The 222436-nt window shown below is 33.3% G+C and overlaps 8 protein-coding genes and 2 non-coding genes across 12 annotated transcripts; 2 read left to right on the top strand and 8 right to left on the bottom strand.

Annotated features, from left to right (window-relative positions):
- Positions 1 to 4181: 4181 nt before the first annotated feature.
- On the bottom strand, positions 4182 to 85514 carry LOC126777197 (agrin). The gene is made up of 12 exons (XM_050500170.1): positions 85416 to 85514; positions 40138 to 40284; positions 14032 to 14172; positions 13580 to 13727; positions 12728 to 12889; positions 7955 to 8098; positions 7428 to 7592; positions 6792 to 6953; positions 6404 to 6529; positions 5843 to 6019; positions 5328 to 5486; positions 4182 to 5169 (listed from the first exon to the last, which is right to left on the bottom strand). Exons 2-12 carry the CDS (start codon positions 40184 to 40186, stop codon positions 5091 to 5093), a joined length of 1512 nt encoding a protein of 503 aa, XP_050356127.1. The 5' UTR covers positions 40187 to 40284; positions 85416 to 85514; the 3' UTR covers positions 4182 to 5090.
- A 7043-nt stretch (positions 85515 to 92557) lies between these two features.
- LOC126777208 (facilitated trehalose transporter Tret1-like) lies at positions 92558 to 107680 on the bottom strand. 2 transcript variants are annotated; one of them, XM_050500185.1, is made up of 10 exons: positions 107505 to 107680; positions 104863 to 105095; positions 103304 to 103457; positions 102479 to 102648; positions 101993 to 102116; positions 101253 to 101345; positions 99780 to 99838; positions 98732 to 98890; positions 96248 to 96430; positions 92558 to 93904 (listed from the first exon to the last, which is right to left on the bottom strand). In XM_050500185.1, exons 1-10 carry the CDS (start codon positions 107539 to 107541, stop codon positions 93677 to 93679), a joined length of 1440 nt encoding a protein of 479 aa, XP_050356142.1. In that variant the 5' UTR covers positions 107542 to 107680; the 3' UTR covers positions 92558 to 93676. The 2 variants fall into 2 exon arrangements, with proteins under 2 accessions (XP_050356142.1, XP_050356143.1); XM_050500186.1 differs by lacking the exon at positions 107505 to 107680 and adding an exon at positions 105264 to 105404.
- Positions 99156 to 99227, top strand: Trnam-cau (transfer RNA methionine (anticodon CAU)). Its single transcript has one exon. It is a non-coding gene; the product is annotated as a tRNA-Met (tRNA).
- Positions 107681 to 121062: 13382 nt separating the features above from the next.
- Positions 121063 to 130701, bottom strand: LOC126777201 (facilitated trehalose transporter Tret1-like). Its single transcript, XM_050500176.1, has 8 exons — positions 130623 to 130701; positions 129599 to 129828; positions 126191 to 126511; positions 125732 to 125861; positions 124040 to 124126; positions 123380 to 123597; positions 122187 to 122369; positions 121063 to 121515 (listed from the first exon to the last, which is right to left on the bottom strand). Exons 1-8 carry the CDS (start codon positions 130681 to 130683, stop codon positions 121267 to 121269), a joined length of 1479 nt encoding a protein of 492 aa, XP_050356133.1. The 5' UTR covers positions 130684 to 130701; the 3' UTR covers positions 121063 to 121266.
- Positions 130702 to 134738: 4037 nt separating this feature from the next.
- On the bottom strand, positions 134739 to 139298 carry LOC126777187 (uncharacterized). Its single transcript, XM_050500154.1, has 4 exons — positions 139223 to 139298; positions 138200 to 138220; positions 136541 to 136636; positions 134739 to 136288 (listed from the first exon to the last, which is right to left on the bottom strand). Exons 1-4 carry the CDS (start codon positions 139296 to 139298, stop codon positions 134739 to 134741), a joined length of 1743 nt encoding a protein of 580 aa, XP_050356111.1.
- Positions 139299 to 180568: 41270 nt separating this feature from the next.
- Positions 180569 to 180641, bottom strand: Trnav-aac (transfer RNA valine (anticodon AAC)). Its single transcript has one exon. It is a non-coding gene; the product is annotated as a tRNA-Val (tRNA).
- Positions 180642 to 181201: 560 nt separating this feature from the next.
- LOC126777282 (guanine nucleotide exchange factor MSS4 homolog) lies at positions 181202 to 183198 on the bottom strand. Its single transcript, XM_050500292.1, has 2 exons — positions 182953 to 183198; positions 181202 to 182705 (listed from the first exon to the last, which is right to left on the bottom strand). The coding sequence occupies exons 1-2, from the start codon at positions 183097 to 183099 to the stop codon at positions 182469 to 182471; spliced, it is 384 nt and encodes a 127-aa protein (XP_050356249.1). The 5' UTR covers positions 183100 to 183198; the 3' UTR covers positions 181202 to 182468.
- Positions 183199 to 184808: 1610 nt separating this feature from the next.
- LOC126777263 (PSME3-interacting protein) lies at positions 184809 to 189027 on the top strand. Its single transcript, XM_050500268.1, has 7 exons — positions 184809 to 185006; positions 186133 to 186231; positions 186398 to 186518; positions 186978 to 187092; positions 187384 to 187478; positions 188012 to 188141; positions 188745 to 189027. Exons 1-7 carry the CDS (start codon positions 184910 to 184912, stop codon positions 188832 to 188834), a joined length of 747 nt encoding a protein of 248 aa, XP_050356225.1. The 5' UTR covers positions 184809 to 184909; the 3' UTR covers positions 188835 to 189027.
- Positions 189028 to 193277: 4250 nt separating this feature from the next.
- On the bottom strand, positions 193278 to 208517 carry LOC126777180 (zinc finger protein 91-like). The gene is made up of 15 exons (XM_050500142.1): positions 208298 to 208517; positions 207947 to 208078; positions 206947 to 207330; positions 206310 to 206432; positions 205410 to 205537; positions 204427 to 204501; positions 202928 to 203060; positions 201974 to 202095; positions 199226 to 199286; positions 198885 to 198907; positions 197272 to 197359; positions 196513 to 196635; positions 195369 to 195479; positions 193955 to 194070; positions 193278 to 193628 (listed from the first exon to the last, which is right to left on the bottom strand). Exons 1-15 carry the CDS (start codon positions 208403 to 208405, stop codon positions 193424 to 193426), a joined length of 1932 nt encoding a protein of 643 aa, XP_050356099.1. The 5' UTR covers positions 208406 to 208517; the 3' UTR covers positions 193278 to 193423.
- Positions 208518 to 209632: 1115 nt separating this feature from the next.
- LOC126777183 (zinc finger protein 595-like) lies at positions 209633 to 219754 on the bottom strand. 2 transcript variants are annotated; one of them, XM_050500149.1, is made up of 14 exons: positions 219548 to 219754; positions 219133 to 219264; positions 218468 to 218923; positions 217361 to 217483; positions 216293 to 216420; positions 216098 to 216172; positions 215019 to 215151; positions 213952 to 214076; positions 212999 to 213062; positions 212525 to 212547; positions 211816 to 212002; positions 211112 to 211222; positions 210121 to 210236; positions 209633 to 209815 (listed from the first exon to the last, which is right to left on the bottom strand). In XM_050500149.1, exons 1-14 carry the CDS (start codon positions 219653 to 219655, stop codon positions 209794 to 209796), a joined length of 1803 nt encoding a protein of 600 aa, XP_050356106.1. In that variant the 5' UTR covers positions 219656 to 219754; the 3' UTR covers positions 209633 to 209793. The 2 variants fall into 2 exon arrangements, 1 of the variants encoding a protein (XP_050356106.1); XR_007670022.1 differs by lacking the exon at positions 209633 to 209815 and having other exon boundaries at positions 210116 to 210236; positions 211816 to 211998.
- Positions 219755 to 222436: the final 2682 nt, after the last annotated feature.

Genomic DNA, 222436 nt, shown 5'->3' with positions numbered 1-222436 from the left:
AGGAGAGGAGGCCTTTAGCCCAGCAGTGGGACATTCACAGGCTGTTATGGTTACGGTACGGTACGGTTAAAATTGTAAGACTACTTGTATGTATGTCGCGTTAACTGCTACTTAACTTGCCTTATTATTGGTAGATAGGACTATAATTTGGATGGCTCGTAAACGCTATTAAAACACAGCACCATACGGTTTTTTAAAACACCGTATGGCGCTAAAATACTATCTTAAAACATTTTTTATAAATTAGGAGAGAAGAATTACTACTGAAAACAATTTACAGACAAAGATTGCTGCGCTAGTAAGGTTATTAAGTACAAACTCGAAACTCGCCGCAGACAACGGTTGTGAAATATCAGTTAGTGATATGCGACGTTGATCGTAATAATTATAATGTTTCAAATTAATACACAAAACAAAATTGTACTGCCGTTCGGCATTCGTGACGATACGAAAAAAAAACTGTCAAAATCTCATAAAAATGCATAATTTAAAAAAAAAAAATTACCTAAATTTTTGTCTTCTTTACTTATTTTTTATTTATTTACTAATCCTTTATTGCACACACTTTACAAACATTTAGTAACATATAATAGCAAGTAGAACATATAGTATGCAAAGGCGGCCTTACTCATCATCATCATGGCAACATCTGTAAAGAGAAATGTTTATATGTTTTTTTTAGCCAGGATCACTAATCGGGCATAGTGTGCGAACAACTTATACTTAAAATTTAAGGAGCTTAATACAAAGCTTAACTTAACTTATATTACGTTAATTTTACTTAGCTCAGACCATTTTTATTTTTTTTTCCATGTCTACGTTAAAACTGGAAGATTAATTATTTTTATCAAAAAACTTGGCACTATATTTAACCACGTCTATATCACACATAAAACATTTAAATTACGAGTATAAAACCCTGAGTTACTTTCCATTTTTAGCGCATTTTCTATTATTTTATCATTAAATATTTATTCTTAGTACTTTATCATTAAATATTTAAAAATATATTAACATTTGATATAAACGTGTTAATCTTTGTGTACACAACTTAACAATTTATTATGTGTATCGTGATAAAAACAAACATTTTATTTTATTATATAAATTCATTCACGTGCCGTCTGATAAAAATGAATGTTTGAACTTGTGTTAAATTATTAGACGATTTACAAACTAAACATCATTTAATTCATTAATTAGCCATATTGGCGCCAACAACCACTTTTATTTCGAATAAAGATTTTGACTTTGATTTTGATATGAATCAAAAAGCGTATCACCGTAAACCAGTTTTATCATTTCACGAGTGAGATACGATGTGATTTTTTTCTTACTGCAGTGCTATTCTGTAAGCTCACCCCATTGCTCTGCCGTGTAATGTTGACAACCCACTTATGGTGTATATATTATTTTGATGCGTATATTCTTGTAAATAGCATTACCTCACTTTAAGTTTATATTTAGCTGACGTTCATCCTTATTAGCATCTTATGAATGTAATTTTAAGATTAATTCTACATAGTATTCCATTTTTAGCTTCAAAATGAACAAAATATCATAGCCGTAATATTGTCTTAATGTCATATTTGATTTTTGAACGAGATATTTGTGACATGTGACTTTGTCATATACTAATGTTATTTAACAAATATTCACTTATATATTAAATAATCGTCATATGAGAAAATTAAAAAAAAAAATAAGGTTAAGTATAGATATTTTTTTGTGTTTGATACTACTTGTAGATTTTGTTTGTTCGATGGCTGCACCACAAGTTCTTCTTGCGTATACGTTTGTAAGTAATAGCCATTTAAGAACCAGCTAGGCAAAAATGTTTGATATTAAGGGGAATAATATGATCTTCGATTTATCACTTTACTTAAGCTAGGTTTAGAATTTACTTTGGTTTTTCTTACGAAGTAACAAGTATTTCTTTATATAAAAGAAGGCACGGGAAGGCAAATGACTCCACTCCACCTGATGATAACTGGTAGTTGAGTCAGTCGGGAAGAATGATCTGCACTAGCCGCTCGCGCCTTGCCAGTCCGCAAGATACCTCTTCACTTCTCGACACAAGATTTCTTTTAGGATTGATTTTTAACTTGATCAAGCACTTGTACCACATCAATCAATTTTTTTTTTCTATATCTCAAACGTGACACAAGCTTAGAGCTGAATAATATAGTATATATATTATATAGAATATATATAATAAGCGAAGATTGTGGTTTCAAACCCGGGCAATCATCCGAGTTATATAATTCATCTCGAGCTCGGCGGCGAAGGAAAACATCGTAAGGGGAACCTGCATGTGTTGGATGAAAATCTGTCATATATTTATCCACCAATCCGCATTGCAGCAGCGTGGTTGAAAAAGCTCTTAAACTTCTGTTCAATCGGAGAGGAGGCCTTAGCCCAGCAGTGGGATATTTACGGGCTGATTCTTTATTTTACAGGTTCAAATTCATTGTAATAAAAAAATATAATGGATAGTATCAATGAACTCATTTTTCGTTTATTTTAATGAATGAAAAAAAAATTAGGAAGGCGGATAGGCAGATAAGCCATCTGTTGGTAAATTGTCATCACCTATAGACATTGGCACTTTTAGTTACACTGGCTCACTCACCCTTCCAATCAGGATATAACAATACAAAGTATTTCTGTTTCGCATTTTAATATTTGATAAGTGGTACCGCTCACTATCCCCATACCCGGACAGCACAAATCACTACATTTACCATTTAGTGTTATTACAAAAACTTTAATCGTATCGATAAGCCAGAAATATATATGTTTGATGTTCTTTATCATTTTTAGCAATTAACACAACGAAATAATTAAAATCAATGGCTTGGTTATGGATGTTTACATACATATTCATTGTTGGTAAGTAATAATAGCAAATTATTACCTTATGTTTTTGAAATATTTCAGCAAATGCTCTTTGATTAAGAATGTATAGATTTATATTTAGTAGAAGCCATAAGAAAAAAAGTGATTGTTTATTTACTATTAAATTAATTATTTTGCAAATTATGTTCCTTACGTACCTTATCTACCTTAACTATTTGATTTTAAGAACTGTATTTATTAAAATATACTTTAAATATAAAACCTTTCTAAATGTGCTAGCACTCCTTTTTAGTCATAATATTGCGATGGAATGACGCTCTGCACATGGTCACATTTACAGAATTTTTAAATAACCTTAAGTGTCTGATAGAAGAATTATCAGTTTATTTTGAGCCCTGCGGATCTCCGATCGAGCTGATGGAAAGGTTCCGTATAAAATTACATGATTAATACGTATTTGTTTAAAAGTAATTTGCCGTAAGCTAAATATAAATGAAAATAAAAATGAAATGATATGAATAAAAATATAAGATAAAAAGAAAATGAGGAGCCAGTCAGATGGACATAGGCTTACTATTGTACTTTGATTTAACCAGATAAAAGTAATATTATTTTAGATATGACATCGAACACGAAATCGAAAATAATAAAAGAAGAATAGAATTAAATCATTCATCTCATTAATAATGAAAAACATCCAATAAAAAATACAATTATAAAACGGGTAACTGAAAAAATAAATCGTCTCACCGAAGAATTAATATTGCCGTGTCTTCTGCTTAATAGTAATATTATTGAAATAAACTTGAACATAATTGAACTTTCATAATTGGTGATACTGATTTTGATAAAGGGATAAAATATGTGATCTTCACTTGGCTTGTGGCTTGCATATATCCATACTGAACGTGACAGAATGTACAGTACCTATTTATATTTGCTTAATATGCCTAAATAATAAATACTCTTTACCGCCATCTTGTCGGTTTTTAGTGACACATCAAAGTAAAATATGGCAAATGTTTGCGTTAACTGTTCGCATTTGCGCTACTCATTTTATTAAGGATTCATTCCATTATTTTGAGAACAAGGCAACATTTTGAAAATTTGTGAGTTCAAAGATCATAAGCTTGTACGAATATAGACCGATTGATCCTGGCACAATTTGATGATATCGTTGAATTAGACCAATATGGATTTAATTGGATCAACTTTGTTGCTAAAAATATAAATAAAACATTAAATTTTGACATTAAAACAGATTTTTTTAAATGAAAAAAGTAAAAAAAAAAGTCAATTATTCTTGAAATTTATTTATGTTTTGTTAAGACACAGTATACATCAAGTATTTGAATATGATTGGAAATATATGAGGAATATTTATTGAAAATCCTTATATTATATCTTGAGTAATGAAAATAATCATAACGATTATAAACGTCGATGATTATTTTCTAAATTGCAAGTGAAACACCACGCCAACCATTACATTGTCTTATATAAATCATTGTAATACTGATTTTAATATAATGGCCGGCTTTAAACTTATTAAAAATAAATAATTAAAAGTAAATCTTGTAGTTTATCTATCTTTCTGTGACAGTTTCAGTTCAAAATAAGATGGCGGAATTTCAAACACTATTTTTATTTACACCTCACTAACTATTCAGATAATAAATAAAGCAATAAATATAAACAGTCAAATCTTATTAAATGATTCTAAATCTATCTTACTTTATATAATGCTAAAATAGAGTAACAATTTTGCTTTTAAATGCACAGATAACGAATAATCTAAATGCAAATTAGGGCTAACATTATTTATAAATGCAATTACTGACATGTTTTTGCTGTATAGAAAACCACAGGCGTAATGGTTAAATATTAATCTACAAAATATATAAATAACCAAAGCATTGAAAAAATATTAAACTATTTCATTCAACCTACTCAATTCCACACTTAAATATCACTTTATAAAATTCCGATTGGCGCCATTTTGTGACGCTAAGCCGCCATTTTGAATACATTTGTACTGACATACACCGATATAAAAATGACAAACAATCGAAAATGGAAGACAATTTACATTGGTCTCTACTCAAGTAAAGATAGCTTATTTTATTTATGTTGGCACTAATTTTAAAGTGGACGCGTAGTCCAAAATGCATCGATATGTGAAAGCGAAATATGTTGATATGACTTTAACTATTATGAGTTAAGGATGTAATTTATCGATAAAGATAGTTTTTCGGTTCCTCTGCGATCGGATGCGTGCAAGTTCCCAAATGCTTCTGCTGGACGAGACTTCTGTAAGAAAACAAAAGGTTTACTATATACATATATCTAAAACTTAATATCAACTAATATATTTCATTACTAAGAACATTAGATGCGTTCTTTTACTGGGCTAGTAAAAATGCTATTTTATAAAATATTTACAAGAAATAGTGTAAATCATTACGAACCGTGATCGGCAATTCTCCATCTCCAAGAAGCAACGGTTGGAGTAAGTCTTGTCATCGGTACCACAGACGGGATCGTACTCCGGAGGGCACACACGTGCACAACCCGAGTACTGGAAGCGCGAGAGACAGCGCTTGAGTGGTACCACGAAGACGTGCTTCCTAAAAAATACATCACATTTTTATGATCTCCTGGTTCTTGATACATTGAATCTAAGCAAAGCTTTTCATATCTATTTGCAAATGGATCGCCTTATAAATAAATGTTTTCTAATGAAACATTATATTTCAATTTTGAAGTAAATTATGAATATTTTTAGGATAATATAGACGGACGATAAAATGGGCCGTTAACAAAACACAACAATACTAATTATGGCTGTTTGGTGGTAGAATATCTGATGAGTAGGTGGTACCCAGTGGGGCTTGCACAAAGTCCTATCACCAAGTGAAACACACCTAGTGTAGACATTTTGGTAAGAACTGGACTCGTTTATAATGCTACATAATCAACATACCCACAATTTTCCTTCTTCATTATACATTCATTTTTGTAGAATCTGTTATCGGAACCGCATACAAAAGCCGGAGTGTCTGGACACTCTTCGTGACAGAGTGCTGTTGTCCTGCAGTGTGCTGCAGAAACTGAGACAACGTGTTGACCACACGTAAGTTTACGAAGTTCGCATTCAGATCTGTGTATTAAAAAAAATTATCACAAATTTTCGCCAAGTATATAACACTACAGACTTTTTTGGTATGAGTTATTGGTTTTGTACGTAATTTCAACTGATAGCGAAAACCAGATGTTTATTTTTTTAAATGTCCTATAATATAATGTTAAAATTTTAAAAATTATGTAATTACGTAGTAGAAATAAAGAAGAAAATTGTAGCAGTAGCTACAATACAATTTAACATTTTAATACACTCTAAAAACTCTTCGTAGTTATATTGTTTTCTATTATTTAAATCATTTACAGACGTAGCCCAACTTTCGGAATTCGAACGAAGTTACGAGGGGTTTTTTGCTTAACAGAAGAGAATACTATTGTTATATTGAACAAGAAAATAGCTTACTTGTAAACATTCCCATCGGATCCACAGAGAGGTTGTTCCAGAGCGTTATCACAGTTTTCAGGACAATCAGTCTCCATTCGAGGCAGCAATGTGCAGTTACCAAAGTGCGCGAGCTGGACTCCTTTACTGTAATACACATATATTAAATTATACATATCCAATAATATTAAGTCAGATAAATATATTACATAGGTAATTAATTCTAAATTCAAATTTAAAAATTACAATAATAGATATAATTACAATCATGAATCAAAACGGGTTGAATTTATTTGAAAATTAATTAGCATTTATTTGCAATTTGATTGATTAGTTTTTTGATTCATAAAAACAATACTAAATTAGATTTCATGATATATTGATGATGTAATACGGATACAAAACTCACAGGCAAGTAGCGACCTTCAAGAGGCAAGGGTTGGTGTACACGTTGGCATCAGTACCGCAAACCGGGTCGAATTCACTGGGACACTTCACTTTGAGGCACTTACTCATCTTCGACTTACATTTTTCCATGTCGACCTTCTTCACTATCTTCCTGTTGCTAACTCTGTAGCAATTTGTGTAATAAACCAATAATTAATTTTCCTAGAAATGCTTTAAATTTTATACATAAATAAATTTATGAATAAATATATGTTTAGGTGTACTAAATTTTGTTTTTTTTTTTCGCCAAGATATCTCAAATGTGATCCTGTGTTCTACGCGAATTTTAGCTGAAGATCGTAGAATCAAATTGGGACAAGCAGTGCTCATTATTTAGATGTTTGATTTTTGTTTATATTTATCTTGAGCTTAGCGGTGAATAACAAAATCGTGGAGAAACCTAAATGTAGGTAAGTATATGTATATACCAACCAATATACCCGCAATTGAGTAGCACTACATAAGAAATTTCAAGCCGACTCCTCTCACATATTCGAACAGCAGCCACAGTCCAACAGTGAGAATTCCAATTTACTGTTACTTTAATTCTTTAGCAAAATTTAAGTTTGTTTTAATGAAAACAAACATATATACTTACCCACAATTAAGCATTTTCATCTCACAGTCGTTCCTATAAATGTTTTCATCAGATCCACAGACCAGCTTCTCCTTCTGGCCAGAACAATCGGTAGGACAGGAATCACCCCCTGAAGTGCGTTCTTGGGATACACAAAATGCCATTGGTACTTCGAAGACGTGTTTGCTGAAAATATTAAAAAAAAAACAATTTAACAAAATCATACTACTATCGTTGAAATTGAATTATTGATTTTTATATTTTGTGTACCGATTTAATCAGTTTTATATTATAATTGACCTTAATTCCATTAAAAAATCGCCTTTTGTCTCTTATGTTAAAAGTTTAAGCTTGTACAAAAATAGATAAAGTAATCTTACAGAAATAAATTTTAATTTTCTAACTTATCTTTTAAATGCCCCACGTATTAAAGTTTTTAATTATAGAATTACAGTTTAATTGTATTAAATCTATTTACATAACAAATATGATTCTATTAGACGATGATGTAAATATAAAAAATACATTTCGTTTGCTACAATACTTACCCACAGTTAGTTGCCTTCATTCTACAAGCATTCGCGTATAGCTTCCCATCGGAACCGCAGGTTGGTCGAGATGCTCTCCAGCAAGATTCGCGACAGTGACGTGTAGTTTGACAATGTTTCTTACTTGTTCTTACTACGCCTTGCCTGAAAAATGTCTATGTATTAAACATACTTGTACATACTTAAACGAAGTATAATAAGCTCAACGCCGGCCCGTTAAGTGAGAGGAGCAATCGCTCCAGGCGCCAGATAGTAAGGGGCGTGAAAATGTCAAAAACAATTTCCAAGAGTACACAAGCGTTATTCGATTTATATATATATATATATATATATAGGCCTCTGCATCTTTGACAGATGATTTAAGCGGCATCGCGAAGGCACTTGCGTTCATGACTGAAAAGACCAATGCGAGAGAGGATCCTCCGGCCGCACTTCCGACAAGTGTATGCGCCCCCAGATGGGCGGGGGTTTGAAGCCCGCTCATAACGTCTAGTGCGTTTTTCTTTTAGTAGTTTAAACCAGTCATTGTCATGCTTTGATTGACCTTCGTGAATAAGGCGTCGCCACTTGGCACGGTCCTCTGCCAGTTCCTCCCATCGATTGCTAGGGATGTTAAACGCAACCATATCACGCTTAGCGCAATCTTTGTAACGGAGCATAGGCCGCCCAACAGACCTCTTTGCATCCACAACCTCTCCCAGTAGTATTTGCCTTGGAAGACGGGTCTGCTCCATTCGATGCACGTGTCCCAGCCACCGTAACCGTTTTTTTTTTAGAATGGCCATGATGCTAGGCAGCTGTGCCTTGCCTAGAACAGACTCGTTTGTCACGCGATCCTGCCATGTGATGCCCAGAATGTTCCGAAGACAGCGCAAGTGAAATGTGTTTAGTCGGCGTTCTTGTTTTGCGTACGTTGTCCACGTTTCTGCTCCATACAAGAGTGTGCTTAGGACACATGATTGGTAAACAAGCATTTTCGTTTTTACCGTAAGGTGTCTGTTATCCCAAGCCCTTGAACAGAGCCTCCCGAACATAGAGGCTGCTTTGCCGATGCGGAAGTCGATCTCTGCATCAAGCGAGAGATTGCTTGACAAATGCGACCCAAGGTAGCAAAATTTGTTAACCACCTGTAAAGGTGCGCCGTTAAGCAAGATGACTGGTTGCTCTAAACATCCTTGCGCTAAAATAACGGTCTTCTTGCAGTTTATGGACATTGAGAAGAGGTCGCACGCTCTGGCAAATTTGTCCATTAGACTCTGGAGTTGAGCTTGGTCATGAGCAACGAAGGCAGCGTCGTCAGCGAAGAGGAGACTATCTACAAATAGGTCCTCCCTGTAGCGTTTGGACTTGAGCATTGAGATGTTGTACAGCCTACCATCGGTTCGCGTGTGTAAGTGGACGCCTTGCTGTTCATCTCCAAAAGCAACCTTCAGAAGCACCGAGAAGAATATTCCGAACAAGGTGGGGGCCAGTGCACAACCTTGACGAACGCCACGGCGTACGTCGAATGGCGTGGATGCGTTGCCATTGTGCAGGACGGTGACTTCCATACCTTCGTGGAACGATTGCACTATCCTTAGGAGTTTTGGGGGGCATCCAATTCTGACAAGAACCGAGTACAACCCCTCTCTGCTCACGGAGTCAAAAGCCTTATTTAGGTCTACAAATGCAATGACTAGGGGGGTATGTTGCTCCCTACACTTTTCTTGTAGCTGTCTGAGTGAAAATATCATGTCGACAGTTGACCGTTGGGACCTAAAACCACATTGTGCTTCAGGGTATACGCGGTCGGCGAGCCTTTGTAGTTTGCCTAAAATGGCCCTGGCAAAGGCTTTACCGACGATGCTAAGAAGAGATATACCGCGGTAACAGTTGCAGTCGCCACGATCGCCTTTGCCTTTATAAAGAGTGACGATGTTAGCATCTCGCATATCCTGAGGGACGTAGTTTTCTTCCCAGCACTTAGCCAGGTGGTTATGAAGGATGGGCAAGAGGCACTCAAGCTTGACGACTTCGGTGACAACGTCGTCTTTTCCGGGGCTCTTTCCGCATTTGAGCTTCTTGACGGCCAGATAAAGTTCCTCTACTGTGGGTGCAACGTCTAGCTCGTGCCAAGTTGCCAGATTCGGGACAAGCTCCATTGCTTCTGGCTGAATATCCACTGGGCGCGAGTAGAGCCCCTTGTAGTATTCTACCCATCTTGCCATCTGACGGGTGCTGTCTGTTATAACAGAACCGTCGGTTTCCTTGAGAGGTGCCGTCTTTTTTGGAGTAGGTCCAAGAGCTCTTTTGATGCCCGCGTACACCCCGCCAATATCCCCCGCGTTTGCGCACGCTTGGATGCTTTGGCAAAGCTCTGTCCAATACGCATTTACAAAGAAGCGCGTGCTACGCTGGAGTGAGGCTTTTGCCTTCGTGAGATCTTTACGCGTCGCATCGCAAGGGTTAAGGCGAAAATTTAAAGCGGCTTGGCGTTTCGAGTCAATCAAGGGAAGTAAGTGCTCCTCGTTTTCTTGAAACCAGTCGTAAGATTTTGCCTTTTGATATCCAAAAATCTTGCCTGCAGTGTCAGTGAGAAGAGACTTGACTTTTTCCCATTCGACTCGCGCTGATGCCGTACTATCCCAAGTTGCAACTTCTTCGCGGACGAGTTCCCCAAATGACTCCACTACTTCCATGTCACGAGTCTTGAAAAGATTTATCTTTTTACGACCGGGTGGCTTGGAAGAATGGACTCTTCTAGGGACAAGTCGGACTTTAGTAGCAACGAGGCTGTGATCGGTGTCACAATCGGCACTGTGAAACGCCCGCGTGTGGAGCGTTTCCCGTAGATCCCTCCTTCTTGTAAGAGCAAGGTCTAATTGGTGCCAGTGTTTAGATCGAGGGTGCATCCACGAGACTTTCCGCATCATTTTGCCTTTAAAAAAGGTGTTGGTAACACACAGCTGGTGCTTTGAGCAAAACTCCAACAGTCGTTGTCCGTTGTCGTTAAGCTTCCCTATGCCGTGTGCACCGAGGCATTCAGGCCAAGCTGATGTGCCCTGACCGACGCGGGCATTAAAGTCACCCAAAATATGCAGTCTGTCAGTTGGATTTACCCTGCGCACTGTCTCATCGAGCTGGCCGTAGAATTGATCCTTGGTCTCGGGTTTTGAACTAAGCGTCGGTGCGTAAGCGGAAATTAGCGTGACAAAGCCGCTTTTTGTGTTTAGACGCAAGACCATAATTCGCTCGGAAACGCCTACAGGTGTTTCTATGGCGTTGATGAGATGGTTTCGAACCGCGAAACCTACACCATGCTCTCGTGTTTCCAAGGAACTCTTGCCCTTCCAGTAAAAAGTGTAGTTAGCTTCACGCAAAGACCCTTCGTCTTCAGTTCTGGTCTCTTGTAAGGCTACAATATCAATATTGAGCCTTGTAAGCTCCACGTCGATACTGTAAGTTTTGCGCAGTTCTTGGGCGCAATCGGAGCTTCCGTAGGTGTTCGGGAAGCCTGTCCTCATCGTTCGGACATTCCATGTCGCAAAGCGCATGTAAGCAGCGTTGGTGTGGGTTTTGGGATTTATGTTCCTTTGAGCAGGTGGATAATGTCACAGCGTCAACGTCTAGCTGTAAGGCTTGTGTTCCGTTCACCCAGGCGGAACAAGTTAACGCTGAGGCGGATCAGTACCTTATTGATCGGGGGCTGCCCGACTTAAAGCAGGCGGTAACTGATCAATGGATCTACGATGGATCCTCCTACTGTCAAGAGTGGCCCCTGGCGTCCGCACTTACGCCTATTCGTGCTGACTTATAACCGGTGACTGCCACTCTCCGTGTTGTTTTCCACCTGCAAGACAGGTGAGCGAAGTGCCCTCTCCGTGGATGCTGCTACGCCTGGGCCTGGCGACTTTATGGCAACACGGGCTTGCCCAGTACCCATGCCACCCTCTCCTCCTCCCCAGCAGGATCCGCAGGAATGACGAGTCAATACGTGTGGTGCTGGTTTGGCCGCAGGTGACTGGCTTACGCCTAAACGGAGGCACCGCTCCGGGTTTAATATTAGTTTTCCTTCTTCTTTGGCGTGACGCTGGGATAATTTTGGGAAACAGCGTATCAAGGAGAGGGGTGAGGATATTGTGATCACGGAAGATACAGGAATGTGACACTAGTAGCTAGAGCAGTCCGGGGTCGCGTACCCGTAGTGATTCCAACCAGCTATCGGACAGATAACTGTTAGATCCACCCTCTGGACTAAATCAGTGTTATTCGATTTATACGTGTAATAATTATTAATTATATAACATTAACTGAAATGCCTACAATAGTATAGAACCTTTCCCTAAATTAGATGATAGTTGTACGCCTATACATAATCATAAGACCTCATATATATTTAGGGGATGTAAAAATGGAATAGAGTATATTTTAAGGTATGAAAAAGATAAATATAATTTATTATTGAGGCATTAAATAACTAAGAAAAAATATGAATACTAAATAATTTGTTCTTATATTTATATTACTACTAAAGTTTTATAGATTAGAACATTTAAGTTAATCGTGAAAGAAATAAAGCTATTAATTATATTAATTAAAAATAAAATTGTAGTATAGATAGGCGGACAAGCAAATGGGGGCCCTGATGGTAAGTGGTCACCAACGCCCATAGACATTGACATTGCAAGAAATGTTAACCATCGCTTACATCGCCAATGCGTCACCAACCTTGGTAGCTACGATGTTATGTCCCTTTAAGAAAAATGTAGATGAAGTAGAATATTTCCAACTTACCCGCAAGTAAGCAATTTCATTTGACAAGTGCTCTTGTAAACATTTCCATCAGATCCACATATGGGTCCATCAAATGGTGCCTGAGAGCAGTCGACTGGGCAGTTCTCTCTGTGTGCGCTGATGTTGTTACAAGCTCCCAAATGAGATAAACCGATGCCAACTCTATAAGTGTGAAAACGATGAACTATTTAGGAACATTTGAAACCATTATAGATGATGATCAGTTTTTAAAATTGTTAAAGAACTAACGGAAAATTTCTACGATCTATTTATCGAAATATTTTTAGAGAAATTCATACTTAAGTTTGAAAATCTTTATTCAATATTAAAGCATAATAATTTCTACGTAATAACCGTTAACGTATAATCAGAATGAAATAGTAATTAAATGATTTTAAGAATAATTTCTAGTTTTTAAATAAGTAAAATTGTTTTAAGCCTAATATTACGAATTTATCTTTGTATGGTAAAAATTTATGTTTTAAATTACATTATTGTATATGACATGTTTCAAATATAAAATAAAGATATTATTTGCTGGGGATGTTTTTGATATTTCTTTTGTTATATAATTAAGACTCTATGCAAATAATTGTAGGTTCATATTTCTATTTTGAATGAATTAAAAACATTGCCAATGTGAATTTATTATACCATAAAGATTCACTTTTGCTAAACTGGCAATAGCATATTGGTTTATGATGACGTCACATAGCCGATGCCTGAAAAGACTAATATAAATTAATAACGTCTTTAGGTTTTATTTTGTTGAATTAGTATATCTGCTATCCAACCAAAATTAATCCTCCTATATTATTTTTACATTAAATATATTAGTATCTATAATCTTACCTGCATATTTCAACTTGCAGCATACACCTATTAAGGTACGTGCGTCCATTGGTTCCGCAGACGGGATCCCGTTCACCCGTGCAACGATGTTCACATTTCGAGCCCTGTGCACGGGAGCAGGTGCCTTGATCTTGGGCTAACCTCACACCTGGAGTTGTAGATGTAAATAATTAATTATGATAACTGTCAAAATATGCACGAAATGAACGATGGGACCTTGATTGTGATGAAAATATATTGCTGCCCCATCGGATTATTAATGTACACTAATATCAACGCACACTTGTCCGCTATAATACCTCCCGCTCAATTGACTCTCTCCTGAATATACAATCAGCTCGAAATTGTCAAAAGGGCATTCAAATTATTTATTAAATATTGAAGCATTAATCTTGCATATTTATTGTTAAATCAAAAACTACCTGCAATCATGACTAGATTTAAAAACATACCCTTTCCGCAAGTTTTCTTTCTCATTTCGCAAAGTGAAGGGTAGATATATCCGTCTGTGGCGCATACGGGCTCTCCTTGCAGCGTCGGGCCACAGATTCGGGGGCAGGACGCGTCTCTTGCTCCATCACACCAGGATGCAGCTGAAAAAGAAATGCAATTTAAATATAATGTTGGAAGTAGAATTCTATTCTAATGGCCTTGCTAATAAAAGCTGTACCTACTTAATTATATTTTTAAAATAACCGACCGCCACGCACAGCCTAAGCCACGAAGTATAATAGGACGAAATTTTGCACAGTAATTCCTTATGGAATGTAGGTGAGCAAAGCAAGAATTTTTCAAAATTTATCTGAAAGTTCTCGCTTTTTGCATCCAATCAGGTCTCGTCACAATGACAATGACACGTATTCCCTCTGCAACACATGTCACTCCCTACTTGATATAATGTCGAGTGCGTGATTCTCTACATTATCCGATCAATCTAAAAATATGGCGAGCAAATCGTGTCAGATATATATTTACAAATAGCAACGCACTGGATAAGTGATGTAAACTTAATATTTAAAATGGAATGCTACTGGTAATTGATGATCTCATAAATTATACAATGACAGACAATAATTGAAGAAAGTATCATTAGAACCACTGCTGTCCTCGGGCTAAGCGATTAAATACTTTCACAGTATCATGTCAGATGAAATGGCATTACAATTTGGTTTTGTTGTAATATACATGCTCTTTACGATAATAGGGGATGAAATGAGTGAAAGAGATGACACTCTAAAAAGCAGTCCCGCTTAATCTATAGTAAAAGTTTTATCATATACGCAGTTATGTTTATACTTAATTAAAAGACAATAACGTGCGCCATCAGATAAAATTAAAAAATCTTCTATAATAATAAAAAAAAAACATGTAAAAACAAAGGCGTTAAATGCCTTTAAAGGCTTCTTTTTATTAAACAACTGCGTAGAGACACGCAACAGCCCCACATACAGATCTAAAACGATAAAACATCCCGGCGTGCCATGCATTGTATTCATGAGGCCATTAAAACGGCGAGAAATTGAAATAGTTCATTTATCTGGGGAATTGTTACGTTTTCATAAATTATTCATTTTGTTAACTTAGCTACACACCTAATATAGCTGAATAGAGAGATTGGCCAGTGGTTAAAACGCGTGGATTTTAAGCGAAGATTGCGGGTTTAAGCCCGCGTGTGATTATAATTTATCTTGTATTTGGCAGTGAAGAAAAATATCATAAAAAAATTACATTTTTCAGAAGAAAAGCTGCCATATTATGTTTATCGCGTGGCGAAATAAGCCCATCACAAAAGATTTTTACCTAGGAATGGAAAATTTATAGGTTGGATTAACTAGCAATTATGAGATATAAAAAATTAATCACGCTCATCGCCAGTTTGTTTCGCCAGGTCTGAAGTGTTTATTACAGAACCAGTGGTAGATTTATGACAGTCAATAAGTAAGTGTAACAAGTCTATATTGAATTAAGATTTTTGACTTTTGATACAAAATTAAGCGATGCTTGTCCTTGAACTCGTTCTAACCACTGGGCTATATAATAATATATATTTTTCATTTTGTCCGTAAGCTTATTCAGACTTGGATGTTAAAGGTTAAAATACGTAAAGTTGGAATTTAAGCGCCATTAAAGTCATCTCAGTATAAAGCAGCTATTGTTTGATAACACGAGATCCTTATAGAGGCGGTATCTGAGCAAATTGATAATGTCTCCCGACGCATTGTCCGTCTGAGGCCAATAAATACGCGATTAACATTTATTTAAATATCGAACAATAAATACCTATAAGTATGATGTATTTGATATCTCAAGGAATTTTATAAAATTAAAAATGTACGTCGACAACGTCGTACGTCGTACATTTTTTTGTACGTCATTATTATATTTTCATTACTTCATTCATTTGATAATAAAATCTCTACTTCATATTTTTTTCTGTGTATATTTATAAAACAATTATCTTTCTACAAAACAATTTAATGAGTTCAATCTATGTATGTTATTCGTGATAATGTCTTGTTAGGATTTTAAAAGTTCAAAGTATATTGTTATTATTTAATGTTTGTGTATTAAAACTTCTACATCGGAATTAAAACCTACTATGATATTGAGCAGAATTAACATCGAATTTATCGTAACGATTAATCAACAGGTTAAGCATATATTTACTATGAGCTTTCATATTATTAAAATATATATAGCTGTCACGGGATGCTCGACCAACGTAATCCATCTAAATTGAAGGACATTAAAATTATTAATAAATAAAGAAAACAAATAAATAAATATGTGGTAATTTAAATAAAAACAGTGTTTCGTTATTCAAATTTTAGTTAATATCTTGTTCTTATTATAATAATAATAAATAGCAAATAAGTATATAGTACACCCACCACGGCGTAGAGGGCTTCATAGCATAAGCATTAAGCTATCAGGGACAAGGAGTAGATTTTAGTAGAACTTCATAATCACATAATCAAAAAAAGTATTCAAAAGATAAATTTCAGATACATTTGTAATCATCGTATTTATCCACCTTTATATATTAAAATATTCTTATCACGCCAATTTATTATTATGGATGTATTATATTATTGAAGTAATGTTAAGTTAATTAGGTGTTAAGTTGTTTTGATTTAGTATAATTATTATGTGTTTTGCTTGTACGGGGATGACATAGTCAATCTGATGACTAAACTCCCAGGTAAAATAAAGGACAACGCCAACAACAAACAACGCCAGAAACCTTTAGTTAAATGATGAAATCAGCTACACTATGATATGGAAAGGTAATAAATCTTTATAAAGTAGTATCTAAAATGCATTTACAATAAACTGCATCGTGCAGAGCATTGCCCACAAGAGTAAGGACTTATAATAAATATTTATAATATATTTACCAATACTTGGCAACTAAGCAAAATTCTAGGACGATAAATTTATTTATATGTCTAGCAGGCCAGGTGTTATATAGCTTATTTACCTGACAACTTGTATGTACGATTTGATGATGATCAGTTGAGTAATAATGACATAAAAGCGTAATACACAAACTCATTTTTACATTTATATTATTAGTTAGGATTATGTGCATAACGTAACTATACATAAACAAACATATTTAGAATAATCAAAAGTTAAATCCATAAATGGTGGCAAGCATAAAGATCAATAGCGCAATCGTGGCCGTCTAACGATGTAAATGGATCAGTTTTGATCCTTTCGTCCCCACTTCTAACACAAGCTGTACGCTTAACTGGAGGGGTAAATAGGACATTCTTAAAAACTGGCATTGTTAGTATTCTTTATAATATAAAAAACAAAAAAGCTAGCAAGTAGCATCTTTAATAATTGGTTTTTACAATGCAGTACACAAAAATTGCGCCTTATAATATGATATAACCGTTGCTTAGCGGCTGTTAAGTTAAACACTGCAATGCAATTGTAAAATTAATACTATTTCGCTTTCTGCCATTAATGATTTGATATTAGAAAGAAGAAGACACAGCATTGTTTTACTTATCACCCAGTAAACAAGATTTATAAGTAAAGCCGTATATTATTTTTCACAACTGACAGAATCGTTAATTAACGCGAGACACCGCTAGATGTCGCTACACTACAAATTACTCTTCCTGTTAGGCGTAAGTGTTGAAATATATCGAAAGCTATATCGGTATTTAAACATAAAATCGATCCATTAATTTAGTTAATTCTGTAATATACAAATAATAAGGGCTATAAATAATATATAATTTATAATATAATAACGTATCATTAGAATAAATCTCTATCAAGAGTTATACATAATTATAATACTTTCTTACGTACGTTAACAAGAAACTGACAATAGTCCTTCGTTTATTAGTTTAAGCAATAATTAACCTTCTCACGATTGAAATAAAGTTTAAAGTTGCCTTAAACAATAAATACTAGACTAGCATTCTCAAAAAGTGTTTATTTCAAGGAACAGTTTTTAACGCCTGTTTCATGTCCCCATTGAAGTTAGAAAATGGCTTGCGGCGCTCGCGGCGACGAGGGAACTCCATTAGTACAGCGATCTACAGGTTTGTGAAGGTACAGTGAGACGCGAATACGGGGTAGAGTTTTGCATTTGTCGGTAAAGTTTGGAAATTTAATTAACTACAAAATTTATTAACTATTTTATTTTAAATGAATAGAGACTTTTGTTTAATTAAATTTATATGAGAAAAATATTTGGTATAATCAAATAACTTAATAAAATAAACTGTTATGTTGTATATATTATAAACAGATGCCTATTATCTATTATATAATATACATATAATGTTTTAACTAAATGTTAAGGAGCAGCTTAAGTTAACGCCGCTGCAGACCTGCCGCCGAAGAAGACCGGGGAGAAGAAAGAGGTGCTATGCGCACCTTCTTCCTCCGCCGCAATAGGCGTCGCCGGGACTAGGGGAGTTCTCAGTACCCTGGTAATCCCCCTAAAGGATGGAGGCCTGCATAAACAGGCCTTCCGTCAGAGCGTCACGGTAGCATGCGCAAGCGATCTCGCGGCACTCCTCGTGAAGACGGAAAGGGTACCGCTGGTTTTTTAGTGGGTATGCCGATGTTCGGGGTGCACTCGGCGCCTCGGACATTGGCATACCTAATAATTAATATATATATATATATATATATATATATATATATATATATATATATATATATATAAATTATTATTAAGTTAAAGAGTTTGTTTCTATTTTTAGATTCTAAAATATAAGATAATTCTATGCGGATGTAACGACGGTTTAATTATTATATTCGTTTTATTAAATCGGTATGATACTTGTATCACTTTGAAATAAAGAAATTCTTTTATTCTGGGTTTTCCCGTTCACGTATATACTGATGTAAATTCTTGGAAAGTAAATTCTCGGTAGAATACAATTATTTGTCAACTGTCTTCAACGGTTCTCAAGTTAATGCCGTGCATAGCGTTCCGGATTCCTGCTAAATGCGTTTACTGTGTGTTCGAGTTTAATGTGATTTATTAAACTAGATTTTTTTAATGGTGCCAACATTGCAGTCCTCCATTATGAATGGCAAAATTTTTCTAGTTAAAGAAATTTTGTATTTATAACAGCTTTATTATTATAACCATTTCTTGCGGTGTATACATCTTTATTTTATAATTTCGCCATTTCTAAACTTCTGTAACTAAAATTAACTTTTAAAGCAAATTTTACTTCAATATGTTTCAATAATTTTTGAGTTACATTATGTAAGTTTATTTTTCGATTAATTAAAATCTATTATGTATATAAGTATGTATATAATTAGATATGTATATATTTCTTGTATTGATATCTCCACAGACGTGATGTCCGTGCTTTTGATGTATCTGGTCTTTAATTTGTTTTAATATTTCATTTTGATGACAGCCTTCTACGTTTCATGATTAAAATTTTTGACGTGGTACAGTCCTGTTCACTACTTCATTGACTCGCAATGTGTGCCAGTTGACTTCCTTGAATGATTTTAGTATGTATAGTAACTTAAGTCAAAGAAAAGTGAGCGCACTCGTGTTTGACAATTAAATATGTAAAGTTCCCTTGGTACCCAAAATTATCCTTTATAATTTTGTCCTATTGTAAAGCCTAATCGCCAATAAAAAATCGTAATAACTTTGTTAGTGATCAATACCTGGTAAAGACCCCGAACCTCAGAGCCTTATAAGCTAGTAACCAGACCACCGGGGCATTCAAGGCCATCAATCAATATGACAAACTGTAAGAAACCGCGAATTAAACCGCAGAGCATTACTAGTTAATAAAACTAAGATGTTATGTTCCTTGTGCCAGTAGTTGAAGTGACCTACTCAACATTCAATACGGAACACAATACTAATAAATATTGCTGTTTATCTGTTCGGCGGTAGAATATGTGATGGTACCTATCCAGACGGGTTTGTCTCTACCATCAAATATATTATATGTACTTTTTAGTAAATAGTAAAAAAATCTATATAGTTTCCTTTTATAAAATATCTAGCCGACTTTACGTTCACATTGTGTTATCTAAAACGATAAAGTTTTTCAATTATTTGTAAAGTTTAAAATAAATTTAAATCAAGAGTGCCTTTTAACAGGCGTTGCGTGTTCTACGTTGTTTTAATGTCGGTTTGTCCTTGGCGTTTTAAGATTAAGGACATTTGAATAAAACTATTTTAACCGACTTAAAAAGTGGGGGATGAGTTCTGTTGTATTTTTGTATGATTTTGTAAAGTAGTAGTTTTATTTAAATTGAAATTACAGACTGTAAGTGGCTTATGGCTGGGCTAAGGCCTCCTTTCTTTTTCTGAGAAGAAGGTTTTGAGCATCATCTACCACGCTGTTCCGATGAGGGTTGGTGGATACACGTGACAGGTTTATCATGTTTTCCTTCACCGAGTACCAGATAAATTACAAACACAAATTAAGCAAATTCAGTGGTTTTTAATTTTAATTTTATACCATGTAGAACTAAGAACATTCTTAACAGATTCCAATGGTTCTTGTAGTCGATAATTTATTTGTGATGTTTCAAAGATTTACTGGTTTCGTTGAAAATATAACCATATAGAAAATAAATACAGTAAGTGCATTTCAATCCTTGGATTTTATATTATTAGTAAAGAAGCTAAACATCAATAAATAATTTACGTATAATGAAACCAAGCCAAATATATTATCGACTAAATTATTTGATAAGCCCTTCGTGTTACTTTATCAAATCTAATATCAATTGATCCATTCATCTTAACCCTATCAACCTTGAAGTGTGAATGGAATGGGGTCATATCCCTATTTAAACACAGAGTGCATGTGCAGCGTGAAATATTATTATTAATACTACTATGAATATTCAAATTAATAATAATATAGCAATAATCAAACTGTTTTTTTAGATTAACGAAGATGTAAAGAAGCGAAAATATCCCACCGTTATAAATTGGCTCTTAAGGATAAGTCTGGGTTTTACTGGTGGTAGGTCTTTGTGCAAGCTCGTCTGGGTAGGTACCACCCACTCATTAGATATGCTATCGCAAAACACCAGCACTTGGTATTTTTGGGTTCCGGTTTGAAGGGTGAGTGAGCCAGAGTAATTACAGGCACAAGGGATATAACATCTTAGTTCCCAAGGTTGGTGGCGCATTGGAGATGTAAGCAATGATTAACATTCCTTACAATGCCAATGTCTATGGGTGTTGGTGACCACTTACCATCAGGTGGCCCATACGCTCATACGCCTACCTATACTATAAAAAAAGTTGGGTAGGAACGCTCTGCAAGCTTGTAATTAAATGTACTTTCATAATCACCTATTGAGTAGTTTAGTCGTGAAAGCTTAACAAACAAATAAAGAATGACTTTCAATATTAGTTAGGATTGCGAAAGTGCGTTTGCGGTTTTTATCATGGTCGAACAGGTAGACAGTTTTTAATGGGATAATATTTTTTGTCTTTAATTAGCTCATGAAAGCAGATGAGCAAAAAGGGTACTTGGCTATATAGCATAAGCTGGATGCTGTTCAAGAATAGACAGCGCTTTAAAAATAATAATAACTCCTTGGTATTCAAATAATACATTTCTTGTGCCCCCAATTAGACTAACTTGCTCACTTTTCAAACTTGCTCACGTTTCAGTATTGATGCTTAGCTAAAAGATAAATGATGTATTTGTCCCCCAGACGCCAGAAAATCAGTGGTAGGTCCGGTAGGATTTCAATCATTCACTAAATATGTCATGAAATAGGATAAAGGTTTTATAATTTTTCATAAAAAAATTGATAACTTAAACATTGATAACTTAATTAATATGCAAGGCGAGTGGGTGAAGCGAAAATATGCAAATATTTCTATCCCCTCTCATCCCATTCATGAGAAAGAGCTAGCAATATCTTAGAGGTAGGTTTTGTGTAGAATGGATTCGATACCAATTTAAAATGTACTGGGAGACCATAATCTTATTTTGTAAGGTAATAATTTCAGAACATTTAAACCGCTGTTTTGCTTTAAAGTAAAAATAAATTTGCAATGTTAAATCAACGAACACACGTACACCATTTACTTTTATGGATTCCATAATAAGCCGAGATAATTTATGGATTCCTTAGAATCATTATACCATAAAAGCTAATGATTTAAGGATTTCACTGGTCACAGGGTTGTTCAGGTAAAGTGTGAACAAGCAACTTGCAACCCAAGCGGTTAAAAAGTGATTCGAAATTATTTTAAAATAAATTATTTAATACAATAGCGTACTAGCCGTTTTTACAATAAAATAAACTTTTTTCACATGAAGATATTAATAAACACTTTTATTGAATAACTTAATAAGAAATAATTGTAAGAACGCATACAAAACAATTATATTGAGTAAGTGAAATATTATATTGATGATTTTGATTAAGATAAACTTGTAAAACAAAGTTTACATTCATTAAATTTTATATTTAGTTACGTTTTCATTGATTTAAAAGTCTTTATTTGTTAATTTTAGTTGTGTGTATTTCAGATTTATGTTTTCATTTTAATAACGATGGCAACCCTGGCTCAAGAATCGTTATTAAGTACTCGTAAAAATAAATGAAACAAAAACTTTAAAAACTTTTTTAACTTTAAAACTCAAAATCACTTAAATTATAACTACTGTTCGTTAAGACGTCATAAAAGATGTACTCGTAATACAAAACGTTCTTTGCATTTAAAATTGTATTAATATTAAGAATGTAAAATAAAAATTTAACAACGCGGTGGTTAGTGTCTGCCAGGCGCCATCTTGTTTAAGAGACGTCATAAACTTTATATTACTTGCAAAGGTAACAATACAACACCTTATTTGTTAGAATTGCTTTGTTGATTTTTTATTATAGTCAGGCATAACAAATGGACCACCCGATGATAATTGGTCATAATCGCCCATAAACATTTGCACTGTAAGAAGTAATAACCATCCCTTACATAGCAATTGCGACACTAACAAAACGGGCTTGCACAAAGCCCTACCAATTTTAAAAGCATTACTCTCATTACTTGGAGTTGAGTAGAAATGATGTCAATGACCTCTCTCTTTTGTAATTGAGGACCTGTCAATGTCAAAGTCAATGTCAAATGTGGAAATAATGGAGTCGATTGAAGATTATCCGGTCACAAGTACAATTGTAAACAATGTTGACCCAGCAGTGTGATTTCTATTTCACCGTCGCACGTGAAAGTAACGTCTTGTGTGGCATGCAAATTTATTTTATATAAAGCGGTGTATGGACGTAACGATAGTAAATACTGTATTCAATGTTAGTGTATCCTTCAATTATTAGGAATCTCATTAATAATATGTTTAAGTTGTATCCCGAACTTGTACATCATCATCGGACATTTATTTGACACGGTAAAAAGTCCTTTTATACGATCCTCAATTCCCATCTGATGCCGTAAAAATAAGATGCTTTATTATTATGGGTTATTTTAAATCGATGTCATCATTTGAATTCTAGATATATGATAAACACGTTGATGTCTTCCTGACCGGTCACGTTCTCAATGAACGAAATAAAAAGCTTTATAACTCCAGGCCACTTAGAACTCATTTATAGAAAAACACAATTTTTTTTTTGTTTTTAACCCACGACCACGGGCAACCATATAAAAGACAGTTATATTTACAAACTAACATACTCGTAATTTACACAGACATCCTTCTTGGTAACAGAATCGAATTCGAAAAACAGAAAATTTCTTGCATCGCCAATGCGTATGGCTTATGGTGACCACTTAGCATCAGGTGGCCCATTTACTACTCCGCTTTCATATTTCATATAAAAAAACAAAATCCTACGATTTTAAAAAGTAGTCCGTAACAGCCTGTGAATGTCCCACTGCTGGGCTAAAGGCCTCCTCTCCTCTTTTTGAGGAGAAGGTTTGGAGCTTATTCCACCACGCTGCTCCAATGCGGGTTGGTAGAATTCACATGTGGCAGAATTTCAGTGAAATTAGACACATGCAGGTTTCCTCACGATGTTTTCCTTCACCGTAAAGCACGAGATGAATTATAATCACAAATTAAGCACATGAAAATTCAGTGGTGCTTGCCCGGGTTTGAACCCACGATCATCGGTTAAGATTCACGCGTTCTTACCACAGGGCCATCTCGGCTTAGTCACTTATTACAATATCTTCCAAAAAATTGAGAGTAAGATCTTAACTTTGCCTTTATATATCCATATATATAAAGATATATATACATAAATGGATATGTAAAAGGCATTTCGCAAACTAATTACAACACAGACATACATAGAAGTTTACACTTTGAAGAAGACATTCGCCATGTAATATATTGGCGCATATATTATTGATGCGTTTAAGTCCTATTTAAGCCATCCTCCATTTTAAGCCTCATCTAATCGACCCGATGATAGTGTCATTACTTTTAGCATATGTATATATATGATCATGTCTTTATAAGTAAATAAAATGAATGCTTGTATAATGTTTGACATCGCTTGGCGAATAACCGTTAAAGTTGTACATAATGAAGTTAAATATGTAAAAACAAAAAAAAACTCTTATTTATGTTAGTATCGAAATTCAGTTATATATTTTGTTAACGCACACTATTATTCATGTTAAAATTTTGTTTTCGTCAATTAGAGCAACAATTTTTATTTGAATGTTAAGTAAGCCTGTAAATACTTTGTAACACTAATCTTATACTCATTAAGAAAATGTATTTCTTAGTATGTAACGTTCGCTTCTTACTAAATAAATAAACTTATCTGGACCAAGCTTAATTCAACGGTCACAGTGAATGGTGACTTCGCGATGTGTGAATAGCAAATAGCTTTAGAATTTTACTTTAACTGTTTTCTTTGAAGATAAAATTAGATTTGAAGCGGACGGTTTTTATCAAAATGGAAAGTAATTACATGAACGGAGAACGTTTTATTGATTCTTTAATTGAATTTGAAATTTAGTCCATTGTTAATAGTTACAATGTAGTTAGTTCAAAATTGTGTATTTTATACTAAGCTGTAGAAAATTGTCTTAATAATGAAAAAATAGTGAAATTTGTCGAATCATACTAATGTTCCAGTTTGGCAATTTATTTATAGTGTTGTCATTGGCAGATTTCTAAATAGGCTAGGCTTTATGTATAGCCTATGGATGACCATTTTCAAAGGTTTTTTTTACCGGCCAACGATTGATGACGTCGCCCTGACCGATTTTGACCACGGCGGCCAATTTCAAAAGAGATTTCAAAAGAGATTCCCACAATCTCATAATCTGATAAAACGGCAATCCGACACAACCGGAAATAGTTCAAGCGGAAGATCAACGTCTTTACGTACTTTCTGAGGCAAGGAATTGTACATACTTCCAACTTCTAAACTCCGGGCTACTGCAGAAAATCTTACAGACAGCTAGTTCCAATGACTTTTTAGTGGGCCGAACCTGGGGTTTGAAACCAGGACCTCGGGATCTGCGGCCTTATATATATCCACTGGACTAACGAGACAGTCGATTATTTTTTATTTGTATAGAAATAGGCAAAGAAAAACCCGTTTAATTACCAACCAATAAAATAAACTGTTAGAAACATGCAAATTCATGTAATAATAAAACAAAGTTAATTACAGACGTCCATGCAGTGTTTTTCGAGATAACTTCATCCTACAGTCATCTATATATAGCAGCCACATCCTAAACCATTCAAAATATCATTATAAGCCGCCGTATTATTACAGGCAATACAATTTATTTCAATAACGAATGTCTGAACATCCTTAATAAATGGCCGGCACGCATCGTGGGCGAGGACATGCGCGGGCGCAGCCTTCGATCCCCAACTACTATTTTGAATTTCATACGGAACCTGTTCGACCAGAACGAGATACATTGACATGAGTTTGATTCGCACGATTTACGTGTGCCAATTTCTTCTTTAATGCATTTTTAACAAATTATAAAATGGCCTTCGGTTTGCAAATGTCTACAGATAATAAATGATCTATTTAAAAGTAATTAAACAATATAACACTTTCTCTAATGCAGCGGAAATACTTCCGAATAATTTTAAGTGTAATTATTTTCTTAAAAACTATACTTAAGAGTCTGAAAAAAGCTATGATTTGTATTTATGTGAAAGATAAAACGGAGGTAAGGCCGACTCGGCGACTCTTTGACGGCAAATGGTATGACGCTTTCTTTTGCCTACACGTCCCTTCTAAAATTACAATAATAAGAGAAATACATATATTCATTTACTCCATTGCATTTCTTCAATTATGAATCAATTCAATCATCATTAAAATAATAGCTACTATCCTGACCGCATGGAAAGGTGGCAAGAATGCTAGCAACATTTGCTCATTGAATCGCAGTTTTTTTTATAGAATAGGAAGGCGGACGAGCATATGGGCCACCTGATGGTAAGTGGTCACCAACGCCCTTAGACATTGGTATTGTAAGAAATGTCAACCATCGCTTACATATCCAATGCGCCACCAACCTTGGTAAGAACTAAGATTTTATGTCCCTTGTGCCTGTAATTACACTGGCTCACTCACCCTTCAAACCGGAACACAACAATATCAAGTACTGCTGTTTTGCGGTAGAATATCTGATGAGTGGGTGGTACCTACCCAGACGAGCTTGCACAAAGCCCTACCACCAGTAAAAAAAAAGTTTCGATGCCCTAGAGGAAAAATGAACCACTGGTGACAGGAGGGCTGTCATCAGTGAAGGCTAAAAACATCAGATGCGATATGCTCTATGAGTGCCATATAATTTTTCACGATCATTACAACATTCAAGCTGAAACGCTTAAATATATAATTTGGTATAAGAGACGAATAATTGCTCCATTTGTTCACTTCAACATTTTCCGCAGCCTATCCTGCTTCTAACATTGTGTTTGATATGAGTCGGGGCTAATGTTTCAACGCGTCCGACTAGTAATAATATTATATTTTTTATATAACCCATTAATTCTAGGTTCTCTACGTTACCGTTGTTGTTTTTTTTTTCTAAATACTCGTAAATCATATAGACAGTGAATATGTCGTGAGAAATAAAATCATATTTTTTTTAAAGGTTATTAACCTCAATCCATAACTAGTTTTGCCAAAATTCCGAAAACCTTGTTTAATTATATAATCGCATAACGTGACCTGACGTGACAAATATTTGCATATATTATACAATTTCGCTTGCCAAAGGTGAATCCTCAATATAATTTGCATGATAATAGCGCTAAATCCATCACATGGTTAGAATGTAATTAATATATAATTGAGTTTTAAAATGGCGATATACGTTTGATATTTGATATTTAATTTAACAATTTATTTTTATTTATTGTTTAAGGTATACAAAATGAACACTATTTTGAAGCCGCTGCAGCAAGCTATTGAAGAATACATGTAAACACAAATAATAAATTAACAGGAAATAAGAATAAAGAGTGTTAAATGCAAGTGTCGAAAGGAACCTTTAGTCCGATTCGCTCTCGGCCGGTTTATTTTGTTTTTAGTAATGGTGCTAAATATCGACTCTAAATCAAGTAGGATGGACAAGACATGCAAGAGATTGGTTTGCAATTTTGAAGTGTTATGTTCTTTAAAATGTTTTGCAATATCACTCCAAGTCCAAGTCCGACTGCAAGTGTTATTTTAATCGAATTTAATGTGTAAAAATAATACAAAACGTTAAATACAACAATATAACATAACTAAAACTAGAAACATGAAATTACTTAAGCGCTTTGTTGAGCATCTTATAGGCATTTTAAATATAATTATTAATTTAAATTATCGTGAAACAAACACTCGTTTGAACAAACCAGTTGAGACAAATATTTAGTGATTGCACAATAATAATATAATTATAATAATATCGAGGGATATTATTCCAATGTCTTTCGCTTGTTAATATTTTCAATGCTAGTCACAATGCAGCGAAAGAAGTTTAATATCCTAATAACTTGGGACATTATTCACACACGGCCAAACTGAGGAGAGGCGGGAGAATCTTGTCATTGAACTCGATAGGACGTTAGAGCTCATCGCCAAATGGGGCTCTGATAATCTTGTTGAGTTTAATGCCAAGAAAACACAGGTATGCGCTCTCACGGCGAAAAAGTCAACATTTTCCCCTCTTCCCTCCCTCTGTGGTACTCCGCTGGTGATGCAAAGGAAAATCGCCATGCTGGGGATTGACGTTCGCTGCGACCTTAGTCCAAGGGATTACATCGAGGCTGTTATAAAAAGAAGCTTCACGGAAACTCGGAGTTCTGAACAAGGTGCGGCGCTTTTTCACGCCACAACAACTGTGCCTGCTGTACAAAACACAGGTACGGTCTTGCGTGGAATATTGCTCGCACCTTTGGGATGGCTCCACTAAGTACCTACTTGAGGCCTTGGACCGGTTGCAGCGACGTGCCGTACGCATTATTGGCGACGTAAAGGTCACAAACACCCTTGAACCTTTACAATTGCGTCGTGAGATAGCAGCACTGAGCGCTTTCTATCGACTATATCACGGCGAGTGCTCTGAGGAATTATTCTCTCTAATTCCTGCTTCCCCCTTCCTTCTTAAGTCCACGCGAGCTGGTTCTCGATGTCACCGCCTAACTGTGACATCAATTCCATCGCGAACAAAGAAATTTGGCAACTCCTTTCTTTGTCGCACTTCCAAAAAATGGAATTCCTTACCAGCTCACGTGTTCCCCTCCTCTTACAACCCGGGTTCCTTCAAACGAGGCGTGAAGAGGCATCTTGCGGGCCGGCAAGGCGAAGGCGGCTAGTGCAGAACGTTTTTCCCGTCTGTACTGGCCGTCGTCGCGTTTGGACTCTACTACCACTTACCATCAGGTGGAGTAGAGTCATTTGCCCTCCCGGCGAATATAAAAAAAAAAAACGGCCATCTGATCCCAAATTAAGAAGAGCTTGTACTTTGGAAACCAGACAACTGATATCCTACATATACTACTTTTCTTTTGTAAATAAATACTTATGTAAATTACACCCAGACACAGGACAAACATATGTTCATGCACACAAATGGCAAGTATCTACCAACCACGCCAACCGGCTCAAAACGTCAAAAGTTTTAAAATAGTTCCAGGTTCTTATTGAGGAAAGCAATTTCAATTTTGAATCCTATCACATAAACCTAAACGTTTCGGATAAATGTAGGTAAATGTACCTTTAAATCTGTTCAAAGAGAAAGGCTTGCGGTTCGATTCGGGTCAAGAGTAATAATGAACTTTGTAAATCCTGGTATTTGGAAGACTTTAAAGATTTTTCGTTTAAATATGAGATGTGCAAAAAACAAATAAAGGCTGTACTGAACTAATGTTAAATTTAAAGAATAACTGTCTTTTAAAATTACGGGATTATGTACCAACGAGTTTACTTGTAAATATTGGTTTCATTCTTGCCTGGATTTGCTTTGAAATCTTTTGTCACAAGAAAGGAATAAATACAGAAAAAGGTAGAATAAACAATAAACCACATGACTTTATAACGTATATATTACATAATGTATGTATTACATCGTCACAGCTACCCATTACCAATTCGGAAAATTGCTATTGAAAAACAAACACCATTCTTAACTACAAACAGATTTAGTTGAATAGCTTCATATCACCAGAATATATAAGAAAAAAGAAAATATATAAATTATGATCAATCAGAACTTCTTTATTATTTTAATATTCTTTTTTAATTTTGTATAGAATATATTTTCCCAAGTACCTTCACTTGCACTATAAGGAGTAAGTCACTCTTTACGCCAACCATAATACACCGCCAAACATGGTATCAAGTATATCTTGTGCCTGTAATCACAATGGCAATTAAAATCCGAACAAATGATTTATCAGTAGCAACAGCACAAGAGATGAATGTGTTCTCGCTACCAAATGCCTGTTGCTGCCTATATTACAAATGTATATGTACCAATGTCACATATGATAATTTTTCTGGGAAAATCGGACTACATCATGAAGAGCAGTATTATGTCTTGAAACAACATTTTCTTATTCAAATTTCAAAATTCAAACATTCGAATGTTATAAAAGTGCTTATTGTAAAAATGCTAAATAAATGCAAGTAACAGTATAAACGCTTTGGTTAACAATGACGTGTATCGAATTATCGAGACCTTGTGAATTGGGATGAGGCTTTCGAGGTTAAGGGTAAGCACACGTTTGTGTTAAGAAATGTTTTATGAATAGAAATTTTTCAATAGTTATTGACGTCTTTCGTGTGAATACTTTCAATTAAAAGAAATGGTTGCGTTGTGGCTTAATAATGAGCTAAACAGATATTTCGACAAATACGATGATTCACCAGTGGGCCAAGTGAGATACTGATCGACGAATTGGTTTGTAGAAAAAAAAAAAGTATAGAAATGATATAGGTATTTATTAGGCCACGTGATCAAAGTACAAGGTTGATGGCGCATTGGCGAAGAAAGGATTGGCTAATATTTTTTACAGTGCCGGTATATATGAAAATTATCATTTCTTAGATTTATTCTCATATATATATAAGTAGACATTTATCCGACGGAGTTGAAACTTAGGTATACAGTTGATATTTGACTAACAAAGCTAGTCGTATCATTAGGTTATCAAAAAAATTAAAGTGATTTTGCAATGCATACCGGATATCAGCTTGTATAAAAAAAAAATTTAAGGTCATCGAATTGGCTGGTTTTATAATTCGAACATAAATTTTAAATTTAGACAAAAAAAGACCAATTTTACGGTATAGGTTTATTTACGTTATAAAAGTTTTAATTAAATGACTAATAAGACTCGTGTAACGGAACGTTCTTTTTGCAATTAATTATTTTATTGATTTTTTTTACGCTAAGTTCAGTAAAATACAATGAACTCATCAAGTTTGAACTCATAATAACATGACCGACTCATTTGTCTAGTGGCTAGTTTATAAGACCGCGATCTCGAGGTCCTAAGTACAAATCGTTTAACGTTTAATTAAAATCGGATCCACAATTTAAAGCCAATAAAAATATTTATTTTTTTTTAATCAGTTTTTGTTAGATTTCAGATAATTGTTTCAGTTATAATATATTTTTAACCGTCACTGGTGGCACTAATTAAAAGCTATTGATTTTTCCTTCGATAAAATCTCTATAGCAGCCCGGAGTCTGTTGAAAGTTTGTACATTTCCGTACCCTTGAAAGCAGATGAATCCGTTTTTGAACTGTATCATGTGCATTTCGAGGTCATAATACATTTTCCGTGACCATACAACAGAATCCACTTTTGTTAGCGCAAACTTGTGCACTATAATGTGACATACACAATTGGCTGTCCGTTGTGAATGGCCGCCGTGACCGAAATCGGTCAAGATAAGACATCACATAACTACATGATAGATTAACTTTCTCTTTAAAATTTTACTTGTGTATCGCATTTCTTAAGCAAAAAATGTTCTCGCTTTTTGTAGGCTGTCGTTCCGCTAACTAAAGTCGGGCCTACTTTAAGTTTGATTAATGAACTCATACATTTTATAATTAACATGGTTTCAAATGTAATTCCTAATTTCATGTTTCAAGTTTAATTATCATCATTAAGTATCATAATTAAGTAATGTAGATCCGACATTTTAATTTCAGTTTTTGTTAGTTCTCTGTTATTCTGAGTAATTTATTACGAATATATACCTATATATATTTATTTACTTATAGTTACAATATATAATTATATATTTATAATCACACACTACCTACCTGATCATACTTTGGTGTTACTTAGTGAAAGCAACTTAGATCAATATCTGTATTTAGATAGTGATCATAACCATAAAGGCACTAAAACACACTAAGCAACCTGAAAACAATCGTGAAACTTATCTAAGTAAGTAAATTAATGCTATACATCTTTATGTTAATTAAAACATGTTCTAATAATTTAAATAATATATTATTTTATTTATTTATTTGTAATCAACAGTGTAATAAACACTGTTGTATATATTACAATGTTATATTACGAAAAATTATAAGAAAATAAAAAGTAGAGATAAAATATATATATTATTAATAAGTACAATAAACAAATGTTAATATTAATGCGAAAATCATATGCGCGCGTCCGTTTTTATGTGTGTGTGTGGTTATATGCAAGTATTATTTTATATATATATATATATATATATATATGTATAGTTTTATCTAAAATTTTGTTTAGTCTCATCAAACTTGGCCGGGTTATTCTTCCGTACTAGCTCGATTTCATATAGTCATTTATAATTCTTTTTAATTTTTTTTTAAGTTTCTGGCTTAGTGGAAGTCTATATGCCAAATGTAAACGTGCCCTTATACGAGAGAGCTTTCGATGATCGTAATTCACAACTGCATCGCGTATTGACTTTGAGAAAGTCATAACGTTCCGTAGTGTCATACATTTAAGACAGCTAAAGCCAATCTATGCCTAACATTCAAAGGCCTAAAGCTCAAAATTGCTTATAATAATTGTTTTATGTGCCTTGTGTTCAATAGATCTCCATTATTTGACTGTTAAATTATGCTAAGAGAAATTGCAAACACGTTTGTTATAATATTGAATGCGAAGGGCTTAGCAAGATATATTTGATGTTTGAATTGTAGTTTTTGGTGTTAACGGCTAATGCTGCTCCTCGGGGGCAAGATCGGCTCGTATACCGTGACGGCAAACGGTATAACGTCTCTTGCCTTATTGTTTTTTCAACTAGTTAGACGATTCTGGTTATGGATAGGTACCACTCACTCATCCGATATTCTACCGCAAAACAGCAGTACTTGATATTGTTGTGTTCCGGTTTAAAGGGTGAGTAAGCCATTGTAATTACAGCCACAATGGACATAAAATCTTAGTACCCAAAGTTGGTGGCGCATTGGCTATGTAAGCGATGGTTGACATTTCTTACAATGCCAATGTCTAAGGGCGTTTGGTGACCACTTACCATCAGGTGGCCCATATGCTCGTCCGCCTTCCTATTCTATAAAAAAAAAAGAATAATACGAAAAATGAATCGATAGTTTCAACACATTTTATTTAATTAACTACAAATTTAGATATAGTATATGATATGTAGTACATATTTTGCAAGCTGAGTTCTTTAACACTAAACAATTTCATATAGTTGTACCCTTCTTAAGGACTCATTTCACTACTCACCCGTGAAATGTTTACAAATGTTCAATGTTGATATACTATATTGATGCATGTATACTTGAAATTTTATAAATATTATACTCAATATCGCATATCGCTTTATTTTACATTTCACAACCTTTTTCTGCGGTGACTTTCAAATTTGTTCTCACACAATAGCCCTAAAGGTTTCTATTCAGCATATAACGTATTTGAATGAGATTTTTAATTAAGTAAGCGGTTCTCTATTTTAGACAGTAAATAAATAGCTTCTTGAGAATATCATATAATTTGATGGACACTATATACTATAATACTATCGCTTATTAGAATAGTCATGAGACATAAGATCGAAAATAATGTTTCATACTTCATGTATCTTATTATATTATAACTACGAAACAGCAATATTTAGTATTGTTGCGTTCCGGTTTTAAGCATGGGCTAGTGTAACTAAAGGCACATAACATTTTCGTTCCCAAGGTTGGTAGTGCAGCGATTGGCGATGTAAGGAATGGTTAATACTTCTTACATCGTCTATGGGCAGTGGTGACCACTTAACATCAGATGGATCATGTCCCCGTCCGCCAATAATACAGTACAGTACAGTAGCAGATTGTTAATGTCCCACTGCTGGGCTAAAGCCTCCTCTCCCTTTATGAGGAGAAGGTTTAGAGCTTATTCCACCACGCTGCTCCATTGCGGGTTGGTAGAATACACATGTGACATAATTTTAATAAAATTAGACACATGCAGGTTTCCTCACGATGTTTTCCTTCACCGTCAAGCACGAGATGAATTATAATCACAAATTAGGCACATGAAAATTCAGTGGTGCTTGCCCGGGTTTGAACCCACGATCATCGGTTAAGATTCACGCGTTCTGACCACTAGGCCATCTCGGCTTTTCGCCAATAATATAAAAAAATAATTTCTCACGATATTTTCATTCGCCGCCGAGCACGAGAGGAATTATAAACACAAATAAAGCACACAAAAATTTAGTGGTACTTGGGTTTGAACCCGTTCAATGGACCCAATCATCGGCTTGTTCTAAGCACAGGGCGATCTCGGCTCTTCTTCCCCATAAGAACATTATTATGACATTGAACCTGTAGCGAGCGATGTTACAAAATTTCTCCTTCATCGAATCCACTCTCACTGCGTCGTTTCTAGTGACTGGTTTTTATTGAGACTACTATTCGCTTCTTATTTTGTTCAGGAATGTTGTTTAGTCTCCTTATAAATCTCGAACTATGCTTGTTATTTTTATGCGAAACGTTGGTAGCTTTACATTTAATTAAACATGGTAACATGACGATTTAAAAGTGCATTTTTGAAGTTACTTAATTAAAAATGTTTAGAATTTGTAGCGACTTTATCGTAATTAAACGTCATATTCAAAAGTAACTTTGGCGTTTAAAGTAATATGCTTGTAAACGTTTCAGTGCTGAGAAAGTGTCTCATCACCGGTTTAGGGTTATGAAGCGTTTATAAGCTGAGAATAGAGTATTAACAGAATTATTAATTATACAAATTTAGAGACGTTAGCTCGGATTTGAACTCGTAGTCTTCGATAAAAAAACACCTGTTCCACTGAGGCCTCTCAGCTTGTAAAAAAATCTATAATCATTCTTATCACATGGTGACATTAAATTTATCATTATACATAAAATATTCAAATAATATCCTGGGACATTATTCACACACGGCCATCTGATACAGAATTAAGCAGAGCTTGTGCTATGGAAACCAGACAACTGAGATACTACATATACTATTTTTCTTTTGTAAATACATACTTATATAGATAATTACACCGAGACTCAGGACAAACAGATATGTTCATGCACACAAATGTCTGTCCTGGATGGGAATCGAACACATAACCTTCGCCTAAAAGGCAAATATCTACCAACCACGCCAACCGGCCCGTCGAAATACATTGAAAAGCAAAACCGCCACGCCATCGATTTCAAATGTCAATATAAATACGATTGCGTATAAAATTGTGCTTTTATGTCTAATTAAAAATAGCCACGTAATTATCTTTTAAAGCGACCGTATAATAAATACACCCATCACATTTACCGCTTAAACAGTAAATCGGTATATCTTATCGCGAACTTTATTTTTACACGATTTTGTATTTAAACAAAACTAGAACGAACGGTAAGCGTACTTTCTTTTAATTTACATTCCTTCGAGTCCTTGTGACCAATGTATATTAACACGATGAGCTGTCCGTCCGTTCGGACGTTTTCGGAGTTATTTATATTATATAAAAATATAACGAAATCTAACCCGACTCAAAAAGTATGAAAGACTGCTCTTATAATGATCTTAATAAATAATTTTAAATACATTAAAGTAAATTTCACGAAGAACAGTGTTTCTCGAACTTTTTCGTTTTGATATTATGAATAGTATACGTTGATTAAAGGTGCTATACATAAGTGTAGATAAATAGAAATATAAACAAATGCTTTGTTAATATATTAAAGTTTTACGTCGTCATTTAATAAAATTCAGACTGCATGGAAATATCGTAGTTTTTTAGACATTTATATAACATAGATATTGAGGGTTTGTATGCCATGATTTTACAACCAATCTTAAATGTATAGTTTTTCTCAAGCATTAAAATTTATACCGAATTAACATCAACACCTTGTCAAGTTCAAGATTGTCTTCCAATCATTTAAACAAAATATTACATTGACATAAACTCGTTTACAGTCATTCAATTTTAAAAAAGCGCGCGAAAAATACTTTTCTCTTAATTACAAATACAAAATACGTTCTAAAATCGATTTTTATTAAATTGAAGATAATAACAAAATATTTCATTATTAGAAATATTAATGTACTTAAATAAGTATTTCTAACACATATCTCTCTAAAAATATTCTTTAAAATAACTTTTATAAAATTCTTATTACAATGACTGAATATTTTTATCTTTTTATAAATAAAACTTTCCTTGGGTTTGTTTCGAAAAGAATAGAAAAGGAAGTTAGACGAGACGTTTTATAAACGTGTAGATCAATTATATTAAATTATGTAAATAGTTTAAAATAGGTAGTGTTACCATACATTAAAAATATACGGGACATTTCCATTTTATGTTTATTTTAGGAAACAATTATTTTTTATTAGTTATAATAATATATTTGACCGTATGTATTTTAATCTACCATTATAATATGGATAACGCATCGAGTTTTAAAATTCTCTCCAGTAAAAAAAACCCCTGAGTAGTTAGCATTCCTCAAAAAGAATTCTGAGGTTTGTAGACTTAATTTGCCATTCTAAAATAGCATTGTATCATTAAATATTCATTTTCAATCATATTATTTGTTAAGCATCTTTTAGGGGCTGACGCTTACCTTTTTACTGAACTGAACAATAAAAACCAATTAAAATATCAGAAAACTAAATTAATTTATTACATTATAGAAAAAATAGCAACAATTATATCAAAGATTACTGGGTAAAAGGTGATCTGTTTCCGAAGAAAGAATACGAGCTTATTCCACCATGTTATTCTGATGCGGGTTGGTGGATACGCTATATCTATTAATATTTTAATGGTTAACGGGTCGCCTAACGATGTGAAAGTCCCAGATTCAATCATGATTCAGGAATCATGATGCGGGGGGCAGCCCCCCCCCCCCTTAACGCAGTATATACACTTACTTGAACGGGTTAATAATAAATAAAAAAAGGCATCGCTAGAGTAAAAAGATCGTACCGACTATTGATAAATCAGAAAAAAAAACCTTAAAACATGGACACACTACTATCAAAATTTTAATATTCATAGAACTACACACGGAACGCAACTGCATACTAATGCGGTTATCTTCAAAATGATCTAATTATGTTCGTACATATGTGGTACATTATCCCAGCTTCACTGCACTGATCTATTTTTAAGAGGCTCTATCTTCTGACGTCACGTAAAAAACTGACATAACGATGTTATCTCGAGAAAATATTTCGAAATTCTTACATTCTTACTCTTCTGATTTAAAGGTGAGTAAGCCAGTGTAATACAGGCACAAGAAACATAACTCTTTAGTTGCCAAAGTTAGTACATTAGCACATTGTTGGCAAATCAATCATTTACCAAAACAATAATTTGCTAGTCCCTTTTATCTCGAGTCGGCAGTGTTTTGTCTTCCTCCCTCTATATCTAGTCATATCATCATTAATTCCTTGAAGATGTCATTACTCACACACACGCACACACACTCCATCCATATTTTTTTCCGATCTTCTTCTTGCTTAATATGGATGTCCATATAACTCCTATTACAGCATCGCGATCATGTCAGCTCGTGATAATTTATATCGAGACTAGAAATCGAATCCACAGCAACCAGTATAAAATTATCCCTGACAGTACCAGTTGCACCCATAATGAATTACGATGTCGTCGATGTTATGCAAAGCTTAACTTACGATAAGTCCAAACGTATTACGGATAAATCTTCACCGCTTAACATAAGCTTTACTAGCTGACCAACCAGTTGCTAGATTTTATTTGTTTTGATTTTTATCCTATATTGACAGTACTTTGATATTGCAAATCGAATTATTATATGGGTGTTACATAACTTCAGTAATCCTATAATTAAGTTTGTTAGTATGTTACTAGTGATCTCGAATACTGAAGAAGTGGTGAAAAAGAGGAATTATTAAGTTCCTTGCCAGTTCTTGTTGGTTACTACATTCCGAACTGTCGTTAGCTTTACATTCAATGAAATCCTGTAAATGGTTCAAAAGATTATATATTTTTTAAAAGTATAGGTAGATTGACGAGCATATGATGGTGTTATGATGATGAGAGAAGAAGATGAGAGATGATGGTAAGTGGTCACCAACGCCCATAGAATGCCAATGGCATTGTAAGAAATCATCGCTTACATTGCCAATGCGCCACCAACCTTGGAAACTAAGATGTTATATCCTTCTGCCTGTAATTACACTGGCTCACTCACCCTTCAAACCGGAACACAACAATACCAAGTACTGCTGTTTTGGTGTAAAACATCTGATGAGTGGGTGGTACCTACCCAGACGAGCTTGCATAAAGCGTAACCAGTAAAAGTCTAATTGAATATAGTATATTTCAAATATTTTGAACTTAATGATTATTATACTGATTGAAATAAACTTTAATTATATATCTTAAATCTATAATTAGAATTTTTGTATATATTATTGTAAATATAAAGTATTTCTTGCTTATTTTATCATATTACATCGAGACATTCAAATCTATTACAATCAGATGATAAATTCTCATCATTTATCATACACCAGACAAGTCGGGCGACTGGTTGCAAGATTTATCATGTTTTTCAAGGAAATATCTTGTCTGAATTTCTTTGGATCTATTTATCCTGTAATGTTTGTTTATGATTTACTTATTGATAAGAATAACTGTAAAATTGTCTGTATTTATTATCTGGATATATTAAATATCTCAACGCTTAAGACGTCTTGAGACGTCTAATAAACAACGTGTCTAAGTAAGGCCGTAATTTAAAAAAAAGTCATATGGTATGTGCCACACTGATATTTGATGTAAATCCTTATTTATTATAGCTTTAGGTCATTACTATTCGTCGCGCATGGTGTATAGTTTTGTTTTGGTTGTATATATGCCGCGACGGCAAACGGCTTGACCCTCTCTTATGCCGTCTCCGCTGCCGCCGTTACTCCCTTGTGTGTGCATGCGTACATACTTCGTTACAATATTATAATATAACAAAAATATATATTTGCCTTTCACGCCGAAGGTTGTGGGTTAAATTCCCACCCAGGACAGATATTTGTGTGCATGAACATGTCTGTTTGTCCAGAGTCTGGGTGTAATTATCTATATAAGTATGTATTTACAAAAGAAAAATAGTATATGTAGTATATCAGTTGTCTGGTTTCCTTAGCACAAGCTGTGTACAAGCTTAGTTTGGGATCTGATGGCCGTGTGTGAAAATTTTCCCAGGATATTATTATTATACGTATATATTTACATATTTTGTTTTAGACGAATACAATTTAATTCAATTCACATAATTTTTAAATAATAACACTATGTGCATACAGCTTTCGAATATATTATTTTCAAATTATCTATTTATAAAACTATCAAACATTTCTATCCATTACTCAAATAGCTCTATAATCAATTCTTCAGCCATTGATAAATCACTTGTTAAGAACAAACATAACAGATCGAAATGTCACATTAACGGTCATTGTCGGTGCGCGTGCGCATGTCATTGATCACGTTCAATCGATCAATTATTTAGCATGATTAATGTTAGTGTCTCTTGTTTTTGTAAAAATATAGGTTTATAGTACGACAGATCAAGCATAAAATATAATAAGCTAATATAAAATTTATTTTAATTTTTTAATAATTAAAAAATTAAACATAATTATGCATATTTTTTAAATAAATAATCTTTAATATTATTCATTTCTTAGTAGAAGTAATGTATTATTAAGTAAACTGTTATTAAAAAAATATAAAATAAAATTTCTATTTTTTTTTATAACAGTTATTTAGTTAAAAAAAACTAAGCTCCGTATCAAATAATGATATCTGTATAGATGTATATATAAATAAATATAGGCAAAGATAAAACCTTATCCTTTTTCTCCACTATCATTGGATTTTCTTTCGTTTTTTTGTTCGGTAGCTATTGACGAGTTTCAGTTTTATTAATAAATAAATATAATTATATGTTTTCCTTAAATTTTCAATTACGATTCTGATTATCGACCACTGAGCGAACACTAGTACAATAAAATACTTATATGTTTGATTCATGTCATATATATGTATCACATGAATAAACTTACCAATGATAAGAAACGCTGCAGACGCTAGGAAGTGAGACCTGAACTCCATTTTGAACACACAGATGATGACACTTAGTTTTATTTGGACACTAATATCTTCATATAACAACACTTTTGCTAACGGTCAGTCGTCCATGGTGTTTTGATCTGCAACAAAGGAAAATAATTATAAGTATAATTCAGTTTGTAGTAGCGCTTTGTACGAGTCTGGGTAGGTAATACCTATTCGTGATATATTATACCGCCAAACGGTAATACTAAATACTGTTGGGTTCCAGTTGGAAGGGCGAGTGAAACAGTAAAGCTTCAGTTGTAGGGGACATAATATCTTAGTTGCCAAGGTTAGTGGCGTATTGGAGTTTGAGGAATGGTTAATATTTCTTACGGTGCCAATGTATCAGCAGCTTGCAGTGTATTGTTAAATCACAATACCTGCTTTTTGTTTTTTGTCAAAAAAACACGGCTAGAATCGAAAGATATTCGTATCACGATATCTTTATACAATTAAATAGCTTCATAATAAACAATGATTATGTACATGTAAATTCCTTTTAAATGATTGAAATCGGACCTTTCGTTTAGAAGTTAGGACTGGTATAATAATGCAAAAAGTAAGAAAAACTTAGCGGTGTGAGCGAACCCCGGATATAGCGAGCGAACGGTACTACGCTTAGTCTATTATTTTCCTACACCTTTTATCATTTGTAAACTTGGAACAGTTGAATGGTACGTTTATAATATATATATTGTAATATATTTATATTAAATAAAACTTTAAGCCGCTATATAAAAAAAGGAGCAACCGCGGTGCTTTTTGAACTTTGAACATTGAAGTATATAACTTAATTTAATATTTTAAGAGTTACGGCAAAATTTAGATTCCGTATGTACCATGTTCACTTGGTACAATGCTTTATGTATATATTATTATATGCTATCTAATTACAAAATCCATTAATATAATCGGTAAGCGAAAGCCGAGTTTTCTCCTAAACTCCGACTGCATTTAAAACACCAGGCCGCAAACCCCATGCGGGTTACGAGTATGTCCATCACTTTCTCTCTTGATTTAAACAACGAACGTTACAGTTTTCCTGGACGACTTCCCACATTCCAATTAGGGTGACGTGATTTGCATTACTTGTGACGTCATTGAAACGGAGCTTGGGTTTATTTGAACGACATTCTTGAATTTAAGTTCGATACTGTTTAGGAATCTAGACGCTTAGCTAACATTGTATAATTTATGAGCTAAGATAATAATAAATATTTATTTCTCACAAAAGCAAGACTAACGATATAGTATTATAAATTTTTAGCTTACGATTATTTAATTTATTTATCTCTTATTTATATCTGGTAAGAAAAACATTGATAAATAAGGTGTATCACTTCGTAAAATATTATATAAATGATTAAAATGCATGGATTTTGTATTCGTTGATTTTTCATGCAGTATAAATTATAATTGTGTTAATTGTAACATTTTGTTTAATATGTGAAAAGAATAGACACTTCTGGTTTCTGGACGGTAGTATTCCGAATCGGTGGTCACTTTACATTTCGGCTTCTTAAGGAAAAGCCTACACATTTATTTATTTAATACTTTTTGACCACCACAATATGTAGTTGGAATAAAAGGCGGACATTTCAATCTTTTAAAATGATGACTCAAAATTACTTGTAAGAGCCCATTATATTTTAATTTTATTTAAACTAATTAAGGGTAACAATTTAAAAGTAAGTGACCGGAGGAGCATATAATAATTATTACATTATATATTATAGGATATTATTACATTATATATATTATATCTATAATAGGCATATTGCTTAACAAATCTTCAAGTTCATTAATGATGATCCGATCGAGCTACAATATCTTAATACGAATTGAAAAATTCATTTTACAATTAACTAATTTCTGTTCGCGGCTCTACCCGTGTGTGGGGGGCGAGGCTAAATTTCATGATAATCTTTTGAGTAGTTGAGACTAGAAAGCGTTACAAATAAACTTATAAAAAAAACACTGTCGCCTCTATAATATGCTAATGCTAATCCACTAACGGCTGTGTGGGCTGTTAAATTTCACATTCATAGGCATCTAGACTCTATTGAGATTCACTTTACAAGTAACATGCAAACGTATGTTCATCTCCATATGGATTTAAAAAAAGAACGTGACAAGTTGTACCTCATTCATTATTCGATGTAATGCAATTACCCTAATAGCGGTTTATAGGTGGTCTATAAGTAATTCTAAATCTCTGATTGGATATACCGCAGTTTGAGATTATGTCGTAAAGTAATCGATGCGGACGTTGAAATATTATATATTTTTATAGTTTGCATCGACCACTTTACGATAATATTGATCAATATACGCAAATACCTTGCGGTACGTATTTGATGCCTTAACGATTTAAGATGGTATGTTTCGCGCGCCTCTTTGTAAAACGCGGGAATTTGAAGTTGAAATAGAATGACTACAATTTTTTTCTAACGCGTCATTTCGTCTTTTGTTTATTATTGATTTATTTATTTAATTTAAAAAGAAGATAAACAGTTACTTTTTATATATTTATTATAAAAAATATGTTAAGCAGAAACCAATTATGTCTTCGTAAATTACACATTAAAAATAAAAAAGGCAATCAGACATTAAAAAAATACGCTAAAAGTTTTAATATCCTCTTTAACTTTTTATGTTAAAATTGAATGCAGCAATAAAAACATTTTTTGTTGTTATTGCGTCGGTACATTTTTATAATTTACAGTTATTTATGTACTTGTACTTTCTATGGTCTAATAAAGGACTACTGGCTCAGATAATATCCTGGCACTCGCTGAATTCGTTTTGTGCGGTAGTAACGACAGTATTATTAAAGCTTGACACAAGACATGTGTATTATACGGTTGTCAGAATAATGACGTTTCTGGAATTCTTTTTTAAATGCATTGGAAACTTAAGATGCTTATTTTTTGGTTTTTGTAAACTCACATTAAAAAAAATCGTAAAAGAAATATTCAAAATTATTTTAATGAAATTGTAACTTCAAATTTAACAACTTAACCATCGAACATAAAAATGATTACAAAATTGTATCACAGCATTGCACTCCTTATCGCTATTAACTTATGGTCTAAAATCTCTTAACCCTATTTACAATACAGCAGGTTAAAGTTGTCATTAATAATTATTTCTTCAGAAATCCAAACCGGAATGAAGATTAACATTACGGAATACTTCGTTATTTTCGTCCGACATTATAAAGTAAGTAATAATTATTTAAATAATGAGTACTCATTTTGGCCGACGAAAACTTTAATAGTAGGTATGACCGGTAGCAGTTTATTTCATAAGGGCACGTCACAGATGTAGCTTCCAAACAACATACAATAAAAGACTTTATTGTTTTTTTTAATATTATTATGTTATTGAATAATACGCTGAAATAGGTAAACGAATGGGTCAATAAGCGAATTGATAAGTGTATTCCACCGTGCCTAGATTTTGTCGTTGTAAGAAATATTAACCGTTTCTTACTTCTTTACTGCTGGTAGAGCTTTGTGCAAGCTCGTCTGGTTAGGTACCACCCACTTATCAGATATTCTACCGTAAAACAGCAGTACTTGGTATTGTTGTGTTCCGGTTTGAAGGGTGAGTGAGCCAGTGTAATTACAGGCACAAGGGACATATCATCTTAGTTCCCAAAGTTAGTGGCGCATTGATAATGTAAGCGATGGTTGACATTTCTTACAATGCCAATGTCTATGGGTGTTGGTGACCACCTACCATCAGGTGGCCCATATGCTCGTCCGTCTTCCTATTCCATAAAAATAAAAAAAATAAATCGCCAATGCGCCTTGAGAACTAAGATACATGTCCTTATGCCTGTAGTAACACTGGTGCACTCAAACAGGAACACAATAAAACTAAATATTGCTTTTTAGCGGTAGAATATCTGATGAACGGTTGGTAAATTTCTGACGTTACGTAAAAATCTCGTGTTAAAGGAATAATTAAAACAAAAAAAAAATAGTATTGAAATCAGTGTACAGTGAATTTCTTTACTCTAACATCGGTTATATTAAAATTTATATTTGCCTGACCTTAAGTGAAGTAGTTACGGCATTACGTTTATGAGTTATGGTCACATTTATAACGTCGAATCGATAATATTACAAATATTTATAATGTATCTTAAAGTAATGTGACTTTTATCCATTTTAAGTTAAAATTTAAACACACTAGCGAGAGAATCGGTGTATAATAATTATATGATTCAGGCCACGACTTATAATAAAATAGGAACTATTACGATAAATAATAAAATATAATATGCTGTATATAAATTATAGATTATAAAACAGTTTGGACTTATATTCGTTGAATTTCATATGGGATGTATATATGATTGATGTAAATGACTGGTGGTAGCTTTGTGCAAGCTCGTCTGGGTAGGTACCACCCACTCATCAAATATTCTACCGCAAAATAGCAGTACTTGGTATTGTTGTGTTCCGGTTTGAAGGTTGAGTGAGCCAGTGTAATTACAGGCACAAGGGACATAACAGCTTAGTTCCCAAGATTGGTGGTGCATTGGTGATGTAAGCGATGGTTAACATTTCGTACAATGCCAATGTCTATGGGCGTCGGTGATCATCAGGTGACCCATACGCTCGTACGCCTACCTATACTATAAAAAAAGTTGGGAAGTTGGAAGGCGGACTTCCAATTCTATAAAAAAATGAGTAAATACTGTCCAACCGGTTCTTTAAGGTAGAATCTACATTCCAAACCGATGATAGTTTTACATTATATTGCAATAGTTAGCATGTATTTTATACTTATATTATTTCTAGTACGTATAATAAAGTTTAAAATATAAAGAAATGGCAATTCATAAAATATTATAATCTTGAATAAAACATATTTCGATTGGTTATGTCGTCTGCCTATATTTCAAATTAAAAATCTTCTTCGTTCAAATTAGAATACCGTTTTCTGTAAATCTATAATAATTATAAACTAATATTCCAAATGTGAAAGCAACTGACAAGTTTGACAGTATGTATGTTACCCTTTCACGGCTAAACCACTGAACTGATTTTGATGAATTTTAGTATAAAGCAAGTTTGAACACTAAGAAAGGACATACGCTACTTTTTAATATCCAACACTTGCTTGTCCTGACAAGCGGGCAATAAAGTAAATATCATATAACCAGTTATTTTTATAGGCTACCAGACTGCCTTTCCAATAGTATAAGTTTAATTCCTCTTCTTCAATAATAATAAATACTTAAACATTTGCGCAAACTGAATTATATTAACATAGTTATAACCGTGTAGAAGTTACTTTAAAACCACCAACCACCACCACAAAATAATATAAAGTACTTCAATAAAACTCATACAAAGTCTTTATAACTACGCGAAAGTTTTTACATTAAGGAATGTCTCTATCAAAAACCGAGTCCAAAAAATGAGCAAAAACATTTCAGACACAAAGTAACATAATACTGCCAAAATAAATAAACGTAATAAAGCTTAGAAGTACACATATTCAGCATACCAGCTTTCCGAGTCGCATAATTTTAAAAGCTGGTACTTGGATAAAAACGCATCCCTAAGTCTGAAAGATGAGAGCTAAGGGTGCTTGGTTCAATGAATATTCATTTAAACCCTTCAACTTTAGCTTTTTGAATCGTCCGTTACTTATAGGTATGAAAAAGTACCTTTTATCTGAAAAATATCATCTAAAATAGACGCGGGAAAATATATTAACTTTCAAATGACCAAGACGGTCCTATGCATTGAACACGAAGCGAAGATTGCAAATTTCCATCTCGTGTTAGAATGTGAAGGAAAACAACAACGTCGTGAGGAAACCTACACGTAACAGATGGTATTCTGCCACATTTGCAACTACCAACCTGCATAGCTAGGTGGAATATCTGATTACTGCTACCTGATCCTCAAGAGAAATGAAGGCAACTGAACAGTGGATTTGTTTTTGTTGCTTAAAAATGGCACGCGGATGGACAGATAATAAACGCCACAGTGATATTGGCACTGTAAGAAAAATTAACCAATCCTTACATTTTCACCAACGTTTGTTAGCTAAGATGTTATGTCACTTGTGCCTGTAGTGACACTGGCCCACCCACCCTTGAAACCTGAATACCTTAAGTACCGCTGCTTGATGGTAGAAAATGTGATATGTGCGAGGTACAATGTCAAATTGGAAAATCAAAGTGACAAATTCGTAAACGTAATTAACAAGCATTTCATAGCCGGAATGAAAAAGGTCGCCGTGGTTAAAATTTACAGTTAAACTTAACTTGGCATGTCATAAACGATTTGAAAAGACTCGTCATTAGGGAATCATAAACGCATAAGCGTTAAGTGCGTCGTAACATACGCATGTTAGGGCAATTCCATAAAGTCGTTACGACATTTTAGAATGTTTTTTTTTGTAATTTTCCAAATTATTTATTACGTTTTTTTTTTAATTGACATCTCCTTAATGCGTGCGGGCAGCGTCTTGCATTTTACGGTCTAATTTGGCTGCAAGTTTTAGGTAAGCCCTTTAAAGTCTTCAGCTTCATTTAATTGTATAGTTGTAATTTGAACAAAACAAATGAATTGGTTATGTTTTGAACATATTTTTGGTCAAACTTTTAATTCAATTCACGTCAATAGTTACCAAAAAAAGAAAATCGATTGACAAATAGAGGAGAAAATATACTGAACTGTTTATGTGTTTGCCTAAATATATTATTTAAAAGAACTTTTTCAATAAATAGGAGCGAATATTTGTTTGTCGAAGGTTAATTCTATTGTGATCATGGCCTTAAGTGCAAAATAATGATGACAAAATGTATGTCGGTGGACCAGGGTAACATGGTTCGTAAAGAGGCCGTGCGAATAAAATCTTCACCCGAATGCCTTGTACCGGAAACCTATTTTATACTTTGTAATACAAATTTAATTCCTCGATAATATATATATGAACGTTATTCCAACAATCAATTTGTATTTTTTTTAATCTTTTTTCTTTCCAGAATAGTAATGTTGTATTTTATTGCATTAAATAATATTAATTAATTTATATATATTAATCATAATTTAAAAGAGTAAATTAACTAATTCAATAAAAGACAAATAATTACAAATAATTAAAAGTAAGTTAAGTGAGTAAGCTGTATATGTTTTGTATTTTTTTTTTAATTTATTATAAAAAAAATAGTTTTACGTCTTGTTCATTGTGTGTAAAAACACGTATGTATGTGTACCAGGCTAACAGACATAAAGAAGAGTGAGTGAAATCACGTACCCAAAGGCTTACTTCATAGTGTAGCTAATTGTTTAATATGTTAACAATCTACGTTTATCTGTAAAGTGTAATTTTGATAGTGAAAAAGCAATGATTAAGCAATCTACATATTTTTAATAAAAAATATCATTTATTTAACTTATTAATAGACTGAGGTCAAACCTATGAGCATTGAGGTCAAATCTTTGTGGTTTTTTCATTGTATTTGTTTATTAAAAAAATGACTTCAATAAATTGATTGAAATATTAGGTCCTTACATATGAAATTGGCGTTTTGTACGGGAGGAATATAAAGTCATTTTTTTTTTGTAAGATATATTTAATTAATCAAAGTATGCACCGTTGTTATCTATGCACTTTTGCCATCTCATAGGTAGTTCATTGATCGCTTTACTGAAAAAACCATGGGGGCGAGAATCAATAAACCGTTTGAAGGCGGTTTGGACTCGCATCGGAGTGTTTCCGATGATTGATTCAGAGTTTTTTACTTTAAGAAGTTGTCCGAATTCCGGAAAAAATGGTAATCTGTTGGAGCAAGGGCCGAGGAGTACAGTGGATGTCATAGACATTCCAATTTTAGCTCATCTAACTTAGTGTTTGTTTGTTAAGCAGTGTGTGGTCTTGCGTTGTCGTGAATCAGCAGTGGCCTAGAGCGATTGACCAATCTCGGTTATTTAGCAGCTGGTTCTTCCTTCATGGTTTGCAGTTGCTGACAATAGATATCTGCCGTAATCGTTTGGCTAGATTTTAGAAAGATGTAGTGAACGACACCGGCGCTAGTCCACCAAACACTCACAAGTAACTTTTTCTGAGTCAATTTTCGTTTAGGGCAGGATTTGGCTGGGTCTCCAGGGTTCAGCCCTTGCGACGAGCGCTTCCGATTATCGTACATTATCCACTTTTCATCACAAGTAATGATTCGATTTAAAATCCCTTTATTATTGTGTCGGTTGAGCAAAGTAAGACAGCAGTCAATGCGAGTTTGCAAGTTCGATTCACTCAAATGATGAGGTACCCATCGTTCTAGTTTTTTTACTTTCCCAATTTGCTTCAAGTGGATTAATACAGTTTTATCACTTACCCCGAAGCCTGCAGCTATCTCTGTAGTGCTTTATGATGGATCCGCTTCCACAATAGCCTTTAATTCTTAATTTTCCACTTTGGTTTTGGTTGGTTGGTTCTGAAGGTCGAAATTTTCAGAACGAAAACGTTGCAACAAAAACGTACCGTGCTTTCTTTTGCGACACCAGCGCCGTCATTCATCTTTCGAGCTGTTTTTGCAGCACTGGTGCCACGGTAGAACTCGTACTCGTAAATATACCGATATTTCATGTTTTCCATTGTGCAGTAATAAGCGACGCCAAAAAAAAAATAATGAGGAAAAACAAATGAATAACTATTTTCAAGACTCAAATATACCAGCTAAATGAATTTATAAATTTGAATTTGGAATTCTTAACCGAAGAGGTGATATTTCAGATCAAAGTGGCCAGTACGACAAAACGCTAATTTCATATGTAAGGACCTAATATATGTATACAAATAAATCAGGCAAAGTTATCTTTGTTTTTGTATGTTTTTTTATCCTAATAGATTTGACATTATATAGAAAAAGACACATTATTTAACTATTCACTCCCTCCCCTAAACAACATTTAGTGGCACAGTCATAAGTCATCGTTATAAATTGATTGATTTAATATCTGCCATATTACTGATGTTTCTATATTAATCGCTTTCTAATATATAAACATTTTATTCAATAATAACAGTAATTAAAATAATATACCTGGTGGAAGTGCTTTGCGCAGGCGCACCTGGGTGGGTACCACCCACTCATTAGATATTATGCTAAGCAGAAATATAGATATTCTACCGCAAAACAGCAGTACACCAAGTACTGCTGTTATGCGGTAGAATATTGGCGATGCAAGGAATGGTAATTATTTCTTACCTCGAAAATGTCTATTGGCGGTGATGTCCACTTACCATTAGGTGGCATATCTGCTCGTCCGTTTACCTATTACATGATTGAGTAGTAGCCGTCTACCTCATCCGACCAGCATTATGGTACCACATTGTTGTATAATAATTAATCTGATCATCAGCAATTTAAAATTAGTTTAAAATAGAGTCTAGATTTGCTTACATGACTTCGTTAGTTACAAATACCTGATGGTTATAATGACAAAGATTATAATAAAAAGCGTGTAAAAATATATATCGCCATGCCTCGGAAAACACGTAAAGCCGTTGGTCCTCCGCCTGAACTCATTCCGGTCCTGTCGGATTGTCGTCCCATCGGATTATGAGAGTGCATCTGTGTTTGCACACTTTTTGTGGAATATAATATGTCCTGCGCAATCAGCTAATCTCTTTTGAGATTGGTCACCGTGGCTGAAAAAAGGGTATGACATCATCATAAAAATTAAATTTATTTTATCTTAATTATCAATCAAATTATTTTGTTCAGAAATAAATGAAACGTAGCTTCGGCAATTGTAACAATATTGTTGTATAAAATATCGATGCATTGGCCCGAATTCATTTCGAATCTATTGTTTTCACTGCAGCCCAGTAACCTCAATGATACACACTTTCATATGACTCTGTTGTTTACGCGAAATTGGAAATGTTATATTGTTACCTGAAAACTTTTAATATTCAGCTTTATATATACATTTTAATGAAAATGTGAACTGAGAAGGCTGATTTTAAACATTGTGTAGTAAAAAGATTAAAAGAGATATCTTTTCAAGATAGCGGAGAAAGCTAACAGGAAATCTTAGTTGAGGATTACAATTTTTTCTACACCTACACAATATCTAAAAACCAGTCTTGTCGGTTCACATGTTTTTATATGTTTCCGATTAATGACAAGACAATACGCATTTAGGGTTCTGTAGACGCTTAAGAAAAGTTTCTTTTTAGTTTTACAAAGCCGAGATGGCCTAGTCGTTAGAACGCGTGAATCTTAACCGATGATCGTGGGTTCAAACCCGGGTAAGCACTACTGAATGTTCATGTGCTTGATTTGTATTTATAATTCATCTCGTGCTTGACGGTGAAGGAAATCATCGTAAGGAAACCTGCATGCGTCTAATTTCATTGAAATTATGCCACATGTGTATTCTACCAACCCACATTGGAGAAGCGTGGTGGAATAAGCTCCAAACCTTCTCCTCATAAGGGAGAGGAGGCCTTAGCCCAGCAGTGGGACATTAACAGGTTGTTACTGTTTACAAAACAATATTATTGTAAATATGTACATGAAAAATATATATGCAAAATAATATAAATCGGCCAGAAAAAATATGAATTATCTAATTTACACTGTATATTAAAAAGATCTTGTAAACGTCTATTTGAAGGAGAACGATTAGTTTTTGATAGAATCTTTCCATACATGAATGTCTGATTTTAATTAATGAACGATTTCTATGATAATCTCGCTGTAATACGTGGTATTTGACAAAGTCTGTTACTTAAGGAAATTTATAAAGAAGTCGCACTGCACACACAAGATTATGTATTGATTGTGTAGGAAGAAACATACTATCGATTAAATATTTGTTGTGTGTCAAAGCGCCGATAATGTTCATTAAGTAAATAAAAACATTGTTTTTAATTACTTACTTTTGATATATAAAGGATAAAATTATCAAGACATTGTGGGCGAGTGAGTAAGTATATATTATTCATTCATCTTATTTATTTGCAATTGTAAATTATTACAAAAAATATAAATGTATATTTTGATAATCTTGTTTAATTTAATTTAAAAAATAAACCAACTTGTCCGTCCAACTTGAACTTATCAACCTCAAATGACCTCAAAACTGACCTACATTCGAACATCGCGCTACGAGGAAATCATAAACGCAAGGAGGTCGAAACATACAGCCTTGAGCTTGAGAGGCCATGACCCGACGGTAAGGAAAGTAAGATCGGGTATTTATTACTTTCATGTAGTTTATGATTCCCTGGTTCATGAAATGTTTGATTTAAAAATGGCATCCTGGTTTTCTTTCTATTTTTGATCTGTTTAAATTTTTTTTATAAATTTAATTATGTAGCTATTTCGGGGTTTTTTTTTATTGAGATGACACTAAACTTGAATGAAAACTATAAAAATGTAAAAAAAAACTTACTTTTATATTCCATTTGAAATAATTAATTAGTTTATTACACTGTATGTTGCTTTTATTCCGAGAAAGAAATTATTCGAGAGGCCAATATAACAACAAAAAATTCGTACAACGTCGTGGGCGTATCAATGAAAACATTTTAAATATGATTGACACGAGCTTTCAAATGATCTTTCGCTCATAGCACCGCAACCATTTAACCAATTCATAAATCAGCACATCTCAAACCGACATTATTTACTAACGAGTATCGACGTTAATCTCGTGTCCATCTTGACACACATATCTTAATGTAGTAAAAACTCATTGAACTCGACACATGGCAAAAAATCCATTCAGACCCGTGCTGATTATAATCAAAATAATAACATTTGAAACGATTTTAAGTGTTATGCCGTTGTGATTGAATCGGTTTTTGTGTTTATGTTATGGCGTTAGCGGTGCACTGAACCGTTATAAGTCAGATTTAATATATTATTAGGTTAGTGTTTGACAAATTGACCGACAATCATAGTTTTTTGCGGTAAACTTTTTCAACGATGATATAATACGATTTTTGTATGTTTATTGTTTTTTTTAATTTATTGTAACCTTTTTGTAATTCTAGGATTTGCATCATTTTTCCTTGTCTTGTTGATATTAAAAAAATATATATCGAAATCTTTTTTAATTTCTTACTGTAAAAATATGTTCGTTAAACTTACTATATTCAAAATTTCTAAAATTTATCACGGTTATCAAAGATCTCTTTCGATGCTTTTAAAAGTAATTTATTAAAAAAATAATTAGAACAAATTATTAATTATAAAATTAACGTGAAAACTCTCAGCGCATACACGTGTTCAAAAAAATGTTAAAAGCAACTCGATTTTAATTAATCAATCCGATTTGCTTTACGCTTTGCTATTTTAAAGATTTAATTAGTTCTAGTTTTTACGCTTTTTAGTTATCTGCCTGTAAAAACGAAACATAATACAAATCAATAAATTTGTCTCTCTTATTTCGCTTTTTAAGCGAGCTTACGCTAAAATAGCGGAGTCAATTTATTTAATTTAAGTTTTTTAGAAATGTTTATGAAATATTCGGTACAAATTGACTATCAATATTGTTGCTGCTGTGATTTTCATATATTGAATTATTATTATGAGCGAATCTAATATCACATAAATTTATCATAGTATGGATAAATAATATCTTATCCTTAAATCTTTAATGTATATCTGACAATCATGGGTAGTAATATAATGTGTATGCTGTGCTTATTTCCAGACAGTACCACGATCTAAATTTATGCGAATGAATATAATAATACACTTTATTGCACACCAAGGCAGAACAATTATTACTGTAAACAAATAAAATAATAATTGATGTTACAAAAGTCGGCCTTATCGCTAAAGCGCGATCTATTCCAGTCAAAATCGCTACATATTATAAAACAAAATCCCCCGCCGCGTCTGTCTGTCTATCTGAACACCATATACTCAAAATCTACTTTTTCGGACTTTTATAGTTTTTCAATGGATGAAATGATTCTTGAGGAAGATTTAAGCGTATAATAATAATATCCTGGGACATTATTCATACACGGCCATCTGATTCCAAATTAAGCTTGTACAGAGCTTGTACTATGGAAACCAGACAACTGATATACTACATATACTATTTTTCTTTTGTCAATACATACTTGTTTAGATAATTACACTCAGATGAATCTGAGTGTCCTGAAGGACAAACAGACATGTTCATAACACAAATATCTGTCCTGGGTGGGAATCGAACCAACAACCTTCGGCGTGAAAGGCAAGCATCCACCAACCACGCCAACCGGCTCGTCATAATAATTTATAAACGTTATGCTATGGAAGGTCGAGCTCTTGTTTATAAATATCTAATATCTAACACTGAAAATTGAGACTTAATTATATTACTTCATTAATTTATAATTTGCATTCCAATATGTTTATCTTTAATAGAGCGTTTAATAACTTGTTTCATGAAACATTGAATAACGAATTGATAAGCGAACACTCATTAACATTTTAAGTCTATAAATAGTAATGGGAAACGGACTCTAGTTAATTTTAATTAAATGATCAAAACCACTGGTGCATACAACGGTTACAGTTAGCGAGCCGAAACACCGTTGTCGACCTAACGGATACTTCATAAGCCACAGATACTAACTTGGGATCTTAATAGGATGTAGGCAGGGAATGCAAAAACTGAATTGGTTTATAGATATGTAGTACTCACTAAATTTTATTAGATATCGAAACAATACGCATCACGTAAATGTATCTGTATGTACTCTTTACAGATGTTGCCTGGAAGAGATCACTGTAAGTAAGGCCGCCTTTGCATACTATATGTACTAATTATTCTATTATATGTTTATAAATTGTTTGCAATAAATGATTAATGAATAAATAAATAAAAAACTGTTCTAACTTCTAGATAGTTCTTGTATTGTACATTTCTATCCTCATCTGTCATGAGTCAGTAAGCAATATTCCTAACGATATGCTTAACAATTGATTCTAAAAGAACTGACCGGTTTATTTATTAGGTAGGACGTCATATACCAAGAAATACATTTTCTTTATAAGCATATAAAAATAGTGTTTCAAAATATATATTTACAGGCTAACTTAACATTCAAATAATCGCGTTCTAATTGGCGAAAAACAAAACAAAAACAAATATTTAACTTAAATAACAGTGTGTGTAAATAAAATATATCATTGAACTAACAAAAACGTGTGAATAGCATTTTGACCTAATTATAAATCGATAGATAAAAAAAAGTAATATCCTGTAAGTTATTCTAATGAAAGACTGGATGAATGAAGAAATAAATGTGCTTCTTTTCCCCGGAAAAACATACAGGAGTGAAGCTGCGATTTATATATATATATATATTAGGAAGGAAGACATTACTTGATCATCTGATGTTGATTTACCTTCGCCCATAGATACGTCCTAAGAATTATATCTCTTAGGACTTAGCCACTTGTTACACTGTCAATGCGTCGCAAATCTTTAAGATTTCTGTGTCTATCTATGACACGTCTATATATAATGACTTTGCAGAGAAGGCTTGTACTAAGCCCTTTGACGATTGAAGGGGGAGGGGAATTGCGTGTGAAGGGAGGTGTACCTTATGTACTTCTCTGTACCCCTGACTACGTGTGTGCAAAACTTCATGATGTTCGGTTGAGTTAAGATGAAAAAGCGTAACAAACAAACAAATGAACAAACAAGCAAACTCACTTTCATCGCTCATTTATAATATTAAATAAGGATATTATTATATAGCACATTATAATTTAACAGATAATACAAAGTGCACTGATGCAAGGAATATTGCTATGCAGTAGCCACAAGACATTAGTGCATAGAATAGTAATATTCCTGTGCAGTCGGATATTCCTTCAGATTTTATACAAGTTGCTAGAAACGTGATTATCTACATTAAAAATCTGTAATAAAATCAATCTGTAATCTATTTGAAAATATTAGATTGGTTCAAATTGATATAATTATTTGACTTGTACCAAAAATATGTACATATTAATTTTTATTTTATTAAATGATGCGAGTCGGTAATTTCAAAAGCGTGTTTGTTATATTGAAATGACAAAATGGCTTCGAATCTCAACCGATACAGACGGACACGGACCGTTGGAAGAGCCTCGGTGCGGTGCGTGGCTGTCCATGGTCGTCGGCCGGGCGTGAATAATTCTCAGAATCACGCACCGCGGGAGCTTTACGGAAATATATCTTTAAGACATTTTACTGATAATTTTTCCTACTTCTTTGTATTGTAAACTAGTTTCAGTCCACGCGTGTGAGAGGGGTGGAGGTGTAAGGTACAGTATGTCCTTTTCTGTAGCCCTGACAACGTGTATGCAATTTTGTGATGATTGATTCAGTAGTTAAGATATGAAACGTTACAAACAAATAAACAAACTAACTTTCGCATTAAAATATTAGGAAGTATTTGATTGCAGCACTCCTTAGGAATGTAACGATCGCCGCCTCGCTATTTCTATTTTTTACAATTTGTAAACGAAACATGCTGAGTTTTTTCGCAGTTCTTCTCAGGCTGGGTTTCTTTTCCGAACCGGTGGTAGTTTCTAATATAACAATCGATAAGTAAGTGTAATGCTTCAATGTTGAATAAAATATTTTGATTTGATTTGATTGTATAAATTCGTTTTTTTGTGATTTTTTTTACTAGATTTCTGATTTATAAACATTTTTCAAATTTGACACTCGGAAACTGACATTTGTAGAGGTAAGGACAAAAATATCTATAGCCCTACAGCAGCCTATACTTGAAAAATATGTAATATTCACCGTATGATTCTTTGTGACTGTGTGTATATTTCCTTTACACGCAGCTGTATAAATGCTGCTCCATTTAAATAGTAAGATGACCGATAAGAGCTTGCTTGTATGTCTGTTTATAAATCTCAACTTGAATCTAAACCAGGTACGTTCTTATCGTAGATTAATTCTAGATTATAAGCAATATAAATGTACAAACAAGATTGCTTACTAGTTTCACTGATAAGAAATTATAAAACTGCATTCAAAATATATAATTTTATTTTTAAATGGTTTTTTTCTTAAATTGGATTTCGCCGCTTTAAGCCTTTTTTGATAATGTCGTTTTGACTAAATTTCACCCATTTCGGTCAATTTCAAAGACATGCCATCTTTGCAGGAGATTAGGATGTACAACGTGTGTGTATGCAAGCATAGATGTCCTATTTTTTCTTCATTCTTATTCTTTACTAGCTTTTCGAAGAATGTGAGTTTAACAAGGAAGTTAAGATAGGTCGACTATCTGTTAAGCTGAGGATCGTTGTGGTATAGGTACTCGTCCGCGTTTCCTCCCGTGCCTTGCTCCACTGGTAGCTCGATCGAGCTCTCCTCATAATCTAGCTACTATTCCAACGACTTTAATGCGCAAGAGATGTAGATTTAAGTCAAGTTTTTAGCATTTTATTTACATTATTTTCAAATTAAATTCTTGAGATCGGGATTGCGGTAAGTTTTATCTCAATAAATCGAGATAATTAATAAAAGCTGTAAAACATTTTTGGGTTTTATTTAAGATGTGCGTTTTTTAATATATTCTTAATTTTCTACCAGCCACTATACTGCTGTTCATTCGTTTTAGCACACTCTTAAATTTGAATATTTTTTTATAAATAATTTCAGATTCGAAGTTCAAAGGCAATACAAAATAGCATTTCATATAATGGAAGGCGGTTAGGACTTTTTGCACGTCTGTCTGGGTAGGTACCACCCATAATAAATATTCTACTGCCAAAGAGCAATGTCTGGTTTTGTTCCGTTCCGGTATGAAGGGTGAGTGTGACAACAGACATAACATCTTAGTTCCCAAGGTCGGTCACGTGGCGGTGTAAGGCTTAACTATTATTTCTTACAATGCTAATGTCTATGGGCGGTGCTTATCATCAGGTGGTCCACTTGCCAGTCTGCTAAATACAATAAAAACAAAACTAATTTACGCAAAGGCAGCGACACTTGACTGGGATTGTCTGAAAACAATTATACAGGCCTAATCGCTTCTTATTTCACGGATCAAAAAATGTATTTCTTTTGTCATTGAAGCGTGTCTAATAAAACTGATAACGTTAACGTAAGGTGGTGGTTCTATATCGTGCGATAGCTTGCGAATCACTTAATTTACAAAAATATCAGTTTTTATAACTAAGATGTTTGTGGATAATAAGAGAAATACGTCCATTTGCTGGCTAGTTTATTCAAGAGAGACAGTTTTCTATGACAACCCGAATAACATGAATAGCAAAGAGATCCACAGCAACACACGAATGACATACATCACAATGACATATCATGCTCTTGAGTTTCATAGTAAAGTTAATGCAAATATTATAACAAATGGAGATACTGAGCGTTCTTCAAATCGCAGATTGCAATCCATGTATTGTTTGATTTATCTAAGGCGTTCGATTGTGTTAAACACGTTATTCTGGTCATTAAATTGAGTTACTATAGAGTTACATGCATATCGTTAGAAGCTTAGATCTATTGAAATGTTATCTTTGTATTTTATTATTATTAGAAATACTTATTTACGTACTTCATTTAATATATTTAATAATTACATATTTCTATATTGTATTTGATTTAATAAAAATACAATCGGTTTCAGAACGTCATTGATACTGTTGGGTAAAAAAAAAGTTAAAAAAAATAGTTTTTCCCGCGCATATATAAAAAACGGAGAACAGAACGATTGTCATCGAATTAACAATATATGATATTTTGTTATAATTAAATTTAAACTATCTCATAAGTTATTATATTAAAGATATTAAAATGAACACATAATAAAATTTATTACTTCTACTGGTGTATTTATTATTATAGTATAGAATTCTTCCGGATACTGTAAGAGTTGGTGTTCCAAAAGGCTCAACTTTAGTCCTTTTTTAATTCTCATATAAAAGATATCAGATTTTTCAGAAAATATTTGTGATATATATTTTTGTAAATTAATTGAAATTATTTTTCAATGTAAAGACTATGATGAATTTAATAAAAGATTATCAAGACTACAATATTGGTTTGCTTTTAAGAGTGTTTCTATAACTTATATTGTATGAAAGTATATAAGATATTATACCTACACATAAGCTTGCACGAAGCTCTTGCACTTAATAAAAAAGCTTATATATTTTACATTGAATGTTATATGATAAAAAAAACATATAATATATAAGACGAAGAGAAAAATGAAATTAGGTACGTAGTAGTTATAAGTAATTCGCTATCGCGCTGCTCGTTTAAAAACAACGCCTACCTAAAGTTGCGGTACAACACGGTCATTGTTGGAACGATGTACCGTTTTTACCCCCAGCTAGAACGGCTATATCTAGATAACTCGATAACTCGAATAATAATGACTTTATTAAACATTAATTTGAAATGAATAGGTCGTAAAGTTAGAGCGAGATAGCTACCTAGTTAAAAAAATTTTAATGATTACGGAACGTGATAACTTGGTCGAACATTTGATAATAAATATATTAATTCAATATATAACTGACTTGTATATAGATTTAAAACATTAAAGAACTAATTAATGTTTTGATTAATATTGTACAATTAATTTTTCCATGAGCTTTTATTAATGACGTTATTGTTATTATTTTTATAACTAAGTTATATGACTGTTCAGTTCGCTTTATTGAAAAAAATATTTAAAACATTTGAATTGACATATTTTTCATTTATTTATAAGATAGGATAGTAAATGAGTAACGCAATGACAAAAAAAAATACTATAACTTGCACCGTTTGCCATCGTATTACAACTTCTAGTTTCTCGCACGCAGCTTCGCCCGTGTGTTAGGGTAGGCTGGGGTGTTAATCCTTCTTGGGGCCCAAGCTCATTTCATAGCAAATTTCAACAAAATCGGTTCAGTAGCTTAGCCGTGAACGTGTAACATACCGACATATCACCGACATATACGTTACTTTCGCATATAAAATATTAGTTGATGATGTTTGATATGTATAGGTACGTATGTACGTTGTACTGGTGGTAGAGCTTTGTGCAAACTCGTCTGGGTAGGTACCACCCACTCATCAGATATTCTACCGCAAAACAGCAGTACTTGGTATTGTTGTGTTCCGGTTTGAAGGGTGAGTGAGCCAGTGTAATTACTGGCACAAGGGACATAACATCTTAGTTCCCAAGGTTCATCGCATTGGCGATGTAAGCGATGGTTAACATTTCTTATAATGCCAATGTCTATTATTTTTGTCGCAATCGCATAAGTTAGGTACAAGTCCATATATCTATCCTTGTCACACATTTAACACACAGTTTACATACCGCTCGGCCCTTCACGTTTATCGGATTCTGTGGGTGGCCAATAATGCGAATGTATTGGGTTTACTGTTCAACGGAATTAAATACAATAACTGGTTAATATCATTCTTGCACGAACACTTTTCCGCGTTCTTTGTAAACTTATTAATATCTCTGTAATTGACACGTTCAGAAATACTATCCTAAGGTATGTATTTATCGATGACACATAATCTTACATAATTATTACGAAGGTATTACGAGATAATCAAATTAGAATATATTTTTTACAACAATAATAAGTGTTAATAAAATTTCAACTCAATCGGCTTGCTAAAACTTGCCTTAAAATTTAGTTCTAAAGTTTGATGTACAGGCGAAAGTAAATAAATGGACGCGCTATTTTAAAAAATCATCAGTATCATCCGTTTCTTGTATACTGCTGGACATAGGCCTATCCAATGGCACGCCACTGAGCTCGATCTTCAGCTCTCGATTTTCATCCGCTACTAGCCACTTTGCGTATATCGTCACTCCACCCAGAGGTGCGCTGCATTTGCCAAGGTAGGCGTGGTCTCCACTTCAGAACAAGTCCAACGGTTGTCGAATTTGCGACACATTTAGCCCACGGCCACTTCGGTTTACTAATTTTATAACATAACACTTATATATTTTTAATCAACCGCTTTATGTATATATTTTCGTCTTCAATCCAAACGTCTATGTCGATTTTGATAAAGTTCTCTAAGTGAGATGCAATGTGTAATAATAATAAGAACGTGTTTTTTCATGTTAAGCCTAACTGAAATTTTATATAAAACTTATATCGAAGAATATATTTAATATATCCTGGGACATTTTTCACACACGGCCATCTGATCCCAAATTAAGCTTGTACAAAGCTTGTACTATGGAAACCAGACAACTGATATACTACATATACTACTTTTCTTTTGTAAATACATACTAAAGAAGAAGAAGCGCAATTCGGAGAAGGTTTTAGTATATAATATTGTTTAACAAACGCCTAGCACCTACACACCGCTTTCAATTTAGACTACTGACGTGACAAGCGTAAATTTTATATTCCTTTTAACATAAAACGTTCGAAATTTAAATGTAACTTTTTTATAAGCATCTAAATAGTCAATTAAATATTATAAGGCTGTTTATGTGTATTCGGCCAACTGTAGGGTATATTAAGTTGACTTAAGACGTCTTTATAACTTGATCTGTGTATCGTGTTCGAGATTGCGGTAATCACGTGTAATGAACCTCGATGAGACTTCATTTTGTAATATAATTTATCAAAACACAGCTTATCGGTAGAACCGTTATTTTTTAAGTTATCATTACTTTATTTACATTTGTATACTTAGATATTTTATCCGATTATAAAACTCATTAGAGGGACTAGCTCGACAAACAGCTAGGTCTACAGTAGGTCTGGTAGTAGTTAGGTTCTATCCCTGGGTCGGGCCATTCAAATTTTATCGGATTTACGGATTATCAAATTATAAAAGTGAGAATAGAAAGTGCACTCGTGATTACACACACGCACAAACACAGACTTGTGCACTAAATCATGTACCGCGTAGTCAATTTGAAAATGGCTGCCGTCAGCAGTGGCGTTGTTTATGAGCATATGACTGATATGCTCATAAACAACGATTATATGACAAGTTTAAACTAAAAAATCATATCAAAATGTACCCTAATCGCAAAGCCTTTTACAAGCACTTGAATTAATTAACAAGATAAAATTAAATGTAAAGTTAGTCTCTTGGAATAACAGATTATTTTTAGAATAACCGAAAATACCTGAGAAAAGAATTTGGTAGTTTATCTTATATATAATTATCTATGTAATCTAGTGTCTAATTACTTAACTAATGGTTTTCTTTACATAAGATTTATATTTATTATTAAAGTTAAAATAATGTTATGAAAATGAACTGGGCTGTATGTCACATACACCTTTTATAATTTTAAAAGAACTTCAATCAACCTCAATTCAGACAATGTATGATTCTATTACTTAGAATTATCACCATCTATCACAAATATGACAAGCAGACAACGGATGTTAAACATTCGGTATAAATGTCATGTTAAGACCGCTGCCTGACCTATAATGTTATTAAGCGCTTTTCAGCGCTCGTCAAGCCTTTTTTGCAACACACAAAAAGTATACAATGTTTTTTGCTTATTATTGAGATCAACGGAGACGATCGATTCCCAAGTAACAATATGCAATGCTAATTTAATTTGTTTTGATGTTTGAAAATGTATATACGAAGCGAGTACATCGCCCTAAATAGATTTAATTTACTGTTATATTATGAGATTGCCAAACTTAAAATATATTATGGAAGGTCGCGGGTTCGAATTTCAACAAGTATTTTAGTTTCAAGGATGTAGGCGGATTTGCAAATCGACCACCTGATGCGGTCACCCACGCTCATAGAAATTGGCACAGTAAGATATATTAACCATTTCTTACAACTTCAACGCGCCGCGACACTTGGGAACGAACATTGTCCTTCCGGTTTGAACTCATCCTTCAAGCCGGAACACAAAAGTAGTATAGTTGTCATAATATCTGATGAATAGGTGGTACCAACTAGTGAAATTGTATGTTGTTAATTATACATATTACTTCAACATAAGTACCTGGTCGGCAGTGGCGACTCTAAGAATACTTATACTTAAATTTATTTTTGTTTTGAATAATATTTTTTTCAGGAAATAAACTTAAAAAGCAAAGCCATTTTCAAGATACACGAAATATATATATATATATATTTCGTGTATAAGCAATGTATATATATACATTGCTTATTTAAGATTATAAGATATATAATGTACAATAAATTAACTTTAAAAGTTTAGTGTGCCTTATACTATTATAAATCCAGATTGTAAATGGCGCTATAATAATATTACTCTTATAATTTATACGTTTATATTCTGAATTTAATAATCGTTTCATTTACAAATCGTTAAACTATTTATTTCAAACAAACTTCCATTTATAGAAAAAATCATATTGAGAAGCAACGCACAACTAAAAAGTTTTTAATTAAATGTTTATAAATATAATAGTGTCGATTATATTTTCAAAAAAAACATTTGTTATGAATGAACAAAATTTAACGAAACTATTTTATATGTTAATCTATCAAATAACATTGATATAAAAATAAACAAACAATTATATTTTTATATAAAATTATAAATTAAAGACGGTGTGCCCAGTGTGTTCTTTTTTATTTATCGGACAGCGTTGACGTTAACTGCCATTGGATTCTGATTATTGTCACTAGACAGCGCTGTTTTCATTCCATACAAATCGAATGAATAAAAAAACAGGCACCAGGCACGAGATTACCGATAAATCTGACAAAACGCATCGTCAGTCTACTTCATACGTCAATGCAATTTGAATGGATTTGAAAGTGAATCGTAATAATTACGGTATTTTGAAAAGAATACGTATAGAATTATTTATAAGAGACGCCTTCAATGAACTGACAGGCTTTGATTACCGTTTTTGTTAAAACTAAATATAACTTTCTTAGTAGAATACTTCGTGATTTCCTTTGTGCACTTTGCAGATCGCCTGCGGGTTAAATTATGAATTAAAAAAAATTACTACATTTCATAAAATAAGAAAATAAAAACAAAAACTAATAATAAAAAAAACTGTATACGCGCGCCGTACTCTAACTTAACCAGTTTTTATGGAAAGCAAAACAAATTGGCAATAGGGAAGAGGAAATTGGAAATGTGAGAGAAATTAGACGAGTACATACATAGCCAATTGTAAAACCAACTGATGTTGCAACAAGTTATTTCTTTTAATATCTAAGTATTCAATGTCACTACATAATTATTATAAAACAATGTCCCCCGCCACGTCTGTCTGTCTGAATGCGATAAACTCTAAAAAAGTCAACGGGCCACATGATGGTAAGTAGTCACCAACGCCCATAGACATTAGCATTGTAAGAAATGTTAACCATTGCTTACATCGCCAATGCGCCAACCTAGGAGCTAAGATGTTATGTCCCTTGTGCCTGTAATTACAGTGGCTCACTCACCCTTCAAACCGGAACACAACAATAACAAGTACTGCTGTTTTGCGGTAGAATATCTGATGAGTGGTTGGTACCTACCCAGACGTGCTTGCACAAAGCGCTACCACCAGGGTTTGGCTGGGATATGACGATAAATGTTGAAGATGACGGAAACAACTATGCCGACTGAGACCTTTACGACGTGTGCCGCGTAAACCAATAGAGTTATATGTATAACGATTCAAGCTTTTTATATAAACAGTTATTGGGCCTATGCGAAGCCGGGATGAGTAGCTAGTATTAAAATATATAGAACTGAACTGTAGCTAGTATTAATATATACTATGAAGAAGATCCTTATTAATGTGATAAATAGAACCCTAATTAATGTGATAAATAGGAAAGTGGGATTAATGGTTGGTTAATTAGTTAATTAATTCGAAGCCTCGTGGTTAAAAGTCGTGAATTTTAGCCGAAAATTGAGAGTTTCATCCTTTTTTGGATGAAATTTAGCCATATATGTATCCACCAACCCACATTGGAGACACTTCAAATCTGCTTCAAGATTGAGAGCCTTGAGTAGCAAACATTAAAAATAAACGAATGTTTAAATTAATGTGTATCAAAAAATAGCTAAAAACCACTAAGCCCGTCGGTTTTCGCGTATAAATTGCTCTGATTAGCTATACATCCCACTAATTGCAATGATAGTGAATGCAGATAGCGCTACAGACTGAATGGGATCAGTGAAAAAATATACGAACAGTTATTCGTATTAGCTTGATAGCTCGCTGTGATTATTTAGTCAGTGATTATGTTTATCTGGGCGTCACATCGTTATAAAAAGGCTTTTTATATATTTTTTACTAGTTTCCGCATTTATCTTCACTTGGGGGGGGGGGGGTTAATTACATTAGAGTACCCTATAATATGCCATTTCTGTACCTGTTGTGCTGTTTTCTATTCCTTAACTTAGTTATCGACTATTGGCTTAAAAGTTAAGAATAATGTTTTGACATAACGGTATTATACGTTTTTTTAACATCAAATGGTTCGACTCCAATCCGAATAGGTATAGAATAGTCAAAGTTGGATTAGAAATGAATAGGGAACGTATAGTAATCGTAATTGATTAGTAGAATCGGCACCCAGGTCGAGATTGTTCAAATAAACGAACTCACTTTTACATTTTTAATATTGAATATAACTAAATCTCTAGAGAGTAAGCGTCGCTGCTCTTGTTTAAGTGAGATTAAAAAAGCAATGAATATAAATTGCAAGCTTGAACTCTAATTGCCTATGTGAATGCAACACCGTTATTTGGGTAGCTTCATAAGTTAAGTTCACTTCTCCCGGCTCCAGTGAGCGCTTCAACAAAATTATTCTTTGTAATTATAAATAGCCTGAAGTTTCAGCGTCCTCACATCTTTCAGAGATTAGTAGTGGATGAGTACATGTATACAATATAAGGTGTTTTCAGGTGTAAATTCTTCCGTTTTAATATTACTAGGAACATGGAAATCAACAGTGCTTGGCTTTGAAACTATGATCACGGATTAAAATCCACATTTTGAATTTATTGGATCATCTCATCAAACATAATATATAGATAAATGAAAATCCTTAAATACTTCCAATGAGAAATAAAGATACTCATACAAGCATTTCTCTTGAGCCGAAATTTTGAATCGAAAAAAAATACCTAAGACGTCTTCATAGCTATTTTTTTCATGTTGTAATGAGAGAAACACGAGGAACAATGGAAGAAAGACAATACACGGACAGACAAAATGGGAATGTTTTTTTATTTTGTTAGCTTCTTTTATGATTAGTATATATTTCTATGAACTTAATACGAAGGTATATTTCAGCTTATAACATGTAAACAAAATCAAAGTAGACTTTTTTATCTGCGTAAACATAAATCTGTGATACCTCAATATAATGATGGATAACGTTCTAATAATTAAGCAAGTCAGTTCAGATGCCATCCACGTTAGGAACATAGGTTAATAATTGGCTTATATTACCAAAAAGTCTTGCAAGAACAATCTCATAAATAACTGATACCATAAAGAACGGTGGAATAATAGCATTTTTCCTCTCAAGACCCTTTCTGTTAGAATCCTCTTAAGGTCCTTTCTGTTAGTAGTTTATATAAATAAAGAGCTGACAAGAGAGCCAATTGCATCCGAACATCGATCAAAGTATAAAAAAAAACGTCTGAATAGTATCATGACAGATAATCAACTCGGCAAAATGTCGACCTGGTTTCCGAGTTGATTGTAAATTTTTATTTCAAACAATCAATTGCATTGAGAATTGATTGAGTTAACATTTTCATTATTTTAAATATAAACTCATCAATAATGTAATTTAATATTCTCAATAATTGTTTTCGAGAAGTTGTTGATACCAACTTTGAAGAAAATTTCAAATATGGATATATTTAAGCAACTTAAAAAACATTACTGCTCTACAGCCGCCATATTGAATTTTATTCCAAAAAATGTATAGACAGTGTCACTCGAGATGATTTTTATAATACTCAATCTAAATCTGTTCAGGTATTAATACATAGATACCTAGATGAAAGCTAAAAAGAATACATACAATTTAAATTATAGGGTTATTATAATGATAGATGTCATACTTCAAACATATTTAGCAATTAAATTTATTAGAAATAAATTATTATAATTCAATTCAAATCAATTATTATATTTCAAATTGAAATAATATACAAAAAATATAGTCGTATTAAATATATTAAAATCTAATCTATCACTCAAATTTTTCGAACCTCTACAATAAAACAATCCACGCCACTCAATATAGTGAAATACCGGAGCATTTCAAATATCTCTTGGTATCCGACCATTTATATAAACCGACCAGTCTTAATATCACCCTAGTTCACATATAACATATCTAAAGAAACTGGTACTGAGTCACTTGATATGGATAAAGCGGGTCTTCTTAAAATGGACGGTGTATACCATGATATACACCCCATTGTTGTCAAGAATCCTGAAAGACTTATTGGCAAAGCGACTGATAAACCCCCGTCTACTATACGTCCTGGATGCAAAATAATGGGAATAGTTTGAATTGCGATGATAGAACCGTGGTTTTCAATAAATGCTTGAAAGAGAACTGGATCAAACTACCGGTGTATGTTATTTTGACTTGTATTGTCATCACTATTGGTACCAAATTCGCTCGAAATATAATCTGTCAAAACTTGTAGCTTACTGTTCTGTTATTTCCAAGAATAGAGGTAACGCTTTCGATCTTATCTATATTTCTCAGTTCAAGTGAAATGAAAGACTGTATGAAATAAGATGAAATATTTTGATATAAAGAAATAGACATTTAAAAAAAATGTTATTGTTCTAAAAAATTGTATCTTTGTTGTTGTTTAGTATAAATAGGTACTTCAATATTCTAGCAAAATTACTAGGAGACAATTCTACCAACAAAGTGACACTTTATCGTAATCGAATCGGAACGTAATAATTGTCGTTATCCGTTTTCCTATTTTTTTTAATTTCATTATTCACTATTGACGTACAAGTTAACAAATATGTTTTGACATTACGATGTATGGTAACATCATATCGGATTGTTTCCGCTCGAATATACATAGAATAGTCAAAGTTGGATTGTATATACGTGATTCATGAGCATATAATATGTAGCACATTATATATATGTTAAATTAAATATTAATATAACAGAAATTATAACAACATATTATTAAATATTTATATTATATTATATTATATTATATTATATATAAATGTTTAGGTGACATAGCAGTAAAATAATCGTCTTTAAAGCTGAAACTAATACCACTCAGACGAAGCCACAAAAATCACCTATTACTATATACTTAATATTATATAACTTCTTGAACTTTTCATAGACTAAAATTGAATTTCAAATATTCCCAAGATAGCATATTAAAACGGTACTCCTGTGGACATTATTTGCAAATCACCAGCAATAATACCCCACAAAAGATATTTTATTGGTTGCAATTGTGGGACAAGCACTTAAAATTGAAATTCAATGCTAATATCTGATATAATACTGAGAGATACGACTGAGAATGGTTCGTGATTAAGTCGAAATCAAGATACAATACAGAATTCTAAATTATTGTTGAATACTTTATACAAACGTTCGTGTACGTGGATGAAATTTTGAAAACGTTTTTATTTATAAAACGCTCACATTTGTTCTTTTAAATGTCCTTAAAAGGACATGTCATTTGTTTGGTGAGTGAATGGATTTCTACTTAGTTATATGTGTTAGTATATATGATTTGGAAATTGAAAACTGAAAATTATAAATAAATATATTTTTATTACAGTTTTATTAAATTGAAATTTCATTGAATTTTTTACTTAATATTATTATTTTCAATATACGACGATTAAGGTCCGGTAATCGTAAGTTTAAAATATCAACATATGTTATACTTTACCGTCTGTTGGACAAATTCATGGACATGATTAGTTTCAGACATAATCGGATGCTCTACTTACCTGGAAAAGAGAAAAATAAAATTAATATAAAAAGTAATTAATCCGTGTAAAAGCTAGACATCTTTATCAAAGGTATAAATGTTGCTATAATTATTTTTCGATATAAGTCTTCATAAATTTCTCATATTTTTATTCATTAATACTAAATAAAAACTTTTTGGTTAATTTATTTGCAATATTTACGTAATGAATTTCTGAATTCTATTTTTAAAAATATAGAACATATTATATGTTGTTTGGTAATATACAGCCAGCCTAAGGTTAATCAGTTAAGACATATGTATATACATACTATCTATAAACTCTAGGTTCCAAAGAAAGCCGTTACATCCTTAGACGCAATGTGTCGTTATCAACTAAAAAGAAAGCGCGCAGGTATATCCATCGTGTAATTTAGCGATCTGTAACATTTCAATAGTAGCCTACATTTTAATACATATAACACGTTTTTCGACAAATAAGACGCATTTGACCAAATACAGCACGCAATTCTACCCCTTACATATCTGTTTATACACATTAAATTTGCATATCCCGTGTTTTAACATACTAGGTAGTTTTAGAAAACGATCTGAGGTAGCATTTAAGATTCACATCTCGTATTTATTGGAGACAGCGGCGGGTGTGCCGCAAGGCAGCGTACTCGGCCCCACATCTAATAGCATTTGTTTGTTTCAAGCAAAGTTAACAATAAACGGTTTACTTCGTTGCCAGCGTAAAGTACACTTTACGGTACTGATTTAGCGCTTGGATAAGTTTCTGCATGAATTCAATTACAGCTGAGATCAGTGACCCGACCGTTGTATGCATTGAACGCGGCCAATGGCTAAAGGAATCCACTATAAATTTTCAACCATTAATTATACCTATTCTATCATAATATTCTGTATCAGAGCGAGATATACGATTGTACGGTAACGTCAGTTATACAATTCCACTGAAAGCTTAATAGTTTTAACGGCGTGCGGTAATATAATAATATTTATATTCAATTATTTGATTTTGTTTAATTGACTTTATCAATATATATTTTTAAATTGAATTTAAAAAATAACACTAATAAGGAAGTGAATCGATAGTCTGATCGCGAATTATATATTTTATGTACTTTAAAACCCTATTGACAATATATAATTGGGTTGTAGTAACAATTTTAATTGTTCCGGCCAGGTTGTAATTGATACCTGAATATTTATAAGGCAAATTACGTCACCGTTCATCGTATTTGAAATAAGCCAACATTCAATTAAACCAAGTTATTGATGTGATACATATATTGACGCGCCTTGGGTGTAAGGCGACCTCGTCTGCCGTGACGGTAAGCGGCATGATGCTTTATGTACTGACATCCTTTCTCCGCCGTTATACTCCCTTGTACATACGTGGCGCGTATACGTTGCTATTTTTATTAACATAATAAGAAAAATAAATTGACTTTTAACTAAACTATTTTTGTATTTGTTTTTCTATATATTTATTTATTCGTTTTCTTTAATTATAGATTATTTTAAAAACCATTAATTTCGATGTATAACTTATGACATCTCACGAGGGCATTCAATTAAATATAGCAACTAACTCATTAATCTGATAACTGGAGTCAATACTCTAAGTAGGTATAATCATATTTTTTACATATATATATACAAGTTATCTTTAACATAAATATATATAAATTATCCCATTTCGTTAACTACAATCTCTTTAATTTATAAACACGTTCGTTTCCATTAATTTATAAATTATGCAAAATTATCTTCTATAAAATGTTGTCCAATAAAAATTGCTATAATAATAAAAAATAATGCAATAAGTACAAGGCAAACAGCTCCATTTTTTATTACTTGTATGTAATGGTCTCAGCTGGAATTGCCTGAATGCGGGTTGCCTTATTAGACAAATTACGTTTATATTATACTAGTACTCTTGTCTGTCTGTGTTTGCGTAAAATAAACATGAAATTTCATATTTACAAAATTGCTATATGTATGAGTTTAAATATACTCTTTGAGGAGATTATCTTTTTAAAACTGTAATCCAGTTTGATTAAAATGAAAATCCGTGTGGTATATATTTTTTGCTGGTTTCTAAGCGATCGGCCAAATGGGCCACCTGATGGTAAGTCACCAACCTTAAGAACTAAGATGTTATGTCCCTTGTGCATGTAGTTACACTGATTCCTCAACCTGCACACCGAAACATAACAATGCTGAGTATTGCTGTTATGGGGTAGAATGTCTGATAAGTGGTGCCTACCTAGACGGCCTTACTTGTCTTGATTAAGAAAATGTTTGGTAAGTTTTTATGTTTGGAAAAGTGCTTAAATACACTTATTTTCACACACACTTGTGCACTTTAATATACCTGTGATAGCCTGTGAGGTTTTTTGACAGTGTGTCATGTAACTAACTATCGTTACCTAATTAGGTCAGAAGGTTAATTATTCAAAAACATTTAAACTACCACACGCTTCGTATTGCAATGAAAGTATTTTATTTCAACGGTTCTTTGTGAAAGCCGCACGGGTTGCTGTTTGGCGGTAGAATATCGGATACATATGTTTTATTTTTTTATTATAGCAATATTTAGTATTGTTGAATACCCGTTTGAAGGGTGAGTAACTACACAAGCACAAGGGACATAACATCTTAGTTTCTGAGATTGGTGGCGCATTAGCGATGTATCGAATGATTAATATTTCTTAGAGCGCCAATATCTATAGACGATGGTGACCACTTACCATTGGTGACCCATTTGCCAGTCCACCTACCTATTTTATATTTAAAAAAAATTAAGTATAAATAAAATAAACTGTAACCGTAACAGCCTGTGAATGTCCCACTACTGGGCTAAAGGCCTCCTCTCCTCCTTTTGAGGAGAAGGTTTGGAGCTTATTCCACCATACTGCTCCAATGCGGGTTGGTGGATTACACACATGCAGGTTTCCTCACGATGTTTTCCTTCACCGTAAAGCACGTGATGAATTATAATCACAAATTAAGCACATTAAAATTCAGTGGTGCTTGCCCGGGTTTGAACCCACGATCATCGGTTAAGATTCACGTGTTCTTACCACTGGGCCATCTCGGCTCTTCCTGCCATCTTGTTTTATATAAGTAAGGATAATCTTTATTAAAAATACATATATTAAAAAACAGATCATTACCTTAATGATACCTAAAATGTTGACCTTTACAATACAGGATAATTAAATTTAATTACCTTAAATAGATTACGCTTTTTAAACTAATTTGTGTGTATTTTTTTATTAATAAATCTTGTTCCCATGTTTTAAAAACATTATTAATCTAGACATTTAAAATTAAAAATACAAAACAAATTATTAAGACATTCTTCGAAATCTTTACAGATATATCTTCCATCAATTAAGTCAAGCTATCTTTCGAAATGTGCAACAGAATTATGCGTTCTACGAATAAAATGTCTCCCCAGTCAAAGCGATCAGGATTCACGATGACACGAGGAGATAGACCATAGTCGTTCATTTGAATAATGAATTATAATAATATGGTACTTATTTGCAATTCAAACCAAAGTCAAAGGCTCGTTTAGCAACTGGAGCTTTATTATTGAGGGAATTTAACATAAGCTTGTAAGTTGTTTGTATTAATTCTGTAAGTTACCATTCGTACTAATAAACTTCCGTCTCAGTGCTATCTCCTTACTAAAGACGATGATTAGTTCTTAGTCCTTATTACGAAATCACTGCGTGCCAGGTATGATTAACGTTAAACACCTTGTTCCTGTAATAATAATAGCTTACTAATGTTAGCTCCCTCTTAATTTAGGAAACGCCCATTTTTAAAACTTATTAAGAAATATTGGTAAGTAGTGGTATGGGGTGATAGTGGGCGGGACGGGACGTTACGGCCAGGCGTGAGCAGTTGATATAGAAGATGTCACGTAATACCGTCACGTTGGGCGGGCCACGTCCTGCGGTCTATCTGTGTAACTATTGATATGAATACTCATAGAACGCAAGGCGTCGCGGTCATGCCAGCGTCGCGTCGCCGTTCCGCCTCGTCCGCTATCTGACGCGTCGCGTCGTATATTCAAATTACATAACAATACGATCGAATTAAATATTTGTCAAACAAATATTCAAGACAAATTTGCTTGCTATTCGCACATATGCATAAAAAAGACCCACCACAAAAAGATCACCGAAATGAACGAATTACTTAAGAACCAATAAACTATCTCTTAAGAGATTTTAGAATACAAAGATTTTAAAGTACGTAGATTTTAATAGATAAGATCACCTACAACGCCTTTGATTTAGTAACCGTAAGCATTAAACTTCCTTAAGAACTTCCGCAAGAAACCACTGTAGAACTTTTCAAAAAGAAAATTGCCTGTGAATGTTCCACTGCTGGGCTAAGGCCTCTTCTCCTTTTTTTTGAGGAAGGTTTTTGAAGCATATTCTACCACGCTGCTTCAATGCAGGTTGGTGGAATACACATGTGACATTTCAGTGAAATTAGCCACATGAAGGTTTCCTCACGATGTTTTCCTTCATCGTCAAGTACGAGATGAATTATAACACAAGTTAAAGACATAAAAATTCAGTGGTGCTTGCCCGAGTTTGAACCCAAGATCATCGGTTAAGATTCACGCTATCTTACCACTGGGCCATCTCGGCTCGGTAAACTATAAAATAAACTTGCAATTTGACGTTAAATTACAATAAGCTACTTTGAACCGCAAATTACTCATATACCACCAAAAAAAAAACGAACAGTATCATCAAAAATAAATCACATTAATTTTAAAATACCGTTACAAATAAAAGTCAATGACGGTATTAAAGCAATTTCGAAATGCATTGATAGCTTACAAGATATAGCAGAAATAATTCATGAATATCTCGAGGCCAACGTGCATACATATTAAAGTAAATAACTTGAATATTTCCGGCAACGTTGTTGATGATCGGACGTATAAATAATTTATTTAACAGGAGCGTAAAACAGTTAACTGGGTGTCTACGTAAACTATCAGGATTTTAATCCAGGGAACAAATGTTTATATCTATCATATTGGGAGATTAGTATTGATGTATTTTGATTTCTGTCATTGTCAATGTTACTTTAACTGTTGATAATGAACGTTTTAGTATATATCTAATTTCTTCTGGACGAGCCGGTTGGCGTGGTTGGTAGATACTTGCCTTTCACGCCGAAGGTTGTGGGTTCGATACCCACCAAGGACAGACATTTGTGTGCATGAACATGTCTGTTTGTCCTGAGTCTGGGTCTAATTAGATAAGTGTGTATTTATAAAAGAAAAGTAGTATATGTAGTTGTCTGGTTTCCAAAGTACAAGCTCTGCTTAATTAGGATCAGATGGCCGTGAGTGAATAATGTCCCAGAATATTATTATTTTTATTATTATTCTTAAATGTATCGCTTAGTACGAGGAGAAAAAGTATTCAATTAATTAGGAGTTAGTTTATGATATCTGACATAAACTAATTCCTACTTAATTTATATAATCTATAGATTTGTTGTATGTACTTGTAAAAAACTGATTGAACATTTAACTTGATTTAAAATTAAATTCATAAAATAAAATAGAAATCAACAACGTAAAAGCTCAAACTAAAAACAAAATAAACAATTAATATTCCATAGATCGCTTTATTAAAACGCTATTTCGCTCCAAAAACCGCGGAACAGATAAAATATAAAACAAAGAATTTATATAAAAACTTTTTGTTTGTTGTAATAAATTATTACTCGATGACACAACAGTTTTTTAACTTTTTTTAACGACTGCAGTGCGCAGTGGACCGCATCGCGAGCCATGAATATTAGTGATTGATAGTTTTCGATATTGGTCTCTTTGTTTCGGATTAAAACCTTTTTTACTTAAGCCATTATATTAATTGTTATTTAACAAGCTTATGGATATCGGTATATATAGATGTTGCTTAGGTGGTAATTAGTTAAGAAATGCAGTGTCTTTTTCTTTCGTGTGTCAAATCAATGATGACAGAGAGAGAGAGAGAGAGAGTATTCAGTGTTTAACTAAGCACTCGCTAAGCAATGTATATAAGAAAGGCGGCAGGCAAGTAAAACCTTTATTGATTTAAATTTTGTTTTATTTAACTGCCTCGTTTGTCTAGTGGCTTGACGTAAAGCCGCAGACCCGGAGGCCCTGTGTCAATTCCCAGGCTATTAAAAAGTTATTGGGTTTTTCTATTAGAAAATTCCCAGTAGCAGCCTGGAGTCTGGAAGTTGGAAGTGTATACCACTCCCGTGCCTGGGAAAGCATGTAAAGCCGTTGATCCTGCGCCTGAACTCTTTCCGGTCGTGTCGGATTGCCGTCCCATCGGATTATGAGAGTTAGGGAATAAAGAGTGCACTGCGTTTGCGCACACACTTGTCACTATAATTCTCCTGCGCAGTTGGCTAATCTCTCTTGAGTTTTGTGTATGTTTTATTAAACTGGGCTTTATTAAATTGGGCTTTTAAATTTTCGTTTTTTAAATTTATCGTCTTCGCTCGAACTATCGGCAGAAATTCGGTTATTACTCGTAACGGTTATCAATAATATTAATTAACAACTTACTATAACATATTCTCGGCTAGTCTTTGTAAAGAGCGACAGCCAGTAATCTTAATTCAGTAAGGTTACAATGGATAAAATCCAAACCATTACATAAGAATGGTATTCCAGAAGCCAATTACTGCAAGCTAACATTTCATGATCCCTAAGTAAACCGTCGAAATAGAAAAGCGATTTCTATAAAAATATTGCTATAACACACCAAGAAGAAACCAATCGATACTACGATCTCATTCACCAATTGATTCAATAAGTATTTAAATTAATTCATAACAAGTCTTCACAATTACGAGTACGTTGACCCCGTTAGCATCAATGTTCAGATTAAGGTCGTGCATTCAATGCTGTATTTGTAAGATCATAGACGATTTTAGGTTAAACGAGATCTAAGTTGGTCAAGTGTATTTATAACTTTTAAGTTATCTGTACTTGAAAGCTCGGGACGGGTCTTGTTCTCTTCTATATTTATGTTATTAAATATGTTTATCCGGTCAGGCCATTAAATTTAAATGGTCGTTTTAAAATTGATTAATCGACGCAACGTAATTCATTGGTATGGCTTTGTGCAAGCTTCTCTTTTTATGTACATAGCCTGTTAATGTTCCACGGTTGGGTGAAGAACTTCTCTCAACTCGAGGAGAAGGTTAGTTTATTCCACTACGCTACTCCAATACTGGTCGATGGATACTTACAAATGTGATGTTTTCTCGTACGCCAAGTACGTAATGCTTGATAGTGACCCGATTTTGAACCCACAATCTTAGGTTAAGATTCATATGTTCTAGCCATTGAACCATCTGAGCTAGAAGACACGCGCATAAGTAATATAAGTTTTAATTGTCATCAGTGATATAAAAAGTAATTAATATTTGCAACAGGGCGATGATAATCAATTAACTGCGTTATAATTATAAACATATATAAAGTACCTTATATGTGGGTTATCAGGGTAATCCGTAATGGCTCACCGGTTAGAAGACGAGAATCTTTACCGTTTATTCCGAGTTACGGGCAAGAACCATTGAATTTTCATTTGCCTATTTTTAGTTTATAATTCATTGATCACCGGTGAACGAAAACGTTGTATAGAAACATTTGGCGGAAGAATTAATTCCCCAACCCGCATTGGAGCAACGTGGTGTAGTAAGCGCAAAAAAGAGAGGATGCCTTAGCACTGCGAGGGATATTTACTTGTTACTTTTACTTCACGTAATACGTAATTTATTTATTAAAAAAATATTACGCATCACAAATTATATATTGCAGTAAAGACGAGTTTGATGCTAAAACCATTTAACAACAAGTAACTTTAGGAAGGTTTTTTACTTGGTGGTAGGGCTTTGTGGGAGCATATTCTACCGCTAAGCAGTTGTGTTCCAGTTAGAAGGGCGAGTGAGCCAGTGTAACCGAGTGTCTTGGTTCCCAGGTTTGCTGGCGCATTGGTGATGTAAATAATGATTAATGTTTCTAACGGCTTCACTGTCTATGGGTAGTGGTGAGCACTTACTGTCAGGTCCACCTATCTATATTAAAATAAGGTTGACTAATCGTCGTAAAGTGAGTGTAGAGTAATTATTAAAAATACCATAAATGATTTATATGTTCTACATAACTTATAGCGTGATTCACGAAATATAAACAATATTTATAATCAATTTCTCACGGAACTGATACATACATTAATTGCACAAAAAAAATATTCTATTAAAATTTTATTGAACGAGACACCGGTTTCGGTGTCGGCGGTATTTCCTTTAAAACGAGTTATCATAATATAATATGTTATAAAAATTATGAATCCGTATAATGTTTTGAAAGAAAAAAATATTTTATTTCGTCTAATGCATTCCAAAGTAGAAGTATTCATGTCAATTATGATAAACTACTGGCCTGCTCCACTCTCTCATAACATATTAGTTATATGTACAAAATATTATGAAGGGCGACTAATACGTAGACTTTATAAGCGAGTTTTATATTGAGCTGAGACGAGACGGCTCAGTAGATAAAATAAATCTTAATTGAAGATCGTAGGATCAAAACCAGGAAAGCACCACTATTCATGTTTTTGTTTTTATGGTGACTGAATTTTCGGATGAATTTCTGCAACGTATGTTTTACCTTGGTAGGGCTGTGTAAATAACCGTCTAAGTAGGTAGCACCCACTCGAGTGCAAATATATTAACAAAGATAGACAGTGCAAGTCTATTGTTGAGCGTTTACCAACATATGGCTCAATTTCTAGTATTTTTAAATAAATAAACAAAAATTAAAGTTATGAGTAAATCTATATTTACTGATCAAAATCACTCATATTCCATTGTAGGCCTTATGGCAAAATAGAAAAGCATACCTGAGAAATCAATCATACACCAGATACTTGCACAAAACGTACCAAGTAGCGACTAGCGGCTACTGGCAATCTATCGTATCGTGACATAGCTGTGGCCAATAGTCTCGACAATACATTAGTTATAAGTATGCGTGAATGTGACCTCAATCGGTCAAGTTGTTAAAAAATTACGAAGTGATTTTTTTTTGTGACTTGTTGCATGTATATACAAAAGTAACCATCAAACACATCACCTTATGGTAAGTAGACATTGGTGCTGTAAGAAATATTAACGAATCCTTACATCACCAACGCGGCATCAATAGTGGAAACTCTGATGTGATGTACCTTGCGCGCTAGCTCGCTCTCCCTTTCAATCGAAACACAACAATATTAATATTTGCTATATGGCAGTAGAAAACGTGATCATTGAGTGGTACCTATTCAGACGGGCACAAAGCTTCCAACCAAATCAAAGTAAAAAAGTCTCCAAGCTTACATGTGCAATCAAATTTAGATTATATTTTACAATAGTTGCATAGAAACGCAACGAACCGTAGCGTCCGGATTTCCGTAAACATTGTTTAACGGTGTGTCCATTTAGAACTGTATCGTTCTAACTTCAGTGTAATTATATTATTAACAAGGCAAACCATTTTATGCAAAAAAGAACTCATTTATCTTCAGAACTGGTCTTCAGTGTAAATCGCCCCCCTAGGGCAGATATTAAATGGGGTATTAGAGTTTATGCCTTCCCATAAAGTTCAATTTAAACATAAATCGTTTAAAATAACATTTTTACAGTTTGCGCCTGATATCTCGTAAAGCACAAAAGTTCGGGAATCGGTGATATAAAATATAGTTCAATCAAACGAGTTACGATTTTCAAATGATAATTATCCTGTATTTTTTATATAAAATTTGTCTCGAACTAAAGCTATAAAATAACCTTTTTTTATATGTAAAGCTATCATAAAACCGAATTGAGTAGATTGTTCGTTCCATTTACTGTCGAGTAATTTTTAACAATGATGATATCCTCCTAACCGTGCAGGCGGACAATCTCAAGAGAGATTAGCCAACACACTATAGTCCACATGTATGTGCGCAAGCACTTTCTAGACTCCGGGCTGGTACTGAGAATCTTCGACAGAAAAAACCCAATAACTTTTTATCGGACAGACCTAGGTTTGGAACTCAGGGGCAGCCGTTAAAAAATATTATAATAAATAGCACTGTTAAGCGATGAAAACTTTTTAATAAAAAAAATGCAAGGAATTTGTGTTAACTTATTGAAAAAACTTAATGAGCCGCACCAGTGCCTTGTAAATTGGACTTTTGACACATTTTATTTTTATTTATGCTATTAATTTAAGATTTTATTCGTCATATTCCAATTACATCCGTTAGGTAAGTCAGTAGCCGTAGATATCCCACAGCTGGGCAAATACCTCTTTTTATAAGATGATTTAGAACTTATTGCACCACGATGTTTTGCTTAACCGTGCAATAAATTATAAAGACAAAAATTAAGCACATGACGATTCAGTGGTCCGATTTCGAACCCACGATCTCCGCTTAACATTCACTTGTTCTATCCTCTGGGCTATATGGTCTCAATGTTCCGTTAGTTTAAAGTGAAACATCATTTTTATATTAAGCACATACTAGTTGATAGTATTCATATAATGGCAAATCACGATTTCAATATGGCTTAAGTAGTATAATATATTTAAATACTGATTAATAATAATAATCTAATATCCTGGGACATTATTCACACACGGCCATCTAATCCCAAATTAAGCAGAGGTTGTACTATGGAAACCAGACAACTGTTATACTAAATATACTACTTTTCTTTTGTAAATACATACTTATATAGATCATTACACCCAGACTCAGGACAAACAGTGACACATTCATGCACACAAATGTCTGTCCTGGGTGGAAATCGAACCCATCTACCAACCACGCCATACGGCCCGTCAAAAGTTTGATCGAGTAATTCAAGAGTAAGTTACATTACGCAGATGTCATGTTCAGATTGCATTGTTGGCTTAGTTGCTAATTTATTAGACTATAGATCCCAAAGTTCGGGTTCAAAATCCATGTCGAACCGATTATAAGGTACTGCGGTTTCCTTGACCTTATGTCTGGAGTTTAAGTATATTTTTAATGTATCTTAAACTATTGTAGAGTTATTATGTAAAAACATACTTGTAACTCAGTGCAAGGAACGTGAAATGTCAATAAGTGATAAACGAAATTGACTGTAAGAACTATTACTTGTAAAGGATATAAGCATCATAATAGCGTATCAATCAGGAGTGATGCAAGTTCTTATAGAATAGCACTCCAGCTTTGATGTGAAAAGCTTATACTGTAATTTTTATTTACAGTAAAAACTTCATATTAAGAAGTTATTTATTTTAATAAGGATTAAAACTGTAAGGCAAATAAGAATTACAGTTATCGTTGATATTTCCTCGTCATTTTAAACATTAAAATTATTACTGTGATTTATCTACAGACAGACGTATGTGTTCGCAGACATATTGGAGATCTATGAATCTTATAAATATATATTTTTTTGTGTATTTGTTAATTATAAATTACATTAATTAATATATTAATTTCTTAGAAAACACTATTTGTCCGACTACATGTAAGTATAATCTTAACTTTTAATTAATTAATTAATAATTAATTAATTAATATCGTGGGACATTTTTCACACACGGCCATCTGATCCCAAATCAAGCTTCTACAAAGCTTGTGCTATGGAAACCAGACAACTGATATACTACATATACTACTTTTTTTGTAAATACAAACTTATATAGATAATTACACCCAGACCCAGGACAAACATTCATGTTCATGCACACAAACGTCTGTCCTGGGTGGGAATCGAACCCACAACCTTCGGCGTGAAAGGCAAGTGTTCTACCAACCACGCCAACCGGCTCGTCATTTATTATTTACGACACTTTACTGCTGGGAAAAGGTATCCTATTTAGGAGTGAGCTTATACTACAGTATGCTGTATGCTCTAACACGGAATGGACATATGACACATTTCTAATGCAGTTATTCCAATTTTTTTCGTTCGAACACTAGACTAAGCAATGTTTCGATGGAATATTTGAATATATATATATAGATTATAGGCCCGAATGATATATATTGCATAATATACAGTAGGCTACATTTTATACGTGAAATGTTCACGAGTGATTCATTGGGTAAAAATAAGTTACAATATATGATCACGATTTTACACTACAGAATTTCTCCTTTAAGAAAACTTACTATAAAACATTATTTCAAATTAACAGAATAGGAAAACCGCACACATATTTCCCACAATTTGAATCCTGATAGAACTATCATACAAGATCATGTAAACATGTCTGCACGCACGAACAAGTTCTGGTCAATGACCGCGAACTAAATGTTCTTATTAATCCGATTTCGGTAACCTTAAGTTTCATGTGGGTGAAAATTGACAGTTTAGTAATATTTAAAGATGTTATCGGTTATATACAAAGACCTAAATCCCAAAATTAAAATTTGATAGGAGCCACATGCCCATGAAAACATGAGACGAGAACTGTTGTGAATTTTTAAAAATAGAGGTAGTGGCAATTGGCAGTCCTCGAATGGAGATTAGGACTCCGTTAAAGGAGCACAGGAGTCTCCAGGTAAACCTGAAAAAGACACGATATCTTTTTCAGGATTACCTGGAGACACTGAACTGAAGGAAACTGACATGTGCAATGGAGCAGGTCTGTGTTATATTAGCCAATTATTGAAAACAAAATCCCTTATTAAATATACAAACATTTCGGATAAGAAAATATCTCTTACCTAAGAGACGCCAGCGAAAGAAACTTAGCGGGTATTTTTTTTTTCCAAAGTCAGAATGAGGAAGTTTTTATTGCATTTTGAGAATACTTTGCTACAAGTGGTTTTAATGTATCAATAAAAGCTATCATACTGTACAGGATAACATGAATAATCAAAAAGAAGTTACTAGACTTTCGTGTGATAATTACCGTATAATTGAACACATATCTGTCAGAATGTAAGTTCGAAACATAACGTCCTTTTAAAATAAATTATGTAAGTCATTATATATACGACATGTAAAAGTCGATGAACTAGCTAATAATCGTTATGAGCCGTAAACGATAGCTATTTAAGAGATATGAGCTTTTATTTATCAAAAAATATATTAAGAAAATTCTTATAATTTTTAATATAAATTAAATTCTGTAATTAAATTTAATTTATTGTCAAATTTTAAAACAAGAACAACTTCTATTAAATTCCCTCTTGATAATTAATAGCTGCATATACCGTAGTAAAGGAAGTTCAAATTGTTTTATTTTCTAATTATTCTAATGTTATTTCTGCTTGTGTGTGTCTGTATGCGTGTTCCTTAATTTCTTTCGCATAATATGTTAAGAAATATTATGATATCGATTTAAAAATCATCCAAGGCGTCATAAGTCTAATGCCTTATCAGGATGGACGGTAGGATAACCTCGCATGCGCAGCCAAGAGCATAGCACACCTACGGAGCACCGGATGAGTTACAGCAGAATCCCGTAGCCTCTTTGATCCGTGCCGAAGACAGCCATCGCTTGAGACTTAATAACAAGAATCAAACATAACCCAGACCTAACGGGTTCTAAAGCTTTCCACTGCATGAAAAAAGACCTTGTACTTGTTCAGTCGACCCTCAAGCAAAAAATACTCTACTTCCAGACATCAACACATTATATTGCACGACACATCCTATAATCATGGTAATGAGAACTCCTCTAATTATAAATGCCGCAATTAATACCACATAAAAATTTACACTTTTTTCATCTCAACATAAATTATGGGTCTTGAAAAACGTATCAATGGCTATTTTTATAAGCCATTACATTAATAAATATGCGTCAAACGAAACGAGTTCTTCAATGGTTATAATTGATTTCAAGACATCGAAGCGCCTAGGTCTAGTCCAGGACTGTTTTTTAAATTTATTATAATATCTGATCGGTAATCGAGTGAGCAATTAATGCATTCTTCTGTGTTTTTATCTTACGAGTTTTTTTTTTTAATTAATTGGTTGAAGAATTTTAACTCATCATTATTGTAAATTGTAAGGTACAAATTATACATCCTATATATAATGTCATTTTGGTTTGGGGATGCGAGTTAATATTTTTATTTCCAAATAGACATATCTCCATGTACGTATCTATTGTATCTTTTCTTTAATTTATGTTATTTTAATGCGCTAGTTATTTTTTAAATTATTTTTTATAATTCAATGGGGCAGCAATCCAACATAACCGGAAAGACGTTAGACGCAGGAACAAAGGGTTCCCGCGCTTTCCGGGGTATTTGAGTATTAGCAGTGCCAATTTCCAAACCTAGGGCTCATACAATTTATTGACAGAAAACCCCAATAACTTTTTATTGTTCTGACCGGGGATTTGACTTCGAAGTCTGCAGACAGATATGAGCTGTTAGACCAATGAGGCAATTTCTCTAATGTTTTTTTTAAATCTATATCTATAAATAATTTATGTTTATTAATATTCTCTGTCTGTCCATCTGTCTGTTACGCTTTTATGACTAAATCACTAAACTGATTTTGATGAAATTTAGTAAAAAGCAAGATTGGAACCCGCGGAAGAATACAGGCTACTTTTTTACACTAACTATAAACCGCTACATATGAAAGTTAAAAGATAGTTCTGATAAGTGTTTATACGCCAACACACACGCGAATAGTCTGCTTAAGCTCCGAATCAGTTACCTTAATAGGAAAGGAGACCTTTAGAAGATAATTAACCTTTAGATACTTTAAGTAAATAAAACAGACTTACAGAAAGTCTACTAGTTTAATTAACGATAGCCTTGAATAAAAGGGCCTGACAAACGGAAAAATATTTTTTCAAACTTCAATAGCTATTGTACAAATATTGAGCGCATGGAATGGTGGCAAGTATGCTAGAAGATTTTAAGATTAAATCGCAGTTCCGTAGTTTGTTTACTGTAAAGCAGAAAAATGTACCAAATAATCATATATATATAATTGGTGAATTAAGAATATTTATAATTGGTATATAAAGTAATATTTATAATAGGTGGATTCAGTTGGCCAGTGGAGAATTAATCAAGAAAGTACCCAATGTTTCATCGAAGTAACCTTGAGAGGTAGCAAAGGGCATGTGGTTATCGCTCCATGGTAAGCTGATAACATGTCAATTTGGAGTCAGGTAACGTCAAATTCTGTCCAGAGGAAACGAACACCCACATAAAACAACTAAAGCAAATAAATCTATCGGATTTCCTAATACCTTTATGCTAATTTAAATATTTATAACTGGTGGACAATATATATTATTCTTAAGATAAAAATAGTATTTTCTTTTATTCGTTTCTAAAAAAGTAAAATAAAGTCAGCCCATCTCAAGTCACGAGTTCATGCAACCATATATTGACGACGAAAATCCTCAAAATCCTTATGGTATGATTTCAGGTAGCAACAATAAAACTGATGGGCTTGCAACCTCAAGAACGGAAAGTCAGGTAGATGGTTATACTAAATATTTGTTGTGTCTAAATATGTGTTTAACTACGCTGACCACACTTAAATAGGTTTAAAAAAAAAAATGAATCTTCAAGTCTTGTTCACATTTTAAGACATTTAATGTACTTTCAAAATATTTTGATGTTCTTTTTTTAAATAAAAAAAGAGTTATGTAAGGTATGATAAATGTTATTCATACATGTCCGAATTTAGATGGGGCAGTTGACAGAACACGCAATGCACGCGGATCTCAAAAAATTAACGGATTAAATTTGCAATCAAATTTTCATGTGCTTAATTTATTTTATAGAGTGCTTATCATTAAATATGGTGATATAATATATCGTGTTAAAGAAATTCTAACAGAAGTAAATATAATTTCTACATTTCAGTAATCGGTTATAATTTTTATAAGAAAAATTTGGTCATATCGTTTGAGACAAAAATTTACGATAGGTCCGTTTTGAAAACCTTTACTATGTACTAATTACGTTTGCGAACCGCCAACGAATAAAAAACTTCAAATAATGTATGTATAAGATACGCTTAAATACGAAATAATAAATTTATCCGAAGTTTACCACTTTAGTTAAATATACCGACGTTAAAAATTACATTGCTTTCCAGTTCAAATGATACACAGTTATCATATTATAATTTACTGTGCTTATCTAAATAACATTATGAATATTAGACTTTTGGTTTCTACTACGTTATATAAGGGATGAATATTATAATTATTCTTTATTTATAATAATGAGACCGGCAAATGATACACCTGATGGTAAGTGGTCACCATCGTCTATAGACATTGGCGCTGAAACCATCACTTTGGGAATTAATATGTTATGTCCCTTGTGCCTGTTGTTACACTAACTCATTTACTCTTCAATCCAGAACATAGCAATACATAATATTGCTGTTTGGCGATAGAATATGTGATAAGTCGGTGGTAGGCGGGCTTTCAAGAAAGCCAGTACTAAGCACTACCACTAAGAAATATTATTATTACTGACCCCATATTCTTGTCATATCTGCTCGTTTAAATTCTTTATTTGCCATAAAAATTTAAATTACACAGAGTCCCATATCGAGATATATATTACCTTTTTCGTTTTTGTTATATCGGTAATCAATTCCTGCGAGATGGTCGATTACAGTAATATATTCATGGTTTATTCTCGTGTTGTAGGACAGTGCGATTCTATGAATTCAAAATAAACGCGTAACGTCCATCGGCTTGATCGAGGACTGGTTTATAAAAAAAATTGTCCTTGTCTGAAATCAACTGTTCCATTACGGTTTTTATATTTTCTTTTCCGTTTTATTTTGTGCATAATTTATAATTATAGCTTTTAAAGGTATTCATAATTAAATTTAAAAAATGTATATATTTAGAATAGGGTGTTTTCATTAAATTTCAAATAAAAAATATTTATTTTTCTCTAAAAATTTAACGATTTTTTTAGGGATATGTGTATTCCTTATATAATAAATTTAAAAATATTGCAAATGTTTTTATTTATAACCTAATTAACCAAATAAAAATTAAAAAAACAATAACTAATCGAACATCTCTAATTTAATAAAGTAATCAACTAAGTTCAGATTAAGAAAAATGTTCCGTAGTTATATACGCACAATTAAAAAAAAAAAACTTAATACAAACTTTTTAAATTATTTTTTAGTATAAAATAATTTCTTATCTGTAATTTATATATATATATATAAAAACATAATTGGAACTTACTCAATATTTTCCAAAACCACTCGCTCGCACTGCACTAACGAAATAACGTAAATAATTTTGAACGTTCACGGCACACGTCCGTCCCGGTTGCCGACTCGGAGCAAACTGGATCCGAGAAGGTCTCCTCATCGGCTATTATACCTCGTATACTAGTTTCCATCGTCTTTCACTAGTAGTCAGCAGCGCTTTCTGGGTTAATGAGGAGTCCGATACAACGGCTGTTCTCAGTTTTCTAAGCGTTTTCGCATGTCGATGGGTTAAGCCGCTCAGTTGTTATGCTGCCCTGGTACTTGAGCCACAGGTGCTTTTTTTTACAATATATATACCTATAACCCAACTAAAATAAAAACGTTTCTTATAGAAATAAACGTATCAACTAATTGTGTAAAATGTCAACAATAAACATTAATAGTATAATTCCCACAGATGCGCAGATCTTTTCTCATATTTCAGGAAAAGGTTCCATTCTAACACGATACTCCACTCCTTGATTAAAGTTGTACGGAATGGAAACACTCATAAAAGTAAATAGCAATCGCTTCGATTCTAATTGAATGCATTTGTCGCAGCCTACGTGTACGATATTTACGAGCCCCTGGATTGTAACACCATCAACTCTGTAACTCCACTTCTAAAAGAAACGTCTTCTTCATTATAGCCCCATTACTTATTCTATGACATAAGTGTTATAAAAAAATGTAAGCTCTACTAGAGCTAACCGTAACAGCCTGTGACTGTTCCACTACTGGACTAAAGGACCTGTCTCCCTTTTTGATTAGAATGTTTGTAATGTAACTAACACCGATACAAAATGTAGATTCTACCGAAAAGAACAATCAGTTGACAATAGACAAAGTCAAAAGAAACACCATTTAGTCTACAATTAAGTAATAAAAAAAAACAATACGACTAAAATATTAGTCGTGAAGAAGTTATTTCCCTTGATGTAAATATGTATTATAGCACAAAATATAGATTATTGTGACGTCAAAACCATATTTACTTATGCACAAAAACCATTAAAAGTAATTAATTGGCAACACATAATCTTGAAATTGCCCGTTTTAATAATTTTACAGTATAAAACAGACCCGTTTTGTCTTAAGTAATAAATATTTTAAAAGGTAAACGACAAAAAAATCTTATTTAGGATAATTCGCGGAAGGATTATTTAATTATTTGGGTTAAAATGTAATAAATAAAGTGAGTTATAAGAATAATAAATACACATATGTGCACACAAATGTTTACATATATACAATAATATGTTCTTTTCATCGAAAAGGATGACCTTATAATATAGAGATAACAGTTAATAAGTCCTATTAGGAGCTTTTAATGCAAACTAATTCGGCTTGAGGTTTTGTCAAAATTAATAAATTGAATATATTCGTGTAATTAACATATCATTTAAACATAATCATCATATAATAGCAGGAAAAATATAAATTTCAAATTAGGATATCTCATACCATTTTTTTGGCAAATCAAACGTACATCGCACGTTTCTCGTAAATCTATAATCATATTCCTTTAATGAAATCTTATCCCAAATTGCTTTAAGCACATAGTAAAACAACACGTGCTTACTTCGAATTAAATCCATTATTAATTACATTACATTTGTTTATTCGCATATAGTTAGTTATTTGATATTTTGTTTTATTTCATAATGAAAAAATCTGCAGCTTCGCTAGCGGTGAATTCAATGAGTGACGAAATATTTAGGCGGACGAGGATATGGGCCATCTGATGGTAAGTGGTCACCAACACCCAAAGACATTGGCATTTTAAGAAATGTTAACAATCGCTTACATCGCCAATGCGTCACAAACTTTGAAAACCTTCTTGTAGAAAGCCATTGGACTACGACGATACCACCCACTCATCAGATATTCTACCGCAAAACAGCAGTACTTGGTATTGTTGTGTTCCGCTTTAAAGGGTGACTGAGCCAGCGTAAGTATAGGCACAAGGGACATAACATCTTAGTTCCCAATGTTGGTAGCGCATTGTGTACCGGTTTGAAGTATGAGTAAGCCAATATAACTACAGGCACGGACCATTACATCTTAATTTCACGAGAAAAAACATTCTCAGAGCAAACAGCGTAACGTGCTTTCGGAGGCACGGGAAATAGTTACAAAATATTCTAATAAATCTCTCATGTGCGATAAATAAATGCGCTTAGTTTAAATAATGAAAGTTTTCTGTCATTATGTCTTCACTTGTGATCGCCTGTCGAATCGATAATGACTATTTATAATACAAAGTTACTCAAGCGTGTGGACATTCAACTCACTAATTTACAGTAACAGAAAAGTAACAGCCTGTGAATATCCCACTGCTGAGCTAAGACCTCCTCTCCCTTTTTGAGGAGAAGGTTTTGGAGCTTATTCCACCACGCTGCTCCAAAGCGGATTGGTGGAATACACATGTGGCAGAATTTCAGTGAAATTAGATACATGCAGGCTTCCTCGCGATTTTTTCCTTCACCGTCAAACACAAGATGAATTATAATCACAAATTCTCATGTGCTTAATATGAAAAATCAGTGGTGCTTGCCCGAATTTGAACCCACGATCATCGCTTAACATGATCTCGCTTCTCCTGGCCATCTTGGCTTTTATTCAGATGAGACTCAAATAGAGTTTATCTGAAGCTATATCAGATTCCGTTACCGAATCAATCAGTCACTAATTTAATCGATTTAAAAAATTGACTGAAATGTTTATATTAGGCATCGCCAGCGTTGAATTCATTTTAACGAATTTTCTTTAAATTGCCACTTTAACGTACATAATGCATATTTGAATTATAAATATTTAATTATTAGGTATCAATGGCAGGCTAAAATAAAAAGTGGTTGTTTTGTTAAAGTAGATCGCAAACAGCCTAAAAAAGAGGCAGTTCTTTTGAAATCACAGGCAGACACTTAAATATTATTTATTTGTATAGATTTCCATGGAATTTATGAATGCACATTTTTCTATAATATTTTTTTACAACACAGGCTATTATGTTCTGGAATGTTCTTCCTTTAAATATTTGGGAGGCTAAAACCATTTATACGAGTATGTTTAAAAAACTTGTAAAAGATCACTTTCTGTCTCAAATGCCTACTATATATATCAATGTTTTTTTTTTTTAATTTCATCTTTTTATTACTAATTTTGTTTATCGTTTTTATTATTATATATTTTGTATTTATGTTATATACTTGTAATTTTAGTATATATTGATAATATTATTTCTTTTTTTATGTTATAGGCAGGCAGTCGAGTAAATGGGTCACGTGATGGTAAGTGGTCTCCACCACCCACAGACATTCGCGAGGTAAGAAATATTTATTCTTTACCACCACCAATCTTGGGAACTGAGTTGTTATGTCTCTTGTGCCTGTAGTTACACTGGCTCACACAGGGTGAATCTAACCGGATCTATTTCTTTATTCTATTGATATATTTTGTGTATTTTGTATTTATATTGACATTTACTTGTTTGTTTTTGTTACAGACTTATGTTATTTTATTTATTATAAGAACATAAACCACCTAGCTCATATACTACGAGTAGTTCCTTACGCCGTTGGTTGCCTGGAAGAGATCGCTATGTAGCAATAAGGCTGCCAAAATTGTATGCTGATATATTGAGTATTGCTGTATATATTGAGTTAGTGTTATGTATTTTTTTCTTTTTTAATCTTTGTGGTGTACAATAAAAGTATAAAGTAAAGTAACTAATACATTTTATCTTTGTTTATGGAATGGACATAATCAATCATACTTTTGTATAATAAAACAATTAAATATTTCAAAACACAAAACTATATAGTCACTGCACTATCCCCACTTCTAAATATTAATATGTATGAAGGAAGTAAGTTATTTATTAGATATTTGCTGTTCAGACGATTAGTCAGAATGTGTATCTTCGAACTAAGTTTCCCTTCGGATGATAAAGGCTCTTCACACTGCGAACGTTTCATTTTATCATAATTATTCTCGTAACGAAATCTAAATCAACGGTTACTCTTTTTCTCCATTTCAATTACAAAGTTGTTAATACTTAAAAACACTGTAGCATTTTACATCAAGATGACTACTGATTAAAAGTTACTGAATATCGTCACACTGTAAATATACACTTAAGTCAAGTGTATCCATAAGAATTTACAATTTTATTTTAAACCATTTTGTTGCAATCAGCAATTAAAGTACTTACTTTTATTCTGGTACAGTAACACTAACAGCCTGTTAATTTCCCACTGCTGGGCTAAGGCCTCCTCTCCCTTTTGAAAAGTTTTGGAGCTTGTTCTACCACACTGCTCCAATGCGGGTTGGTAGAATACACATGTGGCAGAATTTCAATGAAATTAGACTCATGAAGGTTTTCTAACGCTATTTTCCTTCACCGTCAAGCACGAGATGAATTATAAGCACAAATGAAGCACATGAAAATTTAGTGGTGCTTGCCCGGGCTTGAACCCACGATCATCGGTTAAGATTCACGCGTTCTAATCACTACGCCATCTCGGTTTATACTGGTGAGAGGGCCTTATGGAAGCTTCTGGGTAGGTATTAGGTACCACCCACTTTGTATTGGAATTGCTATGAGCCGTTATGTTAATTAATATTAAATAAAAGTTAAAAATTACGGTTAGTTGTACAACAAATGAAGTTATATTCTTCCAATCGTTACATTTGTGCTTTTATTTTATTTAATCTCCACAGACTACGGGCGACGTGACGTGCAGGCGTGCTTAAGTTAATTGCTAAATTATTTTTTTATTTTAATTGCCAACAATTTATTTTTTAATTGTGAATAATTAAAATAAATAAAACTTCACAAGAAAGTACAATGAAATTATATACTATAGTGATATTATGAAGAGAGAAGTTATAATTTTTTTGTATGTTTTTTTGTAATGGATAAACTCAAAGTCTACTTAACTGATTTTAAAATTTCTTTTAAAGAAAGCTACTATTCTTTTCTAATTTTTTTTTTTTAATTAGAGATCACTACATAAACTGCAAAAATGTAACAAGATATCAATTTGCTTTCTATAAAAGTCATTATTGGCGTAAAAAAGATAATTGTTCAACCCAAACGAAGTAGAAGCGGACCGCTTGTTAACAATAAGTATACACTTTAATTATATCGTTTGAAAATCGCCTTGTGGATGCAGCATCGTTATTAGACCTACAATATTCAAATTCGCTGACTCCGGCTGCAGCAAGCATCCCATGTGTTGCTGTCTTTACTTCTAAAGTCAGCAGATCGGATCGGTTCGTTTAAGTTAAATTGAATTTAGCCGAACCAAGCCATAGTTTTAACCGACAACTTTGTAAGATTAACAGAGAACGGTTCGAGTGTATTGACTAGCGGTTTAGTTTATATTGTGTGCTACCAGTTGTAACAGTTTAGGTTAAACAGTCGAGAGTATTATAAGTTTGTGTGCTCGTGAACAAAGAGATGTTCGATGGTTCTGGGCGTGTTTTCATTAAATATTTTAATTAGGACATATATTTGTGCCATAGAAGTACACCGTTGGAGTAGACGTGTTTTAGATTGGAGGTCACGCTTTTGCAAAAGTAGGGTAGGACGCCCTCTAGCTAGGTGGAGTGACGATATACGCAAGGCTGGCAGCGGATGGAGATTGAGAGCTGAAGCTCGAGCTCAGTGGCGTGGCATTGGAGAGGACGTCCAGCAGTGGACGACAAAATCATGATGATGATGATTTAGACTTATCATAATAAGACTATAACGACTTTTTTTTAAATACTGTGCATGAATACAAAAACATGACTTTTTCTTTCTAGATTTCATTAAGTAGACTTTTCTATCATGGTAGATTAAAACAAAACACTTTCTCCTCAAACTTATACAATTATATATTTACATAACTACTTCTTAACCTGGAGCTATTGTATTATATTTACTGGTGTAGAGCTTTGTGCAAGCTTGTCTGGGTAGGTACCACCCACTCATCAGATATTCTACCGCAAAACAGCAGTACTTGGTATTGTTGTGTTCCGGTTTGGGAAGGGTGAGTTAGCCGGTGTAATTACAGGCACAAGGGACATAACATATTAGTTCCCAAGATTGGTGGCGCTTTGGTGATGTAAGCGATGGTTAACATTTCTTACAATGGCAATGTCTATGGGCGTTCGTGACCATTTACCATCAGGCAGCCCACATGTTTACGGGCCGGCAAGGCGGGGACGGCTAGTACAGAACATTCTTCCCGACTTTACTGGCCGTCGTCGCGTTTGGACTCTACTACCACTTACCATCAGGTGGAGTAGAGTCATTTGCCATCCCGGGGCATATAAAAAAAAAAATGTTCGTCCGCCTTCCTATTCTATAAAAAAAATATATGATCTGTGCATGTGGCCTTAAAGCTAGCCAGTAGACCAACGAGGCAAACAGCCATAATAACATGAATAGAATGTTCCTCTTCGAATTCTCTGAACAATATAAATTACCAGTACCTCAACTAGGTTCCATTGTTCGAAAGTAAGTCAAATATTAGATTTACTGTTGAAGTAACTCGTAAATAATTTTAAGTAGGTCTATCGTAAATACCATTTATGTTCTATTCTACGATATTATTTATCTTTCTAATAATAACATATACTTATATAAAGTGCGGTAATCATCCATTAACAATTATTTTCATAAGAATTATTTACATTGCCTAACAACTAATACGTTATATAAAATGTACTTTTATTAATATATTTTTTTACATTCCCTTCTGTTATATTCATTGCTTGGCACAATACTCTGTGGTCTGGTATTCCAGTTGCCATGGGCAACAGCCCAAGCCCCCTATGAACACTAAAGTTCATAGGAGAGCTTGGTGGTGGACTACTAACTAATTATCGTGGCTTGGCTTTGACTTGGCTTGGCTTTACATGTTCGTTACAATATACAAATTGAAAATATAAATAGCTACTGAACATGAGAGCATGGAATGGTGGCAAGAATGCTAGCAGCATTTCCCCTTTGAATTCCAATTCTGACCCTATGGGCGAAAAATGAACCAGCGCCCTATCAAATATTTTTTATTACTCTGGTCATTTTTATTTTACTATTAAAACAAAATCAAATTATAAAAATATATTTATTTATTCGACATGACTTAGATATTAACACTAACAGACCGGCATAATATTCAATAAAATTAAAATAAATTTGGCAAATTGTCTTATCATTAAAGAACACAATGCTAAAAACTATATATATATTATTTATTAATAACTAAGAAAGTCTAATAAAAAAACTGGCTCTTTAGTAGTAAGTGGTAAAGACACTGAGAAGTATGTCTTCCCATGGGGCTCTATCACAATACTTGCAATGAGATGTTGCATCCGACGTTAACCATCTATAAAATTCTGATTATTGTCACTAGATGGCGCTGTTTCCATTACACATAAATCACCGTTAATATCATTGTGTGTATTGTCGACATCGTAAAGCAAAGATTACGAAAGAGCCCTTAAACCTTTGAGGCTTAGTAGTTGAATACGCCCCTATAAAGGATATATGAATTGAAATTCCTTGTGCCTGTTTCATGGCTCACTCGTCCAACCCGAACACAATATAAAGTATTCATATGAAGATGCAGAATTACTGATGATTTTATTTCATTGTCGTAAATCTCTTTTTTGTATACGAATAATAATACAAATAGTAACAATTATACAAGAGGATTAAAGTGTACGAAATCGAACTTATCCCGATAAAATATATCTTCAAAGCAACCTTTGTAATACTAAATTATTTAAAAAATAATGACATATTAGTATTGTATAAATGATAAACATTTACGGCCTTACTTATAAAAGTTTGTTAGTGATTGGTTAAACAATGCTCTGTCTTCTTCTTTCAAATGTCAAATCAATTATGACAGAAAGAGAGAAATCAGTTTTTAACTAAACAGTAGCTAATCAACATTTATAAGTAAGACGTATATTATAAAGTATACATATATATAAGTATACTATAACTAATGTTCGCTCATTGGTCAAAATTCAACCAATAAGCGAACATGTATTTTGTATGTATCTATAATTTTCTAATCTTATTTCTAATTTTTTTTATTAATATCACTTAAACTCTCGAATTTCTACCAAACAAAAAAGCAAAGAAAATCGGTCGAAAATCGACGGTCGACAAACAGAGGAGAGTAATATAATCAACTGTTTTGTCTTTGCCTATTTTTAAACTCAGCCATAATTTGAATGTCATTAAATTCATTTCCGTCGCCTCAAAAACGCTTCCTGTATTTGTTCATTGGTAAGGCTCTTGGTTTCTGGCACGAGAAATAGACCAATAATTGTATCTATGATGGCGAAACAAGCGAAGCTATAAAAAGATCCGTGAACTCCGAAGAATTTAATCATGTAGGGGAAGACACCCACGATGAAGAAGTTGAGTAGCCACACCCATTCCATTAGCAGCATTGAAGCGAGGCTTTGTACCTGGTGGAAAAATAAAAACTTCAGATAAGACAGAGTCCAACCCTTGACAATATGCGTTCTAACGTCTGTCAATTGATGATGACTACGTACGCCTCTGAAATAAACAGTTGACAATTATCATAGCGCAGTTGAGAATTAAAAAATACATTTTTCTTATTTATTTTTGTCTTATTTCATTCAAAATTTCTTATTTTAATTTTTAGTTCAACACTGATTTTGCTATTTCTATCTTTAATGATTTATCATTTCACAGACGAAAACATAGCATCGTTTAACTAAGCAGCTGGTAAGCAACGTTTATAAGTAAGGCCGTAATTGTATAGGTAGTGATTAGATAAAATAATCTGTCTCGTTCTTTCAAATGTCAAATCAATGATGATAGAAAGATAAGAATCTGTGTTAAGCGTACAACTAAATAATTTTTATAAATAAGGTTTAAAGTTTTTAATGATTTATTAGTAAGGCAAATAAACGAGAATATTATTTTTCGTAATTTCTTCGTCACTTCTACATTATCCTTGTATAATACACATATCGACAGTAATATATTAATTGAATACAATATATTATCTGTGTATGTCATCTGCCATCTCAAGTGACAGATATCGCAGAGCGCGGGAAAATAGGTAATATTGGAACTGGCGCGAGGTGAAGACGGTGTGTGCACAGCGACCTGATATAAAATATAATATATTTTATCTAATTTGTAATGCCGACCTAACGCCGTGACTTAAAGCGTAAATATTACAGTTCGTTCCATCACGAAACTGTCAGAAACGCATTCGCTAAGCGGCACGTTAATGTAGGTAATTTGTTACGAAAATGTTTATATCTAAATTACTCCAAGTGAACATTTATTTCTAAATATATTTCCTTGATTAGCTACTCAATAAAAAACACGCTGAGGATATATAAATTAAATTCGTAATGAGTTTTTATTTAGAGCAAAAAATGTGCAACTCCTAAATTTCTTGTTAGTACAATTTATATTTATTGAATTAAGCTTCGCATTTAACCTTTATATGCTTAAGAGATCCGTTTCGCCAAGTCTTAAAAAATATTTTTGTAAATATTATAAAAAATATTTAACCTAAAATTTTAAAGTTTGTAATACACAAATTAGTTTATAAAAATCTGTTCCCAAAAACTTCTGTGCATCATGGGTTAAAACTTATAAAATGTACAAGTGCTTGTATACTACATACCCTACCCCTGCGTATTACTGCACATACTAAATTTTAGTTTTGTTACACTAAAAATACAGATAAAAAATTAAAAACAAGATTGATTTTTTTTTTCACAGAATAAAATGTGATACCAAAAACTTATCGCTAAAAATCATGATTGATCACCTCCAGGCTTTGTATATCCCTTGTCCAATGACTCAGAATAATCATAAAATATCAACTTTTAATAATCATAAAATATCAACTTTTTGCTCTACTAATCCAATTAATTATTGCTGAATGTTTTTAACGATGTATGTTCGTTTATTATTTATTCGAATGCTTATACCCTCGGCCCGTTTTTTGTTTCGTCAGTTTTTCTCAGGTGTGAAATATTTATTTCCGAACCAGCGGTAGATTTTCGAAAATAATAAAGTATAACGCGTCCGTTGTACTGAACAAAGATTTCGACTTTGTGATAAAAAGTTTTTACTACGCTATAATACACTTGATTAAATTAGACGCTTCAACGCAGCTCTTGAATTTTTGGATTCAAACTTCGAATCAGGTTAATAAAAAATATTGGGTCATTCATTAAAATATCCATAAAAGAACGAATTTGTGGGCCAGTATCATTTTAAGTCGTTGTTCACTGTTTATTTTGTTGTTCTTAATATTTTAGTTTCAATTAAATTTCAATAAAATTGATAACAACTTCCACGGTAATTAAACTTTCCAATCAAAAAAAAACATAAATATATAAGTTTAAAATAAATATATAATCTCGGCGCCGATTGTTTAAGATAAAATATTTATTTCTCAAACTCTGCAATTAAGATGACGTTATTTTTATCTTTAAGCAAATTTATTTTATTCGATATTTAAAGAAGAGTGACGTCATATTTAAAACTGCATGCACGACATTATATCTTAGTAATATATCATTTGTAAGAGTGTTCGTTTGTATGATTTCTGTATGTAATAATGAACTTGCAATTCACCAATTATTATCTGACGGAAAGCGTCAATATGCCGTCTATGCCATCTAAGTAATTAACTTTTAGTGCATGCTGTTACAATGGCTCATTCGCCGTCATATTGGAAATACTGTCTTATAAATATTTTTTATTGGGTAAAAGAAAATTTTATTTTAATAATTGATTTTATAATTACAAACCTCTGGTATAAAAGCCTCCGTTAGCAACACGTATGGTACACTCCCAGAGCCAAACATGAAAGCGAAACAGTACAGCAATATGAGCACGGCTGTCACCCATGGAGGCAGTATGCTGGTCTGAATAAAGACACCCATTCCTGACAGACACAGCCCCACAGCAATTGAAGAGGTAACGAGAAGGACCTGTAAAAGAATCTGAGTTTAGTAATGGTTTTTTGCTTTAATATTGAAAACGTCCTCATATTAGTATATTAAAGGTGCGTTTCCACCATAATATACAACATACTTAAGGAACATCTTAGTTTCCAAGGTTGGTGGCACATTGGCGATGTAAGAAACGGTTAATATTTCTTACAGCGCCAACGTCTATTTACCATGACGTGTCCATTATACGTATTTACCATCATAAGTCCGCCTAACTAATTTATTTAAAAAAAACTGTATTTGCACCAACAATTATCCAACAATCGAATATATTGTAGACAACGTAAGGTGATTAAAGAAACGTGAAACGTGTGTTGTCAAAATAGTCAATGTTCTAAATTAATTAATTACTTTGATTAAGAAAAATCTTTTGGCTGGCAAAAATAACTCTACTTCTACACAGAAAGTAAATACTTTGCCCGGTGTTGTAGAGAATTCCACCGTTTCTGGATTTATGAGACCGCGGAAAAGAGCGGTATATGCACACACAATTATGCACTATGATATTTCCTGTGCAGCTGCATTTAGCGCCGGAATAGTAGGTATGCATAGTAAAATGATGACCTTTTATATAACACTTGGGAACCTTCCAAAAAACAAAACATAGTTTTTCAAAAATCAGTCGACGCATTCACACTACTCGGAAACACGATAAATAAAATTGGGTACTCAGCATTCGTATAAAAATGATAGTGAACGTGATTTTCAAGATACCTACAACTATTCACTAAGCAAGCACTTATTTTTAGTGATAAGATAGTTTAGTGATGTTTTCGGACCGCACGTGAAAGTACTACTTTCATTTCTTGGTCTTGGAACAGAATGAGACGAGGCAAGTGCTATTCACACATACTAATAGATAGATTTGTATCGGGCCATCTGTTTAATTCTAGATTAAGTTTTTTGCAATGTAATTGATTCCGGAGAAATTCACAATAATCGGTTGATCCTATTATGGACAAAATAATCGATTATTTTGATGTCAATATTGTGTTAATTGTAAAATTATTTATTTATGAGTTTTTTTTTTTTTTATAAATACACGTTTTACATTTCTTTTTTATATTTATTGTTATATTTGTATCTCCACAGTGCTCTCTGAGCCTTTGTTGTATTTTGTATAAATGGAATTACGGTATTTTAATCTCATGCATGTCTTTTTTGTTAATTGCCAGACAGCATCACAAAATATCTAACTTTAGGATCCCAAATTGATATAAATTTTGTTCATATTCATATTATGCTAATAATGTTAAAGTTTGCAGCGGACTCTACAAATTAGCATCATTATAATATTGATAAATATCAACCGTTGTAAATACCAGGCATTTAACACCAAAACTACTTTTTATTACTGGTGGTAGGGCTTTGTGCAAGCTCGTCTGGGTAGGTACCACCCACTCATCAGATATTCTACCGCAAAACAGCAATACTTGATATTGTTGTGTTCCGGTTTGAAGGGTGAGTGAGCCAGTGTAATTACAGGCACAAGGGACATAAAATCTTAGTTCCCAAGGTTGGTGGCGCATTGGATATGTAAGCGATGGTTGACATTTCTTACAATGCCAATGTCTAAGAGCGTTGGTGACCACTTACCATCAGGTGGCCCATATGCTCGTCCGCCTTCCTATTCTATAAAAAAAAAAAAAAAAACGATTTTAAATTTAATTAATTCATTATGATATGCAATAACAATCGTGTTTAAGTTGAAAGATGCCGCAGTGCTATTCTGTGAAATGTTGACAGCCGACTTATGGTGATATACTATTATGATGTGTGTATTCTTGAAATGTTATAATTATTAAGGTCAATGTCGTATAACTTTCAGATTTTTTTTTATATGCGCTGGGATGGCAAATGACTCTACTCCACCTGATGGTAAGTGGTAGTAGAGTCCAAACGCGACGACGGCCAGTACAGTCGGGAAGAATGTTCTGTACTAGCCGTCCCCGCCTTGCCGGCCCGCAAGATGCCTCTTCACGCCTCATTTGAAGGAACCCGGGTTGTAAGAGGAGGGGAACACGTGAGCTGGTAAGGAATTAACTATATATAATATTTCACTACCGCTTTCTGCGGTGAATTTCGAGTTTGTTATTACAAGATATATAGGACTGTAGAGTAATGAAATTAGTTCTTAAAGAACAGCTGATTATAGAATAGAATTTAGCAAGGCTATCCTCCCTATTGATATTAGGTTGACTTCAGCTGTTGTTTATTAATTTGTTCCTGTCCTTTAAAAAGAAAACTATATGCTTAAATAAAAAGCGTTTATTGACTTACCCGTCTTCCAAACTTGTCAGAAAACAAAGCGCTTAAAAGACTTCCAGAGAGTAGGACCAGCGCAAACATCACAGAGCAGAAATGTGAGGAAAGACTGGGAGCAGCATTCGCGAATATGTCCTTGGCGTACACCTGTACCGCTACCATACCCATCATTACCTGATAAAATTAAGCCGTTAATGTTATTTAATTATAAGTATACTAAACATTATGACAAATATGTGAAAATTTTATGATTGTAATAAATAAAATAAAAGAACCAAAGATATGGCGTACTAGAACCAACTCATAATATATGTATATAATTCAAAAATATAATAATAGATCGCTCATAGTTGTAAAAAGTAGGTTAAAAATAGGAATTGAAATGGCATGTAGAGTTCAATAATAAATAGTGATAGACAATTTCGCACGATCGTATATAAGCAGAGTGGCGCAGTGGAAGCGTGCTGGGCCCATAACCCAGAGGTCCGTGGATCGAAACCACGCTCTGCTATCAACATTTTTAGTCTATTTTATTATGTTTTTTTTAATTATATTTTTATTTAAAGCAATATTCATCAACTTGCGCTTTTTCTATATTTATTTATTTATTAAAATGAACACATTCATTTATACTCTAGTACATTTTTCCTTTCGCATTAAACTTAAAATATTTAAATATAAACAACACTTGTATCTCAGAAACGGTGCTAACGATTTTGCTGAACGATATTAATTTTCTATTTAGATAAGATTTTGCTTTTTAAGTTTTTTTATGTAGGTGTATTTCTTATAAAACAGCATTTTTTCATAGAAAAATATGTAATACTAATTATTTATTAGAGTCGAGCGAAGCTCGGTCGCCCAGTTGCTACGAATATTTTGAGCTAAATATGTTAAGGAATATCTTTTTTTTATAGATATTTTTTTAATCATTTTAGTAGAATGCAAATAAAGACTTATGAATTCTAAAAATATTATTTTTTATATGCTCTGCGCAAATATAGATGCAAGAGAAAATAATAATATTTACCTAATTAATGATATAACTCTTTTTTATACTCACTTGCAGAGATAGCGTTAGACCAACTACAGTGAAAGCACGTCGAGATGATGGAGAAATAACTGTGGATCAAAAATATCAGTTTTAATAACAGATGGCGCTAGTGTCCCAATGTAATTTAATAAATATATTGGTATAGAATAATTTCTTAAATGGAATATAAAGTTGATTGACTAAGCAACTTGGTTGAGTAATATATTTCATATACTTCTACCGTCAATTTAATATATATCAAGAGCTCTGATAATAAAAGCCACTAACTACTCCATGTCTGAAAAATAGCACTAATTCTAATTAGAATTATTTTTCAAATATTATAATATTTAATTTACCATAAAATAATTTATGGTAAAAATTTCTATGATCTAGAATGTACATAAAATTAAAGTCATATAAAACAAATGCATCAATTTCCCCGTTTGAATATTGGTTTGATTACAAACTTTGTAATAGTTGATACTAACGCCATCTATGATCTTGTTTTGGAGCTTTTCTCGCAGTGACTATGATTGCTTGACATACAGCCAAACAATTGACCCCACAAATTCTGACAAGTAAGGCTTTTTAGGAAATTACGTAACCACATATATTTTTTTATTTTTTTTATTTTTTCGGGAGGGCAAATGACTCTACTCCACCTGATGGTAAGTGGTAGTAGAGTCCAAACGCGACGACGGCCAGTACATACGGGAAAAACGTTCTGCACTAGCCGCCTTCGCCTTGCCGGCCCGCAAGATGCCTCTTCACGCCTCGTTTGAAGGAACCCGGGTTGTAAGAGGGGAACACGTGAGCTGGTAAGGAATTCCATTTTTTGGAAGTGCGACAAAGAAAGGAGTTGCCGAATTTCTTTGTTCGCGATGGAATTGATGTCACAGTTAGGCGGTGACATCGAGAACCAGCTCGCGTGGACTTAAGAAGGAAGGGGGAAGCAGGAATTAGAGAGAATAATTCCTCAGAGCACTCGTCGTGATACAGTCGATAGAAAGCGCTCAGTGCTGCTATCTCACGATGCAATTGTATTGGTTCAAGGGTGTTTGTGACCTTTACGTCGCCAATAATGCGTACGGCACGTCGCTGCAACCGGACCAAGGCCTCAAGTAGGTACTTAGCGGAGCCATCCCAAAGGTGCGAACAATATACTACGCAAGACCGTACCTGTGTTTTGTACAGCAGGCACAGTTGTTGTGGCGTGAAAAAGCGCCGCACCTTGTTCAGAACTCCGAGTTTCCGTGAAGCTGTTTTTATAACAGCCTCGATGTAATTCCTTGGACTAAGGTCGCATCGAACGTCCCCAGCATGGCGATTTTGCTTTGCATCACCAGCGGAGTACCACAGAGGGAGGAAAGAGGGGAAAATGTACTTTGTATTGTAGAAAAAAGGCTAGGGGATTTTTGAATAATTATTCTTTAACTGGATCTAAATATGGTACAATATTTTTAATTCATTTTTCACTAAATTAAAAAAATAAAAACTTACACAACACTTTAAATGATGACATTTTTGGCTTCTCCTCCGAATCATCGTTGCTGTTATTCAGTTTTTCTTTTTCAGCTTCATCTGCTTTAGAATCTGAAATAAAATCTTATATTTATATAACATTACGTATATTGTACATATATAGAAAGTAAAAAGTAAAAGTCTCACAACGCAATTTTACTTTTCTTTGGCGATACGATTAAAAAATGTTAAATTGTAGTGAGCAAAACAAGATTTGTATAATTGCATGAGTTAGCCTATAATTGCGATGTATGGTGTTAGTAGTTTTTACTATATAATATTGATAATTTTTAGGATAGATATATATATATGTATATATAATTATACACTGTAAATTGTGTTGGCTTCATATAAAGAAAACACGCTGCTTTAAAGCGGTGGATACACATGTGGCAGATATTAATCACAAGCAGGTTTCTTACATCACCGCACAGCATGAGATGAATTATAAAACACAGATTAAACAAATGATAATTCAGTAGCTCTTACAATATTGCAGCGGATCATATAATCATTATATTATCCACGCTGAATCGCCATTATCAAATACTTAAGTGAAAAATAAAACAACTTACCATTAAATGTAATAAGAGAAGGTAAGTAAGCATACTTATATTTATTAACTACTGCGGTAATGGCTATATATATATTCTTAACATAATAAAAAATAAACAAAAAAATGGCAAAATCATTGATATTCATAAATAACGCAAAATTACCAGAATCAACTGCTATTAGTTCCACGGCAGGCGTTATCTGTTGTTTTAATCTCGAAAACTCTTCCATCACAATTTTTGAGGAAAGTGAAGCTCCTCTATAATGAGCGATAGCCATACGAGCATCCTGAAATAAAATTATTTCAATAATTAATATGACAGTCAATTGGGCCACTTGATTGTAATTGGTCACCAACATTCATACGTCTGTAACTAATATTAAACTGTCCTCACAACGCCAATGCGCCACCAACCTTGGGAACTAAGATGTTATATCTCTTGTGTCTGTAGTTAAGCTGGCTTACTCACCCCAAACCGAAACACAACAATACTATGTATATTAGAATATTTGATGAGTGTTACCAGTTAAATGTTATAACTATTGTATTATTATAACATATTTCACGAGATTTATCTTACAGAACAATTATATTGATACACCACACAATTTTTCGGACATTAAAATTTTAATAAAGTCATTCAACTTACCTCTTCTCTCTTCTGTCTCATTAAGAATACAGGACTCTCCGTAACAGTCATCATAAGGCCCACGTAGATCAGACAGCAAATTATATTCGCCCAGATAATATACCTGTAAGTGAAGAACCATCCCAGGATGTATGAAAGGAGAACTCCAAGACAGTAGCATGTGATGGGTGCTGTGAATGGAAAATTAATATGGAATTATATAAAAAGTAAGTAAGTAACAGCCTGTAAATGTCCCACTGCTGGGCTAAGGCCTGTCCCTTTTTGAGGAGAAGGTTTGGAGCTTATTCCACCACGCTGCTCCAATGCGGGTTGGTGGAATACACATCGAAATTCTTCGATGAAATTAGACACATGCAGGTTTCCTCACGATGTTTTCCTTCACCGAAAAGCACGAGATGAATTATAAACAGAAATTAAGCACATGAAAATTCAGAGGTGCTTGCCCGGGTTTGAACCCAAGTTCAACGGTTAAGATTCACGCGTTCTTGTTACTGAAAATTATATTATAATAATAATAATATCCTGGAACATAATTCAAACACGGCCATCTGGTCCCAAATTAAACATAGCTTGTGCTATGGAAACCAGACAACTGATATACTACATATACTACTTCTCTTTTGTAAATACATACTTATATAGATAATTAAACCCAGATTCAGGACAAACAGACAGGTTCATGCACATAAATGTCTGTCCTGGGTGGGAATCGAACCCACAAACTTCGGCGTCAAAGGCAAGTATCTACCAACCACGCCAACCGGCTCGTCTATTCTGGGTACAGAGGACAAAAAATTAAATTAATTGTGAATTATTTCAACTAACCTGATGCTAAGGTCCCTCTTATAGATTCTTCAGCAACTTCAGATACATAGATCGGTGAGTGAACCATAAACGCACCCCCAGATGTACCACCAATGAACCTAGCAATAAGTATGAGGGTGGACGAACTTGTCATGTCTATCATTAACCATGATATCTGAAACGTAACAACAATATATATGCATTAGTTACACGTACGTAGTATTTTTGGTAGCTAAAACCAAGACCATTCTTTTTCTAGAAATTTTACCATATGATTTACTTAAAAGCACGTAACCGTATTATTTTATTACCTTAATTATGCATATTATTCACTATATATAGGCAACCTCTTATAATTCTATAATATTGTAATTACAGCTAAAATATAACATAGTTAACCGAGCGTTCACTGATGGATACTATGTTATACGAAATTTGAAATCTCTAACAAGAACGATACGTTACCGATTCAATTCCAAACCAAATTTGATCATTCTATATTTATTCGAATAAGAAAATAACCGTTATTATGTTAACATATACCGTTACATCAAAACTAAAATTAATTGTTAACTTTTATGCCAATAGTCGATAATGTAATTAAAGTATAAGAAAACTTAAAATTACGCTTCGATTCGATTGCGATAAAATGACAATTTGTTTGTAGAATTGGCCCCCAGGTCTCCTAGTGTGGATACCAACGGATTTATTCACAAAATTGTTAATTGTTTTTTTTGCTAATTGTTCATATTATTCTGACTACTTAGCCGCACTACTACCTTATTGTGCATCTTGAAATTTATATATTATGGTTATTATAAAATGTTAAATAAAGAACATTAAGAAAATTATTATTATTGTTTTCCTTAAATTTAATGGTAGATGTAAAGGCAATACGTTGTTTCACTTTTTGGCGGTAGGATAAACATTACACTATTTTATCTTGACTTTTGTCAAGACCACAAAGAGATCACATCACTTCATCAAATTCGCTGTGCATGTGTGTGTAAATAAGTATATGTCGCAATCGTATCATCACTGGAACGCTAGCGCCATCTGTCGGCGCTCGACGGAGTCAATGATTCACTGGGTGAGTGGCGCATATGACACTTCTTGTGCAGCAGCCGGCCAGTGCGGTCGAATATTGAAACCGACGCGCGTTCCTAGTTATAGTACTGAGTGATTGAACAGTATAAACGAGTTCATTAATCTACTGTGTTTCGTTGCTCCAACATTACCCATCGACGCCCGCAACTTAGAATTTAGAAACTATGGACCATACTGAGCAAGCTGAGGCTCATCCTCCGTCATATAAATATTTATGACCTTAAGTCGCGTTCTCAAGATTCCAACTGTTAAACCGAAAGCGATTTAAGTTTTCAATACTATCATTCAATATAGATTCGAATGAAAATTCACCTTGTTTTAACTTTTGTTCATTAAATTTTGATTTTAATTCTTTATATAGTTAGTCTAATAAAACCAATTAATAGGTCCTACCCTACAGTACACGATACAGAAAGCACATTAAAGTATTTAGAAATATTAAGTATTTACATCTATATAGGAAAATAACCTACCATAAGCGGCAAAGCTATTATAAGTCCACCTTTCTGTCTTCCAAACACACTTAAAATCCAACCAATAATCGCCGTTCCCGCCATAGCTCCTAACGAAGGCAAGCTTCCCACCAAGGAGCTCTCTAAGTCAGTCATTGGTGAAGACAATAGCGTTGTATTCTTGTCAGTGTACAATTGTAGCGTGTATGACGGCCATACATATAAAAGGCCAGTCAGCATATTCCCGAGGGAACCTATAAAATACAAATAATTAAAAATACACAAAACTAGGTATATTTTTTTAATTTAGATCAGAACGGCAAACGTACAAAGGTCAAAGGTTGATCATCTCTGCTATTAAAAATGGCGAAATTTAATCATACGCTACCAATGCGTTGCCAATCATGAATTATTTTATGTACCTTGTGTCTGTAATTGATCACCTTTCGGACATGAAAACCGCAGTTCAACCTATTGGAGTTTAGAAGTAGAATAATTGGAGTGTGACCAATTTAATACTACCACCAAGTATATTGATGTGGATTTATTTGGCTGGTTGTCACCTGTAATATTATACTCTTAAGCTTCAAATACTTCAATACATATTTATGAATAATTGATAAGTACTCATAATGAATTAATTAGTAAATAATTAAGATTTTTTTAGCATAGCATTTTTAGTTAATTATTAAACTTATATACAGTTATAAGTACTTGATTCTATAGTTGACTGTTACATTATCTGAAGAACGGCTTTCTGTACAAATATAGTATATAAATGCCCCGCTGCTGGGTAAGGCCTCAGCTTTTTTTCAGAAGGTTTGAAGCTTATACTACCAAACTACTACAATGAAGGTTGGTGGTTACAAATTTTTATGCGACACATGCTCATTTACATGTTCTAACATTGAAGTGGCATGGTGGAGTAAGTACTAAACCTTGTTTAAAGGACGCCTTAACCCAGCTTTATAAAATATATTCTAGGATGAGCTGTAAATACTTTAATGCTATACTTTTTTTAATAACGTCAAAGTAGTTTAGAGCGTCGATAGAATAAAAGATTATTTATAAACATTTTTCCATTCAGCCTAAGAAAATCATATGACGTGTGATAAGGTGTCAGAAATGTTTGACAGATGGATTAATTCATCATTGTACTGATCGTGTCCAGTGATACAAAATTCACAAAGGTGAATTGTGTTTATATAACTAGAATAATTGTCTGGGTGTTATTTGGTCTACTATTACGAAAGTAATTTTAATAATTTTACGTGTGAAATTAAACATAACTTGGAAATACTGGTTGAATAATAAAGCTACGGTTCTTAAATATACCAGCGAAATCTGACACTGACCTGGAAGATTCCCTTTGTTTTGCTAAAACACGGTATCCACCAATGAGGATTCAGATGGAAAAAAGATAAGTAAATATAAATTTTCGTAATTATCTTTGATAACATTATCCAAAAACCTTTCAAATTCAGCCAGATGTGATGTTGTTCCAGCATTATCTGAAATTTATCTTCGTTCTAGTTAGAACTGGTTTCAACTAGATCGTAACTACAATATTATCTACAAAAGTCGTTTTTATGTAATTTTACAACACTTTTCGTTGACGCGGAAAATGTACGTTTTGATGATTGATTGATAGGAAAAAGAAGCGGCACGTCTTAAGAAGTCGTCACAGTGATTTTATCTGAAACGAGCTCATGTGAAAACCCTTCTATATGTAGCTATTAAATATATACTCATATTGGGAATTAAAGAAAGACTTAAGTTCAACAAAAATAATCTCGACCTCATTTAGAGTACATAATTTACTCTTTTGAAGACAAAGAGTAAAGAGGTTTCTTTTGCAAATAATACATTGCATGCCACTTAAGTTTTTGAACATTGAATATTCATAAATTTTGAAAAACCCAAAACATATTTCTCTGAAATACTGCTAAATGTGTATTCCACTAACCCGTATTGGATTGCGTGGTGGAATAAGCTCCAAGCCTTTTCCTCAAAAAAGAAGAGGAGGCTAACAGTGCTGGGCTAGCAGTGGAATATCCACAGGCTATTATTTCATTAAAACAATAACTACTTAATTGATTGATCGCTCATATATATCACAATTATTTACGTAGTAAGTAAGTAATTATTCACAATTATCATTACTGGTTGTATACGTGTTACATATTTTTAATATGAATTATATAACATATACTTCAAATTCATTTACATTATTTACAATTAAAAAAACAACAATCCTTTTTATGGTTTATTTTGTTAGTGGATTGGTTTCCAACCCCATAAGGATTATAGTGGCGCTTTACAAAATTCCCTTTGTATTATTTTTACTTAACTTCGACACAAAATTTAAAATGCGATGGCTCTAATTAACTTCTTGTAATTAAATATAATTTGTAATAATAACATGTAATTTATTTTAAATATATTTTATAACGTAAAAAATTTCAATTTTTTATGTTATACTATGCGAATTTAAAGAATGACATTGGAACCACCGGACAAAAAACCACTTCAAGATTTTTTATAAAATTAAATAAAAAATACACACATCTAAATTACGATTTAAATGAAGAATGATCTAAAACTATCTATATTACATAAACACTTAAGCTTTTTTTAAAATTAAGTAAAAATTAATAACTCACATGCTATGCTTGTTTGAGCTTGATGCAACTTTCCCATTTTTGTTTCGCACTTAAACTGAGCAACTGCCTAGCCTTATTATCAGTCAGTTAAAACATTTTGTGAACGTTTAATTACATAAAGGTATACTAAATGTTTGAACATCGCACAGCGATAGCGAACTTGGTATAGCGAACCTCTGTAGCCAGCCGTCTGCATAAAACAAAGTTATCAACACGCTATTTTCAAAGCAGTTGGTATGTTAATATTAAATATGTGCATATGATAAGTCAATAATGAAATTATATTATCATATCACATATTACCTACCACTACCACTTTTTTTATAGAATAGGAAGGCGGACGAGCATATGGGCCACGTGATGGTAAGTGATCACCAACGCCCATAGACATTGGCATTGTAAGAAATGTTAACCATCGCTTACATCACCAATGCGCCATCAACCTTGGGAACTAAGATGTTATGTACCTTGTGCCTGTATACTCGGTATTGTTGGTTCCGGTATGAAGGGTGAGTAAGCCAGTGTAGTACTGCTGTTTTGCGGTAGAATATCAGGTGAGTGGGTGGTACTTACCTAGACGAGCTTGCACAAAGCACTACCACCAGTAAAAAAAAACTTCAACAACATTTGGCCCGTTTACCCGTCCGCCTACCAATTATATATAAAAAATCATGTATAACTGCCATAATATATATTAAGCTATTATGACTATGATATATTTTATAGAACTTCGTGAGTTTTTAATTTAAGGTTTCAAGGCACAGGTCACAACATGCTGGATTTTGTTTGTATAATATAAAGAAACGTTAGCGCTTCAAGTAAGGTGGCAGGAACCATCCGGCCAGCATAAAAATTTCCAAGGAAAATTGACATCAGATTAAAAGTTCGTCAAATCTTTCCTAATATAAATACTGTTTGACGGTAGAGTGTGTGATGAGTGGGTACCTCCCACCCAGGCGGACTTGCACAAAGCCCTCCCGCCCAGTGAATATTTAAATATATTGAAAGAAACTATTTATCCCTTTATATTAACCTTTTATGAAATGACTTAATATGTCGCACACTTAAGATGGTCCAGAGCATAATCATGGATTCAAAACCACGACAGTATCACGGAGTTGTTATGCTAAAGTATGTCTAATTCCTCCCTAGCTGGCGGTGAAGCAGCAAAGGGTAAGAATTATGAAAAATCTCCAAATCTTTCTTATCAATAGCTGATTAGGTTCCAACAGTGGAATAATAATGAGCTTTAGTTGTACACTTAATAAATAATTCAAAATGAGAAAAAAATTGTAGTTATTTTATAATAAACAATATTTAAAGCGATACAATAACGAATGATTTGATAATAGACGCTTGTATATAATAATTTTAAACACATCTACTTAAATGAATATTTATATAAACCAGTCTAAAATAAACATGTTCTTTTTTTATCAATTAAGGAAGTAATATAATCAATTAAATAATCATCTGTGCTTTGGGAGGAAAGCAAAAGAAACGTTTATATATTAAAAATGCTGCGAATATATATATATATATATATATATATATATATATATATATATATATATATATATATATATATAGGCCTCTGCATCTTTATCAGATGATTTAAGCAAGCCACTCTCCGTGTTGTTTTCCACCTGCAAGACAGGTGAGCGAAGTGTCCTCTCCGTGGATGCTGCTACGCCTGGGCAGGCGACTTTATGGCAACACGGGCTTGCCCAGTACCCATGCCACCCTCTCCTCCTCCCCAGCAGGATCCGCAGGAATGACGAGTCAATACGTGTGGTGCTGGTTTGGCCGCAGGTGACTGGCTTACGCTTAAACGGAGGCACCGCTCTGGGTTTAATATTAGTGTTCCTTCTTTTTTAGAGCTCGGTGTTGACGTCTCTGCCGTTGGGGCGTGGGACGTGGGAGCAAGGGTGTGACGCTGGGATAATTATGGGAAACAGTGTTATAACACATTATGGTGAGGATACTGTGATCACGGAAGATACAGGAATGTGACACTAATAGCTAGAGCAGTCCGGGGTCGCGTACCCGTAGTGATTCCAACCAGCTATCGGGCAGATAACTGGTAGATCCACCCTCTGGACAATATATATATATATATATATATATATATATATATATATATTGTCCAGAGGGTGGTGGAGGGTGGACAATATATATATATATATATATATATATATATATATATTATAAACAAAAACAAAATGAATTTATTACATTTATTGGAATAATATAAGAACTATTGACTTAATACTTTTATTAAAATCTGGTTTATAAATTATTCTTATAAAAATGATATTAGTGATACGCCAGACCATATTTCGCGCTGCCTCCCGCCAAAAGTATATTACTTTTTATAACGAATCTGACAGCTTGACGTATGACGTTCGGAAAGATTGACTTATTCAGCTTATAATATATATTCTAGTATCAACGTCCAACTGCACTTTATTCAAAACTAGCAAAAACTTGTGACGGAAATCGTTTGAAATGTCTTTTTAACGTACTTAAAGCTTATTTGAATTATATATGTAAAATATTTAAATTATAAATTAGCAGCTGTAGTCTAAGATAAAAAATGGTTGTTTTGATTTAAATACCGAATCGGCGGTAGTTTCTAGTTTGAATATCAATAAGCAAGTGTAATGCTTCAATGTTGAATAAATTATTTTGATTTTGAATAAATCACATTATAGCAATATTAACTCAAAAAGTTATTTTACTATAATGCGATGGGTAACAAGGGATCAAGACCGTTCCTCAAGGAATATCGACCACACAGACATTTTACCAGCACATTATTTTTAGTATAGATGTATGTTTTGTTTGTAATGCATAAACTCCAAATATACTTAACCTATTTTAAAATTTATTTCTCCTTTAGAAAGCTCTATTATCACCGGATAACATAAGCTATATATTTTTTTTTAAATTAAAAGTCCTTACGAAAAATGTTATATTATAACTCAAGGTAATAATAATTATCTTCGGGCGAAGTCGGAGCTATTTCATAAGTAAAATCATGCTATCGTTTTGATGCAAGTATATAAAGAAATGACCTACTTATATATCAGGTACAGGCCACTATCAGTATTAAAATATACTTATTTTGTACAGCAGAATGCAATAATATAATTATTGTAATATTTATTAAAGATAAGTTAATAAATAATACAGTACAAAGACCTTTAATAGCCGCTCGTTGACCGCTAACAAATAAAACAGTGATTACATTAATTTTAACTAGATGGCGTTGTAAACAAAATGTTTTTTTTTTATTTGCTCTCTAGTAGTCTAAGATATTTCTTATTATAACACAAATAATATATTATTGATTTTAATACGAGTATTTCTTTTAATAAGGCTAAAGATAATTTAAGTATATAATATCGATTATCTCCGTAGAAAAATCGAGGCTAAAAATATTTTTTACAAAAATTTTTTTCAGAAAAATTGTCAAACAGAAAGGAGCCGAGGTGAGCCCGACCGGTGACGTTGTCGAGACTATTTGGGCCAACAGAAAACACTCGATTCAAAAAAAAATGGATGGTCTAAGTGCTATGTATCAATTGAACTTACATTGAATCAATAACAAACCTGGCAGTAGGTCATTCAGAGGCTTTTTTATGATAATAAGAGTAGCTTCGTTTTTTTAGACATAGTTATCGCTCTGCTACAGCTGTGATAAGACCTTTATAGACACGATTTCTCATATTATTTGACGTTTATTGTCAGTGCTCCGATTCTTAGAGTCGTAGCGTGAAGTTATATAACCTATAACCTATAACGTGAGGGCTATGTAGATATTAAGTTTATACTAACCGGAGATCGCGGGTTCAAATCTGCGAACGCACTTTTTTTTAACAAAGTGATAAGCGGACGGGCAAATGGCCCATCTGATGGTCTGATCACTTTCTGACATCACAATCGTGTTATGCGGTGAGTTTTGAGTTTATCCTTAGCGAATAAGCTATACAAGGGACGAATTCTAGTAACAAATTGTCACTTTATCGCAATCGAAGCGTGATCGTTGCCGTTTAACCATTTTTCTAATCTTTAATTTAGTTATCAACTATTCGCATAAAAGTTAACATTTTAGTTTGGTTTTGACGCAACATGTTAACATAATTTTACTGGTGGTAGGGCTCTGTGCAAGCTCATCTGGGTAGGATCCATCCCACTCATCAGATATTCTACCGCAAAACAGCAGTACTTGATATTGTTGTGTTCCGGTTTGAAGGGTGAGTGAGCCAGTGTAATTACAGGGACAAGGGACATAAAATCTTAGTTCCCAAGGTTGGTGGCGCATTGGCGTCAAGCGATGGTTGACATTTCTTACAATGCCAATGTCTAAGGGCGTTTGGTGACCACTTACCATCAGGTGGCCCATATGCTCGTCCGCCTTCCTATTCTATATAAAAAAATATCGGTTCGTTTCCCATTCGAATAAATATAGAATAATCAAATTTGGTTTGGAATTTAATCGGGATCGTGTCGTAATCGTTATATATTAATGGAATTGGGCCCCGGTTCAATGACCATTATAATAATGTCAGTGCTTAGTCAATAAGATTAGAAGTAATTAGAATTAAATTCATCAGCATTGTGTAGTTAGTATTTAAATAAGTGATAATAAATTTATTATAATTAGGTTAAACATTTTTAGTATGCGCGTATATTGTTTTGAATTAATTATTATCACTATTCAATAAAATAATTATTATTTATTAGCTAGATAGCTTTAATTGTGTATTGTTTAAATATGACAAATCGGTAAAAAGTAGTAAAATGTCTATGAACTCATCTTAATATCTTTGATTGGTGCCAAGGCTACGTCTGAGTATACTCATTCTTTTAACTAACTAACTCTGTTAACTGTTGACGATAAAAAACGATTCCAATGAAGTTTTGAGTCCGAAATAATGCCTAAGAATATTATAACTGTTATATTATTATCACCACTTAATTTTGTTTTCGAATGAAGCTCTGTTAATTTGGTTTGAGAAAATATTTTGTTTTTTTTTTTAGTATTTCATTGTAATTTCTTCTTTGTATACAAACTAGAAGCCGAGATGGCACAGTGGTTAGAACGCGTGAATCTTAACTGATGATCGTGGGTCAAACCCGGGCCAGCACCACTGAATTTTTAATGTGCTTAATTTGTGATTATAATTCATCTCATGCTTGACGGTGAAAGAAAACATCGTGAGGAAACCTGCACGTATCTAATTTCACTGAAATTCTGCCACATGCGTATTCCACCAACCAGCATTGGAGCAGCGTGTTGAAATAAGCTCTACCTCCTCAAAAAGGGAGAGGAGGCCTTAGCCCAGCTGTGGGACATTCACAGGCCGTTTCTATTTGTATACCAACTATGTATCCACGATAAAGCTACGATTACATCGTCGTCATCAGATTTTTCTCTGTCGACTTTAAAAAGTAAGTATTAAATGAATATTAACTCATTTTATTGTTTATGCCTAGCAACTCGTATAGTGACTATTGTTACACGAAATCGATTAAATATTTAGCTCTGTCGGGAATAAATATTTTTGCACACATTCAAAGTTATATGACGTTCAATTTTCTTTCGTATTTTTTATATATGTATAAAAATAGGACCGACAAATTAACAGACTGATTGGTCAGCACCGCCTTTAAATTGGCGCTATAACAATTATTGTTATTAATTGTAAGGAATGGTTAACCGTGGTAGAGCTTTGTGCAAGCTCGTCTGGGTAGGTACCACTCATCAGATATTCTACCGTAAAACAGCAGTACTTGATATTGTTGTCCGGTTTGAAGGGTGAGCGAGCCAGTGTAATTACAGGCACAATGGACATAACATCTTAGTTCCCAAGGTTGGTGGCGCATTGGTGATGTAAGCGATGCTTAACATTTCTTACAATGCCAATGTCTATCTGCGTTGGTGACCACTTACCATCAGGTGGCCCATATGCTCGTCCGCCTTCCTATTCTAAAAAAAAACATATCTCTTACATCGCCAATGAAAACCTCGGGACCTCAGATATTGTGTCTTTTGTGCCTGTAGTCATACACCCTTCAAACCGAACCACAATAATACTAAATATTTATATTTATTTATATTTATTTATTTATTTAAAAAATTTTGCCAACTTATGTTGGCAAAATTATATTACTATGGAATATCACACAATGCCTGTAAATGGTTCATGTCTTTTTTAAAGGGAAGAAAACAGTATGTTTCTATAGAAAGTTCTGAACAAAAGGAACCGCTGATTTCCCACATTAAATCTAACACACGTGGAACCCCCCAAGGATCAAGTCTAAGCCCAATCCTTTTTATCATATATACAGTGGATTTAAGTCGCGAGTTAAATAGCTGTAAGATACATCAGTACGCAGATGATACTCAGGTATATCTACACTTTGATCCAAAAAATACAAACATTTCAGTAAATTTTATAAATAATGATTTAGAACATATATCTCAGTGGTCGGAAAAAAATAATTTAGTTCTTAATGCGAATAAATCAAAATATATGGTACTGGGCAGCAAACATCAACGTGAATGCATTAAGGGACACAACTTACAGATCAAAATAGGCAATGAATCTTTAGAACAAGTAAAAGTTGCTAAAAATCTTGGTCTATACGTTGACGAAAATCTCAGATTTATAGAACATCTAAATCTGAAAATAAAAAATGCTTTTTATAAATTAAAAGTTCTATATAGTTTGAGACCTTTCATGTCGGAGAAAGTGAGAGTTACCCTGGTTGAGTCACTTATTTTATCGATTTTTAATTACTGTGACACAGTGTATGGTCCCAGATTATTGAAGGAGACCGAAAAAGCTGTACAAAGAGTTCAAAATGCTTGCACTAGGTTTTGTTTTGACGTTCCTAAGAGATCACATGTAGCTCCTTTCATTAATTGTCACAATATTTTAAACATGAAATCACGTAGGAAGCTTCATCTAGCAGTATCTTTACATAAAATTGTACGGAGCAAAAAGCCAAATTACTTATATCAAAAGCTTGACTGGCTAGAGAATAGAAGAGATAGGAGTGTCCGAGAAAATGAGAAGATTAAACTATTAATTCCTAAACATAAGACAGTAGGATTTAAAGGTTCTTTCAAATATGCTGCAGCAAAAATTTGGAATAACCTACCACCTCCCTTACGTGAATGTCATTTTTCAATTGTAATTTTAAAAAAATGCCTTAAAGAATATTACCTTCGTCTACAAGTAGAAGTGGCTACGTAACAAAAACTTTACCAATTAATGCGAATGAAGCAAAATATGAAAGAATAGAATCCTAAAAACTTGGACTTCTCTTTATTTTTATTTAGTCATAGTTTCAATTGTCCTAGCCATGACGTACACATAGAGTTATGGTTGTTATGATGCGAAGATGTGCGTGCGTGTATTAAGTTTTTGGTTGTTCTATTAATGTTCAGCTTTAAAATGTAGTTATTGACCTGGAGAAATTGCTTATTTACTTCTTTTTGTGCTATATAATTATGTCACTGGTTTTTCTTTTACTTGCTTTTATATCAGTTTTTGTTTTTTTTGTTTTCATTATATTTTAATATGATACGGAACGGTGCGGCGCTCTCAACTAAATCAACTTAATATAGAAGGAGCAAGCTGAAAATCAGCGCTGGGCATAGCACAGCACATAGCTGAGCTTGCAACCAATTGCGATACGGTCGTCAATGAAAAAGAGTGGTAAATTAGAAAAATGTGTCCAGTATGAATAATTTGTATCTCATAAAAATATGTACGTTTTTTCTTAAGAGTTACTTTGTAATGTACGACCTATCTGAAGCAATAAATTTTTATTATTATTATTATTAAATATTGCTTTTGGTGGTAGAATATATTAGATATATGGGTGGTTTTTCCAAGTCTATCTTGCACAAAGCTCTACAAACAAAAATAATTGTGATCTAACCTATTTTTTACAAGCTTTTATTTAATTTCAATATATATATCATACAGCTGAATTTAAAATTATTTTAAAACCTTTTAAAATACTATATCGATTATAATATTTCATTTATACATATTTTACTTAAATAATATTGTATAGAATATTGTGTTAAAGCGCTAGCGTGTCTCAATTGATAATTCTAATTTTATATTACTATCTGAAACCGAGAGACGTTGTCCTGCCTTGAATACTTATCCTTACTAATATAAATGCGAAGGTGTGTTTGTTTATTACTTTTCAAGACCCAGCTACTCAACCGATTATCACGACATTTTGCATACAATACATCAGGGGTAAAGAAAAGAACAGATGATACCTAGTGCTGTCTCACTCACACGGACAAAAACTAGTTCATTTATAGTTATATACCAATATAACAATCTGTTAAGTTATATAGTAGTACATTTACTACAGCATCATTTAGCGGCGAGTCACAAGAAAATAGATTGTATAAAAAAATAAAACATAATTATTATACAATATGTGCCAACTTCTCGAGCGTTCTCGAACGCGTTATATAAATATTAAAACTAAATAAATCAAAAAGCGTCCAAAACCACCCGCATCACCCGGAGCAGCCTGGTGGAATTCGCTGCAAGCTCAACAAGGACAAGAGCAATGGGACATTTACAGTTACTTTTTTTACATTCAATTCATTTTATGTGTGCAACGAAACAGGTATATGCAGTATACAGGTATCAGGTGTGCGACCTACAGATGTTCAGTGGTATTATTTTTTTCAAATCAGTCTTGTAGTTGTTAACGTATTCCAACAAACATTTTTTTTTAGTTCTTATATATTACTAACATGGAAGATTATATGAAAAATGTTGCACCAGGTTTTAATTTAATAAAAAATACACTTAGTTTAGGGCATCATATCGATATGACAAACAGATCTTGGAATGGTATGCAATATATTACGGAGACAGGCTTGTGCCGTTATAAATAATTCAGAGATAACACAATCACGTGCAACTCCAGTAACGATAATACGAAAACAAATTTAAACACACATATGTATATATACAATTATAATTGATGTAATTAAACATTACGCACAAAATTCTAAGGTTTTTCTTGTTAGAGTCGTGACGTAATGGTTAGAAGACTTAACTCTTAACTGATAATTTTAAGTTCAAACCCGGACAAGTAAGACTCAATTTTTATGTGCTCAGATGCGAAGAAAAACATCGTGAGAAAATTACAGCCTGGACGAAAATCTGCCATGCCACCAAGCCAGATTGGAGCAAGTTAGAATAAGCTCTAAGCCTTCTCCTCAAGACGGGAAAAGGTGGCCTGGCCGTGAAACATTTATAGCTTGTTACTGTTCTCCAAGGTTTTTTGGAAGGGCGGTCACTTGCTGATTCAGCAAAAGTTTCACCTTTGTGTAGGCCCGTGTGGGTGAGCACCACCCACTCATCAGATATTCTGCCGCTAAGCAGCAATACTTATTTAAGTGTTCCGCTTTGAAGGGTGACTGAGCCAGTGTAATTATAGGCACAAGGGACATAACATCGCAGTTCCCTAGGTTGGTGGTGCATTGGCAATGAAAGTAATGGTTATTATTTTTTTCTTACCTCGCCAATGTCTAGGTGGTGACCACTTACCATCAGGTGGCTCATTTGCTTGCCCGCCTATCTATAACATAAAAAAACAAGTTAAGAGCTTATACCATCAACCTAATCCAATGCGGTTTGGTGGATACACATGACACAGATCTCCAAATCATACAGTTTCCTCACGATATCTCACTTCATTGCCGAACAAGAGATGAAAGAACCTGTGAAACTCCAGACTTAACTTTAAATTATCTTAGGTTAAATTAAACTCAGACGAATTAAAAAAAATCCATTCGTTTTCATTTCAATAAAACGACTAAAAATAATAATATTTATCAAATATTTGAACAAGATTGTTGAGGTTTACAAATCTTGAACTCGCAATGTTATCTAGCATTAGGTTTTTCTTTATTGTTACAAAGATTATATAAAAGGTCAAAACCTTGGTGCAATCATTCCTTACTTAATACTTAATTATATGTATTATACAACAGTCATTATATGTAAATAAACCATATATCAACAAAGTACTTACGGGTATACCATGATCACACCTTGGGTATGGAACGATCGTGTCAAGACATTTTGAATAATAATATAGTAAGTAACAGCTTCTGAATGTCCCACTGCTGGGCTAAGGTCTCTTCTCCTTTTTTGAGGAGAAGGTTTTGACTTTATTCCACCACGCTGCTCCAATGCGGGTTGGTGGAACACACTTGTGGCAAAATTTCAGTGAAATTAACACATGTAGGTTTCCTCACGCTGTTTTCTTTTCACCGTCAAGCATGAAATGAATTTATAACACAAATTAAGCACATGAAAAATAAGTATTGATTGCTCGAGTTTGAACCCACGATCATCGGTTAAGATTCACGCGTTTTAACCATTAGGCCAAATCAGCTCTATATAATAGAGTAAATTATTAAAATATTGTTATTTGAAAATTCTTGTCTACTGGTGGTAGGGTTTTGTGCAAGCTCGTCTGGGTAGGTACCACCCACTCATCAGATATTCTACCGCAAAACAGCAGTACTTGGTATTGTTGTGTTCCGGTTTGAAGGGTGAGTGAGCCAGTGTAATTACAGGCACAAGGGGCATAAAATCTTAGTTCCCAAGGTTGGTGGCGCATTGGATATGTAAGCGATGGTTGACATTTCTTACAATGCCAATGTCTAAGGGCGTTGGTGACCACTTACCATCAGGTGACAAAAAAAATGTGTCTGTCACAACACGCCTGGCTGATGTGATACGTCGAAATTAATGTCAATTGAAAGAATCAAAAATTAATAAAAACATAGTTTTTTGTTAATAAAACAAATACATATATTCTTATTGTTACGTATACCAGTGGGCATGGCGCGTATACTTAAAGGATACGCACAACACCGTTTGTGTTGCAGCGGTGATGGGTCATGAAGACAAAAGACGTGATGCTACGTCGTTTTCTGTCACGGTATATGAGTCGGTCTACCCAAAGGCGCGCCAGAAAAAGTGCTTCACTCGCTGATTCTCAGGTCTGCGGTACATTTCCGAACTAGTGGTAAGTTTAACAATCAATAAACAAGCGCATCGCTTCAATATTGAATAAAGATTATGAGTTTAAGCTTGACGGAAATCCTAAAACACCTTAAGAGAAATTATTCATAAAATCTTTATTTTTCAATAGTTTGAGCGAAAGAGACAAATTTCTGTTTGTCAATTCTCCACAATATCTTCAGTAACGAGGCGAAAAAAACCGTTTTAGCTATCATCGGCTGTCACGTTTTTTTACGTACACTAACGTCACTACAGATACTCGTATGTAATATACACATGTCACGTTTGTTTGAAGAGCTCATGGGTATTATTATTTCACTAAGTGTGTTGAAATAAAGAGCCGAGATTACAAAGTTAATAAATAGAACACGTGGATATTAGCAAAAGCTTTCTGGTTCGGGCCGGCTTCTTGGGACCAAAAACTTTTATGTGCTTAATTTGTGTTTATGATTTATTATATTCAGAATGGTATTCTACGTGCGTATCGCGTATTGAAGTAGCTTGGGAGAATAAATTAAGCCTTCTCCTAGATTCAAACCCCGTGTCGGATCAGTAAATGCTATTTAGTTTTTCAGTTCAGTAATTCTCAGTAGCAGCCTGAAGTAAAGTCGGCAGGCAAGAAAGCACATAAAGCCGACCTACGCCTCTGGACATGGTAGATTGCTGTCCCATCTGTCAGTTTTATGCGGATTAAGAGTGTGCACCCCTGTTTGCGAACACGCTCGAGCAATGTAATATTTCCAGCATAATTAGATGTAGTCAGAGTATTTCTCAATACCCGCCTGTCTGCCTTCGTCGAAAAAAAGATTGTCATTCTAAACACCAAATCACTAGAAATCTGATCGTATCACATATAAATTTTCACGGTTTTTTCTCTGAGAAGAACCCTGTTCAGTTTTGGGTGGTGGGTTGTCTATATTTCCAATCGGTGGCTTGCAAATAACGATAACTAATGAAAAATAAACATTTTAACTTACATATAATTCATTCATATGTTATTCTAATAGAAATAAAAGTATAGAAAAAATATGTAATGTATATGACACAGTAAAAGTATAATGACCGTCAAAGCTCACGAACTATTGATCTAATTCAAAAAAGTTAAAAATATATGTTTGATAATTTTATAATAACTACCATTACCATAGACAATAATTAATTTTTTTTTAAACCGATTATATATACCTTTTTTAAAGTCACGAGCTTGGAATATTATTCTTAAACGAAATAGCAAGTTTCCTTGACCTCTTCTTGATCTCTAAGTCAGAACTTTCCTAGTGACTAGACTAATAGTTTATTATAAGTCTAAAATATTATAAGTCTAAAAAAGCCATTCAATTTACAATGAAATGCATAAATATCAATAGTTAATAATGTCAACCCGTCTGTGTATGTCAATGGGAGGTGACAATTTACTATTATGTAGCCCATTTGCCAGTACGCTTACATATTTTATAAAAAAGTGTTTCATGTTTGGTTCGGTTCGCTCATATGATGCGGTCCCGTGGCGTTTTTAGTAGCTAGGCGTAAGCGCTAGGGCGTACTAGGCATTCTAGGGCCCAGCGAGTCTCCCACATATGGCGTATTTTGTGGGGGAAACGCGTAAAAGCGTTTTCCCATATAACAAAAAATAGATTCGTTCATATAATTTAATTCAAATTAGTCCGTTATAATAAAAACAATAGCTCTGTTCATATTTTTTCATAGATGCAGCTTATAATAAAATAAAATATAATATAGCTACATTATATGTTATGGATATATATACACATAAATTCAAAGTGTTTTTTTATTTATTTACTTTTGTATGCGCATCATCATCGTGAGGAAACCTGCATGTGTCTCATTTCATTGAAAATCTGCCACATGTGCATTCTACCAACCCGCATTGGAGCAGCGTGGTGGAATAAGCTCCAAACCTTCTCCTCAAAAGGGAGAGGAGGCCTTACCCCAGCAGTGGGACATTAACACGCTGTTACTGTTACTGTATGCACGTTAGACACATCTTTGCAATGTTTTCCTTCGCCGTCAAGAAAAAAATGACTTATAAACATAACAAACTAAATACTTGAAAAGTCAGTGGTGGCTAGGTTTGTTCCCAAAATCATCGGTTAATATTCACGCGTTCTAACCATTGGTCATCACAGCTCTTCATATATAATATTTTATTTATATTTCTCTTGGTTAAAAAAACATCTATGTGATAAAAAAATAGCTATTAGGGTACATTATTATTATATTTTAGATAAATAAATGTAAAACTTAAAGGTAAAAAAAATTTAATTATTATTCAATAACTATTGTAGTAAATATTATACATGATTATAAAAATAAAGCTATTATAATTATCACAAAAAGCAATAATTGTTTTTAACAAATTTGCTAATAAATTAAATCAGGCACTGTTTACATTAAAACATTACATTACAAACGTACCTACGTTTTAAATGAAACTAGTACGGTCGAAATTTTAGTAATTTTTAACGAAGTTCTACCATTTCTTATGTTATGAGTAATCCGCCTTGACAAAACAATTTCAACATATTCAATTCAAATTATTTAAGAAAACTGCATCTCAATGGAAATCTGTTACCGAAAATCAAATAATAGAGTTAAAAGAGCGTTAGGAAAATAAGAAACGGTACTTAAAAAAATGTAATTTACAGTTACAGTCTTGGTTGACTCTTCCTTCTACTTTTCTTTAAAAATAGCGGCTGTATCGCATCAGCTGATAGACCTTTCGTCTCAGGAAGGAGAAAATGACTGTAGAATGCTCCTAGGAAGCACACCACCGAGAAGAAGTAGAATGTAGGTCCAAGACCACACGCTTCTACCAAGGGGTAGAAGATGATGGTAGTACCGAAGTTCATGATCCACATACATGCCATTGAGAAACTGTTGCAAATCCCACGAACCTGAAATGTGAATAATCTGAATATGGTGATCCAAATCTTATGGCAATATAATCTCATAATATTAAACACCCCTTATGGCAAATAGGTCATCGGCCAATGCGCCACTAACCTTGGAACTAAAATATTACATCCCTTATGCCTAATTATACTGGCTCATTCGACCTTCCGGAATATAAAAATATAATTAAGTATTGCTATTTAGCGTTAGAATATCGGATAAGTGGATGGTACCTACCCAGACAGGCTTGCACCTCTTAACCAAGTAAATTAAAATTAAATTTTTATTGCTAAAAGAATGGAAAAACCTGAAGCCATATAATAAAGAGGATAACAGTCACAGTAGGAGCTTTTTATGCAAATTAATTATATCAACATACAGATTAGATCACATATCACATATGTAAAGATTAGATCAACAATAAAATAGTACTTGTTACTTAATTATTATGTACCATATACGAGTCCTTGCCTTATCATTGGAGCAGGCGTTGTAAATAACATTGATTTCAAGCGACCACATTATGTTTGACGTAAAAATTTGAGTAACAACTTATTTTCTTGTCAACTATTTCTGTAGAATTTACATTCCAAGCCATTGGTAGATTTTCAGGTTAGATGAATTCAAAAGTATTTATAAGTAATAAAGTATATTTTATTCTTGATTTTCTTACCTCAGGTAGAAATACCTCAGCGGTAAGAACAAACGGAACGACAGCAGCTCCGAGATTGTAGACGAAACAGTAGCCATATATGCAAAATGCGGTGAACCAGTGCGGTGCCCAGTGTAAGTGGAGCTGAGAGCCGAGTAGTATCGTAAAGATACCGGACACGATAGACGTGATGGTCATAAGTGTCTGAAACGCAAAAGAGAAACGTCAATACACCGTGAACCATAAGAAATATAATGTCATGCTATATCACTTGTAGCTGTAGTTATTTTGGCTCACATAAATTTAATCAATACATGCTATTTCTGTTCGGCGGTTGAATAAATGATAAATAACGTGATAATCAGCTGCATTTACGTAAAGCATTCATTCACACTTTTCAGATTAGAAGAGTGATTGTCTTACAAGATTTTGAATAAACGCAATATAAAAGCTACGTGTCTCTTGCGCTAAAATGTTTTTTGGGCAATAATGACATGCAAAACAGGAAAATAATAACATGTTCCTCGGATACTCCTTCAACGTCCTGTAATTAATCTGGCTCACATCCTATTGAACTTGAAACAGCAATACTGTGTGTATACTGTTATATTTTCTGTGTGATTTAATTCAATACGTAAGAATATAATATAAGATCGAATAAAAAAGGGAAGAGTAAAACGAAATAAAATAAAAGGAAATAACGTTGCGCCTGACAATTCTTTTTTTAGCCTTTTGCCGTCCACTGCTGGACGAAAGCCTCCCCCATGTCCTGTCTTCGGATTTCTGATAGACCTACTATATTCCAGTTAATACGACTTAACTCTACTTCCAATTCTGTCAGATGTTCGTCCAGCCGCAAAGAGCATTCATTATACGTGGCCAAAAACAGTCGCCGTTTGTGGTACCCTGCCGTAGCCTGGGGATTCTTAGCACCCCCCATCGCACCGTTACCATGGCCGGTACCATGGCCAGGAATAGTGCGATTACCGGGAATAGGGGGCCGTGAATTTTTGTCGTCGCTCATAGGGGGTATTTGCCTTAGTCACCAAGCTTGGCAGGCGGGTTGGTGACAATGGCGCCATACAAAATAAAGAAATAAATAAATTGATAGGTATACATATATTATACAAGTTAATATTATTTTAATTTCTTTAATTGCTTTCTTTTGAACCAGAAAAATAAATATATATTATGAACCAAAATAAAAAAAATACCTTTCTACCATACTTGTCTAACGTACAACCGCAAACTAAACTTGCGATTAAGTAGTCCACGGCTAGTAATATCGAGCATGTATTTGGATGCATCGTGGGCACAGCTTCCTTAAATAGAGGTTCGGCATACACTTGTAGAACAATGGACCCCATTAAAATCGTTGTTGCCATCACGATAAGAACAGAAAACAATGCTTTCTTCGATGATTCAGAACTTCCTGCAATTTAATTGTAATTTCACATTCTAATATTAAAAATGCGTAAGATTGCTTGTGACGCTTTCACGTCTAAACTATTCAACAGATTATCATGCAATTTTGCACCCCCTGTGCTCTTCGAACGTTGTGAAACCGCTACCGGAAACTATGTAATTAATTAAACGTTCGTTTTAAAATGTTACGTGAATTTCCAAATACAATTGGTACTTCACACTATGTGATTAAATTATTTAACAAAAATATAAAAACATGCAACATCGGTACAAAATTGTCAAATGATAATCAAAATGTAATTTATATGACACATAAATTGAATATTGTTATTGTCTTTAAATTGAGTCTTAGTACGTTTAATAATCGGAAAGCTTTGCTAGAAAATAAACGGTAATGTCTATAAGTTTATATATATATTAGTATTAATTTCATTAAAAAAAATGTATACTTAGAAACTGCCACGCTGATTCGCGTTTTTCAACTTTTGTAGTGAAGCTTGATGGATTATCCAAGAGCTCAGTGGTGAGTTTCCCGTCTAAAAAAATCAAAGAAGATAAATAACAAATAATACACAACAACAACTGTTCGTTCGATGAAACAAATTCTTGTTATAGAGAATAATAATAATAATATATCCTGGGACATTATTCACACACTGCCATCTCATCCCAAACTAAGCAGAGCTTGTACTATGGAAACCAGACAACTGATTCACTACATATACTACTTTTCTTTTGGAAATACATATACTTATAAAGATAATTACACCCAAACTCAGTACAAACAGATATGTTCATGCACACAAATGTCTGTCCTAGTGGGAATCGAATCCACAACCTTCGGCGTGAAAGGCAAGTTTCTACCAACCGCGCCAATCGACCCGAAAAAATCTACCTTTATCTATCTCGCAGTTAACCACATTCTAAGGTCTGGTAACAATAAAGATGGCAGAATTACATCCAAAAGATTTAGGTATGTGTCACACATCGCTTGCTCTGATTTAAATCTGCAATTTTAAATTTGTAATTCGGATAAATTACTATACGTATTAAGTTATTATTAAGTACACACGTCATATACACATTTGCAATTTAGCAGAAAGTGGTGTCATATCGCTTAAACAAATAAATTAAATTGTTGAAGCATATTATGTTATGCGTTTGAAGAGATAGCGAAAATATACATAATTATATCTCATATCTAGAAATCGAGAACCAGATAACTTCTTATAACACGTATCAAGGCTTAGTTGCATCGTGTATTTCTAGCGTTGTTATTAAATTTGTCTTTTTTTATTTTGTTTTTAATCAGTTACTTAACTTAAGCCGAGATGGCCCAGTGGTAAGAACGCGTGAATCTTAATCGATGATCGTGGGTTCAAACCCGCACCACTGAATTTTCATGTGCTTAATTTGGGATTTTAATTCGTCTCGTGCTTGACGGTGAAGAAAAAAATCGTGAGGAAACCTGCATGTGTCTAATTTCACTGAAATTCTGCCACATGTGTATTCCACCAACCAAAATTGGAGCAGCGTAGTGGAATAAGCTACAAACTTTATCCTCAAAAAGGGAGAGGAGGCCTTAGCCCAGCGGTGGAACATTCACAGACTGTTACTGTACTGTACTTAACTATTTCTATGAAATTGTATGATAGCTTCTTTCTTTTTTCATTATAATAAATGCAGATAGGCCATGTGGTCACATAAATGGTCACAACCGCCCATGGACATTGGTTCCGTAACCTTGGGAACCGAGATGTGACTTGTGTCTAAAGTTTCACTGGCTCACTAACCCTGTTAAACGAAACACAACAATACTAATTATTGCTGTTTGGCGTTAAAATAGGTGATGCGTGGGTGATACCTATCGGGTCAGACTTGCACAAAACCCTACCCTACCACAAAGTAAAAGCTTTTGATTTTTCTTTTCTGTATTCACACGAAGCGATAATTGCCGATCAATTTCTAAATCTGTTTGTACTCTCGCATATATCGTTATTGTTAATTTTAAATATAACATTAAGTTCTCATGTTAGAGAATTTAATTCTTATCAAAATAATAAACATCTTAGGCTGATTCATCATAATTATTACCTAATGTTGATCAAGTAAAAATAATAAATATACATCTCAACACTTACCATCACTTCCTGCTTCTAATATTAAATTAATTTTTGGATCCAACTGTAGTTTAATTTTTTTTATCTCGATTTCTAATTCTTTAGAATTCAATTCAAAACGGTGATAAAACGCAATCGATTCCGCAGCTTCCTAAAATGATATAATCATATATATGTCGTCAAAAACAAATGTATCCACATTTAGACCAAAATAATGAATTAATATGTATCATAAAAAATCGTATCATGTAATCGAAAAATCCCAAAATACTTTTACGCATACTATACGCATTTAAGAACATAATAATGTAATAAAACTTTATTGTCAATTTAATTTAAACTGAACAGACAACTTAACATTTAAAGTCAACAGCTTCGTAAGATATTCGCAAACACTTATTATCACATTGTTGCAATAAAAATAAATCTGTCCACAATATTACAATAATAAAAAGATTATTATATTTAAATATGTATCACCTTTTCTTTACCGCATTTCAATAAAAACACCGGTGACTCTTTCAATAGTGCTAACATCACAATATAAAAAACTGATAGTACCAAATGTACATACAAAACATTATAATAAGATAAATATCCTCCTAGTGCATAAGAAAATAACAATCCAACGAAAAATCCAGACACTGTTGTCGATGTTAATCCTCCTCTAATTGAATCGTGGCATATTTCTGATATGAACACGGATGATACTGCTTGCCCTGCAGCTCCGAAGCCGGCCAATCCAACAGCAAATATTATCAGATATACGGATTTGGTAACGGAGATGAGCGCCCATGTCATCTGAAATTATTCTATATATTTGAAATAAAATATTAATATGAAATCTTAATTTAATCCGGCTCAAAGTTTTTCAATCTTTGGCTCACGGTGGAACCAACAATGGCAATGCTTAGAAGCAATCACAATAATGGAAATAATAAAAAATGGGATCATAATAGTTGTGCTTGGTTCAAAATTTAAATGAATTTATAAGCTAATAAAAATATTAGTGTCTCGCCATTACATTATACATATTATGAAATTGAAAAAGTGGATCACTTTTTAATTATGCGATTTAATCTCCTATGAAAAAGCTAACAATATTATTTTAGCTTAGATAATATGATAATTATAATAAAAAAATATTATATGCCATTTTTATATATCTTCAATATAATATCGATGGCAGCAAAGAAGATACGGACATCTTCATAATAGCAATTTTTTAGAAGAGCACATTAAGTAAAAAATAGTTAACATTTCGACATTTATGTATCAATTAACTAAAAATTTTCGATTGTGATTTAAAATAACATTTTTTATTTATTGTATAACTGGTTCTATCGCTATGTTGTTGTTTTTCTGAAATAATGTGGATATATTTTTTTACTTTTTAAAAGCCTCGACGTAAAAGAAGACATCTCCATAAAGAACGTAAAAGAAGACATCTGATAACCGTTTATTTCTTGTAATCAAAATAGTGCTCATTATAATTAAAATATTTAATAAATTAAGTTAACAACCTCTAGCACTATTTTTAAGGATATTTAAAGAAATCAAAGCGACATAAAAACAGTATAAGTATATATATAATAAATTATATATATCGCTCAGCGTGCTATGGAGTGAGCTATGCTCGGAGTATCTTTGAAGGATAAGATCAGAAATGAGATTATCCGGAAAAGAACTGAAGTCACCGACATAGCTTGCAAAATTAGCAGGCTGAAGTGGCAGTGGGCTGGTCACGTATGTTGTAGGACCGATGGCCGTTGGAGCAGACGAGTCCTAGAGTGGAGACCGCGAATCGGCAAGCGCAGCGTAGAGCGCCCTCCAGTCAGGTGGCCCGACGACCTTAAGAAAGTGGCGGGCACCAACTGGATGCGGAAGGCGGAGGACAGGGAGCTTTGACGCACCTTGGGAGAGGCCTATGTTCAGCAGTGGACAAGGATTGGCTGTTGATTGATTGATTGATTGATAAAAACAGTTTTTAACATTTTTAGAATAAAATTTTGTAGATGTCTTCATTTACTTTGTATATAACATTTCACTTAGCTTCATCTACGTCTCTGAGTTAAACTCGTTTAATTTCCTAAACCACACAAACGTTTTGTTTTAATAATAATGCATATAAAATAATACTGTTTTATTTATTATTTATTCATAATAATTATATATTTTTGTTTATGGACAAAAAAACAAAACTATTTTTAAGTAAATTATACTTTAGATTAAATATCAAAGAAAATATTTTTTTTATTAATTAATATATAATAAAAATAAAGTATAATGCTAACATACAGATAAAAAATGAATATCACTGTTTCTTATAAGTATAATCAGCCCTGAAATTTACAGAATATCAGGCTATTTTTAATCACTCAGTTAAGTGTTTTATTGATAACGAGCTGTGCCCGCGGTTCCACCCGTGTATAACTTAAAGAAATCACTACAAACGGACTTATAGTATTTCAGTAATAACAATATTTTTAATTTCGTTTTTAGTTTCATGGTTTAGTATTTTTAGTTTCGTGGGATATTTGGGTTTTCGCAGCATCTAGATCTAGATATGGCAACATACAATTGGCCATGAGAAAAACAGAATTCCCTTAAATCTGTTAGGACATATTTTAATGTCTGTCTCTGTGCTTTATTTATTGTGACTGCAAGCGATACCTTCAATAGAAATTATATCCTTTTAAAACTGAAAGGTAAATCTGCATTTAAAAAATAAGTACTTATGCTGACTTTAAAAAAACGAGTAATTATAAATTTAACAAAACAATGAGAAGAAAATCTCAAAAAGAATACATTTTCCCCGTTTCTACAACATTTTTTATTGATGCTTAGCTCCTATTGGTTGTAGCTTGATGTCTATAGCCTTCTTTGATAAATGGGCTATTCAACACTAACATTATTTTTAATTTGAACCGGTATTTCTTGAGATTAGCGCGTTCAACCAAACAAACTCTTTAGCTTTATAATATTAGTAAAGATTAGTTACCGAGCTTTAAGGATATATAAATGTAGAGTGCTATAAACAATATAATTTTAACATTAAGTGCGATAAATTGTCCGCGTACTTGCGTAACCGCGTACGCGCAAGAGTGAGATAAGTGACTGATGTCTTTGTTTGCGTTTCAATTATCTGTGCATACTCCGAAGTAAAGGCGGACAAATTGAAATGTCCGTTTCTACTGAGGCGTTTGTTAAAATTCGAGTGTAGATGTATTCATTTACCAGATAATCGTAATTACTTAGAAAAATTAAAAAAACTTCAATACAGACTTGTAGATAAGGTTAATATAAGCTTATTTTCGTAAAAAAAGCATTTTCACAAAAATGCAGATGTCCGTATCTACTTTTCTGCCATCGATATTATATAGCTCACAGTGAGCTTCATTTCATCATCATTCGCTCGGACAGAAGTTAATAAAATTATAACATCTCTTTAAGTCAAAAAAATAGTTAATTTTTTTATTATAATGCTATCAGTCTCTATTTAAATAGAACGCGTCAACTTTCACTCGTCTGCCTTTATTTCTAGCTTTTCTGTACAATTTTCTTAAACTTGATGAGCTGAGATGGCCCAGTTGTAAGAACGCGTGAATCTTAACCGATGATCGTGTGTTCAAATCTGGGCAAGCACCACTGAATTTTCATGTGCTTAATTTGTGATTATAATTCATCTCGTGCTTTACGGTGAAGGAAAACATCGTGAGGAAACCTGCATGTGTCTAATTTCACTGAAAATCTGCCACATGTGTATACCACCAACCCGCATTGGAGCCGCGTGGTGGAATAAGCACCAAACCTTTCCCTGAAAGAGGAGAGGAGGCCTTTAGCCCAGCAGTGGGACATTCACAGGCTGTTACGGTTTCTTTAACTTACCACATATGGTAAACCGAACAGCATAGCTGAGTATTTTCTACCAAATTTGTCAACAGCGTATCCACAAAACGGCGTTGCGACCAACGCTCCAACGTTTATGAAACTTCCTAAGAGTGACAATTGCCCAGTCGTCATGGGTGCATCCAACACTGTTTCGTTTGATTTGAATACCGCGTATGTGTATGATGGCCATGCATATATGAATCCGGTGAGACATACAAGATTGGCAACTGGAAAGAAAAAATAGTTCCTTTTCATATTGTATGTATAGCTGTTGAAGAGCCCTTTGCAATAAAAGACTTGGCCGCCACAGGACGCCCGGAGTATGCGAATCATGGAAATTGTTTGCTATTGAAGTTATTTATGATTAAAGAAAATCAATAATAAGATAAAATAAATGAAATCATAGAATGAATTAATAAAATAATCATACTTTTATTACTAATATTATAATAGTAAATAGCAATGAATTATCTAAACGCGCCACGCAAACATAACATCCCGCTTGCCGTCACGGCATACGTGTCGGTATTACCGCAGTATTACCCCATGACGCGTAAATATTGATTCATATAAAAACTACCTTATAACATTTTATTACACCATATTTATAACGATCAAGTCCATACAGAGATATTATATGATCTTTAAATCTAAAATATTTTAGCAAATTTTATATTTGCTAAAATATCCTCCTTCCTCCTCCTCCTCCATCTTGCATCTTAATAATTGCCTTATTTTCTTTTAAATTTACGAGAACATTATTTAAAAACGTTACCCAGGTCAGCGAAATAAGCTACTAAGACTCGAGGTCTTGGACTTAAACACAAGATCTGAACAATAAATAGGTTTTTTACATAAAGCTTTCAACACTAACAAATTCAATACTCCCGTCATGTCAAACTATGACACAACCTGCGACTGTGCTTGCGTTCACTTCTAAACTATAATATCTGTATTTTGATTGGACACCGTGACCGACATTTAATAGTAAAATCTATTTTTATTAAATAAATCAACCTACTTATCATTGTTGATCCCACTTGCACAAAAAATGCAGATTTTTTTAACTTCACAATCTCCATTTTGTTATTCAACGAGAATCGACACTACAATGAATATTCCTACTCATACAATTGATCTTAAATTATATATATATATTATATAAATTACATAAACTATGGTTTATTGTTTCGGATTAGATAATAAAATATCACTCGGCTCTGTTAAAATTTATTTAGTTGCTATACCAGACTTTGCTTAAAATAATTCTATTTTTTAAGACTAAGCATAAATTACATTATGGTCAGATATGTTCACAAATTTCAGTTATGACATAAGTGCGCTCTCTATTCGATCGCTCTCCTCATCTGATGGGACGGAAAATCAGATATGACCAGTTCATTCGCATTATTGGCGACGTATTGGTCGCAAGCACCCTCGAGCCTTTAAATTGCGTCTAGAGATAGCAGCGCTAAGCGCTTTCTAGCGAATGTATCACGGTGAGTGCTCTGAGGAATTATTCTCCCTCACAAGTCTACGCGTGCTGACACTCGATGTCATCGCCTAACTGTGACTTCAATTTTATCACGCACGAAGAAATTTGGCAACTCTTTTCTTTGTCGCACCACTTAAAAATGGAATTCTTTACCCGCACACGTGTTTCCCTCTTAAATCCTTCAAACGAGGCGTGAAAAGGCATCTTGCGGGCCGGGAAGACGGGGGAGGCTAGTGCAGAACATTCTTCCCGAGTGTACTGGCCGTCGCGTTTGTACTCCACTATCACTTACCATCAGGTGGGGTGGAGTCATTTGTGGCTCGGGAATGTAAATACTGTTAAGATTCCTATTACTTGTCTTGTATTTATATCTGAATTAGAAGCATGTCATTATATATGGCTTAACTAATTGAGTAACTATTTCACAAAATTCGCTTGATTTTGTTGTTAAAAAACGACATCCTTAAAATATGTTCATATACCCCGAAACATGATTTACGAATCATTTTACAGAAATCCTTAATGTATATCCTCGAAACTAATGTGTGTAAATGCGTTGCCACAGGAACTATGAAGGATGTTTTCGCCTTCTTAGTCTTTTTGCTTTTTTGTCTTTTGTTTTGCCCTTAATCTTCTACCGTGACATAATAAAACATTGACAGTTCAAATCAAACAACAATTTTTTATCTCGATCTATAGAAGATGATTTATAAGTCAGGCTGATTATATTTTAAAGCAACAATAATGTCAATCGACATGAGTAAGAAATGACCTCCTAGCACTATCTCAGGTCATAATTTGAGCTAAAAAAATACATTGGTAATAGTCTAATTACAACTAATTTGATAAATAAAACCAACATCAATACATGACACATTGATGACATTAATATGTACCTACTTAGTATTTACTCGCAAAATAACTTGAGGTTGAAAAATAGCCCAACAGAAACGAAGGTCTAGAGTAGCACCATTAAATATATTCATACATTCCACATTATATGAATTGACCATCAGCTGGTACAGCTTGCAAGATTCGCTCGGATAACGTATGCGCACCGTTCAATGGCAGGGTGGGTAGCGCCCACCTCAGGCCCAAATGAAATCTTTCGGGTTGTATTTGCCCGTCTACATCCTACTATAATTGTTATAAGATAGATATCCGCCAAGTGATGTAAAAGTTTTGGGCTATAGAAATTTCCATACCTAACATAAACTTACTCAAAGCAAATGTCATTTTAGAATGAATCAACAATATACTACAATAATAAACAAAACGTTCAAGTAACAGACGTCCCAACAAATCGACATTATCTTGTTTAATTCGTTGCTCGTATCATTCACCCCTTAACAAGTGTCATATTAAAGAAAAAGTTAGCGTCTGATAGAGCATTTTAACCTTTAATATTGTTAAAATAAGGCTTATTATAAATTGTTTAAATTTATCCATTTCGCCTACTTTACGAGTGTTGTGAACGATATCTCACAGCAAATAGTTTTCTGATAGTGTCATTTCATCTTTATTTAAATATACTTACTTCAAAAAGTATAGTCAGCAGCTAAATATAAGTGTATTAATTGTATTAAGTAAATAAATATTTCCTGGTATTTTTAGAACGATGATTATGACAGTGCTACACAGGTGTCCAGGTGCCGGATTACGCGCTAGTGTGGTACCCAAGAATGAATCTGCAAAAAATGAACAAGTTACGAATTATTTAAAAAATATATTTTGTATGCTTGACTGGCAAGGGTAAATGAATTATTCATACAGCAGATGGAGTTCTAGAGTTGCAAAAATACTACCACGATAGTATGTTATCATCATAAATTGAAAAGTATTCCGTTGCGTGAGAAAATCAAAATAGCATTAATAAATTTATATGAATTATACAAATAGCAATTTTTATTGGTGCGTTTGTTTGAAGACTAAATGATATTTCAAACAGCTTAATTATATTAACATTTTAGTGAGAGTTTCTTGTTATAAATATAAAGGTTTTTTTTTGCAGTCTGTACCAGACACTCAGGATTTGCCAACGTGGCATAATTGTGTATATCATAAGGTAATTTACTGTCCAAATAATTTATGTTATCATTTACATTTAAACTGTTTATATATAATTGTATTGACGTATTTTAAAGAGTATAATATCCTTAAAATAATTATTATGAAGTTATTTTATAATATAAAATAATAAATTTTATAAGAACATAATTATAAATTTTATTTCGATTCTAAGAAAAGTGGTAACATTCCGAAAACATATAACCCCGTTTCACCCTCTTAACTTTTGATAATTGAGTTTCAATTTTTGACTCGGAATGACAATTGTAAATTGAAAGTGCAGTCTTGTGACCAATCCCAATCGTTATTTGTATTATTATCTGTGCATATTGTTTCAAATTATTATCTTCATTTTACTTGTTTATCTTTAATCATTTTTCTTTAATAATTGTACCTCTTTATATGAAAATAATCAACCTTATTGTGAATATATTATATTGCTAGCGATTTTTTGTGGACAATAGCGCTGGCAGCACACACATCGTAGCTGTCACGCGCTTATTTTGTTTTTTATTATTTTTTACGCGCCTAATTATTATCTGTGTGAGATATCGATGTGAACTTTAAATTATTTTTATAGCTTAATTAACTAATTAGATTTGTTCCTTTCGTGTCTTGATAAAATGTCCTTAAATTTGCGATTTTATTATTAATGCCTTCTTTTAATTGCTATTTTATTTCTGTCCTAAAAATATAATATTTTTGTAAATGTATTGTTACACAGCTTAGAGAATAATTAATATTTATTAAAAATAGAAAGTAATACGAGATCGAACATTAGAAATAGCACAGAGTTTTTTATGTCAGACGGTTTCAATATATGACTGTAGTATTAAGATCACTTTAGTTGAATGTCAGCTTGACAAATCCAAGATCACTTTTATATTAAAAAAAGATTGAAATATTCTATTCATGCATGAGGTAAGGCAAGCACTATGTATTTCGGATATTTTTATATTTTAATACTTTATTTTTTTTAATATTTTCGTCTTATAGAATATACTTAGTAGAAAAATAAAAACGATTGTGTATTTTATGAATTATTTTAATTACATTCAATAAACAATTTATTATTTACAAAAATAATATAAATAGTAATTTCAGTTACCCAGTCCAATTAGGATGTACTTATTAATCGATCTTATACAATTTATATATTTTTTCATATAAATTATTATAATCAAATATACATAGATCTTAATGACATATATTCATAGAATTACAAATTCTATTGAACGATCTATATAGTAATGACGATTATATTACTCGCTATAATATATCTTAAATTTGATCTTCTTGGCATTTATTTAATGATGTAATTAAATGTGTACAGAAGTTAGATCGAATTTTTTTTTAGTTTTTAAAGATTTTACTTCATTAATACTGAATTTTATGACAACTAAAGTATAATAACGAGGCTTTAATGAGCCCAAATAAATTTTCAGAGCGGATCATTAACCTAATTTATTAAAAAATAGATTTTTCATCAATTTACAGGACTTACGATAAACCTTAGGAATTCTATTATTCAAAATAGCATTAGTAAATTAATAAATAAACATAAATAAAAGTTTATTAAAATTTAATAGATCCACGCGATCTGTGCCAGCAGTAGGATACAGATAAACTACTCATTAATGATCCGGCTAAAACTAAAAATCCACCCCATAATGCGACTGTGGACGAAATACATATACCGGTCTCATGTGGGAGATCTTCAGCGAAGACCACTCTCAGACCTTTTTCGATAGTCGTAACTGGTTCATATGTTCTATTACCAACGTGGATAATATCACGTCTTTTCCTCCTCGGTTCTGTACTTCCAGGGTTAGGGCAGACTTCGCAATCAGTCTTACATAATTCAACTTCGCATTGGATTATCAAGTCCATTTCATCAGGAAATTTGAATGCGTTGAAATAGGCGTAAGCTATGATGGAAGCTCCTGTATTACCCGTTTCTCTTGTCTTCTGGAATGATCCGAATAGTTTCGGTTTTAGCACACAGCCATTAGAATCAGTTAAGGGTACAACGTGATTGTTGCCAGAATCTCTTGCTACGCACTCTCTTACTAAAATATCGAAACCTGGATCGCCTGTAACAGATACTACCAATGTCATTATTTCACCGATTTTGATTAAGCCGTTAGCTTCAGGAGCGAATGGTCCTTTTCCGGCTTGAATGTCCAACCGCGCCATGGCAGTGTCACCGCTGAAGTTACTTGTAATTTGATTAAGCATTCCAACACTAAGTGATGATACTAACTGCTTGGTTAAGTTTCCTTCCCAGAGGCATCTCACCCGACGGATATGATCCCAGACTTCCTGTATACCAGGCTCGTTTTGAAGAACCAATATATTCTCCAAATAAGCTTGCCCTTCATTTTCGAAATCACTAAAGAACTTTGTGCCACATTTATCAAGATTGACGGTAAAAGAATATTTAATTTGATTGGAGTTTTCTCTCACGTAGACACAGTCGGAGTCCTTGAAATGGTCTTGCGAGTAGATAATTCCATTATAAACTTTGTTGAATTCTATATTAATGGTCATCATTTGCTTGCCACAGTCAACTGTTATATCATGAATATGTGGTGGGTGACGGTCATCATCGTCTGGCCCAGAAGGAAGTTGTGATGGTGTAATTTCAACATTACCGTTGTCAGGACTTTCAGGCTGTTGCGTAGATATATTAGGTTGATATGAAGAAGTTACTTCGTTAACAGGCTTTGACGGTTGACTAGGTTGGTAATCTGGTTGAGAAGGATTGCTTGGTTCATATGGAGATTGGGTTGGTTGACTAGGTTGAGAAGGCACTGATGGTTGGCTGGGCTTATACAAAGGTTGGGAGGGTTTGCTTGGTTGATAAGGTGATGAGGTTGGCTGACTAGGTTGGTAGCCAGGTTCACTTGGCTGGTACGGCGGTTGGCTTGGCTCCGATGATGGTTGCTCCGGTTGACTTGAAAAGAAAGGCGAGCTAGGTTGATAATTTGGACTGGAAGGAGATGGACCCTCGCTGTACGAAGGCGTTGGACGATTGCCTGACGGAGGATAACCAGTTGGTGGTAGATAAGATGCAGGTTCAAATGGCCTTGGTCTTTCTGGCTTGCCTCCAAAGTACTGTCGTGCTGGAAATAGTGAATAATAGTTAGTTTATTTTCAAATTACGAATTTAACGAATGTGCATATTGTGAATCAGTGTTCTGTGTACACTCGTAACCAGCGTGATAAGCGTGATTTGTGGATTTCTGTGTTACAAAAAAATACCTATTATGATAATATATCTTAGAGATATTCAAATTAAATGAAGAATAATATGAACGTATAATATTTGTGTCATTGTCAAAGTCAATGGTCTTCTGAAATTCATTAAAACGGACCTTTCCTATTCTTCTGTTGGTATAAACCTTGGATCCATTGCAGGAGGTTGTTGACCATTTCATCACTATCCACAGCATGTCCAGGTTGATATTCAGCTGGAAACCACTCGATTATCAGTGGAGACATCGAAAGAACTTGTTATTGGTCAAATCCACCACCGGATTAATCTCATTTATGAGAGAAGACATGTCGGTAAAATGAGAAAACTCAACAATTCATAATTCATTTATGAAAATATTAGAAGAGAGATGTGAAACGAAAGTTAATCATGTAGGAAAAATTAATATCTTAGAAGAGTACCAAAATATTCCATTACAGTTATTCCTAAAAGAAATAGATAGATCCAAAAATGATGTGTAAACATGTGAGCTTATGTACCGACACGCACACATTAACGCACTTACAATAAGCAATATTACGCTGACGTCATCTGACGCTGGAACTCTCAGTTAGCCCCCTACCGTGTACCGAACGCTAAAATGTTTACACACCAAAAACTTATGTGATTAATAGTATTATATATTACAGAAATTGGGAGTCAAAAGGAAACACTACTATAAATAGGTCTATGTAGAAACATATAACAACAAAACATTAACACTGAAGTGAAGAAGAAATAGGCCAAGTATACAACTTTACAACTCCTTCTATTCTATTAGTTGACCAAAAACTTTTAATATACCTTATAATATAATGTATGGATTAGAAAAACGTTTTGAATGAAACATTCATAGTTATTATTATAGTCAAAGTCATTTCAACATGCAATTTTGAACATGTTATAAGTTATTTAGTAGATAATATTCAAATATTTATATAAACCTAGAATCCTCTACAATAAACGCATTATGTAAAACCAGTATGTACATAAATAGTGTGGCATTTAAAAAGATAACTGAGGTTTCCCTCCAAATACCGAAACGCTAATCAAAATCTGATTAACTAATTTGAAATGTCATGTTTTTGTTAACTGTGATTTGTATGGAATGAAAACAGCGCCGTCTAGTGACAATAATCATCACATACAAATCGCAATGCCAACGATATCGAATAAGTAAAAAAATACTTCCACTAAGCACACTGAATGGTCATTGGTCGATTACAGATGATGACGTAATAGTTAACCAATAAGCGTTCAGTATTAGATAAGTTAATCTGATTTTTGTTCATTATGAATTATTATTATTATTATCTTTGTGTCTTTATCATGACAGCCGAAAATTACTCTTTGCGTTATTTGTAGGTAACTCATCCCGCCCAATGTATTGAAAAGCGTTGATTTCTTAATTGTAATAATATATTGTTTGGTTGCGTGTATATAAGCAAGTGTAATATTTAATGTAAACAAGACTTGTAATTGTTATTGATATGTTAATACAAACAGCCTCCCTTATATTATATATACTTCACAACATTATATGTGAATTAGTTAGGGCTAATCGGAAACATATATAAGGAACATCTATGTATGTCCAAAAGCCTTTAGAGCATGAATGTTAATGCGTTGTGTGTAAAAAAGTACGTGTCAATGTTTTATTATAATTATATTGTGAAATATAGAAATTAAAAAGAAAATTTAAATTAAGAATTCAAAATTACAAGTCCCGTTTAACACTGTTGTTAAATCCACTACACCATAGTGTATCGTGTTTACGTACCGATCCTAGGCTTTTTCGGTTCTGTAAAAATGTTTACATTTAGTGTAAGTATGTTATATATACAAATTCACTTAAACTAATATTTGTCCCTTTTCCACATTTATAGTTAGAACGGGAAAGCTGTATACGTTTTATGATTATTAGGTCTACCTAACCTGGCCTTCTCCCACAGATGTTAGTTACATTATGTACCTAGTTAAGACGCGAACGCGTAACAAACGAACAAACAAACTTTTGCATTTATAACATTAGTAAAGATTATCACATATAATATAGAGTACCGATACAGTCGTAAATATTATTTGTTTGTAAATCATTATTTTACATTGTTTCAGATAAAACTAATTAGACTATTTAAGTAGTTAGGCATTGTCAAAGATATAATAATCATGAAGCCTCTATAGAAATAAATAGGTACAAAAGAATTAATGTAACCAATTGATCTCATTTGTTTCATCTCTTTTATATGTGAACATGGCTGAATATTTTGTTCTCAAATACCAAAAATACACGCCAGAAAAAAAAACCATGAGAATGTGAAACTAGATTTATTTGAAGTTCAATTGAATTATTCTCTGTCCTCGGTTTTAGTAATTGTTTTTAAATACCCATTATAAGTTGCTTCGCGATTTTTGTTGAACGATAAGCTTTAACAATTATAAGAATAACAATTGTAATTACATTCAAACTATTATACAAGAAGAGGTCAGTCAGTCAACACTCGATGCTTTCAATCTTTTTCTTGTCAATTTTTTTTATTTAAATGAATTGGCTAAAGAACCTTACTTACAAATTCTTAATTTAAATCAAATTTTAATTGTGATTTCAAAATAAAATGTATTCCTTTTTAAATTAGATAATATTAAATTGTCATTTTTATTATAATATTATAAATAATAAATTAATTATAAAAACTAATAGTTCTCAATATAAAGCAATTTTATTGTTATTTTACCTTTTAAAATAAAAAAAATAGTATGGTTAAAAATTCTTCTCGGTTTTTTTATTAAAATCTATACTTACGAAAACGTGAATGTGTATCAATTGCATTTGAGAATACAACCAGCGCTGTCAGCGCTAACAAACTCCACCGGAACATCTGAAAATAAATACAATAAATTTATTAGATTTCGATTATTATTTTTTTGTACTCGGTACGTAAGACGTTAGGCTTTAGATGCTTTAATTATAAAATAATGCATAATAAAATTCAAATGATTTTTACATACAAATATTTTACACCTTTTTCAATTAAAAGATTAAAAAAAATATCAAATGTCAATTGATTTCACGTCATCGAAGATTGATTGTACTGAAGCGTTAATCGTAATACCTACATTATTATAATATTTGAAACTTAAAAAGCCGAGATGGCCCGGTGGTAAGAACGCGTGAATCTTAACCGATGATCGTGGGTTCAAACCCACTGAATTTTCATGTGCTTAATTTGTGATTATAATTCATCTCGTGCTTTACGGTGAAGGAAAACATCGTGAGGAAACCGGCTTGTGTCTAATTTCACTGAAATTCTGCCACATGTGAATTCTACCAACCCGCATTGGAACAGCGTGGTGGAATAAGCTCCAAACCTTCTCCTCAAAAAGAGGAGAGGAGGCCTTTAGCCCAGCAGTGGGACATTCACTGGCTGTTACGGTATAATATTTGAAGGACACAAGTATTCAAAATATGTATTACTATGTACTTATTGCGTTTCTAAATTTCACGAGGGAGAAACGAAGTGAGTTGATACAGTTCTCTGCTAGATATATATTGATTTGACTATGTATTTGGTTTAAAAAAAAGTTACAGCTGAGCTCTTTACCGGTTTTTCATAGTAGAACCTACATTCCGCATATATAACTATTTAAATTTATAAAATGTTACTTTTATAAATAATATTTTGACTTTTGTTTTGATGGTAGAAAGGCGATAGAATACTCTTGGCTTAGATATAACAATTCGAGTCGTGAATGGAAAACTACTTACTTACTTTAAATCAATCAAAATAAGATATTGATTTAAAGTAGGCAGGCTGGTAAATAAAAATTTGTAAGTGGTTACCACCGCCTCTAGCTTATTGGTGTTGTGAGAAATATTAACATCCCTAGCATCGCCAATGCGCCACCAACCTTGGCAAAGATTTATGTCCCTTGTGCCCATAGTTACACTGGCTCACAAGAATACTAGTACCTATTGTTGCTTTGCCGTAGAATATGTGTTCAGTGGGTTGTATTTACCTTGAGGTTTGGTTTATAAACATAAATTTATAACATTAATAAAGATTATCACACATAATATAGATTGCCGTAATATACAGTCGTAAATATTATTTGTTAGTAAATAATTATTTTTATATCGTTTCAGATAAAACGAAATAGACTATTTGATTTAAATTTATGAATTTTAAATCAAAATATTTACAAATAACTATCATAATGAACTTTCTCAATTAAATTTCATTAGAAACGATTCGTAAATGAATAACATTTCACAATTAACAAACCAATGATGTTACATTGTGTTAATCTTAAGCAATTGTGCATTGTGGTCGCGGGTTCGATTCCCAGAGGTAGATTTATCGCTTAGGAACAATGGTATCGCGGCTATATGTTAATTCATCCTTGACATAGTAACTAGTTTTTTGTCTTCCCCGTGCTAATTAAATATTACGAGTACTTTTAGTAAATGACTTCTATTTGAAATGTATTAAATATCTGAAGTTACGCACATATAATTTAATAACAGACTCGTTCAAGTTTCACATTTTTATTTACGAGCAAAACCAAAACACAGAAACATGTTTATATAGGAAAGTCATAACATTGCCAAGTCATTATTAGAAAATTCACATTTTATAACTGTTTTGTGCGTGACCTCTTATGTAAGCTTTGGGTAACGCTGACCGGCGGTTGTGACGCTGCGTTTGTTTCATTACGTAAATAAAGTTCACTTTCAAATTTAGAAACTAATACATCATTTCATTTTTTTTAATTGTATAGGCTAGCGCTTGACTGTTATCACACCTGATGGAAAGTAAGATATAGTCTAAGATGGAGCGCGCTTGCCTAGAAGATGCCTATTCACTCTAGACTTGAAAGTATATAATTAATAGTGCGTGTATTATTAGAATAGCCTTATATAAAGATTGTTTTAAGTAAACGAACAAAAACCGCCTTCAAATAAAATTTGAGCCAATAATTACTAAAAACTGTTTACGCTGAACTACTATCGGGGAACAAAGGGTAAATGAAACTAAGGAAGACTTTTCCTCTGGTCACAATATAATTTTTTTTTGTCTGATCATTTTGACATCATCACTCACATTATATATAGTAGCGAATCTAGACAGCGCGATTCAGGAAACTGACAGATTTAATTACCGCCATCTATCGCTGTCGAATAGTAACACACGCCATTATACAACAACAGTTAGGACCAAATGGGAAGCACCAACGACAAACAAACAGAGCTTCGAGTTATAAAGTACACCTGCATTGAGAACATCTTTTTTATCTCGGTTAAAAACTTTATATTTGTGATGAAAAAGCGTAAAATGTATTTTTAAAAGAAAAATAAATATCTATGAAAAAGTGAAACAAATATATGACGTAAAGATAACATGTTTAAATATTTATGTTATTATGTATAAGATTATATTATGATTGAATTGCTTATTAAATTAATAATTTACATATAAGTTATCTAACTATTATTGTATATGTTTTATTCAAATAAATGAATAAATTCATTTACATAACTAATTTATCTGTCATAAGTAACTAATTATTAAATATAATTTAAGTTAAATGTTTATTATAATTTTTCAGACATTCCTTGTTAATTAACAACCTATTTTATGGTTTAATTGGAAAGACCTATTTTATGCAGATATTTACTGTGTAAAAGTCGGTAATAAATAGTGTTCGTCTTAGAAACATTTTTTTTATGTAAGAGAAAGGCAAGACGCTCACCTGATGCAAAATGACTACATCGGAGGGCTTGCAGGTACATTGCTGGCCTTTGACAAAGAGTAGACTTTTCTCGAAACTTAGGAACCAAGTCAAATCGGTACGAAAAAACCACCAGTAAAAACTTTTTTAACAGAGTAGGGTGTGAGGTAGGAAATACCTTAAAAGTCGCGCTATTGTATATATATAGTATCAGCGGCCGGTATAGCATATAATTCATTATAATTGTTGCGTTCATGCGTTTTTGAAACTAACGAAGCGTTTTTTATCTGAGTCTCGTAGACTATCAGATTACCCAGAACAGAACGAATCATTTCTTGAACATAGAAACAGGTCGTTAAGTTTCATTACGACTTTAGCGTTTTTCCTCAAGCGTAGCGTTCAAAACGCCCGTCTGGGTACGGATGTACACATTATATAATAATACGCGTGCATTACAACGTATTGAAGAAGTGTCACTTTATGTAATTCCCGTTATATACATTGGATTGTCATTCATCGTCCATTAGTGAAAGAGCTTATGTAAAAACTTTTTTTAATCACTTCATCTGATATTTAAGGTGATAATTATTAATGACTTTTGAATCAAATCAAATCGATATATAATTTTACTTATGAATCGTCAAGATCTATCGTGAAACAAAAAACATACATATTAATGTAAGCTCTTAGAAGCACTTTGGATTCGTCAGCTACCGATTCGGAATAAAGATTATATTGAGAAGAACCGGTAAGAACACTTAGCAGTAGTTATTTTTTATTGAAGAAAAATTGCCATCGAAAAGCGTGAAAAAATAGGGGATGTAATTCTTTATGGGCTCGTACTTTATTTGAAGTCTGTTAAGTTTTTACACAGATAATTAATTATTGTTCATTTTGCGTTCACGCGTCTTTCATCCGATTAAACATTGAATAGTCGTACTTAATTAAAGAAAGCTTCGCGATTGAAAAGTGAAACCAAAATAGGACGCGGAATCATTTTGGCGCCAATTAAAATACCACAGACAAACAAACATGGAGATCAGACAAGAACCAAAACACGATGCTACCTATAAACATGGGGAAAGTGCTCGTTTGTCCCATTTTGGTGTATTCTTGTTAGATTCAGAGAAAGTTGCTGTTTTGAATACATTGAGACTACTTCCTTATTTACATTTCATACTTTATTTATAGTTCAAATATATATGATCGACTTTAGAAAAAGAACGCTCTGTGTTTACCACGTATGTTCATTTGCGCGATTAATCTCATATTACCCAACAGATATATATATTTCACTGAAGTAATCTATATACTTATGTACTTTTGAAAGTCTTATAAGACTAAAATACATCACCCACCGACCCTATATATCCCAGTGGCTTGAACATATGAATCTTAACCGTTGTCAATCCTAGGGAAGCACCACTGAATTTATTAATTTTAAGAACATGACATAATAGATCTAAGTTGTTTTTTTTTTTAAATAGGCAAACTGCCAAATGGACAATGGTAAGCGGTCACTACCCTTAGACAGCCTTACAACGTCAATGCTTCACCAACCTTCTGAACTAAGATGTTATGTCCCTTGTGCGTGTATACGATAATACTAAGTACTGCTATTCAGCGGTACAATATGTAATGAGTGTGTGGTACCTACCAGAGGGACTCAATTCTACTAAGAAATTGTCACTTTATCGCAATCGAATCGAAGCGTGATCGTTGCTGTTTTTCCGTTTTCCTATTATTTAATTTAATTATCGACTATGATTATAAGAGTAAAGAATTAAGTTCGGGTTTTAACACGACGGTATATGTTAATAACATATCGGTTCGGTTCCGATTCGAATAAATACATATGATTCGAATTTGTATCGGAATTGAATCAAGAGCGTATCGTAATCGCAATAGATTAGTAGAATTCGGCCCCAGACTTGCACAAAATCGGCCAGGCAACATTAAAACCTCATCCTCGAACAATACAAAGTTACATCAGTTATCGACTGACACATTAGGTTGCTTACGACGTTTCAGTTCAAACGTTATTATTACATAATGTTATCACATACAATATCGATTGTCATAGATCCAAATGACGTAACTCGCACAATGGATCATCTATCAAATATTTGAAACGATTCGATCGCTTTCATGTATACATTGAGATTGACGTTAAAGGAAGTAATCAACGCTCATACTGTTATGTCAATCAGTCTTATATATCAACCTGTATACGACAAGAAATAGATTTGTTTAGGAAAAAAATTAATGAAATTTTTCATTTTATTAATTTCTTGGAGCAATCGATTGAGAATAATTTATAAATGTATAAATATATATATATATATATATATATATATATATATATATGTATATAAAAGTAACTGACATATCAATACAGTCCAAACTACTAGGGCCATTAAAAATTTACATACGGGTTCCTTTTACAAAGTAGGTTAGTTAAAGGGTTTTTGAAAATTTTAATTAGTGATAAAGGGTATGATAGTTTGTATGAAAATCCATCATTTTTGAAGAACTAGCTATGGGAATTCATATTTAGAATCATGACGAGTGAAGCCGCGGCTAAGGCGCTAGCATGTATAATCAAGTTGAACCATAATTTGACTTAAAATTATGTTTAAATTATCTATTTGTTCGAGCATCAGAAACACTACGGGACCGATTTTAATCAAATTTTGAATTTAAATATTATCTTAAAAATATGTATTTACAAAAGAAAAATAGTATATGTATTAAATCAGTTGTCTGGCTTCCATAGCACAAGCTTTGTACAAGCTTAATTTGGGATCAGATGGCCGTATGTGAATAATGTCCCAGGATATTATGATTATATTACAGTACTTGCCTATCTTGCTTAATCAGAAGATTCAGAAGATATGTATTACCAAAACGCAACCACGAGCAACCAACATAAGGTGAGCTCTCATTTTAAGTATATCCATAGTGACTTCAGGTTGGTTTTAAACCGTCACGTCTAGCATAGGCAAGCGATCCCGTGGCGCTCCTCGTTAAGAAAGGGTACCGCTGGATTTTATATATTCCGATGTTCAGGGTACACTCGGCGCCTTGTACACCTACGACCCCCACATACGCCCCCACTGTTCCCTTGGGGGAAACGCGTAATGCTTTTTTCCAGTGTTAAAAAAAGATTGCTTTTAAATAGAGGCTGTGATATATCAATGCTCTCTGTGATATATGCTGTGTTTGATCATTTTATTGCTTATATGGACCGAAAAGGATTCAAATTTTAATTGAGCATAGTATAGGTGTTGCGCAAATAAACAAATGAAAGAGTAAAATCCGGTAAATTTAAATAGGTAAGAGGAAACCATCAAGCGCCCTGTAAAAATAATTCACTTCGTATCTCATTCGTTTTACGGTGTTTTCTATTTTGTTGTCGTGCATCCTTTATATGCTATTTACTTATTTATTGTATTTGAACTACAAACAAAAAGTTTCACCTTGATATTAAATATACATATTAGTTAAGTATCAAAAGTTAATCTTTAAAAGAATCAATAAAAAAAAATTAAAAAAAATTAACAAATTAAAAAAAGTTTTCATTACATATAAATATTAAACTACATATCATCCTAACATTAGAAGCTATACTTGGATTTAGCGTTAAAACTATAATAATCATTTAAAAAAAAAAAAACAGTCAGTGTCGCATATCACGTTCTGACATTTCACGATAGTGTTCTGTTTCTCACAGAAAAGCTCTACAGCGATGATATTCTGTAAGAACTCATATTACTTATCCGTGAAATGTTGTCGACTTATCCTGATATACCATTTTGATGCGTGTATTCTTGAAATGTTATAATTTTTACGATCAATGTCGCATACAACTTTCTGAAATTTCACGACCGTTTTCCGTTTCGAGTTTTTTCTTACATAAAAGCTCTACAGGTAGAAGAAATATATACACCAGTCATGTAGGTATTGCATTTACATAATGCACTATTGCGGTCAACAAGAGCAAATATTTAAGTAATATTAATAGAGCTAACATAGAATCTAGATTTGTAATCACAAATAGTACTTAAATATTAGAAATCATACCAATATTTTGTCTTAAAATAACTTCGTTTGTTTATTCATGCTCTTAGCACACTTGAAAACTACGTTCAGAATTTAATCTATAATTTAAAAAACTTGTTTGCTTAAGTGTTTTAAGATTTTTTAATTGTAAATCAACTCGAGACTTCGTACGTGCAAAATATATTCATTTTATTAAATTATTTCAGTGACTTAAAACACAAACAAATTCATCAAGGACTTTAGTGACATACAAACGTACAGGAGATTTGTAAAACAATATAACAAATAGTTAGCTAAATTTATATATAAGATTACATTATATTTCTACCAACCCGCATTGGAGCAGCGTGGTGGAATAAGCTCCAAACCTTCTCCTCAAAAGGGAGAGGAGGCCTTAGCCCAGCAGTGGGACATTAACAGGCTGTTACTGTTACTATATATAAGATTTGTAGATCTACAAATTATATATTTATTACATTATATAATTGATGCGATCACAGAAAAAGTTTTTGATATTAACAAAAAATGCATAAAATAAATGACGCCGTGTTATTTGTAACACATTCTTCATCGTCGAATGATACAGAGTAACCGCCGATTTGCCAAAAAAATGTAAAATAAACGATTACTTCGATTTATCTATTAATAACACCGGGCAAAATATTTAACATATATATACATTTCAACGGCTTACGTAAAAACGTTGTTTAGTGACTGGTTTAACAAACTTTTTTTTTTTTAAATATATAAGCTAGCGCTTGACTTTTATCACACCTGATAGAAAGTGACGATAAAGTCTAAGATGGAGCGCACTTGCCTAGAAGATGCCTATGATGACTTGAAGGTACCCATATTGTAGGTGGTGGGAAAAACAGAGGTCGGGAGGGTATTCCATTTTATGTCTTTCTGTCATTGATTTGATATTCGAAAGAAAAAGACACAACATTTTTTAACTAGTCACCCGCTACACAACGCTTATAACTAAAGTAGTAAGGTTTTTGTAAACTTTAGGATAAAATTAGAAATGTACGAAGACGGTAGGTACTAAATAATATTTAAATAAATTACAGACTAAAAAAGTAAGATCTTCGATCGATATAAAACCTTTTTCATTTTACATGTCATTGTATCCACACATTGTCTTGTAATATTATTATCCACAAATTACGCTTTAACGACTAGACTCGCTACAAATGCACAGATGAAATAACTGCCGCATTTTCAGCAAACGAAGCTGCGAGAAATATTTTAATAATTTTATTAAATCATATTTCATAATAAAACAAAAAGAACATAACCATAATATAAAATGGTACTTATTACAAGTTAATAAAGATCAAAATATAACAAGTGATATGATTTTCACAACAAGCAATCAATAATTATTTTTTTCACATAATTATAGGCTTTATTATTAAAGTATTAGAGATTAAATTACCTTGTGAACACATGATTAACCTAAAACAATATTCTAGCGTGAGAACAGTTTTTACACTAACGATAACATCTCATAAGCATTGTTTTCTTCGTAAAGTCGGTTAACTTTTCTGGGGCGAATGCAGCCAATAAAATGGAATTTTTATGTTGTAATAATATCAAGACTTTGACTGATTATATCTTAGATATCTATGTTACCAATAAGCACAAGTTGCTATATGCACTTGTTGTGGTTGAACCTTCTTTCAATCAAAATTATTTTTGACTAAAAAGGTAACCTTAAAAAAGGTTAGATTGGTTTAGGATTGTGTGTTCCTAATGGAGTTATTATAACTATAATATACAAGTTACCTTCGAGATTTAACTCATATATTTTTATTATACAATATTTAATTATATTGACTTTTGGGAGGGCTATGCGCAAGCCCATCTGGTTAGGTACCCTTTCATCGCATATTCTACCACCAAACAGCAATATAATAACTGTCGTATTCCAGATTGAAGTATGAGTCAGCCAGTGATTCTACGGGCATAACAAATTACTTTGTGGCGCATTAGGTGTAAGAAATAGTTAATATTTCGTACAGCACCAATATCTAATGACAGTGGTGACCACTTTAACTCATTTATATACGTAAATCGAAAAATCCTGAGACATTTTAGTCGAGATTCCAAATATCAATTTCTAATCACCGAAAATAAGCCCCCCCCCCCCATATTATGTTATTAGTATTATATAATAACATAATATGGGGGTATCAGTAATCAGTTTTCAAACGAAATACAACTAACTTCACACACACATTCATTGATTATTATAACATTTAATTAAAGACATACTTCCAAATTCAGTTCATACGATAATGACCTTAAAATTATAACAATTAAATAATATACATTCGATAAAAGCGTATCAATAAATAGATTTGCAGATGTTACCAGTTTTCTTATTGTGTTGTCGCTTTTAGCTTTAGATTAAACAATAAGATCAACGCTTGTACGGATAACTTATCTGAAGTAAACAGTAGTTGTGAGTACGTTTCACGCGTTTCCATATTAGCTCGTAAATAAAACAATGCTGCAATATAATTAATTATATTTACTTCACTACGTGAGAAGTGAAGCTGATATATTCTAACAGATTATGTAAAAAATTCTGTAGTTTTTTTTATATAGAATACGAAGGCGGACGAGCATATGGGCCACCTGATGGTAAGTGATCACCGACGCCTTTGGCCGGCAGTGTAATGTTAACCATCGCTTACATAACCAATGCGCCACCAACCTTGGGAACTAAGATGTTATGTCCCTTGTGTTTTGTCTCCTTTTTTTTAGAATAGGAAGGCGGACGAGTATAGCCTGATGGTAAGTGGTCACCAAACGCCCTTAGTAATTACACTGGCTAACTGACCCTTCAAACCGGAACACAACAATACCAAGTACTGCTGTTTTGCGGTAGAATATCTAAGCAGTGGGTGGTACCTACCCAGACGAGCTTGCACAAAGCTCTACCACCAGTTAATAATTATAAGATAAAGTTAAATCTATTTTTAGCCCACCCTGTTCTTAACGACTCTCACTCACTCAAACTCAAATTTGTTAGAGCTTTAAAGGGTTCATGTCCCTTTAAAAATAAATAAAATATATATTTAAAATAGATAATTAAATAACAGTAATTTTTGTAATACAAATTACCCAAGCATAGTATACTGCCCTATTCAACGTCAAATATAATTTCATAAATGTTATTGTATGTTTACTTATCTTTCTAAAAATAGGCATATACTGAAGGTCTCTTCATTATATTATCTGTGCATTCTATATTTAAATATATCGTTTCTGTTTGATTTTTTTTTTCACGAGAATATCTGATGTAGCAACACTTTCAATGAAACGAACATTTACAAATGTAAACATTATAGACAGTTTGATTAAATCGAATGTTCCAGTGTAAACTGTCCTTATAATCTCGAATTCGAAATTCAAATGTCATTATATAAATGGTTCGTGAGTCTGTCAATTAGCCAACAAGGAGAGCCATTGTTAAGGTGACGCAACACAAGACATCTTATTTAAAAAAATACTTTATACATTCTAAAGATTCGCAAGCTAATTGTCAGGCTTGCGATCTCAATATCTTTGAGTGAATGAATGAATGAATGTGTCTGTTGCTTTATTTAATACTATTTATCGATTTCAACTGCTTAAAAACATAATTAATTACTAAATATTTTATATAATTCGGAGGCTATGTTGATATTCATTTATATAATAGATGAGTACGCTGTCGTTTTGAATGCTTATATAATATACTAATATTATAAATGCGAAAGTAAATCTGTTTGTTAGTTTTTCACGACTGAACCGATTTTGATAAAATTTGGTATGAAGGAACCTTGGACCCCAAAGAAGGTCTTTACCTAGGAAGGTTTTTACCTAACACGCGGGTGAAACCACGGACGAAAACGAATTAATTATATATTTTCTTCTTCAATTACTCTTCAACGCCCATATATTCAGATTTTCGTGAAATGACGCATCAAAGGCGATTTTGTCGTAAAAAATAACGTACAATGTATATTTTTTCGTAAATAAAAAAATGCTCTCTTTAAATAAACCATTTATCAAAATTTAAGAATTCACGTATAAGCAATCAACACGCGACTTTAATCCATCTTATATTATCTTAAAAATTATCAGAGAAACTTCATCGCCCATAGGTCGCTGGGAAAGTTCTAGGTCTAAACTGAGACTAAGACTGGTATTATTCACCTTTGCCCTAGCCTTGTGGCGAGGTATGTAAGATTTATATAGTGGTTTTAATGCCGAGGAATCTTCGTGAACTCTTAGTATTAATCGGTGAAAACTTATGTCATATGAGCACACAAATCTGTCAACGTCATGTCGACAGATATCGATATATGTTTATTTTTTTTAATTAAGCATTTCCATTTGGCAAAGGCAAACACCGATAAATGTAAAAACAATCCTAAATTTTAAAAAAATCTTATTCGCTAACAGACCATTTTATGTTACAAAATGTTCCAATTTCCAAGATAAGAGTTACCAAAGACGTAAATCATGCGTGTACGCACAGTAGGCTTTTATAGCTTAAAAATCGATAATAATGGCCGCGGTAAATTTTATTTGAATAGTTAACTTGGCAAGTAAATGTGTCAAAATCCTTCAATGTTTCTTGTTGAAGCAATATGCCATGACCAAACAGTTTTGTAATATTGAACGACGGGCATATCTATACACATAATGAAGCAGTAGAACCCGTTTCTGTACTTGAATAAATTTATCCAAAAACATATGAGTACTAAAAAAAGTGTATCAAACACGTATACCTGTTTATACGCGTTAATCTTCACCAAGTGTTCCAAGTTTTCACAGGTAGAAATCTCAGTTTTGTTAAGTTCTTAGTTCCCAAGGTAGGTGGCATCCATCACAGCGTCACGGTAGCATGCGAAAGCGATCCCGTGGCGCTCCTCGTTAAGACAGAAAGGGTACCGCTGGTTTTTTTAGTGAGTATTGGGAGCACTCGGCGCCTTGGACACCGGCGAGCCCACATACCTTCCCACTATTCCCGTAGAGGAAACGCGTAAGGCGTTTTTTCAGCGTTAAAAAACGGTGGTGGTGGTGCGGTTGGTGGCGCATTCGGGATGTAAGGAATGGTTAATATTTATTACATAGCCAATGTCAATGTTGGTTGCTGAAAGAAATCGCTATGTAGCAATAAGGTCGTCAAAGTTGTATTCTACTTACTTTTTACTTTTAATCTTTGTGGTGTACAATAAAGTATAAATTAAGTAATATATATTAGCTTGCCATCAGGAAGCCCCATCTGCCAGTCTACTTAAACATTAAAAAAAACTAATTATAATAGTCATTGAACAGTCTCGAACTTACATAGATTTATTTGTATATAATATATAACATCAATCGGACTTAAAGATGTTTACGGCAGGCGTTATTCATAATTCGTATTTTATAAAAACAATGACATAGTTATTTTATAAGCCGTTAAATAGCCCTAATGATAAAGTTCAAATTGTAGAAAGTATTACGTTGGCATTACATAAAAGAGGTGATGCTAATTTGACATATATTACAACATAATAAGACTCATCATTGTGTGCCCAATAATGATGTATGTAACCTCTGACCTAAATTGTACGACGAATCTGTTATCTTATAAACGATAGAAAATATTATGTAATTTCAAAAAGATGAGCTTTAATTTTAACATAATGACGTGCATGCATGCATAATTAAGACATGCAAATTGAAACATATATAATTTGCAAATAAAAAGTTTTTTTATTACATATTTATATTTATAAATGCGGTATTTTACGCCTTGGATAGACGAGACAGTCCAGTGGCTAAATTAATAGAATTTTAATCGATGAGTATGGGTTCAAACAATTAGGTGTCATGTGTGAGATTTGTAATAATAGTACACATATTGTGTCTAATTAAAATTTGTGACATATGTCCAACCACACCAACTTGTATTTGAGAAGCTTATTGGAATAATCTACAATCATTCGTCAATAGAGAACACCTTAGACCAGTAAGTGTTACTCGACTTTATATAAATACTTTTATAAACGATAAGAATCAATATAATTTGTATTCAGATTTAGTTCCTGTCCAAATGTTTTCTTATTAAACATTTAATTTTTTCATATCATTAACTTAACCTACTTAGGTGTGAGCGTTAATCTAATAAATAGTGCTAATGTTTTGACTAAATATTATGTTTATATTTCGCAAGGATCATTTCGTAGATCCATCTTACCGTGTCAAGGCATCGTAAAACATCAATTTTATCATCCGATAATTCTGTAATTTATTTCGTATTAAAGCACATGTAAGATAAATTTGTAAATTACTTTGACATTTAATAATTAAAGTTTCGTTAAAGCGTCTTGTTTTCGAATCTGTGTGTGTATCCAACCTGCGGTGGAGCGTCTTAGCGCAACAGTGAAATACTTCCAGGCTTGTTGTTTATATTCCGATTTGTAAGTTACATCAATATAAATATTTGTATTTTTTTTATAGATTAGGAAGGCGAACGAACATATGGGCAACCTGATGTTAAATGGTCACCAACGCCCATAGACAATGGCAATGTAAGAAATGTCAACCATCGCTTACATCACCAATGCGCCACCAACCTTGGGAACTAAGATGTTATGTCCCTTGTGCCTGTAATAACACTGGCTCACTCAGCCTTCAAACCGGAACACAACAATACCAGTTCCTGCTGTTTTGCGGTAGAACATCTGATGATTGGGTGATATCTACCCAGACGAGCTTGCACAAAGCTCTACCACCAGTAGAGTATTTAAGAAGACTTGCAGTTTACATTACAAATAAAGCTAAAGAGGAATCGACAAGAAACATATGTGTAACGTTATTACGTACAGTTTTTTATTTCTCCCCAGTTTGTCAGAAGAATTTGTTTTGTTGTTCAATTCAAATCGATATTATAAAACAATAAGATTAGAAATATCATCGAAAGATGCAAATTTATAATACTATGTCTTCCTCAAATATCAATACTGTGCTAGAATTTCCAGTAAATTGAACATAAATAAACAGTGTTCATTCATAACTTCACTCTCGACATTTAATAAAAATATTAATATATAACCAGTTAACATCCAAAGTATTTAAACCTTAATTAAAGATTGACTAATTAAAATACCGAAACTAAGATTTATAAATTTCACGGTTCAAGATCAACTTTCGCTATTTTGTGTGATTTTAACTTTTACTACGACGCCATGTGGCATGCTAATATTGTACGAAAGTAACATTTTACACGGCATTTATTGAATTTAAAAAGAAAATTTTGGAAGCTTAACTTATCAAATAGTTTCTTTATGAGAATGTCACAAATTAAACCTTTTTTTTTTAATTTACCCTACTTCAATAAATGCAAAAAGATTTAAAAAAAATGAACGCAATAATATTATTTTTCAATCACTTTATAAACGTTTGATATATTTGTTTTCATTCGAAAATTAAAAAGTTTCTAATTCCAATGTTTCGTTTGCATAAATTATTCTGCCTAACATGTTTTTTAATTATGTTGGAAAAATTAAATATATATATCCTTCAATATCGATCGTGACAGCCGGGATGATGTCGCCGTTGTTAACTGAATATAGTTCGTGAGAGACGAATATCTTTGTGACACGAAAATCCTTTCACTAGGAAGTTCGGTTCACATCCTGCAAATAAGGCAATGACATAAACATATACATGTAATAGATGTGAAAGAATGTTTGTTCGATTATTTCGAAACTAGCTTTACCCGTGGCTTCTTCCGGGATATGCAAAAACAGCACGACATTCTATTTTTTATTTGCTGCATAAGATGGGTAAACAAACACACTTTCGCATATATAATATCATTATCGATTTAATAACTGAAGATCAGAGAACTTAATCGAAATGTTTTCGAATATTCTCGAAATATATATATACATACTAGCTAATCGTCCCGGCTTCGCACTGGTATTTAGAAAAATGTATTTAGGATAGGATTTGCGTAAAGTCCGTTCTTAGTAAGCGTCTACGTCGGGGAAACAGTAACTGTAACAAATTTCAAGTCAATCGGACGGATAGTTTAGGAGATATCATGATGAGTGGCTTATATACAAATATCACGTCATATTTTGAATACTTATAACTTACTTTAGTTCAATAGATTTTGGTTTGCTATACAAACGGAATCATCTATTTGTATATAACTATCTATGTTCTCGAATTATCGAGAACGTATTTATTTAAAGTTTGATTAGCGGAAATAACTTTATTATGAAATGATGTTAAATTCGGTCAGTGCTAAGAATACATAAACAAAATCGCAAGACGCTGAAGAATACAATATCGATCAAGTTTTTAAGCATAAAAAACGCCAAGATGTTCCCGTATTTTTAAAAGTTATCGTAATAAAAATATTGCAAAAATCGTGTAGATAGATTCTAATACTAATCTTTTTTTTATTTAACTCTTAATTGTACACACATTTAAATATTTAAAAAAAAAAACATAATGAAAGAAATACAAAAATATGTGCAGCACAAATGCCAGTCGTATCGCTTACTGGTGATTTCGTCCAGAAAACTTTAGGGCATTTGAAAATAAGATATAGGATCATAAGATCCGGATTTATTTTCAATTTATATTGCAACGAGCATCTCCACATTGGCAACCGTGTCCATTATTCGTGTTTTATTTTGTATCGTATCGTTAAATTAAAATATAATATACTCGCTAATCGCCTCGGCTTCGCACGGGTAGGTAAGCAGAATAATGTATTTTGGATAGGATTCGCGTAAAATCGCTCACTCCATCTGTGACCAATCAAGTCAATCGGGCGAATAGTTTAGGAGTGGTATTTCGCTTAAATATATACTAACCACGATGCCTTTATTCGAATATTTGAAAGCATTCAAAATTACCGACAACGTGCAATCTAACATTCTTGACAAATGATGTTCCATTGGTATTAGTAAAATGTCAACACTTAAGGGCTTTTATTATGACATTATTACTCGCAGTTATCGTCATGTAATTCTTGCACTGACCCAAATTACAGTTTAAACATTACAATTAAACTAAACTTGCTATTAAAAGAACATTCGGATTTGGACTGTTTTTTTAGTGGTTACCACCGCCCATAGACATAACCGCCGTAAGAAATATTCACCATTCCTTAAATCGCCAATACGCCCCCAAACTTGAGAACTAAGTGAGAACAGCTCACTCACCCTTCAAACCGGAACACAGTAATACTAAGTATTGCTGTTTGGCGGTAGAATATCTGAGACGTACCCAGATTAGCTTGCACAAAGCGCTACAACAAAGGAAAGCTGTATTCTTCAATATTCATTCGTAATTTAATTAATATATTTAATGGCTGGGCTTTAACCCCCCATAATGAACGCTTATCTTATTCATATTCCATTGGTATACCACTTTTTTAAATATGAATAAGTAATTGCGGGATATAGTATTTTATAATAATTATTATTTTAGCGTAAAGTCCGTCAATTTAGGAATGTCATAAGCTACATAACGTTAAGAGAAGCTCCATGCATCAATATGGCAACTCTAAAAATGTGACATGTGTGATTGAAATCTCAAGTTAGTTCCAACGTGACGTAAATTCATATTTTAAATATTGTATTCGAATTTGGAATTTAATTTTTGATGACACTGTCATTACAGGCATAAATTTAAGAAAACGCACATATGTAATTTTTTTTTATCGTTTGATATTTTTATGACCTGCCACGATTACGCGAACAAGTTTTATCTGTGATGGGAGTCAGTATTGTAATCATAGTAATCAGCAAGTAAAAGTGTCCAAGAATAACGACTAAAGTAGCGATTGCATGTTTTCACCTTAATTCTAGAATAAAACTTTTTTTTAAAGAAATGTTTGAAAACTTTGAGAAAATATTTAAAGTAATAAATAAACACAAAAACAACAAAAATATGTATAAATTAAAAAAACTAAATAGTTTGTATCTGATATGATAATGTTTGATTTTTTATTCTATTAATGACAATTTTAGATGTGATAAAAAATGAGATATTATAATAAAAATAAAAAAAAATTAATTATAAAAAATATCAATAACAATGAATATTATCAAAAACGAAATAAAAATGTTTTTTTTTTTAAATAAGCATTTTTTTTTATATTGTTCCAATTTCAATAACCGCTGATCGGATTATAAGGCAACCAATGCTAGACATAGTTTCGATTCATAAATTTTGCAAGACCTGCATTCTCCCTGTCAAGTCAAAATGAAGACATAACTTGACCTCTGTACCTTTGAAGAGTTCTTATTGTTAAAGGTCAAATGAAAAGGTTTTCTATTATAATAAGGTTTTGTTTTTAAATCCAGTAAATTTCACAAGATAAATGAATTAGTCTCCCGCATTTCATAATCAATATTTAATTTCTTCTAATTATATTGTTTTGTGAATACTCATAGTAAATAATAAAAATCTTTGTATTTAAATTTTTAACAATATTAACAATATTCAATTACAAATCAAATATACCTAAAGACGTTGAGATAAAATCTATCTCATGGTATTGTAGTTCTAATCAAGTTGTCAATCTATTTAAAACAATAGACATTACATAGTTAGATAAATTAATAGCTTTTTAACACTTTTAAAAGCATCCATTAACCAACCAATATGACTGACAATTTATATTTTTATAGAAATAATATTTTCTAAATTTGAATAACATTGCGAGATGTTTCCTAAGGCAGTTATGTAAAATTAAAAAAAATAAATTACCTTAAATCCTTTTCGAATGACAAACACAGCTAAAACAAAAGAATTATATTAATAATCACACCACTAAAATCACAACCGTTAGGATCGCGTTTTTAAATTTAAAATTGAACGAATGGAACGAACCGTATTTTTTTAAAATCTGTAATGCCTTGCCGGCTCTGCGTGTTGGAGGTGAATGTTCGCGGGCATTTCATAGTTCACGCTTTTAACCTCTGTGATGATGTTACCACCATTCTTGTGTGACCCTCATGTGGTAATGCCTGGTACCACACGTGGGGTTATTTAATAGTGGCACTAAATTTGCACCATATGGGGGCAGAAGATGGTACTCATAAACGTTGCCTAATTAGTTGATTACAATAAAGTTTTTTTTTGTTACCCGAGCTTATAATTTAAAGGGCTGTCATTACCAAGGTTTTCAACGTTAAATATACTCATTTAATGTTAACCAATTAAATATCTCCTATATTTTAGAAATATTAATAGTATAATAATACCTACCACATTTTTATTTATAACAAAAGAATTACACATAGTTTTTTTATATAAGCAAAATAAGTATACAAAAACAAAAATGTTGTAACTGACATATATAAATATTTTTTACAAGCTTTTAACATGCAATATTTTTTAGTTTGTCTGGTTCTTGCAAAGCTGAATTAGAACCACTTCATTTTATTGTACGGAGTTTAAAATTTTCGTTCAGTTCCGATGACAATATTTATCGTAACCATGATCAGATTCTTCAGCTAATCCTGCAGACTAAGGAACTTCTCAACGGTCTACACACGACACGAAATTTTATAAATAAAGATATTTTTTTTTTACAATTAATTTATTTTATTTATCTGTGGCTAATAAATCTAAATATTCAAATTTTGTAGGGAATTATTAATTTTAAGGTTTTTTTTGTAAAAGTAAAAAGTAAAGTAACAGCCTGTTAATGTCCCACTGCTGGGCTAAGGCCTCCTCTCCCTTTTGAGGAGAAGGTTTGGAGCTTATTCCACCACGCTGCTCCAATGCGTGTTGGTAGAATACACATGTGGCATAATTTCAATGAAATTAGACACATGCAGGTTTCCTCACGATGTTTTCCTTTACCGTCAAGCACAAGATGAATTATAAATACAAATTAAGCACATGAAAATTCAGTGGTGCTTGCCCGGGTTTGAACCCACGATCATAGGTTAAGATTCACGCGTTCTAACCACTAGGCTATCTCGGTTTTTATTCGGGTGTCCTACTCTCCCCGTACCGTAACAGCCTGTGAATGTCCCACTGCTGGGCTAAAGGCCTCCTCTCCTCAATTTTAGGAGAAGGTTTGGAGCTTATTCCACCACGCTGCTCCAATGCGGGTTGGTGGTTGGGTTTGAACCCATGATCATAGGTTAAGATTCACGCGTTCTTACCACTAGGCCATCTCGGTTTTTATTCGGGTGTCCTACTCTCCCTGGTAAATCGTAAATACGTGTAATGACGTGAATTTGACTTTAGCTGGAAATACGTTATTAGGTGAATTCGACTTTGACCAAATCATTTTTTTATTTTGGATTAATAAATTTTTACAGTCAGGTAATACAAAACAAAATCTTTTCAAATCAGGCTCCTCATTTTTTAATATAGATATCCGTCTTTTGGACGCGATCATATCTTATTCATGGTCTAGTCGTGTACCTCGCGACTACAATTGGCGTACGACGTACTACTCTGCCACAGCTTTGTCGTTTTTACTCAGTATTCTTGTATTCCGGTTTGAAGGGTGAGTGAGCCAGTGTTACTACAGACACAAGAAACATAAAATCTTGGTTACCAAGGTTGGTGGCGCATTGGCGATGTAAAGAATGACAAAATGTTAAGACATAATTAGGTATATTTCAGTCTAGTGATGATTATGGAATATTAAGTTAATTTTTTTTATAGTATATGTAGGCGGACGAGCATATGGGCCACCTGATGTTAAGTGGTCACCAACGCCAATAGACATTGGCATTGTAAAAAATGTTAACCATTGCTTACAAATATAATATGAAATAGTATGTTCTTAGCGAAATAATACTTGTATATAATGTAAAGTACGAAACAGTTAATATTCTACTGCTAAGCCATCTCCTCTTGAGGTTCATAAGGGTTGGGGCCGCGTGGTGGAACAATCCAAGGGTTACATCCTCCCTGTATCTGTGTCTGTTATTACACTGCCATGCCCAAATCCCTAATATCGATAAAAATCTAAAAACAACTATTGTGTAAAAAAAAATTAAAAACTTTAAACAAAAAAAAAGATTTTATCACAGCATATATATAATGAATGTAATGTAATATAGAATGATTATCAGAGCATATATCAAGTATTGTTTGAATATAAACACTTAAAATTCAAATTAAATTGCAAATATAAAATATTACTCATTTCATCATCATATTTATAAATCAAGTTAAAACGAAATTCGAATTGTCATTTACAAAATATAATAGCATATTAAAATATCTATATATTATAATGACACTCTGCGTTATATTGATGTCGGAATATAATGATATTTTATTTTTAAAAATACGTGTAAATATTTAACTTGTACAGAAACTACTACGTACGTAACACATGCAACACATGTACGTAACACATGCAACACATGCCTGCCGTAAGCTAGCTTACGGCAGGCATGTGTTGCAATGCGCTTAAATTCGTTTGTCAAAAGCGCGCTTAAACTCTAAAGATTAGAGGACAGAACATTTCGTAATTTTTTTTTTCTATTTTATGTATTTGATTAAACTTGAATATATAGCTTACATATAATATTTTATTTTAAGCTAGATTTACTCATACAAAATCAAAAATAAGATTAGCATTTTGCTTTAACTAACTATATTCCGTGTTCAAATTTCATAATAATTGCTTAAGCGGTATAGAAGTTGACGTCCCGCAGCGACATCTAGTGGCGAATTACAACATAGTGGATAGTATAAAAATCCTCTCCTTAATACATATGTGCCAAATTTCATGTTGGTCGGTCAACGTCGAAATCTATAAATCTCAAACGACTAGGAAAACCTCTTCTGTTATAAATACAATTTGTAGTGTAATCCAGGACGCTAATCACTAATAAAAAATCAATGCGAGCTTATGTCACTAGCTACCCGTCCCGGCTTCGCACGAGAATAATGGTTCTCATAAAACGTTCATATAATAATACATATATATTATATAAAATCCGGCAGTTTTTGAGTTTATCGTGTTCAGACAGAAAGACAAAAAGACGCGGCAGGGGTCTTTTTTTATCATATGTAGTGCTTTTATAGATATGGCTGAACCACATGAAGGTCTCCTTACAACCTTTTCCTTCGTCGGCACGTCAGATGACAACAGTTCCTCTTAATAATTTTAAGAGTATTCTCTTCAATCGAAGTCAGTGCAAATTTATTTATTTAATAATAAGGGACTCTAACAGATGGACATATAAAAATTCAAAAATACGAGTTTAAGTACTAAGTTAGTATTTAAGTCCAAAATTATTGGTGAACACAACATGTACTAGAATAGTATCGACAACATTAGTTGATTAATTTTATTTATATATCACATTAAAAATAATTATGAAAAATAATATATTTTAATTAATTTATCTAAATAAATGCGAAATAATTGTCATTATTCAACGGTATAGAAGGCATAACACGACACTCTGAAAGTTGTTTCATATCCTTTACTTCATGAGCTTCCTCAAACACGATTGGACCTTCCCTTACTCTACTTGCCGTGATGGCCTAGTGGTTAGAACGCGTGAATCTTAACCGATGATCCTGGGTTCAAACCCGGGCAAGCACCACTGAATTTTCATGTGCTTAATTTGTGTTTATAATTCATTTCGTACTGGATGGTGATCTAAGCCATCGTGAGGAAACCTGCATGTGTCTAATTTCATTGAAATTCTGCCACATGTGTATTCTACCAACCCGCATTGGAGCAGCGTGGTGGAATAAGCTCCAAACCTTCTACTCAAAAGGGAGAGGAGTCCTTAGCCCAGCAGTGGGACATTAACAGGCTGTTACTGTTACAATACACAGCAAAATAGATAACATATAATATAATAATATTACTGCGATCGTCTTATGCCAATTTCAACAATTTTGTAATAGTTTAGCTATTTCAGAAAGCGGATATATTAAAACACATCCTCAAATATCCTTAAAATAGTTTTAGTGAGATATAAAGTTTTAATTTGGGATGCATTCCACCTCCTTCCACATAACACGCATTGCATCTTCCATTACACCACAAACCGAGGAAAGATGAGATGGTATTGCATTATTTAACTTGTTACTTATAAATTCACATATTTTTTATAGAATAGGAATACGCACGAGCATATGGGCCACCTGATGGTAAGTGGTCACTAACGCCCATAGACATTGGCATTGTAAGAAATGTTAACAATCGCTTACATTACCAATGCGCCACCAACCTTGGGAACTAAGATGTTATGTCCCTTGTGCCTGTAATTACACTGGCTACTACATATATTTTATATGAACACAGACATCCAAAGATTTTTTTCTAATTACCTACAGTTAGTTTCATTCTATTTCGCAAATTAGACAATGAGGAAGGTTGCCTATTGAGACGTCTAAACTCTCAATTTCGCAAAGTTTCGGCTATTTACAATACGTAAAACAAAAGACAATTTGTTAATTACATTATCTATAATCAAAGCCGACGTCGATACCTGAGGGTTCTGTATATAACGTCATTTACAATTCAAAATATATATATATATTATTTGTTCTAACTTAAGTATGTTATTCGTGTAAATATTTACAGTTATTTCGGTTGTGTTAATTCGGTTTAGTAATGTCACGTAATAAGATTCTTCAGGAAAAGGTTTGGAAAGCTCCAAGCTTCAAGGGTTGGTGAATACAAAGGTAGAACTTCATCCGACTCATACATGTTCACTCGCGATATATTTCTTAACCGCCGCACGAAACGAATTCTACTCCCTATTTTAAAGAACACAATAACTTATTAGATAACTAACCCAGATTTGAACCAGCAATCTTTAGACGATGATTATGTTGAAATTTTTCATTCGTTCAAAAATATTTATTTAATAACATCTACAGAACCCTGACCGAATGATTTAAGACTTTACAGCCATGTGAACGAAACCAGTAACAGAGCTAAAGAAAAATTCATTATAATAAAATTTGACAAATTAATTTGCACACGCTTTAAACTGACCTTAATTTCGGTAAACATCGTTCATTGTCTCTAAAAAAGCGAATATAAAGACATTTGCAATACTTTTAGAGAACATAATATAGTTGGATATTTTTTTAAAAACAATCTAATCATTCCTCTCCTTTAGAGTGAAACCATTGCTATTCTACAACATTCTACAACAGGCCACAGATCAATTCTTCATCGGAATGCTTTTACTGGTCCGTGGGTTCCAGGCGCTTACGTGCTCAATTGATGGATGCGTATAAATTCCTTGACTTATCAGCTCTTGCGCTCACAAGTTGACTATTGTGGTAGCTCGGTAACCACGATTTCCTATAGTTGATTTCACTTGAATTTCGAAGTAGATTAATATTTCTTAGCGTCTTTAAGCAGTATACCAAGAAAACGAAAACCTAACTACTATATGATAGGAGGACAGTTTATGGGTTATTACTATGCTGTTGTCATATTTAATTTTTTCATTGTTTTAACTTTATAAGTTATGTTAAAAGTGGGATGTTTTGAAATTAGTATTGTATATTAATATATACTATTTATAAAAAAGTAACCTATGTGCTCCCTCGGGTTTCAAGCTTGCTTCATAAAAAATCAAAATCGGTAAATCAATTCAGTGTTTCCGTGAAAACATAACAGACAGCAGTGTTACCTTCGCATTTACAATATTAGTATTTATTAACCACTGAAAAGGTAAACTTAAGTGATGTAGATTAATGATTTCTACATGTAATATGTAAAAGAACTGACTACTGACTGATTTACATTAGGTCAGATGTCAGGACTACATTATAAAGATATATAAAAAATAGTTTTTATTATTATTAAAACCAACGTTTTATTTTAATCATTAGAAAATTATACCTATATATACGGCCTTAACGTTAAATATCAAGTGATTTATCTCTTTCTGTGAACAGTAATTTATTAATTGGCAGAAGAAGACGAAATGTAATGTAATGTTGTGTAAATATTTAACCGCTAAGGTTAATAAGTTCATAAAATCTTCAGTCACATCTAAATTACATCTAAAAACCAAAGTTTCTTAACATAAGGAATAGATTGTAATAAGATTCAAGTATCCCACAATGGTGAGATTGTATCGGATACATTTTTTTTAAATTATTATATCATTGTTAAATTAGAAACTATGGTACCTGCAATTATAAAAAACGGTCAAAGTTTGAGTAATATACGCATCAGTTATTTTATATATTTAATTATATTATTATATCATGTATAATGTTGTTTTGTTTGTACGAACTTATTTCGAAAGAGACCTTTTGTAATACTGACTATCGATTCACTGTTTGCCTCCCTCGTTGCTCTAGTGGCTAATACCGCAGATATAAGGCCGCAGAATTCAAGGTCCTGGTTCTGGCTCAAATCCCAGGTCTGGCCAATAAAAAATGATTGAATTATTCGCACATACTTTTGCACTATAATATGTCCTGCGCAGACGGATAATCTCTGTTGAGATTGGCCGCCGTGGCCGAAATCGGTCTGGAGGACATTAAGTAATAATGTATCGATTCAAAAATCATCAAAATCAAAGTAGTACCCTACTATTAAGAATAAATTAGCAATAAAAAAACCAACATGTTAGTACAAAATATGGTAATAACACCGCAAATTTGAGAGACACTATCACAAAACTTTACTAATAAACGTTATATGATTAAGGTATTTAAGACTTTCCCTTAATTTTGGTAACATTATAATATGTGTATATAAATAGTTCATTATTTCATCAAACATTTTTGTATTCAAACTAATGATCACGTAATTATCATTGTGTTCATGGGTTAACGCTTCGTTGCAAAAATACAAAAATACTATGATACCGATAATTAATCGTAGGATAGATTATTCGTGACAAATTTACTAGGGCTTCGTGACCGTTGGGTAGGTACTACCCACTTAGCAGATATTTTGTAAATTAAACCTAAGATGTTTAATGCATATTTCCTTCTAATTTTTACTAAAAGTGGTAAAAGATTAAAATTTCACAGAAAACATTTAAAGCAGTTTTCCGAATTAACAAATACCACAATCTGAAATAATTATGAAAACTGAAAGTGAAACTTTAGGTGCTAAGTTAGTTATGCTGATAACTGTTACGCGCGCACGCGCAATGTCCTGTAATACTAAATATTCTAAAGACTACGCAAACACTGACTTTGTAAACGGATGTATATCCTATGAACAGATGACAAAGCTAATAAATACAAATTGTCAATGTACAACAACGCTAAATAGTGTGAAAACATACCTGCTTAATATTATACTGAAGAAAGGGTTTTCTAGTTTATTATTAAAAGAAGGTTGTACCTAGACCTTACAGAATATGAGTGATACTTAGGAGGTGCAATTCGGACACCGTCGGAGTTTTCATTTCACGCCATGTTTATTGTATGCCCCTTCAAAGTGTACAATTACAAATACTTAATTAATTTGTCCAAAGTAAGTAGTTTATTTGTTTATTTAGTCTTGATTCATATACTTTACAATAAATATAAAAGGAGAAACTTACAATTAACTTAAGTAAGAAAATAACTTGAGAATAAGATGTTATAGATAAGCAATACACACATACATTTACAGACACGTATAATTTAATGTGAAATAATTTATTTACATCAAGGCCTTAAATATACACGAATGAAAATTTAAAATGGCTACTAGTTAAAACAAAAATAGCTTCAAATTTCCGCAACATAAATGACCAAGCATATACTTAACATGCTTAAAACATTTTGTATAATAATTGTACAGTAATTAGTAAGTATTACATCCGTTTCATTGTCCCTGTGATTATATACTATACTTATTGTTTACGCCCTATTGTTAATTTAGAAATCACTTAACGTCGAATATTATTAATTAGTTACCAAGAGTTTAACCATAAAATTTTGCTCAAGGACTGTAAACTTAAGATGAGATAAGCGAAATATCACTCATCACGAGATTCCTAAACGATCCACCCGATTGATTGACTTGAAATTTGTCACAGTTACACTTTTCCCGACGTAGACGCTCACTAAGGACGGATTTTACGCAAATCCTATCTTAAATTCATTTTTCTTCTTATTTACTTATTTATTATTTACCTTACCTTGATTACTAGTTGCCTTACCTTACCTATGACCTTCTGATTCGCTAGTTTTGGTATAAAAATGTTTTACCATCATGCCTAAACAACACGAGCTTATTAAGAAATACAAGTAGGGTATGCTATGGAATAGGATATATATAGAATTATTTTCTTTTTTAAATATGCTTAAATAACGAAAGATTTTTAAGCACATGTCTAGGTAGAAGAGTAAAATCATTTTAGCATATGACTTAAGTTTAACATAGAAGTACATGTAGGTTGTTCTATGGAATGGGACATTATACAGGGTTTTTTTTTAATTACTTATTGTCGAAAGAGCTTTAAGCGCATGTCTATGTAGGATGGTAAAATCTGCTTAACACGTGCAATAATACTGTTATTGTATTATTATTTTATATTATATTATATTACTATTTATGTACTGAGCATCGAAAGATGTCCTGTCTGAAAGGTAACCGATTTATGAGGGTTACTTACCCAATAAAACCGAACCAAAGATGCTACCGGACTACCAGATATATTTAAATTTACGTAGTTCCTGCCCCTCCAGTCCTTTGCTCCAATCGTGAACTGGTGAAGAACTCCTCCAATTAATGTCATAAAGTATTTTTTTCGTTTATAATATTTAAAGTATTTGACATAACTGTTACAAAATACTCAGAGCTAGCTTAAGTTTATGAGTAGATCTTTTAGGAATCATCTATTCACTACGTAAGTTACGTATAAATACACCATATTATGTACTAGCTATATAATTGTTTTATATATAATTAAACTATCTTTATTTTACTGCGTTTCTAACAAAGTCTAAGTTCTAATAATTCACTATATTAGTATCGATTCAAACCATTATTTAATAATTTAGATGACAAAACAATAAATTTGAATGTGGTATTCAGTTTGGCTTGACAAAGCTGAACGTGGACGAATGAATGATAATGAATCATTCTGACTTATGAGTCTCATATATTAAACATCGTTAAATAATGCAAAAAGCGTTTTTTTAACTATAATTAATTTTCTCCAACTATCCAATGTCAATCATCCTAAATATATTCCAATTCCACGTTGTTTTCTAAATACCTAATTATTAACTGATTAAAGCTTTTTGAACACCACAACTACACCACGATGCTCTGCTTAATTTAAATAATTTGCAATTCAAAGAACAACAGGTTAAAAGTAAAAATGATAATAATCGTCATAACCACATAATTCACGATCTCCGCTTCGACTTTCTCTTAAAAATCTCAAATAATTCATTTAACAGAAAAAAAAATTACTAAATGTCTCTAACCGTAAATAATTCATTTATTCATAACTGCTTACTTTCATAGGCCTTTGTATTTAAATTTTGTTTGTTTTCTAATGTCAGTTGTTGGTCCTGGTTCGATGTTATTACGAGTATGAGGAACCTGATTTTGTTTTATAATAGAAGGCTGGCAAGCAAATTGCAATCCATGGATTGTTCGCTTTTAATCATCCACTGCCAGATATTAAAACCAATTCTTAAACCGTCAATGCGTCGCCGATTATGGTAATTTGATATTTTGTTTTATTTGTTGATATTATATTACTCTTCCTTTCTGCCATTTCTTTTTGCGCGATTATGGTCTCGCTAAAGGTGAGCATAGCTTTCCAAGACGTTTCACTGTCAACCATGGACTTTACCATGGCTGGCAGCTATTGATCTACACCGACAAGCCCCATATACCCTGCTTTGAGCGGAGGAAACATGTACAAGCGTTTTTGAACAAAATTAACAGTTGGAATTTTTCTTCACCGCCGAGCAAGGGATGTATTAAAAACACAAAATAAAAACATGAAAATCATTGGTGTGGCCAGAGTTCGAACCGGTAAGCTTAGATCCTACGATCAGATACCTTCATGTAGCGAATACATTAAAAGTTACCCATATTATTGCGAAGACAAACATGAAAATTGTTTGTCTTCGCAATAATATGGGTTGTTAAATTGGTGTTCACTCTAGAACTGCGACTTTTTACAATTGAATGTTATATCATTACATATTTAGTAATTTGAATGTTAAAAAGTATCGGTGTTGTTCATTAACTATTTTTAGCGGGTGAGGGAGATGGTTTAGTTAAACGATGCTGTCTTGTTCATTCGAATGTCAAATCAATAATGACAGAAAGAGATAAATGAGTGTTTAACTAAACAGTCGCTAAGCAACGTTTATACAGATTGTCAGTACATAATTTTGCATGCCTATACCCGCTTTCTTTTTTTTATTGATTTGTTAGTTGATAGCGTAGAATTAAATTTCACGAAAACACGTCACTATTCTTAAAAATACCGGTTAATTACACCGATTTAATCAATTATTTATTAAATTATTTCACATAAGAATATTTAAATATAACTTTTGTTTGAAAGCTTATAGTAGACTTTGAAACTAATATATTTTTTATCCTACAACTTTGGAAGCTAGAAAGACAAAAAAAATTATTACAAAGATCGACTGTTATAATACGAGCTTGTATACTAATAGTATTGCATTCAGTTAAGGTGGTTGGAACTATTATACCTTGGAATACCATAACCAATATTGAAATTGTGTTCATTCTGCAAAAAATGATTAAAATTGTTTTCATATTGGAAGAGTATTGTTATATGTTATTGGTAGGCAGACAATCAAATGGGCCACCTGATGTTAAATGGTCACAACCGCTCGTAGACATTTTCATTATAAGAAATATAAACCATCCCTTACATCGCCAATGCGCCACTAACCTTGGAAATTATTTTTTATCCCTCATGCCTGTAGTTATACTGTTCTCTCTTCAAAACGGAACTCAATAATCCTAAGTACTTCTATTTTGTGGTAGAATATGATGAGTGGGTGGTACCAACATAAACGAGTTTGCACAAAGCCCAACCACCAAGTAATAGCTTTATCGATAAGGGTTACACCGAAAGTAACTATATACATTCAAAACATATATTGTCTATTATGTACACGTATATAGTAAGAAGTATGTTATGTTTATTGGATTGCAATAGCAATGTCATCCAAACCGATTTCGTCCCCGGCGACCAACTTAAGAGATTAGTCAACTGCGCAGGACATATTATAGTGCAAAAGTGTGTTCGCAAACACAGGTGCATTCTCTATTCCCTAGCTCTCATAATCCGATGGGACGGCATTCCGACACGACCGGAAAGAGTACAGGCGCAGGACCGACGGCTTTACGTGCTTTCCGAGGCACGGGAGTTTACACACTTCCAACTTCCAGACTCCGGGCTGCTACTGATAATTTTCTGACAGGAAAACCCATATCTAGCCACTAGACCAGCCAGTCTGGACGACAATATAGACTATATAAATGAATAATCTGTAAAGTAATTTAAAACATCTTTATTCTTAGCTTTAAGACCTTAAACCTTTAAGCTTTTACAAATAATACAATGTCGTTCGTTTAATATAATACGTGTATTACTTAACATGGCATTCTAAATCAACAATCGGCGGGTGTAACAATGAAAACGAGTTGACTGCTATTGAAATTGAACTCGCCGCGACTTTATTTGAGCTTTAAAATTTTTTAAGTTATGTCATAAAACGATAAATTATAAATAATTGTTAATGCGTTTTAATTTCCAATACTTAAGCATGTTTAAAAATATTAAAAAAAGCCATTTTTAATATTTCAATAATAATAATTATTTATATTGGGTCCGGAAATACTGGGGATGTTACACACATACGCACTCACCAACTAAAACATGCGTACACGCACACACGCAATATTTCGAATAACGTAATAAAAAATTACGTACGGATAGAATCTTTAAACTTTTCTGATATGTGAAGATGTTACAAAACAGTACATAGAAATTGCGTGTCTATTGACATATTATTATTTGTTATGTTCGGCTTTGAAGAAAGTGTTTCAACATTGATATTCACACAGATGGCACTGTGGACGTAACTACCTTTCGTGTATTAGGTTCAATCCCTGCCTCAGAATATATAGCAAATGATTATTCATCGAGATCGAAAACTAGTTGTAACTCCCCCACGTCGTTTTTCATCGACATGAGAGAGAGAGTTCAAGCCCTGGACCAACAGCTTTACGTGCTGTCCGAGGCAGGGGAGTGAAAACACTGACAAAAACCAAACATCGGTATTAAAATTTCCAGTCACCTTCTGTAAAACCTTCATGGTCTGGAAGACCCCAGAGAACCGAAGCCCTGACAGGGGCTTTAAATATAAGGCGTGACCGTGTGTGAGATGGGTATATAAAACAATCCGGCAAGCTCTCTGATTCCTGTCGAGGATGAGTATCGCAAAAGTTGTAGTGAGTTCGAACCACAGGAGGAGTCGAAGACTCATAAACAAATTTGACATTGACTCGACACGATATAATTGATCGAGATTTTAAATAATCTATGGTATTAATTATAATGGATTCGCGAAAATAAACGCGTAGCTTTGGAAGTAAAATTGAAGTGAATATAAGTAGTTAAGTGAAATAATATTTTATTATATAAAGATACATATAATCAATAACTGTTTGTAGCGCTTATGCAAAGCTATTAGCAAATCGTATGGAATGTGTAAATCGAATATTTATTTGTTTCTACATGTTCTTCATTACTATATACGTTATGATAGTGAATATATTCCAATGTCGTGGAATATAATATGCATTCCAGTGCCGAATTGATTTTTTTGAAAGACCGAAATATTAGTAATATCTTTAAAATGTCCGTTTTTAAGATATCACCTTATTACTCATTCAATTAAGTGTACAGCTTGTGTGTAAGGATCGGGAACGACAATAGCCCCTAGGGGTCAGGATCGAACTAGCGACATTTACTTCGTTAGATGGTCCATAAATCATTTATAATGTAACTGGTGTCGAGTGGCAAAAATGTTTTCTATTTTGTGTGTAATTAAAATATTTATATTATAATGTTTAATACATGCAAACAATAAAAAAATATATTTACTATTTAGATTTAAATTCATAATTAATTTAAATATTAATGAAAGACATAATATGCTTTACGTATTTTAGTAACTAATGTTTTAATTAAATAAAAGAAAATTCTAAAAAATATTTAATTTTGCACGTGTTGTGTTGGTATGATAAATATTATTTATGTCCTCGTGACCGATTTCACCCACGGCGGCCAATCTCAAATTTATCTCACAGGAGATATTAAAATATCTGTTTTTTTCGTTCACACTTGTGCACTAGTGTGAACGAAAAGCACAGGTGCACTCTCTATTCCTTCACTCTCATAATGCGATGGAACGGCAATCCGACACGACCGAAAAGAGTTCAGGCACGTCCTGCGTATACTCTATACATATCTATGTATATATATATATATATATATATATATATATATATATACTCTTAGCTTGCAAAGATTTCTTCATTCTACTGCTCATTAAAGAATAGAAATACAAAAGCTTTACAAGACGTAATTTTAATTTCCTAATATATTATCCAAGCACAAAGAGGTCATTTTTCAAGAAAAATCTAAAGTAAGTGATGAATTACGACACTATTTACTATAAACTTAGTAGCAAGTTATTAGGTACTTAATATAAAGCTAGCAACAAATATTTGTAGGCTATAAGATTTCATCACTCATCAGTAAGCGAACGGTATAAGGCATTTAATAGACAATCTCAACAGAATTCGTACAATGATTTAATACATATTATTTACAGTAGACACACAGACTTCCTAAATGCTGTCACATAAGTATATAATAAATAAGACATATAAGCCATGCAAAACAACCCTGACTTATTTTCGTCTTGTCGAGTTATATAAAAAAGGGAATGGTCTGTAAATGTCCTACGGCTGGATAATTTTAGGAGATAATGTAAGGAGCTGATTCTACCATGCTACAATGCGGATTGGTGGATACATTTGAAGCAGATTTCATATATCACCTTACGCTTTAATTCTACAGCAAAAGATCCAGAAATATTTGACTGGGTTTGAACCCACAATCTCAGATTAAGATTCAGGTGTTCTAACATCTGGGCCATATATTCTCAAGATATATTAAAATCGACTATGTGTTATATACATCGATACGATATAAAAACATTCTATAAAGTTCATCTAGAAACATTTCTTACTATAGTTAATATTACAGACCAAATGATGCAGTGACCATCACGAATAATGACAGGTCGGGGTCGATTCGAGATTGATGATACGTGCCAGCAGAACTGAATTACTTGGTATTATAATAAGTATACTATGTGGTAATTTTTGAATGGAGATTGATTGAGGCCTGACATATACTCCTAATAAACGTGACTCTCGTAAAATTAGAATTCTTAAAAACAATAGAACAGAAGAATCAACTTTGTTTAATATTATTTATCATCCGCAGCTTTGTCGTATATTAGGTATAAAAGCCTATGTTCGTCCTTGGTTTAAGCTTGCTACGTACCAAATTTTATCAAAATCGGTATAGCGATTTAGTTGTGAAAGCGTAAAAGACAGACAGAGTTACATTCGTCCATTTATAACATTCGTATAGATTAAGACTTTCGTTCTTATGAGACTGTGAGAGAATTAGCCGACGGACTAGATCGCTTGGGGATGGGGATTCACTGGTGGTAGAGCTTTATGCAAGCTCGTCTGGGTAGGTACCACCCACTCATCAGATATTCTACCGCAAAACAGCAATACTTGGTATTGTTATGTTCCGGTTTGAAGGCTGGGTTAGCCAGTGTAATTACAGGCACAAGGGACATAACATCTTGGTTCCCAAGGTTGGTGGCGCATTGGTGATGTAAGCGATGGTTAACATTTCTTACAATGCCAATGTCTGTGAGCGTTGGTGACCACTTACCGTCAGGTGGCCCATACGCTCGTCCGCCTTCCTATTCTATATAAAAAAAATTATTTTACAAACACGTAACAGGTTGTTAAAGTTTACTAGGAAAGGGCTTTGTGCAAGCCAGTCTTGGTTGCGTTCCGGTGAAGAGTGAGTGAGCCAGTGTACAGAAACAAAAGGACATAACATCTTCGTTTCCAAGATTGATCGTGCATTAGCGATGTAAGGAATGGTTAATATTTCAAACATCACTGATGTCTGTGGGCGGTGGTGACTAATTAACATAAGGCGACCTATTTTGCCCGTCTGCCTACCTACCTTATAAAAAAGTTCCTCTGCTCAACCACGGCCCCTCTCCCTTTTGAGGTGAAGATGTAAAGCTGATTCCGCCACGCTACTCTAATGTGTTGGTGGATACGCATATTCATGGCAGAATGTCAATTAAATTAGATGGGTGCGATAGTAGTGCACGAAATGAATACAAATTAAATGAAATTAAAATTCAGTGGGGCTTTTAAAATATAAGTTTAAATAACTTTGTTGTTTTGAGATTCTTGGTTTGCTATTTATATATTATATTATATTAGATTCGCCCGCGACTTCGCTCGCGTGTAAGGGCTGGGGGGGTATTAGGTACCTTATGTCTTTGTATGTACCCCTGATAAATACATTTAAATAAACGAACTCCACTTTAACATTTATAATAAAAATAGTTACTCGTACCAATTTTTATTTCGCTACAATAACGCGGTACGCGTTTCCCCCACGTGAAAAGTGGGGGGAGGCATGTGGGACTCACCGGTGTCCAGGACGCCTAGTATGCCCCGAACATTGGAATATCCTTTAAAAACCAGTGCCACGAGATCGCTTGCACATGTTAACGTGACAAACTCGTACCTGTCTACCTAACATATAAATTAAATTTTTTTGGCAAACAAAAAACACAATCGTTACTAAGTTAAGTATACATCTTAAACTTCGTTATTATGATTACATAGAATTATGTTTCAGTAATATATGCGCTTAGAAAGATTACAAGTTGAAAGCAAATTGCTGTACTTCAATTTTATGAAAGGGACGTGTTCAATTTTCTCTGTATATATTTACGCACATAATTATGCATATGCATTCATTTGGTGGTAGGGTCATATATTCTACCGCCAACCAGCAAAACTAGTATCGTTGTGTTCTGAATGAAAAGGTGAGCTAGTGTAACTACAGGCAAAAGGGATATCACATAGTCCCTAAGGTTAGTGGCGCATTGTTAATTTAAGAAGTGGTTATTTCTTACTGCAGTAATTCTTAACGCACTATAAATAATGAAAATAAATACTTTTAGCTATAAAATAATGATTTCTATGGAAAAACAATACATATTTTAGATCCCGAAGTTGGTCAGAACTGGGTTTGAAACCAGGACGTCGGAATCTGCTGTCTTATATCTGTCCACTAGACCAAATAGACAGTCAAGTACAGTAACAAGTAACAGAAATACATTTTTTTCTATTTTACATGAGAAAATATTTTCCTTAAAATCTAAAAATATGATATAATGACAAAAGATTCTACAAGTGCAGGTAAAGAATAGAATTGAAAATAGCGTCGCCTCTTTGCACCTCTCTAGTCACTAGACCAACGAGGAGTATACTATATTACTACTAAACCAACGAAGCGTTAACATAATGTAGCTAAATAGTAAACAATAGATTATATAATGAAATAAACAGTTTTATGTCTGCTAATAAATTTAAAAGGTTGTTTTAAGTAACAAGTACGTGTCAAAGGTGATGCTCGAGTTTATTGCAACATAAAATGGCGCCCACGACTTTAGCGACGGGCATCTTATTGATAACTAGTTTTTGCGCGCGGCTTCGCGTGTTTGAGGAGGCGGTTGGTGTATGTTTAAAAAAAGTAGCCAGTGAAAGATCATAGGAAGACCTTGGGATTAAAACTTGCTTCATACCAAATTTCATTAATATCGGTTCAGCGGCTTAACAGATGGACACATGCTTTTGCACTTATAATATTAGTATTTATTACTTACTAACTAAAATATTACCAATACAAAACAAAAATCAATTTTGATAATATAAAGAGGTAAGAAAACCGAGATGGCCCTGTGGTAAGAACGCGTGAATCTTAACCGATGATCGTGGGTTCAAACCCGGGCAAGCACCACTGAATTTTCATGTGCTTAATTTGTGATTATAATTCATCTCGTGCTTTACGGTGAAGGAAAACATCGTGAGGAAACCTGCATGTGTCTAATTTCTCTGAAATTCTGCCACATGTGAATTCTACCAACCCGCATTGGAGCAGCGTGGTGGAATAAGCTTCAAACCTTCTCCTCAAAAAGAGGAGAGGAGGCCTTTAGCCCAGCAGTGGGACATTCACAGGCTGTTACGGTTACGGCAAAGAGGTAAGATCTAAGTAATTTTAAAAGTAAAAAAGTAAGTTGTTTGTTTTTGTTTCCGGTATCTCGCAATTAATTATAGATCTAAAGATTTTATACTATTTTAGTATATTGTTTCAGGACAGGCATAGTCTTTAGTAAACGTCCTAAGGACACGTGCATTTGTCCAAATTCATTGAAATTCTGCTACATATGTATGTAACACCGTTATGGACACCCAGTAGTAGGACATTCACAATCTTTTACTTAAAAAAAAGCGGTCTCATTCCTTAAAGGCCGGCAACGCATCTGCAAGCCCTCGGGTGTTGCAGGTGTCCATGGGCAGTGGCAATCACTTTTCATCGGGTGAGCCTCCTGCTCGTTTGCAGAGCTCGTTTGCTCATAGTGTACATGAAATAGGCATGATGACAGTATTAAAGAATTAAAAAATAAATGATTTTAGAGAAGAAACTATTTTAAAAGGATTCTAAAAAATAATCTCATTTTAATATACATATTGAGATAAATAAGATTTTTAATAAAACAAAAGTACAAAATTCTGTAATCGGTCATTTTATTTGAAACACCAATCAGAGCGAATGACGTCACGCATCAGTATCTATAACCCTTTCTCTTGAACAGTTGTTGTGTTTACGCGTTTCAAAATTAATTTTGCATCATTTAATTAGTTGAGTCGTTGGTTATTCGGGGTTTTGTGAAGAAAATAAAATATCCAACAACCGTCAATGATGGAACGAGGTTTTGTTAAGGCAAATTCCTCTAATTTGCCCAGGATTGATTTGTTGAAGTTAGGAGAATTTCTTTTTTTTTTTATATGCGCCGGGATGGCGAATGACTCTACTCCACCTGATGGTAAGTGGTAGTAGAGTCCAAACGCGACGACGGCCAGTACAGTCGGAAAGAATGTTCTGTACTAGCCGTCCCCGCCTTGCCGGCCCGCAAGATGCCTCTTCACGCCTCGTTTGAAGGAACCCGGGTTGTAAGAGGAGGGGAACACGTGAGCTAGTAAGGAATTCCATTTTTTGGTAGTGCGACAAAGAAAGGAGTTGCTAAATTTCATCAAATAAAGACTTTTGTTCATATGAATTTCAAAATGTGAAAACTTCCTTGTAAGTACATTTTTATTTATCTTTAGTGTTATCATAGGTTTTTTTCTGTTAGCTATATAGTACTACTCACAGATGAAGAGCCCTTACATTGTTTACCAGTAAGAATTTTTAAGACAATATTTCATTTAGCTCCACTAGTACTGAATTTGTGAATTTACCTATTTACGAATACTTATTTCTATAAATCTAAATGTATCATAAATATATAATAAATCTTTATGAATCTCTGCCTCTATATATTTGCGTTAAGCCACTTATTTCTCACAATTTTCTTGTTTAGAATATATACAAACAGAGGGACCGCATACCACTTGTAAAATTTGGAATTGATTTTTAACCTCAGGAAATACACAATACTTTCTGATTTTCTTCGTTGAGTATAGACACAATACAAAGTTTACTGTGGCGTGACGTCACGTGCAGGCGCCATGACACATGCGGGTGTTTTCGAGCGAAATTCAAAATAGGTAAATGAAATTGCAATTATTTGCGTAAACAGTTAATTTATTACTAAAATAAAATGATTTTCAGTAATACTAGACGTGTGCCAACATTATAGAAGGTTATTTCAAAATCAGTCATCATGCCTATTAGAACAATAAAAAACGAAATGCCTTTTCATTCGTCATTATAAGCAAGTACAATTAATGAGCATATTATGTTAGTTCATCAAAAAGAAAATAATTAACAGTACGTAACAAGATTCGTATGTAAAATATGTAAAATTGTACATATCCACGTTCTGATAAAGCGAAATTATCTAAGAGCTGTGATCAAGGCACTCTAATAGATGTAAATAGCTATTTCTTTTGATTTAAACATTATACGGTAAATTTTTTATGTGCATATTCATTTGTTTTAGGGATACGCATTTTTTACATATATATGACATGAAAGTATAATATTAAATATTGACATATTTGATATTTTCTGGTGGTAGGGCTTTGTGCAAGCTCGTCTGGGTAGGTACCACCCACTCACAGATATTCTACCGCAAAACAACAATACTTGATATTGTTGTGTTCCGGTTTGAAGGGTGAGTGAGCCAGTGTAATTACAGGCACAAGGGACATAAAATCTTAGTTCCCAAGGTTGGTGGCGCCTTGGCTATATAAGCGATGGTTGACATTTCTTACAATGCCAATGTCTAAGGGCGTTTGGTGACTACTTACTATCAGGTGGCCCATATGCTCGTCCGCCTTCCTATTCTATACAATAATCTATATATATATATATACTATTTCACTGAACATGAAAAAACGTATTCAACAAGAATAGTGAGTAAGTGAATATCAACATAAACAAGGAGTACCTACACTGATAAATACAAAGTAGTCCTCAATCATAGAGTTATATAAATCAAGTGTCTTCTTAATTACAGGTGTTGCAAAATAACTATACAAATAGAGTTCACATCTTAAATATCAATATTAATAATATGTTCATAACTTAAGTTGAGGTCATAAGAATTTATGGTATACGAAGATAAATTAATTTTAAACGAGTTACAAAACAAAATATAAACAATTCTACAAAAATTATAATTAGAAATAAAATAAAAATATTAGTAACAAATAAAGTGTGATATTAGAAATTATTCTGAAATTAGTTCTTGGAATAAAACGATAATTTTGTTATCTAAAACAGATCAAAATGGAATTAAATTTACATGACAAGCGTGAATGTCATGATCTTGTTAAATATAAATAGTAATAAATATATAAATTCGCTTTTAGACAGCCAAAATGTATTAAGCTTTTCAGTATAAGCTCTCTACTATTTATAATGTTTTCTTAATGATTCATGAGTATTTGTAAAAGTCTATTTGAATAAAAAATATTTTGATTTGATTTTATTACAACATAATTATTTAAAAAAGAAATTGTCGTTGAGCCGGTTGGCGTGGTTGGTGGATGCTTGCCTTTCACGCCGAAGGTTGTGGGTTCGATTCCCACCCAGGACGGATATTTGTGTGCATGAACGTGTCTGTTTGTCCTGAGTCTGGGTGTAATTATCTATATGTATGTATTTACAAAAGAAAAATAGTATATCAGTTGTCTGGTTTCCATAGTACAAGCTCTGTACATCATCAGATGGCCGTGTGTGAAAAATGTCCAAAAAAAATAAAAATTGTGCGAAACCCTCAAAAGTACATAACAAGCTTTACATAAATTTCTGACGAATTATTCAGTGTAGACGGTTCATATATAAGAATTAACGAATTTAAATTACTGTTTAATCTTATGTAATTGTAGATTACAATTAGTTAGAGCATTTGAATTCATTAAAAATTATATTTACCAGTTCCTGTAACATTATATACCTTATATACATATGTATCATGGTTAAAGGTTACCGAATATCTGAAGATGTTGTACAGTAACAGTCTGTCAATATCCAACTGCTGGGCTAAGGCCTCCTCTCTCTTTTGGGGAGTAGGTTTGGAGCTTATTCAACCACGCTGCTCCAATGCGGGTTGGTAGAATACACATGTGGCAGAATTTCAATGAAATTAGACACATGCAGGTTTCCTCGCGATGTTTTCCTTTACTGTCAAGCACGAGATGAATTATAATCACAAATTAAGCACATGAAAATTCAGTGGTGCTTGCCCGGGCTTGAACCCACGATCATCGGTTAAGATTCACGCGTTCTAACCTCTAGGCCATCTCGTCTATTTATATATATGGAAAATGTTGACACTTTAATAATTTATTTATTTAAAGCTTAGCAGTGCTAATTAATACAATAAAATTGTTGTAAACATAAACGTTAAGTCACTTTTAAAGACAAGAAGTAAGTGATGGTTAATATTTCATACAGTGCCAATATCTACGGGCGATGGTGACCACTTACCATCTGGTGGCCCTTTTGCCAATCTGCCTAAATATTTTAAATAAAAAAGACATGTTGCAAATTAATTAAGTCAATATAGGAGAGCTGCCTAGCAATGTAAAACCTTTTATTTATTTTCCTATTATTATTTTTCGCTGATATTTACATTTCCCATGAAAGGGGGATATGTAGGGCTCGACGGCGCCTCTATTCACCTAGGGTGGTATTTCAATTGAGAAAAAGGCTGCCTTCTCAGTTTCTTTGCCGGTTCTTATCAGTGTAATCAACATTCCGTAATCAGTATTCCTACTTGAATAAAGTATATTTTGATTTTATTAACTACTAGCTTCCGGTGTTCACCCAATAATTGTTTAATAGTTAAGACGTGAAAGCTTAACAAAGTCACTTCCGTAGTTATAAAATTAGTTTCCCCTCCCGATTTCAACGGAGTCCTAAGCCGAGGTCCGGCCTCACAGGAGGCACCCTTAGGACGCCCGTCTCTCTTGAGCCCTGTGTGGCTCCCAACATCCGGCTGAGTTAATCTCGCCCATCCCGCCCGGTGACGCTGTAGAGGCCAATAAGGCCAATAGTATTACTCACTTCGAAAAAAAAAAAAAAAAAAAATTAGTAAGGATAAATCAACATGAAAATCAGCTTACTACTGTTTTATAGACTCGTTTTGTTTCTTTCATGGTTTTTCAGAATAAACTCGTAATGCCACTAATTTTATGAATTAGGAACGTTTATTATTGTTCTGGCTGGGGATTGGAAAATCTCAATAGCATCATACAAAAGAGGTCACTTGCGTAACTTCATGATTGTAAAAATGGTAGAGTTTTCATCCGAGTAACCAAATAACAGTAGCATACGAAATTAGTCACGATCAGATTAGAAGATACGTTCATAACAGATAAGTAAACGATTGATTGTTTTGGAGCAAAGCGAAAATATTTGCGTTATGAATTTAAAAAAAGAAGGTGTAATGCTGGCAGTTAGTGGAATTATTATTTTTCTTTTTTATTTTCATTTGGGTAGTGATAACGGATTACGAACAAGGGGTGTTTGCCCGCATACCTATGTTTTAAAACAATTTAGTTCGCTAGAATGTTGGATGAGAAACCGTTAGGAAGGTACGCCAGCCCATGCGGGATGGGGTCCCCCGTCCTAGTAAAAGTGATCTCATCTCCTGCGAGGAGTCAGGAGATGAAATGAGTGCACTAGTGCGTACGGTAATGCGAGTTTCGGCCCGGCTGTCATCCTACTATATTTCGTAGAAAAAACCCTCACTTATAGAAATGATGTAATGTGATCTGCTTAAACTGTTCCCATTTTTAGGTTATTTTTTTAAAGTTTCGGTATAAAGTGAAATATTATTTAAACACAAAAACCAGACATAGACAATTTATTCATAAATACAAATTTTAACCAAAAAAAAAAACAAATATATAAAAAACATAATTAAAGTCATAAAACAATAACCACTAAATTACCATATTTTTATTTGTCGAGTACATAACGCGATACAGCACCTGGTTATATGCTTAAGGTAAGATTGGAAGCGATTTGTTGTATAACAGTCAATGTTTACAGAATAGTACTCATGCACAAGTTGTAGTCTTGTTCAAGCAAATTGTTGATGACGTTACGTTATGGTGAAAGCTACTGTCGAGTTCTTTGTGTCTCTATAACTTTGTTAAAGATGAATGACGATAGCTAGTATCGTCATTTTGATTGAAAATTCAAGCCGAATCGAACCACAGAACAAATAATTTATTCATAGTATTGGATACGGAAGCTACATGGATCTTAAATAAAGCTCCCGTTTTGTGTAAGTTAAGATTGATCGCTTGAGTTTAATTTTATTGGTTTTTTATGCCTTAAAACTGGCTAATATAATGGTTACAAGAAAAATACGAGTTTGTAGATAATAGATGCTAATCATCGCGCCCTTGCTAGTCGAAAATAAAATATAAATAATAATAATATCGAAAATAAATAAATATTGCTGCGGATCGAACTAAATAATAAAAATATGTTTCCGCCCGGGATCGAACCGGGGGCCTTCTGCGTGTTAGGCAGATGTGATAACCGCTACACCACGGAAACGTTGTTGTTTATGTTGAATTAGTGTAACATATAATTTTTCGGACAAGTACAATTACATTATTTCTTCGTGTCTCTAATTATATTCTTATCTAGTATACCTACGTAATATCTAATAAACACCGTTACACTTATAATCATTATTACATAATATTTTATATTTAATAAGCATTTAAGCAATTTTTATCTCCTTAAAATGCTATATCTAATAGACGACCTAGGTAAGCAAATACTTAAATATTTGAAATTTCTCTATATATATTAAAACATTAGGCTTATAAAGAAAATTGGGTTTATCTTATTGAAAGGCTTTACTTTTATATCGTCATTTTAATTAAAAATGCCATATATTATATTAAAGCTATATTAAATTGCAACTATATTAAATCTCATAACATTAATTCTGAACATGGAATACTGCATATATGTATATTAATAGATTTTATTTTCGACAAAATAATAGACAATAGTAGAAATCTTATTCATAATTCAGGGTTTAGGAATAAATACGCAAACGAGATCATGAAATGATTTAATTTCAATACATTTTAATACAAGAGTAATATGCAAGCTCATTAATAATAAAAAGTCTCAAAGTTTTCAACGTTACAAATAATTTCAAAGTTATTTTCTTGCAGAAATATGAAATGTCACTACATTTTTTTTTTAATTAATAAAATAAGATTGTGACCATTATATTTTTTCTACATAGTGACTGTTATCCGTGCCAAAACATTAAAACATCCAAAATGTTTAATTTGTGGACAATTAAAATAGTAATTTGTAGTTTTAACATAGAAAGTGATTTGTAAAATACATTTCAGGTTTGTCTTTGGAAAAATTGTTTCACTTGTTTTACAGAAATTGTAATTTTTTTTTTTAAATAAAATATATCAAAATATCATGCTTATAGTTGTTGACATTATATAACTTTCTAAGTATATTATTTATTGATCTGACATAGACACTTGACTTATGAAATTAATTATATATTTTAATATTAAGCCGTCATTATATTTATATTTAAAAAAAAAGAAAAAATTGAATCGTCTAGTGGCTAGATGTAAGGCCCAGAGGTTTTGGGTACAAATCCCAGGTTGGGCCAATAAAAAATTATTGGGTTTTTCTGTCGAAAATTCTCAATAGCAGCCCGGAGTCTGGAAGTGTGTACACTCCCGCGCCTCGGAAAGCACGTTAAGCCGTTGGTTTTTTGCCTGAGCTCTTTCCAGTCATGTTGGATTGCTGTCTCATTGGATTATAGGAGTTAGGGAATAGAGAGTGGACCTGACTTTGCACACACACTTGTGCACTATGATATGTCCTGTGTTATTCGCTAATCTCTCTTGAGATTGACCGCTGTGTCCGAAATTGATCTGGAGGACCTTATTTATATTCTTTAGGATTTGCATATAGATTGTTGGAAAGTCATTATTATGTACAATTTTTTTTAAATAAATATTATGCATTCTTATACAATGTATTGCATTTAGGATTCACTTCTATAAATAATATTTATACTTATCTCATTCTTACACTGTATAAAAAAAGCTTTACATTTTTTGGAATGACAAATGAGCAAAAACATTAAACAACACTAAAAAAATATAGCAGCAAAAGTATAATACTTTTATGAAGTATTTGCTAAATTATATAAATTAAAAAAATTATAAAATGACTCCTTAAATATTTATATTTTTTGAAAATATTTATTTTTATAATTGGAACCTAGAATACATGCAATATATAATCTGTGCAGTATCCATTCCAATTGTATTTTGTTTCTTAAAGAAAAATAAGCAAATCTCGATTAATTAATTGTCATAAACTATCTTATTCATGATTTACCCTAGTTAATGCAACATAACTATGCTTAGTGTTCATGTCATAGTATCCCACAGGACCTGCATCACAATCTGCACAGCTTAAATATTTGTAATTATCCACAGTGTGTGTAAACCCTATGTTTTCGAAAGTATACATATTTTCAACATGGTAGAATTCGTTTACTTTTTCACTCTGAATTCCTGCATCTTTTCTTGTGTCTTGCTGCATTAGAGGTAGATCTTTCTGCAATTGAAAATGTAACGAATTAATTTCTTAATACATACAATTAAAAACTTTAAGTTTTTGTAATAACAGAAAAATTAACCAAGCCAATCAGATTATGATTTCTTAATGTTAAGATTGCTGTTGTTTTAATTTTTTTTAGTTTTATTCAATATTATTTTTAGAAATGTAAATATTAGTGACTTTAACCTAACTTTTAATTCCCACACAAAAAACTCTTTGACAATAGTTTTACAATACTATTTACCTCTAGTTTCATATATTTCCCAGAATTTTTGTCCAATATTTTGGAACCGCAAAATTTACATTTAACATTTAGCTTATTTGTTCCATTTTCGACATACTGATTTGAATCTTCAGTCGCATTATTGTCCATATTATCTGGGTTCGACATGATACAATATTAATTAAAAATGAATAACACACACTAAAATCAATAGAAAGTTAGTTTTATATTCATTTATGTAAAATGTTATGACCGGCAGCACAGAGCTGAAAAATGAAATTTTTCATACGAAGTAGCATTCACGAAGTTTTTTTATAGTTTATGTTAATAGTCTATTTTATACAAAAGTATATCTTTATTTCTTACTGACAACATATATTTTATGTGAATATGAAATGTTTTTTCTTATTTAATATTTTTTTGATGTATATTTTTGTTAAAAGATTATTTCTAACGACATTCGTAAACAAGTTTACACATGATAATAAATGTGGACAGGAAACGTAGACAGCGAAACAAATAGACCAAGAGGCCGTGAAAGCGCGATTGAAACAGAGATAATTTGTCAATGTGTGCATATAATGTTGCCATAGTTACTGCATTCCCTGTTTTGGGAGATAAATAATTTTCAGGTTTTAATTAAAACAAAATAATTTTACTTTTTAATATTTAATATACATTTTTTTAATTAAATTATTTTTTTGTTTACCAACTACACCTAAAAACTGTTGCATTGTTTGTTTTTGTTTCCGTTATCAATAGTACTTCAGCATCTTTTTATGGTACTTGATTAGCATTCTCCTTAGATGTTGAAATCTAAAACACTCAATTAAATTATTAATAAAGAATGGGTGCCACATATATTTCTATGTCAACCTCTTGACTCAGAATCTAATAATATGATATATTCATGAAGAGTGTTAAATAATATTGTCGTAAATTATAAATAGGAGAACAAATAAATTTAAATAACATATTTACATATAAAGAAGCGCTAGGTTATAATTGGACTCCGTTTTTATTTGTTTACATTGTCGACGAGTCCATATTTTTTATCGAAAATCGGGAATTTTTTTTTAGCTGACGCTGGCAGCACTAGCATGATAAATAATTATAGGTTATGAATGATAAAAACTGGAAAATCCTATTATCTTCAGGATTTTAATGCAATATAAGGTTCTGTCATGCTATGGCATAAATAAACATCACTGAGAAACTTTAATTAGGGACAAAATAGTCGTACTTACGCGTGAAAACACACGCCGGCAATTTTCTTCTTGATATCGCTTTAACATGAAATAATACGACAATGCACCATTGTATAACCTTCGATATTATATAAGGATTGTTTCTCGGCCTTTTCACTGAATTAGAATCGTTTTCTAACATAAAAATAAGCGAAAATTGAACAAAAAACACAATGAACACACCATCTGTCAAGTTTGTTTCGCTACTTAAGTAGCGAAACAAACACCAAAACTACGCGAGACGCGAATCTTTTGTCCCTTCTCGCGTGTTACGCGAGAAGGGACAAAAGATTTGATAATTCTATCTCTGTCTAAACCATTTTTAACGTAATTTTCGTTCTCTTTCTTGTGTAAGTGAGAAGGAAATCGTCATTGCGTCTATTAGTTTCTCTGTCTACGATAGGAAAGGAAAACTAAAATTCTCCTACAGATAAAATATATTTTTTTAAAGTTTTTTTTATGTAGAGTAACTTTATGGGCTAAATATATTATAATACATTTGCACAATTTCTGATTTCCAATTATATAAACACTAAAACACTTTTGTATATTATTGCTAGATACGATCAAGGTTTATAATATTCATAGTTTTTTTTCAATAACAGTGGTAACACTTACAAAATTTGTCAATTTGAACTTTGTCAAAAGTGTGAACCGAGATTGTAAATTTTATCAACCTTCAAGTCATCGATTATCGACTAAAATACAATAGGATTTTGCAAATATTAAATATGAGTTCCGGTTTTATATCAGAGTCTGAAATATTGGAAGCCAGGCGGCGACGTCAGGAAGAATGGGAGAAAGTACGGACTGAAGATCAACCGAAAGGTAATAGAAATATTTCACGGGCCAAGTGTGTTTTTTTACCATATTTTCAAACGGTAATATTCTAATAATAAAAATCTAAATATTTTTCACAACAGATCTTAGTAACTGCACAAATATATGATTGTAAGTTTGTTTGTTTAAGCAGTTTTTTGCACACATATAACATGTTATATGTGTGCAAAACAATAATATACTCAAACACATAAAAAGAGTAATTATTAACAAAGAGGGTCTTATGATAAAATAAGATGTCCCAGTCAACAGGTATGGTTGGGATTATTTTTAAGTAATAAGTTCTGACCTTCTAGGTGGGATGTGCTGTGTAAGTAATTTCTTTGGATTTCTGATGATTAGAATTAGCTACATAAGCATTTAACATAATAGTGTAAAAGAGAATAAGTTTTTGAGAATGTAAAATTTCCCATTCTTTTGTAAAGGAAAACTTTAAAAAAATCATAGCAAAAATTCTATATTCAAATTTTAAGTAAACCTTTCCTGGTTCCTAAACCTAATACATCTTCCGATGATAAACACTATCAAGAAAAACCAGTAAAGAACATACTAGTTGCACTTTTTCATCAATCTATATTATCCTACATCACATTTTGTTATTAAATAATGTACTTAGAAGTAAATAATTTTATATTTAAACATTAAGTTATCACAATATCAACGGATTGCGGGTTTGAATTTTGGGAACCAAAAATACATTAAATTAAAATTTTCCATTGATAACTCCTAAATGGTGTAAGACTAAGTCAGATTGTAATATATAATGTTAGATGTGATACGAATTATTATTAGATATTACTGGAGAGTATCTGTCAATTTTTATATTAATAATTACTAATCTATATTTTTAATCTGGCATCAAGAACATTGGCAGATACTCTTTATGGCGGGAAACTGATAGACTTTAAATTTTCTTTACGAGCATTGCGGATTCCATGTTGAGATCTAGTTTTTATAGTAGAATAGAAACCACATTATATTATTTTGCAATAGTTCTATCAAGTGTCATTAAAGGAAAAATAACATTTGCCTAGAAATATTGTATTATTATTATGTAATAAGTATTAAATATATTATGATAAAATTAGAGAACAATTTGTTTTCCAATAAACAGAAGCTCCAGAGGAGGCATATGACAACCGGCCACTGTTTCAGCGGCTAGAGGAACAGAGATTGAAGAAAGAAGCGGAATTCGAGGAGGCACATAAACTTAGTAAGTACAGTAACAGCTTGTTAATGTCCCACTGCTGGGCTATAGCCCCCTCTCCCTTTTGCCTTTGCGAGTAAAATTACACAATCAGAACTGTATATAAAATTTTCTTTTCTTTTAAATCAAAATTATATGTTCTTAGCAAGCTTTTTTAAAATTGATTTTTCAGAGAATATGATCAGAGGTCTGGATGACGACGAAGTTGGTTTCCTTGACCTTGTGGAGCGTACTAAAGCAGAAGTTGCTCAACAGATAAGCATTGAAGAGAAGAAGGAGATGCAAGAATTCAGGTTGGTCTTATAAGTTTAAAAAGTTAAATCACACATATTACTTAATATAATGTTATATAGATGATAAAAAGCATATATATTAGTATTAGTTGATTTCCTTAAAGTAAAAGCATGTAAATATCCATAATATATAACTGCTGGGCTAAGGTCTCATCTCTGCTTAAGGAGAATGTTAGGATCTTATTCCACCACACTGCTACAATTTGTATTGGTGGAAACAAATGTGGCAGATTTTTAGCTGACACACATTCATGTTTCCTCACCATGTTTACCCTGCCGAGCACAATATGATTTAAGAATATGAACTGAGCACTTGAAAATTCGGTGCTATTTGGCCGTGTTTGAACATAAAATATTCTGTTAAGACTCAGGTTGTCTAACCACTAGGCCGTCTCAGCTAATTTTCTATGATTTTCTAGTTGGTTCTTCTATACTCAAAACATCTTACATTACTTACAGGGAAAGAGTCTCGAATTTGGCAGAAAGTGAGGAATTGACTCGCTTGAGAGCACAACTAGCCCCCGCTCGAAGCACACAGACCACCGCTCAAGCACAGAAGAATAAATTACAAGGGGTAATTATAATTTCATCTGAGAATAGCTAACTTCATAAGAAATATGGGTATAAACACAAGTGCACTCTTTATACCCTTGTAAAGTCCAAGGGGACCGCAATTCGACATGACCGGAGAGGATTCAGCAAAGAGATCAATGGTGTTATGAGCTTTTCGAGGCATATATAAACTGCCAACTCCAATACCAATAAATCCAACAGTAATATAACTATATACTTAACTTGTAGTGAAGCATGGGATTATTTAATTTCTTATTTATTAAATTTCATTCTTATACTTTTTATTTCACAGGTTGTAGTAAGGAAGCGAAAAGCGAGTGACATGGACGGTGATAAAGAGAAGGGGTCACCGCCACCTAAAAACGGAGTTGTTCACCATAATAACAGGTTTGTTCTGATGAACTCGTTCTCAGTAGTAGGGCTCTGTGTAGCCCAACAGATGTGGGGTACCCACATGTGTGATCGACCGTGATATTTGTCCGAATGATGTCATGGAAGGCATATATTTTATGTAAACAATACATATACAGTGTAGTATAGTATAGTAACAGCCTGTAAATGTCCCACTGCTGGGCTAAGGCCTCTCCCTATTTGAGGAGAAGGTTTGGAGCTTATTCCACCACGCTGCTCCAATGCGGGTTGGTGGAATACACTTGTTGCAGAATTTCGATGAAATTAGACACATGCAGGTTTCCTCACGATGTTTTCCTTCACCGAAAAGCACGAGATGAATTATAAACAGAAATTAAGCACATGAAAATTCAGAGGTGCTTGCCCGGGTTTGAACCCACGTTCATCGGTTAAGATTCACGCGTTCTTACCACTGGGCCATCTCGACTTCTTCATATACAGTAAATAGCTTCAAAAATCTCTAAATCTCAACTCAAAAAAAAAATCTCACCAATATTGTAATGTTTCAGTGCTGATCAGAATGGTCTCTCATCACCGGGTGAGACGTTGGGAGCTCTACGGTGTGTCGGTGTTTTGCCCGGACTCGGTCACTACGATACAGACACATCGAGTGACACAGACTCCAGTGATAATGATTCTGTAAATATGCTTTTTAATTATTTTATTATGAGTGCGGATTATTGTCAATTCAAACTCAGGCAAGTGACATTTAATTTGTGTATATATTTCCATCGCCTGCGGGAGAAAAACATTTTGAGGAAATATCAGTATTTGTCCAAAATAAAAATTACCACAAAGCATATCTAACTGCCTTTGTGGTTGAAATGAGAGGAGGCCTTAGTCCAGCGGTGCAACTGTAAGAGACTTAATTTTACTGTTCCTTTTTGTTATATTTATTTATTATCTTCATTGTAAAAGTGATTCTAAGTATAACTATTTATAGATTTATATATAGATCTCGAGACACACATACGTAAGCCTCATCTATACTAATGTTATAAATGCGAAAATAGCTCTGTCTCTCTGTTACGCTTCACGGCGAAACCACTGAACCGATTTTGATAGAATTTCGTATACATAGTACTTGCTACAGCAAGCTTGAACCCCAGGGAAGGACAAAGGCTTCAGACAGGCTAAAGACATTCTTATATATTATTCTTATTATACAGCCAAATATGAGGACAAAATATTGTTTCATGTTTCTTAAGGCTTAAATTAATTAAGTCCAATTAATTATTACAGACTGACAAGTGCTGTTTGAAAAGGGATCTCCTCGGTCGCAGGCCGGAGCAGGCGGGTGAAGGGAAACGGAAGGAGGAGGAGAAGAGTTAAATTTAATTTTGAACTTAATTCTTTGTGTAGTAAGGTTGAAATTGCATTAAATAGATTTAATAACGCCCATTGGCTATTTTTGATCGGAAAATATTATGTAATAAGGCTAGTATTTCAACAACAATATAAATACTGGAATTTGTTATTCATTAATCTATATATAATAAATGATATGATGAAATAAATATTTCAATCTATGTGTATAATTATATATAACTACTATTGAGATAATAAATTTAATTCCGCACTCGCGATTTAAATGATATTATATTTTCGAAGACTGCCTCGTTGGTTTAGTGGCTTGATGTAATGCCGCAGACCCAGAGTTCCTGTGTTCAATTCTCAGGTCGGGCCAGTAAAAAGTGATTGGGTTTTTCTGTCAGAAAATTCTCAGTAGCAGCCCGGAGTCTGGAAGTTGGAAGTGTGTACACTCCCGTGCCTCGGAAAGCACGTAAAGCCGTTGGTACTGCGCCTGAACTCTTTCCGGTCGTGTCGGATTGCCGACCCATCGGATTATGAGAGTTAGGGAATAGAGAGTGCACCTGTGTTTGCGCACACACTTGTGCACTATAATATCTCCTGCGCAGTTGGCTAATCACTCTTGAGATTGGCCGCCGTGGCCGAAATCGGTCTGGAGGAGATTATTTCCGAAGAATTATATCGTATGGTCCTCTAAGCTCAGTTTTTCTCCCACTACCTCAAACTCTTTTTACACTGGCCTCTCCTTATGATAAAGTTTCAGCTTATTTTATTCTATACAGTCCCCAAACTAAACTTTGCTAAAACTAACATGCGGTTGCTATGTTCATGATAGAATTGTCAACGAGATGTAATTCAGAAGCATCCCAATAAAAACGTTTCGTAAGTTAAGGCAAGCTTGCCTGTCTTTACGGTCAATTTCGGACCAGGCAGGCTTTCACGGACTAAAAGCGACGCTTCTAACTTGTCTCAGGTTCTGCTATACAACACCAATGTTTTTTCACAATGCAGAAATCGTTGGTATGTAAAGTACAGAAACGGCGTTAACCACACGTAACTTAATAAACGACAAGTTATACATGTACATTAACGATTCGTTAAATATCAACCGAACATAAACAGGCACAAGGGACATAAAATCTTAGTTCCCAAGGTTGGTGGCGCATTGGCTATGTAAGCGATGGTTAACATTTCTTACAATGCCAATGTCTAAGGGCGTTTGGTGACCACTTACTATCAGGTGGCCCATATGCTCGTCCGCCTTCCTATTCTATAAAAAAAAAAGATTTCCCAAACATTAGAAAGAGATGGAATTATTTCTGTCCTGTTCTTAATCCGAAGGACGAAAAACATAGATAATGTAAGAGATTTTGGACAGAATAACGGTGCTGCTAATAAAAGTACTGTGTTAAAGCTATGTACTTAATATTTCACATAAAATATGGCAATACGATTCCGCTCTGTTTAAAATAGCATATAACTCACCTATTTACTAAATGTATATGTATGACTTTATCCTTGTTCCGCTACCATAGATAATATAATTTATAATTAGGTAACTCTTACTCCATTCTGATCACATATTTTCATACAATTACAATAGTATCGTCGTTTTAATATTTATGATTCTAAAATTAATCTGGTTGTCATTGCCGATCGTTGGTCTAGTAGCTAGCTTATAAAGCTGTACATCCCGAGGTCTTGCGTTCAAACTCTGACCATTAAAAAGTTAGTGAGTTTTTCCGTCGAGAAATCCTCAATAGCAGCTTGGAGTTGCGAGCGGAATTGGCAGTTAACACTCCCTCTTGGTGCCTCGGATAGCACAAAAAGCATCCCCTTGACACCCTTAAGAATCCCGCCATGGCCGAAATAGGGCATGGCAACATTGGGTTATTAAAATAATAATAATATATATATATATAATTGTGACTTGATATACCAACTTTAATTTGGCACGTAACTTTGTAAGTAGTTTTATTATTCAATGCGTAAACTTATTAAGAATGTTCGTGTGTAATGTCGAGAGTTACAAGCTGAACTCGTCAAGTCATCTCACTGTCATTATGTATAAACAGCCAGCAACTGTCCCAGCTGGGCTGAGGGCTCCTTTTGAGAAGTATCAGAACTTACCACGTTAGTACTGGATTAGTGGATATTCATGTGTTTTCATTCGACACATGGGTTCCCCTAAAGTTTTCCTTCAACACATAATACGAGATAAATTAAAAAATGCATTATAATTCAGTTAGCTTAGGTTTAAAGTTCACAATAATCGATTGACAAAGCAACGCGGTCTTACCGAGCTGCCCATTTCATTCATGTTTGTATGTATCATTCATATATGTATTTGTTACATGGCATGCCTAAAGCCGAGATGGCCTAGTGATTAGAACGCGTGAATACCGATGATCGTGGGTTCAAACCCGAGCAAGCACCACTGAATTTTCATGTTCTTAATTTGTCTTTATAATTCATCTCGTGTTTGACGGTGAAGGTAAACAACGCGAGGAAACCTGCATGTGTCTAATTTCATTGAAATTCTGCCACATGTGTATTCTACCAACCCGCATTGGGGCAGGGTGGTGGAATAAGCTCCAAACCTTCTCCTCAAAAGGGAGAGGAGGCCTTAGCCCAGCTGTGGGACATTAACAGGCTATTACTGTACTGTATGCCTAAAACTGTATTGTTAAATATATTCTAATTGTTTTTATAATATATATTCGGTGTCTATATATATATATATATATATATATATATATATATTTGTCACGTGTATTCTACCAACCCGCATTGGAGCGTGGTGGAATAAGCTCTAAACCTTCTCAAAAAAAAGGGAGAGGAGGTCTTAGCCCAGCTGTATGTATATGTATTTGTACTAATAAATGTGATTTATTTAAATCTTATAAAAATATAATCTTGTGAACATAACTCTATACGCTTGTTTTATTATGAACTAGTTTTCGCCCGCATGTTTACGTTTGTATGACTAAGAAAGTGTAGTTATAAAGATGACTGATCAATAACGATAAAAGAGATAAATGACTGAAAAAACCGCTTTGCCACGTTTATTTCTTTTTTTTACTGGTGGTAGAGCTTTGTGCAAGCTCGTCTGGGTAGGTACCACCCACTCATCATATATTCTACCGCAAAACAGCAGCACTTTATCGTTGTGTTCCGGTTTAAAGGGTGAGTGAGCCAGTGTAATAACAGGCACAAGGGACATAAAATCTTAGGTCCCAAGGTTAGTGGCGCACTGGCGATGTAAGCGATGGTCAACATTTTTTACAATGCCAATGTCTATGGGGGTTGGTGACACCTTACCATCAGGTAGCCCACATGCTCGTCCGCCCTCCTATTCTATAATGATAATAATAAAAAAAATGTATTTGGCATTCGAAAGAAGAAGACAGCATTGTTTAACCAATCACCGTAAGGTCGTAAATTCCGAACGCATGTTAAGTGCAAAAGATCATATTATCAAATAAATATCATAGATAATAATGTCCTCCAGACCGATTTCAACCACGGCGGCCAATCTCAAGAGTGATTAGCCAACTGCGCAGGAGATATTATAGTGCAAAAGTGTGTGCGCAAACACAGGTGCACTCTCTATTCCCTAACTCTCATAATCCAATGGGTCGGCAATCCGACACGACCGGAAAGAGTTCAGGTGCAGGACCAACGGCTTTACGTGCTTTCCGAGGCACGGGAGTGCACACACTTCCACCTTCCAGACTGACAATTTTCTAAAAGAAAAACCCAATAATTTTTATTAGCGCGATCTGGAAATTGAACCCAGGACCTCCGGGTAGCCTTACATCAAGCCATTAGACTAATTAAATAACTGATATAATCATATTGTACTAGTTTTTCTATAGGAAAAAAAACACCAGGTTAATACAAATCTTATATTTATCAATGCCACATCAAAAGATAAATGACAACAAATTAAGTACATAAGAATACAGTTATGTAAGGATCGAGATAAAAATTATACATATGTATATAAATATTATTACATTTCGTTTATTTGCATGATTGCTAAAAGTAATATCATTTAATAACAATCGTAATATTAAAAAGGATTTTGGTTGCAAGTAGTACAGTTGATTCCAATGGCGTGTTGTTTTTATAAAATCATTCTCGGTTTCCTAATGTTAAACCTTGAAAGCTAATATTTTATCCCGTGCCTGTAGTTACACTGGCTTACCCTTTAAATGACGAGCCGGTTGGAGTGGTTGGTAGATACTTGCCTTTCACGCCGAAGGTTGTGGGTACGATATATTCTTTCATTGGTGGCGTTTGAAGTACGTCACGCGAAATTATTTGTAATGCTGCTGCCACACTTTCGTACTGTTCGATTTTTTTCTCTAGTAACTTAGCTTTATATTATATAGATTTGAACCTGCGGCACTTGAATATGATCCAAATACAATTTTTTTATTAATTTTTAATTACTCAGTAATTTGTCCGACTCCAAGTTACGTTTGCCATGCTGAGCCATTAGGGCTTGATCGAGGTTCGAATCCAGAGTTACAAAATTTAGATTTCAATTATAAGTTTTATTACAATATCAATATTAAATAATTTATAATATTATAGTAAAATTATTAATACTTTTGGTAACCAAGTGTCAGATAGTCTATTTCATTTTGTTCGATCACAATCGATTCAGACACAGCGTTCACCGGATGAACCGGGTCGACCGGTTCCGGTTCGGTCTTGCTATCTGAAACCTTCTTTGGTGAAGTGTTGCCATCATCGCTCCCCTCGTCCGATATGTTCTTCTTGTCTTCAATTTTTTTCCTTCGATTTCTATAAAAAAAAAACATTCAAAAACGACTTATTATTGTATTATATAAAGATTACATTTATATATACATCAGATGCACCATCAACCTACCACCTGACAAATGGTCACCGCTGCCCAAACAATGTTCGCCTCCCCAATTGCTAATTAAACTTTTTATATATAAGAAATATCCTGTCTATATTTCCATACCATGCATCATATTCAGCCCACATAAATCCAATGCTGGACATAGGCCTCCTCACAGGCGCGCCAGATCTCCCGGTCCTGTGCTAGTCGCATCATACCATGCATAGACATCAGATATTATAATAAATAATTTTGACATTACCTCTTAGGATAAGGTTGTTTCAGATGAAATGTTCTATAATGCAGCTTCATACTGTTGCTCTGCGTGAATCTTTTGTCGCATAAAGTACACGCGAACGGTTTTTCTCCCGTGTGCGTCTGAAGGATACAAGGACAAGTTAAAATTTAACCGAATACATAATAAATCAGCATCATCAAAATATAAGCCGAGATGGCCTAGTGGTTAGAAGCGTGAATCTTAACCGATGATGAAACCCAAAGGGCAAGCACCACTGAATTTTCATGTGCTCAATTTGTGATTATAATTCATCTCGTGCTTGACGGTGAAGGAAAACATCGTGAGGAAAAACACCTGCATGTGTCTGATTTCATTGAAATTCTGCCACATGTGTATTCTACCAACCCGCATTGGAGCAGCTTCTCCTCAAAAGGTAGAGAAGGCCTTAGCCCAGCAGTGGGACATTAACAGGCTGTTACATCATCTTAAATAAAGAGGGTAATGCAATTACGCCATTTGCTATATCATGCATTGTAAACAAACCTTGATTAATATATAATTATTTATAATACAACACTATTCAACTTAATTAATTTATATCACTATAATTTTACTTCCAAAGTTTCGATAAAAACTTCGTTGACGTTATAATAACGCCATTTATTTCGCGAACCCATCATGAATACCATGGATTATTCAAGATCTCGACCAATGACGTCACATCCTAGTCAAGATCATCGTTTTTTAATGATCTTAACTACATTAATTGGAATACACAGCACAGCGTGTTTATAGAGGAAATGGTAACACATACATTTAAAAATGCATGTATATAGCACCCACATTATATTGTATTTATATATACATAAAATTAATATTATTGACATTTTATATAGTTTTTAATATTACTTATATATTTATTATTCTTGCATAGTCTACTTAAATGTATATATTTTTTTTCTTTCTATAAAGTTTACAAAAAATGTCTGTCTGTAAATCGTAGCAAGGTATCCACGACACAAGCTCGCTTAGTGTGGATGCCACCGGAATTATAATTACGATGTCATTTCAGTAAGCAATACAGCTATTATCAAGTGTGTAATACTTTTACTGTAAAATAAACTATTTTAATTTTTGATTTTGATATATTACCGCACAGGTATTCTACCGCAAAACAGCAGTATTTGGTATTGTTGTGTTCCGGTTTGAAGGGTGAGTGAGCCAGTGTAATTACAGGCACAAGGGACATAACATCTTAGTTCCCAAGGTTGGTGGCGCATTGGTGATGTAAGCGATGGTTAACATTTCTTATAATGCCAATGTCTAAGGGCGTTCGGTGACCACTGATGAACACACAGGTGGCCCATATGCTCGTCCGCCTTCCTATTCTATAAAAAAAAAAAAAAAATATACTTTCCTATATAATATAGTTACATACCAACATATGTCGCTTCAATCCGATGTTAGATAGAAATTGTCGCCCGCAAGTCTCGCACGAATGAACCTTCTCCCTCGTGTGTAGATTCTGATGAACTGCGACGCTACCCGGCTAGAGATTGTTAAACATTATAACCTAGTATCGGCGTGTGGTGGGGGGCAGGTGGTAGCCTATGTTTTTCTGTACCCTATCATCGTGTATAGAAAATTTCGTGATAATCTGTTAAGTATTTAAGAAGTTATAGCGTAACAAAGAAATAAATGAATAAACCGTTTTTCTTGTTTATAATATTACTAGTTTACACTAGTTTTAGGGAGGGGGGGGGGATGGCTTAGGCACCATATGTTCTTTTCCGCACCCTTAACATCGTGTACCATGGAAAATTTTATGTAGATCAGTAGTAGTTAAGATGTTAAAGCAAAACAAACAATTAAATGGACTCATTTCCATATTTATAATATGAGTAATAGTTATAAAAACCGTATATTTATTTGTGTTTAGATGCTTTAAATAATTATGTCGAAAATGTACAATACGATACTATGCGATAGTGTATAATATACATATATATTTTTAAATATATAAGCTAACGCTTGACTGTTATCACACCTGATGGAAAGTGATGATACAGTCTGAGATGGAGCGCGCTTGCCTAGAAGATGCCTATTCACTCTATACTTGAAGGTACCCGTATTGTAGGTGGTGGGGAAAACGGAGGTCGGGAGGGTATTCCAGACCTTAGCGGGGCGTATCAGAAACGTAAATTATTGTTAATTATTTATTTTATATATTAACTAAATACTATAACATTATTTTTATTGTAATACTAGCTAATCGTCCCGGCTTCGCACGGGTAAGAAGAAAAATGTATTTTGGAAAGGATTTGCGTAAAATCCGTTCTTAGTTAGCATATACGTTTAGAAAGGAGTAACTGTGACAAATTTCAAGTCAATCCGGCGGATAGTTTAGGAGATTTCGTGATGAGTGGTATTCCGTTTATTTTCAGTGTAAAATAAGGCATTTAATTAGTATATATACACAACAGAGGCTCGTACCACACGAGGGTGACAAGGCAATACTAACTTTTAATATTAATACATATTATTGAATCATATATATTTAATGAATATTTGCTATGTCTTACCGCTAACGAGGCTCCGCAAATCTCACAGATGTGTCTCTCGTTGGGGGGGCAGAAGGAGGTCCCGGGATGCTCCGCCAGGTGATGCTTCAAGCACGCCGCTTGAGTGTCAAAGTGCTTGCCGCACTGGAATATTGATAATAATAATAATAATATCCTGGGACATTATTCACACACGGCCATCTGATCCCAAACTAAGCAGAGCTTGTACTATGGAAACTAGACAACTGATATACTACATATACTATTTTTATTTTGTAAATGCAAACTTATATTGATAATTACACCTAGACTCAGGAAAAATACACATGTTCACGCACACAAATGTCTATCCTGGGTGGGAATCGAACCCACAACCTTCGACGTGAAAGGCAATCTTACCAACCACGCCAACCGGCTCGTCGTAATATTACTACTATAATATTTTCTTATCACGACCATCAGTTATGTACTTCAGGCATGGAAGACAAACTCGGGGTCACTCTATACCCTTACACTCATAATTCGACCAACCGAGAGGATTCAGGCGCAGGATCAGTAAACACAACTTTGAGAATAAAGGCTGATGCTGAAAAATATACGACAGAAAAAAATGACTCGACCTGGGGTTTGAACCCAGGAACTTACGATCTTCGACCTTATAAGATAGATAATAGACCAACGAGGCAGTCACTGAACTTCAATAGTAGTGTTCAACACTTTGTACTGAGGAATAAAGAATATAACTTTAACAATGTCGTTTCTTATTTAATATCGACTTACTTGGTGACATGTGGTAGGTTTCGTCTTTTTTCTCCTCATCTTTTTATTCCTCCTTATCTCGGGCTTAATTGGAACTTTCTCGAACTTTCTGGAAGATAAGTTCTTGCATATAGACATTTGTAGTTTGAGAGAGAGAGAGAGATTACTTGTGGTAGGGCTTTGTGCAAGCTCGTCTGGGTAGGAACCACCCACTCATCAGATATTCTACGGCAAAACAGCAGTACCTGGTATTGTTGTGTTCCGGTATGAAGGGTGAGTGAGCCAGTGTAATTACAGGCACAAGGGACATAAAATCTTAGTTCCCAAGGTTGGTGGCGCATTGGCTATGTAAGCGATGGTTAACATTTCTTACAATGCCAATGTCTAAGGGCGTTGGTGACCACTTACCATCAGGTGGCCCATATGCTCGTCCGCCTTCCTATTCTATAAAAAAAGACATATAATAACAAAGAAAAGAACGCGAACAGAAGTATAAGAGAGGGGAAAGGGAGAAGAAGAGAAAGGAAAGACGATCTACTTTTTTTTAAATTTTAATTACGAAAGAATTGAATCTTAGGTAAATTTTGTTCGTGTAATTAGTGTAATATAGTGTAGCCTTTGAGCGGGCCAGGTTTTCTTCATTTGAAGTGAAAACTTCAGACGCGTTACGCGGGGTATCGTAGGGGATAGACTCGTGGCTTCGCGTTATCGACATGCTAATGTTAATATGAAATCGTTGAAAGTACAAGTAATTTAAGCATTTTGGGAAAAGTCTCAGTTGGCACAGAGGTTGTCCATTGCCATACAGCGCGGAAATGCGGCCTGCATTATGGGCAGCTTTGCGTCGGGTGGGAATTGGGAGGGACTATTTTAAATTTGACAAAAAAAATAAAAAATAAAAAAATTGGGAATTAATATGAATAATAATGATTGAAATTTATGTAGATACTGGCACTATATATAAATAATATAAGTGTATTTTAAGTATTATTCTTTTAAATTAAACTGTATTAATATTTTGTACCGAGTTTGCGACATACCGTGTATTTTAATGTTATCATTATAGGGATAGAATTATTACTTGGAATACCAATAGATTTGGAAATTGGACAAATATATTTAACAGTTTCAAGTTTTCATTTTTATCGGCAGCTGCTGTTTTGTAAGCAATTACCCGATAACTCATCCCATAGTTTCAAAACTCAATCAAATGAACAACACGCGAACGCGAATACAAAACTAGCATTAATTTATATTATATACAAGTATATAAAACTTTTACTGGTGGTAGAGCTTTGTGCAAGCTCGTCTGGGTAGGTACCACCCACTCATCAAATATTCTACCGCAAAACAGCAGTACTTGATATTGTTGTGTTCCGGTTTGCAGGGTGAGTGAGCCAGTGTAATTAGAGGCACAAGGGACATAACATCTTAGTTCCCAAGGTTGGTGGCGCATTAGTGATTGAAGCAATGGTTAACATTTCTTACAATGCCGATGTCTAAGGGCGTTGGTGACCACTTACCATCAGTTGGCCCATATGCTCGTCCGCCTTCTTATTTTATATAAAAATATATATATATTCATTTAAGAAAATTTAAGGTTTAGATTCTAAGCAATAAAAAGAGAGACTCACCTAGATTTTAATAAGCTTGTAATCTGAAAGGAAAATTATTATTTAAATTAATTGCACATAACCAATATATTTTTAAAAAGCCCAGTGGTTAAAACGCGTTCATCTTAACCGATGATCGCAGGTTCAAACTTAATTTGTGTTTATAATTCATCTCGTGCATCTCGGAACGAAAACATCGTGAGGAAATCTGCATGTGCCTAATTTCACTGAAATACTGCAACATGTGCATTCCACCAACCCGCATTGGAGCAGCGTGGTGGAATAAGCTCCAAACCTTCTCCTCAAAAAGGAGAGGAGGCCTTAGCCCAGCTGTGGGACATTAACAACATATAATATATTACCTTATCTTGCATTTTCTTCCCTAATATCTTTCTTGGTTGGTGTTCTATCTGGAGGCCCTCTCTGTAATTAATATAATTATTTCGTTTATTTGAACCTTTTGTTATATAATACATTTGTAGTAATACAAATTTAGTTCTTTTTTTTGATTTGTCGTAGTATTTTTTTTAACAAATACATTTGTCAGATATCTAAGAACAACCGTCCCCAGAGGTTTTAGTTCCATTCATTTTGGATTATACATGTATTTGTGTGGGTATATCTGTTAATGTGTGCGTTTTTTATCGTATGTACATATATTCACGTTATAATACTAAATGAGCAATTCTTGTTCACATATATTGTATTTGTATATACGTGTGTGTGCGTTTCTGGTCGTGCATATTTATTTATGCATGTGTGATGACTCAATCTGTTATATGTGAGCGTGCTTACACAAGCATTAGGCCCTTACATATGAAATTGGCATTTTGTACGGGAGGAATATAGTCTTTTTTTTTTGTAAAATATATTTAATTACTCAAAGTATGCACCGTTGTTCTCTATGCACTTTTGCCATCTCATAGGTAGTTCATTGATCCCTTTACTAAAAAAACCATGGGGGCGAGAATCAATAAACTCTTTGAAGGCGGTTTGGACTGCCGCATCGGGGTGTGTAACCCTATAAATTTAAATTGTATTTATTTTACCTAATCTAACCGGTTTATAAAATAAATTACGGTTATCGAATCGGCATTCATTGTTTCGACATTTATTATCTATGCTGTTTGAGAGATGGCAGCACTACGTTGTTCGCCGTACGGTCGTCTTCTTTGATCGTTGAGCAGGCGCCGATCGCTTACCGACGCTGTCAGTTTTAAACGATTAAATATATTCCTTTTTATTATATAGAAAATTATACTAACGGAGGGTTACCTACGTCATCCACTTTGTAAGACGTATTTGAGAGGTTCGGGTTACCAAACCTCTTTGTATCAAAACCGTGCCACGTGCAATATAAGTCATATATTGTCTTATTTCTACATATTTAAACACTCCTGAGGGAGTGTTTATTTTTCTATAATTTTATATATACTTTGTATATTGCATTACAAAGTAATATAATATTTTTCGGTGGACTCAAACGAGGGATTGTCGCTGATTTGGAGCTGTTGGAGGCTCTGCTGTTTTATGGAGGAGAGGCTGCTTGTCCGGTGGCCTGCTGTTGCTGCTGGTGCTATTTGCTGCTTCGCACTGCTTTTATTTATTTGCTCACTCATTGTGACACTGCATTCAGGGTTTGCACTATCCTGCTTATCTATTTTAATCTATCACTTAATTTTAACCGATGCCAACTCACTTACAGCTAAGTCACTTGTAATATTTTATTGTATTAATGTTAACTTAATTAACCAGATACTGTCAACGGCCCACCCCCTGATTTTTATGTTGTAAATTTTATAATCTTTATGATGAGTTTTATTAATGTAACGGTCTTGGTGGAACGATCCCGGTACACACGAGAACACCGTGACAAGTTGAATTTTTTTCCTTGTAATAAGTTGTCCAAATTTCGGAAAAAAATGGTAATCTGTTGGAGCAAGGTCCGGGGAGTACGGTGGATGTCGCAATTATTCCAATTGTAGCTCATCTAACTTAGTGGTTGTTTGTTGCGCAGTGTCTTGCGTTGTCGTGAAGCAGCAGTGGCCTAGAGCGATTGACCAATCTCGGTTGTTTAGCAGCTAGTTCTTCCTTCATGGTTTGCAGTTGCTGACAATAGATATCTGCCGTAATCGTTTGGCCAGATTTTAGAAAGCTGTAGTGACCGGCGCTAGTCCACCTAACACTCACAAGTAACTTTTTCTGAGTCAATTTTCGTTTAGGGAAGGATTTTGCTGGGTCTCCAGGGTTCAACCATTGCGACGAGCGCTTCCGATTATCGTACAGTATTCACTTTTTGACACAAGTAATGATTCGACTTGAAATCTCTTCATTATTGTGTCGGTTGAGCAAAGTAACACAGCAGTCGACGCGTGTTTGCAAGTTCGATTCACTCAATTCATGAGGTATAAAAACTTGAACTATGGTCAAGTTTTTTTACTTTCCCGATTTGCTTCAAGTGGATTATAACAGTTTTATCACTTACCCCGAAGCCTGCAGCTATCTCTGAAGTGCTTTGTGATGGATCCGCTTCCACACTAGTCTTTAATTCTTCATTTTCCACTTTGGTCTCCGGCCGTCCACGGAGTTGGTTCTGAAGGTTTGGACTCTACTACCACTTCCCATCAGGTGGAGTAAAGTCATTTGCCATCCCAGATTATAAAAAAAAAGGTCGAAATTTCCAGAACGAAAACATTGAAACCAAAAACGTACCGTGCTTACTTTAGCGACACCAGCGCAGTACACATAATTAATCCTTCGAGCTGTTTCTGCAGCACTGATGCCACGGTAGAACTCGTACTCTTAAATATACCGATATTTCATGTTTTCCATTCTGCGGTAATAAGCGACGCCAAAGAAAAAAATAATGAGGAAAAAACAAATGAATGACTGTTTTCAAAACTCAAATGTACCAGCTAAATGAATTTATAAATTTTAATTTGGAATTCTTAACCAAAGAGGAGATATTTCAGATCAAAGTGGTCAGTACGACAAAACGATAATTTCATATGTAAGGACCTAATATATACGTGAGTGTGCGTTTCTGGTCGTGCATATATATTTATGCGTGTGTGTCATGACTCAATCAGTTATATGTGTGCGTTACTTACACAACGACCTCGGCGTGCATCGCTGAGTGGAAGAGATGTTCTTCGTACGCCTTCCTCGTCTCGAAGCGGATGTCGCAACGGGAACAGAACGTGTTCACGTCTTCATCATCATCTGGACTCTCCTATGACAACATTTATAACAAGTTATTACTTGCATTTTATAACGTTTTTAAATTTTATATAACAAGGCCTTGGGCAACTGAGCTTCGCTCGGCTTTATATACTCGTAAGATAGCTTATGTAAATACATAATTCGAGTCAATCAGAATCGTTTCAGATATACTTATATACGTATATATATATATATATATAAATAAAATAATTATTCATTTTATATTTTATGACATGACATATTTAAACTTATTATTTGTTTTTTTTTTATAGAATATGCAGATAGACGGACAATTGGGTCACCTGATGGTAAGTGACTACCACCGCCTATAGACATTGGCGCTATAAGAAATAGCTTACTTACATCGCCAATGCGTCACCGACCTCGTCAACTAAGATGTTACGTTCATCTTTCAAACCACAACAATTCTAAGTACAATTTGGCGGTAGAACATGTGGTCCCCAGGTTTGCCCAAAACCCTACCAAGTACAAAAGTAACAGCCTGTAGATGTCCCACTGCTGGGCTAAGGCCTCCTCTCCCTATTTGAGGAGAAGTCGAGATGGCCCAGTGGTAAGAACGCGTGTTTCTTAACCGATGAACGTGGGTTCAAACCCGGGCAACCACCTCTGAATTTTCATGTGCTTAATTTCTGTTTATAATTCATCTCGTGCTTTTCGGTGAAGGAAAACATCGTGAGGAAACCTGCATGTGTCTAATTTCATCGAAATTCTGCCACATGTGTATTCCACCAACCCGCATTGGAGCAGCGTGGTGGAATAAGCTCCAAACCTTCTCCTCAAAAACCAAGTACAAACGCTATGTAAATATCCGATCCGCTTACAATGTCATTAGTGCAATGCTTGATGCGCTTGTGTTGGTGCAGGCCCGCCTCGCTCACGAACGACGAGCCGCACAGCGAGCACACGAACTCGCTGCGGTGCGTGCGCAGGTGCGTGTAATACGTCGACGAGTGCCTGGCGAGACGACCATTATCTATTATCTATTAAACCGACTTCAAAAAAAGGAGGTTCCACATTTTACTTGTATGTACGTCTGTATGTCCGGGTATTTCTCAAAAACTGCTGATCCGATTTGGATGATATTTATCGTTATGTAATAAAAAGTTTAGGGTTTTTCGTTTAGAAAATTCTCAGTAGCACATCGGAGTCCGGAAGTTGGAAGTGTGTACACTCCCAACTTAAAGCCGCTGGTCCTGCGCCTGAACTCTTTCCGGTCGTGTCGGATTGCCGACCCATCGGATTATGAGAGTTAGGGAATAGAGAGTGCGCCTGTGTTTGCGCACACACTTGTGCACTATAATATCTCCTGCGTAGTTGGCTAATCTCTATTAAGATTGGCCGCCGAGGCCGAAATCGGTCTGGAGGACATTATCAATATGTATAAAAATTTCTTCATGGAAGGTTTTTGTATACAATATATCATGATCTGACCTTCGAAGGCGGTCCGTTTTTCTTAGAAAAAAAAAGTTTTATTAACAACATTTGTTAATATGTGCGTTTTTTATCGAAGTCAGCTCGACGTGTTTCGGGATGACTACGGATCCAGTCATCCTCAGGGTTATATGGTATATAAGATTAATTTAATAAAAAAAACCAACACACTGCAAATGTCCCACAGCTGGACAAAAGCCTTTTATTTTCTTACGGGAAAGTTTTGGAGTGAATTCCATTTACCTTAAACAAATACTTTTCTAAATTAAAAGAAAGCTAAAGAGGAATCTGTTTAAAGTGCAAATATCAACGGACTCAAGGAACCATTAGGTAACGAATCGAGTCCTAATTTATATTAATCTTATAAATGCGAAGATGTGTCTGTGAGTCTGTTATGCTTTGATATTGATGAAATTTGGTACGCAGCAAGTTTGGACCCCAAGCTAACGTACTCCTCCAAACGCGGGCGAAGCCGCAGACGTAAACTAGCATTATATATGCAAAAGTGACTTTGATTTATCACCTTTAACTACTCAATTGTCCATCATAAGATTTTGCATACACGTTGTCGGTATGGGATAGAACACAGCATCACGGTAGCATGCGAAAGCGATCCCGTGGCGCTCCTCGCTATAACGGAAAGGGTACCGCTGGTTTTTTAGTGGGTATTCCGATGTTCGGGGCGCACTCGGCGTCTTGGACACAAGCGAGTCACTCATACGGGGGGGGGGGGGGGTTGTACGCGTTTCCCCCACGGCAACAGTGGGGGAAACGCGTAATGCGATTTTCCAGAAAAAAAACCTAAGCCCTGCGTCTTTCATACATACACACACACAGACCAAAACTAGTCATAAATAAATTTATATAATAAAAATACATATATTCTTACCTAAACTCTTCATTGCAGTAAGCACATTTTCTTATAACACCACTATGGTACTGTTCGTGGAGGATCGCGGTGTTCCTTGAAACATTCACAATTCTAATTTTATTAAAAATCAAACGTTTCACAATTAAAAACATTTATGTACAACGATGTATTATTTACACGATGAACTGAATAATCGACTTAAGGTCTAATATAACGGATTGTTCATTGTTGAGAGCCGTTTAAAGAAAAATGGTGTGAGTGCCTTACTCACGAGAATAGATTTATAAACATGTTTGCTCTAACGCACACATTAACGCACTTACAATAACAAATCTCACGCTGACGTCATCTGACGCTCGAAATCTTAGGCTTACTTGACGTTCGAAGTCTCAGTAAGTCCCTACCGTGTAATGAGCGCTAACATGTTTGTACATATCAAAATTACTTTCGTTTGAATAAATCCCTAATAATATTATAAAAAAATAGACGTTTTGTTTCCGCGGCAGCGAAGTTGTATGTTAAAACTTTATAACAAAAAACTTAATGTTGTGAATATTCAAGTTATATTAATATATCCACACACACACAAGTTGTTGGACTATTTATATATATAGAAACAATTTTATTATCAATATTGTCAAGATTTTCTTATTATATTTTGTCAAATATCTTCTAAAATAAAATAAATCTATCTCTTAAAATGTCTTTTAAGAGAGTATCTTAAGTTCAGTTCAGTACTTATCGCGTTATTTTATCAATATTTTATTATATGAGTTATTTTTAAAAATGTTTCGCCTTTTATTGAATTAAGCTTACTCGATTTTATTAGTAAAATTTTCTTCAAAATCTTTAACCCTATGTTATATATCGATTAGGCCTGTTCCTGGATTAGAGGATTTGGCTGTATAGTGCAATACCTTTGCCTTTTTTAAAAGGAAATAATTAAGTTATTGTCAAATGTCAGATATCAATTGCGCAATCATTGTCTATGAGATACTCACTCCACTGGGCAGACGAGTTGGCAGCGCAGACACAGGTACTTGGTGTAGTGCGCCCGCATGTGCTTGCGAAGGTCACACTTCCACTTGAAGCGCATGCGACAGAACCGACACTCGAACGAACCGATCGACTGCAACATTTTTTTAATTATAATATATATTTAGTTTAATTTATAACCGAGATGGCCCAGCGGTAAGAACGCGTGAATCTTAAACGATGATCGTGGGTTCAAACCCGGGCAAGCACCACCGAATTTTCATGTGCCTAATTTGTGATTATAATTCATCTCGTGCTTTACGGTGAAGGAAAACATCGTGAGGAAACCTGCATGTGTCTTAATTTCACTGAAATTCTGCCACATGTGTATTCCACCAATCCGCATTGGAGCAGCGTGGTGGAATAAGCTCCAAACCTTCGCCTCAAAAAAGGAGAGAGGAGGTCTTTAGCACAGCAGTGGAACATTCACAGGCTGTTACGGTTACGTTTAATTTATAGATGTAGAAGGCCGACGAGCAAATGGGATGGCATTGACACTAAGATATAAAAGCATTTCTTAAGTCTTGCCATACTTGGCATCTTTTGTGCCTCGATTGTGCCTTTAATTACACTGGCACACCCACCATTACCTACCGCATACCAGACTCAAATCCTGAACCTACCAAACCTGTATTGGGTTGAAAATTATGTATATTTAAAATTTTAAGGACATACTACTGCAGATATATATAGACATGAGATATATATATATATATGTATGTGTCATTTACGCTTAAACAAATAAATTTACGCTCTAAAAGCAATATATTTATAACGTTCCACGAGCGAAGCCGCTAGGAGTGGCCATATTTTATATAAAACACATATAAAATTAATTTATATATTTAAATATTATCAGGATGTACCTCCTTATGTCTCAATTTATTGTGTCTTTTCAGCATCTCCTCTTTAGAGAAACCCTTGAAACAATCGGTACATTTGAACGCAGCAGCTTTATATTTTTCATCGTCAGCTCTTGATCTGTGCTCCTGAAAAATATATTACACAATATATTCTACCGCAAACAGCAGTACTTGTTATTGTTGTGTTCCGGTTTGAAGGGTGAGTGAGCCAGTGTAATTTCAGGCACAAGGGACATAACATCTTAGTTCCTAAGGTTGGTGGTGCATTGGCGATGTAAGCGATCGTTAACATTTCTTACAATGCCAATGTCTATGGGCGTTGGTGACTTACCATCAGGTGGCCCATATGCTCGTCCGCCATCCTATACTATAAAAAAAAAACACATCAATCATAATATAACCATTGCAAAATGGCTTACACTGAAGTCCTAAGATCTTCATGTTCTTATGGGATTTATCTACATAAAGATTATATATGACCAATGATATTTAAAGACATGCGCTAAATAAGGCGAGTAAAATATGCATTTACTCCTACATTTTATCAACTCATATATTTGATCTTAAGAAAAACAGTAATTTAAACATGAACACGAATTATTTCGTTATATTTAATAACTGTTACTTCATAATACAATACCTGGACAGCTTGCTCTTCCGTCAAATCAATCTTCTTCCAATTATTACCATCCATTAAATTAATCCGTTTGAATTTATTTTTTGTTCTAAGCTCATCTTTACACTTCCCCTCAGTAACGACTTCGTTATCTATATTATCTATGTATGGACTTGTTTCTATCTTTTCATCCACTTGATCGTTGTCGTCAATATCTTCATTAATAAATGAATCATCGACAGTATCTAATTGTATGTTTTCTACTCTTTGTTCATATTTGATTTCGTCTTTTATAGCCTCGTTATGTTCGTATTGCTTAAATATATTAGACGTGAAGGTAACTCGTCTTAATGGTGATTCCAGATTATGAGCTGATCTATTTATTTTATATATTGATTCATATGTTATCTGAAACAAATATACATATACAAGAATATTAAGCATGTATGTGATTAAGATGTCTCATTGATCTAGGCGATATTATATACTAAGTCAGGCTAATAAGCTAAATTTATTGGGTTATTTAACTTTATTTATTAAGGTTGGCGTAGTTGGTAGATACTTGCATTTCACGCCGAAGGTTGTGGGTTCGTTTCTCACCCAGGACAGACATTTGTGTGCATGAACATGTCTGTTTGTCCTGAGTCTGGGTGTAATTATCTATATAACTATGTATTTACAAAAGAAAAGTAGTATATGTAGTATATCAGTTGTCTGGTATCCATAGCACAAGCTTTGTACAAGCTTAATTTGGGATCAGATGGCCGTGTGTGAAAAATGTCCCAGGATATTATTCTTATTATTAATAATAATTTTCTATGTGTGCGATGGAATTGATCTCTCAGTTAAGCGGTAGACTAAAAATAGTGTTTTATCCTGTGCCTCGAAAGACCCTAATGTCAAAAATCTGTACCATAGTGTGTGAGTGTAGTTTGCTTCCCTATTGTATTATGAGATATAATAAAGATTGCATGTATTACACACTGTGTACACAATGTGTACACTATGTGGTTTAAGAACTTACCGGGCCTTTCCTTAACATGTCTTTCAGTATTTTCTGCCCACAATAACTCTTTTCTTTGAACTTGTGAAACTTATGCAACTGCATTGCGCATTCGAAACAAAAATAATGAGGTAGATTATCTGATTCATTTACCTGTAAAGTATTCATTGTATTAGTAAATAAATATCCTTCAAGTATGAATAGTGTTTTTTATTTTGACTTGATTAATAAAAATAAGTGATGTTAAAAGTTTTTTTTTTAAATAATTAGTATTATCATTCTTCATAACATAACGAAGTATACAAAGTCTACCCGACGTAACGTCTATGAATAATTACTTTTATTGAATGAAAATTATAATATATTACTTACTTTTAACGCTAATACTTCTTCGTAATATGATTTTAATTGATGCTGATCATAATTATAAACCTTTGACTCAGTTCGAAGGCATATTCTGCATATTTTTAATTCTGCCATATTTTAGACATAAGAGTATGACACGCAACTAATGAGGATCTTAAATTTAATTTAGTAATAACGAACTACAGAAAACATATTTTGTTATTTAGTTAAAGTCGTAATAGTCAATGTTTTTATTTAAAAACAACAAATTATGACATTGATTGATTAGAGAAAACACTGTACTGTACCGGACCACAGAGTATAACCACTGTTGTTGAAGTTTCTGAACTTTGAGCGAGTGTTGCCTGTTCGTACCTCTGTCTACACTGAGTGTAGAGTATTGCAGTATTATTTATTTATTAAGCACTTTATTGCACAACAAATATTACGTATATAGAATACGTAAGGCGTGCTTAATGCTATTCTCTAAATCTCTGCCAACAGGTAAGGTGGGTCTACCTTACTTTAGGAAGTGCAGAAAAGAAGTATTGCCAGGTGCCCATATCAATTTAACCTTTAATCCCACCCAAAGCCCTTAAAGTATGTCAATTTATTACTTGTACCTCGGAAAAGGCTCTAACGTTTACATTAATACCTATAAATTTAAACTCTATAGAGCGTATCGACCACTCTCAATGGCGTAACAATACGTTTGATATACTGAACAAATACAAACCTACACACGACGAAGTAGACGAGAACTTCGCAATAGCAGCTTGCAAGTCCAGCTGTTGAAAAAAAAAAAGCTTCCTTCAGTAAGAAATAATGAGGAGGAACAAAAAGTCGAAGCCGTCATCAGCTTGACTGCAGAGCTTGAGCTTGTGTGTTTAAGAGTTTGGCTTCGACATAACAAAACCTCCAACGATATATCAGAGTTGTCATTTACTTGGGTTGGTCGTCGTAATTTTCAATTAAGGGAATTCATAATAAATCTATTTTATTTTCATATATGCTTTACGGTAAAGGGAAACATGGTGAGGAAACCTGCATGTATCTAATTTCATTGAAATTCTGCCACATGTGTATTCCACCAACCCGCACTGGAGCAGAGTGGTGGAAAAAGCTCAAACCTTCTCCTCAAAAGGAAGGAGAGGAGGCCTTCAGCCCAGCAGTGGGAGATTCACAGGCACATTTATATAGAGGTTCCTGAAATTTTCACAAATATCAACCTTTAAAAGCTCTAATCGAATATTTTGCATATTAAATGTATTTAATAAAAAGCATGAGACAAATTGTATAATTTTTTATTAAATAATAAAAACTTAAGTACAACAGATAATAATATTATTCCTAAATCTATTATTTTCTAATATATGTAACAAATATCTTCATCTCTACTATTTCATTAAAACATTGCCAGTTCATTACGAAAAATCTACATTTCTTCTTTCTTCTACATTTAATATTGCTTGAAAGCTTCATTGAGTCGATTCTTCTTTTAGCCTTTTTTTAGGATGTATGGATTACTCCTTTTTTCTTCTATTTCTGTTAAAGAAAAAAAATATTGTAACAAGCAACTAGTATAGTAGCAGCGTTCGTATGTTTAAAAACGATTTTCTTTATAATTAATTGTTAAGATTTTATAGGAAAATTAATTCATAAGCTGTAAATTAATGTCACACTTATTATATATTGATTAGATGAAAGAAAGTAAATATGTAACTACTCATCAGGAGTTTATTATATAATTGTATATTAAAAGTCACATTATACATATCAGCAAAGAATTAAAAAACTTTTTAGTACTAATATTATATTTAAGCTGAATTAAAACTTAAAACTATATATACCTCTTAGGATAAGGTTGTTTCAGATGGAATGTTCTGTAATGAAGCTTCAGACTGGCGCTTTGTGTGAAACGTTTGTCACAAGAAGTGCAAGCGAACGGCTTCTCCCCTGTGTGTGTCTGAAATATAACGATGAATATGAAAACAGTAGTAGAATATTTTACATTTAGGCATGATTTTTTATGTTCTTAACAAATATCATATCTAGTATAAATAAACTTATTATAAATTTTTAATGGTTTTTGTATTGCCATAATTAATTTTTTTTTTAATAAAATAAAATATGTTATATTATTTATTGACGTCAGTTATGTTTATATTATTTAAACTATATTGATCACACACAATTGGATAAATAAGGCAGATTGATTGAGACTGCCTCGTTGGTCTAGTGGCTTGATGTAAGGCCGCAGACCCGGAGGACCTGGGTTCTATTCCTTTTTCTGTCAGAAAATTCTCAGATTATGAGAGTGTAGGAAGAAATAGTGGACCTGTGTTTGCGCACACACTTGTGCACTATAATATCTCCTGCGCAGTTGGCTAATCTCTCTTGAGATTGGCCTCTGTGGCCGAAATCGGTCTGGAGGACATTATTAAGGCAGATTGAACATTATCTAGGTATTCTCTGAAAATCAACCTTTATTTTTTTAAATGGCCGCAAATATTGAAAGAAGACATTAACAAAACACAAATTACAAAAGTATCAAATTTACAATACTAATCTTCATAAATACTCCGAATGAACAATTCTAATAGTTTTGTTGCAGGAATTTTATGAAAAGATGAGGCGGTTTGTTAAAAATCGACTTCTTACTAGTGATACTGGAGTAATAAGGTGAGTTTATTTTCAAAACAAAAATGTTCAAATTAAGGAAAGAAAAATTGATTTTTCAATTCAGTGTAAGTATATTTAAGAATACTGAATAACAGTTCTGATAATATAATTATACAATAAAATATGCATGTTTAAAGCTAGCCCTATGGCCAAACATACCAACATATGTCGCTTCAGACCGACACTCTCGTAGAACTGTCGTCCGCAAGTCTCGCAAGCGAATATCTTCTCACGGGTGTGCATGTTTTTGTGGACAGCAACACTGCCTGGCTGTATGAAAGAACAGCCCAAAAGATTAAATCTGCGACACTTGATTTAATCCTTTAAAGTTTAAGGTTCAAACACGAGAAAGTTTAGAAACTAGTTTAGTTTTATAATATATTTACTGGTTGTAGGGCTTTGTGCAAGCTCGTCTGGGTAGGTACCATCCAGATCATCAGATATTCTACCGCAAAACAGCAATACTTGATATTGTTGTGTTCCGGTATGAACGATGAGTGAGCCAGTGTAATTACAGGCACAAGGGACATAAAAGTTCTCAAGGTAACTAAACTTAGTTTCCAAGGTTGGTGGCACATTGGCTATGTAAGCGATGGTTGACATTTCTTACAACGCCAATGCCTAAGGGCGTTTGGTGACCACTTACCATCAGGCGGCTCATATGCTCGTCCACCTTCGTATTCTATAAAAAAAAAACAATAACAACAAAAGATTCACAATTAAGAAGTGGTTCAATAGATTAATAAAGTAGTAACTAGAAACTTAAAAATAAAGAACTTAAAAATAAATTTGAACCTTCACACAAGGACTTTAAGGTCATTTTTCCGGCAAGAAAAACATGAGATTAATAAAACTTTACTCACAGCGAGCGACGCACCACATATTTCACATATGTGCCTCTGGTTGGGGGGGCAGAATGAGGTCCCCGGGTGCTCCTCCAAATGGTGCTTCATACAAGCCGATTGACTATTGAAATGTTTCCCGCATTGATGACAAGTCGTTGGCTTTTTGCATCGCTTCCCTGATTTGAACGACACATCGTCGACCTTTCTGGAAAAAAAATTAACGTAAAGAAGAAAAATGGATATATATTCCACGACTCTTGATTAAGGGACAATCCATTTCTCTGTTAACCGCTAAGGTCTAGAATACCCTCCGTTTTCCCCACCACCTACACTAAACCCTCAAGGCAAGAGTGAACAGGCATCTTCTAAGCAAGCGCGCTCCACCTTAGACCGTATCTTCACTTTCCATCAGGCGTGATAACAGTCAAGCGCTAGCCTATATATTAAAAAAAAAAAACCGCGACAATCATCAGTAACTTAAATTAAAATTAAAAAAAAAAAATCCTAGTATTTGCATCTCCACAATCGTGATGTCAGTGCCTTTGGTTCATCTTATCTTTAATTTATATTAATATTATTTTAATGCGCCTACATGTTGATTTCATGATTAAAAAATGTCCAATATATGGTATTCATTTGCAATACAAAAATTGGTTATCGTTTCGGTTTAGTACACGAGTCCCAATTTTCTATAACTATGAAATTTAAACTAAATAAAATTACTTACCGTTTTTTAAATAAACTTGTTATCTGAAAAATAAAAATAAAAACATTATTATGTATTTGTTAAACATGATGATTTGTATATAATGTTTTATTAAATGCTTTGGGATATATAATCCCAGAAAACGTTCAAAAATATTCAATTGTGAAATTAAAAAGAATCGTTAAGGAACGCTTGTTTGCTAAAGGATATAACACAACCAATGATTTTAAATGATTGCAACCTTGGGAATGAACCGATCGCCTCCAGGTTATTTCAAATTACAAAAATATATATAATTCGGTTATTTTTGTACATTACTTATTGTAAAGGATGAGATATAAAAAAAACCCGCTGAGTTTCTTTCGCCGGTTCTTCTCAGGTCTGAGGTGTTTATTTCCGAACCGGTGGTAGATTTATGACGATCAATAAGCAAGTGTAACGCTTCTATATTGAATAAAGACTTTTGACTTTGTCTTTAATAGATTTTGTTTTTACCTTTTCTGGAGTTGTCTTCTCGAATACTTTCAGCTGTTTTGCCGTGTCGTTCTCTGTACCGTTTCTGAAATGTGTTTAAAGTTGATATGACAGGTACTGACGATCTCCTGACCGATTTAGGTGACGGTGGGTTAACTTAAAAGGGATTACCAACTGCGTAGGACATATATATATATATATATATATATATATATATATATATATATATATATATATATATATATATATTGCACTTAATGGTAAGTAGTTAATACCATCCATACTAAACATGCCCAAAATAATTTCATCGATCGTTCGTGTAATATGTACAATAAGAAATTTAATACCATTAATATATTTTCATGTTCCCTTTTAAGTTTTTAAAAATAGTATTAATGAGTTGTTGAATCAGTGAATGTAAGTTTGTCTTGCGTAATCATTGTTTTTTATTATTTTTATATTTTGTATTTAATTTTTAATTAGTTTTACTAAGTGGTTGATTTTGTATGTAATTGTTTAAAGTTCTAATTTTAATCATTTTTGTCTCATTAATTTACCATTTGCTTCCTATTTGTATAAGATATTCGTTGTAACTTGATTGGTTTATGTTATATTTTATTGTTATTTATTATTTCTTTGTAACTGTACCGTTTTATTCCCAAAAAAATAAATAAATAAATATAAATTGGTGCTGTAAGAAATTTTAATCACCCATACATCTCCAAAGCGCCACCAACCTTGGGAGCTGAAATGTTCCATCCCTTATGCCTGTAGTTGCACTGGCCCATTCCACTTCAAATCGGAACACAACAATGCTAAATATTGCTGTTTAGCGGTAAAAGCCCCACCACCAACACACAACACAAATATTCAACAATTTTTTTTTTTTTTATATTCGCCGGGAGGGCAAATGACTCTACTCCACCTGATGGTAAGTGGTAGTAGAGTCCAAACGCGACGACGACAATACTTACTCCTCTATTTCAGCATGCATGGTGGAGTGGTATAGATGTTCTTCATACGCCTTACTGGTCTCGAAGTGGATGTTGCAACGCGTACAATACTTGTTCACTTCGCCATCATCTTCTTGATTCGTCTGCTGAACGAATTTCGACCTTATTCTCAAGACTCACCATTCAATATTAAACAGACTTATGTAATATTACGTCTGCTGCATACTCAAGATCAGCAGGGCCTGCCGGTTCTTCATAGATTTGAGGTATTTCACTTCGAACCGGTAAAAGATTTTCGTCAATCTCTAAGTAAGTTTTAAGTTTATTTGTCCATTTCCAAGTAAGGTATGTATGTATGTATGAAATAGTATGTGGTTTATAATTTATCTATATATAATTTTATACTCTATAATTAAATATAATATGTATATGCTAAGTAATAATTATATATATATATATATATATATATATATATATATATGTATGAATGTATATGTGTATGTGTGTGTATGTATGTATGTATATGTAATTAGTGGGATGTAGATATGTGTAGTCTATTAAATATTTAGTATCTCCTTTTTATATGTAAATGCACTTACCTGTTCTCTTACAAAATTCTTTCACCAAAGGTTGTCTGTTAGAGATCGCTATAAGCGATAAGACCGCATTTGCGCACCATTTTTTATTTTCTTTTTCTTTGATTGTTTCCTACTTCTCTCATTTTATGTATATGTTGCGCAAAAAGTGTTAAATAAATAAATAAATAAGTTTTATCCTTCTAAGGATTTCGACGACTCCGTGAATTAATTTATTGAATAAGTGGTTAATGAATATTTATCGTAGTAAAAAAAATTAAGGACGCATTTTCTTAAAATGGCTACTATTCACCTAGCTGTAGCGATACGTTACGCTTATTAAATTTTTATAACCTGTGGAGTTCATCTTAGTGACTTAAATGTTCATTGACGTAACAGATTAAAAATTAAAAACCTGACATAGCACCTTCATTTATTAAGTGTTTATGTATCAGTATAGCAGTGTTGAGTTTGTGTGAAAAATTATAAACTTAATTTAATTTCGTTACTCACGACTTCGTTGGTGCAGTGTTTGACGCGTTTGTGCTGATGCAGGCCAGCCTCGCTCACAAACGAAGATCCGCACAGAGTACACACGTATTGACTTCTATGTGTGCGCAAATGGGTGTAGTACGTTGAGGAGTATCTAGAATAAATCACTATTATATCTTGAATAGAACTCGACAAGATTGTAGCTTAAAGCGAATATATTATACGACGAAATTAAAGTGTTCTAAATGTCAAAACAACTTTTATGCGTTTGCTCAAACGTCCTTCAATATCGTAGCCGCCTTGATTAATAAGTAAAGAGGTTTTTTTTTGGTACAAAAAAAACCGACGTTAGTGCCAGAAAAACATGACCTGATATATAAAAGTTACCTAACAAATATGGATAACTTCCGTAGTCTGTAGCCATAGAGTATATTTAGAAGAAAAAATAATATTACAATGCTATATAACATAAAGAATATATATAAAATTGATGAGTGATAATGTGTTTAGTTTGACATGATACCGTCTCCAAATAAAGAGAAACGCAGTGGAATACTTTGAGTACTGCTTATCACGAAATTCTGATATTTTATTTACCATTTCAAATCCGAAAAAATAAACAAACATATTTCCTTTATATTATATTAATAGAGAATAATAAAGATTTATGTATTTTATTAATATAATATATATCAGTAGGCCTCAAAGTTACTTCATTACTTTATGTTAAGGTGAGTGAACGGATTTCTTTTATTGCACTAGTGACGTCATAAGGGTTGCAATTTAGTCAATATGTTATAATAGTTAATGGTTGTGTTACTGTTACCTCGAAAGATTAACTGTAATGTCTCCCGAGACATGATTATAAATAAATAAAACTATGAATCCCAGCTTAGAGAATAAGGGTATTTATAGAACCTTTTAAATATTAAAATGCAAACATACATAGAACGATATTGGTTTTGAGTCAAAAACCTTCACGGTTGTATGCAGAACAACTCACCAAATTGTCATCAGAATCGCATGAATGGTTCAGCGACGCTTAGATGACAAACAGACAAATATTAATTTTCATTTACTAAGAAGGACGAATTGCTTACCTGAATTCTTTGCCGCAATATTTGCATTTTCTCGTCACACCGTTATGATACTGTTCGTGACTTAAAGCTGTGCTCCTGGCAACCAAAAAAAAAAAAAAATTATCTATCGAAACTTTTCACATCGGCGTCATAATTGGTATCACCAACTAAAAAAATTAGATTTAGAATTTAATCGGTATAAATTAAAATACTTACTCGAGAACGCATATAAAGTTACACCGGAGACATTTGAACTTAGTGTAGTGTTCCCGTATGTGCTGGCGTAACCGACACTTCCTTTTAAAACGCATGCGACAGAACTGACATTCTATAGATCCTTTTGACTGCAAGAGATAAAAATTGTAATTAATATACAATAAAAAAAAGTTATCTAATAATAAGAAGCTGTAAATAATTTTTTTTTCTAGAAAAGTAAGGCGGACGAGCATATAGGCCACCTGATGGTAAGTGGTCACCAACGCCCATAGACATTGGCATTGTAAGAAATGTTAACCATCGCTTACATCACCAGTGCGCCACCAACCTTGGGAACTAAGAAGTTCTGTCCCTTGTGCCTGTAATTACACTGGCTCACTCACCCTTCAAACCGGAACACAATAATACCAAGTACTGCTGTTTTGCGGTAGAATATCTAATGAGTGGCTGGTACCTACCAAGACGAGCTTGCACTACAATGACGAACTTGCATTAGGATATAAAAAATGGTGGAGGGGTTTACGTTTACATCGATGATGTTGTCCTGACCAATTTGCATCGTGGCGGTTATTCCCAAGGGCTAAATGCGTAAGGGATATTGTAGTGCTCAATAGCCGGCATAAACACGCGCTCAATATTTCCTCACTCTTATAATCCGATCATCCGACACGAACGGAGAGAGGTTAGATTAACATGCTTTCGATGCCAAGGAGTAACCCTTTCAAACTTCGGACTGCTACTGATAATTTCTTGACAGAAAAACCTTATACTTTTTGGGATCGGGGTTTGAACTTAAGTATTTCTAGCCTTATTCTAAAGAGGCTGTATATAATATATGTTTTAGATTGTTTGATACGACTCGCGCGCCACCTATATGAGACCAAGAAGTTAGAAGCCGTTACGTACATCACAAGAACGGTTCTGTACTTTTTGTTTTAAATACATTGTACGTAATATAATTAAGTTGTAAATAATTTTGTGATTCTCTTCTAACCACTGGGCGGTCAATGCTCGCATTTTGATATATAGGTTAATTATTTTAATATTACTTTTTATCTAAAATGATACCTCACTGTGTCTTATTTTGATGTGTCGTTTCAACATGTCCTCTTCGGAGAATCCTTTCAAACAGTCCGTACATTTGTAAGCAGCACTTGTGTACTTATCATCGAATGCTTTCGCTTGAAACTCCTGAAAGATTAATTTATAATTTGAATATATTTTATATTACAGAAGAACTGTGTGGTTTTAAATGTCTTATTTTTTATTTTAAAAGTTAGGTAGACTGGTAAATGGATTATCTGATTGTACATAGACATACTGTAAGAAATATTAATCATCTCTCACATTGACAAAATCCTATATAATTTGGGAACAAAACAATACCAAGTATTGTTGTTTGACAGTAGAATATATGACGAGTAGGTTGTACCTGGGAGATGGACCATCAACGAAATTTTTAGTCCTAATATTATCATCATAATATCAGAATGTAATTTTTTTGCTCAATCCAATTTATAAGGTGAGTCTGACTGTCTTGAACATGCAATAATCAAAATGAATAAAAATTAGGGAATCATTTTGTGCAATGGGTAAGTACCATCAATTAGTTACCATCAAAAATTTGTTACTTTGTGGGGTTATTCAGCTTAACCACAGCCATAACTATGTATAAGCTATAAGCTTAAGTTAACTTCGTTTTTGTTTGGTGTTTGTATTATGTATTCATACATAAAAACATTTATGTATGTATATATGTATAAGTGTATATATATGTATGTAGGTTGGTATATTACATATTTGTATTAAGCTCCTTAAATTTTAAATATAAGTTGTTCGAACATTATGCCCGATTAGTGATCCCGGCTAAAAACACATAAACATTTCTCTTTACAGAGGTTGCCTGGAAGAGATCACTATAAATGATAGGGGCCGCCTTTGCATACTATATGTACTACTTGCTATTATATGTTACTAAATGTTTGTAAAGTGTGCGCAATAAAGGATTAGTAAATAAATAAAATAAGATACCAGGTAATATTATTTATGGTCCATTCCAATGACAAGAAGAGTAAATGTAATTAATTTTTATATTATTCACTGCAAACAGTGCCTTAAATATATATACACTTTAATAATACAATACTATATGTGATAAAAATATCAATAAATTACCTGTAAAGCATCATCTTCAGATAGATCGTATTTCTTCCACTTATTACTATCCATTAAAATCAATCGTTTAATTCCCGTCTTCACATTATTTTCATCTTTGCTTTTACAATGTCTTTCTTTTGCTTGTATTCTTTTTTTTAATTTTATATCTTTTTGGATTTGGATTTTGTGATTCTTTTTTTTGATCGGCTCCTGCTTTTCAATTGATTTTTTAACATTTGGTATAGTCACTTCGGATTCTCTATCATCAAATAAAGTATCATCAGTGCTGTTATCGAGGATATCCTCTATCTTTGCTACTTTATTATCTCGGTTGGCTTCTTCTTTAATGATCACATCATCATTAATTGTCGTGATTTCGTCATTGTTATAAGCTAATATGATCCTTTCTAATGGTGATTTCAGTAAGAGGTTAAGATTTGTTCTATCTATACAGTTGACTAACTCATAAGTGATCTAAAATTGAATATAAAACATTACTTAGTTTCTATACAGTTCTATCGAGTTCTATAATCTTAAAATTAGCTAAATATAAAAAAATGATTACTAAGGATAGTTAAAAGTAAGAATTCTTTATATTTACAGAAAATAGTGTAAAAAAGAATTCAAAATTAGAATACGAAACAGTTGATATATATTCAATTTATAAATAATAAAAAAAATACCGGGCCTTTGTGACACATTTCTTTGAGTATTTTGCTTCCAATGCAGCATTTCTCTTTGAATTTGTGATATTTATGTAACAATATTGCACATTCAAAACAGAAATATTTAGGCAGTGTATCCTTTTCCTTTACCTAAAATGATTTTTTTAATTATTTTTTTTCTGTACTTTTATCACAGTATACAGAAAAACTTTAACTATCTATTATAACAACTATATAAAACAAATACTGTTTAAGTAGCCAAGCAGTTTTAATAAGTTAGAAAAAAAATTTAGTATTTTACTGTATTACTAATATATTAGGTTCACTACACGATATATACTTAAAATTTTGTAAATAATATCCTATGACATAAAAATCCAACTACAGCACTAAAATTGTCTGTAAAAATATCGAATTAAAACATTCTACTTACATCTAAAGCCAAAATTTCTTCATAAAAAGATCCAAGTTTATATTGGTCATATTTATATACTTTTGCATCCGTCCGTAAGCATATTCTACATATTTTTAAATCTGACATATTTCATATGTTTAAATTACACTACTTTAAGTTATAATAATAACATAACAACATTCTACACAAAATAATCCTTCAATTTACTTTAGAAAATAGAAACATAAATGTTTAAGGGCTGTATGCATTCTTATACTTTGTTTATCGATAGTTAATGAATTATGAATGTGTTATAATTATTTTTATTAATGTTTAAAATTGAATTTTAAAATTTATAATTTATCAATACACTACATTTATATGTTAAACAAAAATAAAAACTAATTTTCTATTTTCAGTAAATAAAAGCATTTTTTGTGAATAATTATATTAAATATCTTTCTTTTGTGTTTTGCACTTTATTTTATTCGAGTCGATAAGATTATTTATGTACTTTGTGAGTATAATATTGTTTTTGTTATATAAGGTGCTTTTTGTGATAAAAAAATGAGAACAAACAGTAAGATGATCGAATATGTTATATTAATTAATGTTTTATAATACCTTGCTGATATTCATTTTCATATCGATAATCGACAACGAAATGAACAACAGCACTATCAGTTCATCTGTCATTATTGTAATAATTGTAGATTATAAAACGTAATAGTTCATTTTAAGCAAAGTTTTTTAAATGACTTCTATTTTATTTATTACATTGACGAAGGTACATAGATACAGGTACAATTAAGCAAAAATTCAACCATTCACAGACCTATATCAATATTTTATAAAAAATAAAAACCTTCTTGAATTTTACTAAGCATCTTACTTAAATCTTTAAGAGATGTCGCTAGGTGTAACACAATTTAAAATACTACTTAATCGCTACTAACTAAATAGTAAAAGCAATGTTAATAGTGTTTCCAACAAAATTTTTGCTGTTTAGAAATATGAATTTTATGAGTTTTAAAAAATTACTATGATGTACTAAAATTTACATAAGAACAAATTATTTTAGGAATGGTACCACCAGAATGCTAGCAGCACGACTCCAGTGGATCCCCAATCACATTTTCTAGATTAAAAATGACGTAGCTCTTCTGACACCAGTGGAAACATGAGACGGCATATTATAAGACCTGAAAACCGATTTTGATGAATTGATGTAAGATCTTATTGTTTCAACTACAATTATTGTTTATTATAAATATATAATTTAATATTACAGACGAAAATTTGTGCCACTGGCATAAGCATTTTTCACTGTGACCAAAAAAACACTGGCCATAATACGGACGACAATACGTCAACATACGTACAAGGTAACAACTATACCTTAATACCTTAATCTAAATACTACCGTGAATTTCAAAACAGTCCACCAGCGGACATATTCCATGTTCAAAGCACAGCAGTGCTCGGTGCTCTCATCCGGAGTAATATTGTTGTTAGAAAACATTCATTGTGTAACTTGTTCGAATGCACCTAGTGACTGACTCTTAGTTGATAAATCTGAATTGAATTTTGTTAGACAAATTCCTGTAAAGCAATGCATAGAAGCGAAATATTTGTCGTAGCAAATTTGAAAGTTAAGTTGATCAAGAATATATATAACGAATTAAATTATAAATTTGTTATAAATCTAATATCTAACTAATTTATGCTTGGCTATAAATAATAAAACCTTGGGTGATAATATTATAATGATATAATTATAAGGTCCATTGTTTTATTGACATTTTATTTGGATTTATCGTAGACATTATTATAATTATAGTTCAATAATTAAATCTTTATGGTTTTATGACTATTTTAGCCTTGGTTAATGACACATAAAATTTATAACCTTTTGTTCTTCATATATTTCTATGTCCTCCTGCAGTGAGAATATTCAAGCGACATTTTCCTCTTGTATTTACTTCTTGAACAATGCGTTTTAATAGTAGAATTTATTTTCTCAATTACCACTTATAGGTACAAAAATTGTAAATTTATTACAAAAATAGGGGTGTTTAATATTTATGACGTCACAGTTCTATGTATAATCTTCACTACATAAAAATTACTCATAAGTTTATTTGTTTTCGTAAATATACGAATTGAAAATGTTCTATGACATTACTTCGGAGTTAAATCTTATGATATGAAGTAACAAGTGAATCGTTACTAAGAATCGAAAATGACCAATTTTTTTTTATAATTACTTTTAAATTTGTAATAGAGCTGTAATTTCGGATGTCTATGTATATTAGATAGTAATCTTTTTTTTTATTTTAATAAAAAAATGGAATGAAACAGATGTTATAGAAAAAATCCTTCTCTTTTGGTCACGAAAGCCTTTTTAACTTATAATAAAAATTTCCTCAGGACCGATTTCAACGACGGCAGCCAATCTCAAGAGATATTAGCAAACTGCGCAGGAGATATTATAGTGCACAAGTGTGTGTACAAACTCTTGTAAATTGTATAACCCTCATAGTCCTATGGAACTTCGATCCGACACGACCGGAAAGAGTTCAGACGGAGAACCAACGGCTTCACGTGCTTTCCGAGGCACAGGAGTGTACACACTTATAGTATTTTCAACAGAAAAACTCAATATTTTTTATTTTCCCGACATGGGATTTGAACCCAGGAGCACCTACCCGGTGGCTACTGGGTTTGTGTCCTTGCATGTAGCTTCTAGACTAAAACGAAGCAGTCAATTTTTAGCTTAAGACTCGTCTAGCATATGTATGAAAGGGTACACTGAGAGATTTTGCAGGTAACACATTTAAAGTGCCGGGTGCCCTTTAATTTACACACCGTATATTGAGCTTATGCGAATTTGCTGACGCAATTTACCCCTAAATTTTTATGTAATAA

Source organism: Nymphalis io, chromosome 22, assembly GCF_905147045.1.
Source record: "Nymphalis io chromosome 22, ilAglIoxx1.1, whole genome shotgun sequence".
In the NCBI taxonomy this organism is placed as follows: domain Eukaryota; kingdom Metazoa; phylum Arthropoda; class Insecta; order Lepidoptera; family Nymphalidae; genus Nymphalis; species Nymphalis io.
Note: the sequence above shows the minus strand (reverse complement) of the source record. Positions and strands in the feature narration are given on the sequence as shown.

What these genes read in the sequence shown, in the direction of transcription:
- LOC126777197 (XM_050500170.1), bottom strand. Translation starts at nt 40,186, where the DNA reads ATGGAGTTCAGGTCTCACTTCCTAGCGTCTGCAGCGTTTCTTATCATT. An exon ending in AAAGAAAACTTGCGGAAAGG is followed by an intron (nt 13,728 to 14,031) that starts GTATGTTTTTAA and finishes CTACAACTCCAG; the next exon opens with GTGTGAGGTTAGCCCAAGAT. An exon ending in ATGAAAATGCTTAATTGTGG is followed by an intron (nt 6,954 to 7,427) that starts GTAAGTATATAT and finishes AAATTGCTACAG; the next exon opens with AGTTAGCAACAGGAAGATAG.
- LOC126777208 (XM_050500185.1), bottom strand. Translation starts at nt 107,541, where the DNA reads ATGGGAAAGTTGCATCAAGCTCAAACAAGCATAGCAT. An exon ending in AGCTCAAACAAGCATAGCAT is followed by an intron (nt 105,096 to 107,504) that starts GTGAGTTATTAA and finishes TGTATTTTATAG; the next exon opens with GTTCCCTCGGGAATATGCTG. An exon ending in TAATAGCTTTGCCGCTTATG is followed by an intron (nt 103,458 to 104,862) that starts GTAGGTTATTTT and finishes GTTACGTTTCAG; the next exon opens with ATATCATGGTTAATGATAGA.
- LOC126777201 (XM_050500176.1), bottom strand. Translation starts at nt 130,683, where the DNA reads ATGGAGATTGTGAAGTTAAAAAAATCTGCATTTTTTGTGCAAGTGGGA. An exon ending in TGTTCGGTTTACCATATGTG is followed by an intron (nt 126,512 to 129,598) that starts GTAAGTTAAAGA and finishes GAATAATTTCAG; the next exon opens with ATGACATGGGCGCTCATCTC. An exon ending in TGAAATGCGGTAAAGAAAAG is followed by an intron (nt 125,862 to 126,190) that starts GTGATACATATT and finishes ATATCATTTTAG; the next exon opens with GAAGCTGCGGAATCGATTGC.
- LOC126777187 (XM_050500154.1), bottom strand. Translation starts at nt 139,298, where the DNA reads ATGTTCCGGTGGAGTTTGTTAGCGCTGACAGCGCTGGTTGTATTCTCA. An exon ending in TGATACACATTCACGTTTTC is followed by an intron (nt 138,221 to 139,222) that starts GTAAGTATAGAT and finishes ACATTTTTACAG; the next exon opens with AACCGAAAAAGCCTAGGATC. An exon ending in ACCGAAAAAGCCTAGGATCG is followed by an intron (nt 136,637 to 138,199) that starts GTACGTAAACAC and finishes AGTGGTTTCCAG; the next exon opens with CTGAATATCAACCTGGACAT.
- LOC126777282 (XM_050500292.1), bottom strand. Translation starts at nt 183,099, where the DNA reads ATGTCGAACCCAGATAATATGGACAATAATGCGACTGAAGATTCAAAT. An exon ending in GGAAATATATGAAACTAGAG is followed by an intron (nt 182,706 to 182,952) that starts GTAAATAGTATT and finishes TTTCAATTGCAG; the next exon opens with AAAGATCTACCTCTAATGCA.
- LOC126777263 (XM_050500268.1), top strand. Translation starts at nt 184,910, where the DNA reads ATGAGTTCCGGTTTTATATCAGAGTCTGAAATATTGGAAGCCAGGCGG. An exon ending in GACTGAAGATCAACCGAAAG is followed by an intron (nt 185,007 to 186,132) that starts GTAATAGAAATA and finishes TCCAATAAACAG; the next exon opens with AAGCTCCAGAGGAGGCATAT. An exon ending in GTTGTTCACCATAATAACAG is followed by an intron (nt 187,479 to 188,011) that starts GTTTGTTCTGAT and finishes GTAATGTTTCAG; the next exon opens with TGCTGATCAGAATGGTCTCT.
- LOC126777180 (XM_050500142.1), bottom strand. Translation starts at nt 208,405, where the DNA reads ATGGCAGAATTAAAAATATGCAGAATATGCCTTCGAACTGAGTCAAAG. An exon ending in TACTGCAATGAAGAGTTTAG is followed by an intron (nt 203,061 to 204,426) that starts GTAAGAATATAT and finishes TCGTCTCGCCAG; the next exon opens with GCACTCGTCGACGTATTACA. An exon ending in ATGCACGCCGAGGTCGTTGT is followed by an intron (nt 199,287 to 201,973) that starts GTAAGTAACGCA and finishes TATTAATTACAG; the next exon opens with AGAGGGCCTCCAGATAGAAC.
- LOC126777183 (XM_050500149.1), bottom strand. Translation starts at nt 219,655, where the DNA reads ATGTCAGATTTAAAAATATGTAGAATATGCTTACGGACGGATGCAAAA. An exon ending in AACTTTATATGCGTTCTCGA is followed by an intron (nt 216,173 to 216,292) that starts GTAAGTATTTTA and finishes TTTGGTTGCCAG; the next exon opens with GAGCACAGCTTTAAGTCACG. An exon ending in GTCTGAAGCGACATATGTTG is followed by an intron (nt 210,237 to 211,111) that starts GTATGTTTGGCC and finishes GTTATATTTCAG; the next exon opens with ACACACACAGGGGAGAAGCC.